Source organism: Barbus barbus (genome assembly GCF_936440315.1).
Source record: "Barbus barbus genome assembly, chromosome: 24".
Classification (NCBI taxonomy): domain Eukaryota; kingdom Metazoa; phylum Chordata; class Actinopteri; order Cypriniformes; family Cyprinidae; genus Barbus; species Barbus barbus.
This window is the reverse complement of record NC_136752.1, coordinates 12,910,272-13,198,629: the sequence shown is the minus strand read 5'-3', so window position 1 is coordinate 13,198,629 and position 288,358 is coordinate 12,910,272. Positions and strand designations below refer to the sequence as shown.

The window sequence follows — 288,358 nt, the reverse complement described above, 5'->3', positions numbered from 1 at the left end:
CATTCAAACAGCGCTTTTGACCTTTACATTTCCTCCGGGCGCCTTTTTAGTAGCATTGTGTCATTTCTAAAAATACATGCCAAACCAGTTCAAAGCTGAGGAAATGCAGTATCTTTTTTATGATAACAAAGTCTGTCTAGTCCAAATAAAAAGTCACGATTAATCTTCAGTATCAATGCCAAGTGTCTGGAAGTTGTCATGTTCACTCTTGTGCTGAAACTCAACCTTCAGAACACATTTGCAATAATGGAAGACTACTCAAATAGGCCACAAGTCTTTTTGAATGGAAAGTACAGTCCCTTTTCCAGTTTTGGGTTTAATTTAGTCTTACTAGCATTAAAGAGAATTCCACGTGCAGCAAAAAAGAAAGTGTGGTTGTTTAAAGGTTAAGTGTGGTGTGTCTTAAACCCGCTATCACTGCATATTTATGAAATGTAAGGCGATATTCCCATAATTAAAAGAATGTCATAAAGATATATTTACACCAATCACTAATGAGTCATGCACTCAAATCAGTGGTCAGTTTAGAGCATGAATGCAGACAAAATGCATTAAATTGCTCTGCCATATTAATCAAGACAGGTTTTTTTTTTCAAAGTAGAAACATGAATAAAATAAGACACACAAGCCAAAAAAAAAAACTGACAGAACTCACCAGAATCTCCTGCCATGTCACAAGGTAGAGCCATGTGTCTGGTCGAAATGTTTAAAGCTCTGTTCTTTGCTTTGCCATTCAGAGGCAGAGGAGTGGAGCACACATAATCAGCCTGCCTTAGACTTCTTTTCACTTCTTCCAGCAAAGTTTGGGAACCTGAAAGTCTGTGTCCCTATTTGGAGACTACTGGAAGGGGAGGGAGTATTTATAAAAAGGAGAAACTCAATGATTTCTTTCTTTTGTGGTCAGGAGAGTGAGGGATAGAGAGAGAGAGAGCAGGAGAAGAATATTAGGGGTAGCGTGGGGTAATATAGTTCACATCTGTGCCCTGATGTCTGATAATATACGAGAGTTTCGCAGAAAAGGGTCTTTTCATGACCATACCAGATTTTCACTCAGCCATTCATTTTAATAGATGCTACAAGATATGAATGAATGAATGAAGGCAAAGAAAGCTGTTAAAGCAAACCAAAGCTCTGAAATGTGCAAAACATTTTTTTTTATAGCGGATGAAAACCAGCTATAAAGATATCACGTGAGCTTTTCAAACTTACAATCCCAATCACTTCGTTCCACTTGTGTATTTAGTTTTATGTTATTTAAAACGTAAAAGTGACATAATGAAAATTCCAGTAAGTAGCTCCTGAAAACTCACCCTCCCATTTTGATTCTTCCACTCCCACAGCTTGGACTGGACACAGGACACATATAATATATGTTGATATATATATATATATATATACCTCGCTGTGCCTATGAAGAATGGGAACAGGACCGAATCATGTTCTTCTTCTCCTCATGGTTTATATTTTGTCGTCACTCTGATTGCAAAGTTGTTCTGGCAGTTTCAGAAGTGCACTGTTTATTCATTGTGTAAACTTGCCAGTGTGCTTTAGATTCAGATGAGAAATACACATGAATGCCATTAAATACAGTAATGTTCTCAGTGCAGAGAATTAAACAAGTGAAACTATATTATATAAACTACATTCTTTCAACACAGTTAATGCAGGTCAAAAACAGGACACCTGTTAGATGAATTCGAACACAGGGAACATTTATTTTCCAACACACACTTAAAAGTTTGACTGTAAACTGTAACTGTTTGAAAAGTGTAACAAATCATTTGTAGTTCTGATGAAAGGTGGGGATTTTGTTTTCAACAGAGATGAAGCAATAACAATGGCTAAAAGTTTAAATTAGACAAACTTCAGTGAACAGTAATAAACATTGCTCAAAACAACTAAATATATCATGTTTGGTAGATACTATTATACAAGTGTTGACATATAGTGACTCAAGTTGCTTCAGGTTGTATTTTGTATGTTTAACTGGTTGACTTCAACTGTATCTGTATCAAAAATACACACATTGCTGATGTGCATATTCAGTGTTTTCCACAAGTGTGGACCTCTAGTCATCTCTGGAGAGCAAATAAAAAAGTGACCTGGTCTCATGAGATCAGGTTGAATAAACCATATCCTTAAAGATGAATATATTTACTGTGAAGCTTAAAAACTAAATTTTAATTGTGGAGGGGTGTCTTTGACCTAAATTATGTTGCTTAAAGCTATTTTTACAGAAAAACAAGGCAAAAAAAAAAAAAAAAAAAGATAATTTGCAAGTATCTTTGTGACAACACAAAAATCTCACAATGAATATGTACCCAGATGTACCCAGCCGTTACTATTGTCTCTAATATGATCCTATAGCTATTACTGTGATGTTTTATATATACAGTATATATATATATTTATTTAAGTGACAGAATTAATTTTTTGAGTAACTGTAGTGCTTATTAATCTTATACAGACATACTGTACTCGATTGTATGTTTCTTGGTTTCTTTTACTCAGGAGCCAGTCCTTCTGCCTCTTGTTATCTAAACTCAATTTTTAAAACTCAGTGTAAATCAGTTTTATATTGAATTTACTTGCCATTTGCCTCAGAGGGGTGCAACTAGCAGAACCAGAGTACACAAACCAGATGTTTTCTGATTTAAAGATCCATTGCAGGATGCATTACGTCAAATAATTGTCATTACCCCTAAATTTAGCCAAATAGATGTATATCAGAGCAGCTTTGTGATTCTAATTCTATAATGAGTGTATCAGTTCCTGATCTTTCTGAAATAAAAGAGATCATTTTGACAGTCATTTAGAACAGAAGGGTTTTGGATCTGGCCAAAAGAAAGAAAAAAAAACAGATAGATAAAAGGATTTAATTTAGTCAGTCTCCAAATTCAATTTGAAAGCCACATATATTTCAGTTGGGAGCACTGTTCTCTTTCTGGGAAATAATAGTTTGACCCACTAAGCAGCCAAGCGCCCAGTGGAGAATTATAATTGGTTGGTGGTCCTGACTGCTCTGAGCATGTATGACTCATCATATCTTCTCCATCTAGAAACCGTATCATCAAATCTATCTATAGCCATTACTTATGTTTATTTCCTACTGATTTAAAAGTCTGTGCTGTGCCCATGATTTCCATCTACCTACTTAATTATACTGTGTGATGTGAAATACTTCTCACTTGCAGTGTAGTGTCTTGTAGTGGCTGGAATAACTGTGATTCATCTGAAATCAATAAAATATGTTAAAAATAATATATAGTAAAATAAAACATTAAAGTGTTACTCCACCCCAAAAAGAAAATTTTGTCATTAATTATTTACCCCCATGTCGTTCCAAACCCGTAAAAGCTTTGTTTGTCTTTGGAACACAATTTAAGATATTTTGGATGAAAACCGGGAGGCTCGTGACAGCCAAACAATTAACACTGTCAAGGCCCAGAAACATTTAAAAAACATTGTCAGAATAGTTCATCTGCCATTAGTGGTTCAATCGTAACGTTATGAAGCTACGAGAATACTTTTTGTATGCAAAGAAAAAAAAACCTTGACTTTAAATGACTTTATTCAACAATTTGTCTCGACGATGTGTCAGCGTAACACTGTTTTGGAGAGTATCCACTGGACACAAATAAATCATGACAAAATTAATTTTCAAATTAAATTTATTATTGAAAATTAATTTTCCAATTTTTTCCAAAATTTTCATTTTGGGGTGGAGTAACCCTTTAATAGAAAAATACTGATGTGAATTCAAATGAATTTAAAAATAGACTTAGAAAAGATGGCTTTTGCACTAGAAAAATCTATATTTATGGACAAAGGACTTGTATCTTAGTTAAAAACATCTTGATGGATTTGTTTATTATAAACATGCAGCTTTTTGATTCACAAAATGTTCACTGATTGACTGGAGTTGTGTGGATTATTGTGATGTTTTTATCAGCAATTTGGACTCTCATATTGATGGCACCCATTCACTGCAGAGGATTCATCAGTGAGCAAGTGATGTAATGATAAATTCCTCTGAATCGCTTCAGATGAAGTAACAAACTCATCTAAATTTTGAATGGGCTGAGGACAAGTACATTTTCAGCAAAATTTCATTGTTGGGTGAACTATTTCTTGATGTTGTGTCCTATAGTGAATCTCTCATGCAGCTGATGCCGTCAGGTGATGACAACATGCTTGTTAAGACTCAATTATAAATAGACAGCTCACCCCAATCCAGTGGGTCAGCATTGTTCCATGCACACATATGGGTGTCACATCCCCGGCTGTCAAAGTCAAAGGGCGTCCCAGTCAGCATCCTCTCCTCTAATGCTGAAGTCAGGGGGGTGGAACATGAGCCAGACAGGATCTAATAAAGTCCTGCGTCAGATATGATTCACATTATAAAAAACTATATATATATATTTTTTTTAAAGGTCACATGTTCGCTATTCAATTGTCCTTGTCTGCATTCTTAAATAAAAAAGCATACAAAACTGGTATACTTAAAGTCTGCTAAATTGGAACAACTAATTTTGTACTTTAATTGTGTGGAAGTAGTGTTGAAGTACAACTAAAGATATACTGAAGGATATTTGATTGTGCTAAAGTGGAACTATTGCAAGTAAACTTCAGGTACACTTTAAATATCTTAAAGACTGATATTATTCAAAGATCATACAATCCTCATCAATAGTGACATTAAACACATTTTAGGCTTAAATATTAAGAAATTTGCACTGTGCACAAGTACCCCAAATAAAGTTTAATTATAATTCTATATCAGTAATTCTCGAGTGATATATCAGTAAATGTTAATAGATTTGAACTATACTTAGTATGAAATAAATGTATTTTAAATATATTACTTTTTTACTATGGAAATTAAATTAAATGTAAGAATAATGAATGAATGAATGAATGAATGAATGCATGAATATTAAAATGTTTTCATTACGAGCTGAAAAATGAACAAAAAAGCTTTTTAAAAAATTTAATTGAATTTATTACATAAAATACTTTAATGAATTAATAATTTTTAGTTTTAATAGCCTAAATGAATCACATATATGTATGCTCCCAAATTAAAATAATTCTACAGCATTATGTTATGACAGCAGGCCGAAAGCATGAACAGACATTAAAAATGTGCTTTTGTTTTATTTCCATATCATCGAACATAAACCTGCAGTCCACAGCAATCCATCCATTTAATTAAATTAACACATTAAACTGATGGTCCTAAATCAAACACACAGATTCTTAGAGACAGCTAACAAACAGCCGAAAATATGACCAAACCAAGCATGTACGTGATACACTATTGAACCCAATTATGCTGCAAACCAGCACCCCAAATCCCTTAAAGCAAAGAGTTGGCTGCTTAAATGCAGTGTAAGAACTTCATATCTAATTGCTGGCATGCTAATTGTGTCTCACTTCATTGCGTAGAGTGCTAAAATCCTGCACGGCTCATAAAGCACAAGAGATTGAATGGGCTGATTGGCTTCTGTTCATGATTTCATGGCTGCTTCTCTGTATCCATTAAGAATAATTTTATTTATTTATTTTCCTTTCAATCCGTTTTTGCGTGACTCTCCTCTTAAGACTCCCAGACTGAGGAGGCCCACGATACCACTTCAACCTGAAATTCAGTACCATTGAAAACAAGCGTGTTGTGGGCAAAATTGAATAGGAGCTTGATTGTGCAAAGAGTTAGGTAATCCCATCTCATTTTGTAAACACAAATTAATTGCGTTTACCCTTGGCCCCTCACTGTTCAGGATCAAAGATGTTTAAAAGACAAGAAAATCATTTAAAATCCTCAAGTGCTTTTGGAAGGAGTTCTCCAAACTAAATCTTTTACTTGAAACAAAATCTTTGGATCACTAAATGGCAGAATATCCCAAAGAGTGCCGCTGACAGGATACCACGGTATGTTATTCACATGATGAAACAGCTGCATACGGCGGAAAAAGAAGTCTGCCAATAGAAATAAAACTTATTAGGCAGTGATTTATGTCCTCCCTAAATCAGTTCAGGAGGTGAACGTTGAAAGACCAGTGAAAAACAGGCTACCTTATGACTCCTATAAACCACTAAACCGCTTTGCTTCTGTCAGTCTTCTTCTCAAGGGCAACTAGTTGCCTTTGGCTAGCAAAAACCTTTTGCTGAGATTGGAAACATTTTATGGTACATTCTACATCCAGCATTGGTCAACGGATTATATAGCTGAACATCTAATATATCTTCTGCACACCAAACACAAGAGCCTAGTGGTAAAGAATGTCAAATGCGAGCAATCTCACGTGTCTCTTCAAGCATTTTGGAGATCTTGACAACATCAGGTCTACAACATTTTGTCTATTTCAGCTCCATCAATGGAAATAGTTCACTAGTCAGTCACATATCAGGACCTACTAGTGTAAGGTAACATGTAGAAAGCGTTGATGAAAAGTCAAAAAAACAAAGTTTGTGCAAAGTCTCGGTGCTGTTGGATAAATTTGAACATATGATTCTCCCAATTTCTACTTGAAGAACCACTGGAACTGGTGTAACAGGTCAGCCAGGTCACTGTCAGTTCAACCAAGCTGGTCCACCAGCACCACCAGACTTGGGCAGACCTTGAAGACCAATTTTACAAGCTAGAGAGGACTGAGGGAGACAGTAGATGTTGTGCCAACTGGTTAATTTAAAGTAGGTTTGCTCTAATGTTACTGTAAGTTTGTTTCTTTATCACAATAGAATGGAAGAAATTTAGCACTGGATCACTTGCTTACCAATAGATCCTCTGCAGTGAATGGGTGCTGTCAGAATGAGAGTCCAAACAGTTGATAAAAACCACAATAATCCACATGAATCCAAACCATCAATTAATGTCTTGTGAAGTGAAAAGCTGCATGTTTGTAATAAACAAATCCCTCATTATAATGGTTTCAACTTAAAACATCTTTAGTCCTCCATCTATAATATTGCTTTCTCCAGTGACAAAGTCATCTCATCTGAATCAAGAGAGAAATATGAATATGCACAGATGCAGCATTGTTTACAAGTGAAAACAGTCCAAAACGCTTCTAAACATTTATGTTGGTAGGTTTTGATGTGAGAGGGCAACAGGGGATGGACTCTTTCTGGGTCATTGACTGGTATTTTGGCCAGAAGCAATGGTTAAAATTGTTTTCCACACAAACATGCAGTTTCACAAGATGTTAATTGATGGACTGGAGCCATGCGGATTACTTGTGGATTATTGTGATGCTTTTATCAGCTGTTTGAACTTTCGGCGGTTATTTTATTTTACACACATTTGCCTTGTTTTGTCCTTGAGCTCTTCCTCCAAATGTTTACATGAATATCAACACTTGTGGAACACTTTTGTTTGGTATGCAATGGAGGTTCAAATCTTATATTATATTATATTATCCATTTAGCAGCCAATAAAAACACACTCTTAAAATTACTTATATTTGTAGTGTTAAAATGAGTTTAAAAGTGTTTATAAATACTTAAACATCCCTCTACTTGGGATCCAGCTCAGTGGATTTGTATTAATTGTGTTAAAGTGCCATGGCAACTGTTCAGAATATTGACTTCATAAGCACAGAGGAGCAGCTGCTCAGCTTGAACAGAACATCTTCATGGTTTCCTCTCAGCAGATCAACTCTGTCATAAAAGGGAGGATTCCCAGAATCAGAGATGGGCAACATTTTGAATGGTTCTGTCTTGTGTCGGCTATAATACATTCTGGCTTACAGAGCTTATGCAAGTCCACTTCACCTCCAGTGTATATTCTACAGTGCTGTCACAGCAAACAGGCCTTGTCCTCTACTTTCCGTGTTTAGCATTTTGTCTGCACATTGCCAATGGAGTAAATGTCCAGACAGTGTCCTTTTTCACCTTGGGATGTGTGGGCTGCTCAGCCATTATCAGACTGCACTTGCTCTTAAATTAAAGGTATTGTGGATTCAGTAGAGAACAGTGCTGTTTATAGAAGCATCTCACATTACTGTGCTTGGACGCTAAATTAGCTGATGGCAGCGATCTGCTCACAGTCTAACAGCTATAGCCTTATCACATTTAATTCAACTGGAAGGATCAAACGGGGACATTTTTAACCTCCTTCAACATTTCTTTGAACTAGAGAGCTGGACTTGATATTTCTTAATTAATTTGATTTTCTTAAAATCCATTTTGCATAAACACAATTAGAATGGAAATCAAATGGCTTCACTTTGCACCTGACGTCAGAACATTTAAAACACAAGATACTCATGGAGAGAAACTAGCTTTTAGATATTTTACATTATGAATATCAATGAAGACCAAATCTGCAAATATAGTGAACCTGCTTTTAGGACAGTAGACAGATCAATCAGTTAGACTGAAAGAGAACTCAACCTAACCTGTTTTTCTAGAAATGTCGGCGTAGAACAATCTCTTGATGATGATAGATTCTGGTCGTTCATGTTAATGAGGGGTGTTTCACTTTGGGAGATTGCTGAGCTAATGCTTCAGTGAGAAGGCTTTGTGCATTGGGCACACTTGAGTACATTAGGCTGATTGCTACTACTCCGTTTATACGGGACGCTGGCAAAGGCAACACAATGCTGTCCCAAACATGTACACTGAAAACTACCACTATGAATTTAATATTTTGTGCAGGAAGCCATAATGTGTATTTTTGTTGCTTTATTTTTTATGACATTGTTCTGTCTAAAATGTGTTTTATTCAGTTGTTGGTTGGTGATGGATGACCATGATTTGATTGACACAGCTGGGTTCAATCACTCATTGCTTTGGTTTATTAGAACGTCAATACAATCAATCCTCACCAAAGTCAGCCAATCTGTAACATTGCTGCCTTAAAAAGTGTTATATAATGCAGTAGATCTCATTTAGTTTTATATTGATTTTCTTTGTATATCCTCCAGTATATAGGATCAACAGATTGTTTGTTCCATTTTCGCCTGAAACCTCTCTTAACATCAGACATATGTGTCACAGAGGATAAGTTTGAAATTTGTCACCATCTTATTGTGTGCTGTGGTAACCTTACAGAGCCCACAGGTTTAAAAAGCTTTAGATGGTTATCTGGGCTTGCCAATTGGAAAGACAGACTACAAACAAGGCTTTATCACGGCGCCGTACATTGTTTAAATCTGTGGCCATTTATTGAGTGGCACTAAGACTGATGGATAGAAGGGATCTTTTATGTTCAAAACACCTTTTTATTGCCAGACAATGGAGTCCAAGATTAATGGGGTAGCCAGGCTGATGCTCATGAGCGTTAGACCACTGCCGTTTGGCATCTAGCCCTGACAGAGAGCAATCGCTTATGCAAACATGACGTCTTGTTTGTGACAATTGTAAAAATGTGTTTTTGTGCTAATGTGTAAATTAAAGGGTTAATTAACCCAAAAACCAAAATTCTGTCATAAATTACTCAGCCTCATTTTTGTTTTCTTTGTGCACAAAAAGGAATTCTAGCAGCTTCATAAATGACAGTTGAACCACTGATTGCACATGGACGATTTTAACGATGTCCTTACTACCTTTCTTGAATATGTCAGTTGCGTTACTGTCTGCAGGGTCAGAAAGCTCTCGGATTTCATCAAAAATATTTTAATTTGTGTACGAAGATGAACAAAGGTTTTGAATGAACTAACTCTTTAACTGTTTTTGTTGAAAAAGTTGAAAATTAGGGACATAAAAATATGCTTTAACATCTAATTTTTTTTAATTAAGTATACAAATAATAAGTTAAGTATATAAATAAAAATCAAATAAAACACCAAAAAAAGTAATACATTTAAAAGTTAAGTGTATCTAAGCATCACAACATTACAGTATGTTGTGTATGAAAAGAGATATATATCCATATCACAAGCTGAATATATTATGTAACCCAGGAAAGGGTACATTTTAAGGTTTAATTCAGGTAAAACTAGTTCCTTAAATGTAAGATTTTTTTTTTTTTAAGTGTACATGCCCTAATGACCATTGGTCGACAAGCCTCATTCACTGAGAGGTGGATGAGTTCTGGTTCAAGAACCTCATGAATTTCACCATTTACATTTACATTTATTCATTTAGCTGACGCTTTTATCCAAAGCGACTTACAATTGCTATATATGTCAGAGGTCGCACGCCTCTGGAGCAACTAGGGGTTAAGTGTCTTGCTCAGGGACACATTGGTGTCTCACAGTGGATTCGAACCCGGGTCTCTCACACCAAAGGCATGTGTCTTATCCACTGTGCCATCACCACCCCAATTTGATCATATTAATCCTGACCCTGAAATTGAACTTAATTTTGAAATTGATTTATTGACACTAGCAAACAGCACACACAATGTGAAGACACAGACAGTGTGCTTTACAGATGTACTGCAGATGTTGTGTCATTTGTGTTGCAGACTGGCTGATTGCTTCATGCTACATGCTGTTAAGGTGCCATTGATTTCACCTATCCAAGCATGCCTTTAATCCATCCTCATGACAGTAAGCGATAGAATGAAGACGTTTTACTGTCCCTGCGTGGGAAAATTAATGAGGAATCCAGGATGATTTATATTGACCTGTCAACTCCCTGATTGCATGTGACATGACTTTTACAACTGCGATTAAAGTAATTCTCTCCACTTCCAACAGTGAGAGCCACAATACTCAATGCTTTCTGTTACCTCCACTTTCACTTATCACATTTCAAGGGCAGTTTGAGAGTTTTCAGTAATTTTTACTGTTCATCTTTTGAGCGTCAGTAGATACAAGGTTTTATAGAGTACTCTATCTCAGTTTGTGTCAGAATCAGGGTCGAAATCATCAACGAAATCTAATAAGTGTGTCAAGAAAAGCATAAATCTCTTGTAAATGAAATACACCTAATAATGCCTGCAGAGCGGAGTTAGGCCGTCTCCCCCTAAATCTAATCATTAAAGAAAGAGTTTTAAAGTTCTGGATTCACTTAAACTCTAGTTCTGAATATTCTCTTCATTTTAAAGCACTAAAAACACAAAAAATGAGTGCCCAAAAAAGTCATCTTTGTGTATTGGTGTCAGATCTGACTAACAAAGCACTCAAAATCACCAACCCTGAAAAACCTGGAAGAATCAAATAAATTATGAATGAAGAGAAGGAGACATACATACAGCATTGGATAGAACAAACCAAAGACCAAAGTCGTCTGCAATATTATCTGAAACTCAACAGAGAGTACAGTCTGGCTGACTATCTTGTCTCAGTCAGGAATATAACTCACAGACATTTACTGACGAAGTACAGACTGAGTGACCACCAGCTGGCCATAGAAAGAGGACGACATAAAAAGACATGGTTACCTAGAGAAGAGCAAATCTGTAACGAATGTAGATCTGGATCAGTTGAGACAGAGGAACACTTTCTCCTCCACTGTGACAAATACATGTCCTTAAGAGACACACTGTACAGTCAAATACAGCAGATTATTCCTGAGTTCCAGTCACTCCATGAAAATGACAAATTAAGAATATTGCTCGGTGAAGGACCTGCTTCTTCTTTGGTAGCACAACATATTTATAAATGCCACAAACTAAGAAGCAAAGAGTGAACACATCTGCATTAGTAGTACCATTAATGTTTATATAAATATATATATGGATGTATTTTACATGTATTTTGTTTTGTTTATTTATGGATATATACAAACCCGATTCCAAAAAAGTTGGGACACTGTACAAATTGTGAATAAAAATAGAATGCAATGATGTGGAAGTTTCAAATTTCAATATTTTATTCAGAATACAACATAGATGACATATCAAATGTTTAAACTGAGAAAATTTATCATTTTAAGGGAAAAATAAGTTTATTTTAAATTTCTTGGCATCAACACATCTCAAAAAAGTTGGGACAAGGCCATGTTTACCACTGTGTGGCATCCCTTCTTCTTTTTATAACAGTCTGCAAACGTCTGGGCACTGAGGAGACAAGTTGCTCAAGTTTAGGAATAGGAATGTTGTCCCATTCTTGTCTAATACAGGCTTCTAGTTGCTCAACTGTCTTAGGTCTTCTTTGTCGCATCTTCCTCTTTATGATGCGCCAAATGTTTTCTATGGGTGAAAGATCTGGAGTGTAGGCTGGCCATTTCAGTACCCGGATCCTCCTTCTACGCAGCAATGATGTTGTAATTGATGCAGTATGTGGTCTGGCATTGCCATGTTGGAAAATGCAAGGTCTTCCCTGAAAGAGACGACGTCTGGATGGGAGCATATGTTGTTCTAGAACTTGGATATACCTTTCAGCATTGATGGTGCCTTTCCAGATGTGTAAGCTGCCCATGCCACACGCACTCATGCAACCCCATACCATCAGAGATGCAGGCTTCGGAACTGAGCGCTGATAACAACTTGGGTTGTCCTTGTCCTCTTTAGTCCGGATGACATGGCGTCCCAGTTTTCCAAAAAGAACTTCAAATTTTTATTCGTCTGACCACAGAACAGTTTTCCACTTTGCCACAGTCCATTTTAAATAAGCCTTGGCCCAGAGAAAACGCCTGCGCTTCTGGATCATGTTTAGATATGGCTTCTTTTTTGACCTATAGAGTTTTAGCTGGCAACGGCGAATGGCACGGTGGATTGTGTTCACCGACAATGTTTTCTGGAAGTATTCCTGAGCCCATGTTGTGATTTCCATTACAGTAGCATTCCTGTATGTGATGCAGTGCCGTCTAAGGGCCCAAAGATCATGTGCATCCAGTATGGTTTTCCGGCCTTGACCCTTACGCACAGAGATTTTTCCAGATTCTCTGAATCTTTAGATGATATTATGCACTGTAGATGATGATAACTTCAAACTCTTTGCAATTTTTCTCTGAGAAACTCCTTTCTGATATTGCTCCACTATTTTTCGCCGCAGCATTGGGGGAATTGGTGATGCTCTTGCCATCTTGACTTCTGAGAGACACTGCCACTCTGAGAGGCTCTTTTTATACCCAATCATGTTGCCAATTGACCTAATAAGTTGCAAATTGGTCCTCCAGCTGTTCCTTATATGTACATTTAACTTTTCCGGCCTCTTATTGCTACCTGTCCCAACTTTTTTGGAATGTGTAGCTCTCATGAAATCTAAAATGAGCCAATATTTGGCATGACATTTCAAAATGTCTCACTTTCAACATTTGATATGTTATCTATATTCTATTGTGAATAAAATATAAGTTTATGAGATTTGTAAATTATTGCATTCCTTTTTTATTCGTAATTTGTACAGTGTCCCAACTTTTTTGGAATCGGGTTTGTATTATATATATATATATATATATATATATATATATAAAAATTATATATATTTTTTTAATTCTGCTATGTACAATGCTTTGGCAATATGTATCTAAGTATGTCATGCCAATAAAGCAATATGAACTGAATTGAATAAAAGGAACTCAACTGAAAACCATTCAGCTTAAGGCTAAAAGTCATGCTTGTTCTGTGTGTTTTTCCTTTACTGGGGATTCAGTTGTTTTTCAATTCACTCACAGGTATACATATATATAATATACACGCACTACTGTTGTAATTTAAGTTTTTTTCCTACGGGGTTGAAGATATTTGTTCAAATTGACTACACTGCGTTAAAGCAGTTAGCTTTCGGCTTTCCTCTAAAAACAATGACTTTTCTGTCTGCTTAATCAGGCTCTACCTAGGGAAAGCTTTCCACCGTAATGTGAGAAATGGCTCTATTAGGATCTAATTAAGTCCAGATTTAGGTGATTGGGCTGGGTGACAGAGTGAAGAATTGTCCCTGTGTTAAAGGGACACAGGGGGTGCGAGGAATCATGTTGTCAGGATTTGAGGCGATTCGATTGCTGACAGGCTTGTGGTGCAATGGAATTCAGAAAAAAAAGAGCTCAGTGGCTGATGACAAATATGGACAGCAGGAGTCAACAGGAGACAAATGTCTTTTCATCAGAATCGGATTGATGGGATACTGGACGTTTTTGTTACAGTTATTGTTCCTGGTGTGTTTACTTCGGCACCTATTTTGCAATCTTAAATATTAAGCTTGCATAGCGATGCAACAGAAGAACCATTTTGGGTTTTCCAGTGATTTTTTTTTTTTACATTTTTCCAATAAAAAGAACCTTTTGTGAAAGGGTTGAAGAGGTTCTAAAGTTCTTCATGGAACCATCAATGCCTTTAGAACTTTATATTTTATAACATTTTATTTTATGTTTTTGAATATTTATTGATGTGAATCTTCATTTCAGGCACACACTGTCTTTTTAATTCATTAGACTTTGCTCAGTACTCCTAGATTCTTCTAAAATTAAATCTTAACCTCTGGACATGAATTAATTTGAATAATGAAATTAAAATGCCACCCTGCTTAGGCATTTTAGGTCTGCTATGCTTTTGAAGTTAATTCTCTCATTATAAAAAGTAGCAAGTACAATGAAACTCCATATGGGATACAAAAACCGGTCTCTTGAGATCTTGACATTTTAGTTTATTTTTTAATGCATGTTTGCATGTATTGAGAGAATAATAATGTCAGAAATCATACCCGCTTTTTGCTTCCACAAGGTAAAACTTGTGTTAGTGATTGTGTAGATTCACAGAGATCAAAGCATCCTGTCCTAGTTGTCTATATGGTGTCATGTTAGAGTATTACACAGGTCATGTTTGGTCATTTTGGATTTTGTGGGTTTTACAAAGTGCCATGATCAAGGAGAAAGATCAAAAGGGACATGAGCCTGTGCTCAGGGCAGTATTCCAGTGCTTTGGCTATCTACACTGTGTACCTCAGCCTTCATCACCCTCGGCACCTCATTACCTTGTCTGCATAATGGATTTTCCATCAAGTGCGACTCTTCCAATGCCACACTTTTTCACATTCTCTAGCCTAATCACACTTTACAGCAACTATACGATTAGTGCCCATGCTATTGGGCAATTGCAACTGGATTGACTAGTGACAATGGACAACTTAAAAAATGCATTTACTGAGTGAAAGTGCTTGGAACTGCAGAAAATTATTGTTCTTGTAAGTGTGCTTTATTATCTTACCATACTATGAAAAGTAATATAGACACATGGATGGGACATTGATACAGGATTTTTCTATAACACATTTAATGGCTATTTCGTTGAAATGGAATGGCCTCTAATAAAGAAATGCTTGTACTGTTTTTGGACTGTTTTTGCTTGTACAACAACTTTGGATCTGCTTTTACCAGCTGTTTGGACTCTCATTCTGACACCACCAATTCACTGCAAGATAACATTAAGCAAATTACAGTTAATATTGCCAGTTACTTTGTCTATATTTGCTCGCCAACAAAAACAGTTCCAAAATATAGCTGCAAGCAGCAATTAAGGGGCCAAGCACTTCAAAGGCAAAATGAGGAGCTAAGCATGGCATTGAACATCACACCAACTGCAACAATGAGTAATTAAAGCAAGTTTAGGATGATTTTAAGCAAAATTGCTGAAAAATCATAAACACAACTTCTGGTAATATGATTTAATGGCTTATCACTTTTGACCAATAGGTACCGCTGTTAACAAATCGATGTGGTGTGATCTGTGTGAAGTGATAATGGCACACACAAAGTTCGGTGTCATTATGTCAAAGCTTTGCAGAGATACAGCCTCAGACATAATTTGGCATTATGCTTCAAATTTGTTGCGGCGCTATACAAAAATGTCTATCAATGTCTATCAATACGCAATCCATCACTTTTTGTCAGCATGGTCTGAAGATTATTTGATTCAATTTTGGTGAAAATCGGACCAACAGTTGAGGAGGAGTTAGAAAAAGTAAGTTTTCCACATAAATCAAAATGGCGGACAGGAAGTTCGGCCCACAATGGCATAATTGGTATCTATGTTGTTGGCATGACCCAAGGAATATTTTGAGACCAGTTTCATTATAATACGCTAATGCAATCAAAAATGATTAGCATTTTTGAAAATTTTAAAATTGGACTAACATCTAGGAGTTCAAAAAAGTAGGTTTTCAACATGAATCAAAATGGCAGACAGGAAGTTCAGCCAATTATGGTAATATTAGTATTGATGTTCTCGGCATGATCCAAGGAATCTATCAACATCAGTCTCATTACAATAGGCTAATGTAAGCAAAAGTTATTAGCATTTTTAGAAATTTCATTATAACTTTTGACCACAAGATGGCACTGCCCCCAACCTTTTTGAGTACCATCAGGGCATGGTCCCGACACATACCGAGTATGTCAATGTGTTCGTAAAATATAGAATTTTACAACAAAATTCAAAATGGCCATCGGCCAAAATGACTGACATGGGAAAATTGGGAATGGTTCGATTCGGCATGCTACACCGAATCTAAAGAGACCAGTTTTATGATTTTTGGCCAAACCATTCAGAAGTTATAAGCAAAAATAGCAATTTTTCATATCTCCTGACCAATAGGGGCACTATGCCGAAACACTGCAGGTAGCCTCAGGTCTTGCTTGTTATAACAACAAGTTTGGTCTCAATACACCAAACCGTTGCAGAGATATAGGCTCACATCCATTTTTGTGTGCATTTCGTAGAATTAGTTTGCAAGTTATTCAAGAACGGTTTGACGAATCAACTTGAATTCCATAACTTTTTGCCAGCATGGTCTGAAGATGATCTGAGCCAGTGTTGGTGAAAATCGCAACCGTCTAGGGCGGGTTCGAAAAAGTAGGTTTTTTGAACAATTAAAAATAGAAAAACGAATTTGCCTTCTGTGCCGTATGGTTCAAATGTTATTAGCATAAACATGAGTGAAGCTCTATCAGTGTGCCAAATTTCATAACTTTCCCGCAAGTGGTTCTATGGGCTGCCATAGACTCCCAGAGCGGAGGAAGAATAATAATAATAGGAAATCTAAGAGATACAATAGGTGCCATCGCACCTTTGGTGCTTGGCCCCTAATAAAGTCAAAGCAGAATCAAACGTTGCATGTCACCAAGTTTCGCTCCTGAATAATAAATAACAAATCAGTTAAGTGAATGATTCAGTGATTCACTCATTTATACAACTGTATGTTTTGTTTCTGAATGAATCAATGTTTTTGAACAAATTGGTGACTCCATGACTTGGTTATAGTGCTGTTGAACTGTAAATTAGCGCTCTTGGAAAGTCCCCTGACTGTCTCTTACCTAACTTTTCTCTTTTTAAGTAGACAGAAGGCTATCTGTTAGGATCATTACATCACAGCACCAGATTCAAACTGTGACTGAATCTCAATTGGCACATGTTTCACAAACCATTTATTTGAGGGCGTATTTTACGGTAATGTCATATCAAGTCAAGTCAAGTCACCTTTATTTATACGTATAGCACTTTTTACAATGTAAATTGTGTCAAAGTAACTTTACAATATCAAAATAGGAAAATAGTGTGTCAATAATGTAAAATGACTAGATTAAACACTCAATTTTCAGTTAAAGGCATTTCATTATTGAATTCAGTGATGTCATCATCCAGCTTAGTTCAGTTTAAATAGTATCTGTGCAATCGAGTCGACGATATCGCTGGAAATTAAGTGTCCCCAACTAAGCAAGCCAGAGGCGACAGAGGCAAGGAACCAAAACTCCATCGGTGACAGAATGGAGAAAAAAACTGCAGCAAAGTCAGATTGTGTAAAGGACTCATCTGGTTCCTGTGGTCTTGTCCCGATGGCCGTCTAGGAGACAGGGTCTTCACTGGTGATCTGTCTCTGGGGCGAATCTAGGTGTCCTGGCCTCCGCTGACGTCCAGGGCTGTAGAGGTCATCTCTAGGTGCTGATCCACTATCTGATCTGGATACGGACTGGATCAGGTGGCTACGATGACCTTGGAATAAGAAAGAAACAGACTAATATTAGTAGATGCCATACTTTTTACGATGTAACAAGTACATTGTGTGTTATGGGAAGTGTTCCCGGTTATGGTTTACCTAATGCAGCCTAACAATCCTTTAACGGATTTGAATATTAGAAGCATATTAGTGTGTTGTGTTAGCCAGGTTAAAGAGATGGGTCTTTAATCTAGATTTAAACTGACAGAATGTGTCTGCCTCCCGAACAGTGTTAGGTAGATTGTTCCAGAGTTTGGGCGCTAAATAGAAAAAGGATCTGCCGGCCGCAGTTGATTTTGATATGCTAGGTATTATCAAATGGACAGAGTTTTGAGAACGAAGCAGACATGCAGGACTATAATGCATTAAGAGCTCGCTTGAGTACTGAGGAGCTAAACCATTCAGGGATTTATAAGTAATTAACAAGATTTTAAAATCCATACGATCATCTGATATTTGAGTCAAAACTTCCATCTTTTTGGGGTTTTTTTGCTGACAAGATAAAAAGCAGCTTTTTTGGCCTGCAGCTATTTTAGTATTTAAGACCATTATCAAACAGCTTCTGTCCATGTGCCTTGTTTTGTATTGATAGGGCTGTATTGATAGGTAAGTGAGATCTGCTGAAAAACATTCCTGTGTATATTGAACAAAGGATTAGAGACACGTTGCTGTGAGATACACAGCTAACCATAACTGCAAAACCAATTTCATTAACATTGCAATGCATCATTTATAGTGTCTATTTTACACAAACATCAATACGAAGTCATCACCCACACACCTCAGGTTAGAAACTCTCCAGTTGGCTTTACTGCTGCTCAGATGAAATGTGCATATGCAATGCAGACCCCTAGGCCAATATAATTCATAAATGGAGAAATGAAATTGACATATGACCAGAAAGCAACTTCTAGAGAATGACCAGTGCTGATATTGATAACCATGTTTAATAATGGAGTTCATGCTAGATGTGGTGAAAGTGATGCAGCCTAATGTCTTGCATTCCATGTGGTTTATTTATTCAATGCTAAACCAGCAGAGTTGAAAAATGTCATTATATAATATAAATGGAGAGAATATAAATTATAGAATATAAAAAGGGTCTGTGCTGGTGACAGCATATAACGTGACACCAAATCTGTGCCTCGAGCTAAGAAAATAGAGAAATGCACACTTCTTATTAGCGGCTTGTGCGATTTTTACAGAATTAAAATAATAATACAAGGAAAACAGATTAAATTTAATTATGAATAAGATAACCTTGCGCCTGCCATTGTCCTTCATATTAGTTTCATATCTCATATTTGCAGCCATGGCTTACTCTGCTTTTTCACTTGTGAACTTGCAATCAATCATAGCTTTGCAATTATTTTATTCACAACACTGTTCAGAATGTGTTTATTTCAGTGTAGTGAAATTACTGACTACATACAATCATGTGTTTATACGAATGATGCAGAAGTTGCCTTACTTCGGATTAAGAATAAATGTTCACGCAACATGAGCACAAGGCTTTGTTTCCCCATGGATACCCAGGAGTATTAGTTAACCTTGACTCTGTGCATCCATAGTGCTTTTGGTGCCATGAAATCTGGGTCCAGAGTAGTTTTTTTTGTTGTATGTGTGAGTCAACATATTATAAGAGCTTTTTTTGAAGAGATATATTAATGAGGGGTTTCTAATGTTGATCACGTGACCATCGCAGATAAGAAAGATCTTCGTAAATTGCTTACATTTTCATACTTATTGTAATATTAGCATTTAAGTGCATTAAATAAAGCACTTAAAGTGATTAATACAAAAACTTTTATCAATACAAGTAAAATATTACTTACCCTTGCAAAGTCACTGTCTATCGCAGTAGAGAACTAAATTCGATCAAATGGATTATAAGCGGACTTCTTTCATGATAAATTACTCTTATGTGCATAAGAGCCTGGAAAAAGAGCACAACGAGACAGTACAACATTTGGGATGCAAATTTACTAATTAAGTTTAAACAACTAGCCTATCCAAAAACCAACGAACACATGCAAACATCCACCCTTGAATTTGATTGGTTAAGCAGCGATCGCGCTGATAACTTTTCACAATTAGTAATACTTTGTTCATGTTTGTGCATGCCAGTGGAACACACAAACAGTCGAAAAATCTGGAGATTTATAGTGGTGCTTTTTGTGTTATATCGTGTGGCCAGTAGGTGGCGACATGAGTCATATAAATCATTTATTCAACGATTCTTTCAGCAACAAATCATTACTGTATTTTTCAGAGACGTTCCCGTGTGGTTTATTTTGGATCCTGTTTTCATTAGCAGAGTAAAAATAAACACTGGTCAACATGTAAATTACTCAAAATTAGCTTTTTATATTTAACTGTTGTAAAATATCATGTGCACATTTCGTTCTGCTGATCTCAACATCTGAATGTGTGGTATTAAGATTTATATTGGCTTGACTGTTTGGTTTCCATCCAAGTTTTATTTACTTAAGTTAATGAAACAGTCATTCCTCAGGAGATCCGAGTATAAAGTGTGACTGAAGACACGCATGCTGCAGAATCCTAACGGACACTTTAGTCTTTAGTGTCTTGGATTTATATTTAGAAAATGACCGTAGCCGCCTCTCTACTCAGATCAAGCTATTTATTACATATGGCTGTCAGTAAAACTTTTGGTGAAATTGGCTGGCAGAGGAGAAAGGAATCAACCGCTAAAGAAGTAAATGTGAGATTGAGTGGTCATAAATCATCTCATAAATCCTCTGATTTAAGGTAAAAGAAAATAAGATGAGCTCCAAGGGCTGTTTGTCTGGTCGAGGCCGCACGGCACAGCTTTCAGGTGCTGTTCCAGATTTATGGTTTTCAGTGTCAATTTCCCTGCAATGTCTTGTGTATAAAAGTAAACAGGCGTTGTCTGCAATATGTATTTTTTTTTAACAACTTAAAACCCATGTCTGTGGGTTTCCTTGCATAATTTATTTTATTTTCTGGCAGGGCACATGATTACAAGCACCCCAATGGAAACTGTTTCCTGTCAGCTGCCTGGACTTGAGGCGGTTCGTGCGTCCTCTGTTTTGACAGGGTCCTGACATCGAAACTGCTGTGATTACAATTAGAGGTAATTGAGATTTTTAAGTAGATGTGGGACGCAGCAGTATTGATTAGCATGCGTTTCATCTCAGGGCACATCTCAGCAGTCAACGAGACAGATGGTGGCGTGGATTGAATCCACACTATGCAGTGAAGGATGCTAGAAACATTTCCCTGCTGAGGACACTTTGACAAAGGTGAAATGTGAGCTGTCAGATACGTAGATGACAGGAGGAAATGGAGTTCATGTAGGTTCATTCAGAGACAGTAATCCTTACACTGTTTGACATGTTCTTTTCCCCTCTGCTACTTAAAATTCTTTTGTTAGATATTTATTAAAAAAAATTTTACCTGCTATTTTGTAAACTATTTTATTGTGAGTTTCTTAGTTCCTGTTGTCACACTATAGAAAGAAAAAAGTATTCTGTAAAGCTTTTTTCTTTTTCTTCACAGTTTTTGATTGAGAATCGTCACAGCAATCACACAGTTATAAATCAATTTCTTGTTCTATAAAAACCTTTGGATATGGTGGAGTTTAACTCAAAGCTCTTCAACTTTGTCAGGCCAGGACACGATTTCATGAAACATAACTATTGAGATGGCAATTTTTGTATATACAATTGTTAGGGGGAAAAAAGTAAGCATGAAGTTCCATTCTCTAAACATAATTGCCAATTGGTCATAAGCAGGTAGTATGAAAATACAAATTCAATCTAATTTGCCACCAATTGGCCAAAATGTAAAATATTGATGAATTGCCATGAGAATGAGTTTGGAATACAACATTTATTCTTTTCCTTATTTTAAGTTCCATATACAGTTTGAACTGGAAAAAAAAAATATATATATATATTGCATTGTTTTCTGTAACCCCTTACAAAAATGTACTCCAGTAACGCTGATTCTATAAAAATGCCATATTTTTAGACACTGCAGTTATCCAAAAAAGGGTTTTATAATAGACGTAGCAATAATAATTGCAATAACTATGGTGTCTTGCCAGAAACTGTTTAGTGTTAAATGGGGTCTATAGAAATAAAACACCTGCCTATCTAAATTGAATCTGTATTGTTAAATTAAGACCTTTTATCCAGCTGAACCTTTTCCACTGACATTATATGTTAATATAATAATCCAAGCTTGATTAAGAAAATGAGGAAAAATCGATTATCCATTAGGAAATGTGTGGCTAGCTCTAGCAGTACCACTGGTGACCTTTTTATCAAGTGAAAGTCATTTGTGACAGTGTGTAATTAGCACAACGATGAACTTGATTAGTGTTTCTGCTAGGCAATAATCAATGATAAGAAGAAAGACGACATCTGTTCTGGGACTGATTTTATACTGCATACACACCCACTCTTTGGCATCCAGAGTGATGTATGACCCAGATCATTGTCCATAACAGTATTGTCAAGTTGAAAAGCATTTAAACTTTGTGTCCTCTGAACATCTGCTGGTATTTGAGTTTTCTTGTTTTCCGTTTCCTTTTTTCTATTTAAAGTTGTCTTTTCAGTTGTTGTGGAATTACTAACAGTCAAAGACCTGGATGGCCCTGTAAACAGGCCTGAGGGATGTTGGCAACCATCACTGGATTGCTTTATAGTTCCATCCATATTCTCAACTGGCTTTTCACTGGATTCACACCAGATCTAATTGAATAAGAGCTGGGCAGCTGTAACCTTGCCAAAGGCAAATAACTTATTAACCAAAGAAGCAGCTTCTTTAGATCCGTCTAATACAATCAGAGGAAGGATGTGGCTTTTTATTTTCATCATGCACTTCAAATACAAGTCAAAGAGAAGGAAGATTTCAAGTATTTGTTCCTCTCCCTATAGCCTGTGGTGCATTTGGATCAGTGTCATGAGATTTGTTTTTGTCCTGTTTATTAATTTATTTTAAAAATATGTTAAAGATACAATTCATACATACATTCTTAAATACTGTACAGCTATGTTATGACTCTTTTAGCATGCTTTACACTGTATTTAATTTCAACATCATGTGGTGCAAACTAACAGAAAACATGAAATGATATAATTTAGGACCCCAGCAGACCCTAATGGTTGTGCATGAAGGTCAGAAAGTCTCCTATGTATGTTGTATGTATGTATGTATGTATGTATGAATATAATATAATACAACTACAAAGATTGTCCCTAAGTAATGGCATATTCTGGTAATACAGCATAACAGCAGAAAGGTGTTTCCACCATTCTTTTATATTGCTTCCTAGTCTAAACTCATTACACTGAAGGGGATAAGAGACACTTCAAATGTGCAGTTTTGATGTATTCAGCTAGCATGAATAATAAATTATGAAACAGGCTAGATTTCATCACATGACATTATATCTGTTTACACCTGAGAATAAATATGTAGTTCACGATGAAATGCGTATGAGTGATTCTGTTGATTTATTTGTGATGTGAACAATATTATTGTGACAACAACGTAATATCCAGTCCATAGAGATTTGCTCTCTTCTCTGTCAAGATTGGAGTATGACATGAGAAATACCTGCATCTATTTCCTACATAATGACAAAGATTTGACGCTGGCAAAGCGAAGCAAAGCACATCTATCATGAAAGTTGTGCATTCGTCACAAACAATCTTATCAGCAGCTGCCGTCCACAAAGCAGTGATTACGTGTGAAATATGATTAGGTGGAACCGCAAATGACTACCTGCCACTGATAATAATAGAGGACCTTTGAATATGATTTACATATTGTTGAATAATATCAGTTCATCGCTTTCTCTGTTCTTTTTCAGGAAACATATCATCAGCACAGTCTATTCAAATATAATTTACTCATATGATTGCCTGTTTGTACTGAGCTTCTGACATCTTCAAATTAATTATTGCTTGATATATTTTAATACTTTATATCCATTCCTTACTGCGGTACACACTGTGTTGTCATGATAAAGATAATGAGGAAATTATATTGTCCTCCCTTTCTCCCTTTGCCAAGTGGGTTCCAAACGGCTACATTATGACATGCAAGTGCCCTGCTCTCTCCAAAGTCCCCACTTGGCTTCCATGATTGTTCTCCCTTCTGTGCCCTTTGTAGTCATTATTTGTGCCGTTTGAAACGCGCTGTAACTTGAAAACACCTGCTCAGCTCTGCTCGTTAAGCCATACGGTTAATGTGTTCAAGACAGATCACGCTTCCGTAAAGTCAGGCAAAATGCAGAATGCTTGACTCACCAAACTGTCACAGCTAAAGCACCTCTTCTTCCAAAATTGATTCATATTTTCATGGGTCAAATAAATTGCACCTTACAATTATCCCATTAGAGATCTCTGCCATTATGAGATTACCTCTGGCACATTCGCTGGAATCAGCTGTTATACACAGAAAGCCAAAGACAGCAGGAAGTCTGTTTTTCAATGGGACTCATCAGAACTTGCATTGATTCTCCACCACCCTAATTTTCAAAGTTCTCTGTGCTTTGCACTTGTGTTAATTAGTCAGCAAACCCTGCAAAGTATGGGCGATAAATTATTTTACATTACTCTGTGGCTCCGTGTAGCTGTTATTATCCAAAAATGAAATTCTTTTTGGACTGTGCAGGGCTTAGTCAACACCTGTAGATGAAGTCCTGATGTATCTGGGTCCATTTATAATCTTTTTATTGGAAGGATATCTTGTATGTCATTGATTTTTTTCTTCATCTTAATTGACACATTTACTGGTTAGCGGTTCACTGGCATGAACTGTACTTATGAAGTGAGCAGTTCTTCTGAAACTAACTTTTTTGAAAATATCCGGTGAAAGATAGTAAATCAATCATAAACCAGCCCATATGTCGTGGTCTCCAGGCCGTCTGTGAAATTTATGTTAAACATGAAATACTTGACATTGATGGAAGACCTTGTTGTGTTCAAAGGCTCATTTCTGATGCATTGCATTCAAGTGGACACTCCTGCATCACAAGCTAGAACTGCAGTTAAGGTCATGTCTGAATTTCCTGTTACTTTGTATTATAGTAATCTAGATATAGTAATAGTAATGTGTGCATTTCCACATGATACAGTAATTAAACTCTTTCACTTTGAGATTGCAAGAACATATAACCTGCAATTTTTACCTAAAGGAGCAATTTAAATCTGCTGTGCAGTGTTTAGTGTTGCTGGTGCAAAACAATGCATTTAAGTTTATATTTGATGTTAAATATTTCTTGAATAACTTAATAAAATCAAGTTTTAGTTTTCACATAAGGCACACATATTAGGTAAATTTTTTGGTCTACAAATAAATTCAATTTACTTGTTTCTTATTTTTGCATTTTGAAGAATCTGAATTTACTCTGAAACCACAATAAATGAACTGAGAAGCAGTTTCATTTTACTCTTAATCAAATTTGAAACAAACAAACAAACAAACAAAAAAACGTGTGTTCTACTACACAAACCACATCCAGTTCAATTTTTGCATCTTTGCCCTGGTTAGAATGCTGAGGTTTAATTTGAGTCATCATTGCCTGAGCTGAGGAAAACAGGAAGAAATAAACATATTCAAGGTGACAACCAGGTGTCATCTCACTGAGTGCAGCGAGCGTACATGGAATGAATTGTTGAGAGGAACAAATGAGATTGGTGATGGAGAAAAGGCAGAGCCTGTGATTGGATGACAGATGAGGATGGTTCGCTGGTTTCCTGTCTGGCTTTTGGACTGTGATGGATGGCAAAACCAGGTGTCACCTGGGATAGCTTTTTCCTTACCTCCACTCACGCCCTTCTGCAAATTTGCTCTGTCTCGCTCTCTTAATCTCACACAAACAACACTCTCACACACACACACACTATCCGTCTCTTTTTTTCTCACCATTTGTGTTCCAACTTGTTTGTACTCCAATACAGGGAAAAGCTAAAACTGTAATATTGCACCAAATAAGAGAAAATATATGAATTCTGTCTAACAGTTTTCTGCTCAATATAACAGGTCTCTGTTCAAAATATATGAATGTGTTTCAATTCAAAGCATGAATCCTATCCTTCTGTGCTGCCAAAACATGTCATGAGAAATATGATGCTTGTGGACAGAACAAACAAAAATAATATGCACTAGTAAAATAGATTTTAATAGTTCATAGCTCTATGAATATTTGTACAAGCATATTTTTATTTGATCATTTATTATGGATTTTTAAATTTTTATTTATAATAAAATTGTGTATTTATTTGGACATTAAAAACAACACTCTCTCTCATTTTGAAATCCTTTAGAAGGCTATATAGAGCTGTAGGTGCTACCATATACAGCTTTTAACAGTACATCCCGTTTTAACAGCATAAGCCCGTTTGCTTATGGGGTTTAGGAATAATAGTATCTACTTTTTTTCCAATTCAGTATAAATAAACAATCTTTTTGGACTGATGGAGAGGGAATTTTAAGCTCTGAATGTAGCATTTTTTATGCATGTATGCTTGTATTTATTTATTTAACAAATGTTTACATTTTAATAGTAATTAAAAAGCGTTGTTTGGCAAAATTTGGTACTTCATAAAATTATAATTTTAAAGGTCCTTGCGGAAGTTCTTTAGCTTCTGCCAGAACATCTCAAGGTTACGTATGTAACCCTAGTTCCCTGAGGGAACGAGATGCTGCGTCAAACGCTTTGGGAACACCTTCAGCGTGACTTCGCTCTGAATCACGCGTGTAATCATTCCAATTGATGGGCGAGACGTAACAGACCAGAGAGCTTAAAAGGACGTGCGGTGAATACAGCCGCACCTTCTGGTAGAATGAGGGAAGCTCTCACAGGGATGCCGGAAGTATGGCAGGAGACGCACTGTCTTGTTCCCTTGGGGAACTAGGGTTACATACATAACCTTGAGGCGTTCCCCTTCAGGAACTCGAGCTGCATCGAACGCTTTGGGAACAAGAATGCCCACGCTGCCAGACTTTGACCCCCAAGGGAGAGGGGAGATCAGAGGACTCAAGGCTATAGATGGCATCCCGATTCACCACTTAGCGTAAGCTTCTCCTAGCCGGAGGCCTCAGCCTCATTGCACCGTGGAGGAAATTTTTAACTAGTGGGTCTTTCCAGAAAGACCGACCACCAAGAGGGGCATGGAAAGCAGCTAGGGCCACCACGGAAACCTTCAGGGTGGAGTGGGATAACCCTGCGGAGAACTGTACCTGCAAGAACTCCACCACTGAACCAACTGGGCAGTTAACTGGGTTGAGCTGGTGGTTGCCACGTCAAGAATTGAAGTTTCACTTCAAGGAGTATAGTTTCCTTGTGGAGGGATCTCTGGACTGGAGAATGGTCACAGCAATCTCAGTTGAGAGACCGGAACTTATGAGCTATGCTCCCTCAGGGGCCACATCCACAGTTCCAAAACTCCGGGCGGGGAGAAGGCCCCGCATGAGAGAGGAGATCCCTCCTGATGGAAATCTGGGAGAGCCATCGAGAAGGGAAATTAGGTCCGAGAAGCCTACTCGGCCCGGCCAGACTGGCGCACTCTCTCAAGAACTCCTGGAAGCCGTGCAATCTGGGGAGGTGTACAGACGAAGCCTTGGCCTCCTAGGTCCTGGTGGAAGTGTTTCAATTCTAGAAACACGACCAGCACCTCCAGGCAGTAGATGTGCCACATGAGATGGCGGCCACTCCACAGACTGCGGGTAGGGTGGCCACTCATGACCGCACCCCAACTGGTGAGATCTAACTGCTCTGGAGACCTCCTTGGAGGTAGCAAGCCTCCCAGAACTGCTACATTTCCAGGCGGAAGCTGAGAAGTTTACGCTGGAGACCACTGTGCCCTGAAGCACCGTAGGTGGCAGACCGATCCCCTGAGGGCACTGAGGAGAGACGGGCACCATATGATGAGGTGTACACCGTTCTTCCCCAGAGGGGCCTGCCCTCAGAAATACTGGGCCAAGGCATCAGGACGTTCTAGCCGAAGACTATCTAGCGAGAATGATGGTCCGCAGATCCAACTTCTGCTTAGAAGCCTTCGGTCTGTGAGTGCCGCTCTGATTCCAAATATTCTGGGGAAGTGCAAGAAGCGACGCTCACCAAATGCGGAGCTGGAATACGGCTGGGGCTGCTCCTGCCCAGCAGCTCCTAATGACCACATCAACCTCCTCAGAGGAAGAGAGCTATAACACCGTGACCTTAGTCAAGAAATTAATCCCAAGAGCTAGCTGCATTTAGAGAGTGAGGGAGGAGAAAGGTGCCCGTCTCCGAACCCTTAATAAATATAATAATTAACTATATCTAACTTCTCCAGCCAGATGAACATACATCATTTAATTCCTCAGAATTAAATAAAATCAAACAACCAGACAAGTAGACACGGTCTGATATGATACAGATACAATATAAAGAATCATGAATGACCGTGCGCTGCTTTCATTACATTAGGGATTTTTAGCATGAACATGCGTGCTCTGCTCCAAAACAAACTACACATAAATCGTGTGCATCCCCAACCCTTATTTTAGTGAGGGCAGGGAGATACTAGCGATCTAAAAATGTTGTCTGCATGCAAACAACATCAATCTCCTCGGAGAAAGATAGTTGCAGCAGCGAGCTCTCACTCAGAGGGGGAAGAGACCTCAGTGCGAGCTTCCAAACCCAGAGAGAGAGCGCCAGATCTAGGTAAAAAAGGCAGAGAAAAGGTGAGCCCATCTCCAACCCGTTCACTAGATCCACGTGTGATCCCCGTGATTTCAATTGCCACCATGCTTCAGCAGCAGCGGGACCGGGACCGCAAGATCACAAGCACAGACACACTCCTCGAATCGTGCCCGGCGGGAGCAGAGCGTTCGCAGCGTGCAGAAGCGCATTCAGCTCCCTCGAGAGCTAACTGTGCGAACCCCGCTCCCAAACAAACAACACATAACTGTGTGTATCCCCAACCGTAACGCAGGGAGGAACACACAGTCTAAAATGCTGTCTGCTCTCGCCTTTATATGTTTGTCTTTCGCTTTTGACGTGACTTATGCTTTTACTGGGACAGACAACAATAAGTAAGACTGACACACCCAGAGCGCTTCGCTAAATGATAGAAGCTGCCGCTGTATTCACCGCACGTGCTTTTAACGTTTGGTTTCTCGTTTGGCTCTCAGCGAAGGCGGTCGCATTTTCTGTCCTGTCCTCCCCTTATCTTCCCTGCTTGCTCTTCGTCTCGTCTTGTACTTGAGAGATTCCTTCTGCAGTGCTCTGAAAAACTGAAAAATCATGGATTTGATCAACTGGTCTCGCAACGAAATTGATACCATCTTCTCGACGAGAAGCCTGGGATCGAGGGGATCGGGGAACCTGATCGGGGTCGTGTGTCTGGCGGCTCTTTCCATGGAGGACATTGACATCTACGTATTTGGAACCACGATAACGGGTTTTCTGCTGATTGGATTAAGCTTTGCTCTGGGTTATCGAAGAATTCAGGAGACGGAAACAGCTGTCCAAAGCCTCACAAGGCTGCCCGTCATGATTGAAAATTTATGGATTTGGAGACCAGTAAGGACTAAGAGAGTAGCCGTGAAATTGGAATGCGGCTACTCGATCCAAGACCAAACAATCGCAATCTTATCTTCTTTCGGCTCCCCTAAACCAGCTGGCTCGGCAAGGTCACTGCTCTCTTGCATTCCTCCCCCCTTCCAGACACCTGATGTTGTTGACTCTGTCGGGGTCCTGACCAAGGCTGTTTCCATGGCAACCTGCTGTGTCGCTATTACAATCTGCGGACTGAGGCAACTTGTTTTTGAATTCCAGCGTGACGACTCACCAGGCCAACGAACACACGAACTCCACTCATATACTGATATGCATTTCACCTCCCAACCCTAATCCAACGCCTTCGCCGCTTCGCACCGCCACCTGACAAGCGGGTCTGTGACCGGCGCCTTGGGCTGCAGGACCGGATGGCTGCTTGCCAGAGCTGGATCAACTCTCCCCCCGTTGCTAGTCATGTGTCTATGTTATGATTATGTGCTTCTGTTGCTAAGGTGTTTTTTTCCTGTTCTCACACTGTACTCCCGCAGGAGCATAGTCTGGGGGTTATATTTTTTTTTCTCCTCTCCCTTCCTCATGTTTATGCTGTATTATCTTCCAAAATTCCCTGTCTTCCTGTCCTGTCTACCCCCTTGTCATATTGTATGTATGTTTGTGTATGTATGGACAGGTTGATGGCTAATTTCGCTGGTACTTGTGACTAGTGACAATAAAGGGCTACTACTACTACTACTAACAAAGACTATAGAAATACAAAGACAATTCACTCCTATACTTATGAATGGGAGAAAGTGCAACGCACAATATGGCGGGATAGTCCCGCCTTCTAAATGAAGGCGGGACTTAGCCAATTGTTGATTGGCAAAGTCATTGCGTCACTGCAGCGGCCGCTAGAAGCTCCGGTTCCCTTATGGCGCTTTTCCACTGCATAGTAAGGCACGGTACAGTTCAGTACGGCACACTTTTGGGGGGTTTTCCACTGGGTACAGTACCTGGTACCAGGTACTTTTTTTAGTACCACCTCGGCTGAGGTTCCAAGCGAGCCGTACTGTTACCAAAACGTGACGTGTAAACTCTGCTGATCACTAATTGGCCGGAGAGAATCGTCTCTGCCTGCGTCATTGGACTTGCGGCACGAGACACAACAGACCCACTAGATTTAAATCAGCACAGTCAGCAAAGGATCGAACGCAACTGTTTTCAATGGGCGCACCTTTTTTTAACAACCAAAAATGGCTGTTTCGTTGTCTGTTGAGGAAGTACAGATGTTCCTCTCTTTAATAGCTGAGGAGCGGATCCAGCGAGAGCTTGATGGAGCGACGCAGAATTAAAAAGTTTTTCAGGAGTCACGGCAGTAGAGATGGCGCAACTATAACGACACGTGAATAATCCTGCCCACTCTAAAAGCAGTACTAAACTGCAGTGGAAACGCAAACCGAGCCGTGCCGTTCTGAACTGAGCCGAGCCGAGTCGTACCACGCAGTGGAAAAGCGGCAATAGAAACCTGAGGCTGGAGCAGCCGATGCACATGCACAGTCATAAGTGCGTTGGAGCTACGCATGCGCATTGGCTGGTCTAGCCTGAAAAATACGTTTTTTAAACACTATTTGAGCATAAGAAACGACATTCATGGGGCAGTTCATTTTATTGCTGATTTGAAATATGTAATTTAATCGCGAGTTCAGCGAGCCATTTTTGAGATTTCAGGATCCCCCCATTCATTTAGATGGAACTTGGTCTTGTTTGAGCTGCCCGGAGGCGTTGCAAATATGGCGGCCGAGTGAACGGACTTTCCTTGAAAGGGACTTTGCTTTTAAGCTCTCTGGTCTCTACGTCACCCAGCCCGTGACATCTCGCCCATCCACTGGTCTGATTACACACGTGATTCAGAGCGTGGTCACGCTGAAGGCATTCCCAAAGCGTTCGACGCAGCTCAAGTTCCTGAAGGGGAACAAACGGTTCTCTTTCAAAATTTGTTTGGAATATATGTGAGATTTAAAGGCCGAGACAGTTTATTATAGTTAACTGAAACTAAAATTAAAACCATAAAACATTTTTGTTGCTTAAAATAAAATACATTAACAGAAATAAAATATTTTTTATTAAAGTAAACTTTTATTTCAGCTACATAGCCAGCATTTCTCATTTTCTATGTAACTTGATGTACTAAAATTTATCTTTACTAAAAGTAAAATCAATAGTAAAAGCTTACTAAAATGACAAAATAAAAATAGAAAATGATAATTCACAATATTAATAAAAACTATAATAGTATCTCAATGACACTAAAATAACACTGGGTCAAGACATGATAAAAGGACCAAATTACTGTAACCCATCATCGGTGCTATAAAATAATGCAGTTTAATTGCTTTGGTAAACAACATACTCACTGAGCACAGAGAAGTGAATTATTTAGATGCTAAATGCAGCATTCCACTGAAAACTGAAAAAAGTCACTGGCACAAATCTGACATTTCCTTGACAGCAGCATTGGTCCACATGCTGCCATCACATTCCATTTCAAATGGATAAATATTTCAGCATCACTTTTGGGTTTGGGCCATTTTTTGCCTTGTTTTCCAGGTCTGTGGTTGCATGGATTACTGATTGTTTGCCTAAAGCTTCTGATTGCTGGGACAGCAGATGCATCTTTATAATTCTGCAATATTATGTGAGTGAGCTTTATTTTCTTAGAAATTCCTGGTGGACTAATGCTAATCTACTCACTGTGATGAAAAGTGAATATTGTCACATTGATAATGACATCAATGCTTTTGGTTCTGAGTTCATTTTATTCACAATTTGTATTATAGCTGTTTAGACTAATTAGCGTTTTCATTTATCAAGCATACACAAGAATGAAAATATCTCAGTTTTCAACAGGCCACTAACTTTCACACGTGAGCGGACTTTTTCAATGACCTTTATATATCTAAGACCTCATTAGAATGATATATCTCAAAGCATTCTGAAAGAAAACAGGCCTTTGACAATGTCTAATGATAAGATGAATGCATGCTACGGTATATTTCACAAGAATTTAATAATGTGTGTGAATATTTATGCAATCACAAATGGGAATTTTCTTTCATAATCTTTCCTTTTTATCTTCCGATAACCTTTCTTGTTCTTCTCGCATGCCTTTAACCCTCAGAAATGATGGCGTTAGAAGAGAGATTGTGTTTGGTGTCTCTCTCAGATCATTTGTCTGGTGTGTCAGTTTCAGTAGGAGTGTGTGGAGAGACTGATATCCACGAGGCACTGGGCTTGTCACACTCTGTTAGGGCCGGCTGATGTGTTAAATGCCAGGTGATGTGCGCAGAGTGGCAGCTTCTCACACACCCCCTCTACAATGATGACACTCTGACATCTGTTACGCTCAAAGTCATCTCATTTCTTTCATCTCGCTCTCCCTCCCATCTCCACCTCTCCTCTTCCATTTTCTACTGCATTTGGGATTAAAATCAAGAAAATACTCTCAAATGCACAATAGAAAATTGCATAAATGCTTACAACTTTACTTGTTTTAATATTAATTTTAAAATAGTCAGTGACAGAACACTGAAATTGCTTGAACTGAAAAACAAATTTGGGAGTACCCTAATATTTGTGAGTTGTGAAAATTATGAAATAATGATCTTTCTTGTAATTATGACTTTATATATCACTGTTGCAATTTTATTTACCATAATTGTGACTTTATCCCTATTGCAATTTCTTTCAATAATTGTGAATTTATACATCACTATTGCAATTTTACCATAATTATAACTTTATACAACACAATTGCAACTTTGATTCTAATAATTGTGACTTCATATATCACTATTGCAATTTTATTTAAACCATTAAACCATGTTTTTCATTGCAGAACTACCAAATTTGGAGATGTCTTATTTGGAGAGTCATCATTCTTGGTCTTCGGTTCTTAAAGGAATAGCTCACACAAAAATCATTTACTCGCCCTCATGTCATTCCAAACCTATAGACTTTTGTCTATTTTGGAACACAAATGAAGATATTTTAAATTTTCTCTCATAATTTTTTGTTAATCCATTGAAAGTCTAGATCAAAATTTTCAAGCTTCAAAAATACAGAGTCATTTTAGAAGAAATCCATGCCAATATTTATATATGAATAAATCTTAAATTATATCATAGCGATCATGTCTGTTCAGAAGAAAATGTTGGGTCTCCCAGACTTGCAATTGAGGACAAGTTAGGAGAATATTATATATTTAATAAATATATTTATTTGTGTTCCAAATATTAGCAGAATTTGTATGGGTTTGGGACAACATGGGGGAGAGTAAATTATGACCGTTTTTATTTTTTGGTGAACTAACCCTTTAAAGAGCAGCCCTCCACGTTCATGAACAGTTTGTGAGGTATGTGAATGTCACGTCTGTTTTAATATTTTGTTAATTAATTAAATGTTTTAAAGGGAGAACAAAACAGGGCCTAAAACGGAACCCTGTGGTAGCCCACATGTACATGCAGCATTAACAAAGGTAAAATTCTCAATAGCTACAGGAAAAGAGCTCCCCTTAAGATAGGATGTCGACCAGCTTAATGCTGTTCCCCTAATTCCAACATACTCCTCCAATTGTCTCAATAAACTAGAATGGTCGATAGTGTTGAAAGCCAAGCTTAGATCCAGAAGGACCAAAACCCCACATTTTCCAGAGTCGACAGCTAAAAGTAAATCGTTTAACACTTTCAAAAGAGCAGATTCTATACTGAGCTCTGAACCCAGACTGAAACTTGTCCAATATATCACTATTCTTTAAAAAGGGTGAAAACGGATGAAAAACCACCTTCTCCAATACCTATGAAAGGAAAGTAAGTTTTGATATAGGCCGGTAATTGGCTAAAACCTGTGGATCTAACACTTACATAGTTAAAAATGTGGGAATAAGATCCAGCGAGCAAGATGCAGGTCTCACATGACAGATAATGTCCATTAGAGAAGAAATAGACACAGACTCAAAACTAGATAAAGTAGCAGAATTACAATAATCATCAAAAGAGACATTCCCAGAGTGCACAATAATAGAGCAAATATTTTGGGTCTTATTAATAAAAACTCAAAAAAATCATTACAAATTGAAGGAGATGTACCAGGAAATGAAATTGTAACAGGATTTAAAACCCTATTAATAGTACTAAATAAAATTTTAGATCTGCCAGCATTGCTAGAGATAAGATTAGAAAAATATAATGACCTAGCATTCTTAACAAATTTCTAATCAAATACGAATCCTCAATCTGAAGAATCTGTAGTGAAAATCCAAAAGACAAAATCAGATGTGTGAGTGTGTGACCTTTATCATGGGTGGCACCCAAGACAGGCTGAGAAAGGTTGAATGAATCAACAATTTGCAAACATTCAGAGACTAATGGTTTGTCAGGGCAGCATACATGAATATTAAAATCACCAAGTACCAAAAGTCGATCAACATTAGGCACAATTTAAGCTAAAAAATCAGAAAATTCCTTTAAAAAGAATTTATCATACTTTGCAGGCTTGTAAGAGCACAGAAAATAGGGTGAACCAAATCCACCCGGCACAATTGTACCTCAAAACTTGAAAATGTCTCCACAGGTAACACTCGACAACTAAAATGCTTTTAAAAAATTTTAGCTTTTTGTAAAATATTTTTATACAATATATAAAATTTACCAAAAAAGTCAAATTTGATTTTAAAAGTTATATTTAACAAATGTTCATAATTTAATTTATAAACTCTGTAGCTGTTAATGCCATACTTTTCTGCATTTCTTCTCACGTTACTTTTGACTGTTTTCTCTTGTTGTAGTTTTAATAAATATTTACCTTTTGATAGTCATTCTGTGTGTGTAAAAGTGATTTTAAAACGAATAAGATTTGTAACTTTAATGCCTAGCTTAATTTGGGTTCATTTTGGCATAGCAGGGAAGTAATTTTAAACCATAAAAAAGCAACCCAGCAAGCTGGATTAAACATTTAACCCGCTGGGTTGGCAAAATGACCCAAATTTGGTTGTTTTTAACCCAGCATTTTTTAGAGTGAAGGAATGAATGTAACAGTGCCATACAAAAGTTGTTAATGAATCTGTAAAATAGAATTCAAACAAATGTGTTTTTAGCAGTGTTGTTTTATTGCATTTCTATTTTCAATACAGTAATACATTTTGTTTTATTAAAAAAATAATCCGAAATCTAACTTGACCGTAATACTGATTTATTTTAATTAATTAATTCTTTAATTGTGTTATTTATTAGTTAGTTTCATTAGATCTGAGTCCATTCAAACAGTGGTGCCAGCCAGGTACAGTTTTTTGGACTACTTTGGATGAATTCTGGTGCAGTATTGTTTTGAATGGTAGTTTCTCAGTGACTGGTGTCTGTACACAACAGTGATGGGCCAGATGCTTCTTTAACAAGCATCATTTGCTTCAGAAGCAGAGAGCTGGAGATGGGCCGGTAATTGCCATCTGGTGAGAATCATTCAGCAGAGTCATTTTTAAGACAGCAACATACGCTTTTACCACTGCGAACTGTTTGTGTGTTCAGTTGCGTGTTTGCTGTTTTACATGGAAGAAGCTTAGTCACTGCTTTCATTCAGTCAGATTTCAGTCACTGGTCATTATACACTCCCTGTTTATTTGGCTTGAATGTGTTTTGGCTCTCTATGACTAATAATTCAGGGAAAACTACAGGAATAAGTTAGGGAGGGTACTTGACAGTTTTGGTGCTGACTCCAGATTGATTGGGCTTATGGAGCTGCCCAGAAAATGGCATTTTGTCTTGCTTTGTAATCCATTTAGAGTCAGCATTCAGCCGTTCTGTTGCTTTGTTCTGTCTCTAACTTTGAATACGATTCAAACTTTTTATTAAAGACTCAAAACAGTGTGTTTGCATGACTGATGAAATTATCCTGACTTTACCCCAAAGGAAAGGATTCATAGCATATTACCCAAAATAGCTGTGCATTTGGGGGTTTTATTTTATTTAAAAAAAAAAAAATTGGTTATTAGATTTCAAAACAAGAACATCTACCATCTTATATTAAGCATATATTTCATAACATCATTCTGCATTTAGGAATAATCCTTTCGATATTATTATATCCTACACCTAGCAATTAATCTAGCAAGAACTCTGCTGTTTGATTTTCCAAATGTGTCATTAATGTAATCATTGTGACAGAATCCTCAAGGAACAAGGTCAATTGTTATCGTTCACTCAGCCTCATGATGCTCCAAAGCTGTATAACTGACTTTCTTCTGTAAAACACAAAAGGGCACATGTTGAAAAATGTGCTGGTTGCTCCCTTCCATGCAGTTACAGTGAATGAGGGTTCAAGCTTCAAAACATATGCAAAACACAAATGTATTGTAAAAGTCTATGTAAGAAATTAAAACTATATTAATTTATCTCCATTAAAAAAAACATTAACAATAAATATATATATATAGCCTTGATATTAGGCAAAAATAAATAAATAAAAGAATAAAAAGTTATTCTTGATGCACTGCAGTTTCTTTTAAATGCCTAACTTGTTCATGGATTCATTGGATTTCTTTCTGATTCTATAACATTGAATTTTTAAAAAGCTTAACTCTTTAGGATTGAAAGTGCTAGGCCAACACTGGATCGATGATCAGAGGAGGTGTTCGCAAATTTGTCTTGGCTGACAGGAAATCGATGGTTGTGCCTAACTAGTGGATTTACACAGAGGAGACTGACATGAGACACGGTGGCCTGCGGCCGACCCTGCTGCCAGTGGCTGGGTCAGTGTGCTGCAGGCCCCGCACTGTCAACAGCTACATGAGGAATGGACTGTGAGGGGCTTTGGTGGGACTGCTTAATTACCCGTGAATTATTGCTGTGGCACCTCCAGCGCCCAGCTCGGGAGGTCTCAGCTCGGTCCAGCTAAATGAGGTGGCAGGGGCTGTCATGATGGAGGGCTTGTAAATCTGACACTTGGGTGACAATTCTGTGTCCGTGTTGGTCACATTGGGCCTAAATCAGGACAATTTTGTGTGCTGGAGCGATCGATCAACACGTTTTTGTCTAGTCTAGAGTTGGTTGGTTTGAGATATGGAGTATGATAGGGGAAAATACCCCCTTAAAGGGATAGTTCACCCCAAAATGAAAATTTGCTGTTAATTTACTCACCCTCAGGTCATCTAAGGTGTGGGTGACTTTTTTTCTCCAGTAGAACAGAAAAGAAGATTTTAGGTGAAACCGTTGTCCTTGGTGATTCATAAAATGGAGGTCAGCGGCTGCCGGTTTTTGAGATAAAAATAAAATATATAAAAACAAGTCCAAATCAATACCCGTGGCTCCTGGCGATTGAGGTCTAATGAGTGAGTGAGTGAAGTGAAGTGACATTCAGCCAAGTATGGTGACCCATACTCGGAATTCGTGCTCTGCATTTAACCCATCCAACGTGCACACACACAGCAGTGAACACATACACACCGTGAACATACACCCGGAGCAGTGGGCAGCCATTTTATGCTGCAGCGCCCGGGGAGCAGTTGGGGGTTCGGTGCCTTGCTCAAGGGCACCTCAGTCGTGGTATTGAGGGTGGAGAGAGCGCTGGACATTCACTCCCCCCACCTACAATTCCTGCCGGCCCGAGACTCAAACCCGCAACCTTTGGATCACGAGTCCAACTCTCTAACCATTAGGCCACGACTTAATGAAGCGTGCACGACTGTCTATAGAGCGCGAACTCTCGGTCCCCATGACAACGGATTCACCGGCGCGATACTGATGACGCTGTTTATTTACAGAGTGAGAGAACACGTGAGGAGAGCTTGAACAACAAAGCTAAAGTTTAAAAGTTTATGCATTGATTAATCTCATGTTGTGTGTGTTTGTGAGGGGGGGTGTATACAATAAACATTACAGGAAACTACTGCCGATTTTTACTATTTAATTTTACTTTTTTACTTTAATTTTACTTTTTTAACTTGTTCCAGCATCCAGGATATGCACAGGTAAGTACCATTTTGACAAATAATAAAACAGGCGTCCTCTATCTCTATCGTGAATTAACTGTGTCAGCTCCAGTGTGACTATCTATCAGTGTGAGTAGCTCTCCTCACTTTCTCTCACTCTGTAAACAAAAGCGTCATCAGTATCGTGCCCGTGAATCCGTTGTCATGGGGACCGAGAGTTCGCGCTCTATAGACAGCCGTGAACGCGCTGACAGCCGGTTGCCCAGGCTCAGGATTAAAGGTAAAACTGTTGTAAATAGTGTTCATTTTCTTGTACAGACCGATCGTTTCGCTTCATTAGACCTCAATGTATCGCCAGGAGCCACTGGTATTGATTTGGACTTGTTTTTATATATTTTATTTTTATCTCAAAAACCGGCAGCCGCTGACCTCCATTTTATGAATCACCAAGGACAACGGTTTCACCTAAAAATCTTCTTTTCTGTTCTACTGGAGAAAAAAAGTCACCCACACCTTAGATGACCTGAGGGTGAGTAAATTAACAGCAAATTTTCATTTTGGGGTGAACTATCCCTTTAAGAACAGTTTACATTTGCAGCCTCAGAACTGTTTTGATTTACTAAACCAGATGCTATTCAGATGAAATGACCAAATTAAGAGTGCAGTCTACTATAGTTTAGTTGTTTTGTTTTTCCAATAACAAGCTATTTTTCCCCCAACAAGTAGCATGAATACTGATAAACTTTCATATGTAGCTTTGGAAAGTCTGATTCATTCTAGTGAATTGGTTAGTTTGAATGGTTTATGTAAATGAATCATGATTCCTTGCATAGAAATCCATGCATATCATTTTAAAAGTTTTTTTACAGTAAAATATTTAGTTACAAGCAAATTGTCACGGTGCACACAGCAGGGAGGAACGAGGAACACGCAGACGAGGATGTAACTTCAAAATAACAGTCTTTACTTCAGACATCAAGGCAGGGCAGGACAAGGCAAGGCTGACACAGACAGGAACACCAGGAAGTAACGAATAGACCAGATGAAATCAAACTGAATAGACAGGACTATAAATACACAGGATAATTAGAGGTACACGGTTGGACAAGAATTAACTAATGATCACACTAGACGAGGACAGGAAACAAACCAAATATGGACACAAGAGGCGGGAACACATGACACACACAACAGAAGACTGACACAAATGTTGTTTAGATTTATATAAATTAGTTTAATATATTTGTAGAGTTTTATTCATTAAAGTGATAAATGAATTACATTGGGACGTTTTATACTCTTAAAGAAATTTACTTAATAAATAATTTCAGTGTATGTAGTTGCTTTTCAGTTTTCACTACTTTTTCAAAACAAAACAAAAAAGAAAAAGTGCTGAGTGCAGTTTCACCATTTTCAATTACTTTTAATTATGAGTAGGTTGCAGCTTGGCAAGCTACAGTTTCAAAGTAGATTCCCAGAAAGACTTTTTCTGGCATATATATAAGCTATTACAATAATTATATAGGCATGACTTTTAGCTAGCTGGCAAAATGCTGGAAATTTATCCTCGGCTTATACATTGTGGCATAATGACAGCAGTTTACCTGCCAAACTCGTCTTAGCAACATTTCTTACTATAGCATGCAATGGATGGCACCAAATACTATTTGGACTATTGGACTCGCTCATGTGAAATGCCTAAAAGTCCCTAAATTTGTTTTATCTCCTTCGACCCTTCCTTGGCAGTCATTTTTATTTCAGTCGAGCGCACTTGTCCATGGCTGAAGTCTTTCAAAAGGCTCCTAGAGAGTAATAGTCAAGGTTCATTTTGAGTCATAGTCAGTCAGTGCTGGAGGATGAATTAAATAAAATGCTGTGAACAGTGGGGACATGCCCTTTGTAAGTGCACATTAACAAGGTTCTCCATTGAGACCGATGTGAAAGTGCAGTCATTGTATCAGAGCTGGAACGCTACTCTTCAGTACATACTGTAGCCTATGAGGCCTATCCTACACCTCATTAGACATCAACTTGAGCAATTTATTATGCCAGGCAAGGCAAAAAAAAAAAGTGTCATAAGAAGAAAAATGAACACAGTACAGCACAGGCAAGTTTGCAACTTATTTATCTATTGTTAAAGAGGGCCTGAATAGAGCTGATATGTCTGCATTCACACATATACACATATATCATACAAATACATGACAAGAAGCTACCATACAGACATTAGTTTAGCAGGAACACAGCCGCTGCATGAAATGAACAATTTAGGTTTGGTTATTAAATATAAAAGGGTCATTATTTGTGTATTCAGTGCTATGATGGGGAAGTCGTGGCCTAATGGTTAGAGAGTCGGACTCGTAATCGAAAGGTTGCGAGTTCGAGCCCCCGGCCGGCAGGAATTGTAGGTGGGGGGAGGGAATGTCCAGCGCTCTCTCCACCCTCAATACCACGACTGAGGTGCCCTTGAGCAAGGCACCGAACCCCCAATTGCTCCCCGGGCGCTGCAGCATGGCTGCCCACTGCTCCGGGTGTGTGTTCACGGTGTGTGTGTGTGTGTGTGTGTGTGGATTTGTTCACTACTCACTGCTGTGTGTGTGCACTTGGATGGGTTAAACGCAGAGCACCAATTTCGAGTATGGGTCACCATACTTGACAATACGTCACGACTTTACTTTATGAGGCCACAAGATTTTCTATTAACTGTTCTCCATTACTACAGCAACACACCTTAATTAACACACACACACACACACATGTATGTTAAGGTGGCCCAGTAGTACACAACACTACGAAGTCGCCACAACACAATAGTACTAATTTCAGTGTGCTGTGCTAATTTCCCTGTGTTTTGGCTTGTTTTCATTGTGCTAATTTTGTTGTGTTGTGGCTTGTTTACATTGTGCTGGGGCTTGTTTCTGTTGTGTTGTGCTAATTTTTCTCTGTTGCGGCTTGTAATTTCGTTGTGATGTGGCTTGTTGCCGTTGCGTTGCGACTTATTTCTGCTGTGTTGTGCTAATTTTGTTATGTTGTGGCTTGTTTCCATTGCGTTGTGGTTTGTTTCCATTTTGTTACGACTTGTTTCCGTTGGGTTGCCATTCACGAGTTCACACTTACATATATTTAGCACGAGTTACGTAATGCGTATCTGGCGAGTATGGTAATACGTAGTTGGCGTGCTGTCCTGGGGAAGGGCTCTGAGCTCGGGAATGGCCCAAACCCAGAGTATCCCCCCCATAGTGTGGTGAGAACTTAGTGATATTGGTGGAGAAGGGGTGGTGGAGGGATGCTGATAGACCGTCGAATGAGTGGAGGTATGTCAGCTGTATTTATATCCGTGAGTTGATTGACTTGATTGCGTGCCACTTGTGTTTAATTAGGCTAAGTTACTGACGTGCTCCTCTCGAACTTTGTTAATAAAACATCATTTTGTTTCCATTGTGTTGCAGCTTGTTTCTGTTGTGTTGTGATAATTTTGTTGTGTTGTGGCTTGTTTCTGTTGTTATTTTGTGTTAATGTCGCTGTATTGTGAATTGTTTCATGTTGCACAACTGACAATCTCACAGTGCCACACAATTTCTCATTTTAAACTTTATCAAACTGGAAACGGGCTTCCATAAACACCATCATAAACACCGTGATAAAAGAGATCAAAGACTTGTATAAGGAAGCTAAAATGGCATGGTTGTTCTAGCAAATGCATTTGTATATCATATGTGCTTTTGTTAACACTATTGATTAGGATTAGGGTAGTCTTTATGGCGCTTTTCCACTGAGTGGTACGACTCGGCTCGGTACGGTTCAGAACGGCTCAGTTCAACTCGTTTTGTGTTTCCACTGCAGTTTAGTACCGCTTTAGAGTGGGCAGGATTATTCACGTGTCGTTTTTCAGGAGTCTACTGACGTGACTCCTGAAAAACTTTTTAATTCTGCGTCGCTCCATCAAGCTCTCGCTGGATCCGCTCCTCGGCTATCAAAGAGAGGAACATCTGTACTTCCTCAACAGACAACGAAAGAGCCATTTTTTGTTTTTTTTAAAAAGGTGCGCTCATTCAAAACAGTTCGATCCTTCGCTGCAACAGGTACAGGTGTGTGGTGCTAAAATATTGTGCTTCACCTTATATTTGCATTTGAAAATAATGTAAAATGTAACCTTTTAGCACCACTCACCGGACATTTCATTTCCAAACTGCTGTGATACACACAGCAAATAATGTAATAAAACATGTTCATCTCTTTCAAAAAAAAAAAAAACTGAACTCACTGACATGTCACTTTAAAATTGTTGCAAAATGTGCACAAATCAATGTAATTTTTGCAACGTTTTGCAGAAATGTTGCCATATATTTTCCAATAAGCTTGGGCATGGGCTGGATTTACCTGATGACATTTGTGAAAAAAAAAACATTATAAAAGAAATCAAAGCAAACTACAGGTTTAATACAAGTATTTAAAGACCGTCTTTATTGGGAAAACTAATGATATTATTTGATGCAGTTGGTCATGTTGATTCAGATATCTCATCTCACCTCAAAATATCCTGTCCATGCGAATGAATGTGTTCGATTTGTCAAAGGTCAGGGGAAGCCACCTCTAGCAAATTAAAGATGCCAATCCCATCCTCATAAATATAATTTTTTTCCCAGATGGCTGTGGAAGAAACTGCAAATAAATTGATATGCACTGTAAATTCAATGTAGCAAAAGTCTGTCGTGAAGTGGAGATGGATGGATGAAGGATGAAATCTATTTAAATATGTCCATGCATAAAATACTTGAAGGTGAATATGAAACTTAGCTATGGGTGAGATACATTTCCTCAAGTAGATGATGAAATAAACATTTCTTTGTATTGTTATTCATGCATTTGAAAAAAAAAAAAAGTTTATATTGTTATTCATGCATTTTCTAAAATTTTGCATTCATTATGAGGTCTCAGTTTTTTCCCATTATTATTGTCTGAATAAGCCTGGAATCCTATTACTGGCACAGTACATATATCTGAGGCTCAGTGTTTGGAATCTGGTCCTGTCACACTTCCCATATATCTCAAGGGCATGAATCTGAAACAGCTCGTGCTCTGCAGATAAAGTGGAGAATAATGGTCCACCAGCTTTTCATCAAAAGCACTAGTGGAATCTGAGGAGTTTGGATTAGCTTTAAAATAGTCTGCTGTGGACACTGAGGAATTAGTTGTTATTTTGACTGGTTTTAACCCTTTTTTGAGGGTCAGAGCTCTGATATCAAAGCATTTAGCAGCTCCGGCTTTGAATTGGAGGCCTCTTCTCCTCAGTGGGGATTATGTCACTATAAAGCATCAACTAAACTCTGAATGCTCTTTATGTGTTTCTAGGCTCTTACAGTGATACCATTTCTTACTTTTCTCCAGATATACTTAAAAAGAGAGCAAGCTGGATATGTTGTTGTTCCTTTATGACTATAAGTATCTCTTGTAAACCTGAAAAAACAAAATACTTTCGTATGAGAAGTAGGTCCTAATCAGGGGCGTCATGCACTCATTATTTTTGAGGGAACACGAATTGGAGGGGGGGGGGCTTCATCATGTGATACACAGTAGCCACAACAGCACTTAGCCTATGTTTTATTTTTTTTCCTTTTTATTCAAACATTCCAAAACGCATGAACTATATCATGAAATATCTTGATTCTCACATTTTTAGATTATGTTGATAGTGGGCGATGGTCAAAGTAACCTAATAATGTAATCTATTAACTATGCATAAAAACCCATCTGTTCATAGGTGTCATGCCATAAAATATTTATAATACTACAGACTTTATATTTAATGTGAATTTAACATTGAAAGTTAATGTGAATAAAAACATTGCAAGTTAGGCTACTAATCATAACACTTTCATTGTAGCTACCGAGAGACAGCAAAGAACATTTACATTATCAAAGAAAATTTTTACTGACAGTCTAGTGTTCAAGCACTCTCGAAAACTCCCCTTAAAATCACTGAAGCTGTTTACACTATGAAATTAATATCTTACAGATTCGTACACACGTTTTCACTTTGTTGTTTCTGAGGAGAGAATTCGCCAGAAAGAGGTATTCAGTCAGCGAGTGAGTGAAGAAAACACAGACATTTTAGCAATGACTCATCTGAACGCCTCTGATTGGTCACTGCATTCATAAGCTCAACAGCATCGTGTGTGATTGGTTATAATGAGCAGCGCTGTAAAAACGCGTCTGTATCTGTCTTGGCGCCAGCCAGCTAATGCAGATTTGAATTTAGCAGCTTATTAATCGGCTATTTTTGTCTTTTGGAACCTGCATTCAAAATCCACTTGGCTCAAAAATCTGAGGGGGCACGTGCCCCCTCACTTTGAATGGGCATGACGCCTCTGGTCCTAATGTAGGTGTTTACTCACAGAAAACCTTCCCCTCATCTTTGTCTGTTCAAACCATGATACAAATTTGAATTATTTAATTTACATTATTTATAAAACAGATGCTTTTTATCCTTGGAATGGGCTTTCAGTAATACACATCCATCGCTTTTGCAAGATTAGCTCTTTGGAATAAGGCTTTGCTCAGCTATCTCTTTACATGCTTTCAGACTCCATATTTACAAGTCTTAGGGGCGAATAGACCAAGTTGTGTCACTTTTGCAGCATTGGTCTTACTCAATAGCCATACTTTTCCACACAGCACTTCAACATTGATCTTTTTCATTAACCGGCTGTAATCCAGTTTAACCAGGCACTGTCTGCACTGGTAGAGTCAATTTTTTTCTTTTAGCCCAAACACATGTCTTGTCTATGTAAATTACTGTAGTTTTATTATAGATTGTGCTCTGTTTCCCAAACTCAGCACTTTTTGTCTGGCACAATTTGTTGTGCTATTACTGCTTGTGGAAAGCAGATGGCAAACAAAATTTGTGTACTTATTTTTTGATTGATCATTGCAGCAGTAATTCAGTGACTGATGATGGATGATAACTGATGATGGAGAAGAGCATTTGAACTATTTTGCATTGCATTGAGCATATTGGTTTCAAATCCAAATTAAACCTAGAAAAAAAACAAGGATTTTGAAAACTGTAAAATAAAGAAATATAACGTATAAGACATATTCTGCGCTATTTCTAGGTCACTAATCAAATAAGCAGATTGGTGATGTTGATCATGTGACTTTTATATTCATGGTCAGATGTGTTTGCTTCCACTGACAGCAATACACATAACAGCAACTAAGGGACTGTCAGCAATGCTACTGTGAGGAGGCAAGGAGCACAGCGACGTAGGAGAATTCAGGACAACATTCTTTAATAGTCTAAAACAAGGGTAACACAAGGCAGGCAGGAAACACACGTAGCACATGAAGATAGACGTAACACCGTACAACGGAAACCAGGAACAGACAACACTTTATATACAAGACTTGGGTAATTGACGAGACACACCTGAACCAAATGAATGCAATCAAACAAGGGAGAAACTGGGTCATGGGGCCCACATGGGAAGAAAAACACACACAAACAATCCAGAGGCGTGACAGGGACAAATTAAAGATATTCTGAAATTCAAGATATTTTTTTTTTTTATTTAACTGGCCATCTATCCAAGGTGTTTCCCTGCCTATGGCCGAGATGGTGGCATAGGCTCCAGCATACCTACATAGGACAATATAGTTTGGAAAAAAGATGGATGGAGTACCATTGAGATAAATGCTGCAATTTTTATAGTTTCAGTCCCAGTCCAACTCACCTCAGCAGCCCAGTGTTGTCAGGGTATAAATAAAAGTCTATAGAATCAGATAGATCTGTGTGGCATGACTTTGTCAGGCTCCCAGCCAGCTTCTAGATCAGGGTTATGCATGGCTGTTTTGGTGATGAAGGTGGTCATGGCCCTATTCACCAGCTGTTGCCAATCGCTGAGCCTGTAGCAGCTGTCTGGAGGCAGAGGAGAGGAAGGACATGGAAGGACTAACCTCGCTTTGGGCTGTTTGTATGCTCATTTTAAACTGTTTATAGGAAACCAGCTTCATGCAAAGTCTAGGTGTATATTATGCCTTTTTTAATTGTCTTGTTGTAACGCCTTTGGTTCTTTCATTTGTCTCTTTCATTCAGCTCTCCCCTAAAAGACCACACAAATTGTATTCATATTGAGTTCATCTATGCAGCGTGTTCACTGAGAACACATGAGAAAATGCCAAACAGACATAAAATGCTACACATAAGGTCACAAAACTGCCATTCATCTCGAAAGCTATAAAATGGCTATAAAATGGCTAACTTCACTCATTTCGCACTAATAATTTCTTCATATCCCCTCCTCTCAGATGTATGAAAGCCTGTTTATGTCACTGAATAAAAAATAAAAAAGGTGCATGCAATTGTCACTTTTTATATCACAATTCTAACTTTTTTTTCTCAGAATTGCATGATATAAACTAGCAATTCTGACTTTTTATCTCAAAATTGTGACATAAACTTGCACTTGTGAGTTATAAAGTCAAAATTGCGAGATATAAACTTGCAATTCTGACTTTTTCTCAGAATTGAGTGATATAAGCTTACTATTCAGATTTTTTTTTACTTTTTTCTCAGAATTGTGATATAAACTCACAATTGTGAGTTATAAAGTCAAAATTGCAAGATATAAATAAAAAAAAAATTCTCAAAATTGAGTGATATAAACTTGCAATTGTGAGAAAAAAATCAGAAATGTGAGATAAAAAGTCGCAATTACCTTTTTTATTTTTTATTCAGCGGCGGAAACGGGCTTCCATACTGATGCACCTAATAAGCCTTAATGATGAACATAATAAAATTATCTTAAAGCATGATCAATATTTTGGCCCAGTTCATAATTAATCTCTTTTCTCTGTTACATATTGAAGTACATGTTGATTTTGATTTCAGAGATAATTTTTCCGGTTTGGATTAGAAATCCATTATATGTTTGAATCACTGGCCTGTTCCTGCACGTCACACAGCTCAATGTGACTTGGTTTTCCTCCTGAATAGAGGTTCAATGCATGTGTTATCACAGGGGACATGCTCAAAGTCACCCGTCCAAACTATCCTCCCGCATTACTCTCGCCATCGATTGCATTGATCCCCAGGACTGTTAAAATAGTTAGAGTGTTGCATCATTTATCAGACATGGTCTAACTCAACCTGATTAACCTCTGAAAGAGTATGTTAAGATGAATTATACTCCCACGCCACAGCACAGCAATCCACAGCCACCATCGATGAACAGCCTGCAAGATGCTGCAGAGGTCACACATCTCTCCAGATTTCTCATGCATGTCTGGAATTTACAAGAGTCTGTTTGCAAAATTATAGCCAGGGCCTAAAAGCTAAATATTTTGGGTTTTATTTTGGCTCATATTTTTTGCAGTCACCGTTAATTGGGTCTCTGCTACTTTGTCTATTGTGCTATAGTTATTAATTTATTGCATATAGGTGTGAGTCCAGCACAAAGGAATTGATTGTCTTGAAGTTAAAAGCATTTAATTTAAGACCGTAAGCTTTTTCTTGTGGATTCCTGGTCTCCACACTGACCTTCTGGAGAAGCAGAAAATGAGCTTGCTCTAAGGTGATTAATGGTTAGGGGAGTCAGCAGAGTTATGAAAATATTGTCTTGCTTTAATTCACTCATGATACACAATATTTTGTGATATATAGTGTACTTCACATATTTCTAGTTTTAAGATTTCACTGTTTACATTAGTAAACTCTGGGTTAACATTCTTACTTCCATATTTATGAGGTCAATAACACTGATTGGACAAATACAGCTTGTAACAGACATGCAGTCTATGTTTTAAATAACTGTTTGGCCCTGTAAACATGTTGTAAGTCAACTATAGCTGTTTTAAGTCAACAAATATACAAATAAATTAGATAAAATAGTTTAAAAATATTTATTGATTTATTATTTTCCCAGTCAGCCACTGTCGTGCAAAATCCCCATCTGACTTTATATGAGTACTATAGAAAACTTGGATCGTGTATTTATTAATAATAGCGTACGTTAAATATTAAAATATATATTTTAAAAACTGTACTTTCAGAAAATGTAATTCATTCATGAATTATATTAATAAAATAATGAAATAAAAATAAAAGTGAACTTAAAGTATACTTTCATCACAATGTTTCCAAGCATACTTAAGTACACTTTTAAAAATTGCACTTTGTAATAGTCAAATTAAAAGTTTTACTTGAAAGTACATTTTAAATGCTCATCATCATCATTCATCATTGTTTTAATTATCTTTTAAGATTTAAAGAAGTACACTCATTTTTAAGTGTTGACTAACATTTTAAAGCATGTCTAAAGTACATGATTTTAACTGTGGTGTGTTACTTGACATTGAATTTAATAGATTTAATATAGGATTATTAATAATGTATTTTAAATGTACTAAATGTCTAATTTCATCCTTACAAATGTTGCAAGAAATTATGGTCCGCACTCACAAGAACAGTCTTCTTTTTCCGTTTAATCCAACAAACATCACCAATAGAGAAAGACACAAACGTTACCAAGCCTTCCACGTGTAAAGCAATTACATCCCTCCACCCACTTTTCAAATCAACTGAACTGAATTATCATTACAAATGTTATCATTACAGATTTTAATTTCATTTTACTTTTAATTTCTTACAAGTCTCAATAGAAATGACATTGAATATTTCATTAAAATAATTTTTGTTTACCATAAACACTTGTCAGTACATACTTTAACCATATTTCAAAGGCTTATAAATGACCTAAAACTTATATGTATATGAAATTCTGTTTTGATTAGCTATAACTGGATAATGCACTTCATTTTTGATCAGTCATTGAGACACAATCATGCTGTCACTGTTCTGATGTTTCCTCTTTTTACCAGACAGTAAAAACACACTCGCAGAAACTTTCACATCCTGTGTTTTAAGGCCAGGAATATGTAATGAGGAAAGCAAAGATGCATTTAATGATTTGTTGTCTGTTGTTAAACAGCTTGCTGTAAGATACCAGTTCCACATGTTTGGCACCGTGACCCAGGTTTAAAAGCAGTGCTAACCGCTTTTTTTATATAGTGCTTTATTTTATGACCTTTGCTTGGGGTTTAAAATGACAATAACCCAGGGTGAAAAGCCTTGTGACCTGATTGCATTTTGCATTTTTATTTATACTTTTACATCCCTGGACATCATTGCAGCCATTTTACAACCATCTGTGCATGAACTGTGATTTCACTTCACAGTAGATTTTATTACGCTCAAGCCATTAAAACTGAATGTTGACTCAGGAGACCTGAGCCCTTCAGTTAATGACCATCCTATTAGATCATTTCTGACTAGTGCCATAATGATTTTTGTAACTAGATTTTTAATAAACAAATTAAGTCTGGATTTAGGACTTCTCAGCATGACTCACTGCAACAGTGTACCTCATTCTGAGCTATAATTACACTTGCTGAGCCTTAGTGAGCTTTGATTTGATAACCCTTACTTCAACATCAGGACCGGCATTACACAGACCCATGACGCATGGCTGTTTTTATTATATTATTGTTTCCAGAAGCTCATTATCAATGAATCCATTATTTTAACCACATACTGGTCAGTGCAGTTGGTAACAAATATGTTACATTTTAGATACATTTCTAAGTTTGAAATTTCAAAATGATTTCATTTTAATATTTGTGAATTATGAAAGTCTATGAATGTTATAGTAAGATAAAATGTGGATGGACAAATTATTTAGAGAGGGTGATGATGGAACAGCTATTACAGCATACTGTAATTTAATAACAGCCTTTTTTGTCACTTGGAATATGTAGATTGCAGACGTTTGCTATTAGTGTGTCTGAAACGCTCATTCAATTAACTTGGGGCATAATTTATAACTTCAAAATTAATTTGAAGCAAGAATCTAAGAGAGACTGCTCAAATGTTAATGTCTTGTGCAGGAGAGCCAATTGTGAGGAGACTACTAATATTGATCAAGTGTATAAGCAATAACACAGACTCATTTCATGCACGGTTATTGTCTTTGCAACTATTCACATGGCCTCTCTGTATAAGATACATGAAAAAAAGGAGATTTTTCATCTAGAGTAATTTTCTGCCACGGTCAACAATGGAATGGTATTAGATTATAAACCACAGAAAAGTGGTTGTCACAGTCATTTCCACACCATTTTTGTTTAGAAATGGAAGTATGCTTACTTTGTTGTCAGTCTTACAGTCTTAGATGATTTATGTCCACTCTGAATCACTGCTGTTTAGGCGCTAGATCTGGAAGTGCAGCTCCCTGTCCACTGGCAGACCCGCGAGCGCCATTAATCTAAAGCCATTAAGATGGAAGCTTTCCACTGCCTGATAACGGATAGTGGTTTGGACAGATTTCCTCACTGGACTATAAGTGAATCAACTGAAAAAGGTTGTGTGATGCTGCAACCAGCTAGATTTAACTAGCCAGTTTAAATCCCCAAGATGTGTTTTGGAGGTCCAGTCTTATGTTCTTTGTCTTCAGTCTTTGCAGAATTGTATTGTTATGCCCCCTCCCTCCCTCAAAAAAAAAAAAAAAACCTATAAAGGGTCAAAGTAGAACTTTATTAAAATATAAAAGTAAATAAATACATTGTAATTAAATTGAATTATATATGAATTACAACCATAGCTCTAGTTACCTATGGCTATGATTTTATTAATACAGTTGTCTGATTGATTTTATGGTCTCAAGCATTCAGAAATCACACAAAATAAAATTAAACCGTTTTACTACGATAAAACCATGGTTAATTTTGGTAAGGGTTGTGATGTCCACATGTTTCTGTTGAAGAAATTAAAGAGGCTGTAGCATTTCTATTGCAAAAAGGTGGCCAAAAACCCCAAATGACTTTTGCTCAATTTTTAAAAAATGTTCCCTTTGTCCAAATGGTATGAAACCTTCTACGGCTCTCAACACTTTCTAGATCTACAAAAAAAAAAAAAAATTGGAATGATATCTGCTTTTATGTTAGCGTGACAAAATTTGTGACACTCGTGGCTTTCGGGGTCTCTGGAGACCCCGCAATCAAAATAGACAAAATTCATCATCAAAATCAGAAACAACGCAGAACACATCGACAGAAATGGCACAAATAAAGTGGCACACTTCCACCAATGCAAAAAAACATCCACAATGCTAAAATATATTGCTCACAACACACACACACACATATAGAGGAACACATTTTTGAGACTATAAAAACTGTTCTCTTATCATTTGTAAAATAAAATCATCCAAAATGCAGTACCACCACAAAAATAAATTGGTGACACTGACACATTGAAAATGTGCACACTCACACACACACACACAAACACACACACACACACACACACACACACACATTTGTAAGGCTATAATTTGTCAAATAAAATCATCCAAAATGCAGAACCAACACAAATATAAAGTGGTGACACTGACACCGACAATGTGTACTCACACACTCTCTCTCACACACACACACACACACACTTATTGTTCCTCGTTGTTTGATTTCTTTTACTAAATTTTATCTTTTTACTGCTTTATTTGCTCACTTGTTATTGCTGTTCAGTTCATGTGTTCATATGTAATATAACTGTTCATTTCTGTTCATTTTTGTTCTGTTACAGTTAGTAACTGAAATGTTGATTAAAATTGTAGAATTATATTAAAAATAGATAATTGAAATAAATGATAAAATCTTAAGACTCCAACATTTCTCTTTGTAACATTTTGTTCAGGTTTGATTCTAATCATAATGTAACATTATTGAAAAACTGGGGGTTTTTCAGTACAAAAAATACTAAACTTTATTTTTGTTATAATTGTGATTTTATAATATTTAGATATGAATCCAACTGAATCCAACTTGTGAAAAGATATCTTTCAGGTCTCTCAAATAGCAAATAGCATATAGTGGAGCTCTATGGCCATCTAGTGGTTAAAGTGATATTTTTTTTATTTTAAAACTGCAAACTGCAAAAAAATGGGTATAAATGTTACATTAAATCATTTAAAATGATCCATGTTATCCCCATGAATGAAAGTTAGAAATCCGGGCCTTTTATAAAGTGAATTTTACATGAAATGCTGTTTTTTTGTAAATTTGTAATTTAAATAAATATTTATTTATTTATTTATAGAAATTTAAAAGATATCCTAAATCCTCCAAAAACTGCACAAATGTTGAGTAAAAACATTAACAAACAGAGTAAAATTACATTTGTAAAAAAAAAAAACTATTATCTTGTTACAAAATTAAATGTTATTGTCTGGGGTCTCTGGAGACCCCAAAAAAAACTATAGGGTACAGAGATCTAAACCATCAGAGGGTTAAGTGGATTTTTGAATTAAATGTTTGGTCAGTATTAGGATACTGGAGGATTTGATCATCCCGTAAGTGTAACAACAGCAATTATCAGGCTTTTGGCATCCTTTACAGGTATTTGTAATAGGCCTAATGCAAATTGTTTATTATATTACATTTTGTATTTTAACATCAATGAAACCATATTTAAACCATATACCATATATTGCCTCATTGTTTTTATATAGGCTAATACATTTTAAGTCATGGAAACTAGAATATTAAGTCAGATGCGTTGTTGTTGGTGGTGAAATTATTACATTAAACACGTTACGTCAACAGTAAAAAAAAAGTTACCTGAAAGTGATGCACGGGCTTCATCTCAAGCTTTCTTATATTTCTTATATATATATATATATATATATATGTATATATAAACAGCTGGGATTCAAATATTGAATTGTAGTGTATATACATAAATGACCAGCACAGCATTTTCATCTTTAGGAGTGAAAATTGGCTAATTAGCATTGTATTAGCATTAGCTCATATGTGTGCAAGTGGCCAGCCATTTTTTATTACTGAAATTTAAAATGTGTTACAGTGATAATGAGCTGCTTTGTGTAGTTAAGGATTTCAACTTAATTAACTGAGGAATTAAAAATCACTCTTTTATATAACAGAGTTCCAAATGAAAGCTCACAATGAACTTGTTCATTTAATTAATACTTTACCTCAAACAGAAAGACACTCAAAATGAAAAGCTTGCACCCAAACTATTGGTTACACACATAGCAACCTCATTAATTTTAAAAAATACACTATTGTTTAACACATAGCTGGATAACTTTCTAAAACTAGCCTTGGATGATTTATTTTTGGCCCACTTACATTCCACTCGTGGAAGCAGAATTAGAGTATTGAGTTCAATGGTAGCACTTTATTTAGAGGCTCTAAATCTACAGATGGTAAATGTTCATTTAGAAACTGCCGTTAAAAACACATAAATCAGTATCAATATTTTTACCACCAGACACATTTATGCATTGATGGTTCAGGTTCTATTTTACAGTCCTTATGAATACCGAACTCATTGGAAAACATGTCTCGGTCTACATTTTGCAAAACCCCAAAAACTAGTCTACATACAATTCATTTCAGTTTCTAGCTGAAATGATCAACAGAGGCACTGACACCTTTTAATCAAGACCAAATTACGATTACAAGGACATATTAAAGATTAATAAAACTTTCATTAACTTACATGAACTTTTTAGTGTCACTCACTGGTAGGGGATAAATTTAGATGATATTTTCTTTTCATCTTGCCCCTGTATATGCATATTAGTCTTCATAAGAGCAGTGCTGCCTTGTTTAGCTGCTGTTATATAAGCGCCACCTGCTGTCAGAGAGTGAATCTGCATTTTCATTTAGCCCATCTGCTGTTTTTGTTTCATGCAGGTTTGTTTTTATGAAGGCTAGAATAATGTCAGAAAGCTAAAGCCAGACCATTCTGTTTTTGCTTTGATTTCGAAATTATTCAATCTAACTACAATCTAAATTACATGTATGCAGCATCTTTGTTTGGATCGTGATTAAAATAAAATGGTCACCTCCGATTTTAAATGCAAAGAACACAGGCAAAGTCATAGTTTGTTTATATGCAGAGATTTCTTTGATTTGTATTATTTATTTATTCGTTTTGAGGTTTGTTTTAAAATGTCCGTTTAGCTTTGTTAATTTACATAGGCTTATGTCAATTACACAAAGGAATGTGCAGCATCTTGTCCAAGCAATGTAAAAGAACACATTTTCATTGCTGCAATACGTACAACAACCAATGTCAGATTCAAAGTTATCTGTTTCAGAAAAAACTGAACATGGTTTTAATTCCACTCACTGGACATTTAACTTTGGAAGTGTTGTGAAATGTGCAAGAAGCACTGTAAAATAATTTTGCAGAAATGTTCCCAGTGAGCCTGTGTTTTTGGTCTGTTCCTCACACAAAGCTATTGCAAGGTTACAGAAGACTTGAAATTTAAAAAAGTGTTTGTTTGTTTGTTTGTTTTTTCATTGTTGGAGCTCAACAGTGTCAGTCCTTCACATTTATTATATGGGATACAGCACATTAAATGGTCAAAAATACTCTTTTTGTTTCATACAAGTTGGATAAAACAAGTAGATGATTAAAGAATTTTTGGTGAACTAAAATACCTTTAAAGAGACAAACTGATCTTTTTCTCAGAGACAGTGAAGTCTCTGCTAACTCACAGTCTGTTTTGTTGAGAGGATGAAGGTGGATTTGCATTGCCCCAGGGCGGTCTTGTGCCAGAATGGCTCTGTCTTTCATGTGATGGTCAGCTGGAGTTCAGAAGACTGATAGTCTTTTAAAGATTGATCCACCAGATGAGCCAGAGGTGGACCTGTTTTTGGTCTCTCAAAGTTTCTGAGAGACCAAACACTTTTACCTCGCTGGGCTTTAGACCCTGTCACTTTATAGACTACTTCATTCTACAGCCAATAGGATGTGAGTGACAACAGAGTTTATTTTTTATTAAAAATAAGGTTACTTTTTGTTTTACTTTTGTGCCACATGCATTACCACCTTTATTTACTGTCTGAATCTAAATATTCAGCCCATTTAGATGACAAATTAGACTTATTTCCTTTCCTCCATTTAGTTGCCACAGTACATTTGCTGCAAGAATTTGCAAACAAAGTATAAATTTGTTTTGCATGTCCCCTGAAAATCACATTTCAGTCACAGCAATCACATTTGCAAATATGCTATATATATTCAAAGTGTAAATAGCCCACATATGTGCATATTTACTATCGGTGCTTGAAATTGGACTTAAATATAGCACGCGTTCTACTTGCTGTCATACTCTAGTAGCCTTATGTATTACTTGATTTGCATTCCTCCTTTCGTGCCTCTCTTTTTCTCTGTCCATTGAACAAATTTTGATGCCGGCAATCATTAGGGGACCATTACACATTATTTTCAAAGGAGCAGTGAACAGGAATACAAATCCGTTTTCAAGAGTACTATTAAATTCTTCAGCATACAGTATTGTATGGTAATGGGAGCCTTTATTCATTTTTGTTTTTATATAACTAACATTTAGAAAACTGATTAGTTTAATCAAAGTGGGCCTGTAAGTGTGCAGAGATGCTCTTTCACTCTACCTTGCATAAATGAAGGTCATTTGTACAGGTGGTTTTCCTGTAATCAAGGCCACAGTCCTGCAGGATGGTTTCCGGAGCCATGACTGCATAATATCCTTGACATTAATATTACATCTTTATTGAACCTTAATCACTTGTGGTTGGTGTTTATATAAGCAGCACACCATAACTGGAAGCGTACCAAACAACAACAGATGAAACATTGTGTTAAGCTGAGCTTAATAAAAAAGCTGCATTCATCCCATTAGTCGTATTAGATAAGATTATTATATGATATTTCCTGCAAATAATGACACATTTTTATGCCAATGAGAGTGAGTGGGAGAGAAATGTCAAAAGTCAGATTCTTATTAACGGTGTATTAAACTGAGCTTACTTGTGATTGTAAATCTGAGGTTGATTGAATTTCTGAAAATCTATAACCAGAGATTACCTTAACAATTTCTGCATAAAAAGTTGAAAGACCTGCTATACTTAACATGCAGGTCCAAACGTCTGAAACCACAAGTGGAACTGGCAATTTTAATACATTTTAATTATAAATTGTACTATCAGTATAATAATTTGAATACTCTGAATTTATATTGAAAAATTAAAATGAACTTGAGAATGTCTTAGCATCTAAGCCATTTTGTTTTATTAATGCAAACTGTGTTTCCTGTGCAAAACCTGATGATCCATGTGATCCAGATAATGCTGAGCTACAATAAGTCACATTATTAATGTTGCATTTTTTTTTTTTTTTTTTCATGTAATAACTTTTTTATTTAAAAAATGGGTAACACTTTAGTATAGGGACCAATTCTCACTATTAACTAATTTCTTATTAGCATGCTTTTTGGATGTTTATTAGTACTTATAAAGCACATGTTCTGCATGACCATATTGTACATCCCTAATCCCAAAACCTAAACTTAACAACTACATTACTGTTAATAAGCAGCAAATAGCCTATATTGCGGCAAAAGTCATAGTTAATGGTTTGTTAATGGTGAGAATTGAACCTTAAAATAAAGTGTGACCAAAGATGTTGTTTATTCCTAGTTTAAATAAGATTTTGAATAACCTATGTTTAATATATTTTCACAAGCAGGCAACAAAACTGTGTAAAAGTGAAAATAATGAAATTACATGACGGTATATTAATACTAAAAGTATTATGCAGTATGATGAGCAACTGATTAAATTGATGGGTCAAACACGATTCGCTTGCTGTCTATGATATGTGTTACTATTGCCACCAAGTGGCATAAATTTGAAAAAGTGGTAACTTCAATTGATACAATTCTGTTTGGTGCTAATTTATATAGATCAAATATGGGAGTCAAATATGTATAATGCCCAGTGCCTGTTGTCCCAGGAAACAGATTTCTAGTCTCTCTCTCTCTCTCTCTCTCTCTCTCTCTCTCTCTCTCTCTCTCTCTCTCTCTCTCTCTCTCTCTCTCTCTCTCTCTCTCTCTCTCTTTAATGTTTTAAGTTAATTTATTAGAACTTAGTTGGTAAACAGCTTTAAAATTATGCAGAATAATGTGCACTAAATAAACACTCTTCATCTTTACAACATCATTTTCCAATACAACTGTTCCATCTGGACATAGATATGAAATAAAATGTTTTTTTCCTTCCTTCAAAAATGTGTCCTATGCAAATGATCCTCTCTGTTTCTTTCTCTCAGTAAACTCTAATCAGATCTGACACCTTTTGACATGAAATCTCCCTAATCCCAATCCCAAATGTTCCTGCTTCCTGCAGTTTATTTTCCCCCCAAGAATCGGAAAACATCTTGTCCAACCCTGCTGTTGTAAATCTCAACAAATCTCCTCAAGAAGCAGAAATTCCCACAAGACCTGCAAAGCTTCAGCTATGTTACAGTGTGGAAGAAAATAAATACAGTTTTGAGAAGTTCTTCACAAAGACATGCACAATGTCAGCTGAACCAAACAAGAAACATTTGTAACTCATGCGATGGCTATACAAAGAACAAGAATGTAAGGTTGCAAAAAAATAAAAAATAATATTTTGTCCTTGCTTATAATAAATCAGGAGTGAATATAGAACGTAAAAAAATACATTTCAGCTTTCCATGTTGTAAAAAACACCTAAAAGATTCATTGTTTTAAATAATGCTTTACACTGGCAGTGACGCAGCTGAAATGGAGGGCGTCCAATCATTAATGCATCACTGAGTTACTCAGGCTGTGTATTATATGGTGGCACTTCACTGCAGGCTGTCTACCTTAGGCAATAGAAATGGACTGCTGCTCTCTGTTTTATACCTCGTCGTCATTAGCTGACTCTGTGAGACTGTAGTTTCCTGGAAATCAACCTTGTTTATGGTTTGTGAGCTCTGGCACGTTCAGTTCTTTATGCAGGATGCAAGTAAGTAAGTAAGTGCAGTGCTGACAAACTCTGAGCTTCTGACATAAGTACAGCATCAGTTTTCCTGAAAACAGACAAAGGCAAAATGATAAAGAAACCTGATATATTGTATTGTATTGATTTTTGCGGTGTTCTGCCATGTCCAGTATTGTTTTATGACTAGAATCATTTTCAGATTCTAATGAGTGATGTGGTAATCCATCAAAGTACGTGACTAGCAATGAGACACAACTAAAACTCTGTTCTTTCAGTTTTTCGAAAAGAAATAAATGTTCAGCAAAGTGCTGTTTTTCAGCACCTATGTCTGCATTTATATTCTGCATGTGAGCTTGAGACCCCGACAGTGTAATGTACTTTTGACATTGTGCAGTCATACATGCAACAGTACAGCACTGCCAATTTTTAGGTTTTTTTTTCTTGTACAAAAATATGTTTGCTTCCTGTTTTATTTGTTCCAAGTCTGTTCACTTGTCGAGGTTAAAAGGGTATGGGTGTCTCTACACCTTTTGGCATGTTTGTGTCTCAGGTATTAACTTTAATTGTAACCAACAGATTTACAGATTTCAATTGTTTAATATTATTTTTGCTACAGAAATGAATCTCTTATAGTGAAAATTTGAATTATTTCAGGAACAAAAAAATAACAAAATGACAGTTCCTCTATTACAAATTCACTGCTGGACAGTATTAGCAGATAAATGAACTGAGCTAGTAGTGGAAGCATGGAAAGTGTGTATTAGGAGATTTTTTTAGGCAGTTCTGTCAACAATAGGCTATAGACTCCATATTTAATTCTCTCCCTATATCTATAGGAGCAGAGAACTGCAGGTTCCAACTTCTCCAGTCACATAAATCAGCTCCGATTTACTAAACTATACTAAACTCTTAGACTGAGATGATGAAGGGCAAATAGAAGAGGAGTTCCACCACTGTCCTCGCCAGCATTAATCATCTCTGTCTGTCAGATCTCACTGATGACTCTGCATATCAAGTTTAGCAAGGGTCATTCACCCGTCATCCTTGGCTAACTCATCAAGAACCGACATATCCTTCTTTACTGGATCATTGCGCTCTCTCTCCCTTCTTTCATTCTCAATTGCTTGCTCTATCACTATCTGTCCCTATTCACAGTTTGTCTTTGCTAAAAGTCAGCCCTGTATGCAAATACAATAACATACACCGTTTACTAAGGTTTGCAGCCAAATCAGGTCAAAAATAAGGTGTGCTGAAGCTGTTGTGGAAGAGGAGGTTAGTTAACAAGAGTGCTGCTGTCGTCAGCTTGCTTGTCTGTTCTAGTTTTGTCAAGCATTTATCAGCAAAATAGCCACAGAACATAGTCACCATGTTGGCAAAACACCTGAAGAGCTCTCCGACAGCAAATGCAATGAGTTTGCTTCCTTCTTTTCTGAGAAGATCAATAATATCAGAAAGGAGATTGGCACATCCTCAAGTTATGCAGAGGTCACACAGATTCGACCGCAATTTATAAAAGAAGTGACTATGTGTGTTTTTAAAGAAATTGACAACAAAATTTTGGAAGAAATAGTACAGCACCTTAAATCTTCAACCTGCTATCTTGACACACTTCCCACATGCTTTTTCAAAAATGTGCTTAACTGTTTAGAAGCTGATCTCTTAGAAGTGGTGAACGCCTCACTTCTTTCTGGGACTTTTCCAAACTCCCTTAAAACTGCAGTTGTTAAGCCCCTTCTGAAAAAGCGCAATCTTGATAACACCATGTTGAGCAACTATAGACCCATATCAAATCTTCCTTTCATAGGTAAGATTATTGAAAAGGTAGTTTTTAATCAGCTGAACAACTACTTAAACTCAAATGGATACCTGGACAATTTTCAATCTGGTTTCCGAGCACATCACAGCACAGAGACAGCACTCATTAAGATAATAAATGATATTCGTGTCAATTCTGATTCTGGCAAAATATCAGTGCTGGTACTACTAGATCTTAGTGCTGCGTTTGACACTGTCGATCATAACATACTTCTAGAGAGACTGGAAAACTGGGTCGGGCTTTCTGGGATGGCACTCAAATGGTTCAGGTCATACTTAGAAGGGAGAGGTTATTATGTGAGTATAGGAGAGCATAAGTCTAAGTGGACGGCCATGACATGTGGAGTCCCACAAGGCTCAATTCTTGCACCGCTCTTGTTTAACCTGTATATGCTCCCACTAAGTCAGATAATGAGGAAGAACCAAATTGCCTATCACAGCTATGCTGATGATACCCAGATTTACCTAGCCTTATCTCCAAATGACTACAGCCCCATTGACTCCCTCTGCCAATGCATTGATGAAATTAACAGTTGGATGTGCCAGAACTTTCTTCAGTTAAACAAGGAGAAAACTGAAATCATTGCATTTGGAAAGAAAGATGAAGTTCTCAAGGTGAATGCATACCTTGACTCTAGGGGTCAAACAACTAAAAATCAAGTCAGAAATCTTGGGGTGATTCTAGAGACAGACCTTAGTTTCAGTAGTCATGTCAAAGCAGTAACTAAATCAGCATACTATCATCTCAAAAATATTGCAAGAATTAGATGTTTTGTTTCCAATCAAGACTTGGAGAAACTTGTTCATGCCTTTATCACCAGCAGGGTGGATTACTGTAATGGTCTCCTCACCGGCCTTCCCAAGAAGACCATTAGACAACTGCAGCTCATCCAGAACGCTGCTGCCAGGATTCTGACTAGAACCAGAAAATCTGAGCATATCACACCAGTCCTCAGGTCCTTACACTGGCTTCCAGTTACATTTAGGATTGATTTTAAAGTACTTTTACTCGTTTATAAGTCACTCAATGGCCTAGGACCTAAATATATTGCTGATATGCTCACTGAATATAAACCGAACAGACCACTCAGATCATTAGGATTGAGTCAGTTAGAAATACCAAGGGTTCACACAAAACAAGGGGAGTCTGCTTTTAGCTATTATGCCGCCCACAGTTGGAACCAGCTTCCAGAAGAGATCAGATGTGCTAAAACATTAGCCACATTTAAATCAAGACTCAAAACTCATCTGTTTAACTGTGCATTTGTTGAATGAGCACTGTATATGTCCGAACTGACTGCAATAAATTTTAGGTTTAATCATTTTCTTTAAATTTATTTTAAATCATTTTCTATATCATTTTAAAATTCCTTGTTTTTATTATTTTTATTTCCATGTTTCCACTGCTCCGGGTGTGTGTTCACGGTGTGTGTGTGTTCACTGCTGTGTGTGTGCACGTTGGATGGGTTAAATGCAGAGCACGAATTCCGAGTATGGGTCACCATACTTGGCTGAATGTCACTTCACTTCACTTCACTTATTGATTTTAATGTCTATTTCACTTTCTTTTATGTAAAAGCACTTTGAATTACCACTGTGTATGAAATGTGCTATATAAATAAACTTGCCTTGCCTTGCCTTGCCTCAGTGAAACAAACATTTATTGCAAATACGTAATTTTGTCATTTGACGAGTGTGAATTCAAAGGTATAGTTAACCCAAAAATTCAATATTGTTATCATTTACTCTAACTCATGCTGCATAGCAAAAGAAGATATTTTGAAGAATATTTCAGCTGCTTTGTCCATATTATGACAGCCAAAGTGATCCAACAGAACGTGAGCTACAAAAATGACATAAAAGTAGTTTAAATTACAAACTAAACCTCACTGGTGCTCATGTCAGGACATTGCATCATGTGACATGCAAGAACCAATGAGATTTTGTGTTATTACCCATGTCACCATAATTGATTTGAACTCTGTATATGCAAATTGACAATTTGATTTGATTTCATTTGAAAGTGAAAAAAAAACACTTAAATTTGAGATTTCAATGGATCAACTTTCAGCATTTCTTTATGTCCTTTTTCAAGCTTGAGAACCCCATTGACTTTCACTGTATGAAGGAAAACAGTTAATGTATATATATATATATATATATATATATATAATTTTTAATTTTATTTTTCAAAATATCTTCTTTACTCTTTATTCTTAAAATATATATTTTTTTATTCTTCTTTGCTTCACAGAATAAATAACTATGATGATGAGTAAATCATGACAGAATAAAGTTATAAATCAAATTAAATCCCGCCCCTTTAAGAAATTGCAATTAAATATCTGATTATTTATTAGATTTGTGCAAGCTATGAAATCATGCTAATATTGCTTTTTTAGCACCCGAGACAATACAATGTTTTTTACACCGTTTTGCATAGTTTCATTAATATTTATCACCAGAGGATACACATAATTATAGTGTGCAAAACCTGTGGGTAGACTAGAGCTCCACTACCACTAAAACATTATGATGAAATTGAAATAATAAACATGTATTAATTTCACTTTGGCTCTCGGGACTACAACTTTTTCCATGACCCCGTAATTAAACTTACAGCAGCACAGTTTGCAGCTTATTCCCAAAACCTGCATGCCTGAATTCAAGTACAACATCTGGGTGAACAAGATCCCCTAGAGCAAAAAATGCTGAAGATCTTTGAAACAGACTAAAGAAAATGATGAGTGGGTTGTCAGTCAGTATGCTGTGCTGTCCATTAAAGTCTCAGATGTGTTAAGCTGCTTCTGTTCTCCATTTCTCCAGAATGATGTGAATGCCCTGCAGCAGGCTGCTTTTAGACATGCATTTTACTCTTTTTAATTCATACACACTGCTCATTCAATACAGGTAATGTAAGACGCTCAATGCAGCTGACAAGCTTTAGAAAGATTGATTTGATGCTATATATAGGCTCTTATACTGTCAATTATAATTTATCATGTTTTCATCTAAACACATTTGTCACTGCTGATTCCAGGTCACGTCTGCCAGTATACAGTCATACACTTACCTCTATTAAACAAAACAGGACCAAAACATACTATGACTATGTTGGGCTTTTATTGTCACATATACAGCATCTCCATAATTCTCACCATATGAAAAAGAAGTGCCGTTCAGCATGATTACTAAGTATACTGCCATTTGGATATTTGTAATTACACATTTGTAAAGATGAAGTTGCAACTTAGTACATTTAAAATATATTTACTTTATATGCAGTATTGGAAAAAAAAACACTACAGTTAGATTATAGTCAGGTACTTTAAATGTGCTTTGGTATGTTAGTCAACACTTCAAAACAAGTGCACTTATTTAAAGCATGACAAAAGATTATTGAAACATGATTTAGCTATAGTCATAAGAGTGTACTCTCTTTAAGTACACTTAAGTGGTCTTTTATTTCATTAATATATGACCTGCAAGTACAGCTTTTTTTAAATATACTTTTGAAATATAAAGTGCAAGTGCATTCTCAATAAAATCAAACACTTGTATTTCACAAGGGTCAACAGCCATAATGTGAAATGGAAGAATATTTTTCATTCACATTACTCTGACATATATACTGTTTATCTTAGCAAAGAATATTGCTTTCATATTTCTCATATTTTATGTATTTATTTTCTTTCAGAAAAGAAGAAAATAAAGTTCTTGTCATCACTAAAGCACTCTAACAGCATTATTCAAGTATTTAATTTAGTCTTAATGAAAGGCTTAATGAAAGACTGATAGAAAAAAAAATAATATAATGTTTTTTAGTCATAACTGAATAACTGCTGATAGGACATAACATGCTATTGCAGACTCTTTTAAGAGTGAAGCTGAGCATTATGTGCTTCTTGTAGTGGAAACTGTCGCTAAAGCACAAAGAGAGCCAAACCAATATTGTCCTGCCAAAAACCAACTGCAAATCTGTAGCACATTTATTCAGTAAACTGCTGTGCATCGCTCTAAATGTCTGTGTAATGAAAAGCTTTGTCTGGCTTTTTGTTTATTAAAGTTTTGTTTTCTCAGAAATGCACAAATGGAGCTAAATTGATGCAGACTTTCCTTTCATCATTGCCTAACAAGCTATTGATAAAGCTCAGTCTGGAACATTCCTGGGGTCTGAACCATTCACTTTTGTCTGTTGGAAAATGAAGTGGCACAAAGCAGTGAATACAAAAGCCAAATAATGTTATGCCTGCTGAAATTAAAATAAAAATCTGAACATTCCCAAAATATCAGAAAGGGCAGCTGGCTAGTTGACATCCACAGGCTGCTTCCATCTGTCAACATGTAAGCTCTTATTATGCTAATATGCTTGAGCTCTTTAAGTGAAACATTACTGTTTATGCCAAGTCCTTTTATTCTGCTCAATTCCTTAGTCAGCGCAGGGGTCAGCATTTTTAAATAAGCTGTCCACATTTCATTTTCTGTAGTAAAAGGAAACAGATGAAAGGTCCATCAACAAGAGGCCATCAAGGTTTAATGAATTCCATTGATTCTTCTTCCCCAGTTAAAGACTCTTTTCTGACTGGAATATAACCACAGCAGACTGACGCTTCAGAGCACTGCTGATTTACATGTGCTGAAAGGTACAATGCACAGCTATTCATTTGTAAAGCAGTGGCCAAATAAATACTGAAAAATAAGTCCCTTATTTTTTCAGGTAAAATAAAAAGTTTTTCATTAAAGTTTTTTTTTTTTTTTTAATGAAATGGCATGCGTATGCATTGTGTTGTATTTTATAAGTAAGTAATAATTCTAGGGAGGCGTTGATCTTAAAATTCTGGCCAATATCGATAAGCCAATAATAAGTGATTAGTGATATCCATCTAAACAACTATGCTATTTTGCGTAAAGAAATTAAAACACTAAAAACTCAAATCAGTTATAGTGATTTTAAAAGTTGACTTGCAAGAAATAGTTCACCTGAAAATGAAGATTTGCTGAAAATGTATTCACTCTCAGGCCATACAAGACTCCTTGGAACTGATTTGGGAAAATTCCTTCACTGGCTGATCCATGTATCCTATGCAGTGAATGGGTGCCGTCAGAATGAGGGTTCAAACGGCTGATAAAAACATTGCAATAATCCACAAGTAACATAAGTAATCCACAAGCTGTGTGTTTGTAAGATACAAATCCACGAATAAGGCATTTTAACTTCAAACTGTTGCTAAATCAGGAGTTAAAGCCTTAATAGTGGATTTTCTTTTTTCTCGAAATTCAGCTTTTCACTTCACAAGATGTCAATTGATGGACTGGAGTTGTGTGTACTCCTTGTGGATTATTGTGATGTTTTTATCAGCTGTTTGGACTCTCATTCTGACGGCACCCATTCACTGCAGAGGACCCATTGGTGAGCAAGTGATGTAATGCTAAATTCAAATGCAAATCTGTTCTGATGAAGAAACAAATGCATTTACATCTTAGATGGCCTGAGGGAGAGTACATTTTCTGCAAATTTTTATTTATGGGTAAACAGTTCCTTTAAGTGAGCATTAGATGACGGTGAAGGTGATCTAAATGTAAAAAGATGAGTAAAAAGAATATTCAATATCTACCAAAACTAGCTGATAACCAATGGTACTGATATATAATACATCCCTAAAGATTATTCACACCTGATCCTGTTTTATGGCTGTGAGATTCTTTATTTTGGTCCCTCCTCATATACACTATATGTGTGTGCCGACTGCATTAGGTCTGGCTGTGATGGATGAGGTGGATTTAGCTCCCAGCGTTGTGTGGACTGGACTTGGCTCGACTGAGCGAAAAATTGTGGGATCAGAAGAGTGGAGTATATTCTGCCAGGAGACGCTAGTCTTGATGGGAATCTTAGCTGACAAAGAAAACAGGATCCCGTCACCTTGACAAAGTAAAATCCAGTGTGGGCAACTATACTCTCACTGCATATAAAGTGGGGAACTGTGATTGTGAGAAAAGTAGCAGTTCTGGCCAGATGGAAAAAAAGAGAGAGCTTCAAAATGCAATTGGCATGGTTTTCGCTTTCATTTAGCAAAAAGTTTCCTTTTATTCATTTCAAAGTCAACTGCACCACTGCACTGAGCACAATGAATGCGCTTTGAACAGAAGGGGCTGTATTTGGAGGGATAACAACAAGCATAAAACAAGACAGAAATAAAACACAATAGAGGATGTCTGTGGGTAGCAGATACAAGCTTGAGTAATGTATTAAAGACAACGAATCACGATCACACCAAAATGAGAGTTTTGTGACTTGTAGTCCAAGTGTGTATTGCTTTGAGCTCATCTACATGCTAGTGTACTTCTAAAATCCCGAACTACACAGATTTTTGTCCAATCAAATGCTTTCTAGATTGACAATGTCTCTCCCTCTAATACCAACAGCAACTAGCAAGAAGTAAATCATATTCATGCTGTTATATAAATTAAAGGTTAAAAGGTTTGGAGCAATCAATCAAAGTTTTATTTAGCAAGGGCACATTAAATTAGCAGTAAAGTGTCAATAAAGACATTTATGTTACAGAAGATTTGTAAAAAATTTTGACCTTTCTATTCATCAAAGAATCCTGAAATAAAATGTATCACCGTTTCCACAAAAATGTTAAGCAGCACAACTGTTTTAAATTCTGATAATAGTAAAAAAAAAAAAAAAAGTCTCTAGAGCATCAAATCAGCATATTAGAATGATTTCAGAAGGACCACGTGACCCTGAAAACTGGAGAGCTGTAAATGTGATGAAAATTCAGCTTTACAATCGTAGAAACAAAATACATTTTAAAATATATCAAAATATAAACCTGTTGTAATAATATTCCATAAATATTTCAATATTACTGTTTTTATTTATTTATAAATAGATAAATGGAACAGCAGTCAATGCTGTTGTGTTGGTCTCAGTTTTAACCCTACGCTTACTTATACTTGCAACAAATTGGAACAACTACCCAATGTTACTGTTGGTCAAAACTAGAAAACTAGGACAATATACTGATCCTCTGAAAACAGTGCCTGCACTGCCCCCATCTGGCAAAAGAAAAAAAAAATCCAAATATCATCACACTACAGGACTCAGTGGTTTAACTGCTACGCTCACTTAGTGTTTTACTGGCTGTGTGGTGATTTTAAAACCCAATTAAATTGCTTCCCATCAGCATTTTACGACATCTTTTTTAGTGTTGCGAGTTACAGTGATTAATAAAAGGTTTACCACATTTTCCTATTGGCCTTTAATATTCAGTTATGATATCTAGTTCAGTGTTCAAGCACATCCAGTCATTTGTTTCCTCCAGCACTGAGGAACATTCTCATAAAACAGCTGACATATGCATGTAATATACTGTCAGACAAATGTTTGATGACTACAACACTGCAGCTAACTTTTATCATTTAGTTTTCTGCTTTACACAAACATTTTGAAAGCAAATCAGGGTCATAAATGGGATATACAACCTACATTTTTTATTAATTGTTTTTATTTACACAGTTTTAAACATCTTCTGAAAGCTTGTCTCTCTTTTCATAAGTTGCTGTGTTTACCTAGGTTTCATTATCAAATGTGGAACACGATGGCAATTTCATGCATTAGGGCTCCACAATTGTCTGATAATGTGTGATTGAGATGATTACTGTATGTTTGCTTGTTCCAAACCCACATACAGTAATCATCTCAATCACACATAAAAATTGTGTAACTACTGATTTTGGGATTGGGGTAAAAGGATGCATCTCATTGAAGATATGTGGATGGTGTGAAGTTATGTGGAAATAGAGATAGATAGTAGATAGTATGTTTTTGGATTTTGATTTAAAAAAAAAAAAAGTGAGATAAAATATCACAATTTTTAAAACATTTTTATTCCATTACGGATAACAGGCTTCCTTATTTTCCTCTTTGACTATGGAGGGAAAAACAAGATAAGAGATACACACACAAAAACATTAAAAAAAAAAAAAAAAAACACTGTCTCTTTACAGGGGTCATCAAACTTGATCCTGGAGGGCCGGTGTCCTGCAGAGTTTTGCTCCAACTTGCCTGAACACACTGCCTGTACATAGTAAGATCTTGATTAGTTGCTTCAGGTGTGTTTGATTAGGGTTGGAGCTAAACGCTGTAGGACACTGGCCCTCTAGGACCGAACTTGGTGACCCCTGCTTTAAGAAATCATTCTTATAACCAAATAACCTGGATTACTTATTCATATCATTATTAGTGAATTATATATAATATTTCTTATTAAATATTTAAAATATTTAATGGACAAAAATGTTGATATTTTCATGGTGGGTATTATCATATCACATTATTTAAATGGATGAAAGCAATAGATCAGGGGTGCCCAAACCTGTTCCTGGAGATCTACCTTCCTGCAGAGCTCAGTTCCAACCCTGATCGAACACACCTGTCTGTAATTCTCAAGCGCTCCTTCAGATCTTAATTAGTTGGTTCAGGTGTGTTTGATCAGGGTTGGAGCTGAACTCTGCAGGAAGGTAGATCTCCAGGAACAGGGTTGGGCACCCCTGCAATAGAGATCGGGCATGCATTAGTGCAAGTAGCCAGCTTATAGTTTTACAGGCTGTAAACCAAAGGGAGGGAAACGACTGCTATGTCATACCAGTTATTCATCTGAATCACATTAAGAGGGCAGTTGCCATTATCTAAAAAGCATGTCTTTCAGAAATGGAATCAAATGCTGATTCATTGCGACTTCGTTTCAATGTCATCATTCTTATGGAACGGACCTCGCTGTAGGCCTACAGTAGCGGCTAATAGCAAACTGATGTTTACAAAACCCTACTAATTTCACGAGGAAACACATGGCTGAAAAACATGCAATTTGTTCTTGATTATAGAAGTGCAAACTGAACAGCTCTATTATTTTGGGTTTAGTAAACAAACACACAACTGAACGACTTCAGCTTGAAAGGAGACATGAATATCACGATGCAGGAGTGGATTTTTAAGTGCAATCAAAAACAAAATGCACAGTCAGTTTGTACCCACATACCTCGTTGTAATCTCGGTATGCTATACCTCTTATATATGAGGTTATAAATCCGAGAAAATATATTTGTTGCCTATAGGGACAAGAGATGGAGAGGGTCAGCATCATTCACATCGAGAGAGAGAGAGAGAGAGAGAGATGGGGGAGTGTCATCACTCAGTGTTTGGTTTTTTCGTCGCGGTAGAGCTCCTCTGTGAATCTTGGAAATTACATTTGAAAAGAGTAATAAATACAGTGAACGTATACCGAAGAAAACTGTCCTGACACTGATTCCTCTGTCGACTTAAGGTAATGTCAAAAATCTTCGTTCGCGCAACAAGCAAGGCACCCAACACATTTGATAGGCTCAATACGTTTTTGCATACTACATACTAGCGTAATGCATGTTTCTACACATTATTATATTCTCTGTGTATGTGTAGCCATATGAGAGCAGCGTGCCGCGACACCACAGTAAATATGACACAACGATGCGCTCATATAATCATTTATCAATCGCGTAATGATTGCATGACAGGCAAAATTGTTAAATCCACATCGCTGGATTTAAATTAGGTCTCTATTTTAAATATGATTCATAGTTTCTTTATTATTTGGACCAGAGGGAATGTCTAACTTGTCTTTGTTTACATATTACGAGTGATAAACTACTCAGGAGAAATTGGAAACGGGTCTATATTCATCTTGTAGCTATTTGTCATTAAGATATCACTCATTAAGGTTGTATGAGGTGTAATGCGTAATTTTAAGAGCTTATACATACATTGATCAAATTCAGTCTTAATTCCTTCCAATACTTTAACATCAAATTATTACTTTAAATCAGAGTTAAGTCTTGCATTATAGGCTGTTATTTCTCTTCCACAGAATCAGTCCCAGATTTTCCTGTTCGACTGGCACCTGACCAGTGGAAGACTTGATTTTTACATCAAAATGATGCTGATATGGATTGTTCATATATAACATAACATAAATAATAAATGACATCACTCAGTGAGCATCATATAACAAACATCTACCTTTCGTTTGCTGTTTGGGAGGTATTGTTATGGACCTAGAATCCAAGGCTGTGTAGGTGTGGATTTGGTTTTGACATCATGGGTTGTGGAGGCTCCAGAACGGATGTGTTGGAGCCGAGATATATCGAGAGCTGGACCAAAGAGACAGAATCCACCTGGCTGACCAGCACTGACACAGAAATACCCCTGTCCTCCATCCAGAGCATCCCCTCGGAAAACTCTTCAGAGGTGGGCTTCCCATCAGAAAAGACTGCCAACCTCGGTGAGAACGGATTGAGATCATATTTCAAGGCTTTATTCTAATTTTTTAAAGCTTTTGAATTAATGTCTTTATATTTAATTAGCTGAACGTATCATTTCACCGAAGTAACTCAAATTTAATCTGTCAAACTTTTCAAATGATATTTCCTTCCCAAAAGTACAGGGAAAGTGTTGCGAGTCTGCTGTTGGTGAGCAATTCATTCAAGTAGGCCTCTTGTTGCCATGGTGATGGTTAAATCCCTATACTTCAGTACAACAATATGAGCAAGGATGAACACAATAAGCGCTGCTTACCACTTTTGGGCAGAATTATATCAGTATATCTACATATACACTACTGGTCAAAAGTTTGAAATATTTTTTTTTATTATGCAAATAGTTTTTTTCTTATATGCTTGCCAAGGCTGCATTTATTTGATTAAAAATATATATATATAATAGTAACAGTGTAAAATATTATTCCAATTTAAAATTTTAATTTTAATATATTTTAAAATGCTGCATTTTTATTAAATGCATTATTTTAACATCATTACTCCAGTCTTTAGCGTCACATGATACTCAAGAAATCATTCTGATATGCTGATTTGCTGCTCAAGAAACATCAGCTTTGCCATCACTGAAATAAATAGCATTTTAAAATATATTATATTAGCAAATATAGTATATTGATAGTATATATTAAATATATACTTTTATATATTTTATTTTATTTTTTAACAAATCGGCCTTGGTGAGCATGAGAGATCTTTCAAAACTTTTGACTAGTAGTGTATATATGTATAATTTATAAATCATTTATAAATCATCATACATATTAATGTATGTATATTTTCATTATATTATTTTTAAACATTAAATTTAAGTTTATATACAGTATAAAATAACAATTAAAGGAATACTATCTACAGATAGATAGATAGATAGATAGATAGATAGATAGATAGATAGATAGATAGATAGATAGATAGATAGATAGATAGATAGAATTGTGAAACTTGTGTATTAAATAAATTCAATGCACACAGACTGAAGTAGTTTAAGTCTATGGTTCTTTTAATTGTGATGATTTAGGCTCACATTTAACAAAAACCCACCATCTCAACAAATTAGAATACTTCATAAGACCAATAAAAAAAATTTTTTTTAGTGAATTGTTGGCCTTCTGGAAAGTATGTTCATTTACTGCATATGTACTCAATACTCGGTAGGGGCTCCTTTTGCTTTAATTACTGCCTCAATTCGGCGTGGCATGGAGTTGATCAGTTTGTGGCACTGCTGAGGTGCGGAAGCCCAGGTTGCTTTGATAGCGGCCTTCAGCTCATCTGCATTGTTGGGTCTGGTGTCTCTCATCTTCCTCTTGACAATACCCCATAGATTCTCTATGGGGTTCAGGTCAGGCGAGTTTGCTGGCCAATCAAGCACAGTAACACCATGGTCATTGAACCAGCTTTTGGTACCTTTGACAGTGTGGGCAGGTGCCAAGTCCTGCTGGAAAATGAAATCAGCATCTCCATAAAGCCTGTCAGCAGAAGGAAGCATGAAGTGCTCTAAAATGTCCTGGTAGATGGCTGCGTAGACTGTGGACTTCAGAAAACACAATGGACCAACACCAGCAGATGACATGGCAGCCCAAATCATCACTGACTGTGGAAACTTCACACTGGACTTCAAGCAACATGGATTCCGTGCCTCTCCACTCTTCCTCCAGACTCTGGGACCTTGATTTCCAAATGAAATGCAAAATTTACTTTCATCTGAAAAGAGGACTTTGGACCACTGAGCAAAAGACCAGGGCCCATATTCATGAAAAATCTTAGTGCTAAGAGTTGCTCCTAATAACAAAATTCTAAGAAAATTCTTAGAAATGTGGGTGTTTCCTATTAAAATTAAAGAAAAGATCCTAGTAAAGAAAAAAGTAATTCAGAAAGCATCTTAACCCTTAAAAGAGGTCTTAAGGTCCAAAATTGTTAGGAGCACGGACGAGGACTTTTAAGGGGCTTAAGAGTTTCTTTAGCAGCGGAGAAAATGGACGAAACATGAAGATGGAGAAGAAATGTGTTGCACACAATGCACGACAGTGAGTTAATAAGACGCTACACATTAGCTCATGCAGCAGGGATCATCTTTGTGACCGATTTTATTAGAGACACGCTAACAACTCTGACACCGCGCTGAAATGCCGTAGCGCCAGAAATGGAAGTAGGGTAAGTAATCACTACATTAACATATTTGGCAACTGGAAAAATGCAACTATGCAGCAGTGATGATTTGGGTCTGTTACAGCACTTATTAGGCTTATATGTCTCTGTTCATTTCCTATAAAACTCGCGGGCCCCCCAAACGAGTTACTGTGCCCCCCCCACTTTCCATCCTCTGCACTCCTTGCTGAACGCGATCGATTTTGAAAGCGAAAGTACCGATAAAACAGAGCACATAAAGCGATTGCACACTTTAGCGAGCGTCAGCAACTGCACGAGATCACAGATTGCAGCCCCCCCCCCCCCCCGACACACACACACACACACACACACACACACCGTGATTTGTGCCCCCCCTAGAAATTTAAATGGCCCGAACCCAGAGAATACCCCAAAAAGCAATGAGTGTAGGACAGCCGCCAGACTGAGATCCCCCCCAAAATACGCACTAGAGATCTGGCGGGAGCTAATTCCGAGGAGTAGCCTGTATGCAGGGCCGGGGGAGCCTATGAGCTCTGAGGGAGCGTTTTGGCATGCATGGGTAAGCTCCACCGGTTGCTGGTGTGAACTGTGTGGTTTAGGGCGACCGGTCGGGGAGGGCTCGAACCGAAGCTCAACGGTGTGCTCATCACGTTGGGACGGGTGAGCCCTGCCCACTGATGGAGGAGCAGCGTGGTTGAGGCCCTGACCAGGAGGACCCGAGTTGCCTGCAGTGAGATAGTTCACGGAGTCGGCGCATGGGCCCTACTGACCGTCAGCCCCTGCTAATCAGAGGACAGAGGGCGGTTGTCTGGCCAAGGGGGCCCATGAAGCCTCCGGCTTGAGCTCAATACTCCAAGGTCGGACAAGTGGGTCCCATCGGCTTGGCAGATAAAAAGAGTTTTGGACGTCCGACAAGGATGCTCTCGCGACAAATCGGTCTGGCTGGGAGGCTCTCGCCGACACCCGACTGGAGCACAATACTCACCGTATCGGATGGGTAAGCCTCGCCGAGCGTGGGACTTGAAAAGGTAAGGTTGTCTGGCCGGGATAGCTCTCACCGGGGTCCGTCAGGAGATCTGGCTCACTCGGACAAGTGAAGACAGAAAGGTAGAGTTTGTGTGGTCGGGAGACTTCTCCGACATCCGTCTGGAGACTGGCACTCGCAGCATGGATGGGTAAGTCTCGCCAGCCGTAGGATGGAAAAAGTAAGTTTGTCTGGCTGGGGGGCTGTCGCTGACTTCTGACGGGAGCTCAATGCTCGCTGTGTCAGATGGCTAGGCCTTGCTAAGCGTGAGACTTGAAAAGGCAAGGTTGTCTGGCCGGGAGGCTCTCGACGGCGTCCGTCGGGAGATCAAGACTCACTGTGACGGACAGGTAAAGACGGAAAAGATCAAGTTGTGTGGTCGGGAGGCCCTTGCCTAGCATCCAACTGGAGATGAAACTCGCAGTCTGGATGGGTAAGTCTCGCCGGCCGTGGTATGGAAATGGTGAGTTGTCTGGCTGGGAGGCTCTCGCCGACTTCTGACGGGAGCACAATACTCACTGTGCCAGATGGGTAAGCCAGGAAGGCTCACGCAGCATCTGACGGGGGCTCCGCACTTGCGGCATCGGACGTGTAAGCGTCGCTGGTGGTCGGACGGAAAAGCGAGGTTGCATCCGACGAGAGTTCACTACTCACGGCATCGGATGAGTGAGTCTCGCCGGTAGTCGACATAGAAACATATTGCTCCACCGGGAGCGCTCTTGCAGCATCTGACAGTGAGTTCAATACTCAGGGTAATTTGAGGTTTCTAAAGGGGTAGATGCTACGATGATTACTTGCATGATTGTAAGACAAATCCAATAAGCTGTTTATGATAACGCGTCCGAAAATCTTCGTGCTGCTTGCAACCAAAGGTTAAGCGTACAATGAAATAGAATTCCCTGTGCTGGTGTACCCCATATAAGTGCCATGAATCTGGATGGATAGGCATGGCTTGGAAGCTGAGGTGATGTCGACTTTTGCCAGCCAGGTGCTAAGACCCATGATTTATCATATGGATTGCATGATCAATGTCCTACTATTGGGAGAGAATTCGTCGAGGGGAATCGAGGTGTTTATGCTGAAACGGGTAGTTATGCGAAGCTGACAAATCAATAGGCGTTTTTTACCCCAGAATTTCCTAGCAGCCACTCAAATGGGCTAATGCTGAGACAGCGGTCAACAAAAGAGCTGATCATGAACCCTCATTTAATTTGCGCCACCTATAGGGGAAAGCTGAACAGATTATTTAAGTGAAACAGCTGAACAGAATGAAGAATTTGAAAAATTGGCAACTTTTGACGTCCATATTCAATAATTTATGATTGATGCAGCGTTTCTGTCGTACAGAAATGGCCAAATGTTAGAGATTAAGTGGACATTTGAATTGGATGTTTTAGCTGAACGAGGATAAGATCGCGCGGTGGCTTATAGACCAGTGGTTCCCAACTCATCCCGGGGACCCCAAGTAACAGCACACTCCACATGCCACCCCCCATTTAACACACCCGATCCAACTCATCAGCTCACTGGTAGAGGCTGCAAGACTTGAAATGGGCATGGCCCGTGAGAGAGAGACACAAAAACGTGCAGCGGCCAGGGGCCCCCAGGACAGGCCCGAGAACCACCAATATAGACGATTGTCTAGCTATTGGAGCCCTCTGTAGGCTTTGGTGTAATGCGGATGTGCATGATATTGTTTAATAAATTATATTAAGTTCTCAACAAAACCATGTTACTTACTTTTGATACTTTATACAAATGATTATAGCCTATTGGGAAACTGATGGAAGCGTTAGAGAAAAAGGGAGTATGAGAAAAAGATGTGTGGGTCTGTGTTGCGAGCGGAGGCAGCCTCGCGCTTGCTGTGGCTGTAGGCCACAGGAAGGGAGTCCGGAAAAACTTGTGTAGCCTGCTCTGCTAACGGAGGTAGCCTCACGCTAGCGTCTGGACAAAAGGGGTTAGTAGCGGGAGGAAAAAGACTGAGATGTGTGGGCTTGTGTTGCAAGCGGAGGCAGCCTCGTGCTTACTTCTGCTGCTGTAGGCCACAGAAAAAGTGGTTTGAGACTTTTAGCTGGACACGCTGGAATGTCCAGTTAGCCTGCAGCGTTGCCGATTTAGCCATTTTATTGCACTACCCTAGTAACTTGTTTTTCAAGCAACTAGCAGCAAATGTGGTGACTTAAAAATTAAAGTGGTAAAGTTTTTTTTTTTTTTTTTTTTAATCATGCAAGGAAGAAAAATATTGAAAGAGCTAGCCAGCCAAGTGGCACATGGGCTGGTAACGTTAGATACTTTGGGAGAGGTGCCTAGCAGTACGCACTTCACATGAATTAAGTTGCAGTTTGCACTTGTTGCCTTAATTTTTTAGTTTGAACCTATGATTGTTAACCATTTACTGTTGGTCCACTGTGATCAACAGTGAAACTTTCCTCTTCCACTGTTGGTTTTATCCGCAAAACAAATTAATCTTACCCAGCTTTTCTATCCATTTATTGAAATGCAATGTATAAATTACAGGCAAAAATGCTGGTGAAAAATAAGGAAAGTTTGAGTAATTCCAGTGTGTATCCTAAGCGCTTGCGTCATGGTTACATAGAGACATTAACATCCATTGATGTCGCGACGTCTTTTAACAACTTTTATCAACAAATTACCTGCTTTTAGCGATTTTACCTGAGGATTATTTGGCAACACTGGTGGTTGCGCCGCTAGCGGAGGCCGCCTCACGCCAGCATCTGGAAACAGAAGCTAGAGGCCCGGCTGCATGAACTTAAAAATTTAATTAGCAAGCATATTTGTAGCAAACCAAGGTAAGGCGCTGCGGCCGGCAAAGCCGCGGTGAAGGCTGAGCCGAAGCGGGAAGCAAGTGAGGCTTTGCTGCGGTGAGAACTGGGGCCCCAGGCTCGTTGAAGGCCTGCTGCAGAGACCCGACGCTTGCAGAGAGCCGGGTCTTTAGCGGGACAATGGTGGTGTCGAGCGAGGTGGTTTCGGGGCTTTACTCGATCTATTGGCCACCCTGGCGGCTGGAGTGGATAGGAGTGAGGTTGGCTGGTTTGCGAGGTGATGGAAGATCGTGTAAATCTGCTTTGTTTACCCTCCGCGAGGACGGTGCGTCGGAATTAATCAGCGTTTGCCTCAGGCTTAAATTGCCTTAAAACTTAAATAAGTTGAGTCTGTGATGTAATGGCAAGAGGTGTGGACCGAATGCTGATAGACCGTCGAATGAGTGGAGGTATGTCAGCTGTATTTATATCCGTGTGTTGATTGACTTGATTGCGTGCCACTTGTGTTTAATTAGGCTAAGTATCTGACGTGCTCCTCCCAAACTTTGTTAATAAACCATCATTTATTGAGATGCGCCTGTACACTCATACCTGAAATATGGTCACCAAAGCAGTGATTTTGTTAAAGAGAATGAATAACTTCCATATTTTTTTTTCTGGCCACAGATCTCTTTGATGATGGTCTGCCTTCTCCAGTTCAGGCATATCTGAAAGTGTGTTCTGCCATATCTGAAGTGGGTCTGAATGACATGAAAACTGGCAGCACCCCTGCGATCCTCTCTTCTCAAGAACAGGAAGTGCTGTCTTCTTCCAGTACCACAGTGCAGAGGAGAAGCATGTTACAAACTGAGGAAATAGTAAGTATTTTAATTGACCATAATGGTTTTTATTTGGCTTAGTCTTTTGCACACAGCATGTGTGAACAAGACACCGTAAACTACATCAGTGTTTCTGACCTTTGTGTTATGTATTGCTTCATCTGCACCACACCAGAAATGTTTCTTTTGACTTATTTTACAGAATATAATTTAGCATTATTGTTCATTTTATTGGACTTGTAACCCGAAGGTCATGGGTTCGAGTCTCAGGTCCGGCAGGGAATGTAGGTGGGGGGAGTGAATAACCAGCACTCTCTCATCCTCAATACCACGACTGAGGTGAGACCCTTGAGCAAGGCACCGAACCCCCAACTGCTCCCCGGGCGCCGCAGCATTGGCTGCCCTCTGCACTGGGTGTATGTTCACTACTGTGTGTACACTTGGATGGGTTAAATGCAGAGCACAAATTCAGAGTATGGGTCACCATACTTGGCAACACACCACTTCCCCTTATTGTACATTTTATTTCAAGTCACAAAAGTGTTTTTCCTTGGTTTAGTTTTTTTTAATAATTATAATCCTCAAACGCACTCACTATTTATATAACCTTTTGTTTATTCATCCGAGAAATGTGATAGATTTCCAGAAATCTTACTAATCAAAACTTTAAACTGTAATAAAATGTTGAAAACATTTGGTAATAATCATGTCTTAAAATCTTTCAATGTTATCTTTCAATGTTAGACCAAATGGCAGGACAATCGGATGTCCACCAAGCAAGTGACCATCACTGTGACTCAAAGCATCCGGCAGGTGGACAAGAGCGGGAAGATCAAGGAAACTTCACAAACCACATATGAGGTCATGAAACCGGTGGATGGTTTGATGGATGCAGCAGTTGACTCGATGGCTCAATGAGGTGTTCACCCAAGACCTCATGAAGACTGTATCTTGGATTTCTGGAAAGCTTTGGTGAAGATGTCAGCGACCAAAGAAGTAAAAAGCAGGGATGACCTAAATGAAGAAGTTCATCAGTGCTGTGATTAACGGGTTTCAAGGGTCAGTTAATTGTTAGTTTCATTATTCAGTTGCACTTGACTAATTTAATAGTGTCTATTTTTATGTACATCTTTTCTCTGTAATGAATATCAAAATGTGCCAACGAAAAGAATCTTAGTAAAAGCATCTACTGTACATACACTGAAAGCACAGGATAGATCAGGAAGGGCAATCGACATATAGACACTTAACGAATGGCTGATTGATTTTGTGAAAAGTGTAAAAAAGTATACTTAAATGGTTTAAAAACATACCAACAACACATGTTTGGTGGCTTGAAGTTGATGTACTGCTTTAATTTTGATTTTGGATTTGAAAATCAGGGCTCTTACTACCACACTATTGTTGCCTTCAGCTTTTTGGGGTACAAGCGCAAACATTTGTTCAAAACCTAATTACAGTTTCTGTAGCAAGCTAGCACTACTGCAAAAGTAGTGTGCAGGAATATAAAGCAGCTCTGTTTTTGTTATTCCAATATTGTTTGATATCACTGCTTTACTGGCTGGAAGATGTTTATTGTTGAGTTATTAAATATCTATTGGAAGCACATCATAACTACTACTGTATCGTAATCTTTCACTGGCTTCACTCTCCGAATTAACATTTTACAATAAGGTTCTGTATATGAACATTAATTCATTAGGTATTATGAAGTAACAATGAACAATACATTTACAGCATTATTAATACAGGTTAATGTTAATTTCGACCTATAGTGATATTTGCATTTTTTATAAATTTGTTAAAATCGGCATTAAATCAATTGATTTTGAAATCAAATCAGTTAAAAAGTATGAACATGGTTTTTGGAACAAGCAAGATTCAATTATTTAAACTATGCAATTAATATTTAATGGAGTGGTTATTGCACATTTAAAACATTATTACAAATCTCATTGCTGTTTCATTTAAGTATGACTGACAAATATGCATCATATTAGGTTTATTAATAATAAAACTGTCTAGGAGGGAAATTGTATATGCAATTAAAATCTTGAATCGAACAATAAATTGACATTCACTTAAAAATGTATTGTTCATGGTTAGTTCCTGATCCCTAATGCAATAACTACTGTTCATTAATTGAACTGTAATGTAAAATGTTAAGTTAATCTATGACATTTTAAAATTAATTTTGTTTCTCAAAGGAATTATAATAAAAGTTAATTCAAATCCCCAAATCTTTAAAAGAGGTAAACGGACATTGAACAAGAGCTGATAAAATGTAAAAACTGTAACTTGAATGCAATGTAATATTAAAACGCCTGTTAATATATTCTGTTAGAATATCATAACAGGCTTACAGAGTTAATTTAAAAAGAACTGCTTAGAGTTTTCTATGTTGAGGTAAACATTTATTGACCTTACCACAAATCTAGTACAAATATTCATTTATACATACAAATAAAATACAAGCAAATGAATATAATCGTGTTGGCAGAGCTGTGACAGATATATTTTGTGGTCGCAAAAGAGTAACATGGCAATACAGAGAAAACATCAAATGCTGAACCATCTGTTGAAAGTCGCATTCATTTACTGTAGCACTGTAAAAGCACCATCAGACCAGTGATCATCATGTGTCCTGGAGAGTATGAATTTGTCTTTCCTCATTATATTCAGTAAGACCCAATCTAAAACGTGGCTCTTCCCTCAACATCCACTCATCTGCATTGAATTCAGGAAAGAAAAATGAAATCTCTCTCTTGGCAGATTCAATTGAATCTGAAAGAAAGAAAATAATAAAATGCTGAAACTTTACAATAGAAGTTTTTTTTTTTCCATTTAAAATATTTAAGAAATTAGTCTTTATTTTATATTAAAAAAAACATTGTTATGGTCTAGGATTTATTTAGTTTAAAAACAAACACTCATTAGCAATATTCTAGAAAGGTTATTAACTGTTTTGATATTTAGTTGATTTAGCTAGTTAAAGCAACAGTTGACCCAAATATGAAAATTTGCTGAAAGAGTACTCATCCTCAGATCATCCAAGATGTACATTAGTTTGTTTCTTCATTGGAACAGATTTGGAGAAACGTAGCATTACATCACTTGCTCCCCAAAGGATCCTCTGCAGTGAATGGGTGCCGTCAGAATGAGAGTCCAAACATCTGATAAAAACATCACAATAATCCACAAGTAATCAACACAAGTACATCAATTAACATCTCAAGTAGTGAAAAGCTGCATGTTTGTAAGAAACAAATCTATCATTTGAAGCATTATTATGTTAGAGAACTTGCATTTTGCCCTGAAGTAAGAGTTTAAACTTAAAACGCCTTAATGATGGATTTGTTTCTCACAAACATGTAGCTTTTCACTTCACAAGATGTTAACTGATGAACTGGAGTCATGTGGATTACTCGTGGATTACTGTGATGTTTTTATCAGCTGTTTGGACTCTCATTCTGACGGCACCCATTGAGGATCCATTGGTGAGCAAGTGAACTAATGCTCAATTTCTCCAAATCTGTTGTGATAAAGAAACAAACTGACCTACATCTTGGATGGGTACATAAGAATTAGTACATTTTTAGCAAATTTTCATTTTAGGGTGAACTGTTTCTTTAACTGTTCAGTTTTGAAAAGTGTTACTCCACCTGAACCATGAATAGTGTTTCTGGTGTCAGTCAGCCCATATTGGCCACGCAGGGTGTCTGGTGAAGTGAAACGAGCTCTAAAGACTTTTGTTGGACCCATCATCCCCCTCCAGTGAGTGATAGCATCTTCCCTGGCTAGGATGTACGCTCTCATTGGGCCGCTGTTGTGGGAATATAAGTAAACAACAGGATTACACAGGGAGCTGTGACAACCTTGTGTTCGCTTAGATGGATAAAACAGAATTGAATCCAAAAGAAAAATGTGATTTTTTTATTTTATGATGTTAATAATACAAACAAGCCTAGTCACAAAAGATGCGCAGCACTGCCTTAGTGGCACTGCTGGAACACAAGTGTAACTAAAAGCTTAGGAATAATCAGCTGCTTATTTTTAAACGACTCTGACGTAGACTAAAAGACACAGGTCAGGTCAGTTTGAGTGCTGCGCTAATGTTTTATCTTTCACAGACAAAGACATGTTCTGAGGACAGGGTGCCATGGTAACATCGGCCTCACTGTCTAAACTGGATCAACTGCTACATTAACAACCAGCATTGATGTCCCTCTCCACAGATGAGAGATCATATATCTGCATTAATTATTCCTTTCGAGAGGAAGTGCTGTGGTACAGCATCTGTAGTTTCACATTAATTTAAAATACACTACCACTTAAATGTTTTGGGTCAGTAACATTTTTTTAATGTTTTTGAAAGAAATCTTACTCACCAAGGCTGCATTTAATAAAAATACAGTAATATTGTAAAATATTATTACAGTTTGAAATTCTTTTCATAATTTTAAAATATAATTTATTTCTGCGATGGTAAAGCTGAATTTTCAGCAGCCCATTACTCTTCAGTATCACATGATCAGACCTTAATCTTACTGACCCCAAAGTTTTGAATGGTAGAGTACAATCATGGTAAATATGATCAAAGAAGGCTGTGAAAATTTATCTGCATTGTAAATCCTTTTGATCTTTTATTTTAAAAAATTCACAAAGCCCAAATTCCCTTAATTATCCATCACAATGAGAAAAAAACAAAGAATATATTTCTGATGTGCAGCAAAGGATAATTGAGCTTCACAAATTAGTAAAGGCGCTTTAAGGAAAGAGCAAGTGCAGAGAAAATTCCCATTTCCACCATCAGGGCAATAATTAAGAATTATAGGAATTAAGAAAAAGTGCCCCATGTGTACAATTAAATATACTGCTGTATTTTTGATGTTGTGGGCCTATATTTCTGCTAGAGGTCCTGGACATCTTGTTTAGACACATGACGTCATGGATTCTATCAAATACCAACAGATAAAAAAATCAATAAGTGACTGACTCTGTTAGAAATCTTATAATGGGCCATGTTTGGATCTTCCAACCAGCCAATAATCCAAACACAAACCTCACAACGCAACAAAAACAACACAAAAATGGGTCACCGAGCACAAACCCAAGCTTCAGTTATGGCCATTCCAGTCCTCTGACCTGACCCCGGAAGAAAACGAGTGAGGTGAACTAAAGAGAAGAAGCACCAACATGGAGCTGGGAATCTGAAGGGTCTGGAGTGATTCTGGATGAAGGAGTGGTCTCTAATCTCTTGTTAGGTGTTCTCTAACCTCATCAGCCATTATAGGAGAAAATTTTGAGCTGTTACACTGGCAACTGGAGGTTTCAAAAAGTATTGAATAAAAGGGTGCTGTTAATTGTGGCCAATGTGTATTAGAGAAAAACATTTCATAATGATATTTTCCCCCCATTTTAAATTCTTATCCAACAAAAGGTTAGATTTTTGTGAATGTTTTAAATAAAAGATCAAAAGGATTAACAATGACGATTCATTTTCACAGCCTTCTTTGATCATATTTACCAAGGGTGTCGATATTTTTGGCCATGACTGTATATTAATATTAAATTGGAAAAAAAAATCATCCATTCTTTCTGAATGCAGTGATTTAACTGCCTTTGATGAATAGTGTCTGTGAACTTGTAGCATAATCAGCTCAGAGGGTAATTTGAGGAAAAGCTGTTGTCAAGACTCGTGAAGCTACAAGGGGTTACATGGTTAACCTTTGACTTCCATAAATGCATGTCCAGTCAAATAACACACAGTTTCAAGAATTTCTACAGCAGTTGATCCTCCTCCTGGTTCCATGAACAGGTTTTACCAGGACCTTTATCAGGAAATAGCTGAAACAATGTACACACATAATGAATTCTCAAAGTTTGAAGCCACGTGCAAGTAGATAAAATGGGATCGAATAGAAACAGTCACTATTCACACAAAACTATGACCTAAAACAACCAAAGTCTGGCTAACCTGAACCAACAAAATGTAGCAGTAGCAGGGTTATTCTATAAGAATAAAAAAAAATAAAAAATTGTTGCCTGAAATAAAATAGGCATTAACCGAATTCTTGTTGAAATAAAATGGGCATTAACCAAAATATATACATATACATATATATATATACAAAATATGACAAATGACAATAAACATTTACCTTGACATGAATTCAACCAGTCTTTGATAGAAAAAACGTCCTGAAAATATAAAAACAGTCAGGGATGATAACCATAAATAAACCGTTGCATATCTTTTGATCAATTTATCCACTAGAAATAAGCCAACAAGGGTGATGTGGTTTGTGCAAGCAGATTTTTGTTGCAATCTGTTAATATGGTCTGAAAAGGCTTTTGCATATATAATACAGACATATGAATATGAGGCAGCTGTTTTCTTTGGATGGAGGATATGGTAAGCTGAGAGTGAGTAACATGTTCTCTCTCCACATGCTGTGTCAACATTATAACTCCAGGTTGTGTGAAGCCTTTACTATGACTCACCCTGTTTAAAATCACGCATCACACTGACACCCACCCACACATGTACTTAACCACTCAATCTGTTACAAACACAGACCTTTTTCATTCATGCAGTGGATTTTATAGGAAGAAAGATTCTTTTCTACCTGCATGTTCAGCATAAAACCTTTCCGACTCTTCTGTTCTCCACATCAGATCCTTCTTTCTGACTATAGTGAAGTTTTCAAGAATCTTCTGATGAAGAGCCTGAAATTAAAAGACATATTATATTCAAATGTTTCCTATGCCCACCTGCATCTCTAAAAACCAAAACTGTGTTGCTATGCTAATGGAAACCTCTTGCAGTTTTTCTGTAGGTCTTTTCATTTCACGTTTGCCCTCAGCAAAAAGATGACAGAGTTAATTAAGAGTTTTAATCTCTAAAAAGAACAATGTGACAGACTGAGTGATGAAAGTACATCCTACTCGAATGAAAACACAAACATTATATTTAAAATCCGGTGGCGGAAATTAAAACAGTACGGGCTTCAGTTTTCAAACCACATTGCATGAGGAAATTGTTGCTAATTAAAGGAACCTTTATCTCTTTGAGGCGACAGACGGCGGAAATTAAATCAGGCAAAATGCTGGCTCGTTTTAATAATAAAGATAAATTATTATGTTGCTTTAAGCCTCCACATATTTTGAGTTATAAGACATCTTTCTTCATTAAAAGGGTAACATTCAGCAGAATGGGTCTAGAGGAGAATGGGGCTAGTTGTCACACTTGTTCCTCCAGTGAATGTTCCTCAGGAGGACAGGTTATTTTTTATAAGCCCTTTTACCTCAAAACTTTACTTCAAGTACCCCCTGAAACTTGTAGATTTATATCAGTACTTCTTATAATATTTCAATAATTATTTCATTATTTCAACAATCATGAATTAAAATCTAAATTCTGTCATTGTTTACTCACCCTCATGTCTCAACCTGAATAACCTGAATTCTACCATGGAACATAAAAGAAGATATTTTAAGAAACGTCTGTCTGCTTTTTGTCCATACAATGGCAGCCAATGGTCGACAAAACAGGAACATTCTTCCAAAAAAGGGGTTGAAACAACCTTTAATTAAATAACGACAGCGTTTTCATTTTTGGGTGATCTACCCCTTTAAGAATCGGCATTCCATGCGTAAACTAATACTAATAACTGCTACAAAATAGCAAAACTAAATCAGCTCTCAGATTAAACACACATGTATGAAGTAATTTGGCTTAATCAAAATCTCAGTTACTAAAATGTAGCCCTTTTAACAACAAGAAACAGCCCCACTACTGAATTTCAGTTGCTAATGTCAAGGGGGACTCAAAAATAGTTTATCCACGTGATGTACGTAATGTAGACTCCACATAGTTCGTAGAATTTTTCTTAAATTATTTATATAATCAGACAGGTGCAGGACAGTGTGATCTCACCTCCAGAATAAGCGGATGGGCTACAGCATCTGGTTTGACGACCGCAAGGGTGAGCTGCAGTGCCTTCACACACCGCATGCCTTCTTCTAACGTTACTAAAAGCATTAATTGTCTTATATTTCAGTCCATCTGATCAGTATTTAAACGTTAACCAGCAGACCTAAACACACACGAATGCTCGTGAACATCTCACAGCTGCAGTTAAGATCATCAATGCGCGGAGCAACAAGATAAATAAATCAATGTAGGCGAACTTTCGATGGTTCAGCTGGTGTTTAAAATTGTTTTAAAACTGATTTCTTATGAAGAATACAGCTTGATTTCTAAATTAAGCGTGCTCCGTGCTGTCGGTTATGTGGGCGCCGCCATCTTGCCCGGTAGTAAACACAGGAAGTCTCAAAATGCTACTATTTCAATCAACCTGATATTCAGCTGCCTTGCTTGTCAGTAATTCTACAAATAGCCAACTCAATAGCTGATAGTCGTTTTTAACAAAACAAACTGAACCTCGAATAAAAAACTTGTAATCTATGTTTGTTTAAACACATTTTAATATGAACTTCCATGCTTTCCTTGTTAGTGATACAAAATATAGGCTATTATGTTTAATAAAATATATCATGTATAAAACAACCAATTTCCTTTCAATAAAATACAGAAAATAATTAAAAGTTACAGCTATTATCCAATGTGACAACTTGCCTTGTATGTAATATGAATGACCTATAAGAATAGCAAAGACATTTGATGAGGTTTCTTTTAAAAAAAGATTAAGCTGACAGAAACAGATGTGACCTGTGACCTGTGACCTGCGCTGACATCACATCTTTTGAAAAGTCATGTGACAATAAAATTTGTAAAACAGCAGCCTTTTAATGTGCAGTAAAAGCAATTTATGTTGTTTAAAAGATAGTTCATATCTTAATATTTTTAAGTCGATGAATTATATTCTGTATATAATTCATTTGTGAGTTTGTCTTTATGTGCATGTGAAGGATCAGACATCACACATATAATGATTGTTCAGACAGTCCTGAAACCCAGAATAATGATGCAGTAACAAAAATGCTGACCATTTAATGACTTATTGGTGATTTATTTTCGTAACACTGTTGTGACACCACAATCACAGTATATTATTTTTATTGTCGCATGTAGAATCCTCGATATTCACTCACCTGTAATCCTTAGTTCATTTGTCAGTCGGTGTGATTATGTCAGTTTTGACCTAGTTACCCCAACTTTACCCGGACCACCAACGCTCACAGGTTCATTCATTGGGATCCCCCCACTTTTCAGTGCGATTGCTTACACCAGTTGAACCAACACATATCCCAGTTTGACACCCTGCCTGTTTCATGTGGGTCTTTTAAGGAGTGACAGGATGGGGTCAGAGGTGCATTTCCTGCTATATGACCATTTGGTCTGCTGTTTAATGATATCTAGCTTTCATTTACTAAAACTACAGCCAACTTGTGACTGAAAACAATACATGGGAAAGTGTTTAACATCTAGTCAGAGATTTTATACTTCACAGCAAATCACAGAAATGCTTCTCACGTGAAATGTGATAATGAATTACCAATAGAAACATATCATACAAAATGATTTATCATTATTCAAAGAGTCATTTTGAGCATCTTTGCAGGACAGGGAATAAGCTGTTTACCTCTCAGTTGCTAGCACCTGTTTTGACATCTACTGAAATGCAAGTGTCCTTTGACCTTTTCTATTCCCATCCTTCACAGAGCAGCACCAGACTCTCACAGACAGCTGTGTCAACCTCAGCGGGAGCAACTGTCATACCTAAGGAAGGACAACACTTTTAAAGCTGAAGAATTATAGTGTGCCTTAACCAGCTCTACTTTTAAATGTGTGTTGATGACTTTCACGTTACACAAGAAATCACATGTACACACACCCACATACAGATATTTCTATCGATCTGGGGACATTCCATAAGTGTAATGGTTTTTATATTGTACAAATTATATTTTCTATCCCCTTACCCTAAACATACCCCTCAGGAAACTTTCAGATTTTTTTAGATTTTCAAAACACTTCATTCTGTTTGATTTATAAACTTGTTTCCTCATGAGGGCCTAAAAATGTCCCCGCAAGGTCAACATTTTCTGGTATTACTATCCTTGTGGGGACATTTGGTCCCCATACCAGCACATACACACTCACACTCACATTCACAAAACTGCATTTCTGTAATCATTCACTAAATCCAAAAATGTATGAATTGCTTTCTTCTTCATTATATTTTCAAGATATTTTGAGTAATATTTTGAAGTGTTTTGTCTATACAATGAAAGTCATTGTGACCCCATTGACTTTCAATGTGTACTCGGGGGGGGGAGACAGAGATATTTTCATAATGCATTCTTTTATGTTCCACAGAAGAAAGAAAGTCATGCAGATTGGGGCAACATGAGGGTCAGTAAATGTTCATAGAATTTTCATTTTTAATTCATTTTAATTTTCAATATCTCTGTATCTCTTGTAAACATCATGTTTCATCTAAAACTTTACTTACTTTACTTTTCTACATTAAACAGATAATATTCCAGTGTTTTAAGAAAACAAGTCATTTATGAGTTATGGCAATCTGCAAAACAGAATACAAGAACCCACATTACATTTATTCATTTGCCAGGTGTTTTTATCCAAAGCAATATACATTGCATTCAAGGTACTACATCTTTTATCAGTTCTTGCTTTCCCTGAGAATTGAACGAATGTCCTTGCTGTTGCTAGCACCATGCTTTATTGTTTGAGCATTGACCTTGGCTTTTCTAGCACCATGCTTCAGTTTGCATATTAAGTGTCTTTTATTACTAGATTTAGATTAATCATTTGTGACCCTGCACCACAAAATCAGTCTCAAGTCGCTGGGGTATATTTGTAGCAATAGCCAAAAATACATTGTATGGGTCAAAATGATCCATTTTTCTTTTATGCCAAAAATCATTAGGATATTAAGTAAAGATCACATTCCATGAAGATAATTTATACATTTCTTACCGTAAATATATCAAAACTTAATTTTTGATTAGTAATATGCATTGCTAAGAACTTCATTTGGACAACTTTAAAGGCGATTTTCTCAATATTTAGATTTTTTTTGCACCCTCAGATTCCAGATTTTCAAATAGTTGTATCTTTGCCAAATACTGTCTGATCCTAACAAACCATACATCAATGGAAAGCTTATTTATTATTTCGAAAAAATTGACACTTAATACTGGTTTTGTGGTCCAAGGTCACATTTGATGCAATACATTTCTTCTGTACATATATGCTTTGACATTGCACATATATTTTTAAAATATCCTAATTACGTCTATAATTACACTGTTGACACTTTTTCTACACCTTAACCCACTCTTAAACCTAATCATACCACCAGTCATGTTCATAACCTTATCCCACCTCAATAACAGCAAAAGTGTTTTGTAATGCAACATGAAAACAGTATTGTAACTATTAGTTACGTGTGCAGTAGTTAAAAACACCTAATATAAACTGGGACTATCTAGAGCCCTAAGAAATCTGTGGTTAAATCATTAACGAGCTCCATTCAGCACAACTACCACAATGTCATTGTGGAGTAGAAATGTAAAAAAGATTATAGCTAGCTTCAAGTCCTGTGCTGTGCATCTGTGTCCTGGGAATCAGCTGTTTAAATTGCACTGCCTGAAAAATTATACGCCAGCCTCTGGAAAAAGAGAGATCTATATGACCTCTTAGAATAAACTGGGATGCTGCTTGCCAAATGCTAGTGACAGAGAGGAGCAAAGTTATTAGCACCGTGGGGCCCAGCTTGACTGTCAGTATTAAAAATAAACAGAGCGGTCAGATTTGGAGCTTACGTTCTCCTCAAACACTGAGCATTCTCTCTCTCTCTAGTTCTCTATTTTCCCATTGACCCCAGTGAACGCTCGCTCTGTATTGTTTCCGTAGTGCATTAAAGACACACCCTTACAATTGTTTCACAGCTTCCATGGGATTAGCTACTGAAAATTACTACTGATTATGGCCGATTTTCATATTTATACTTTTATATTTTTTCAATGGATTCTGTTTTTAACCTGATGTTCATTTAAACAGTTAACAATTTATGTTTATGGGAAATTAGGGCATATTCTTTTAGCTTTATAAGTAAAAATATCTTCACTGACAGGTGTATAATGACCTGTGGTTATTACTGATGGCATATGTTGTAATCCTCTGTAATGATGTAGATGGAAATGGCTAATTTGTTACTGTCATGTGCAGCCACAGGAAACAGTAATTGTTGAGCATGCATGGTACTATTCCTGAGAAGAGCAATGCTGCTGGCTATTTGTGGTGGTTTAATGCTGTTAAAAGGGTGCGGAGTGTTGGGTTTCAGAGTAAGCCTCATCTCTAGCCCTGGGTCTCCTGTTGCCTGGGCTTCTTTTAGAACACAGGTGCTGACTTCAGGGGTACTGGCATGCTTGTTGCAGGGGAAAATGTACCCAGACCTCTCCCATTTCCTCCGGAGAGCTAGGTCGGGTTCATTCTGTGGGTGGCTCAGTCTTGAAATCATGTGGTCATCAAGCATGGTGCAAAATCGGACAGTTCAGAGATTTGTGACAGTAAATGAGTATCATTGATTTTTAACAGTTCACATTGAAAAGAATGTAATGGACAACAGTTTGTATAATAAAGGTTTTTTTTATGCTTTATGATGCATTTTCATGTCTGTGACAGCTGTTGTTTTATTGAAAATTATACATTAAATATATTACATAAAATTCTCTATGTTTATGTGTGTATGTTCAATAAAATAAAATATTTCAATTTCAAATGAATGCTGCTATTTTGAACTTTCCATTCATCAAAGAATCTTGAAAATACGCCTCACGGTTTAAAAAAAACAAATATATATATATATATATATATATATATATATATACTGTATATATAAAAGCAGCTCAACTGTTTTCAATATTGACAAACAATAATAAGAATTGATTCTTGAGCAGCAAATCAGCATATTAGAGTGATTTCTGAGAAATCTTGTGATATCACAGGAATAAATTACTTTTGAAAATATATTTAAAAAGAAAAAAGTTATTTTAAATTACAATGATATTTCAAAATTATTACTGTTTTTGCAGTATTTCTGATCAAAATGTCAAACATCCATAATAAAAGTTTTTGTTTGCATAATATATGTGTATGCTGTGTATATTTATTATGTTTATATAAATACAAACACATGCATGTATATATTTGAGAAAAATATGTTATATTTATATATTAAATATATTTATATATAATATACAATATAAGAATATGAATATATAAATGTATAAACATAAATATTTTCAACATATATACTGTATGTGTGTGTATTTATATATACATAATAAATATACACAGTTCACATACATATATATATAATGTAAACAAAAACTTATTTTGGATGCGATTAATCGCTATTAATCTTTTGACAGCACTATTATATTTATATTTAAATCATCATCTTGCTATGTAACATGATTTCATGTTCATGTAATTCATGTTTTCAGTGTATCTTTTACAATTGTTGTTAAAAAAATAAATACAAATATTACAAATTATTCAAATTGTTTATTATTCATTCAGATTATAAGCATTTGTAATGTTTGCCATTTATCAAAGTAAATTGAAGCATCTTGATCCCAAATCTTTCCGGCCTTGATCCAAAAACCTGCTATTTTACCAAATCCCAAACAGTAGTAACACTAGCTTGTTTCGGCTGTGACTACTAACCCACCACTGTACAGAAGTCACTCGTCCACAGTTGTTTCCTGGTTCTTCTCTCTCCCTAAAGGAGCCATTGAAATTCGGTGTAAAAAGGGGAGCAGTGGGTGTAGGGTGTCTGGAGGCGAGTGTGAACAGCTGAGAGGTGTGATTTCACAGGCTCGCTCTCCCCTGTCATGGCCCTGATTGGGTTGGACAGCAGGCATAGGAGAGGCCCTGGCTTCTAAAGGACACCAACAGGTGGAGGACCGCGGGGGCAGAGGGGGGAGTATAAGGGAGGCTGAGCGCTTGAAAAGGCCGGGAGCATGTGGCCATGTCTGGGCAGAATCCACCAGTCAAGCAAAGAGGACGATACACTTAGCACTCAGCAGAAGAGGAAAGATGGGAACAGAAAGGTGTGGGGAGAGTTTTCATTTGTTGCTAGACTGAGTTGGCTTTAGGCAGTGTTTTTTTTCTGAACTGGAGTAGGCTTTACATGATACTAATTACAACATCTGGGACTACTTTAAAGTCTTTTTCTTTAATTGACAAGGCAGTTGAGATTAAATGTCTTCAAATTATTTCAGATTAAACGGGAGCAGCCCATTTCATGTCTGGGATAAACAAGTTGCAATTTATCAAAATTAAAATATCTTTGAATTTTTTCAATTCTTATATACATATAATGGCGCTAGATATATCATATATTGCTCCATTTTGATTCAGACCGAGATGCTGGGTGACATCTCTGTTTTACGAGGCAGCAAATGGAAGATTTTACACCTCTGCCACCGGAAATGGTGCTGTTAAAGGAAATGGAGGTATGAGCGTGTTACTGGGTTTTCACCTGAGGTGTCATAGCTTGTCTTTGATCTACTGTATATCAGTCTCCTATATCCAGGAGTAAAAAAGGGGGAGTTTGTGCATTTTGAGCTTTCCATGTGGCAGAATGAGAAACCTTCAGGTCTATTTAAATTGAGAAGATGTTCGAGTGCTAGATGTGCTAGTCCTCTCCTGCTTGGCTGGCTAACCTCCATGTTCCTTGTCTATGGACACTTGCCAACACAAAAAGGAAGAGATAACTACATACAGGTAAATTTAGTGTTTCTTTGCACTTGAGCTGTAATATTACTCATTCTACAGAGTGAATAACAAATGTTTGTTGTGAAGGAGTGGTAAATACTGCTTTTTTGATCTTTCTGGATAATATTTCTGGATTCACTTTGGAATTGTCCAGCATTTTGCTTTGACTTTTTATATAACTTAATATAATAAGGAAGCAGAAAAATTAAATAAACATATTGTCTAAAAATATATCTCTTCTCTATGCATTTTTCCTGATAACTTTGTCTGTTCTGTGAGGAAACTAAGCTTTGCCTCTTGTGATGACATGCTTCCTTATATGCCCATATGAATATTCAAGTTATGGAATGTAAGGAAGTGTGTGGTTTCAGGGGGAATCCATCACCACAGGACTGCAGCATCCATGGATATACAATTAAATGAATTCAACCTAAACTGAACCGTTTAACCCCAAAGTGACATAAATTTGTGCTATTTTGTATTCTAAGATGACAAAAATCATTTGAGCTGCATAAATTATTCTGGATCAGGTGGTAAAGCTGTTGTTTTAGTCAGCTGGCTGGCCGTAAGCGTATGTTTGGAGCCTCCACACCCTGATCATCTCTCACTGACCCATAGCTACTGAATATCCAGGGCAGATTGACAGAATACAGCTGTCTCTCCTGAGAGCCACACACCTTAGGTTTTATTAAAGAAGACGCTAAGGTGTTCTTTTCCCGACTATCAGCACATTAAGCAAAAAGTCAGTGATTGACGCTAAACTTTTGTGGTAATGTTCATCCATTGAACAGCACAGGAAATACAATTGACATTTTACTGAAGAAACAGTTTATAAATGGAGCTGCCAAGTTGTAAATTCTGTTGCCAAGTTAATTTCGTTTTATTTTCAAAATATTATTTAATTTTTCCTTTGTCTTCTCAACAGGTAAGCAGCAAGAATGTTTTGCTGAACATTGTCAACATAAGCTCCGTTAGTCTTCCTCCTTCTGCCTGCCGTTCTCTCTGTCTGAAGCAGCACGCCTTGCTGTGGCTGGTCAAATGGAACCAAGTCAGGTGTTTCTGTGAGGTTTGGTCCCCTTCAACCAGCTACTGCGTCGTGAATACAGCCAACATAGAGCAAAGATTATAAGAGAGTCATTCAGTAGTCTTTTTTTTTAATTTTATTTTATTTATTTATTTTTTTAAAGGTACTAACCCTAATATAACCATAATGTTCATTTTTTTATGATGTTTTTTTTTTTTTTTTTATTCAGTAAACTATTACATTTTTCAATGTTGTGTTCATTTTCTACTTCTTAATTACAGTAGCAATTAATTATTCTTTCTACAATAATCATCCAGTCCCTAAACTTGTCATTAATTGCACTTGTGAAAAAGAAGTGTGCTTAATTGAATTGATTGTGCACTTTTTGAATTGCATTGAATGTGTACTTCAAATCTTAAAAGTATATATTTTTTAAAACTGTACATGTGGAGATCATATCAAATTGATGAAATAAAAGGCCACACACACACACACAGTCAATTTAATTATATTTGATAAATTATTATATAATTTGCACTTTATTGTTATACAAAGTTTTTCGTACATAAAATTTAGAATTTAGTTAGAAGCCATTCAGTTAATGATAAAGGTTTTTTTTTTTTTTTTAGATTAAGGGCTTTGTGATCTGTATATTCTATCATGGTGTCTCACAGCTGGAAATTTGTGTGTGAGTGATTCTGGTATTCCCTAAGTTATGGGACCAAATGTCCCCACAAGGACAGTAATAACAGTAAATTTTGACCTTGTGTGGACATGTTTTAGGTCCCCATGATGAAACAAGCTTCCCAGTGGGCAATTGATTTTCAGTAGACATCAAATTGACATCAGACATTGACGTCAAAAACAGGTCAAATATGCAAATCAAGCTTACCTCAACAACTTGACATGACATTGATTTGATGTAAATTGAACATCAAACATATTGGCATATTTCAGTGTGGGATTAACTTCTCTATTTTCACCCAGTTACCACTGGACGAAATAGCCATCCAAACTGAATTTAAAATGATGTTACAGCATAACATCAATATTTGACATCAAAGTGAACCACTGGGTTATAAATCATACAGAAAGATATTTTTTGAAATCTAAAACTGCCAGTAATTTTGTGTGAGATGTAAGTTTGGGGTAAGGGGATAGAAAATACAGCTTTTATAAAAGTAGAATAAAAAATTATGTATGGAATGTCCCCATAAAACATAAAGCATGCGTGTATGTGTATGTGTCAGACACACAAGCAGTGTTTTTACAGGACAAGTGCTCTCAGGGGTCCCTGACACTGCTGTGTGTCTAACAAACAGAGAAGAGATGAGACTGCCAGTGGTTCTGAGATTGGATGAGAAGAGCAGTTCCTTTGGGAAGAAGGTCACTCCTTCTCCGACTGTGGAACATACCCAGAGTCTGGAATGATCTGCTTCATTGGATACAGTACAGCAGAAGCAGGCAGACATCTACCCTGAATAACCATTCTTAAACTTGAAGCATTCATTAATTGTATTGTTTGTTCATTGGAACAGGTTTGGAGAAATTTAGCACATCACTTGCTCACCAATGGATCATCTGCAGTGAATGGGTGCCGTCAGAATGAGAATCCAAACAGCCGATAAAAACATAATAATCCACAAGTAATTTACACCAATCCAAGCATTGTTTATAAGCAAAAACAGTTCTAAACAAATATGTTGGTGGATTTTGATGTGAGAAGACAACATACTGTAAATCCCAACTCATCCATGGCACAAACTTTTAGTGTAGCAGGTAGGCTACACAAATATTCAAGAATGCAAAAATGACAAAAATATGTATGTTCACAAAAACACATCCCGTATTACCTTGACATTTTTATTTATTTATTTTTTATATTTAATGCTAAGTCAGCGAGTGTTAACTGTATTAAAATGTATAAAGCCTATATCAATGAATTCAGTTTTCTATCTTAAAAAAATAAGGCATTTTCACCAAATATCCTGAGGTGGAATTGCTGTGTAAATAAAGTGATGAGATGCTGAATCAACATGTTCTTTATGTGTTTAATTTGAGTAATATGCTTTGCATATCATTTTTTGATAGCTGCGACCATTTAAAATATTTAATTGACCAACAATATGATTTGGTAAACTAATTAATAATAATAATAAATTAACAAAGTAATTCATTTGACATTTAAATGAAATATATATAATATTAATATATAAATGTTTGCATGTATATATATTAAGTTGTAACATAATTTTATTTGTGTTTAGTAAACATAAAAATATACACCCAGCAACTTTATGCCCTTTGTAAAGCACAAATAGGCCAAGAATTTTGTCATTCTGTATGCGGCAACTTTGAGAGTAATAAAGTAAATATTTTATAATGTCTTTTAAAATATAGATATTAAAAGTCTGAATATAAAAAATATTGCTAACGAATAAAGTGTAAAACTATTATGATTATATTTTATTATATAGGCCTATATTTTCCAATATGTATTTATTTATTTATTTTATTGACATAATTGTAGCCTACAAAACAGAATAAGACATGAGATATAATTGTTATTATTCAAAAGAAACTTTCAGCTGTACATCACTGCCCCCTGTGGCGTCACATAACAATTAGAATGTGTGGCCTATGGTAGTATTTAAAGCATTGGTCTCAAACTCAGTTCCTGGAGGGCCACAGCTCTGCAGAGTTTAGCTCCAACCCTAATCAAACACGCCTGATCCAGCTAATCAAGGTCTTCAGGATCACTAGAAACTTCCAAGCAGGTGTGATTTGGAGCTGGTTGGAGCTAAACTGTGCAGAGCTGTGGCCCTCCAGGAATTAAGTTTGAGACCACTGATTTAAAGTCTTGGAACTCACTTGCTCATTTTGTTGGTTGAAGTTTCGGAGTAGTCTACTTTCAGAGTGGGAAAAAAACTGTGTTATCATGGGACTGTTTCACGACCAAAGAAAGCGTATAAAGTGGAGCGTTTACACGAAGCCCAACCCTGTGTGCCGCTCAAATACACGCCCATCACGGCGGAAACCGTGGTCATCCTCACCCTCCTGATGAGACGCCCGGTGGTACTGATGAGAGAGTTGACAGGGAAAAGGAGGCAGTGAAGCAAGAGAAAAGGAAGAAGTTTTGGATATCTTTTCTTCACTTGTTTCGCCGAAGAGCTGGAAAATACGACCTGGCTAAGGCTAAGAAAGTGAACCAAACGGGATCGTATCGGAGACTTACCGATGGTAGAATCACATGATAGGGAGATTTCTTGATTAGGAAAAAAAAAAAAAAAAACTGGCCCAAATATCACTGTCATTATCACACCAAACATTTTAGAGTGAGAGTTTAAAGATCATAAATTAAATGAATTGAAAGAATTTTAGCCTATTACAGTTAACCAGAACGATAAAAGTCATTTTCGTTACTTTAAATAAAATAAACGTCAAATTAAATGAAATCAAATATGTCTAAAAAGTAAAATGACTTCAGCTAGTTGCTAAAGCAACATTTCTCATTCATTTGATTTAACTTGATGTACTAAAATAACTCATTTAAAAACTAAACAATGACTACTAAAAAATAACTAAAACAAAATTTATAAAACTTTAAAATTAAAACTTTAAAAACTATAAATGAAATACCAAAACAGTCAATATTTGTAAATGTTAATTCATAAATAAATAGATTTACATTGTCTAAAGAATTTTAATTATTCAGTCTTTTTTTGCTGCGAGCGTGGTGTCTTCCATAGAGATATAAATTTGGAGAACCTCCTAGTGAACATGGACACATTGGATGTCAAGTTGATTGACTTTGGGTGTGGCACACTCATGAAGGACTCTGCCTACATGGCCTTCAATGGTATGTTTTATTATTAGCTCACTGAAACAGATCCTGCTGTACATGCTGTAGAAATGCATTAAATATCAAAATCTCTTACATCTTTTTAGGCATAGAAATCTTCTGTCCTCTTACAAATAAATTGTATTTATGAATATATTTGGAAATGCGTAAGTGAAGGCCTACAGCCTCTGTGGAAACAAGCAAGCTGTATTTCACCGGAATACACCTATAGAAGCATAAATATTAGTATACAAATAAAACATAAACATTATATTAGAATGGAGTCTAACCCTTGTAAAAAATAATAATAATAATGTGACCGTAATTTCCAAACATTTGTGTCTGTTACAGCATGTTGTGTCTGTTACAGCATGTTGCTTTTTAGCATTAGGCTATATTTACAGCTGTTTGACCAGCAGGGGGCTCTGGAGGGCTTCGAAACGAAGATGTATCGTCTTCAATCAGTACTAAATGCGTCACTCTGTCTACATTAGTTAGAGTTAAAGACAACTGTTTGTGTGATAAGGTGACACACAACCGAGCATAGTCGCTCCCAAATCCTTTTCAGACTCGGTTTACCAGCGAAAAGTTGCTAGGAATGAAATATAACGGACTCGGATGGGAGACAGGTTGACGGTATGTTACCTATGCGGGTAAAATGTGCAGAAGTGAAGAAGTAACGTTAGCAACGAATCCGTTAACAGAAAACCTAGCTAACTAACATATTTCGCAGTTGGTTAAGCCGGTGATCGTCACCGATCGTCACCGGTTTGTCGCTTTTAGTGTTTTATGTCTTGAAATAGTGTCGTTAGTGACTGTTTTTCATTAAATAAGAGCGCTAATTTCAATTCATTCCTTAACAAGTTATTGATAGCTTAAAAGTAATTTAATAAAACATCCTTAATTGCATAATTTAATCATAAGTCACAGTATTTTAACGCATAAAACGTTACTCAAAAAGTGTAAAAACGACGTTATTACTGTGTTATTACTATTTAACGTGATGACGTTAAGCAGGATGGCGCTGCTTTCAAGTCGCAGTCTCCTCTGGAGGCGTGGGTTCGAATCCCACTTCTGACAACAACCTGTTTTTTCTTCAGCACGACGAGCACGTGTTGTTGTTTTTGAAAGCTACTGTTTTCCGTCTGTTTTATGAAATAACTGACCGGAAGTTCTTCATCTTGGGTGTTTGGGTACGATGTGACATTGTAAACTCTAACTAAAACTATGTTAACAAGTATTGTACTCGTTATTTTACTGTTTACACGCGGCTTATACTGTTTTTAATTGTACAAATAATACGTTCATGATTGATATACAAAAAAAGAAAGAAAAGTCAGCTCACTCCTTTCAGTCGCTAGGGGGCGGCGTAATTCATCCCGACTGCTTCTCACATCAGTTTATCAGCGCGAAGTCACGAAGAAATGAAACATGGCGGACTCGGGTGGGAGACAAGCTGACAACATCAACCATGCTACAGGTAAAATATACAGACGGAAGCTTTTTTAAACGTGTGCTTTTACTGAATTAAACACGTATGTAAGCAGTCGTTTATTGTCGTTAACGGAGAGCTCGTGTTGCCGCTGATCGTCTCTCTGCCATGACACAGCTGACTTGACATATGTGTAGTGGAAATTACATCATGCTGTTTTTGTCATTTGGAACACATTGGAATCAAACTACATAGGCACGGTTGCGATGTGCCCTGTTTACATGTGTAACTGGATGTGTTTGCAGGACGCACTGAATCTCTGTGCAACCTTCTTTAGTTTGGTAAAGATCGAGTGAGGCAGCATGATGAAATAGCACTGCAAAGTCAGTGTCAAGAGGATTTTTTTGTCATCATGGACATTATTAATTCAAACGTATACCGATTTCACAGTAAATTAGTATCTTCTATCACTAGCGTTTATGCAAATAAAGAGCAATTTTACTTTTGGATGCGTTTTAATGCGTTTATCTCTGGCACAGATGAAGATGGAAAGTTGCAAGAAATTGCGCGGGTGAAGGTAGGCCAAGTCTTTATTTTATTTCTATATATTTTAACAATATTCATAGTTTAATATTTCATTTTATAAAATGTTTTTTTGTGTGTTTGTTTTTCAATTTACAAAATATCACAAACACAATGGCTGTGTCTCAAAACCTAGTGAGCTGCCTACCTGGACAGCATTTTGGGCATCATAGCCACATTCTCAGCAGACATGGAAGGTGTCTAGTTGCCCAAAATGCAGGCTAGGTTTTAAGAGACAGTCTGTTTATTTACAGTGACACCGGACTATTTAAAATAATTCAATCTGTGATTCCCCTCTTTTTATCTATAGAATGAGGGTAAGGATTTGACCAAAGAAGAAAAGCAGCGTCTTAGGAAAGAGAAGAAGCAGCATAAAAAGAATAAAAAAGATGACAAGGGTCCTGCAAAGAAGGAAAAGGAGAAAGAGAAAACATCAGTACCGGCTCCGTCAAAACCTGCCACACAGAGCCCAGCACATAAAGGTACTTCAGCCTGCTTTGCTGCTGTTTCAAAATAATTTTCCTGCATCTAAAGCTGATTAAGGCTAATTTAATTTTGATTCAAAATTTAAATAGGGATAAGTGGGTGAAATTATTTTTGAGGCTGTAATTTATTTTCTTACCTAGACTGGATTAATATTATTAATAGTTTAAGAGTTGTCTATTGTCTTTCTTAGGATAGAAATATGTGAACAACAACAAATGTATTTTTTTTTTTTTTTTACTACTGTATATAATAACCTGTATGATTACTGTTTAATAAGCTTTTAGGGTGTGTTTGCACTTATAGTTTGGTTCTGTTGGTCTAGACTAGACCAAAAAATAAAAAGTCATATATTTAGTTCTGGTTCACTTAGAATTCACTGAGCTTAAATATACAAAACAAAAGACATAAGGATACAGTCACAACCTGATCGGACAGCTTTTATGAGGTATGTTTTGAGAGCTTACAAACATCCAAATCAATCTTGTTTGCTGGGCTAAATGCATGTGTTGTATATGTGTACATATGGTGGTATTTTTTTTTAGGGGTGCTCCGATCAGGATTTTTTGACATTTTTCAAAAAGATACATTTATCTCACCTAAATGTTTGATCATCCAGTGCATATTTGTTTTTAAAATCGTGCAATTGTTGCAGAAAAGCGTACACACGGCACAAGCCTGATTTCACACAGGAGTCCACTACTGATCCATCGGTTTACCACAAACACAACATTTATCCATTATTTTGAAAATGCCTTTTCATTGTGATTCTTTTTTCTTTTTTTTACAGTAATATAATCTTTATCGACGTGTTTAAACGCAATAAATATAAGCAACACATTATTCAATGCTCATTACTTTTGCATTTACTTCTAGATTAATATTATGTTGCTCAAGCAAGTAGCAAAACATTTAAACTACTTTTCATATATCATCACAAACATTCTAAATTAACTTATGACTGACAGAAACAGTCAGCTCTACTGAATTTTCTTTATTACAAACAACCCTGCAGTTCATAAAGAACTTTGCTTTCCATACCTCCATGAGTGCCATATATTTATTGCCTTGTTTATCTAAAAGTGCTCTTTTCCTTTAAACCTAGCCAAAAAGTCATTGATATGTGTTGACTGTGAAACACAGCAGACTTTAAGCATTTGTAGTGTAACTAATACATTTTCATGTCAATCCATGTTCATATTTCCCAGTGCGGAAACGATCGCTACTCTGCTGCAGACGCACCGTGCGCTCCTGGAACTCCCTACCGGACCGCAACCACGTGCAGTGTTAACGCTCTGATCCGTTAACATGAGTGCGGAAAAAATATGCACCGTATACGCACTGCATACGGAGTATGTGTGGACCTGGCCTTATGTGTGTGCGCTTTGAGCGCGCGAGTGCTGAAAGGCTAAACACCCGCAAGATTTAACTAGAAAAGCAATTTATAAACTTTAGTAACGATGCAACACTGTGCAGGTGACAATTCCTGTGTCAACTATGCAGCGTGCAGCTTGATTATAGTGCAGACGCGATGTGATTTGAAGCCATTTGCACATTTTGAGAGGGAAAGAGAGCCACGCGCAGTGATTCACACAGGCTGTTTATGAAATTATGTCTCACAGAAAGTTTCAAATTACTTTCTAAGTTATTTAATGAATAAATATGAATTGTACCTCACCTTCAGCATTATTTTACCCGCACCGGACAGAGATGTCGTGCCAAACCTATCATCAGCTTGAGATCGGCCTTTTTAGAGACCGATAATGTTCGCTACCCGATCAATTTGAGCACCTAGTATTTTTACCAGCTGACAGCTTACAAAGTGGTTATAAAATGTGAAATTGGGTCAAAACAGTAGCTGGAATTCCTCCATGATACACACAAATGAAGCTCTGACCCCCCATGACGGTCCATTCTTCGTACGTCGCTAACTCGGTTAGCTGGATTTGATTGTTGACGATTTCGCTTCGCTTGCTGCCTCGCTACCTTATGAGGCAATGGCTTTGCAGGGAGCGATTTTACACGAAGGCACCTCACGAAACTGATTTCGGACAGGCTTCTGAGGCAGCGTAACGGTTTAATGATCTACAACAACATAGAACAAGCTTTGGTCATAACTAAACAAATATTTAATTACAATAATACAAATTTCTCGCTAGAAATAACATCAAAAGTGCAAAAGTTAATCAGAAATGTACATTTACACACAAACTAACCACCAAATGCAATTTTCAGACGCCATCTTTATTTTTTAGCTCTCAACCTTCACAGAATGGAACGCACAGGATTGTGGGATATCAAAGGCATCGAAGGATACATCTATGCTGCTTTCAAAAATCGATCAGATGAAGGTATCTCATGAGATAGGATGTGAAGCTTTGGATTCGGACGTGCCTTGATGCCTTCCTACCTTGGAATGCTGCCACCGAAGGCAACATTTTTCAGTTTTCGAATGCAGACCAGATCTTGGATTGGTTGGTTCTTCAAAGCTCATCCCATAGTTGCTGTCATAGCAACGGGTCCGTAAGCTTAAACCTGTTCGGGAGCAGGCTTATTTCATATAAACAGGATTAGATCGCATCTTTTTAAGCAGAATTGATACTTAAAAGCTGTCCCAGCTACTGCTACTTTATTACAAGAGTACCCTACTGATCCAGGGACAGTCATTTAAAATAATAATTGAAAATTAATAGGCCTGTAATAATGTTGTGTAGTCTATAATACTATAGACACAGACAGTTTTACTAATTGAAATATTTATTCATGATACAATAATTACTTTATAATTGTATTGGAGTCTTACACATATGCTATACAGTTAATCTGAGCCATCACCATTCATTTGAGTGGTGACAGCTGTTATGGGAGTGGCTTGATGGAGCGCAGGAGATGCAGATAACTTGATCTGCTGTCACGTAACAAATCTGCTTCAAAGATAAACTGAAATGAATTGCTAAATACATTGAAATAAAATTTAAAGCCTGTACAAATACTAGAAATCGTGAATATAAATAATTGGGAATCGTGGAAAAAAAAAAAAAAAAAAACTGCACATTTCATTTATCTATTATACCTCTTATGTAGTTTTGTTCACTTGGCTGTTTCCTTATGAAAGTCCAGAAATTTAAGCTTTTCATCTGGTGTCTTTTTTTTATATGATGTCATTACGTTGCTGTCTTGCCGCCAGCCAATCGCTGCATTGCTGATCATGGTTTTGAGTATCGATACATCTGTCCTTTTCGGGAAACACGAGAACGCAAAGTAATCTTAGACAACTTAGTCCAGATATTTTAATTAAATCCGCAAATTCGTTTGAAGAAGCAAATTAGCCAGAGATCAGTTATCACGATTAGAAGATCTGGCATCTTTCAAATCATCTCAGATGTATTAAGCGAGGTACGAATAACTGGCCCCAGGTATGCTTGAGCAAACAATTGTTTCAGTCGAACTACACCGGAGTTTGTTTGAAAACTGATGGTTTGCTTGTTTGGTGTGCACCAAAGTTCGCTTACTCAAATGAATCACACTAACAGTGCAAAGTTCATTTAAATCTAATCAAACCTGCCAAGTGTAAACACAACCCTACGTCTAATGTCTGTTTTTTGAGTGCTTTTTAATTGTTCGACCTTTTTATCTCATTAGCAGCTCCTGCACCTGTAAATGTGTCTACATCTGAATCTCCTGCGGCTGCAGAGAAGCCTGCCAAGAGCAAAGCGGAACTGCGAGCAGAGCGTCGGGCACGGCAAGACTCAGATCGAACATCAAAAAAGGGCCAGAAAGAAGGGGGGCAGCAAGCTGCCTCCAGCAAGCCTAAAGCTACCCCTAATGAGCTTCAGCCAGGTAATTCACTGCTTCTAAAAGGTTATTTCAGGGTGGGAAGTTTTGGCATTTACACAGTGGCCCAAATATAATCAGCCGTTCCAGTATATATATTTTTAATTTTTTTGCTGTCATTTTTCACATTTTCAAATATATTTATGCGAGCATTAAGAAGATTTGTGCGTGCACTCATCAGAAGCTCACAAACCCACATCTCAGAACGCGTGCAAATATTAAGCTCTCTCTGAAGTATTGTGTTTGAATGGACAAATTCACACAAAAATTGTCAAACTGTCCGTCTTGGTAAGTATCCTATAGCAGACATAGCCGGCTGAACGTACAGTATCAGTGCACTTGGGGCTGGGCGATATGACCAAAAAAATTATCACGGTAATTTTTTTAATATCAGGCGATATCGATAATTATCACGATAATTGCTTGTAGTTAGATTATTCTTATTTTCTTTATTTTTATTTGACAGTATAGTTTTTCCCTAAACATACCGAACCGTACCGAAACTGTGACTCTAAAACCGTGATACAAACCGAACCGTGAAAAAGTTGAACCGTTCCACCCCTAATATGCATGTGTGTGTGTGTATATATATATATATATATATATATTATATATATAATGTACAGTATATATATATATATATATATATATATATATATATATATATATATATATATATATATATATATATATATATATATATATATATATATATATTTTTTTTTTTTTATAAATACACACACACACACATTTGCCAACACACATATTTACAGATGTTTTATGAGTTGGATAAGCAAATTTCCTTTATTTCTCTGTTAGTAGTGAAAAGGTTACCGGAGCATGTTCAAGTGGACGACCCTGCTGCATTGAAGAAGTTGGCCAAAAAGCTTGAGAGGCAGCAGGTGAGACCAATCCACAAATCCAAAGTCATGATTTGCCTGTTGTCTGATTATTGCCCACTGACAGATGATGGATTCATCCAGGTGTTTTCTGAGATCCATTTTGCAGCGGGTTTTTTTTAACCTAGGTCCTTCCCATGTCTTACAGAAGTCAGGGCAAGGATGCGGTTTAAATATAACTGGAGTCAAGGTCTGGCTCCACACTTTTGTGTGCAGTGTATTGTTGAATTCTCTCTATGTGTAATGTGTTTTTTATTCTTGGTGAAAGTTATTGAATTTTCTTGGCTTTAATGTCTGCTGGAGGTGATTTCATTGTGATTATTTTCATTACATTGTGTTTATGTGATGAGCTAGATGTCATATGTGGGTGAACTTTTGAGTGTGATTTATTTGACTTTTTTTATGTTAATAGGCGTAGCTCTATAACTCTAGTATAAAGCTTTCAAGTCTACTGTGGAGCCCTTCTTCATTTGTGCACATTTGTGTCGTGTATGTCTTCATGCACAGTGTTCTGTTGCAGCCTCAGCTCTTGACCTGAGGAGGGAGGATGTGACCTCCAGAGTTTTTGACCTTGAGCAAACAAAATACTCGCATCAAATGCTGTTCTTTCTGCTCTCTTAGGTTCCTTTGAGGTCAGATTATGGATACAAGGTCAGCCTGTTCTCACATCTACACCAATACAGCCGGAAAACCCCCCCCACCCAGCAAATCAGGTATTGTAAACAATGTATCTTCTACATTAGTTATAATTTTGTCTTGACGAGGTTATATAAGGGGAAATCTGGTAGGGGTGACCCCGAATAGTCAAAGATTCGATGCTTCCATAGGAGGAGCCTGATTCGACTCCCAATCTCACAGTTGAATATTCGCAGAAGTGTTATGAAATGAGGATCATGCCATTTTGGCTATATGGGGGTGCTCAAATGTCTGATTTCACATAGAACTACCGGTGAACAAATACAACCACCCCTAGATTTAAGTTTCACTTTCCATCATCCGTGACCGACAGAGGAGCATCTTGGCAGCAGGGATTTAAATCTTTCACGAGACTCAAACTGACACAGGCAGAGTAAAAGATTGGATTTTTTTTCGATCAGGTAGGGTACAAGTGATTTCAAAACATTTCTGTCGGTTTATATCTATTGTGTATTATTATTTATCTCGTATAAGATTGCGCTGCAGTAGTACTACAATGATTATCTCTTTAGCACGCAACGCGAGCAGAACAAACAATGCAGAATATTAATGGCTATTTTGCAATAACCGTTGCACATTTTCCCTGTGTGTTAACGTCTGTAATTATGACTGTCGAATGTCTGACTTGACTCATGGTAATTTAATGCCCTCCGCCCCCAAACATATGATTCGACTATCGGCAAAATTCGAAAATTCCGATTTGAAAATGAAAATCCTTAGTCGGGGACACCCCTAAAATCTGGTAAGATTTTTGAAATGTTAATGAAAGATGTCTCTTATGCTCATCCAGGCTGCATTTATTTGATCATAAATACAGTAAAAACAATAATATTGTGAAATATTATTATAATTTAAAATAACTGCTTTTGAATATTTTAAAATGTAATTCCTGTGATATCAGCAGTCTTCAGTGTCGCATCATCCTTCATAAATCATTATAATATGCTGATTTAGTGCTGAACAAACACTTTTTCTTACCTATCATCAATATTGAAAACAGCTGATTTTTATGTAAATCGTTACACATTTTTTTCTGGATTCTTTGATGAAGAGAAAATTCGAAAGAATTGCATTTATTTGAAATAGGATTCTTTTGTAGCAATATAAAAGTATTTATGGTGGCTTTTGATCAGTTTAATGCATCAGTTTCTTGAAAAAAAAAAAAAAAAAAAAGAGATCATGAAAAATTTAAATATGGCATAAAACACTTTACTAACATTATATGTAAACCTCAGTGGAGGAAAGAAAAAAAAAAAAAAAAAAAAAAAAAAAAAAAATTAAATGTTTATTTTTCCGGAAGAGACATATTAGTAATTAGGCTTAAATAACCTAGATGACTCAGTTGGTTGACTTGTTTGATATTGTTTATTTTGTAGCATCCCTGCCACAGTTATTCACCCATCCATTGTTCGGTTGGGTCTGCAGTACTCCCAGGGCATTATAGCAGGATCCAATGCTCGATCTGTGGCCCTACTACATGCCTTCAAACAGGTAATACATAATAAAACCTATAAAATAGCTCAACAGTTGTTAATTTTGGATTAATGTTTAAATTTTTTATAGGTTATTCAAGACTATAGCACACCTCCAAATGAAGAGTTGTCAAGGGACCTTGTGAACAAGCTGTCGCCCTATATCAGGTTCACCTTCTTCCTTGTGAAAATTGATATAGCACGAGCTCAGATGCAGATGTGTTTTATTTGATCCCCGATTTTACATGGAAACAGATGTTTAACAAACACTGCAAATTCTCATTACGCCTGCAGTTTTCTCAGCCAGTGTCGACCCCTTTCGGCCAGCATGGGCAATGCCATCAAATACATCAAGAAGGAAATCTCAAATATACCCAGTCAATGCAAAGAAGAAGAGGTAAAAATATTCAGTCACTGGTTTAGAGACATTAATATACAGTATTCTTCCTGTGCATTTCTAAAAGCAGTGTTTTCTCAACAGGCCAAAGGGAAACTGCAGGCATGTATTGATAGTTACATAAATGAGAAGATCATTTTGGCTTCTGAAGCCATTTCTAAGTATGCTATTGAGAAGATAAGTAACGGAGATGTCATTCTTGTTTATGGCTGGTAAGATTATTCATTTAATTGATGTAATTCTGTAATAGTCTGGATTCATTCAGAAGTACCTTTCTTGTGTTTTTCCAGCTCTTCACTTGTCAACAACATTCTGTGCGAAGCTTTTGAAAAGCAGAGGAAGTTCAGAGTCATAGTTGTGGACAGTCGGCCCAGACTGGAGGGCAGAGAGGCGCTGAGGCGTCTGGTGAAGAAAGGCATCCGATGTACTTATGTGCTCATATCTGCCTTGTCCTACATTCTGCCTGAAGTGAGTCATTCTTTTCAGTAAAGCTTTTTGCAAGCACTTTTTATTTTTAGCTCATTGCGAGGTAAGGTGATTTTCTTACCAAAGTGCAAGTACTTTCAAAGGATTGATTATGTGTGTGTGAGACATTAGCAGTAGCTAAAAATTCAGCTTAATTATGGTTTGGTACTTTCTTTCTTTACAACACACAGTAGCAACTGAAGTGGTGCTAATAGAACAAAGATAACTGCTTGGTTTTATCAGTCTCTACCAAATTTAACCACTAAGAACACAGCATGTGCACTTTATACAAATATGCTTTTATTATAGACATTCTTAGATGGCAATTACAGTGTTATTTCAAATGAATATATGGCACTGCAAGGTTCTGAATTTTCAGAGTGTTGTGTTAAAATATAGTATGCACTACTGTTCAAAAGGTTGGGGTCACTTAAGATTTTTTTTTTTTATGTTTTTGAAAAAGCCTCTTATCAAACACATTAAAACAGCAATAATGTGGAGTAATATTACAATTTAAAATGACTGTGTTCTATTTTAATACATTTGAAAATGTCATTTATTCCTGTGATGCAAAGCTGAATTTTCAGAAGTCATTACTCCAATTTTCAGTGTCACTTGATCCTTCATTTTTCTGTTTCAGGATGAATAGTTCAAAAGAACAGTATTTTAAAAAATAGAAATCTATGATAAATGTCTTTACTGTCACTTTTGATCAATTTAATGCATAAATTTCCTACCCAAAAAAAAAACAAACATTTTGAATGGTAGTGTGATCACACTAAAGTTAACTGGCTTTTATGTTGTCATTAAACAACATTGTTATCTGAATGCTGAATCTGAACTCTTATTTCCAGGTATCCAAGGTATTTCTTGGTGCCCATGCACTCCTTGCTAATGGATATGTGATGTCACGAGTGGGAACATCCCAGATTGCCCTGGTAGCGAAAGCCTACAATGTACCAGTGCTGGTCTGCTGTGAGACCTACAAGTTCTGTGAACGAGTGCAGACTGACTCTTTTGTATCCAATGAATTAGGTAACTGTGATGTTTGGCTTATTTTATTTTCAAAGTAACATGTATAGGTATTCACACACACACACAAAAACATTATTTTTTTTTATAGATGACCCGGATGACCTGATTGTGACCAGAAATGGGAAGACCCACCTAGAGGACTGGCAGACTGTTAAATCACTGGGGCTTCTGAACTTGGTGTATGACGTGACACCACCAGACTTTGTGGACCTTGTCATCACTGACTTGGGCATGATCCCCTGTACCTCCGTGCCTGTGGTACTGCGAGTCAAGAACGTAGATCAGTGAAGAGCAGACAAACACGGTTCTGCTTCCCTCTTGCATCTGCACACAAAAGAGTCTGTGCACACGGGCCTCTGGCACCCAATAAACATATCTATAAAATGGAACAAGCTTTTCGAATAAAGCCACAGTTTATGTCCTCACTAGTGGATCAATTTAATTTCAAATTGTATAACTGGTCCAATTCCAGTTTCTAAAAAAATTCCACCTGATGAGATTTTCTTTGGAAAATTCTCAAATTAGTATTTAGAATTGTTGTGGACAAGATCAAGAATGCCAGATAGCTTTGCTCGTGTGTCAGATCCACGAAATTCAAGAAAGTGTCTGTAAAGCCTGTGTGCTTTCAATTTCGGCCCATCAGTGCATAGACATAAACATTTCTGTTGCCGAAGTCCTTTCATAGATGTGAAAAAGGGAAAAAGAACACGATGCAAATGTGTGCAAGATCATGCAAAAGCTGAATGTGTTGCATAAGAGGTTTTGTTTGTATTACCAAAACCTTGGAAATGCTACCGAAAAATAAATGGTTTAGATTAAAAAAAAAAAAAAAAAAACTGCTGTTGGCTGATTCTTTGTGATAAGTCTTTATTTAAGGTTCCAGGCTGCCAAGGTACATGCTTAATTCCCTACCACAATATTACATTATTGACAAAACCCCGCATAATATAATTTACGTATGTCAGTATTCTACTAATAGTGTGTCTGTCTATATATCTCAGATTAAACAGATTGCCTTTTACACTCTTACGCTGCCAAAAAGAGAAAAGCATAGTTACAGAGGTTGAAGGATCATCAGTTAGGATATAACATGTGACGTCTGTAAGCAGCAGGATGTTGCAGTAACAATCTACATTTTTCACAAATAACAACAGTCCTACAACATCCATTTCCCCATCTTTTGTAAAATGAACTGTCTTTTCTGTCAAAAACACTAAGTAAATTTGAGTAAGCATCTTCAGAAATGAAGATCATTTTTGTCTTAAAGCAACACAAAATATTTGTCCTTAATAATCATTGTTAAAATAGATCAGTGCTTCACTTTGACATGTTTAGAGTCTAAACATCTGTCAGAAATGTGTCACAATCAGTGAGGTCAGCCTACGGTCAGTTTAACCTTTACTTGTCAAGGCTGTGAAAATGTGTCAGTATTCACAAAAGCTTTCAAAAAAATGTATGAATAAAAAGATTTAAGGACCTTGAGGGTTAAAAGAAAGTAAAACATTCAACACAAACTGTATGCAAACTTGTTCATTTAAAAAAGTTAATGTCATGCAAATCTGCTTTTGGCAAGTTTAAAAAACAAGAAACTCAAATGTTCTGCAGTTGGTTCATACCGTCCAGTGTATGAAACTCTTTGGCGTCTCCTGCACAATTTTCAGGAAGCTTGATGCATTTTGTGGCTCCACTGTCAGCCCAACAGTCAGTTTTCTTTAAAACTCAAGTGTTCTTGACCTTTCGCCTTTGTGTGAACCAGAGTAAAGCTGAAACCACAACTGTAGATCCGGTTAGTATCCCAAGCACCTTAACTATAGGAAACTCGCCCTGCAATTGTTAAAGAATAATGAACGTGTGCGATAGAGGAGTAATGGCCAACCTGTTTGGCATGATTTGACGGAGGTCTCACCTGTCTCATGCACTTGTATCCATGGAAATTATGCAGACAGCTACACTCAAAGAACCCTGGCCCATATGGGCTGCAGAATGAGTTTTCAGGGCAATCCCATGCTGAAGAGGCAAACCATAATCAAGAAATGCATTGAAATACATTCATTTTGAAGACTGAGATCCCAGTTTAGTAATTACTTACGCATCTGCACAGTCTGATTGCAAATATTTTTCTGTCCTTCGCAGACTTTGGCATTGTTTTTCACTTCAACCTTCTCCCATGATACATTGCCCCCTGGACACTCCAGTTTTGAGGGTAGCAAACTAAGTAAAGATTTGTCAAGTTAACTCAGTGTGTTTAAATTTAAATCAGCTATTTTCAGTCTTTTAGATCTTTTCAATGCCATGGACCCATGGATGAATATCATCATCACAATACCCAATTTACACTGAAATAAATCACATACTGTATACATAAAACATAATTTGAAAAATATTTAGTTTTTATTATAATTACAGTATTACATTCCACTGCACATACTGTTAGATGTATTATTTAAATAGTTTTATTTATTTTAATGTATTCTTTTTATTATTTATTTAAAATTAGTTTATTCATTTTGATTGTATACGTATCTATTACACTGTTTTTTTCTAAGCTTTTTCATGGACCCCCTGATCTCCAGATCCCAGCTGAAAACCCCTGACTTAAATGTTATAAACATGATATAACTTACAGTTGGTTAAGATGGCTGAAACCCTGAAATATGAAATTGCTCAGATTGGAGATCGGGTTGTTGGAGAGGTCTCTGTGAAAACATAGAATGACAACAGTTAGATATTCAATTTAGTTCTAAAAATGACAGATTATCATGATAAAAACCTGCTCTGGTACATACATTATGAATGCTGTGGATGAATTATACAGGTGCTCTACATGACTAATAGAGCAGTTTGCCAAGTCCAACCTAAAACAGTACAGTACAGTTAGATTTATACATACAAAATAAATGTCATAATTAAAAAAAATAAAACTTTGGAATACTAGAAAGTTTTCCTACCCTATAATGTTGTTTACATTGCTGGTATTATTGTTTTCATAACAGCAGCGTCCCGTAATATGCCCTTTTGTTAGGCAGAAATCCCAGACAGGACTGTCTTGTCGTACAGTCCCTTCACACATTTGACATAACTAGCGAAAACAAAGGTAAAAGCTTTAAAAACATTATAAAACAACTTGCATTGTATTACTTTACGACAGTGATGACAAATACCAACAATGTAACTTATCTACTGTAGCATGTAAGTATTATTTGATTACAGTCATTTTGCGAATCGTCTCACCTGTGCGTCAGTATCCTGGCTGTCATATACATTGAATAAAACAATAAAAACAGTACATATATAAATAGTAGATGCTGTAACGCTAGCTGTCATCTTCGCTAAAACAAAGTCACGTGACTCGATGATCACGTGACGTTCAAGTGTTCTTGACAACAATGCGGCGCAAACATTTAGCATTTCTCACAGTGAAATTTCGATAGAGAAGAAACACTGACAAAACACAGATTGCTTTTACACGATTCATGTCATTGAACTGATATAGATCATTGTCGCCATATCATCGCCATTTATATTCAGTCTGGAGATTTAAAATAAGGCACATTCCACGAATTCGGATCACTTTTTTAACATTATAAGCATACATCCCCTGTTGTTTAATTAATTTACTTCATGTTTAATTAACATATCAAACATAAAATTAACTATCAAACATAAAATTAAAGTCGAATAACAAGTAGATTGGCTACAAAAAATTATTTAACCCCTCTTAAATGTGGATTTTGGACTGCCCCGGCTCACAGGTGACACTCCAAAAAATGAAATAAATAATAATAATAATGTTCAAAAAGTAAATTAAATTACATAAATTGAATTAAAAAAATAAATAATCAACAATTTTAGACAAATTAATGTTGAGTGCATTTGCCAAGATAAACCATTCAGCTGTTACCAAAGTTACTGTAATAAATAAATAAATATCTTTCAGATATGGGACTTTTAAGTTTATCCATAACTATAATAACGACAAAACACTATGGTGACCTGTTGAGTTAATTTAGGCAAACCTGTTGCCCATTTTGGTGCTTTTTAATGAATAAATGTGACAACTTTTGTCTATTATTTTTTGTGTAATGTTTATTGCTATGAAATTGTAAAAAGCTTGACCTCCTTAAAGTAAACTTTTGCTAAAGCACCTCCTTTCATTTTTTTCCGAGAGAAAAAAAAACGGGGCGTTAAATAGCTCAAATCACAAAGATGGTTTAACCTGCCGTTTTGAGAAATGATTTAGCTAATATTTAAATACTCTTTTGATGCAGCTTAACCGCGTTGCTTGTATCACGCAGCCATTTTTGAGCCCATTTAAATGTTAAACGTAACTTTAAACACTTAAGTTTAACTTATGTAGTTTTGGAAAGACCGTTTACTACTAACTACGCTTGCGACTTGTTCACGCCAAAGCATCTCGAATGAACATGTTTACGCAATGCCTCCCCCCGCTCCAGTGCAATGGTTTGATCCAGACTGTTGCAATGCCTCGGGAGCGCGCAGATACATATTGAATACATTACAGCAGAGCGGCTTCTGCTATAACGCAGGAAGGTTTCGCTTCAGTGCAGACTGATGTGTGTTCTTAACAAGTCGGAGCACAATATAGATATCTCGAAATGCATGTCGCAACAAACAGTTTCTTCATTTGTTTCCTCTCCATACTCGTTCGTATGTACCAATGTAGCTAGAAACGGGGGCTGTAGACATCCGCGGAGCACCTTTATGTGGAGTAATCTGAAAGTTCATTGGATCGTGGGCCTCGCGACGACACTTGTGTGTTTTGCAGACTCGACTCATACATTGTTTTCCAGCGCGCGAGGAAGCGAGAGGACAGATTAAGCGATACATTGCCGACAATGAACGTGGAATTACCTCCAGTTGCAACATGGCTGCTGCTTAGATGTTTATTGGAAAAGTTCAGCCCTGAGCATTAAGAAAGTTTTTAAAATAATCCACGTCGCAAGAAAAGAACTTTTCTGGCTTAACTCAGCTCTGGATTGGACTACACGGGGAATCGGAGCGAGTGTAGCTCGCAGTCATTCAGTTTGGTCCCTGCATGACAGCAGAACAACACCGAGGGCTTTCCGTGAACACCCTCGCTTTTAACAGCATTTTCGACTCGGTCAAAGACTTGTGATCTTACAGTAGATCATGCATTTCTCCATCCCCGAGACGGAGGTCCGCTCCGATGACAACGGATCGACTTATGTGGTAAGTATGGTGGAGGTCAAATAAGCGACGCGTCTAGCTTTTACATTTGGAGACGCTGTAGAATAGCGATGCTTTGAATCGTTGTTGTGAACGAATCTTTTCAGTGAATGAAGCTTTCGCTGACTGGCGGAATTTGAGGAAACATGTCCGTTCATCCAGATCCTCATATGACTCAGTCTCGTCCACAAGAAGCGGAAGAATTATTATCAAGATATTAAAATGACAGATGAACGTAATTTCTTAGTTCATTTTGGCTATCGTCGTCTTTTAAAATCCTTCACACAGTTGACAAAATGGGGGTAATTTATAGATGTATTTGAGGGTAAAATGGTAAAAAAAAAAAAAAAAAAAGCTTTCTGGAGTCTACTGTAGATATGCAGTTTTTAATAAAGGATAATTAGACTCGTTTTAATCTTGAAATACTCGGTTTTTATAAACGAATTGGTTGAGTGAGGGATTTAATGACTCAGGCATTACACTCAACACAACCTGGCAGGATAAGAATAACGATTCAGTAAACAAAGTTGAATAAATATAGTCAACGGATATAAAAAAAAACTACTAAATATGAATATGGACTAGATATGAGTACTCATAGATCTATTGGAAGAGTATGGCTCATGTTTCTTTAAAAGATATGTACATAATTTGTCATTTTAATTTCAATCTTACATTTCAGTCTATTTGATTTCATTTCAGTCTTAAAATTGCAAGATTTGATATGCATTCTTTTACAGCTTAATGAACTTTACCTTACAGCTTATTAAAAGGCACCAAAAATGATTGAATTTGGAATCAGATCAGGAAGCTTTGCTCATGAATGTTCAGAAACACTCCAGCTAGCATCTTCTATAGTTGTTGTTGTGTGAATTGGATTCACAAGGTCTCAGTTCTTCTGGCATCTCTCCCGCAGCCATATGCATTGCAAGATTGCCATTTCTTTCAGCATAACAGTTATCCAGCCTAACTGGAAACAAAGCTGGCTCGCTATGAAGACATGACACTTCATTCGTCTATGAAACAGCGAGTAGGGCCTGTCAATAACAGACAGCTTCAGTTTGGCTCCTGAGGTTACATCTGTATTGCAGTGAACTGTGGATTAATTACAAAGCATATTTTGCCTGAATCCTTCCTCGTAGGTGTCTGCAAATGTTGTGCAGATGTGCAGCCTGTGGTGTTGACTCTCCTTAGCCACCAAATGATTTGAATAAGGGCTGAGATTATTTATGAGCTCCACTGTGCACATGGATGCTCTCAGCACTCTTAAAACAGCTCCAGGAGACCCGCACAGGTTTTAATGCACGTACCTGAAGATACTGTGAATCATTCCTAACAGACTGACTGCAAACATTGTTTGTGTCGATCTGTGACTGTGATTCAGAGAGAATTTCTCCATCACAGATAGTCCGTGACGTTCTCAATAGATGAGTCTTTCAAGGCCACTGAGATATAAATTGGTCAGATGTATGAATCACACTGACTTTTTACTGATTTTATATTTTTGTTTCACTTTTGATCGTAAGTTATTTATTGTTTTTCATAAGTGAAACATTTTGCATAAACGGGTTCATCCAGTTACTGGTCAAGAGGGGGATTGGGAAGATTTTTTTGTTTTGCTTTTTAACGTCTCTTCTGTTCAGCAAGGCAAATACAGTCAAATTGTGAAATATTGTTTAAAATAACAGTTTTCTGTGTGAATAGGTCTATATTTTAAAATGTTATTTATTTTTGTGATGCAAAGCCGAATTTTCAGCAGTTATTACTCCAGTCTTCAGTGTCACATGATCCTTCAGAAATCATTCTGATATCCTGATTTGCTGATCAGGAAACATGTCTGATTATTATTAATGTTGAAATCAGTTGTGCTGCTTCATATTTTGCGGAAACCATGATACAGCGACATATAGTTCTTTAATTGATCAAAAGTGTCAATAAAGACATTTATAATGTTACAAAAAAATATTCAAACAAATGCTGTTCTTTTGACATTTCTATTCATCAAGGAATCCAGAAAAATCAAATGTATCACGGTGTCCACGAAAATATGAAGCAGCACAACTGAAGAAGACTGGGGTAATGATGCTAAAAATTCAGCTTTGCATCACAGAAATATATTACATTTGATTATATTTTCAAATAGAAAACAGTTATTTGAAATTATATTAATATTTAAAAATTTTGTATTGTGTTTTTAATCAAATAAATGCTGCCTTTTGTTAGCAGAAGAGACATTCAAAAACATTAAACTGATTTAAAAACCTGAGATGGAGTGCTTTGTTGTTCTCAATTGTAGGTGGTTTTCTTCAAACATCTAAAGCACAATGTTGTTATACTGTATATTTGTCTTATTCTAAATTTGTCTTACTCTATATTCGACAGGAAGTTGCGTATATGCTTTGGAGCCGTTCATGTCTCCAAATATGCATACTTAGCCAAAATGCCCAAAAATGAGTGGGCTGCGATTTTAAATGGCAGACTTCCTGTTCAAAGACAAGGGCAAAAAAGTATTGTATTTCCTGAAGACTTGCATACTCATTCTTCCTTTTTTATATATTTCACGACAAGTAAAGGCATGGCAGTTTCATCCTACCTCAGTAGACTTGTTCTAGCTTTGATATCTCTGATGACTCATATGTATTAGACGTGTAGCGTGTCAGTAATTGGGTCATTGTGTGCTGTATGTATTTGCAGAAGTGTTTTTAAGAGCATTGATTGCATGTGAATTCTGTGAGGTCTGATGAGACCATTCTTATAGTATCCACAGTAAGATGGAGAACATTACACAACATTCTCCTGAAACAAAGAAAAATATTTTTGGGTCAGAACTGCTCAGTATTTTATGTGACTTACTCGATTTGATTGCAGATTTTAAACGCCACACGACCCACAAGAATGCCTTAAGAAATGTTTTTCCTGTGTTTCTGAAACGGCACCCTTCATATTTGGTTTCTCCATTCTGAATTCAAAGTTCCCTAGACGCATTTTGATTTGTGTCTAGTTTAAGCATTGCTCGTTTTTAAGTAATAGGCCAGTTTCTCACTTACTTTTCAACACCTAAAGATGACAAACACCAAAATGAGTAGTCAAAACAATAACAAATCAGGAAGTCAGACAATAGTGCAAAAATGCAGTGTTCCTCAACACCAAAACAGTGAGCTTACTTTCCTTTGACAAAAAATGGTGGCAAGAAGTCCATGCATATCGAAATGTGATTATTGTGCCTTTCTGGTTGTATTTGTTGGCATGGATGCAATATCAGCAACAGCTGGAAAGCTTCTGGGGAGAAAAAGAAAATGGTGAACTGTATAGCCTTGGTTTCCAGGCTCAGTAAGGGATAACCACTTTAGAAACGTCTTGTTTTTTGTGATATGGCTAAAATAATAACAAGACACAATTGACACATAGTCTTGGATTTTAGTGGCAAAATGTGTTTCACTTTAAAATCACTAGCCTGTTCCCATGTAATAACTTGATTTTTGTGTTGGAAAAAAAGAGTTGATTTTCTTTTTAATAATGCACATGGTTTTATTTCTATTAGTAAAGCCAGTGTCTGGTTATTAATTGGACTTATTGAATATATATTGAGTGTTTATTTATTTTATTTGATGTACACTACCATTCAAAAATTCTTGAAAACGAGGAAATTAATACTTTCATTCAGTAAAGATGCATTAAACTCATCAAAAGTGACAGTAAGATATTTTGAGTTCTAAAATCTATTTCAAATAATTTCTGTTCCTTTTAACTTTCTATTCATCAAAGAATCTTGAAAAAAGTGTGTCATGTTTCCACAAAAAATATTAAGAAGGACAACTGTTTTCAACATTGATGATAATTTATGAGAAATTATTATACATGTAATAAATCATTTTTTTTCTTGAGTATCACATCAGCATATTAGAATGATTTCTGAAGGCGTCATGTGATTTTGAAGACTGGAGTAATGCCTGCTGACATTATCACAGGATTATTAAATTATATTTTTAAATGTATTCAAATAGAAAACAGCCATTTTAAATTGTAATATTTCATAATATTGTTGTCATTTTACTGTATTTTGAATCAAATAAATGCATCCTTGGTTAACACTGTATTTAAAAAAAATTATAATAATCTTGCTCCGAAATATTCAGTGTTTAATTTTATAACGTACAACTGTTTTTCCTTCTGCAGGCTTACAACATCCATGTGAATGGTGTCTTGCATTGTCGAGTACGTTACAGCCAACTCCTGGGCCTCCATGAACAGGTGAACACACATTTTCATCACAACCTTCATTTCAGAAATTAGAATTGCACCCATGTTTTTCAAGGATTGACGCATGAAGCTGTTTATTTCAAAACTGTATTTAAACATTAGTTACAAATCACTGGCTATAAAATCAACCACTTAATAGTCAGTTAATGCTGTGGATGCTGAGGTGTGAAATGTGTTCTGAAAATGCAACGCTTCACTGAAACTGAGGAAGTCCAACATAATTATATCAAAATTACAGTAGACCTCACACGCAGTATGCTTATACTGAAAATCGACTGTTGTGATATTAAAACTACAGTTATTTATATGAACGTCTGTTGTATTATGTACTGTTTTGGATGTGACTGGGCTCTCTGCAGTTAGCCTTAAAATATCTCTAATTTGCTTCAGATAGTACTGACGTTGTGTGAGGAAAAACACATTTGGACAGGATTATAATCACAAAGTTGGCCTGTGAAACACAAATTCAAAATGGAAAAATGTAGCTGTGATCATATTCACCAGTACTGAGTAGGTCACAATGGTGGGAAATATTTTGAGTGGTCACCCACTGAAAGCGTCCTTATTAAGGGATCTGCCTGTAACCAGTCTACACCTACCAATTTCACAGACACTAAGTTTCCTCATGAATGAGAGAGAACTTCAGTGATGTCACCATTAACAGCATGTTGTGTTGTTTCACCGCCACTGTTGCTAGGTAACAGGGCGTTGAGGGCCTAGTCAGATCATACGTGGTCATATGATGCAATCCGTAGAGGTTGTCATGGTGTGAGGCTTGCGTTTAACCCTTAAAATGGGCCTTTAAATGATCATAACTCTATAAACTATCCTTTTGTAAAAAATAATAATAAATTATATATTATGATATTACAATTAAAAAAAATTTATATACAAACAATCTTTCCATATCTCTCTCTCTCTTAAAATTATTCAACAATTCAACATTTTTCACCAAATATTTATTTTATCTTATTTCTACTCTATTTCAATTATTTTTTTAGTACTTTTAGTTTTAGTTATCAACACTGCTGAATATATTTCCATATGATTTTCTTATTGTGCTATTGAATAACATCCCGATAACACAGATGGAGCAACAGCAGGCATAATTTTAGTAGATGCTGTGAAGTGTAAACAGATTTATTAGCTTGGTGCCTGAGAGACCTGCAGTCAGCATGTAGGACAGAGCAGTGCACAGCGGCCAAGGGCAGGCAGTGGTCAGTTTAATTGTGTCCTCTGAATAACCAAACATTCTGTTTTCAGAGTTTGACCTCATCAATTTAAAATTAACTTCTCTCCTTCTATCCTTTCAGATAAAAAAAGAATATGGAAATAATGTGGTGCCGGCTTTTCCGCCAAAGAAGATCTTCACCCTCACACCGGCTGAAGTCGATCAGAGGAGAGAACAGCTAGAGAAATACATGCAAGCTGGTGAGAAGCATCTTCTTTCGTCTGAAAAGTTCACTAAAAAGTTTTGAGACTAGACTCTAAACATTACAAAATTCACTTTTAACAGATATACAAATATACAAAAAGAAATACCACTCAAAAGTTTGGGGTTGGTAGTATTTTTTAATGTTTTTGAAAAACATCTCTTATGTTCACCAAGGCTGAATTTATTTGATCAAAAATAAAGACATTCAGCATCATTACTCCCATCTTCAGTGTCACATGATCCTTCAGAAATCATTCCAATATGTTGATTTGCTGCTCAAGAAATGTTTCTTATTATTATCAACGTTGAAAATACGGCTTAATATTTTCATGGAACTGTAATGTGAGACCCTGGACCACAAAACCAGTCTTAAGTGCTGGTTTTTCGAAATTGAGATTTATACATCTTCTGAAAGCTGAATAAATAAGCTTTCCATTGATGTATGGTTTGTTAGGATCAGACAGTATTTGGCCGAGATGCAACTATTTGAAAATCTGGAATCTGAGTGTGCAAAAAAATCTAAATATTGAGAAAATCGCCTTTAAAGTTGTCCAAATGAAGTTCTTAGCAATGCATATTACTAATCAAAAATGAAGTTTTGATATTTACGGTAAGAAATGTACAAAATATCTTCATGTAACATCATGTTTACTTAATATCCTAATGTTTCTTGGCATAAAATAAAAATGGATATTTTTGATCCATACAATGTATTTTTGGCTATTGCTACAAATATACCCCAGCGACTTAAGACTGGTTTTGTGCTCCAGGGTCACATATTTTTTAAGGGTTCTTTTAATGAAGATAACGTTTATTTGATATTCAAACGTTTTGTAACGCTATAAAACTCCTTACTGTCACTTTTGATCAATTTAATGCATCCTATTAGCCACCTACTAAAAAAAAAAAAATATTTTTTATCAGCCTTCATATGTGGTCATATAATCTTGTAATTTCTGCTCTTCCTGATGAGGACAGAGCTTGTTAATGTTTTACATTGACATTCATGTTAACGTCAGGCACACTGTAAAAATAGAGGGCCACCAGTGTTGTACAGCATTGAGGATTTTTGCCATATATGTAGCTTAACAGGTTATGAGTGAGGTTTTCTCCACACAAAAGGAAATCAACGGCGCTGGCAGCACCAAGAGCCGTTTGCTCTAATCCATTCCAGCACTGGCACTTTCCATCGAACAAGCTAAGCCTTGTTGAGCTTATTTGCTCACAGTCTGGAGCTGCTCTTGGCTGGGGCTCCCTTCAGTTACATCATTGAGAAACATGGTTATGGAAAATTAACCGATATAAACACACAAGCTGTTCAGAGCGAATATTTCGTTAGTTTGTGCAAATGTCTTGTGGTTGTTTGGTTGTGTGCTATATTGGAAGTAAAAATAAACATAGTTTATGTTGGTCTGTTTGCTGCCATCATTTTTATTTAATTTTTTTTGTAGAACTTAGGTTATTATTAGTCAGGGAGGCATGGTGGTATTTTTAAAGAAAGACTGCATTGTATAATCAGATTAGTTTGTGTTTACATGATTTTGACAAATGATTTTTAAAACATTGAGGTTTTTCATTATGGTTCAATTGAGACACAAGAATAAAAAAAGTTGTATTATTATCTCAATATACACAAAACATTCTGACAATCATTCCCAGAGGAAATTTGTACCTTGAACCTTTAAAGGCCTGTCACAGACTAACCACATCTAATACTTTGATAAAAACAATGCCACATGCATTGGCCTTGCTGTCGAGTACCATTAATGTGTTCAGTTTGCTACAGCAACTATTTTGGGAGGTTTGTTTTGATGAACTTGAAAATTCATTTGAGTCACCACTCAGAAATGTTGAACTGTATTTTATGGGTACGTTTTGATAATGAGATTCAGAAGTTAGGGTCAGTAAGAGTCTGTAATGTTTTTGAAATAAATATTTTATGCTAATGAGTACTACATTTGTTTTATCAAAAATATAGTACAACTTGTGGTGGCAAAACTGAATTTTCAGCATCATTACTCCAGTCTTCTGAGTCACATGATCCTTCAGAAATCATTTCTGGAAACTGCATTGGCTTTTCTTATTATTATTCTTTGGAGAATAAAAACAACATTTGTTTGAAATAGAAATACTTTGTAACAAATGTCTTTACTGTCACTTTTGATCAAATTAATGCATCATTGTTGGCTAAAAGCATTAATTTCTTTACAAATCTCCAAACTTTTCAACGGTAGTGTAAATGTTTAGTTAAATGTTTACTTTTATTCATTATATTGTATAATTTGTGTTTCCACAAACAGCATGCTATTGTGATTTAATAGTAAAATTGTAAAAACAATTGCCCCTGTAAGTAGGGTCAATTTATTTAAATACATTTATATATTTGCTTGCATTGTAGTGACTGTTAATAAAAAATAAATAACTTGATCACTTTGGAGAAGGATGGCAAGTTACAGGTTTTGATACCTATAATAAAGACTTTATTTTCTCCCTGCAGTGCGTCAGGACCCCATTCTGGGATCCAGTGAGATGTTCAACAGCTTTTTGAGAAAAGCTCAACAGGTAGAAATTCTATAATTAAATTCAATAATTTCTATAATTCTGCCTTTCTCCAACACCCCCCATTTTTTTTCTACGAATACTGCCATACATTTTAGGGGAAAAAGGCTATTTCCTGGTCATCCGATAAAAGGGTTAAACTTTAGTCAGTCTGATTTATCTCGTTTCCTCATTAAGATATGCTCATGTGTGTTGAATGAATATCCAGTCCATTTGACTCTCTCACTTCCTTACATTCCTCTACCATCCTGTACTACATTTGTTGCCTGAATCACATAGATTGCATTCATTCTTCAGGAATTAAATTCCCCAGCCCACATAAATATTGACAATTTTGCAGTCAGATCCCGTCTGTCCCCCCCAGCTGCCCATCAGAGAGCAGTCTGCAGGAACAGAATAGGAGATTAGACTTGGCCTTGCGTTTTCATTTTCCAATCTCTGTAAAGATCAGCTGCTGCTCTGAGACCCTCTGCCTCAGCGGGAGATGAAACGTGCAGGAAGAGGGGGGAAAAAAGATGAATTTGCAAAAAGCAAAAGATAGGATAGTGAAAGAACAGTGACGCTACTTGTTATTCATTAAAAAAGTCAGCAATGTGGGGTTTTGACACTTATTACCAAATAACTCCTCTAAGCATGTATATCTTGCAATATCTATACACAAAGCTCAAAGCATTACATTTATTCTAAAATGAAAGCGCCCTCTGACGTGAAAACTGAAATACACAGGAAATGAAACTGCTCTATGTGAGGTTTTTTTCTATTCCGTGTTCCTGAAATGTGTGTGAAAGGGTGTGATTTAATGTTATCCATGCTGCAGGTTCATCAGAATATTCTGAGATCAGCTGAATCTGACAGGAAGCATCAGAAGTTGAATTAGAGTTCAGCATGAAGGTGTTTCCCCAAACCCTTTTTAAAGTGCATTACTGTTTGGCTGTGCTGTAGGAGACCCAGCAGATTCCCACTGAGGAGGTGCAGCTAGAAATCTACCTGTCCAATGGGCAGAAGGTCAAAGTCAACATCCTCACATCGGACCAGACTGAAGATGTTCTGGAGGTGAGAATGTTGTTTTGTAACTGTTTCCAAAGCACTGCTTCATGTTCTCCAAGCCTATTATTATTGCCAGGTTTATGCCTTTGTTATTTTGAATAGTATTGTCTATGGTTTACTGACATATTTCATTGAGCTAACATGATTATCCTGTATTTCTATCTGCAAAAAGACAGTCAAGTTTATTCCTGTCTTCAGTAAATTCATATGGTCAAGGCTAGAAATACATAAAAACAGGACACACTTTTCTTTGCTTTTACAAGTTAAGGATTTATATTTGTTAGGGCCTTAAAAGTTAACACTGCTAATTACATTTATTTCTCAGAAATAAGTATAGTCTTATGATACAAGCCAAACCAATAATGTTTTGCCAAGTATGAGTGGTTTCTAGCTATTTTTGCAAATTTTCTTTGTAAGGACAGACAGACAGACAGACAGATAGATAGATGGAACGATCAATCCAGTTTCTTTTTTATATACGCTGCTGTTCAAAACCGTTTGGGCTCAGTAAAGTGTTTTTTTTTTTTTTTTAGGAAATTAATATTGTTTTATTAAATTGATCAAAAGTGACTAAAGATATTTATCATTTTTAAGGACACTGGAATTAATTTATAAATTAAAAAAAAAAAAAAATCACAAATATATTAAGTTTGCAGCATTACTACTAATGTTTTTTGAGCAGCAACAAAATAAACATATTGGAATGATTTCTGAAGGATCATATAACACTGAAGACTGGAGTAATTTCTGATGGAAATTCAGCATTTTCATAAGTCATATTATTTCAGAAAATTACGGTTTACTACATTTTTGATCAAATATATGCATAAAACATTTAGAAGGCAACATAGAACATTAACTACAAGTCAAAACATTTTGATTAATCATTATTTAAATGTTTGACATTTAATATAGACTTTCTTCCTTTTTTTATGAAATGAATACAACATGTTGTACTTTGCCTGTGTTAAAAAATAGAAAGCAGATCATGTGTTTCTTGACTGATTCTTTACTTAGACCTGCTCTCCAATCAGAAAACACATACTTGAGCCTGGGTTTTAAGGGCTTTAAGGAGCTCTTTGTGGATCATAGCTTTCCCACGTGTAATGGCCGATCCAAGCTCTCATTAAAATGCACCCTCCACCCATATGCAGCATGCACTGCTTTCTCCTGTGCTATTCAAGCACACTGATGGCCCAAAGCGCCCTTTAGCACCTGATGGAGGTGAGAAAGTCAAGTGTTAAACATAAAACAGGCATAAATGTAGTGAAGTGTAAACTGATCATGGGATCTGCTTGGATGTAATGTTTAACATCTAAAACACAACACTCCTATTGAAGAAAACCATCCAAAGCACTTTTGAAAGTTTGGGCACAAGAAGAAAAGGTTGTATTTTTAAAGCAGGTGTGCCCAACCCTGTTCCTGGAGATCTACCTTCCTGAAGAGTTCAGCTCCAACCCTGATTTAACACAACTGCACCAACTAATTAGGATCTGAAGGAGCACTTGATAATTAAAGACAGGTGTGTTTGATCAGGGTTGGAACTGAACTCTGCAGGAAGGTAGATCTCCAGGAAAAGGGTTGGGCATCCCTGTTTTAAAGAATGAAACAACATCATGTGTACATGATATGATTTGTGTTCTTTACCTATGAATACATATGCAAATCTTGTGAATTGGTTTTCTGTTGTCTCTTGTTGGGTAATGATGTAGATGAATGATTTTTGTTGTCTTTATCAGGCTGTGGCCTCAAAGCTCGACCTTCCTGATGAGCTGGTGGGATATTTCAGCCTCTTCCTGGTTGAGGAGAGGGGGGATGGGGGCTGCACGTGTGAGTATAATATTTGACATTTTTTTATTTTAAGATCTTTTTAAGCATTTGGTAGAAATCGTAAGATATGCTGGCATCAGATGTGGCCTGCTGGCTTTATCTGGAAAGTGGTTTGGCTGTTAGTAAATGGTATCTAAAAGTCAACATACTTCCTCTGGACTGAATATAAAAGCGGTCCTGGGATCTCAAAAGAGAAGTCTGTGTTCTGTTGAGATGGCCGCCCACTCTCCACAAAAGTAAACAGAGGTCAAGTACATGAAACTTTGGTCAAGCTGTTGTTGGCATGGCACACACAGCTCTGCTGTAGGCCTGTAAAGCATGTTAGACAAACACCGCTGTTATTATTATTGCTCATACTGGCTTAGGGATTGAACTAAACCCAAAGCATAAGTATTAAACTTCTGGTCTGTAACCTGTTCTGTTCTTTTTCTTTTTGTGTAATACCTCAAATTATGCAGCAAAACCCCTCATACATTAAATATTGAAGCACCCCCTGAGATTTAAAGTTAATATTTTAATAATTTACATGCATATATTCATAGTTTTCTAATGTCATGGTCACATGACATACAAGTAAAAAAAATCACATGTTTTAAGAACCCAGTTACAATTGTTATTTTTTTGTTACCTCTAATTATAAAAATGAATTATTGTTATAATATAGTTGTACTGTACCAGTGCTATTTTAGTATCATTAATACACAGTTATAGCTTTTTAATTAATATAACGTTTATTTTATTAATGAAAATGTTTTGAGGGTATTTTACTTTATAATAACCTTGTAGAGTACAATAAGAAAGTAAATATTTGATCATTCCAAAAAAACTCTAAAAACTTATGTTTACCAAAAAATTGGAAAACCACATTTGGGAAAATCCTATTCTAACCAAGAATATATTGATTTTTGCCTTGCCATCAATAAGAGGCAAACAAAGTCCCATAGGGGCCTGAGCCATATCAAGGGACCAGTTACTTTGGAGTGTTGGCCATTTTTACTTGACTACCCAGAAACTGCATATGCTAAAACCTTTCAGAACAACATGGCAACTGTATAGTAACACCCTGTCAACCATGTAACATGTTATAAACATGTTACCTGCTAACCAGTTATCAATATTTTTTTGTATGCATTGAAACATAATACCTTTATTTAGCTTTATGGTAAAACAAGGCATTATGACCTCTGAGAAGAAAAAAACTACTGCATTATAGTTGCCTAGAGGTTGAAAAACAGCATGAAACAATAGTTCAGTAGAAATAAATGTGCTTTTCTCCTTAGTCTGTTATAAACAATGTTTGTTGAGACGTTGTTGGCAGGAGTAAATGCAACAGCAGGAGTATTCAAATTGGTTGTCACCGTATTGATTGATTGCGTATGGCCTGAAATGCTCTGTGCAGAGAAATTTTACTTTCTCCATCTGAAATTAAACCGATTATACACTCACTGCGAGGAATTGTTTGCTCGAGATCATATTTAATCAAATTTTGGCTTTAAGCGTCTTTTCGAATGACCAGGATTGCGTAATTTGTTTTATGAACACCCCCCAGGGACAAAATAAATGAATTTCCTCATTTCAGAGTTGTACCCTGCAATATGTGCCATTAGTTTAGTGCAAAGGGCAAATTAATTTGTAAAGAATAGGCTATTTTGTCCTTGATTGTTCTGCTTCTGCTTCCAATTCTGCTGTCATTGTGTTACGGAATTGAACATCTTTCAAAGGATGAATCCCTAGGAGAGCAGTAGAGTTATTGGAAGTGGAATTATTTTTTTTTAGACTTCACAGACTTGGTCCAGTTCTTGAAACTGAAGGGCATCTCTTCACTGATTTTATGCAGATGTCTGGCAGTCGCTGTCCTTGTCTGGTTGTAATGTCGTCGTTTTGTTTGTGGAACTTTCCATGTCTCCTTTTTTATATGAGCTGTCATTGTTTGACTACTTTTAGCACAGAATCATCACGCATCCCTGAAGAATGACATGCTATGTGCCTCCCACGCAGTTGCAAGATCCTCACCTGAAACCGGCTTAATCCTGTCAGATTTGATGAAAAACAGTTCCCAGAAGAATCCTCCACAAAAATCAATCTGGCATCCTGCCTGATCTTGGCAGAAAAATAAATGCCTGCAAACAAAACCTGATTTTCGATTGAGTGCCAGTGGAGCCAATATCAAGAACTGTGTGCCAAAAACATGTCAGTGCTAAACACTGAAAAATCCTACTTTATTATTATTATTATTATTGCACCATTTAGAATATTATGTTTTAATCATATATTAGTTATACTGACAATTCATAATAATAATGATAATATAAATAAACACTGTAATTATTATTACTATTATTATTGGCTAATACTATTTAATTAAAAACAAAACGGAAATAAAAAAAATATGTAAAGTATTTTCAAATATATTTTTTTAATTTACAACAATTTTGAGATCTTTACAGTGACAACTATAAGCAACAACCATGCAACCAATTAGAAACGTGGTGATAATGTTTTAATACATATGTATTTATTAAGACATTCCTATCACATAATACCATTCTTGTCTTAACATGCTGTCTAATGTCAGACCTCTGAAAGGGTAAGCCAAATAGTAGAATGACAAGTTGTGACGGCATGCATTATGCTATAGATCTAACTGTCGTCTCTTCTTCTTTTCACACTCCTGTTTTTAATTATTCTAAAAGCTCAGTGCCCATTTCAGTTCAGTCCCTGGCTTCCATCTCTCCCTCTTTCCCAACTCGAGAGAAAATGTCTTTTCTAACAGCTGCAGCATTTATTCTCTCCCTCCCTCCCTCCCTCCCTCTGTTCTTCCTTCTCTCTCTTGCACAAAGTGATAAACATGTTATTGTGCCCTCTACGGCTTTAGCCAGATGGATTCTCCCCCATCTCTCTTTGTTTGTTGTCATTGTTATTACTCTCCAAATGTCCTTGAGTCTGAAGGCACTCATACATTTCATCTGGTCTCTCATTCCCTTGGCCAAACCTCTCCGACCTCCCACGGTGCCCCAGACGTGAGAAAACTGCAAGAATTTGAGCTACCCTACGTGTCCATCACCAGCCTGCATAGTCCCGACTACCGAATCGTCCTCCGTAAAAGGTACAAAACTTATTTTGGAAGTAAGTTTTTTTTTTTTTTTTTTTTTTTTGGTTGAGCATTCGGTCCTACAGCAAAGTGAACAATAAGACTACATTTATGTAGCCTAGAGAGGAAGTTCTTATTAAAATTTGTTAATTGTCCTTCTAAATCTATAACAAAAAACAGCCTTTTTAAAGGGACAGATCACCAAAATATTAAAATTCTGTCATTTACTCAACTTCATGTTGTTTTAAACCTGTATGTCTTTCTTCTTTCTGTGGAACATAAAATAGATATTTTGGAGAACGTGTGAGAATCCTAAGCCTTAAAAGGATGCAAAAGCACCATAAAAGTATATACTTTAAAGTCTACGGAAACCATATGATAGCCGTACTGTGAAGAACAATTCTGACCAGTTTTATGAACGGAGTCATTGAGAAGATCATGAACTTTAATGAAAGCATCAAGAAGAGCTAGTCAGGATGCTAAGAAATAGTTATATTTTAATAGTTCTTGTAGTGAACAGGCCTTAAATGATGATAGAATAGTTTTTGTAGAACTATCCCTTTAATAGAGCTTAAACTTTCCAGATTTCCAGTTTAAAGTCCATGAGTGCTTCCCAAAGTATAGCTTTAATGGTGAATGTTTTAACAAACAGCTCTCAAAGGGCTATTCAACACATGGATATTTGCTTTAGGAAGAGGTGCCCCACAAGGTTCAATCTTCACTGTGTGTATGACTAGAAAGGCTGTTTTTGCCTTCCTGTTGTAGACGTGGGTATGATCATTACCACAGGGGTCTGATCATGTGGTTCTGTGCAGCAGTAGTTTTCATATTTGCACTTTAGACTTTTTGGACTTGAAGACAACTTGGATTTAGACATCTCTTTTATAACTCAAATGGTCTCTGAAGTACTGTGCTTTCCAGATTTTCTGAAGTGGTTAAAGCAATACAAACGTCATTATTTATTTGCTGGAAAGTGCACATCCGCATGCAGCATATAAATGTTGATGTTTCTAGTGGTGTATTAACTGCAGTATTCATCAAATGCCCTTTGGAGTGTGCGGTTTATGTAATGGAATAATTAGTGAGAATCAGGGGAGATTATTTATGTAAAATCTCCAGCAAGGGCATTGAAACAGCATGTGTTTCACCATGTGCATTGGAAGCAGGTGTGAAGGTGTTATGTGAACAAATTTCCCTTTTTTAGCACATTAACACAGCTTAGCAGAGATTATTTTGCTAAAAATGTTTCCACTTTCACCACTTATACGTCCTTGGTGAGCTAAATCTCACACCTCTTCATCTTGTACTGTTGGAAAAGGTGCACAAGATGCTGGCGTGTTTTTCTTTTCAGTCCCCTCAGAGGAACTGCAGGCCTCTTGACCTACTTTACAGGAGAACAGACAGTCTTCAGCCAGATCCCACCTGTTCACTACATCAGGAATGGAATATAGATCTGGCTGCTGACAGGCAGGAAAGGGTAGAAAAGCACAGGAATATTTTTTTAAAGGAGATAAATGAAAAATACAGCTACTCAAAAGTTTGGTGTCAGTAAATGTATTTTTTTATTTTTGAAGGATGCAATATCAAAAATTCTGATAAGCCATTCTGACTTTTTTTTTCTCAGAATTGAGACATAAATTCGCAATTGTAAATTACAACGTCAAATTCTGAGAGGGAAAAAGACCGTTTTCAGAATTGCAACTTTATTTATCACAATTGCGAGTTTAAATCTCCCTATTCTGAGTTTTTTTTTAATTGCAATTGAGTTCATGTCTCACAATTCTGAGTCAGAAAAAAGTCGCAATTACCCTTTTTTTTTATTTTTTTATTTTTTTTTTTTTGTGGCAAAAATGGGCTTCCATACGGAAGTGAAATTGAAGACATTTATAATTTTACAAAATATTTTTATTTCAAATAAATGCTGTCGTTTTGACATTTCTATTCATGAAATTTAAGAATCCAGAAAAAATATTAGTCAGCACAACTGTTTTCAATGTTGATAATAAAGTGTTTCTTGAGCAGCAAATCAGCATATTAGAATGATTACTGAAGGATCATGTGACACTGAAGGCTGGAATAATGATGCTGAAAATTCAGCTTTCAGTGTCTTCAGTCATTTTAGGAATAATTTACATAATTTTTTTTATTTTTTAACAGTTTTAGTATTAAATACAAAAGTTATATTAAGTTATTTTCTTGATATTACCCATTTTACTGTATGGTTGATCAAATAAATGCAGCCTTGGTGAGTGTATGAGACTTTCAAAACATGAAAGAAAAAAAAAATTTTGAATCAAAAAAAAAAAAAAGACAAAACATGCTCCCATGCTTTTTTCTGCTCACGACTGTCATGTATAGTTTAAAAATGTTCCAGCATCAACCAGTAAAAGCATTCAAATGAGATTTAACGATATCCATTTTTGGCTGCTATGTGAACAATATCATAGTTATTAAAGATTACATCATTGTGCTCTTATAAACTCTTCTAAAACTTACTTAACAGACCTCGTTCTGCCCACGGCGTCATGAGAATACTTTTTGACATATGGACGGTCAAGATGGCCATTGAGCTGAAGATTGCTCATTTGCCAGATTGTCGTGTGCTTCTAGGTAAATGAAGACATACAGTGCAGTAGTATTTGTTCAGTAACTTCTACACTAGTATTGCTGTGCAGCTATAGACAGAAGCTTCATTACAGGACAGAACCATTAATGTAAGCCATTAAGTTTAACTTAATGTAAGATTTGATTAAAATTCTACTACTATTTGTAAGCTGCCGTCTAGTTGGATCCTCAGGCATGCGTACAGAAACAGTGTGATTATGCAGTAAAATGCAGTGCACAAGATTTTAAGTTGCTTTAGTGCTTGATGGTCTTAGATGATGCATCAGAAAGCAAATGTGATCAAAGAGGAGGAAGGTAAATTATAGTATTTCCCTTACATAACTTATCATTATTGTCTCCTGCCCTATTCTTAGCTATTGGGACACAGCGTACGACAGTGATGTCATGGATGACCGTGTGGGACTCAACTTGTTATATGCTCAGGTAACCGTCTCCTAGTTTAAAAGCTACTCTGTGTTTGGTCCATCGCACAAAATGTTAATATAATCTGCATAACTGTTCCGACAAATAATGTGGCTCCTGTTCTGATGGTCAAAAAAAAGTGTTTTTTTTATTTATTTGTGTATACAGTTATTTAGACTTTGTGGGAATCATCCAACATTGGCTTATTTATAGTTGTCATCATCTTTAAAAACTAAATTAAACATTTTTATTAAAGGGATAGTTCACCCAAAAATGAAAATTCTGTCATTAATTACTCACCCTCATGTCGTTCCAAATCTGTAAGATCTTCAGAACACAAATTAAGATATTTTTTGATGAAATCCGAGAGCTTTCTGACCTTTTCTTTTTAGTTAAGACATTGTTAAAATAGTCCATGATGAATGAAGGTCTTATGGGTTTGGAACGACATGAGGTTGAGCAATTAATGACAGACTTTTTGGTTGAACTATCCCTTTCACTTAATGCAAATAAACATTAAATAAATAACATAACACAACTCCAAAACTAACTAAAATAAAATGGAAAAAAGTTTATTTTGATACATGATATATTATAAATCTAAAAAAACTTAAGTAATTTACTGAATACCAACAATACCAGACTACTGAGAAATTTATACTCATTAAACATTTTAAAATAATGCTAGTTTTGTTAACTTTTTGTTGAGTATTAACTTCTAACCATAAAATATTGTTAAAACTTAATGTAAAACAGTAAACATAGTGCTCCATTTGTTAACTGTAGTTAATGCATTAAGTTTCTAGCATTTATTACATTTTAGATAATGTACAAAAATATATATTATAATTAAATAAACTGAAAGTAGAACTGAAAACTAACAATGAAAATTAAAAAAAAAAAAAATAGAAATACCAACTAAATTAACCCTGATTGCATATTCAGCTGGAATTTATGGAAAAACTGCACAAATCTTCCTTGAAAACAATTTATTCTGTCAAGTTCAGAGTGAGAGAAACGTTTTTTTTCCCTCTTTCTTCCACTCAGACGGTGTCTGACATAGAGCGGGGATGGATCCTCGTGAACAAAGAGCAGCACAGACAGCTGAAATCCCTGCAGGAGAAAGGCTCAAAGAAGGAGGTACGGCTGAGCTCCGCCACACACGTTATTTGATCTCCCTAGTGTCTGTGAGCTGGAAAGAAATTGACTACTTCTATAAAAGCTGAAGTCCATTCTCAGACGTGAATCTATTACGTTGAAGCCTCCAGTAATTTGTGTCTGTTAGATAATCATCTGTCTAATTATATTTTGTCCCACAGTTCATCAGATTGGCTCAGACTCTGAAGTACTACGGCTATATCAAGTTTGATCCCTGCATCACAGATTTTCCTGAGAAGGGCTGTCATGTTATAGTCGGTGCCGGCAACAACGAACTCAACTTTCACGTCAAATTGCCCAGTGATCAGATGAAAGAGGGCAGCTTCAAAGTCACACGCATGAGATGCTGGCGGGTCACCTCATCTGTAAGTTGGATTAAAAAAAAAAAAAGTATTTTACAATAATGCAGACATCATTGCAATTTTGCATTCAAAAAGGTCCATTGTTGATGTATGAAGCAAGCAGACTGCTTATGTTGGTTAACATCGCAAATTATTTTAACCGACATGAGCCAAATCTGCATGGGGAACTTTTTTACCACATGTGAAACTCCTGATCAAATGGATTCCTTTTGAAATTACTTGATTTTGCTGAACAATGGTAAATGCAACCATGCATTTAGCAAAATCATACAAAAAATTGTCACATTAGCCACAAAAGCTTGTCTTCAGCAGTTCCTAAAGTGTGTGAATAGTTAAGTCAAATGAGGTCACATTTTTAAAGAAACAACCGCACCACTTGTATTTTAAACATAGTTGCTTAAATTAAACCGGTATTTTTTTATCTGCTTTTAATATTTTAGAAATAACAACTTTATTTTAGCCTGGAATAGTTGAATCTCTATAAAAAGCTTTATTTTGTTAAAATGTCAAATAAAGGCAAACATTCAAAAAACAATAAATACTTATGTAATGCTTTTTGCTTTAAGAATGTAAAAAACTGAAATCTGTACAATTTTGTTTAAATATACTAAATAAATATAAAATGCTAGAAATAAAAATCTACTGTTTTAAACGCTACAAATGATTTTAGACACCACGATATAATAAAATGAATAAATAAAAATAGATTCAGTGAAATAAAAGCAGAAATGTGACTTAAAAATGCTTTATTTTTCCAAATGAAAAGTAAAACTATATAAAAACTGAAATTCAATTTTGTCTAAATAAATGAAAAATTAAATGCTAAACATAAAAATCAAATGTTTTAAATGCTACAAGTAATTTTAGACATTATAATGTACAGTATGAAAAATGTATCCAGTGTTCAGTATAATAAAGCCTTGTTGTATTTATTTATATTCAAAAAGATATGTACTACTTTTTAAGGTAAGGGTGCAGGAAAACTTGCTTTTGCGTCTCCAGACTACTCTTTTCTCCAAATTCCTTCTATGACTGTCTCTTCAGGCATGTCTGGTTGGTCTATTTCGGAAAAAGGGAAGTTGAAACGGGGATGACCAAAAAAGCCACTTTCAGCAAGGAAAAGATACTATGTTGTTTGTCTCCTTGCTCGCTTATAACGATCAGCTACCAGACACTCATCCATCTTTCTATTGATATTTTTTATTGGAATCTACTAAATGTATGCCTTCATGGTTTTCTGCATCCATTTTAGTATACCAGAATTAGAGACAATCAATATCTTCATTCTGTATCTAAAAGAATTGTTCTTTCTCATCCCTTGTTTTTAAACAGTAGATTAACAAACAAATGTGCCATATTTCGTAGCAATACCTAAAAAAACATTAGCGAGAATGTGAAAACGCTTTGAATATTTTCAGTTGGGTCCAATACAAACACTTTAATGTGTATTGGAAGTTGTTTTTGCTTCACTCTGCAGTGGTCTTGGCTTAGTCTTTGCCCTGGAATAGCAGAGTTGTGTTACTAATGAGCTCAGAACGGCCATCCTCTGAGACCAGGACCTGACGCTGAGGATGCTGGGACTGCGTAGCCATGTCTCTCTAATGGGACTGACTGAGTTTCCTGTGTCTGTGTGAAGAAGACAATTCTAATGAGACACTTTTTTTGTTGTTGTGCTGATGATGCTATGTAATTATGAGGACGTTGACATTTAGAGCAGAGCTAATGATGACTAATTGAGCTTTGAAGGTAATTGCCATGTAGAGGAGTTTAGAAATGGCCTCTATAATTGCCTCGACACAAATAACAATGATTATGATGATCGTATTTGTGATGACCCGGCCTGATTCTACAGCAGGTGCCTGTGGCGAACGGTACCGCAAACCCAAGCAGTTCCAGTAAATGTGACGTGAAACTAGAGCTGGCCTTCGAGTACTTGATGAGCAAAGACCGTCTGCAGTGGGTCACCATCACCAGTCCACAGGTCAGCGCAGAATCAATCGATGATATTGAAATTCTATAGTATTTTGTCTAAATAAATTGAAAATAAAATGCTTAAAATACTTTTTAAATGCTGCAAGTTATTGTAGGCATTAATTTTGAGATTTGCTGAAGATTTCAAATGTTATCAAATTATTAGTGTTTTTAAAGATTAAATTTAAGTGAGTTTAGATGGCGGCAAAGGTAAAAATAGTGAATGAGCCTTAATTAAATATCCAGTAGTGACCAATAAATGTTTGCCTGTTTGAGAATCACTGGACTGAGTTTTTTTGTTTTTCCCCAGGCTATCATGATGAGTATCTGTCTGCAGTCTATGGTAGATGAGCTGATGGTGAAGAAATCTGGCGGAAGCATTAAAAAGGTCAGTAGGTCTATGTTTGTCATCTTGTAAAGACCTGCCAAATATCTGTGGAGTTTCTGAAATATCTTTCAGTCGGTGGATGTATCTGTGTTTGATTCATTTAAGAGCTTGAGTCTTAATTTGTTTTTGCTACATGGGACTTGCATGAGGAACCATTTCAGGATAATCTGGTCTTAAATGTTGGTTAAATCGTCAGTTTGCTAGAGAGACTTGAGCAAATCTAGCTGTGGAAAACTGAGCTCACTTTAAGTCAACATGAAAGTATATTCAAAACCCAATTTCCACTTCCTTAAAGGATCGGTTCATTTCCAGAATAACAATTTCCTGATAATTTACTCACCCCCATGCCATCCAAGATGTTCATGTCTTTTTGTCTTCAGTCGCAAATAAATTAAGTTTTTTGAGGAAAACATTCCAGGATTTTTCTCTATATAGTGGACTTCAGTGGTGGCCAATGGGTTGAAATTTCAAATTTAATTTTTAGTGCAGCTTCAAAGGCACTACACAATCCCAGCTGAGGAATACGGATCTTATCTAGTGAAACCTTCAGTCATTTTCTTAAAACAATCAAAATTAATATACTTTTTTAACCACAAATGCTCATCTTGCACCAGCCCAACCTCACGCAATAGTAAGTGGAAGTACTGACCCAGTGTTTACAAAGTGAACGTGCAAAGAAAGTCAAACACCCTTTACAAAAAAGATAAAACAACAATGTTGGAGGAGAAAATGAGGTGGAGTTTTTCACCCTACTTACCTTTTTGAACTGAAGTACACAAACGAAGAATTAACTGCATGTAACCTTTCCAACTTGATTATATAAGACGTGAAATTGTGGACACGCATTGCAGAGCTAGTGCAAGACAAGCATTTGTGGTTAAAAAGTATTTAAATTATTTATTTATTTTAGAAAATGATCGATTGTTTTCCTAGATAAGACCCTTATTCCTCAACTGGGATTGAAGCTGCATTGAACCTGCAATTTGGACCCTGTATTGATTGTTTTTTGTGTCTTTTCTTTTATTCTCTATATTGACTTTATTTGTATATGTACAGTGCTTTGGTATACACTAGCTGTTTTTAAATGTGCTATAGAAATAAACTGACCTTGACCTTCAACCCGTTGGCCACCATTGAATTCCACTATATGGAGAAAAATCCTGTAATGTTAAGAAATTAACTTTGTGACTACAGACAAAAAGACATGACCGTCTTGGATGGCATGGGGGTGAGTAAATTATCAGGAAATTTTTATTCTGGAAGTGAACTAATTCTTTAAAGTCACCATGTAACAGAGAAGTCTGTCACTTCACCAGAAGACAGAGTTATGCAACATTGTGATTTTAAAAATTACAAGTCAAAAAATAAAATGCATGGATGAATTATTCACAATAAGATCAATAACTTGCATTTAGAACATTCTTAATGTGGCATATTGTGGCAAATGCAATTGCACTCAATTCAAGGAAATTGGTGCTGCATACCAGAATACAGATTTAAAAAAAAATAAGCCTTGATGTCAGCTGAAAACGAAAGTTGTTTCAGTGCTAAACTATTTTTTTATTTTTCAGGTTTTCTAGTTTTGATAGATTTTTAAAGACATTTTTCTCTGCAATAATATGCATCTATGAACCACGTACAATACGTTCAGGAATGTTTTATGAAAATAAATGTGGTCAATTTGAATTTCATGTCTATTTAAAGGGCATTTTCTGTCTTTTTCTCTAAGTTTGTGTGATTTGTGTTTCCAGCAGATGCAGAAGAAGCGACTGAACGGCTCGTTCCAGCGCTCTGACAGTCAGCAAGCTGTGAAGTCTCCTCCATTACTGGTGGGCACTGAGGTTTTTGCTAATGCGGAACACCTCTAGTTTTGTTATGGAAGATGTACCATTGTTGATATGTGATATGCATGACTGTTTTTCAGGATTCTCCTGATCCCAGCCGTGAACAAGTAGTCAAACTCTCTGTGAGTTGTCAATGATTTTCATTTCCTTATAATTAACTTACAATGGAAATACCCTCTATACTTTTTAAATTTATACTCTGTGTATGTATGCTGTTATTATTTATACACCATTATAGTATTTATTATTATGAATTGGCTTATATTTTCACGTTTTCAGTGTTTAACTATAGTTAAGTCTAGCTTTATTTCAGTTTTAGTTTCAGTAATTTACTTCCAAGGCACCATTTACAATCTAATATTTATATTTTATTTCAATTAGCAATTTTTTTTTTGTTATTTATATATTTATCTCCTGTTTTTTCTATTATTATTTATTTTTATTTCACAGACCAAGCTGTCTTCTGTCTCCCTGAGAGGACTTAGTTCTTCCAACTCAGCCAGTGACATCAGTGGCAATGATTTCCATGGAAACTATGCCTTTGAAGGAATAGGGGACGATGACCTGTGATGGAGTCATCCTCAAAGACTGGACTAAAGGAGACAGATTAATTTAGCGGTTTCTCTGCGATGAGTGTAGTTTAATAGATGCCCAGTTCTGCAATATTGTAATCCATTTTTGAAAGAAAAAAAATAATTATATCAATGGTCTCAAAAATGGCCTGTGAAGTACATAATTTTGTCTCTCATTACTTTTATGAGAGACCTCAGATTCAGTGCTCGCTCAATTAAAGTAACAAAAATTGGATAATTTCAGATTTGAGGCATAATTAGAGACAACGTCAACGTTTAAATTAATACAGGATTACATAGGCACCTCAGGGCAAGTTGCTACATTCAAGAGAGGCTGTGATGAAAGTTTCTTCTGAAGACAGGCTTTATTGAATCGTACTTCCTTACTAGAGACACAAAACTGTGCTTTTCCTCTCATGTCATCATCTGGCAGACACAAAATTCCTGTTGTCTCATTTTCTCGACTGCTCATGAGCTCATAGTTGCCTACTAGAGTAAGTTCCATACCAGCAAACTGTGTTGATATGTTCCTTTTAAAATCAGTTGAGAATATTATTTAATAGAGATGTGCTTCGTATCGTTCAGTGTGCCAGTGTTGCTCAAACTATTGCGTGGTAGCGGCAATATGACCCATGGTGTGGTAGATCTCAGCAGCTTCCTGTTGTTTTTTTTGTTTAGTTTTTTTAGGAGGGGTAAACTCGACCTGATGCCTACTGCATATTCATTGCATATCCTGGATGAAAACACAAGATCTTTATTGTGGCCTGCTTTCTCTCTGCCTTATGCTGATTCAGACGCCTTACAGTTTAACTTCTCGAATTTCAAATTAAATGTAGCGCCGGGCACAAGTTGACTAAAAAGCTTCTCTCACTCTGGCCTCAGCTGTGTCCTGAAATCTCGCTTTGTTTTGGTGTGTTCGGCAGGCCGGCTTGCACTAGCTGAACTTTTTTTTTGCACAGTATTAAGTAAGATAGATGGCTTGGGTATTTATTGAGATAGTAAAACTGTGGGAAAACATCCTGGAACATTTGCAAGAGGTTTGTAGGTCTGCTTTTTTTTTTTTCTGAACCAATATATTAAAAATGTTACTCATAAATGCCAAAATGATAGTTCACTAAAGCATTTTGCACAAAAATCATGGTAATGTCACTTTTTTATAAATGTACATGCAATTTAAAAAAAAATATTCCGAATATTTACTAATATCTGTATTATCTTAGTATATTACAAACAAGTACACTTGATCAAATATAATCCAGGCTATGTAAAAAAATAAAAATTAGAAACTAACATTTATCAGTGTTTACAAAATTGTTGAAAAAGAGTGTTTACAAATTTCACATCTAAATTTCAGTGATTGTCTTAGTACACTTTATATATTTCATTGTGAAGAATATCATTCCAGACTTTGTTTTTCTTTTTATTATATACATATAATCCATTTTGTATTTTACTAAATACATTGTGGCAATCATCTCAGAGGACTGTGATCACATGGTGCTTGGGAAATGGCTGTATTTTACATTTATGCTGAGTTTTTGACTGCAATGATAGTCATATTGAATGACATCCCCATATTCTTCATCCCAGATATATATATATATGATTCCTCCCAAGTGCGGAATGCGTTAAATGCGAAGGTTGTTCTCATGTCTGTGTGCTGTATGGCTGATAATTTTTGAGCTGATGACTGCAATTTGTGATTGCCATGTTCAGTATGTTCACCAGCATCATCATCTAGGATGAAAAGGGTAACCATCTATACTCTAAAACCCTGTACATCGCTCATAAATCAGTATGATTTATTTTTCAAATTCTCACTTCATTTTAAATCCAAGAATGGAAGTTAGAGCCTTCTGGGTTTCAATAAATTTAGGTGCCAAACGATGCTCCTCCGTGTTGTTTTCTGTTCCTTGGTTTAATAACCCAAGCGTGATGGGTATTTTAGCATGTGTGATTATCATATATGGGGTTGCCTGTAGACACTATGCTTAGCTACAGAGCAAAAACCCACTAACGGTCCAAGGTCCTGGCCAAGAAAACACCATTAGCATGAAATGTAGCATTTTGACCTCCTACAATTTGAATAATCATTCAATGATCACAGATTGTCAAATTTCTTTTTAATGTAAGCTTTTGTCTCAAAACAGGCTGTGACACGTCAGCAAAACCATCTAAAACTCATTCTCACAATCAAACAGCATGAAGATCACTGCAAGAGTTGTAGTGCTCCGGTGCTGCCCGGGGCTCTGTCTTCATTAGCATGTTTACCAGAGCTGTTCGCAGCAGAGGATTACAGCACTCATTATGGAAGTGTGAGGATTACACACTGCCTGTCTCAGCATCTTAATCATATCCTGCTGGTCTATTAGTAACTTACTTCTGAGCAGTTGTGTGGCTGAAAGATGGCAAATGAATTGAGATGTGGAAGTTTCAACGCAAACTCTTTTATTTGAGGATATTTAAGGCTTTAATGAAACCACTGCATATAACAAGAAAACACTCAAGCATCACACACCTACAAGATTCCATCAATGTTCAGTCGTTTTTGGCAACCTGAAGGTTTAACTGCATATTAGGGTTTTACGGATACTGTCGTCCTTCAGTATAGCTAACAATGCCATGGGTGGCAAATACATGCCAAACATTCCTCAGAGATAAAAAAAAAAAAAATCACATACAAAAATAAAAGCTCTATGTTCAGCATGACACGAATATCCTCTATGCACCATTTTGCTTCAAGTAAACTCAGACAAATGGCATTTTTCACAGTCAAAAAGATACACACAACAATAAAAGGCAACACAACCCCTCAGAATTATTGAGAGCAAAAACAAGATGATCAGAGATCACAACATAATGCTCATCTGCAAAGACATTTTCATCAGTAGGGTTGAGAATATCTTCGACGGACAAATTATCAATCACATAAAACCTCAAAAGAGCCAACCAAGGTAAACTTAAGTGCATGCAATGTAGCTCCAGGCTTAAAGAAGAACTTCCTATGGCAGTGATGCAGAGTTTGGCACTGATAAATGAACCACAATCAGGCTCAGAAGGCTCTTAGAGAGCTTTGCTTAACACAAACTGCCTTGTTCAAAGGCATTAATCAGGAGTGTCCAAACTTGCTCCTGGAGGACCACCTTCCTGCAGAGTTTAGTGCCAACCATCTCCCACAAACCTGGCAGGAAGTTTCAAGTAATCCTAAAGACATTAATTAGCCGTTTCAGGTTTGTTTAGTGTATTTAGAGTCTGCAAGAAGGTTGGCCCTCCAGGAGTGGGACTGGACAACCCCTGCATTAGGACATTCAGGTAACTGTCTTTTAATTTGTGCATGACTTCATGTAGCAGCTTGTGGACAATTCCAAGAAATGTCTAAAATAATGACTTTCAAAATAAATGAGGGCACAAAGAAAAAGAAGAGCAACCAACAAAGCTTATGCAGTAACAGTAAAATCTCATATGGACGACTGTCTTGCAATAAGAGGCTACACCTCTTCCTCATCCTCCGCCTCTTCCTCATTTACAGGCATCTGCACTTTAACCCAGCCATCTGTAGTGAGGCTGTGCTTCTTCTGATGTCGTTTGTAATTGTCCCAGTGGCCAGTGGTATAGCCACACTCTTGGCACTTATGGGGCTTCTCGCCCGTGTGGCGCAACATGTGCCGCTTCAGATTCATACTCTGGTTGCAGCTGTAGTTGCACATGGCGCACTGAAAGGGTTTGGCGCCCGAATGCACCCGCTGGTGCCTCTTGAGATTAGCCAGGTTGCCGCAGGCATAGTCACACAGGTGGCACTTGTAGGGTTTCTCGCCAGTGTGTACTCGATGGTGCCGCTTGAGGTTATCGAAGTGGGCAGAGGCGTAGTCGCACTGCGGGCACTTGTATGGCTTCTCTCCGCTGTGGGTCTTCATGTGGCGGGCCAGGTGGTTCGGGTAGTGGGTGAGGAAGGGGCAGGCAGCACAAGTGTAGACCTTGTCCCCTCGCTCAGCGGGGCATCCGAGTGTGTCCTTAGTTAGCATCTCCAGGGTGCACTTTGCGCATATCTGAGCCGAGGATCCGTCTTCGTCATCCAGGGCCATGCCGCACAGCCGACAAGTGAAGGGGAAGAACATTGGGGGCAAGGGAGCAGGTTCAGACGCGGCCTGTCCTGACTGCAACACCGCTGTTGATGACTGCTGTGCAAGCCTGAGGCCATCAAGGGCGTGCAAGTAGTTCCCATCCCTTCCCATGTGGGGTCGCGGGGCAGACTGCACAGCACCTGGAACTGAAGGATTTTGAATTAAAACTCTCTTTTTGAAGTTCTTTCAGGCTGATGATGCACGGGGTAACTTTTTGAGCAACTTTGCAGTGCAACTTTTTTGAGCAATGTTGCTTGGGCACTTTCCCACTGAGAATGGGTAACAAATTTATAAGATCTGTCGTGGGCCCTGTGTCTCACCTGTTTGCCTGTTGATGGCAATATTGCCCAAAGTTTCCCCATGTATCATCAGCCTCAGGGGGCAAAGCAGAACCTTACTTACCTTCGGTGAGGGCAGGAGCTGCTTCCTTTTCCTTCTGACCCCCGGTAGTGTGGTTTAAACCGTTGCCACTTATTGGCTGAGGGGCACTCTGACCCAGGCTTACAGCTGCATGCATACGCTGGTGCCTCTTCAGGTTCCCTAAGGAACTGCATGCAAACGTGCAGTGATTGCACTTATAGGGCTTTTCCCCAGTGTGTATGCGCAAGTGCCTTTGCAGGTTCACTAGTTGTGCCGATGCATAGGAGCACAGAGGACACCCGTACGGCTTTTCGCCATTGTGCGTCTTCATGTGCCTCTTAACGTGGTTAGTGTAGCGAGACGTGAAACCACAGAGCGTGCATGAGTGGAGCTTTAGGGAACCATCCTCGCCACCAGTGCCCTCATTCCCTCCCCCTCTAGACTCTGCTATTAAGCCTAAACCCGAGCAGAGCTTCCTGTCCACAACGCCATCCGCATTCCCTTTGCAGCAGCGCATGCAGAAGGGCCCCACCAAGTCCATGCCGGGTCCCAGGGGGTCATCCAGGAGCTGACCACAGCCCCTGCAAGAAAGGTAAGAGGGAAAGGCAGACTCAGAAACCCTCTCTTCACGCTCGCTTTCGGTCGCACGCAGGTCGTCGGCATCACTCTCCATACTGAGGCGGCTGAAGGGGGAGCTCTCCTCGTCTCCCAGGGGGAAGCCAGGCAGACTGATGTCAGCTGTACAGGACCACAGCAGGAAACTGCATTACATTATGTAGCTGTATAGATTTTCTGCAATTTGAGATAGTGTGCAAGCATTCAAATACAGTTTAGGGCTGATAAAAAGACTATTTTGGTATAAGTTGACAGTAACATTAGTATCTTACTATTATGAGTTACTAAAGACAAATGCTCACACAAAAAAGGTAAACCTTTATGCAAGATCACATGCATCTACAGTAGTCAAAATTACAAATTTTGCACATAATAGCAACAGCTGAAGTTATAGGAAAAATATTAGGCGTTTACACTTACCTACTAAGCCAGCGGACAAACGTTAAGTAATGCAACAAATAAAAGGTGGTACTCCAACAAAAGACAACGCTATAGTGTTTCTGCTCACTGTCTTTCCATGTAACGTCGCTTTCCTTCTGCAAGCTCCTCATGCACATGCAATTTGGAGAAATGTGTGAGTCTGAAGTATGAACGGGCCTTTATATCGCCCATTTCAGAAACCCCAGGTGGATGATTACCCAGCCTAATGATAATGATGATGACTATAATGGTCCTGCTGATGATGATGATGATGATGAGGGGGAGATGATGATGGTGATGATGATGACAACTATGATAAAGACCCTGAGAGGAGATGATGATGATGATGACTAAATGCCTTATTATAATGTGTCCTTGATGGTGATGACTGTCTTGATGACCCTTATAATAGTGGTGGCACAGTGTATTTTTTCCTGATTTGCAATTTTGAAATTGTATGTTCTGTCAGAATGCCAAAACCAGAGAAATTTTCCAGAACGGTAGGCTCACTTCTTCCATCTGTACATGAAAGATCACACTGCTTGCTGACAGATAAAATGCAGCACGTTTGCATAATAGCACTAATATTACAAATCAGTCTTTGCAGTTAATGTCCCATATTGAGCACATATGTCTCCTAACAAATGCCAGTAATACAGCAAACTAAAGTATGTTTCAAATCCTCAAGATTTAGCAGTAGCCATCAATTATAAGTAATATATATATATTCACAAGAAATATCTAAGTAAAATTATGACTGTTTATACTTTTAATGACAAATCAACAAATCCTCAATATTTCCAGATTTTCCATGACAGTCTGAACCCTTTAATGTTCCCTACCAATGTTAGGCTTAGAAACTCATGCAACTCACCTGAGAACTTTTCAAGGCCTATGATCTTGCTGTCATTGTCATGATCTGAAAACTCGAGTTCTTGTCCCAGGAGAAAGTTACTCTCAAAGGTAAGGCTTGCTGGACGTACAGTGCCTAAACCATCTTCAGAATCCACTGAAAGCAAAGGGCCATGGTCAAATACAGCAACAATAGCAAAAACAACACTGAAATATCATGCAAGTTGACCCAAAATAGACAGTCTCTGTGTGACATTTTTCTCCTTATCTTAATGATGTCTGGTTATTGTTTGTATGTGTATATTTTTTTCAGTGTTTTTATATCACAAACTTCTGTAAATACACTATTGCCAAAAGTATTGGTGTTTGGTGATGAGTTTTTGGCTCAAGGTCTGCATTTAAAGTCACACCAGAGGTGTTCAGCTGGGATCAGGACTTGGCTTTCTGCAGACCAGTCAAGTTCTTCCACACTGACTCAATCAATCATGTATTTTTGAACCGTGTCTTATACACAGAGGCACTGTCATGTTAGAATAGAAAAGGGTCCTGTCCGAACTGTTGCTATAAAATTAGAAGCACACAATTCCCTAGAATATCATTATATACTTAAACACTAAGATTTATACTCATAGAAATTACTAAAGTAGTCAAACATGTTCATTAGAAAGGGGTGACCCAATACTTTTGGCAATATAGTGTAGTGTATATAGAAGTTGGTTGAATAACAAATAGTCAAAATCTAAAAAAATAATAATAATCAAAGGATGTAAAAATATGTACTAAACCCATATGTTGTAAACAGCTGTAAGCTTTGTAAGTCACGCTGAATCTTACATATATTATACAAAGAAGATTTACTGCATCTTGTGGCATTATGTTCATTTGTAACAATTAATAATTAGCCTAATCACTAATTAAAATAAATATAACTCTCAAAACACAAAACCATCATAAGAATTGGGTGTTTCTTCAACTGTAAGCACTTTTGGCCATGTGGAAATCTCGAATAATAATATTATAATAGTTTATTTCATCTGTCATTTCAACTAAGTCACAATTTATGCATTGTAAAGGGGGTATTTTGTTTAGTAATATTTTCTGAATAAAACAATATTATTCAAACTAAATCAGTATGCACACAATATTTTGCAAAATGACAGCTTGACAGGAAAGAAGTTTATCTTTCATCTTTACTAGTGGCAAAATGGCTAGTCACAGTGGAAATGACATCACACTGCGAGTTTTATTTATATAACTTTTTAATGAGGGATTTTCATATTTTATTTACAAGGGTAAAAAAAAACTATAGCCTAGGTATATTAATATCTGAATATAAACAGTAAAAATAAACAAAGAAGGCAATGTACATTTTTTCCAAGACAGTTTTAATGTGATTTTCATGTAACAAAAAGGGGAAAATATGTTAAAGAAACAGCCTATCATGCAGCATCGACCTGGCCTGTAACGGGTTCTGGCTTTACTGTAATTTTACTGCCATCTGCTGGACGACACTGAAAATAATCACAACTTAAGAAAAAGAGGGGACACAATCAAACAACCAATACTTTTGAAGCAGGCTATGTTTGCAGCAAGTAAAATTGATTCATTAATTTACCAGTTAAGACTGAAAATCTTAAAATTACTTAATATTAAAATGAATTACACCGTGTAGACAGCTAAATTCAGCTCTTCTCCATAATCTGACACAAACACAGAAACAACTCCTACTTTTGTTAGTTACATTATAAATGTTAAAATAAAGGACACTGGATACACAGCATATAATCATCAGAAGAATCTACCAGTCAGCTTGTCTGACACCTGAAATCACAATTCAGAGTCAAAACAGATGGCAGTGCAATTATGCAATTATGTTTCTTTCAATACAAAACGATCACTATTTATTTATAATTCTAAATTATTTATAGATAGATAGATAGTTTATAATTATATTATAAACTAATTATAATACTATAACGAACCAGTCGGTGTGTCTCTGTTATTACTGTAACAAAAGAGTCTGCTAAATTCAGTGATTCTAGACAGACATGTCCATGTTTATATTATAATAAAACAAGACCGCGCGAGTAAATACCAACCAAAACCAAATGAGAGGAATGAAGCACGTTTCAAATAATTTAGCTAATAATATTAGAAGAAAAAGCAACTTACACTTGACTGGTTGTGGATTCTGTTGTTTTCTTCTTGGCATCTTCCAGTTAGCCTTTTTGTTTGCAACCTCCTCTGGATTCCCTCGAAAACAATCAACTCATTCTCCAAGGTATCCTTTAAAAGCATTGAAATAACACACGTTACTGACATGCACGTCAACACAACCCATATAACAGATACATGGCGCATCTAAGAGCTAGCATGCTAATCTTACAGTGGCATATAAGATCAATAAGACTTGAGACATTCACAGCAAATGAAAGATGTTTTAAACTCGTAGTGCGACAGATTGCATGTGTGTTTTCTGAATTGCATGACTCTTTCCGCCCAGCCTGTGTGTTTATTACCACACAAATCTAGACACTTAACTCCAGCTATACTGTCAAGCTCAGCAGATGTCATAAATATACCTGCTCTTTCGTCCAATAACAGTGTTCCCGTCGAGGCAAAACAGCGGCGTCTGACGGTGCACTACTGCTCTCGGTCCGCCATTCCGTAGCACATCGACCACAAAGAAAGGCAATTAATGCTCTTTTTTCATAACTTAATTGACTTCCAAATTGCCACTGTATACATTTTCTTCCGCTACGTCGCGTACGTCCGTTTTCTCAGTTACGCGTTTCCGGGGACGTAGCTGCTCTATTTTTACATTTCTCTTTTTATGGAATGTTGTCCGATAATGTAACTAAAATAAAGGGCAATAACTATGAATAATTCGTATTTATTATATTATCATGACAACATTATTATATTATATTATACAACAACCATCAATAATATTTTCTCTCTATATAGTAAAAGTATGTTGTACCACAGTCCAATGTAATAAGTAATATATATATATAGCCTATATATATATTAGTATTATGTCAGTGTTATGTAATACTATAGTACCATTATATGAAATAGTTTGCTATTACTTTGCTACTACTGCTATTACTCAAGTCTCAGAATGACAATTATATTTATGTGCATATTTACTAAACACAGATAACAACTGTAATATTCTATATTTAGAATATATTATTTAAATATATAATATATACTTAGCCTATGATACCATGCTATATGTAGGCTATATAAAAATATTCGAGTAAACAAATAAATGGTAAGAAGAAAGAGATATTATATCAATTATATTCATTTAAATTAATAATTATTATATTATTAATATAAACGAATAATAAAATAAAATTCTTAAACGAAGCAAAAGCTGTTTGTTGTTGTTTTTAGAGGCAGAGATCGTTGTCAGATACTGTTTCGTTACCAAATGTGTCTCGTGTAAGTGATTCTACGTCCTGCCATCGATTCATATGCTCTCTCTCCATTACAGGCTCTCAAGCAGCAGGCGCCGCCGGTGTGCAGCGGAGGGAACCTCGAGGTTCAAGGGGATCTCCTCGCCAACGTCATGCGGCGAATCTCGGACCACAGAGTCCAGAAAAACGCTAAAGACACGCAAATAGGCGACGTTTTACAGCAGTGGGAGGAGCCGCGAGAGCTGCGAGTCCTCAGCCGCTCAGTGGGAGGAGCCAAGCCGCGGTGCTGAGCTGATAACACACTGAGCGGAGGTAAGAGGCTGATTTCATTCAATTATTGGGCGTTATCTTTTAGTCGGAAGATGTTTTTCTCATCCTACGTTTGTCTATTATAAGCTGCATTTAAGCATAAAAGTATATTATTTGGCAGGGGTGAACGGCAATACGTAATAACCTTGCCACTCCCTGCAGTGCTGTGATGCCCTGGTCAGACCTTCTGATTAATTATTACAAATTCTGTTCTTAGACAACGAATTTTAGTGATTAAAATGTACATACATATTTCAGCATAATCGAGAGGTCGTCTGAAGTGCCTGTGATTCTGTACGTAAAAACATGTCAAATAAAGGTCCGTACTGTATCATTAAAGTAACAGCTGGTGTAAATGTCGTATGACTGATGCGCTCGTGGCCCAAATGTGGAGGTGTGTCCTCATATAACGTCCTAAAGGGTATTGCCACGATGCTTTCCTGATGAGAGTTATTACTCAGGGTATTAGCCTAATGGGATACCCTCCCTCTTCAAAAGAGATATAATTGTAAAAAGAGCTGTTATAGCATTGCATCGGCCTTTGATATTTTTGGTTTGCCAAGTTGTTGCCCAACTTTGCTTAATGTGGTTAAAAAAGAAAACTGTTGAGTGCATGTCCAGGAATAGTCCAGGGAGCAGAGAGAAAGAAAACACACCGAAGCCAATCCAAAGATCTCAGCCACAGGATTTTGCACTATGGCCAGAGAAGCTATAAAACAGCACATTTGAGCTTTGTCTCATCACTGAGGCCCACTGGTATACTGCAATATACACGATAAAAGTATTTCTTTTCCATACATGCAAGAGACTGTTGGTGAGTATTATATGAGATAATACTGATATGCATGTTGCCTGGCTCATCATTTTAAAGCAGAATGTCCAAATGCATTCTGTAATAGTTTTAATGTATAATGCATTAAAATCAAGCTTCCCACTCCCACAGCCTCCATTATAACTGTATAATCCTTTCTTCACGCTTAACACTTGGTCCAGTGCATTTTTAAAACCCTGCTTGTCAGCGTGTTGAATGACCTTGATATTATATGTCTTTCCTCTTTAGTGGTTTCTGTTCTGTTGAGTAATGGGGCAGTCAAAGGCAAGACACAGACCTTCTCTTTAATTACGTAATGCTGCCAGAGGGGGCTGATGCTGCTTATCTGAGATCAAAATATTGATCTGTAGAGGATCTTGATTTTTTTGGCCCGGGGATTTAATAAGTATTTCTCTTGAAACAATTTTCTCGACATTGTTTTTAGCAAGGTTAAGTGTAAGAAATGTAGTTGTTTTACTATTAGACCCATTACCACAAGAAGAATAAGTCACTGATTTCTCTTTTGACCATTTTATTTCTAATGACCATAACACTTAAAGTACTGCTTTTTTCTAAGTAGCTTAATAGGCAATATCACAGAATTTAATCTGCAGTTTATTCAGATATAATGCGAGACCTCATCAGAATGTTTTTCCTTTGCAAAGCTGTCTTTGTAAAGCATGAACGAGATCGATCCTCATGATTATGTGCTTTCCTTTATTATTTTTATCATTGAATCATTTAGTGGTTTGTATAACTTGTCAAATGCAGTGTTATTTTAGTATAGTTAATGTATGATTGTACTATTTATATTTCATATTTTGATTTATTTTTTATTTGTATATTTCAGTTCTCACTTTAGTTTAAATGTTAGTAATGTTTTGTTCTTTTGCCATTTTTATTAGTTTTTTAATATTTTTATTTCGCTTTCATACTTCAGTTTAAGTTCATTTTAACATTTTAGTAATATTTTGATCATCTAATATTTATATATTATTTCAGCTTGCAGTTTTCATTTTTTTTATAGTTTTAGTGTTAGTTAACAATAATAGCACTGGTCAAATTAAATCAGATTTTTAAGCTAGATATGTCTGTTCAGTTTTTAAACGCTTGAACATGATGTTCCTCTGTAATGATGTTAGCTGATGTGGTGCCTGCCAGGTGCATCACTGTCCATCTTCACGTCTGCTTCTCCACAAGAGTGTTTCTTTTGGAAGAGAGTAGCATTAAGAATTGAAAGTAAAACCCGCATCCCCCACACTGGAGCCTCTGAATCCTTCCATAGGCAAAAGTCAATCTGGACTATATATCTTCTGTCTGACATTTCCTTCTCCATTACATGTTGACTGTTGATATGAGTGTAATAGTGTGGTCCAGTTGGGAGATTAATTTCACACGATCATGTATCGAGATAAAATAGAGCTTCGACTTCTCCATTCTCCAGCTACGTTACTCCATAGCACACAATAACTCCCTCTCAGTCAAAGTATGCAGTATGCAGGTGTCTTTGTGTGTGGGTGGAATACAAGCCAGGAAATAATCAAGGTCTTTGGAAACATCTGTTTGTAGCTTATTAATCAGTCACACCTGACTTGGAGGTGTGAGACAAGATGGAAATAATTTATAAGCCTGATGCTTTTATAAATTGTTTGCAGGGTCAATGATGTGATGCTCATTTTTGTCCAGATCTGTTAATTAATTTATAAAAATTCAATTCTACGTTGACTTGAATACACTTTTCCTATGATAGACATGTTTTTAATTTAGGATGTATTTCAGTTTGTAAAATGTCAAATGGTGTTATTCTTCAAAAATGTATAATACTTCTGAATTAATAATTGATGATATTTATAAAATACTTTTTTATTTATTAATAGTATGACTTCTTGTGTATGCACACTATATATATATATTTTTTTTTTTAACAAACTAATATTTTTATTCAGCAAGGACACATTAAAGTGTTAAAAATTGACAGAACATTACATTAAAGATTTCTGTTTGAATTTTTGAACTTTTGAACTTGCATATCAAAGAATGCTAAAAATATATATTAAAGTTTCCACAAAAATATTAAGCAGCACAACTGTGTTCAACATTGATAAATTGATGATAATATAATAAGAAATGTTTCTTGAGCAGCAATTTTCAGCAAAAAGCTGAAAATTCAGCTTTGCAATCACAGGAATGAATTACATTTTTAAAATATAATAAAACAGAAAATAGTTATTTTAAAAGTTAATAATGTTACACTGTATTACTGTTTTTACTTTTTAATCAAATAAATGCAGCCTTGGTGAGCATAAGAAATGCAATTCAAAAATATTTTAAAAAATCTTACTGACACTAAAGTTTTAAATGGATGTGCACTGGGAGATGTTTTCTGCAACAATCTTACTTTCACATCTCATAATTCTGTTTATGTTTTTCTTCTCAGGGATGAACATTTGTGGTGCTTTTGGATAACTGAAGGAACAGAAAACATTTAATCTGAGAAGAAAACAAGGATGACCTTGATCAGGGAACTCTGTTGTGGACAGTTTTCGTACTTTCTCACAATGGTCTCTTTGCCAGTGTTCAGTGTCAGACCATAAGCAACAAACAGAGACACACAAACAAAAGGGGCCCGATCCGCTCATGCTGTTTTGGCTGGACTGTCCAGCTCTGTACAATGAAGAGACCCAAGCAGCAGTCACAGTCCCTCAGTTTTCTCAGCTTCTTCAGCCGAAAGCCCAAATCTGACCCCAGGATTGAGAAGCCCACCGGGACTTTGAACAAGGAGGAAGTGGCCATAACTCTCACACCCAATGAGCATGAGCATGTGGAACAAGTAAGACGACATCTACATTTATTCTGTAACCCATACATATGTTTCAGTTTATTTTCTGTATTCTGTAAGCAGTTGCTGTAATGCTCCATTTCACCTGGTAGACACATTATTATCTCACTTCCTTTCAGAAATATCATGGCCAGTCAGTCATGCCCCCTCAGATTGTTGAACTAAGTGGATTTTGAATGCAACTTGCAATAAAGAAAGAAAGAAAGAAAGAAAATCTCACGTCTAAAATTTTGTCAGACCAATCAATTCACATATTCATTCAACTTTAAAATGTCATCATCTGTCAAACTTGTATGGCTTTTTCCTCATGGAACTCAAAATGAAATATTTATCAAAATGTGCAAGCTGCTCTTTTCCATACAATGAAAATAAATCTACCCACACTGGACATTTGGGCCGCCATATGGACAACTTCCAGTGGGGCACCAAAGTGTTCAAAATGACTGGAAAAATTATATCCATGACGTTCATGTCCCTTCCCCCAAACCATTTAATCTAATTTGTTTTACTGGGAATGTCTTATTTGTCCTTTTGCCAAGAAACAGAGTGGGTAGACTGTTATTTTATTATTTGATAAAACACACAATCTTCATCAAGCTACACTGTGAAAAAATTATGGTAGCAGCATTTTAGGTTTTATGGATTGAATTAAATTTACAGTAAAAACCTATGTTTTATTAACTGATATAAATGTTAATATACCTACAGTGCATCCAGAAAGTATTCACAGAGCTTCACATTTTCCACATTTTGTTGTTTCAGCCTTATTCCAAAATGGATTAAATTAATTATTTTCCTCAAAATTCTACAAACAATACCCCATAATGACAACGTGAAAGAAGTTTGTTTGAAATCTTTGCAAATGTATTAAAAATACATCAAATGCATAAAATGGCTTGGTTTGTGCTCTGACATAAACTGTTAACTGTGGCAGGTGTGTGCCTTTCCAAATCATATCCAATCAACTGAATTTACCACAGGTGGACTCCAATCAAGTTGTAGAAACATCTCAAGGATGATCAGTGGAAACAGGATGCACCGGAGCTCAATTTTGAGTGTCATGGAAAAGGCTGTGAATACTTATGTATATGTGATTTTTTCGATTTTTATCTTTAAATTTGCAAAGATTTAAAACAGACTTCTTTCACATTGTCATTATGGGGTATTGTTTGTAGAATTTTGAGGAAAATTATGAATTGAATAAATTTTGGAATAAGGCTGAAACATAACAAAATGTGGAAAAAGTGACAAATAGCTTTTCCACAAACTGAGGTAAATATATAATATATGTACAGTGCACAGTCATACACGCAAATACAAAGCCATCATGGTACTAAAATAATAAACATAATTTTAACAACATGAAATATATCATAAAACCCTACTAAAAATAAGACAAAAATTCAAATATGAAATGTCACACAGGCAATTCCATCAGTTTAGAGCTTTTTTAATTATAAAATGCCTTGTTCTTTTTCACTTTCAAAAACTACAGTACAAGAAATCCATCATTAGGTTTATTACAGTTTTTCCTCGTGTATAGTGAAGTAACTTGCCGTTAACCAATTAACAGGTTTTTACTGTAGCATTTTTACAGTCTTTTACCATTAAAATTACAGTGTGGCTTATCTTCATCAGACTGAGAAAAAGTCATAACTTTCATTACTGCCCTCAGTCATTTTGTCTTTCTTCTCAGGATCGGGCTAACAGTGATGTTGGATTAGAGGGAGGTAGGGATGGAGGAGATTCTGGGAAAGGGGAAGGAGGTGGAGTGGGAGATGACGAAGGAGGTGCAGAGTGTGGGAGCAGTGGCTCAATGGGTGTACTGTCCTTGTCCTCCTCCAGTCAGGAGCAGCTGCTGGAGCACCTGGTCGAGTGCCCGCTCTGCCTCCTGAGTCAACCACGCGGCCACTTCCCTCGCTTGTCCTCCTGCCAGCATCGTGCCTGCACCGACTGTTTGCGCCAATACCTACGCATCGAGATCTCAGAGAGCCGCGTGGGTATCGCCTGCCCGCAGTGCCCTGAAGCTCTGGCTCTGCCCGATGTCCGTGCCATCCTGGATGACGGTGCACTGCTGCAGCGCTTCGAAGAGTTTCAGCTGCGCCGCTTTCTGGCTGCTGATCCAGACACGCGCTGGTGCCCGGCGCCAGATTGCAGGTTAGAACATAAATATGACTAAATGTACATGATGATGAAGCAAAGCCACAATTGTACCATTGGTGCCATTATAGAGGGATATTTTTACACCATTTGATTTACCCCCACACTCAACATATTAAATTACTGTGCAAAAACATCTGAATTTCATACAAAAAAAATTGGCATTTCCACACAAAATTTCAGATTTGTAAGTTTTTTAAATTTGTAGTTTAAATTTAAAGTGGTAGAAAAGTGCAAATAATTTATCATGGCTGATCGTAAGTATAATTTGAAATATAAATTAGAATTAGAATTTTAACTTTAGATTATAGAATTAATATTCTGGCCAATACTGACTATATTAAAATTAAAATTCTATTATTTTAATTTTAAAATCATAATTCTAAATAATTCTAAAATTAAAATTGTATACTATTTCATTTAAATAATACAAATATAAAAAAAAATAATTAAAAAAATATTTTAATAATTAAAAACACAAAAAGTTTAATGCATGGCATGAAAATGGATATTCATTTTGATATTTACCAAACATTACATTTAACAATGTCATTAATTTTTTTGTGAGTTGAAAGTTTCACTTGATATGAGGTTCAGACAAAGGTTAGATTGCTTTATAAAGCAAACTTGCTGATATAGAGGCATCACATAATATTACTCATTGGAATTGCTTGCAAGAAAAAATTTGAAAAAAGTTGTCTCAAAATTGTTGTGGTTAAGCTCTTTTTCTGGAAGGTTGCTGGTAGTTTCTCAGACTATGGTTTCTCCACTGCTTTAGCCATGGTGGTCTATCAGCTCTAATCAGCTTGACAAAAACGGTCATAGCCATCTAAACTAGTGTAAACCTGCTAAAAACCATGTGAAGCTGGTTTTAGCTAGAATCCTTGTGTCACGCACACTGCAGCGTGAAGCATGCACTCCTCTGTGGTGCATTATGTATAGTCCTCTAGGCTCACGTTAGGTTTCGTAATGGTAACCAGATCAGGTTAGTGATGGGAACCCGTGGCTGTTTGCCATTTCTTGTCAACAAGATGGTATTAGGTATCACCTGCAGTCTTTCCACATGGACCCAAGAGCATCCTCTCTCTTTACTACTGTGACTGTGGTGCAAAATAATAACAATGATAGTGGTAGCCACCACCATATGCGCTAGACTGTGGCATATGCTCACATGTAAAATTATGTGTTTAACATATTTATTAATAGGGATGTAACAAAGTGTCGTGTAACAATACAAAAATGCAACAATATATATTGTGGATAGTGACAATATGTATTTTGTTTAGTTCAATATTCTCACATAAACAATTATCAGCACACATACATAGAACACATCAATTATGGTAAACCCGGATGTTCCCACATCTGAGCTTTCATGTTTATGAATTATTTTTAATTGATGCTGTCAAATCGATTAATCATGATTAATCATATGCAAAATAAAACTTTATGTTTACATAATATATGTGTTTACTGTGTATGTTTATATGTATATATTTAGGAAATATATTTAATATATATTTATATATATAATATAAATCATATATGTGACCCTGGACCACAAAACAAGTGTCATTTTTTTTTAAACTGAGATTTATACATAATATTTCTGTAATATGGCCAAATCAATTACAAAATCGTACACAAAGGAATGCGCATGCTCGGGTCTACACCAATAAGATTTGCCATGTTATAAACCAATGGAATTGGGGGTGGGCGGAGCGACACGTGTCGCCCCGCCCCAATCGTCCAGATTGCACTCTGGAGTACTTGGCTTTATCAGACATTTTATGCAAGATGAAATGAAAATGACATCCAAAATTTTCTGAAAACAGTTGGTTTCCATCTGAAATACAGTTATATAAAAACACCAGCTCGGGTTTCGATTTTGAAATGTGCAGTGCTCAAGCGTTCTCCCCACCCCCCAACCATTCAAATTTCCGTAGGCGGGATTTACAATTTGTGATGTCACAAGTACAGGAAAACAACTTTGTAGTCCAAACGAGCCGTTCGTTGTAGTTCTTCAAAAGGGATTTTTTTAAAAATTAATTATCTCCATTTGGAGTGGACTTTGAGATTTGTAACTTTGTAGATCACTTTATGCCCAAACATACACACTACACACTGACTATAATTCAAAAAGTGAAAAAGCATAATAGGACCCCTTTGGTCCAGGGTCACGTATAAATATAAAGGTAAATATTAATTCATCTCCTCATTTTATTTCTATCATTCTTCAGCTATGCAGTGATAGCTTACGGCTGTGCCGAGTGCCCCAAGCTGAGCTGTGGTCGGGAAGGCTGTGAAACCGAGTTTTGCTACCACTGCCGGCAGCTGTGGCACCCAGACCAGACTTGTGACCAAGCCAGGCGTCAGCGCGCTCGCCACACATCAGGAGCCAATGATGTTTCCACGCTCTACGTCTTCAACGAGGAGCCTGGTGGTATGGCACAAACATTGAGGACTAACCTAATATCTGTTTGGTGTCCACCGTCTAAGATGTTTGTTTTGCTTTTAATCTTGAAGATGCAGAGGAGATCAAGCCCTGTCCACGTTGTGGTGCCTACATCATGAAGACTAATGATGGTAGCTGCAACAGAATGAACTGTACAGTGTGTGCTTGTCAGTTCTGTTGGCTGTGCATGCAGGAGATCACTGATGTGCACTACCTCAGGTACACACACACACACACACACACACACAATACACACGGTCATCAAGTTACAATAAGAGCAGTCAAACATAGCCAGATCTTTGGCTAATGGCTAAGGTCTGGTCTGCATTGTAGTTTATTTTGTATAAAAATTATAAAAATGCTTACTTAGACAGGACGATACATGTAAAATTACCAACCACAGGCCACATTTTAAGGGTGGGTTTATTTGAAATACACTACCGTTCAAAAGTTTGGGGTCAGTAAGATTTAAAAAAATAAAAATAAATAACAAGGATCCATTAAATTGATCAAGAAGACACTGTAAATGCATTTATAATGTTATTTCTGTTTCCAATAAATGCTGTTCTTTTGAACATTGTATTTATCAAAGAATCCTGAAAATAAAAGTATCACGGTTTCCATAAAAATATAAAGCAACACAACTATTTTCAACATTGATAATAATCAAAAATGTTTCTTGAGCAATCAGAAAGATTTCTGAAGGATTATGTGACATTAAAGTAATAGTTCAATAATGGTGTGGACAACACTGAAAATAAATGAAAAATATATAAAATTGTGTTTTAATTTATACATTTATAATGTTTCTGTCCCACAAAAATGAGTACATATTATTTCATAGACATAAATCTGAAAATAACGGACTATGTCGTTTTGATCGTGAATATCTAGTTTACTTGCTGACTCAAACTGTTTCAGAGATTTGATCTCTTTAACATTAAAAATGCACATTGTGTCAAATCTGTACCTTCTAAATATTTTATGTCCAGGCAGACTGATCAAAAAAACTGTGCTACCTTTGGAAGTCATATTAATCAGAATTGTAGAATGAGTTTTTTGCCTGTAGTGCCTGCAGATTTGTATGCAAAAATGTGGTCTGTGGGTGTGTGTAAATGAAACTCTTATTGCTTTTAAATCTGCCTGCATTTATTAATTGATTAAGTTACTGTAGGCAATTGTGCAATCTCTAATTAACGTTTACAGAATATTTAACCAGTGTGCAGAGCTTTCACTGCCAAATATAGGACATTTGCCTGCAAGCACATAGCCCACATTCATCACCAGCAGTCACCAGCAGTCACAGAGTCTGTGATCTGTTATTAAGCTACTCTCGTACTCATTCAGTCCAAGCCAAACGGGTAATTCTGCAGCACAGGAATGTCAGATATGTTTTTCTGGCCCTACAATACTGAGTTTGTGCCAAGTTGCTTGTGTTGCCGACTTCATGAACGTTACAGATTATCAGATTTGCTTAATTACTCTTAATATACACAAGTCTTGCAGAAGCTGAGCCGTTTCAGAGGTCTGATCTTTAAAATAGTAACTTTGCTACCCGTTTCAGTGAGCTATCGCTGCACTAAAGCTGATTTCTGATAGATTTTCCATTCTTGGATGCTGGCTAGCACCGACTTTTGTCAATTAATCAGTACAAATCTATGTTCATATTTCCCTTTCCATGCAACCCAACCTCCACGATTTCCCAGAAGCAGGGTTCTTAATTTAATGAACACCCCATTCTGCTGGGCTCCAGTCGGGCGGAGAAAGATTTTTATGAAATGACAGAATGCATAAATAATTCTGTCATTCTTTACTCCCCCTCATGTCATTCAAAACCTGTGTGCCTTTATTTCAAAAGAAGATATTTTGAAAAATGTCTGATAGTTTTTTGTTTGTTTTGTTTTTCAGTGGGTCAGTGTTATTTTGAATCCTTTGATTTTCATTTTCAAAATATATTCTTTCCTGCCCACGAGGCTATCGGTCCTGACATACAGTGTCGTAGTGCTACAGGTGTCCTGAGTTTGAATCCCGGCTCGAGAACCTTTGCCGATCCGACCCCCCCCCCCTCCTCCTCCTCCCTCTCCCTCTCCCTCTTCGCTTCCTGTCAGATATAAACTGTCCTATCGTATTAAAGGCAAAAATGCCAAAAAACAGAAAATATATTATTTATGTTCCACAGAAGAAATAAAGTCACACAAGTTTGGAATGACATGATGGTGCTTAAATGGTTTTATTTTTGGTTGAACTATACCTTTAAGACAAGACAACACATGTCTGATTCTGTCATGTGACCACCTTCATTTGCGTTAAAAGTCCTTTTTCAGACAAAAAGGCGACATTTGAAACATTCACTTAGAGTGTATTTACTAAAGTTAAATTAAAAAATATTGTGTCGCCTATTGCGAAATTTTTGCGATATTTAGCATTTCTATCAGCTGTATCTGTAAACATTGATGTGCTAAACCTTTTTTGCAAATAAAAACCTTGGATTGAAATTTGGTTATTGTTATAAAACAATAATAAGCATTCATAACTAATAATGTGTTGTGTTTAAATATTTAATTCAGATTGGCTTTTAAAGGGATAGTTTACCCAAAAATGAAAATTCTGTCATTAATTAGTCACCCTCATGTCGTTCCAAATTAGTAAGACCTTCATTCATCTTTGGAACACAAATAATGATATTTTTGATGAAATCGAGAGCTTTCTGGTCCTGTATAGATAGCAACGCAACTACCACACTCAAGGCCCAGAAAGGTAGTAAGGACATCGATATAATAGTCCATGTGACATCAGTGGTTGCACCGTAATTTTATGAAGCAACAAGAATAGCTTTTGTGCGCAAAGTTTTGTCCTTACTACCTTTCAAAAAAAATTATCTTAATTTGTGTTGAACGAAGGATTTACAGGTTTGGAACGACATGAGGGTGTGTAATTAATGACAGATTTTTTGGTGAACTGTCCATATAAGCTAGTAGCCTGTGATACTTTACCACACAGAACAGAACAGGAAGTGACATTGACCATAGAGGGTTGTAATTCACCCAGGCGGTGCATGAGACTAATCGAGGATGTGATCATAACATTGATTCAATGAGACAGTGTGCATGTGTCTGGATTTTATTGGCTAATATTCCTTGTCTTATCTTTAACCTCATGTTATGAACATGTCACAGCTATGTGAGTGCATGAAAAATACTTTCATTTATCTTCCTCACAGTCCTTCAGGCTGCACTTTCTGGGGAAAGAAGCCATGGTCACAGACCCGCAAGGTTTTGTGGCAGGTGGGCATGCTGCTCGGGGCTCCGGTGGTGATCTCACTTATAGCAGGCATTGCGATACCAGTCATCATTGTAGGCATCCCGATTTATATGGGCCGCAAGGTAAAGACCTAAAGTTTGCTGCATTGTCATGTCCTCTCTGTGATGAAATGGATCCAGGGACCGTTTAATAGCTCTGAGATGATAATAAGACAAGGTCATGCCCTTGGCTGTATGCTTATTATAAGAAAAGTGCTGCCAAATGCATATATGTAAATTTATGTAAATCCACCAGACCTGTCTCCTTCAAACAGCCGGTAAGTGTGATATAGAAAATGTTTGCAAAGAAAGTAGAGAGAGTTTCACTGTGCCATAACTTTATGAATGCCATTATGCTCTTCAGGAACCTAAAAACAAACATCGGAAATATGTTTTACACAATGTTTATTATAAATGATTTATTCATGAACATCATTATTTAAAATTCATGCTTCCTCATAATCTTCAAAAAAAAAAAAAAGTGAAAAGATATTTGTAATTTACGTTTTATGTTTGTATGCTTGTACAAACTTTAAGTTTGTATCTGTTTGCTTGCCAGGTTCATGGTCGCTGTAAGAAAAACAATATCTCAGGAAGTAAACATTATCTGACAGTGGCCAGTGGGGTCATGATGTCTGTTTTTGTGTCTCCAGTCATAGCAGCCATTACTGTGGGTAAGAAAATCATCCATCTTGCTGGTTGCATATAACATGATGAACATGTAAATCACTGTGGTTAGTACTTATTACTTCTATACATATTCTATACATATGTTTAACACAATACACAAAGCTTTTTTTTTTTTTTTAATATTCACTACTGTATTTAAAGGTCTTTGTCTTTTCTATATTGAATATGAATGTGGGGAATAGGGATTTTAAGAAGTCAAGGAGCACTTTAGTGGTCATATTGTTGGGTTATGTCAATATAAATAAGCTGAATTAAGCATATTGATTGTTCTGGCATGAGGTCAGACAAATGAAGCTAATTTGCCTCTCAGTTGAGATATTGAATAAGAAAGGTAGAACTTAAAACAAACACGCTTATAGGGATAGTTCACCTAAAAATCATTTACTCACCATCATGTCATTTCAGTTTGTATGTACGACTTATGTTTTCTGTGAGGCCTAAAAGGTCATCTGAAGCCAAAACAGGCTGAAATAGAGAAATTATTCACTGGAAATTTTAGAAAAAATTCTCTTGAGCCAAATGTTTTCATCATAATTTAGGTGAAGTTAATCAAAAAAAGCTATCATATGACTTTGAAAGACCACATTTATGATATTTTATTCATATTTCATATTGCATTTGCATCTGTTATAAAGCTTAAAAGTCTCCAATAATTGTAATTGTATGGAAAATAGCAACTGGCCCATTATTAAAGATTTCTTATGTTCCACAAAAGCCAGAAAATCATCCGGCTTTAGAACGGCTTGAGGTTTAGCAACCAATATTTTGTGAGCGGTGAACTAATCCTTTAACATCCATATTGCACACATTTAAGCTTGCATATGTGCATGTAGCTGTTTCATTAATGCTCGCACATAGACACGGCAACTGCCCCGGTCGTCTCTGATGACTCATCTGTCTACTGCTTTGGCATTACTGTGAGAGCTGGAGTGGGGAGGGGAAGATTACAGCAACCGGCTGCAAGTAAAATGTCAGAGCGATCTCCATGGCATAGCGTGAAGTCCTGAGCGCAGCACATTCACTACTCTGTGCTCTCCTAGCAAACCCAAAGCCTGTGTTCCCTCTCATTCTCCTCTCTGAATAGCCCTGTCTGTTCTGCAGCTCTGACCTCTCCTCAGGAGAGCCACAGAGGGGCCTTGTCCCCTTCAATGTCCCCATCAACAATGCCACTCTGTTCTTATCCAGAACCAGGAGGATCATGGCCTTTTGTCTCTCTTATTGTGTGTTGTCCTTGTCTTTGCTGCTAGCATTATGCCTCTGTGTATTTATGTTGCTATCATGTGCATATTTGTCCTTTTTCCTTCTTCAACATAATTCATCTGAAAATAAGTTCACTTTTGAGCTTAATATGTCTCTGATTTGAGTATTTCATTGTGTATTCTTGTACACTTATAACATTTTTTCAGTAATTAATAATAATGAAAATCTTTCAATACCATCATAATTAATTCTAATTTAGTAAATATTTTGTGTTTGAAGGGATGGGGGTGCCTCTTATGTTGACGTACGTCTACGGGGTCGTGCCCATGTCATTGTGTCGTAATGGTTGGTGCAGGCCACAAACTGAACCTCCTGAAGTGCGGAACATACAGCTAGAAGATCTGGCCAACTGTAAGTCCAACTTCCTGAAATTTGGCTGTATGAATATACATTTACAGTTAACTTAAATGTTGTGCCACTGCTAATTTAACTACCTGTAATTTTTCAGTAGCCTGACACAGGGGCGTAGCCATCATTTCAAAAGTGGGGGGGACGGAATGTCTAGTGTTATACCTGTTTTTTTGTTGTTGTTTTTTTTCAGTTAACCCTAGTCTAATTGACAGGTTTTATTTTTATCTGTAGTTAAAAATTATAGCTGAGAAGTTGTTCATCATACTAATGTTATTTTTTATTTTTCTATATTTGACTAATTATGTGTTTTCTATGATTGGTCCATAATCCTACAAACGCTTGTGTATTAATAGATTTTATACAATGTAAAAACAGCCAGGTGTTAAAAGCCACTCTTCTCACCTGTCACTGTGTGTCGTCCTGATTCTGCTCTAACAAACCTAGGCTGACTGTTTCTTGTTCATTCTTGACAACACATAAAAACATCAAATTAGTGCAATAATGACAGAGCAGCCCTAAATGAAGATCGGTCCTGTATCAGATCAGTGCTTGCATAAATTACTTGATTGAAATACATCATGTAGAATTGGCAGAGTGTCACAATGCTGCAAACGCTGTAAAATCTCAGTTCAACATTATCTTTATTCTTATTTGAAGGGTTCTGATAACATACATACGTGTTAAAATAAAAGATGTTACAAAAGAGTTACGGAAAAAATACACTGAAAATAAATAAGTGCATGTTTGTCCAGGCCGCTTTTTTTTCTCCATATAATGAACATCAAAACTTGCTAATTATTCAACGAGCAATAGGCAGAGTCACTGAACATTGTGCAACACTATTCGGATACTACATGCCAACTTACGCTGCTTGACTTCTTCGTAAAAAAGGAGTGAAGAGTTTTTTGCCGCTTTGAACTCATCTCGACTGAATGATGGATACAGCGCGGGACCGCGGGCGCGAGCCTGGGCATGTCGTGACGTCACAAACTGAGTGCCTGATTGCCATGGAAACGTAAACGTCATGTATAAATTATCTTGTCTCTTTGAATTTTAAATCATTCTGCATTTATATACATTGCTCCATTAAAACCTCAACATGTCGAGAACACAATGAAAAAGTGCGGGGGACGAATTTACTTTTTATAAAAAGTGCGGGGGACACGTCCCCCGCGTCCCCCGCGTAATCTACGCCCCTGGCCTGACAGTAGTTCCGTTGCATTAGAAAAAGAGCTTTGTTTTTAACTCCAGTATTGAAATTAGAAGGTATTTATCTAGCAATTTAATACTGAGATTCCAATTTTTGTGCCAGAAAAAAAAATGGCTGATACAGTTACGCAGAGATAATATAATACAGAATACCCATATTACATATAATATAATACCCCCTACACATAGCTTCAGTGAAACTGGCTATTGCTAGTACTGTAGCTGAGTTGCTTTGCTGTTGTTTAACGACTTTTAATAGGTTCACTGTAGTTAGCTACTTCTTATTAGGAGTTTTTAGGGTTTTAGTGTAGGAGTTTTAAGAGTGTCTTTGTTGCAGTTCAACCACACTGAACAGCTTCTTTGTAGTAAGCTACTTATTGTTGTCTTTTAGTGTAGCTAAAGTTTAGTTTGTGAGTATCTTTTCTGTAGTTTAACCACCTTAAACGGATTTACTCTAGTTAACTACTTTTTACTAGGAGTTTTTAAGTTTAGCTAACTACTTCTAAGAGTATCTTTATCGTAGTTTGACCACTTTAAACAGATTTACTGTAGTTAACTACTTTTTACTAGGCGTTTTTAAGTTTAGCTAACTACTTCTAAGAGTATCTTTATCGTAGTTTGACCACTTTAAACAGATTTACTGTAGTTAACTACTTTTTACTAGGAGTTTTTAAGTTTAGCTAACTACTTCTAAGAGTATCTTTATTGTAGTTTGACCACTTTAAACAGATTTACTGTAGTTGGCTACTTCTTACTAGGAGTTTTTAAGTTTAGCTAACTACTTCTAAGAGTATCTTTATCGTAGTTTGACCACTTTAAACACATTTACTGTAGTTGGCTACTTCTTACTAGGAGTTTTTAGTGTAGCTAATAAATTTTAAGAGTATATTTGCTGCAGTTTAACCACACTGAACAGCTTCTATGTAGTTAGCTACTTTTTGTTAGCTTTTAGTGTAGCTAAAATGTAGCTTAGAAGAGTATATTTTGTGTAGTTTAACCACCTTAAACGGATTTACTCTAGTTAACTACTTTTTACTAGGAGTTTTTAAGTTTAGCTAACTACTTCTAAGAGTATCTTTGTTGTAGTTTAACCACCTTAAACAGATTTACTGTAGTTAACTACTTTTTACTAGGCGTTTTTAAGTTTAGCTAACTACTTCTAAGAGTATCTTTATCGTAGTTTGACCACTTTAAACAGATTTACTGTAGTTGGCTACTTCTTACTAGGAGTTTTTAGTGTAGCTAATAAATTTTAAGAGTATCTTTGCTGCAGTTTAACCACACTGAACAGCTTATATGTAGTTAGCTACTTTTTGTTAGCTTTTAGTGTAGCTAAAATGTAGCTTGGAAGAGTATCTTTTCTGTAGTTTAACCACCTTAAACAGATTTACTGTAGTTAGCTGCTTATTAGTTCGAGTTTTTAATGTAGCTAACTAATTTTAAGACTATCTTTGCTGTAGTTTAACCACACACCTTCTTTATAGTTAGCTATTTTGCTAGCTTTTTGTGTAGCTAACTGTTTGTAATGTAATAGTATCTTTTCTGTAGTTTAACCACCTTAAACAGATTTAATGTAGTTAGCTACATGTTATTAATATGTGTAGCTTTCTAGTTTAAAAGAGTAGCTTTAGATTATAAATATCTTTTAGATTGGGAAGCTACAGTTTCAACGCTGCTTACCCAACACTATACTGTACATTACTCATGAAACTGTTTGCTAGAAAATGAACCTACTTTATTATAAATTGTTAATCACTATGTAGGAGTTTGTATTTGAAACATTGTAACTGTAATGCAGAAAGATTTGTTTTGTAATATTAAGCTCACAGTTTGGCCTGATCTGATGACATTTAAACTTCTCTTGAAGATCTTCTATTTTCTCATGTAGTCAGTGATCACTGGACCGGCCAGACCAACCCAGCTCTATCCAACGGAAGTGTACAGGAAGTGAGTGTGAATGTGGAGGAAGTGATGCCACTTCCCAGCACCAGTGTAATCCAGTCTGGAGCAAAGTACTCAGTTGAACCTCCTAATGATGGACATGTTGACAACACTGAGCAGGTTGTTCAGTCAGACGATGTGGATGTAGTTGAGGAGTGTGCCTTCAGCAACACACAAACATTTGTTTTGAGGTCAGCAAATTTGATGATTTTTTATTTTTAATGATTTATAAATATTGACGCAGTTCTGTTAAAATATATACACTACTATTCAAAAGTTTGGGGTAAGATTTTTAATGTTTTTGAAATAAGTCTCTTACGTTTGTCAAGGCAGCATATATTTCAATAAAAATATAGTAAAACAGTAAAATTGTAAAACATTATTTAAATGTAAAATACCTGTTTTATGTTTAAATATATTCTAAAATATAATTTATTCCTACGATGCAAAGATGAATTTTCAGCATCATTAATCCACTCTTCAGTGTCACATGATCCTTCAGAAATCATTCTAATATGCTGATTAAGAAATGTTTCTTATTATTTTCAATGTTGTGACACAGTTGTGCTGCTTCATGTTTTATTTTATTTACTTTTCAGGATTCTTTGATGAATAGAAGGTAACATGAATCTTTAGTAACATTATAATTGCCTACTGTCATTTTGGATAAATTTAATGCATAAAAGTTTTAATTTCTTTAAAAAACAAATACTGACCCCAAACTTTTGAACGACAGTGTATTTTTTTCTATGGAATAATAATAAGAAATTATGCTAAACTACTTAAGATTTTCTTTTTTACAAATATTTAGTTATTTTATTTAGGATTTCTAATTTCATAATGATATCAAAATGGCCCTGACATTTATATCTCCTCAGAAATATATCAAAATGTTTTTTTTTTTAAATATAGCTCATCATGTAAATATGTGTGTTCAAGTTATTGCATGTGAGAATTGCATTTTTAATGTTTTAATTTTTAAATGATCAGATTGGGTTTTTAAAAATGAGCATAAATCACACTATCAATAACATAATCGATTTCTTTTTCCTACAAAAAAATTTCAAAGTGTTTGTTGTTGTTGTTTACAGCAGGGAAGGGACTAATATTGAGGTCCGTGTGGAGATTGAGGCCCAACCACGGGGCGGCCGAAAGCCGAGTCTTAGCAGTATTCTGTCTAGCAAGAGCCTGTCTGCAGAATCGGTCAGCCAGCCCTGTGAACCTCTGTGTGCCTCTCAACAGACAGGGAGCACAGACCCTGTGCCAGTTCCTGAGATAGACAGCGTCTGAGCAAATCCTGGCAAAGCACTGCTTCCACAGCCCACCTACACTCCCACCGGGTGCTTCCAGCCTCTGCCTGCATACGCAGAGAGCCAGCGACGTGGAAACCAACACACAGAGAGCGTGAAAGAAAAAAGAGAGGGACAGATGAAGATGAGAGGCCAGGGCAGCTGCCAAAATGCCACGGAGGGGATTAAAGACGATCATATAAACTCAAATGACCAAGTGCATGTTTGTCAACGAGTTTGAGGAGTGCTAATCAATTTTATACTGTGTTCTATAGGAAACATTGCCTATTTGGATGCTGGTCTGTTTAATTTATTCAATTAGCTTTTCTTTTAGCTATACCCTTTTATCTAATGACCATATGGTTCCTATCCCCTGACTTATCCGTAGGGAAAATCAGAAAAAAACAATTAAACTATGGATTAATAGCATGGTTAATTCTGCCACAGTTGCTAGCGTGACGTCATGTGACTAGCAACATGGTGAAATGCAGTAAGTCTTGTGCTGCAGGCTAATGCTAACTTGGGTAATGGGCTTTTCCCTCATGGTATTCATTCATTTGAATTATGCATTTTTTTTACATAACTTGCATTTTCATGAAGGAGCAGCAAAATTTGGATTTTGGTCTAGAATTAGCCTTCAGCGTCATGCTGTTTTTAATATGTCCTGATTATGATAATCTTAGGTCAAAACTGATGATTTTAGGGAATGTAAGCATCATGAGTGATGCTCAGAAAACTGATGATCTTGTTTCCCTCTGTTCACTTTTAGATCTTTATTTCTGCAGTAAAGGCTTTTGTCTTTGCTGCTGTTATTGAGTACGTAATGAATCAAGAGTTTAAAAGCCCATTAACTAAAGAGAGCACCTTATATCAAACATCTACACTGACAGTTTCAGCTTACTAAGTAATTCCTTGTATTGCTTCCCCAGAGCCAACAGTTGTATAATGTCTAGACTACTGGGATTTTTGACAATGGAGGAACTCAGAATGCTAGATCAGAACTCTAATACAAACTTTTACCCCCTGTCCTATTCAAAAAATGAGCAGCGGACAGCCCTGTTTAAAGTGTAAAAGACCTCCAGGAGTTTCCAAAGTTGAACCTTCATAGCTGCACTGCAGACTGGAAACAATGAATGGAACAGTATGTCAATAAAAAAATATTTGTATTGAATGGTGACTGGGAGAATTGCTATGTTTTATATGTTCAATATTTTTCATTTTCATTTATTGGTGGGATGTTATTTTGCGTTTTATGTAGTTTGTTTTTAAACCTTTTTGTCAGCATTTCTATAAGACACAGACAGAGGGCGCTAGAACTCTAAAAACACACTCTATCAATGATTCTGTACCTGCTGTATCTGGAAATCCAAGCAGTTCTGAGTTATGTTTAACTGTCACCACCCATCATTCGTTTTTTTTATTAATTTTTGTATGCATATATATACAGTCATGGCCAAATATATCGGCACCCTTGGTAAATATGATCAAAGAAGGCTGTGAAAATTCATCTGCATTATTAATTGTTTTGATCTTTTATTTTTAAAAAATAACAAAAATCTAACCTTTCATTGGATAATAAGAATTTAAAACGGGGGGAAATATCATTCTGAAATAAATGTTTTTCTCAAATACACGTTGGACACAATTATTGGCAACCCTAGAAATTCTTATGAGTAAAATATCTCTGAAGTATATTCCCATTCATATTCACAATTTTGAGCACTCCAGGGTGATTATGAACATGAAATTATCCAGCCATTACTTCCTGTTTCACAGAAATATAAATAGGAGGGAAAACAAAGCTCAAATTCCCTTAATCATCCATCACAATGAGAAAAACCAAAGAATATATTTCTGATGTGCAGCAAAAGATAATTGAGCTTCACAAATTAGTGAAGTGGCTTTAAGAAAAGAGCTAGCAGTGAAAATTCCCATTTCCACCATCAGGGCAATAATTAAGAATTTCCAATCAACAGAAAATGTTACGAAACTGCCTGGAAGAGGACGTGTGTCTTTTGCGTTTGAGTGGCTAAAGACTCTCCAAGGACCACAGCCGGAGAATTGCAGAAAATAGTTAAGTCTCGGGGTCAGAAAACCTAAAACAAAAAATGGTCAAACAGCACCTACATCACCACATGTTGTTCGGGAGGGTTTCAAGAAAAATTCTCCTATATAGCTCATCCAAAAACAAACTCCAGCATATTCAGTTATACAACTGGAATGGGACTGGCTTCTAGATTAAACTAAAAAAATGAGCTTTTTAGCAGCAAAAACTCAAGATGGGTTTGGTGAACACAGGGATAAAAGTACCCCATGTGTACAATGAAATATACTGCTGTATTTTTGATGTTGTGGGCCTATATTTCTGCTGGAGGTCCTGGACATCTTGTTTAGACACATGGCATTTTATCAAATACCAACAGATAAAAAATCAATAAGTGACTGAATCTTATAATGGGCCATGTTTGGATCTTCCAACCGGACAATAATCCAAACACAAACCTCACAACGCAACAAAAACAACACAAAAATGGGTCACTGAGCACAAAACCAAGCTTCTGCTATGGCCATTCCAGTCCTCTGACTTAAACCCTATAGAAAATGAGTGAGGTGAACTGAAGAGAAGAAGCACCGTCATGGAGCTGGGAATCTAAAGGGTCTGGAGAGATTCTGGATGAAGGAGTGGTCTCTGATCTCTTGTCAGGTGTTCTCTAACCTCATCAGCCATTATAGGAGAAAATTTTGAGCTGTTACACTGGCAAATGGAGGTTTCAAAAAGTATTGAATAAAAGGGTGCTGTTAATTGTGGCCAATGTGTATTAGAGAAAATTTTAAGTTTTAAATTCTTATTATTTTTAAATACTTTTCATTTTAAATTCTTATTATCCAATGAAAGGTTCGATTTTTGTGATTTTTGTTTAATAAAAGATCAAAAGAATTAACAATGCAGATTAATTTTCACAGCCTTCTTTGATCATATTTACCAAGGGTGCCGATATTTTTGGCCATGACTATATATATATATATATATATATATATATATATATATTCAGTTGTGAAAAGTTGTTTACTGCACATAATCATGGTGACAGGGTTGACTATTTCAGATCATCCAGTACAAACCTGACAATACATAAAATAAAGTAGCCTAATAGAAAAGAGGAAAACAATTACTTAAAAAAAAAAAAAAAAAGTTCACATCTTAAAAGTATGATGCTGTTCATGATGAGGTGTTTTTATTAGGGTTTATGGAAAATATTAATAAGAGGAAATTGGTAACGGGGTTGACGCACAACACGTGGACACAAGTTCAAATATGTTTTTGATTCAAATAAATAGATAACATAACTACATAATGCGTAAAGCGATAATAACATATAGCATATTAAAAGTTACATTGTTACAGTCTTTGTTTTCGTTGGTCACAAAATGACCATATGGTTCGCTCCAAGTTTCGCATGACTCAGTCATGAAACGTAAGCGGTTGTGTGTGAAGGGAGCAGCTCGTGGATCTCCGTCAGTCGGGCAATGAAGGGTTAATGTTACTGTACAGATACAGGACTATGAGCCGGTGTCTACAGGCTGCTCGTGTCCACTCGCTCCATTACTCGCTGCATGCTACTCTACTTTCCCCATTCCCAAAGTGAGCACCAAAGAAGAGCTCTGCACCTGCTCTGCAGACACCTTCCAGCATGGATGCGTTAAAATCCGCCGGGAGAGCAATAATCAAAAGTCCTGGAGTTCCGCGGCACACATGGGGAACGTCAAAGCATGAAAGTGAGTAGCCTACCTTTGTTTTTCTCTGTTTACATTTACTGAATACAACTGCATCAGTGCTGCTGTTCATGCGATGCTGTGATACTGCCTTCCTGAAACTAGATAGATAGATAGATAGATAGATAGATAGATAGATAGATAGATAGATAGATAGATAGATAGATAGATAGATAGATAGATAGATGATAGAGTAATTCTATTTGCTTCATTGTTAATAGTTAGCTTTTATTTGTCTGTGTACTGTTTGAGATATTCATCTGTATATTTGATTACAGTTAATTCCAATTAGGAATTTCCTGATGTGTGTATTATATAGGATCCTTGCCTAATATTGACCCTATAGATAACAGTCTGGTTACTGTAAAAATATATTTTTTCTCACTTTTCCCCCATGTGTGTAAGAAAATCCGATTAGATCGCATAGATGTTACCACTGAACGGTTCAAGGTTGGCTGGCTTTATGAAATGTGTTGAAACTTGGTCAGGCTCGGAGAGACAGCTGGCCACGCTGTGCAAAGAATATCACAGTTCCAACTTTCTCACTTTCACTGACTCCAAATCACACTTCATCCATTTATGTTGTAATGATTGAATCAGTTGGCCGGTCCCGTCAGCTTTTGTTCTGTCAGGAGGAAGAATCGAGTGCTCTTGTATGGAAAAGAGGGCAGTGGTTTTATGAGACAGCCCGTGTCACATCAGCGGTGACAGGCAGGAGCCTGAGGCTCGACATGCTGTCATTCTGACGTGTGAGATGTGAAGTTCATGTGGCACTCTGGGGACAAAACATCCCTATTTCCACTTGAACTGTGTGCCAGGCATACAGCTGGAGGAAATACGACTGTCTCTTGTTGCTGAGAGTATGTATATTTACTTAAAACCTAGAAAATTAGCATAATGAATTATTCAAATCAACAGTTTTGTCTTGGGAATTTAAATGTGCGCCCTCCAGATCAAATTGTAATGATTTGATCTGTAATGGCTGTCTGTCTTTCTAGCAATGCTTTGTATTTCAGAGACAGAGTGAGTAGGATCTGGTGCACAATGGTTAATTGTTGAGAACTTGACTAAAATTCCTTTTTGGTCAACTGGCATGATTTCTCACAAAAGGAATATTATATAGAAAACTATATTGAAGATGATTCAAAAAGTCAGTTACACTTTTTTAAAGGAATAGTAAAAAGTACAACTTTGTCATTTACTCACCCTGTATGCATTTGTTTTCATCTGTTGAACACATAAGAAAAGATATTTTGAAAAATGTCTAATTTGTTTTTGTATATGAATAAAAGTCTTTTATTTAGCAAGGACGCATTAACTGACAGTAAAGACATTTGAAGAGCTCAGATGCAAAAGCCTCTACCTTTTGACTCCTATGTGTAGGTTCAGGATTTGCAATGAATAGGTTCTTTTCTTTGCCGTTAAGTGAAATAACTGAACATAAACATAAGAGCCTGGGAAAAATTATTATTTTAGATGAAAATTTCAATCGGCACTTAGAGGCTTTTGCATCTGAACTCTTCATTTATAATGTTACAAAAGATTTTCATTTCAAACAAATGCTGTCCTTCTGAATTCATCAAACATTCCTAAAAATATATATCATGGTTTCCACAAAACTGTCTTCAGCAGCTCAACTATTTCAACATTGATAATAATAAGAAATGTTTCTTGAGCAGCAAATCAGCATATTAGAATGATTTCTGAAGGATCATGTGACACTGAAGACTGGAGTAATCAGGAATAAATTACATTTTAAAATATATTAAAATAGAAACATTTTTTAAGTTGTAATAATGTTTCACATTTTTCAAATTATCATGTGTTTGAAACACTCAGAACATGCAGTTCTAAAAAGAAAGATTAAACTTTTGTTCTTCCATACAAAACAAGAGTGAAATTAATTAAATATTTTTAACTCAAAGGGGAGCAGATTCTAGTACAGCATACAAACAAGTGAATAATGAACTGTTTTTGTGCTGGTCTGATGAATATTCATGGGAGGCTGGTGTTGTCTCTCAAGTGTGCATTTGACTTGATGAAGGTCAGAGTTTTCACTGGCACTCATTAAAAGTGAAATTTCATGTTTTATGTTGCCAAAAGAGAAAGTTCAAGCTAAAATATCACGTTTGGGCTCCTATAGATGTCTTTTTTTATTGAGAGAGTTGGTGTGTGTAATGTCATGCACACAGAGAGAAGTCACTATCAGTTCTCGTTGTCATTAAAATTACATCGACGGTTCCAAAGGTCACATTAGTTGCTGCAAGTGTTGGACGCCCTTCCCGGTTTTTACACTTTTGCAATATAATGTAGACATCAAGAAATAAACAAAATTGCTGTTAATACTTTACTGTTCATAAATCATAAATCAGTATGTCAGACCCTCTGAGCGGGTACAGTTGTGTCAATGCATGCTTAAGTAAAGCAGACATTCTGGCTTTGGATGAACCAGTTACAGGAAGGATGTCAACAAATTTATCACGTTGTGAAAAGGAGCAATGTGAAGGACAGGGAAGTTACACTGACATCAGAGAACTGGTCTCCGTGTGTCATTTTCAATTATAAGAAGTGGATAAGGTGACCGTGCACACAGACTGACACACACAAACAACGTAGATAGAAAATTCTGAAGCCCACATGCATACATATGCTCATGTACACCACAGTTCAAGAGTCACTTATGCTCTTTATTTGATCAAAAATGCATAAAATACAAATAAATGGTTTTTATTTCAAAATATAATTTATTCCTGTGATTGCAAAGCTGATTTTTCAGCATCAGTTCTCCAGTTTTCAGTGCCACATGATTTTTTCCAAAATCAATCTAATATGCTGAATTGCTGCTCAAGGGACATTTCTTATTTTTATCAAATTTGAAAGCAGTTGTGCTGCTTAATGAGTTTTGGAAACATTGATAAAAAAAATTTTCTGGATTCTATGATAAATAGAAAGTTCAAAAGAACAGCATTCATTTAAATAGAAATATTTTGTAACGTTATAAATGTCTTTACTGTCATGTTTGAACAATTTATGGCATCTTTGAATAAAAGTATAAATTTTGTTTTAAAAAATCTGAGCTTTTGAACAGTAGTGTACATATATGCATATTTAGAGTGAAGGAAATTATTCTATACAGCATCGAATCAATGAATGTGCATGTGAGCTCATTTTAAGGATGTTTTCTGTGAAAAAGCAGAATTTGTATGCTTTATTATTTACTCTTCTCATTATTTTTGATTTATGGTTTCTTGTGTCAAGTTCCGTTGCTATAGTGAAGGATTTCGTTAACATTCCCTACATTTTATTATTCAGCCAATGCTTGTTTAATCAGTTATCATACAAATTAGAAGCTAGCGTCATATAGCATATTCTTTATATTCATTATTCACCCATATTAATTTTGTTTTGCTAAATGCTTGGAATAAGTATGAATCTGCACAAAGTTCGTGTTTCATTCATTTCTGCTGGTAGCTGGGGTTCAAGAGTATCTATTATGTTCAAGGTTGGCTGATAATTTCTTCTGTGAATTCTTTGTTTCATGTGCTCTAAAGAGGCTATTTTGTGTGCTTTCTGACTGCACTTGAGGTGGTTGTTAGATTTTTCAGATGGGAGCTTGTAATAAAGAAGTCTTTGTAGTCTTTTTCCACAACAATAAGCACCAGCGTTCATACAAATTGGGTGAAAAATGCACACACACAACCATCTTTCTAAATCAAGAGTGTGCAATGCTGTGTGAAAAGACCCCATTAGGTTTTATAAGGGTTCATTTCAGAGTGTGTCCAGCAACGGACAGCTTTATGAAGACTGAGACTATCTTTCCTCTCCCTTAATTAGAACTCAATTCTGACCCAGAAGGCACGTAGGGAAAGAGAGAGAAATAGACACACTCCTTTATTACTTCTGGCCTCGATGACTCCCAAACATTGTTATTGTGATCACCCTCAGACACTGTGACAGCCGCGTGCAACAGCCTGTCTGCCTTTAGTCCTGTCTCAGCACAGGCCGCTCAGGTTCAACAATAAAGGTTGGAATTTCGTAAAAAACACATTAGACCTTATGCCCTAGGTGACAAAATCAACCTAGCCTGTGAGTCAGGACCTGAATAAACTAACAGATGTTCATACTGCATCTTTTTAATTAATGAACATAAATTTACCACTTGCTCAATTTACTTAATTACAATTAAATAATGCAGTCTGATTTAATCATATGCAACCTATTTAAATAAACAGAAGTTTCTTTAATGCATTTGCATTGGGGGTATATATATATATATATATATATATATATATATATATATATATATATATATGAATACTTTTCATGCTGTTGATGTAGCATTGCACATAGAAATTAAATATCAGGGAATTTTCTGTTACCAACATGTAGAGGTGGGTGATATAAAAATATGAGTAATTTTATTCCACAGTAACGATATATTACAATATAGTTATTTTTGCTTTAAATAAGATCTTTATGATTGTCAACATTTTTGAAACCATATAAATTTCATAATTCTTGTCACCAGTGTCAGTACCACAACAAACTAATGCTAACCTAAATTTATGAAATTATAATTAAATTATTAAAGTTACAAAGTTGTGATCTAGTCAAGAGCAGTTAGAGATTTTCTCTCTATTGCTGTTTGATTAACATGAATGACAGGCAGCTGGAATAATAGACTGCTGTCACTTTAAGAGCTTCCCGGATCCAATATACTGTTACACGTTTTACACAAGTCCTAAAATACTGTGTTTATGAGGGTACTTGCAAAGACATTTTGACACATACAAGTGTGTGCGTTTAACCTTTCAAGGCCTATAAAGCGGTAAAAATAATACAATGCTCCTGCTCTTTATGAGCACTGTTTTCGTGTGCACGCTTCTCTGACAGTGCTCAGAAACAGTCTTTCAGACAGCACGCACATGTAGCAAAATGACTTCTCTTTTGCTACTGATTGTGCTTCAACTGCTTAAATTCACATTTTTTAAACCACAGTGCTTAATGTGCAAATGATACGTTTTCGTGACCACATAGCACAGCAATGTCACATGAGACGATAGTCGAAAATCTCTACCAGTTGACACATTTCTACCGGTTAATCGTGTCTATATTGCCAACCCTACCTGCATGTTTTACATGGGACATTAAGTAAATCAAAGTGGTATTTATGTGTTTTTGAGCAAGATGTATAATTAAAAATGTCTACATTCTAAAACCTTTAGAGATTAGGTAAAAATTATATATATTATAGCTTCCTTGAGATCACTTAGCCTACTTTATCTCCAAACCATTGAAATCTCGAAACGTTTCGAAACAATTATTGCATAACAAAGCTTTGTTATAACATGGAAGGTCGATGGACACACTTCATGCCATTGGTTGGAAACAAAAGATTAGCAAAACATTAAGGAGCTTTGCAAAGCAGTGTTTTGAGCGCACCCATCACTTATGTGCACTATTGCTAATTGCCAGTTAACTGACTTTAATTTCTGATTGAAGAAAACCCATTTTCAATATTTAGAACCGCTTCCCACTTTTGTTCAGCCAAACAATTGTTTTAACGCTGTTGATGTGAATATCTGGATGTCACTTTGAAATGCCATGAGCTGTGCTGTTTTGATGTCTTCGAAAGTGAATATTACATTTTGACAGTTTCTCAGGATTTTTTTTCCCTGGATCAAATATAAATGCATTCAGTTTGAACTGCCAGCTCTCACATCTGTCAGCAAAGAAAAATTTAGCTTCCCATGCCTTCTTTTTAAACCAAATAACAACCAGTCTCTCTGTTTTCCCCTGTTCTTTTGATTTGTTTGCTTTTTACGTATCTCTCAAATCACTAACAAATAAGAGCAAAATCCCTTCAGACCTCAGAATAGGTCTCTCTCTACCTCTCTGTGTCTTGGTCCTTCAGTCTTTGTCATTATGTTTCCTTAGTGTCTGTGAGCATAGAGACTCCCTGTGGTTTGTTCCCTGCAGGATATGAATAAAAGACGAGAAAAGGATTTTGGAAAGAGAAACGGATGCACAATGAGTGTATGGCCACACTCAAGACACAATCCGCAAAAACCAAACAAGAAATCAGGGCCATACTTTACAATAAGACTTCACGGTCATGTTACAGTTTACAATTAGATGCAATGTTATTGTAATTAATAACATGTAATGTGAGTAACATGAACACTGTAATTTAAAAGGTTAGGACTATGATATGTTGGCAATGAAAATAGAAATAGCATGCAAATCAGAGTGGTTTTACCATGTACGGGAATATATGGTAATTAAATATTATAAAAAAAATGTTTAATTACATTTGTATTAATTTAGTTTAAATTATCATATTATATTAAGTGAATATTAACAGATATGATCATGAGTAGAATTATGTAGCAACAAAACTAACACAGTTACAATGTTACAGTATTAATCTATATATTATTAAGTTCTTTCTCATTGGTATCAAGAGAGATACCACAAGTGATTTGAGAGTAACACCAATATTTTGCCATAGACAGATGGCGAGATAAACTTATATTACGTGGCTCTCTGAATACTTGATTCTGATTGGTCCATTATGCCATGCAGTGGTTGAATACAGTATTTTCTGATACTCACCTGATTTTCTCACCAGTAACTGAAACAGGCACTACTTTTATGTCTCTCGTATCACACTGCATACTTGCTTTCTCTTGTTTTATACAAATCAGTGTTGTATTGACCAATCAGAATAAAGGCCTGAATAATAAATAGTGTTTTATTCTCAGGTAAAAAAGCATTAGAGAAGTTAATGTAGGGTGAGTTCATTTTACAGTCTATAATTCATAAATGCATGCATGAGTTTTCCATTAAACAACACACACACCTTTGCTCTAAATTCATATATGCAATAGAAAGTGGTTCTTTCTAGTCATTCTTTGAAGTTGCATAGGATTTTTCATTAATCTGAACCTGCTTTATCTCAGATAGACTGAGAGAGCGGTCAATGATACAGTCCTCCCAAATATTGATTTTCTTTGTTCTCCTCATGTTCACCAAAACTAAACAACATAATACACCTGCATTAGATTATACTGATCCATTGCCATATACAAGCATTGATATTACTTATATAAAAATATTTGAGTTTGAGTCATGGAATGTGTTGACGACATTATATTCTTATTCCTAAATTATATTTTGCAAACAGTTTTCTTTGAAATATTACTGTTTCTCTCTTGACAACTCTCCCATAGTTCTCCCAGCACGCAGAGAAAGATGTAGAGAAAGAGTAATGCGTACACTGACTGCATGAGAATCAGCCGTCACATCCTCCCACAGAGCAATCCGTGACATCCAAACCTTCCTTCCTGTTTGACAACCTGGACATGCATCAGGGAGAAATTTGACACTCGTTCTGTCTCTCTTCCTGTTTCTCATTCTCTGCGTCTATTTCTCTTTCTGTCCTTCCTGCTCGTCTGACAGTTCTCTTTGCCTCTGTTGATTTTAGGTGCTTGTGTTTCCTATAAAATATTCCCTTGTTAAAAAGCAGCCTTTTATTCTATTTTAGTCCTTCCCTGCTGCCAACCTTACCCCTAGTGAACCTTGTCACTGATAGTCTCTCTTCGTCTGTCTGTCACTCAGCTACACTTGCTCTCGGTGTCTTTTATCTGTGCTGTTGGGCTCAGTGGGATTCAAACGGCTCCACTCAGTCAGACTGAACACCTGAAACAAGAGCTGATCAGATTGATGCTGTCTGTTATGAGTTTCAACCAACTTTATGTTTGATTATAAGTTTCATACGCATAAAAAGAACATTCTGTTAATGACTGATTGACATTTGGACTATGTAAAGCAAGATTTTCTGTATAAAACGTTTTTATTATTTTAATTTAATTAAAGGGAGTGTTCAGAAATATGAGGTTTAGTGTAAATTCTATTCTTTCCTTTGACTTTGGGTTTTCAGAGACCCCTATGAAAAATGTAATAACAGTAATAATAATAAATGCTGTTTTTTGAGCCACCAAAGAATCCTGAAAAATATCAAAGAAAATATTAAGCAGCACAATTTTTTAACTGCGATAATAAAAAAAACCACCAAACTTTTGTTTTACTAATAGAAAATGGAAAAAAAAACTCAAATAAAAATAGAATGAAGCAAAAATAATAAAAAAAATGAAAAAGCAGAATAAAGAAAATAAATAAATAATGTTCAGTAGTGTAACATCTGTCAGAGAATCTGAGCATAATAATATTTTTGCATTTATTCATGTTTTCTTTGTGGTCTCCGAGACCCCAAATATAATGTAACTTTTTTGGGAGGTAACAGTTCTTGTAACAGTTTTTTCAACAGTTCTCACAAACTTAAAGTCATGAAGAGTCATCAACTTTCAATATTAGTGTAATAACAGTTTTAATGCTTAGATGTGACTGAACCTCCTCAGTCGATCAGAAGGCATGCTGGAGTAGTGTTCATTTCATCATGCTGAGCTTGCTGCTGTACCGCATCTATCCTTTGGCAGTGTCTTCAGTGCTTTGACCTTTAACCTCAGCCATTACTGAAACCCACCAATCAGCAGCACATGGAGGAGCTGCATTAGTGGCAAACCCCCATGGGACACCTCTTACAACATACACACCAGCTGAGGCCCTGTGATACACAGGAGCCTGTTTCTCATTATTAGACTTCATCGTATTAAGCCCATGCAGTTTTATTCTATTACTGGGCTCTTAGAGGAGGAATCTCTGGTGATGGTGTGTCTAAATATTCACTGGACAATTAGATTAAACTGTTATCTAATCCATTAGATACATTAATCTAACACCAAAAGATTAAGGCATGATTGAAAGTACAGTACAAGTGACCAGCCTGCAATATAAAATGTTCAAAAGAATAGTTTATTCAAAAATGAACATTTTCTGAAGATGTATTCACCCTTAGGCCACTCAAGATGTAGAGTTTGTTTTTTCATAGGAACATATTTGGAGAAATTTAGCATTACATCAGTTGCTCACCAATGGACTCTCATTCTTAACGGCACCCATTCACTGCAGAGGATTCATTGGTGAGCATGATTTACCCATCTCATATGGTTCAGTCAATATATGGATTTCTACATGCGTTTCCCAGATCATTTTTCTTGAAACTATGTGTTTCCACTTAAAAACTCATGTATTTTGCAAAAGAGACGAGTTTCGCCTGCCCTCTCTTATCTGGCAACACATCCTGCTGAAAAGCAGACCTTGATGAATGGTTTTAAACATGACCTTTGCATATAGGTGACCTATAGCCAATAGTGTTGCCCGCTGCCTTATCAGGACAAAACCATAAAAAGTTCAGAGGAAGCACACATAACTCATAGAGTCTGGAATGAGCCATACAAACTTTTATTTATTTTATATATTCTGTGAACTTGGACCTGTATTTTAACTCTACTTTATGTGCTTTCCCATTACTCCGAATGTTTTTTATAAATAGTGAGCACTAAAAGTTTTTATGCATTCAGATGATTTCACAAACAAGTTAAAGGTGTGTCTCTGGCTTCAGATACAACTCAGAAGAAAGTCCTTTTGTGACATACAAAACATGTTTACGTTTTCTTAAAACCGAATGCTAATGTGCATGCTGTGCAGTATAAACAGAACCTGAGAGCACAAAGTCTGCGCCGCTGTTGTGCTGCTGATAAGACTCAAAGCTTCTGTGATTTTGAGAAAGAAACATTTTGCATTGCATTTGGATTACTTTGAGATCAAAAAAGCAAATAATCCACATTTTTATGTATGAGGATTTGAGGTGAAAACGTCTGTATGATAAATGTTTACGCTTTGTTGGGAACATTTAGTAAAACTTGAGAAGGAAGAATGGCTTGTTTTGTAGCAGTAAATTATAATGTTTGCAGATCATTACTGAAGCTTGGACACTTTTTATGAAAGTTAGTTTACTTGATGTGTGATGTGCAAAGAAAACTAGTCATTTTGTATAATATCAATTATTTATGTGTAAAATAGCTATGAAATTATCTTTATGAAGGCTGCCATCTTATCACAAAAATGTTAAAAATGTAATTGTAAATAAATGTATGTTCTATGTTGATAAGGCAGCCCGTGTGTATTAGTTCCCATTGGTTGGCAAGTCGAGCAGAGAGTCATTAATTCATTCAGATTTGGAAGAAAATTCCCCTTGTCGCCTTGAGGCAGGAGATGTTGTCTTTCTTCTTTCAGTCACACTGTAAGACAGACCTCACGTTCTGTTCATTAATTCCATTTGCGCTGTCATGAATATGAGTGATAACACTCGTAACTACAGGCCTCTGAGCCTGAGAACACTTTGGAGTAAAAGAAACTGTGAACAGAGATGAATTAGGGTTATTTTCACATCATTCTCTAGTTTTAATCATCTGTTTGAATTATAAGAATAAATCGCATTAAAAAAAAATCACTCTGGCTCTGAATTTATGTTGGGTTTTTTAAACTTTATGTAAATTTTAAACTTTATATCAGTTATAACTTTTATTTTTATTATAACATCTTTTATTTTCTATAATGCAAGTTTTTTTATATTTAGCTTTTTATTATTTTCACATTTTCTGAACATTATTATGCGTATAGATCGTCTTGTAAAAAATGGTTACAGAACTGCACAATAATAAAAGATGTTAAATTTATGGTCTATACTATCTGCTGTATTATCAGTCAGAAAATACAGTATGCAATATTCATTTTAACATTGTTATATACACAATTTGATAATTATAATTCTTTCCCAGAGTTTAGTGTGTACTATTCTGACTGCTGATGTTTAATAACAACCTCCATTGTAGGACTGTCTTATGCCCAGTGACTTTTGTTGCTAGGCAACGGAGCTTGGTCTGACACTAGCGTGGTTGTCCTGAGCAGAGAAATTTGATGAATATATTGCATGATCAACAGCTCAAACAGCTCCGGCTCTGAGAACACAAAATTAAATATTGACACCTTCCTGTTATTCCTCCTCAGCAATGCACATGTAACTGAACAGTCTCCTTCACTCTTAGAAATAATGGTTCTAAATAGAATCAACAATGTTTTACGGCTTTATACGAGATGAGAACCTTTGAGTACACCACCAATAACTTAAAAAAAACATTAAGAGCATTTGTAATCACTCATATAGACAACTCAAGTGCCATACATCAAAAAATGAAGCTTCTTCAATGGATTTTTGCAGCACCTTCAGTCTTTAGTGTGAATTCCACTTATGGGCTGATGGAATCAGTTCTATTCCCAAACTCATCTTCCCTCCCTCTCCACCGTATCATGTCCTATATTCTGTCAAGGTAATGTTCTAGATTCTTCCCAGCACTCATTATTTAGACACTAAATGGCAGAGCAGAGATCAGAGGCCTTTTATTCAGCTGCTGTCAGCACAAAGTAAAACAGTTTACTTTTCTTTGATGGCTCGAACCATTCAAGTCTGAGGTATTTTTTATTCAACAATATGTACGTGATCCATAAAAATGCTAGTGCAGAATCATTCCAGGAATCTAGGCATTTGATTTACTTGTTGCTATGGGCAACTGTCCTGCCCGTGTGTCCATGTGTGAGCTCATGTTTTAATTAATCATCTCATCATGTAAATGCAGTCATTATATTTACTGGGATTCAGCACGCTTGAGTATTCATGTGACTTTTGAGTGTAAATGAGACCATTAAGTATGCTATAACTAGATCTGTGACTGGCCGTCTCACTTGCTTTCCTTCAGTGTCACAGTTTAAGGAATCCATCGGTTCAGTTGAAAACACACTCTCAGGTCTGAAGAAAAACAAAATGATTACCCTTAAAAATTAAAGGGATAGTTCACCCAAAAATCTAAAATTCTGTCAACATTTACTCACATTTATGTTGTTCCAAAACCGCATGAGTTTCTTTCTTCTGCTGAACGAATGTGGATAACCAATCAGATGATGATCTACATGGAAAAAATACTATGGAAGTCAATACGAAAGTTCATTTTAAAAAAATAAAGCCTAAAATGACCTTTAAAGAATGTTGTGTATTTACAGTCTGATTATGTGAGCATACAAAAACCTTCCAGCAAAATTTTGAGGTTTGTTTCTAAAAAATAAAACCTAAAAATAACCCTCATAAAATGGTTAGTTCTTGTCCTCTATTCTGATTGGTCAGCAGCTGTGTTTTATTCACGATAAAGCACGGCTATATGACCGCTTCACCCAACGGTTCTGTATATCACTGTGCAACACCCTCAGCAACACAATCAATACTAGGCCTATAACGTTAGCGTTAAAACTGTTCCATGTATTATGTATTTCAGCAAAACTGTTTGATATTTATTTAATGAAGTATGTGTCACCCCTGCTGGCGTTATGTTGCATCATTCACCTTTATTTTGAGACCATGCCCTTCCCCGTCAAAGAAACTCTTCTAGTATGGGCGATATGTCAATGTGTGTCAATGCGCGTGTGGAAGCCCACATTTTCAGAAGTGAAGAAGGAAAATTACTGTATTTTAGTTTTCTGTTTCAGGTATGATTCTGCCTGTCCATATGTCCATCAGTTTACACTGTAATGAGGCTCGCAAACTTGCACTGTGCCATGAATCGGTCTGTTATAAACAAAAAGATGGAAAACATGTTTTCTCATGCTGAGAGATAAACAGATGTATGTGTGTGAGAAAATACATATATGTTGTTAAAAAAAATTAATGACACAGTGGATGAGAACAGTTCCTATGTTACCGGAACATTCTCTTGCTGTTTACTGTTGCTGTCAGGAACTATATTTTTAGCGGAAGGACAGCATTTAACAAACTTAATTAAAAAAAGTAAGTGAGCCATGCTGGAGTGCTCTGAGCACCAGACTAAGGTCTCAAGAGTGTATAGAGGGAGGCAGTGGAGTATTCAATCTTCTCGTCCCACTAAGGAACCTGATGACCAGGTCATGCTACCCTACCGACTTCCCTTCCACGGGGTCAGTCGTGATTAGCAGCAATTGCAGCAAAATAGACTTTAAGGGAGGAGGGAGACACCCTTTGCTCCAACTCTTGCTGCAGAAAGGAAAGCACGACTCTGATCTGGCATCTCCTGGGGTTTTTTCGGTGAGAAGAACATCACTCAACGAACAGGTTCCACTTCAAGGCATAGGCGTGTCTCGTAGACGGTGCTCCCACCGAAGTGATGGTTGTCCCCTATCTCTTTGGGTAGTTCACCTACAACCTCCGCGTCCCATCCTGGGACCTGGGACCTGCCCTGTCTCTGAGTCAGTAGATCCTTCCTCAGAGGAATCTGCCAGATGAGGGGCTGTCACGAGGAGCATTAGTTCTGGGAACCAGGTCCGGTTGGTCAAATTGGGTGCAACGAGCAAAACCTGCTCCTCGTCCTTCCTGACTTTGCACTGTGTCTGTGCAAGAAGTCTCACTGGGGGGAACGCACATTTGCACAGGCCCCACAGGCCAGCTGTGTGTCAGTGCATCCGTGCCGAGTGTTCCCTTGTGCACCTGAGTGGCCCCGAAACATCTCCAAATCAGCTGGACCATCTAGGGATGGAGTCTCCATCCTCCTGAGAGTGCAGCTCGTGACCGCTCGTTGGCCACGCAGTTGAGCAGACCCAGAATGTGAATGGTCAAAGTGACCTCAGAAACTTCTGACTCCATAGGAGGAGGTGGCGGGAGAGTTGCAACATGCGACAGGAGCACAGACCACCTTGCCGGCTAATATATGCAACGGTCACAGTGTTGTCTGTACGGACCAGCACATGCTTTCCTCTTAAGCGCCCTTTGAGGCTGTTCAAGGCAAGGCGCACTAATAACAACTCCAGGCAACTGATATGCCACTGCAGTTGGGGGCCCGTCCACACCCCGAGACTGCTTGCCCGCTGTACGCGGCACCCCAGCCGGTGGTGGAGGCATCCATGTGCACCACAGCATGCCTGGAGACCTGTTCCAGGGGCACTCCTGCCCGAAGAAATGCAAGGTCTGACCTGGGGGTGAAGGTTTGGCGGCAGGCCAGTGTAACTTGGACCCGGTGAGTTCCATGCTGCCACACCCACCTTGGGACTCGGTCATGAAGCCAGTGCTGAAGTGATCTCATATGAAGCAGCCCCCGCGGTGTAACTGCGCAGCTGCCATATGCCCCAGGAGCCTCTGAAATTGTTTCAGTGGGACCACCGTCCTGCCCTTGAACGAATTCAAGAAGTTCAGCACTGACCTTGAACACCTTGCTCTCTGAGGGGAACAAGAGCCCCCTCTGCAACTTTCGTGAAGACACGGGGGGACAGGGGCAGCTCGAAGAGGAGGACCTTGTATGATATGCAAATCCTTTAAATGCAAACTGCAATAATGGTCTATGGCAGGGAAGGATCGACATGTGAATGTACGCATTCTTCAGGTCGATCACTGCAAACCAATCTTGGGGATGGATGCACCCATTTCTACATCAACATCTTGAACGGTAACCAGTGAAGGGGCCGGTTCAAGACACGCAGGTCCAAGATCAGTCGTAACCCATCGCCTTTCTTGGGTACAGTGAAGTAGGGGCTGTAAAACCCTATCTTCATAATGGCTGGAGGGACTGGCTCTATCACGTCCTTCGCCAGTAGGACTGCGATCTCTACATTTACATTTACATTTATTCATTTAGCTGACGCTTTTATCCAAAGCGACTTACAATTGCTATATATGTCAGAGGTCGCACGCCTCTGGAGCAACTAGGGGTTAAGCGTCTTGCTCAGGGACACATTGGTGTCTCACAGAGGATTCGAACCCGGGTCTCTCACACCAACGGCATGTGTCTTATCCACTGCGCCATCACCACCCCATCTCTGCACATAAGACATGAGCATCGGCTGCCTTCACTGATGTGAAGTAGATGCCCCTGAACGTGGAGGGATGCCGGGCAAACTGAATCGCATAGCCGAGTCTGATGGTCCACAAGAGCCAGCGACACGGGCTGGATAGCGCTAGCCTGGAACTCAGATACCATACAAGCAGGACCAACAGAACCACCGATGTACCCACAGTGGGGCAGTGAGGAGGAACGCAGGGACAGCCTGTGATCATCAGAAGCTCGATGCAATCATCGCATGTCAATGTGCATTGGCTCGTTTAGTTTACACTCAAAGTATATTGGGCTCTCTAGAGAGATCCCCAATTCATCGGTCATCGACGTGATGTTGAGCGTGAAAAGGGAACCTAAAATGTACCACTACAGAGTGTTGTGTATACGTCTTTATTAGGTTAGCACACAAAAACCTCTTTGCAACATTTTGAGAATGTTTGTTCATAAAATAAAAATCTGAAAATAACAATAAGGGAGCCCAGCATGTACATTTTCCTAGATAGGAACCATACAGTAATGTTAGTGGAACGTTCTGTGTTTGCTGGGAGATTCTAGATTTCAACCCAACCGATTTAAACTCTACTGACAAAATAATAATATGCTAAACAACATATTTAACTAGATTTCTTTTCATTTAAAACTTCAAAAGCATAAGCATTGCATCATAGACCTTTACGTGCTGCAAGATCAGTCTGGAGAAATGCCATTCAGCTTTTGTGTAGCGCAGACACAAATGCAGTTACGGCACGTCTCGGCGTCTGTGGTAATCCCATTTTACGTTTGCACAAATCGGATCACTCTATCACACAGGCACACATGCACCAACCCAGACGTCAATTTATGTGCTGTTAAAAATGCCATCTCACACTAAACAAACAATACTGGCTTTTTTCCCCACATATCATCCTGCCATTGGCCAAACCTGAACAATCCAATTACTATCACCCCTTATGGTCTTTTTGCTTTATTTGCTTCACTTTATTGTCATAACCTTTGCAAAGTTTTATGAACATAAACATGTCCTACTTCAATCTAATCTGAGCGAAGGCCTGGAGCACCAACACGAATCTGATCAATTATTCATTTAGCAGCCTGCTGAACGTATGGTACATCCCTCAAGTTCTAGTTGCAGCTTTATTGTGGCCCAAGTTTTGTGTGTGTCAGCACTCCCAGTTTAGGATTTCAGCACGACAAATGTGCTGCAACAGCTCAAGGAGATTATACATGCCAGCAAGTCACCCTTAGAGCTTTTTACTTCTGTTATGTTTCCATGCCCCGCGGCCCATCCTAAATGGGCTATAACATGTCATTTAGAGATGGCTGCAGTGCTGAGTGAGCATTGAGGGTTAGTTTTCCTGCTTATTGAGTGCTGAGATAGATTTTGTGTCTCTGCAGGTTAATAATTTGCTTGCAGTTGAGAAAGCCGTGATGGTGGTATTGTCTTCCTGGCCTCAAACAGCTGGTGCTGCTGGGAGGGCCAGATGGCTGCATGCAGAGCTGTCAGAGCAGGACACTGGACTGTCAGATTAGATGAGTTTCTGTCCTCCATAGCTGCCTTTTTAGGCAAAGGGACATATAAGTAATCAATTACTGTATGTGTAGAAAAGTGGCACGCACCATAAGGGCACGTTTAAAATAGATGAACTTTGGCTCACTTGTTGCAATGAATATCGAGGGAGCACTATTTGCCATCTTCCTGTATTTCTGAAATTGTTATTATTATTATTGTCATTGTTGTTACACATTATTGTTCATGTAAAATATTCTTCAAAGTACTTTTTTTTTTAGTTATTGGAGGTCACAAGAAGAATTCTGCATGCATGAAGTAAATAAAACAACAACAATATTCTACTGTTCTTCTTCTTTATTTTATTGTTATTACACATATTAGTCATGTAAAATATTATTTTAGATCACAAGAAGAACTTTGTAGAGAGTTTATTGATGTTTGAAGAAGATAAACTTTATCTTGCCTGTCATGACGAATTTTCATTTTCTTTTCATGTTTCGTGTGCTGATGTTTTTCCTTGCATATTAAATCTAGTATATAAAAAAATAATTGTAGTAATGTTTATTATTATTATTATAACTTTTATTATGATTATAATTATTAATGTAAAATATTTTGTTTGTTTTGTTTTCTATTGAGCTGGAGGTTTTTAAATGTTCTTTTCATGTTGTCTGTTTTGCAGGGTTTTTTTAAATGTAGTATATAAAATAAAATGTATTATTATATATATTATTATATAAAATGTATATACATATATATATATATATATATATATATATATATATATATATATATATATATAATATAATATAATTTGATCTTATTTTGTTTTCTATTGAGCTACTGGAGGTCACAAGAAGAACTTCATAAAGTGTTTAGTGATGTTTGAAATAGACAAACTTTGGCTTACGTGTCAGGATACATTTAAATTATCAAGAAGGCACTATTTTAAATGCTCTCTTTCTTCAGTTCTGATGGTTTTTATTCCATAAAAAATTTAGTATATAAAATAATAATAAAGGATCTTTGTCGTTTTGAAAGCATAACAATCAATAATTCACACTGATATAAGAGTGGGTTAAGGTCCAGCAATCCAGTGCTTGCGTTATATAGATTTTTTCCTCAGAATTGCACTAGCAGGACAGTGGATGTCTAGTCAGGTTCATTCTGCATATCTTTCGATCCATCTCTGCACTCCTACAGAGCTTTGTATTAGACCCAAATGGGAACGGAAAGCTATTTAAAGCTCACTGTGTGGCACAGTTTTTGAATTTCTCCTTACATGGGAATGAGCCCCACTTCTCCTAATGGAAAGGTGTGAAACCTGTCATCTGTTTTGAATGGATGTATTTTTATATAAACAAACATTGGACTTTTTGCTTCCAGTTGATCATTATTATTACAACAATAATATAATTCTTTCATAATTGCTGTCTGCCAGGCATCTTTCTTGTGATATCCTGCAGTGTTAATCAATAACATAATCAAACACATTCACATTTCAGGCAGTTTCTTTCGAGCCTTTGATTTTTAAGCCTTGGACATTTAGTTTGTAAAGCATTTTCTTTCTTCTGTGGAACACAAAATAAGATGTTTGACAGAATGTAAGAGACAGAGAGTAAATTAGAGAGTGGGGCTGTCATTCGGTGTCTCCTTGTATATTGATATAGATTTGAAACAGCATGAGGGTGAGTAAATAATACAAGGTTTTCATATTTTGGTGAACTGTTCTTTTAAATAACTCTTCAAATTATTAAAATGTTTATTTTGTGTTTTAGAGCTCCCAGAGAACTGGACGGACACCAAGGAGACACTCTTGGAAGGGATGGTGTTCAACGTGAAGTATCTGGGCATGACTCTGGTTGGCCAGCCTAAAGGAGAAGACATGGCAGCGGCTGCTATCAGGAGGATTGTAGCAACGGTCAGTCATCGCAGTAAAAATGGGTCAAAGAACTTGAGAAATTGAAAAATAGTAAGGAATGATCATGATCCAAGTTGGCACAGAATGTGCCTTTGACAATTTATAGTGGTATAAAATGATACTTATTATTATTATTATTATTAAATATTTTGCCGTAAAATAATAATATTAATAACAATAATAATAAGTATTATTATTAGAAATATTATTATTAATATTTGATTATTTCATATTTAATATTTTATTAAATACAAATATAAAATCAATTATTTTTTCCTTATTTAGATTTTTTTATTGTAATTAATCAGTCTGTAAACAGTCTATTGATGGTTCTCATTAGTAGCAAATTGATTAACAAAACAAAACAGAAACCAAAGGCTTTTTTGATCGATAGATTATGATAACACAAACAGAATTTCTATCGGAATTACACCTTAATATTTGCTTTTTATTTTGTTTAGGTCAGTTTGGTCCTCTGAATAAAATTGTTCCTTTTCAGGTGTGAGCACATATGATACTGCATATATATATATATATATATATATATATATATTAGGGGTGTGACGAGACACTTATGGATATGGCATGGATATAAGTATTTGTCCAGGCCGAGACTGCATGGCAGAGGGGGTGGTCTCGCTGTCATCTAACGTGATAATCTCCGAATCACACAACTCGACTTCCACGACACCGATACATTTGAGTACATGGTTCTGAAGGTTGACTCTCTTATTATCGTCCTACTCTATCATCCTCCTAAACCATTTTCAAACTTTTTCTCTCAACTTAGTGAACTGTTAACCCTCGCTTGCTCCATGTCTTCTCCTGTTCTGCAGCTTGGTGACTTTAATATACATGTTGATGTTGTTTGCTCTGACACCACTCAATTACTGTCTGTTTTTGATTGTTTTAATCAGTCTCAGCATGTTCTTTTTCCTACTCATTCTCATGGTCATATCCTCGATTTGATCTGTACCTCGGGGGTTGGTATTTGCTCCATCTCTTCCTCTAATACTGGTATCTCTGATCATAAACTCATTGACTTTAATTTTAGTTTGCCTATACATGTGAAATCTGTAAAGACTGTTATATCCTACCATAATTGTAATAATGATGACATCTCATCATTTTGTTCCTCTGTTGTTTCCTCTAATCGTTCTGATGTTTTTTATTTATCTTCTCCTTCACTGATTCTTTCAAAATTTAACTCTGTATTATCTGATATTTTGTCTGTTCACGCTCCTGTTAAAACCAGAATTGTTCCTTCTACTCATACTTCTCCCTGGTTTACCCCCGACCTTTTTATCCTTAAGAGCTCCGGTCGATGGCTTGAGCGTCTCTATAGGAAAACTGGCCTCACTGTTCATCACCAAGCCTTTCTGGAACATCTCAAACATTACAAATCTGCCTTACACCTAGCGCGCTCTAGTTTTGTCTCTGCCATGATCAATAAAGCCAGTAACAGGCCAAAAGCACTATTCAACACCGTAAACAAACTTACCAAACCCCCACCTAATGATACTGTAGGTTCAGATAAATCTGCTCCTTTCTAAATTATCTTCTGGACAAGACGGCTGCTGAAAACCAGGGCTTTTCAAACAACGCTATCAAGTTTAGCTTTGGGCCTAATCTCTATGGTCATTCCCTGTCTTGCTTTTCTCTTACTAATCCGTCTTCTGTCTCTGAGATTATTTCAAAATCCAACTCTTCTACCTGTCGACTTGACCTAGCTCCTACTTCTCTCTTGAAACATTTTTATTCGGTCATTCTGCACCTATCTCTCATTTCATAAATGCTTCTCTTGTCACTGCTTCTTTTCCGTCCAAAACATAGTACTGAAACTGCCCTTGTAAAGGTAGTGAATGATTTATTATTCTCTTGTGACTCTGGCTCTCTGTCTTTACTTCTGTTACTAAACCTCAGTTCTGCCTTTGACACTATCTATCTATCTTTCACTATCTTCATGCACGATTAATGGTGAGCTCTAATGTAAACATTGTAAAAATATTTTACGAGGATATTTTCACGTCCTCGCGAGACACATCGGATCTCGTCACATCCCTAATATATATATATATATATATACAGTGCCCTCCAAAAGTATTGGAACAGTAAAGACAAAATTATTTAAAATATTGCTCTGTTGGCTGTGGAGTCAAGACATTTACAAATATGATTAAAACATGAATATGAGACAAAATTACAGAATGTCAGATTTTATTATTGGGTGATTCAACACATAGATGTTTTACCAGCTAAGAAATTCAGCACTTTTAGAGGTTCATCCCCTATCTGATGTGAGCATAAGTATTGGAACAGTTGCCTCACAGGTCTTTCTAAGTGATCAGCTGTGTCCTGTTGCATTAATTCTTCAGATATTAAAAGCAGGGAATGTGTCGTATCAGTTGTATCCATTACTTCTGTATTCTGAATCTTGCATTCGATGATGACACACACAAACCAGGATGAAGATGAGGGAACTGACTTTGAGAGAAAAGCAAGCAATTTGGATGCTAAAAGAAAAGAGGAAGTCGGTTAGAGCTCTAGCAAAAAGAAAGGGCCTGGAGAAATCAAGAGTTTGGAAATCACTAGTGACACCAGCAACCAACAACGACCTGATCGGCTGAGAAAAGAGTAATTGATGACAGACAAATCATAAAAGATGTGAAAATCAACCTTTTGATTAGGGTCTTTTAACCCTAAAAGATGTGTCTGTAAAATCGCCAACAACTTCCAGAAAGCTGGGGTGATGCTCTGACAATCTACTGTCCTCAGGAGACTTTGACACAGAATTACAGATGCTACACAGCAAGATGCAAACCTCTGACCAGCACCAAAAATAGAAAGGCAAGATTAGAGTTTGCAAAAAAAAGCACAAAGGTGAGCCAGAAGAGTTTTGGAACTGTGTTTATGGACCGATGAGACAAATATGAACCTTTATCTAAGTGATGGGAAAGCAAAAATGTGGAGAAAAAAAAGGGAACTGCAATGATCCCAAGCATACAGCCTCATCTGTAAAGCATGGTGGAGGTGGTGTCATAGCAGGGGCATGCATGGCTTTCTCTGGAACAGGCCCTCTCAACTTTACTAATGACTTAATGTATGATGACAGTAGCAGAATGTATTTGGAAGGGTACAAAACCATCTTGCCTACCAATATTCAAGAAAATGCCACCAGATTAATTGGGAAATGCTTCATATTGCATCAGGACAATGACCCAAAACACCCTGCTAGTTCAGTCAAGGAATTTATAAGGGCAAAGAAATGGAAAGTCTTAGATTGTTCAAGTCAATCTCCAGATTTAAATCCGATTGAACATGAATTTCACCAGCTGAAGAGGAGAGTTAAAGGCAGAAACTCCTCAAAACAAGCAACAATTGGAATTGGCTGCATTAAAGGCTAGGAGAAGTATTTCAAAGGATGAGACCAAGAGTCTGGTGATGTCTATGTGTCACAGACTCACTGCTGTGATTGTGCACAAGGGATCTGCAACTAAATAATAGCTTTTAATATTTTATATCTGTCTTAAATTGTCCCAATACTTATGCTCACATCAATGAGTGGGATGAACGCTAAAAGTGCTGTTCTTTTTATTTGGTAAAACATATATGTGTTGAAATGGCTACTAATAAAATGTGACATTCTGTAGTTTTGTCTCATATTCATCTTTTAATCATATTTGCAAATGTCTTGACCAGTGGCGGAGCTACAGTTTTATACATGGGATGGCCAGGGAGTGGCCAAGGTTAATTCAGGGGGTCCATGGACCATGAGAGAAAATCAGTGTATAACTCCAACCTAGCATAAAAAAAGCATGAATAAATCCTACAATTGCTGATTACTTCACGTTACCACACATTAGCTATACATTCCATAACTTCAAATGTTTTTTTTTTTACTTATTTCTCTTAATTATATCACCTCATTAATCAGTGGCTGGAGCAGCCTGGAGTGAGAATTATTCATGATTAATTAACAAGCCTGTGATTAACACTACCAGTCAAAAGTTTTGGAACAGTAAGATTTTTAATGTTTTTTAATTCTTTTCTGCTCACCAAGCCTGCATTTATTTGATCCAAAATACAGCAAAATCAGTAATTTGACATACATCTTCCAGGTGCACCCTAGACACATCATCAGTGTTACCTGGGGTCATCGGGTGTTTCGGGTCTTTCAACATCATACACATAAGGTATCTTATGTAGTCCACAGATCCCCCTTTTTATCCACAGCCATCTTGATGCTTTCTCCGCGGCATCCATGATGTTCCTGATGGGTTTATTCTTGTGCAGTCCCCTGATTCCCAAGAGCTTGAGGGCCCTGCACAATGACTGGCCGACAAATCCTCGGCAGCCAATCTCAATGAGGAGACAGCGGGTCTTGTATCCTCTGTTACGGCATTCACCTGCCAACTCCTCATAATTGGCCCTCTTCTGTTCAAATGCCTCTTCCATCCGGTCTTCCCAGGGCACAGTCAATTCCAGTAAAACCACCTTGATGATTCTGAAAATAGGACCATATCAGGCCTAAGTGTGGTCGTGGCGATGGTTTCTGGGAAAACTTCAGTCTCAACCACCTACGTAGAAAGTGGCTGATCTTCCTCTCAAAGCCCTCTACAGTGGTTAGGGGGACGTCGTAGACCAGCAGTGGCCAGAGGAGTTGCGGCAGAATACCATGCTGGTAAATCCAGGCTTTGAACTTTCCTGGCAGCCCTGACTTGTTCACTGCAACAATCCAGGTGTGCAACTCCTTCCCAGTTTCCTGGAGTATGGCTGTATTGCTAAGTGTGCTGTTGAATACTTTTCCCAGGCTCTTAACTGGCTTCTCGGTGATTGACGGAATTTGCACTCCTCCGAGGGAGAAACGGAACTTATCAGTTACATTTCCCTTCCTCACCACAAGGGATCGGGACTTGGCTGGCTTAAAGTCCATTTGGGCCCAACTGATGAGGCATTCGAGGCCTTGGAGGATCCATCTGCAGCCTGGTACTGATGTCGTGGTTACCGTCAGATCGTCCATAAATGCTCTGATCGGGAGCTGTCGCACACCTGACTGAGTAAGTGGGCCTCTGCATTCCACCTCTGCTCACTTAACTTACAAATTCATAGTTAAGGCGAACAAGATCACTGAGATTGTGCACCCTGTAATTATTCCTTTCTCCAGCCTATGAAATGCAGATGTTATTGATCCAGAGGTGACTCTCAATTTAAAGCAGCTATAATAGTTCAAAATGAGGTCCCTGATTTTATCTGGAACATGATGTCGTATCAGTGAGGTTTCCACCAGCTTGTGTGGGATTGACCCATAAGCATTGGCAAGGTCGAGCCACAGCACTGCCAGGTCCTCGTCACCTCCACGAGCCTCCTGGATTAACTTGGTGATAACTCCTGTGTGCTCCATACAGCCTGGCACTTTCGGGATCCCACCTTTCTGAACAGCGGTGTCAATGTACTCATTCTGCAGGAGAAACTCCGTCATGCGTCGGGCAACGATACTGAAAAATATCTTCCCCTCCACGCTAAGGAGTGAGATGACCCTGAACTGCTCGATGTTACTTGAGTTCTCCTCCTTCAGAATCCAGACACCCTCTGCATGTCTCCACTGTTGTGCCACTTTTCCCCTCCTCCAGATGACTTTGATGATTTTCCATAGGCGCTGAAGGAGTTTGGGACACCTCTTGTAGACTGCGTAGGGCACTCCACTTGGACCTGGTGCTGAGTTCATCCTAGCTGCTTTGACAACCTCCTGAACCTCTCTCAAGGTTGGGTCCTTGAGGTTAAATGCCACACTGGGTTCCGGTGGGGTTATTAACGTGCTACATGGAATATTGTGAAATATTTTTACTATTTAAAATAACTGCTTTCAATTTGAATATATTTTAAAATGTAACTTATTCCTGTGATTTCAAAGCTGAATTTTTAGCTCAAAAAACATTTATTATTATTATTATTATTTATATTGAAAACTGTCAAGTAGATTTTTTTCAGGTTTCTTTGATGAATAGAAAGTTCAGAAGAACAGCATTTATCTGAAATAGAAATATTTTGTAACATTATGAATGTCTTTATCATCACTTTTGATCTATGTAAATTATCCTTGCTAAATAAAAGTATTCATTTCTATAATACCCCCCCCCCCCAAAAAAAAATAAATAAATAAAAATAAAATAAAATAAATAATTATACTGAATTAAACAAGCTTTAAAAAACTTTTCAGAAAAATACAAATCTTTTGATCTTTGTATTCATTAAAATGATCCTGAAAAAATTTACTAAACTGTTTTAAATATTTATGATAATAATGATAAAAAATGTTTCTTGAGCAGCAAATAAGTATATTAGAATGATTTCTGAAGGATCATGTGACACTGAAAACTGGAGTAATGATGCTGAAAATTTAGCTTTGATCACCGGAATAAATTACATTTTAAAATATATTCAAATAAAGCAGTTATTTTAAACAGTAAACATACTTCACAATATTACTGCTTTTGCTGCATTTTGGATCAAATAAATGCAGGCTTAGTGAGCAGAAGAGAATACTTTAAAAACATTAAAAATCTTATTGTTCAAAAACTTTTGACTGGTAATGTACACTTTATTTTTTCAATTTTTTTCTAAACTAAACTAAACAGGGAACCCTAGTGTTAAGGTTAAAGTAACAATTGGTTTGTATACAAGTTCATATTAGACCATTTTTATAATAACGTTATATCTATTCATTTTTATGACTTATAATAAAAAAAGAGCAATTATGAGTATATATTTAAATGTATTTTTGCAAAACGTTTTATCTGGGTGCATTTATTTTATTATGTGACAATGTTTTCTGCTGTCGTTCCGCAGTTGAAACACTCATTGAGTGATTACATGAGACAATATACATTCAGTAAGTTGTAGTGTATCATTCGACATGGATCGGATGTTCATTCAATGTTTACTTCATGCTAATAAGAATGCACTCCTGCTTCGCTTGAACTTAAAAAGCGGGAGTGCGCATGATCTGTCACACCAGCCACTAAACAGCCCCAAAACTGTTTTTATTGTTTGAAATTCTTAATAAAACTAACAGAATTTGAATGCTTTGTTTCATGTTATTATAAGTGGCCTGTTCTGTCGTGTCCGTCAGCTCGTTGTCTATGTCCTCTCTGCTCTGCAATGTTTTTCACTCCGTAAATAAACGTGTGGCACGAGAGGCTGGAAATGGACGAAGCGTGATGCGGAGCACCAAACGCGTCACATCCTTGAGTTCGAGGCTAAAACAAACGCTTATTTCAGTATGATTAAACAAAGAAAATGAAATCGTAGCATAATAATTTTTGGGGTGGCACCCAGGGTGGCCGATCCGATGTCAGGGGTGTCCACCACTGGTCTTGACTCCACAGCCAACAGAGCAATTTTGTCTTTACTGTTCCAATACTTATGGAGGGCACTGTATATATATATGAATCAGAAAAGCCTGTTGTATCAAATATGAGTCAACAAAAAACACATACTCTATGCATCTTTCTTTTTTAAATGTTATTTTAGATTTTTTTTTATTATATATTTTGTCTGAAGCTTTAATAAACTGTTCCTTTTCAATTAAAATAAATATATATTTTTTTGCTTTTATATTTCAGGCTCTACATGCTTAAATACACAATATGATTCCTTTTTTCTCAGAAAGCAAATTAAACAGTTTTGCTTTCTGTAGCAGCACAATCAAATCAGAACGTGACAACTTTTTCTCCCAACTGTCAGACTGTGAATCATTGAGTTTCATTGTGTTTTAAATCAGTGTTTACTGTCTCCTGGGGAGAAAGAATGACCCTCCAGATATACTTTGCCTGATTTCCTTTGTCCTTGACGAGTCCCCTCTCTCTCCTCTTCTGCATTTCAACCATAATTTCCCCTCGTCCTCATCCATGTTGGCCTCTTTTCTTCCTGCCAGAACACTGCATTGCTGTACCAGTGTGTTCACAGACCAGGATCATAGTAACAAGTCAGAAGATGAATTTTATATATAAAGCATAATCTCTTTTCAGCTCTTGTACCTGTGGAGTTGGTGTTAATAGCCCACACGGATTTCTCTGACCTTTAGAGGTTATTGTTTATGGTCAGTGAGTTATGAGTGACATTTTAAAGATGACAATGACAAAGATATTTGTTTTTGCTTGTCATCCACATACAGGCTCGGGCCAGTGCAAAGAAGTTTCGGAAAGTGACCCTCACTGTCTCCCCCAAAGGAATCATCATCTCAGACACTGAGACCAATGACCTCGTCGAGGATGTTTCCATTTACAGGTATAAAACCACACCAAAACAGACCAAAATCACAAATGCTTTTTTGTATCATAATTTGAAACTCATAGTTAATGGAAGGGCATCTTCAAAAAAAATAATAATTTACTTAATCAAAATACCGTACAAATCATAATATTGTGAAATATTATTACAATTTCAAGTACTTGTTTTTATTTTATTATATTTTAAAATGTCTTTTAGTGTCACATGATCCTTCAGAAATCATTTTTAACATTTCTTATTAACAGTGTTGAAACTGATAATTTTTTTTCAGCATTTATTTGAAATCATTTTAATAGTGTTAAACTGTCTCTTTTGATACATTTAATGCATCCTTGATGAATAAAAGTATTAATTTATTTTTTAAAAATCACTTATTGATGAGATATGAAATATTATTTTTGTCTTGAACAAACCCAGGTAATTTAAACCACACGAAGGGCCTGATAAAACTGATAAAGCTGTTTTGTATGTTCTCAGAATTTTAAAAAGCCATCGAGTCAATTATTGGAATAAGCCTCCCTACTTCATTCCCTCCAAATCAATTATTTAAAGATTTTTAGTCGGTCAAGGTCTGTTGAAGTCTGCAGTGAGATCACTAACCAGTGAATCATTAACATTTGAGTATGTCAAACAAATTTTGATGCAAGAGGTGACGTGCTTATCTCATATTCATGAATTTGGGATTGTGGTGCATCTTGCTTGTATTATACCCGTCTATTGGAGGGAGGTGTATTATTCAGTGGGCATGAGAGAAACCCCCATGCTGATCCCCCTTATCAGCTACACCAGAGACACAGTCACGGGAATCACCCATCTCTTTAATCCTCTACCCTAAGAAAACTTATTCCATATCCTTCCTACTCTTTCATTCTTTCCTCTATTTGTCCTTTCCCTCATTCTCATTTTCTCTAAATAATACACCACATATACCCTCCATGCCTCTTTACATATTGTTTTCTAGTTAAAATAATTTTTTGAAATATTTCAAATAGTTAGATTTAATTAGATTTTAATTAATTAAAATTAATTATTATTATTATTATTATTTTTTTTTTATTATTTAGTTCATTGTTAGTTCATTGTTCTCAACACTGTTTGTTGAGGTTTTCATAATATATATATTATAAACTAACAGTTTTACAGAGCATTAAGAAAAACTTAAATAATTAAATACTGTATATTCTCAATATAAATGTAAATTATAGTGTAATAATATTTTTTGGAAAGCAATCAATTGCATAAGATATTACTTGAATAGTTACAGAATGTTTGATTTATTTTATTTATTTATTATTATTATTTGAATTCTTTATTTAGTTTCTACTTGTTCAAAACTATTTATTGAGGTTAACACTTATACAATTTTATATTGAGTTAATACTATATACTCTGTCTAGTCTAGATATAAATTCATGTTGAATTAAATAGGTAGGCTAATTAAAGCTAAATAGATTTGAGAAACAAAATAGTATATTATTTGAATATTTATGTTTCTACTTGTTCTGTATATATATATATATATATATATATATATCCAAATGAGTAAGAAATATCATTTATTTTAAGATATTGTATATTCTCTTAGTCTTAATATAAATTAGTTTGTTTAATGGATACTTATATTTTTTTCAGTGGTAATAAAGACAAATATACCAATTTATAGTTTTTTTGTTTGTTTTTTGCATGATTTTGCAATGTATGCTAGCAGAGCATCAGGTCTGCAACAAAAAACACTCTGTCCTTGCACCTGGAACTCCTCCATCCTTGGGACCGTCCTGCCTGCACCCTTCAGAGATGCTCTGTGGGGTTCTGGCTGTTTAGTGTGATGACATATGGATTCCTGTGTAAGACAGAGAAATGCTGAGAGCTCACGTAGCAGGACAAACTGCCCTCCACCGCACTGAGCTTCTGCTTGTTTTTTACAGTGTATTATTGGCCTGATCCAGGTAAAGCAAACTTCAGGATAAAAGAAAACACCCTGGAGCGAAGCGTCTTATATGGCAGAATGTAATCAGTGTAGACTTTGATCATACAACTTTCAAAGGAGGCTGGAGAATAAACACAGATACCAGGGGACCATGAAATCAGAGTTCAATCAGAATGCTATAATAAATGCTATTTCAACCCAGACCCTGAGGGGGTTTTGGACAGCCATTTGGAGGGTGAAGAACAGAATCATGGGTATTTTGTGCCTTTTCACTGACAGGAAAGGAAAACGAGAGCATTCTGAATGAAGTGGTGGGGGTTTGAAAAGAAGGAAACACATTAGCGCTCATGATATGAATACTTTTCATCATCTTTATTCACTGCTTTGATTCCCATCCCCCTCTCCACAGCCGCATATACAAATAATGAAGAAAAAAAACACAGCCTTTCTATTTTTAGTGAAAAATATGAGATGATGTTGTTTGTCTAGGCTCAGTAGGAGATGTCAGCTTTATTACATCAGAAGTTGTAAAGGTTTGAAGGGCATTCTGCTGCTTTTGTTTCAGTTCTGTCAATGCTCACTGCAATTTAGGATTTTTATGTGGCTTTTTATCCAAATACACACATCGGTTTCACTACTTCCAGCTTGTCTTCAAAAGAAAACATCTATATTTGTGTGCAAGACATCATTTTCCTCAGCCGCAAATCTTGCACAGTGATTTGTGTAATGAGATTCACTATGGTCCCGCATTAACTGAATGGGGGTTCATGAAAAGATTAAACCCCACTTTGGCTTTTTCCCCATTCTGGGAATGTAATATTCCCCTGTTATGTGTTCGGCGAGAGAGGGGAGTCAGTAGGGCATCACTGAGGGAGCTGTGACCCTGCCAATGCAAACACTGCCAAAGCTAAAATAAGCAAGGGCTTTTCCCCCTGTACTCACAGACTGTTTTCATACATTTTATATTTAATTATTTAAATGTAATGTTTTATATATGTATAGAGACATATATAATATTAAATAAAAATGTATTGTTGTATTAATTTATATAAAAATACATTTTAATTTAATATTATATTTATGTTTCTATATATAAAACATTACATTTAAATAATTAAATATAAAATGTATGAAAACAGTCCGAGTTATAAATATATAAAATGTTATAGGAGTTCTAAATATATAAAATATTAAATTAAATTCAAATGAAAGAAATATACATATGTATACAGTAATAGTTGCTTTGCATTTCTTTTTTGTTAAACAGCATTTGGAATATCTGTAAGCTCTTACGGTATGGTAGTTGTATGTGACCTGAGACTCTTATTTACATTTGTTAAAATTTAACAAGCGTGTGTCGCCTCTTTGCCTAATCTTCAAACGCAGACAGCTTTCATGCTAAGGCCTCACTCACTTCTTTTGATGTGCATTGCTACTTTACTGTATCTCTGCATTTCACTTTGCTTGATTTAATTTTTTTTTATTTTAAATGATCCACTTTGTGTTTTGGCATTCATATAAACTATAGTGCAAAGGTCTGAAAACACACTGACAATAAAAAATAGTAAAAAAAAAATATCTTACATTTTGAAAATGTCTTTTTAGTTATTTTATTGCAATGGAAATTGTTGCAGACATCCACGAGCAACACATAGTAGTGGCATTTTGTTCCTGAATAATTTGGTGATTTTAAACAAATCGGTTGTGTGAATGATTCAGTGACTCACTCATAAACATAGTCACTTGTTTTGTTAGTAACTGTAACCAATGTAACCTGCAGAAAGAGTTAATAAAAATGTTCCACCTGTAATACTCACAAACACATTCAAGTGGAGTGATGTAAACTGTTTTCTTGGACTGTACATATATCAGCACGCTTATAATGCCATGCAGCCAATCAAATTCAAGGACTGGAATGTATGTAAAACGTTAATAAGTGCTTTGTAATGCATTACATTTCATGGAATTCCATGGAGTTACTTTTAGAACTTCCTACTCTGATTTCCATGAAAGCAAAGATTTAAAAGTTCTTGTCAGTATAGCTGAGGTCGTTTAGGATAAAACGCCCCCCATCGTTCATTCTGTTTGAATTGAGCTACAAACAAGCTACGTTCAGGCCATTTACAGTTTCCTTCCCTCTCAGCTTTTCACTCTTCAATAATGAAAGTGTGCAATGCACCACAGACTGGAATAAATGATAATTCACCACACCCCCCATGTTCAGAGACAGAAAGGGGAGGGAGAAAGGGAATAGAGAGTCTTGGGCATTTCTATTTAGGTCGTGCATCAGAAGCAGTGCACTAACAGTTGTAGATGATGTGAGGTCAGAGCTCTTCCTCCAGTCTTTGTCTAATGTATCTCATTATTTCACACAGGCCCTTTTAGGTTGGTGCTCTATATTTCTATCCTTTTCCTAAATTGACATTCAAAATCCACTTTCCATTACATGTCTGATGGTTCATATTTTATAAGTGTGTCTGATATTGTATCTGATCATTTTATTGGTTGTAAAATCTCAATCTACACGGTGTTGTTGATCTCTGGCTCTCTTTACAAAAAATGAATACAGTAAAATAAATAAAACTAAAATTTATAGATTGACAGGATATTACAACAGTCCCAAAATTAAGCTTTTGTCATGATTTATTCAATGTAATTTTCCACTGTTATTGAATATGAATGGTGACCATGACTGTCAAGCTAAATTTTCAATAGCAAGATTGTATTGAAAGAATAACATTCAATTTCAGTCTGTTCTTTAAACAAATGATCAACAAATGGCTTCAGAAAGAATGTATAGGTGCTTTTTGAAGCTTGGTAGCTCTAGTCTCCATTTACTTTAATAAAAAGCAACTTACATTGCATTTAATGTTATATATTTGTTTAGTTTATGCATTTCTTGGTGTTGTTAGTGCTATACTCTACTGTTTAAGCTACAGGAAACTGTCACTGAATGGAAGAGAGAAATGCAAACACTCTTCAGAATATATTCTTTTGTGTCCCACAGAAGAAACAAAATAATACAGGTTTGGAACAATGATGATAGAACTTTTTGGTGCAGAAATAGGTCTCATTATATTTGGGTCTCCTACAAATTTTATCATTATGAATCTGAGAGATTTTAGTTTTTAAAAGTACAAATCTGTTTTTGAATCATCTTGGTTAGTCCACGGACTTTATATGACCTACATTAAATGGCTGGATGCAGTACTTGAAAGATGCAAATGACTTGATATATTAGATAAGAGGGTATTTTTCTGTCACTGAACTCCAGGCAGCTTGTTTAGGTTGCAGTTTCTCTGTAACATAACGCTGGTGATTTTCACCCACTTTCATTGATATTATTGAAAGATAAATGTTAATCATAACCAAGACCCTGTCTGTACATTATACATTCCCGGAAATGTTTGATGAAAACAGTGAAAAGCTTGTATTTCTTGCTTCTGCAGAATATCTTACTGCACAACAGACAAAACTCAGGATAAGGTCTTTGCCTACGTCTCCCAAAGCCAGTTCAACGAAACTCTGGAGTGCCATGCCTTCCTGTGCCAAAAAAAGAAAATAGTAAGTGTCTTCAGATGCACATTGTGAAAATAATCGGATGTTACAGATGGCTGTCTATCTATCTATCTATCTATCTATCTATCTATCTATCTATCTATCTATCTATCTATCTATCTATCTATCTATCTATCTATCTATCTATCTATCTATCTATCTCTCTATCTCTCTATCTATCTATCTATCTATCATTCTACACACACTCACTTTGTTCAAATTTTTCCATTTTGATAGTTTTGTAATCCTTCATCACCTTGCTGTGTGACCTGATTAATGGTTAGCTATTTTCTCATTTATTGCGAAAGCCACAGTCTCTTCACTTGATGCGTATCTATAGCTGGTATCTAGCGCCATCTAGTGGACAAGAGCATCATTCTTCAAAATCTGACCCATGGCTCTCTTTGATTTTGTGCGATCACATGTCCTCCACAGGCTCAGGCTGTGACTCTGACAGTTGCACAAGCTTTCAAAGTAGCTCTGGATCTGTGGGAGATTGCACAGGAAGGTGAGTTTTTTGCCTGTTGATATATATAAATATATGCCAAGTAACATAAGATAGGCCTATATTCCTGCGTCTTCATTTGCAGACAAAAGTAAGAAAACCCGCACGTGCTACACCTGTTCAGACCCTGAACCTCAGCCTGAATCTGAAGCAAACAGTGTTTCAGGTACATTTATTGGTTTGGACACAATGGTTTGCTGGATGTCTGTCTTAATTTTGTTAAATTCATGGGAATACTCTTCATTTGTGTTCTTTACTTGTGTCAGAGGAGGAGAAGACTCAGGCTCTGATGGAGCATAAACTTAGGAAGCCCTTCTTCCCTTCCTTCCTTTCACCATCTCCACGCAGCAAAGCTAGGAGACGACCAATCAAACATGACTCCTGGGTATGGTGTCATCCTGTATAAGCTTTTATCACACACTACCATTCAGAAGTTTGTGGTTGGAAGGATTTTTGGGAACACTTTAGTAAAGGGACCAATTTTCACTATTAACTAGTTGCTTATTAGCATACCTGTTATTATTAACATATTGGCTGTTTATTAGTGCTTATATAGCACATACTCCGCCTGACCATATTCTAACACCTAAATTTAATAACTGCATTACTATTACTAAGCAGCAAAAGTCATAGTTAATGGTTTGTTAATGTCGAATAAAAATAAAGTGTGGCTGGATTTTTTTTTTATGTTTTTGAAAGGTCTTTTTTTTTTGTCAACAATACAGTAAAATAATAATCCTGTCAAATATTATGACAATTTAAAATAAATGTTTTCTGTTTTAATGTATTTTAAAATGTAATGTATTCCTGTGATGGTAAAGCTGCATTTTTCAGTGTTTTAAGTGTCACATGATCTCCTCAGAAATAATTATGATATGCTCAAAAGCATTTATTTGAAAATATAAATATTTTGTAACGTTGTAGATGTCTTTACTGTCACTTTTGATCAATTTAATGTGTGAATGTGAATACAAAAAAATAAAATCTTACTGAACTCAATTTAGAGCATAATTAATTTTACACATAAATATCCCTTCAGGAGTTTGTTTCTGTATTATTTGATAAAATATGGCTGAAATGCAAGGCAGCCTTTCTGAATGGCACTAATTCATCTTTTGGCCTATACCTGATCATATGAAACCTCATTAATTTGCTGAAAGAGTGCCACTATTGTGCAGAGTATCAGCTCCAAAATGAAGGTCAGTTGTTTTGAAACCAAAGAGCATGCCAAGGCAGTAATTACTCTATTGCCGTTGGCTAATTGCCATTATATTATCAGTCAGCAGTGCCTGTCCTGTTGATATAGTGCGTAGTCACCACTAAGTGGCATTCTCTGCTTAAACACAATATTATTATGATTAAACACATGGCCACTAGGTGGAGAGCTGCCCATTCCAGTTTAGTTGCCAAGGTCTGTTTTGTGAAAGATTGGATCTGTCAAGCTCTCTGTCTGCACACTGTGCCTTTGTTAATTACTTTTTCACTGCTCAGGCAGGTTCTGAAACCCAATTAGGACCTTCAGTCTGCTGGTCTCAGATAATGACTGCCACAGAAGATACTGTAGATTACGTTTTTACAGCATGCTGGTGCTGACAGATACTTTCTGAATCTATGTGTATGATATAGATGTGATCTGTGATTTTTTTTCGTACATGGTTATTCTTTGTTCTCTTATTTTCAGGATGCGGAAGATGGCCTCGATGATGCATTTTCAAGGTAAGTTTGTGTTCCCTTCTGCTCACACACAGTCAGCCTGTCTATGAAATCAGAGACTGATCCTACAGAATAGTTTTTGGAGATGTAGCGCTTATTGATCACTACTTGCGCTTTAAAATACACTCACATACATATACAAAAAAAGAAAAGATCTGACTGTGGTAGTAAAAAAATATCTACACTACCGTTCAAAAGTATGGAGTCTGTAAGATTTTTTTTAAAGTTTTTGAAAGATGCCTTTTTTTTTATCTTACTGACCCCAAACGTTTGAATGATATTTATTCACTTGTGTTTATTCTAAGAGCATTTTATCTGCAATGCGGCTAAGGAAATGTCTGAATACAGCATTTAAAAAGAGATGATTTCCCTCGAGATGCACTAAAATTCTTTGTTTATTAGCAAGAGGCGAAAGGGCTGATTTGCTTCCTTTAAGACACCAAGAAATCAAAATGTGGGTTTCTCTAGCATATCATTTACATCTGTGTGTTAGTTTTGAGGCCATCTGTATGCTGATGTGGAACTATTTGTAAAATATTTGCCTCATATAACCAGCTAAAGTGTTCACGCTCACTCAGGTGTGACATAATGTCTCATAAAGTGGAGATGGAGATAGATTTGGCACACAGTAGGAGCACTGAAACACATTAACTGCAGAGGCTCTGGTTCAGATTAATGGACGTGGAGAATCATTTTATTCTGAGTCTCTTTACATACACAGTTATTAATATCAATTCAAACAGAGCCCTGGAAATGAGTGCAATGATAGGTTGGAGTTATTCATGTTCAGCTAGTATCCAAGGACAGCAGCAGATGACATGTAAAGAGTTCATAATGACTTCATTCAAGCTTTTCTTTGAACAGTTAGATACATAAACAAGAATTACCAAAATAATAAATATGCTCTTATTACCCAGATTAACAGATAGTGAAACTGACAAAGTGGGAAAAAGACAAAAACAAATAGAATCTGTTCCGTCATTGCATACATTTTACAATAATTAATTAATCAATTAATATTTAATTAATAATTAATATTTTATAATAATTTTTAAATTATTTTAAAAATGAATTTCATTCTTTTTTATATCAATATAATAAATTAATTAATATTTTGTTAATAATTCATAATTGTTATAATGTGTATTTTAATTAAATAAAATTATTAATCTAAAAATTCTAATATACTCTGTAATTGGATGAATTTTAAAATAAAAAAATAATAAATTAATATTTAAAATGTTCATATTTTATCATTTTTTAAATAATAAATAATAATACCAAATTAATATTTTAATTAATTGTAAAATGTAATATAAAGATGAATTATAATATAAAATTATAACCTGTTCTGTCATTGGATTAATTTTATATTTAAAATATAATAATAAATTAATATTTAGTTAATAATTCATATTTTTATAATTAATGTTTAATTGATAAGAATTATTAATGTAAACATAATCTTTGCTGTCATTGGATGAATTGTGTAATTAAAATAGAATAAACTGATGTTTGATTTAATGTTTTTATAATAAATTATAATAAATAAATAAACATTTAATTAGTTAGAATTATTAATATAAAATTATAATCATATTCAATTAATGTACAATTAATATTTGTTTTAATTTAATTACATTTTTAGGTTTTTGGTATACATTTTTGAGTTTATCCCGCTGTCTGTTTGTATGGACATCTTTAATGGGGCACCAAGCAATAAAATCACAAACATCAGTGCTTTCATTGCTTAATGTTTAGGAACTGATTGCTTAGTGAGTTACAAGCATTCTTATGTATGGTTGCACAGGGATGTGCTTTCTATTCAATGTATTTATAACCTGATACAAGTCATTCTATGATTGCTTGCCACATTCTCTGCTGCCATAAAGTTATAACTGGTTGTGATTCCAATGCATTACTGTGACTTCATTACTTTCATACAGCAGGTCAGAAACAGCACTGTCATCCTGCCAATGGAATCCATTATTATAAGTAATGTAATGAGCCAAAGGACCATGATTCTCTAAGTGAATCAGATGAGGCGAATCCAAATAGTCAGATCTTTCCTTTCACTGAGCATAAAGAAAAAACACAATAAAACCCATAATAATAGATCTAGGTCTTCACTTGCTGACAAAGGATGCTATAGTTTGAACAGTGGGATGCTGGGAAGGATGTGAGTGTTTAACCATAGCTTACTGTCAGCATGTGTCATGCTCTCTCTCACCTGCCACGCAGCAATATGGAGGTGGAGGAGATGGACGCAGGTAAGTGAGGTGAGAGAAACCGTACCGCATAATGATGAGCCTCAGTTATCATCTAGCCTCAGCCAGAAACAAATATCATTACACTTCATACAAGCTTCCTTTAAGACACCAAGAAATCAAAATGTGGGTTTTTCTAGCATATCATTCACATGTCCAATATATCTACAGTACTGTTTAAAAGTTTGGGGTCAGTAGATGTTTTTTGTTTTTTTTAGCAAGGATGAATTAAGTTGATCAAAAATGACAGTTAACATGTTTATAATGTTTACTAAAAACAAAAGATTTGTATTTTAAATAAATGCTATTATCTTAAACATTTTATTCATCGAAGAATTCTGAAAATGTATCACAAAAACATTACGCAACTGTTTTTAGCATTGATAATGTTTGTTGAAACACTGAAAATTCATTCTGTATTCATTACAGAAATAAATTATATATTAAAATATTAAAATGAAAAAGTTTTTAATTTTTATTTTATTTTACAATATTACTGTTTTTACTGTATTTTTCATTATATGAATGAAGCCTTGGTAAGACAAAAAAACAAAAACAAAAAAAGTCTTACTGACCCCAAACTTTTGAACAGTAGTGTAGCTGATAAATTATTTAGAACTATGCATGAAAAAGTGTATATTTACTCAAACAAACAAAGAAATAAATACAAATACATTAATAAAATAAAATGATTTTTCCAAAATGTGAAATTCCATAAACTTTTCAGGTTTTCAGTGACTGTGGGAATCCTGATAAAAGCATTGTCTCCCCTATTTTATTTGTATTTATTTTTTTATTATTTTTTTTGCATGTGCACCTTTCACATCTTTCAGTGTAAATGTATTTGTAAAATCCAATTTAATCCACAAAATAAGTTTTAGGAGTTAGAAAATTTTAAAAACAAAGAAACATTGTAACATAAAATGAGAAATAATAACAATTACTCTTCCTCTCTCCGTCAGACTGGCAACATCACGCAGCAAAACCGTGTCTGAGGATGCAACTGTGAGTCCAGCGGAAGAAGATCTCCTGTCCTTCAGCAGTGAGGACTCAGACTGAACACACACTCTCACACACACACACACACACACATCACTCTCACCAGCCTATCAGAAAGTGTCCTGAACACACAACACACCCCAGCACCGCACACAATGTGCAACGTATGCCTCAGTGATGGACTTATTCACACTACTGCCACTTAAAACAGCAACAATACCACAAAACAGCAGCATAGACTTGCATGACTATAGAACTCTTGAATGCCAATGTACTTACATTATAATACTGCAAGTTCAGGGTAAGTACTTGACAATACAACGTGTGAAATTGCATGTTGTTATATTGTATTCAAGTGTAGATTTGCTACATATATCATGTAAAAAGTGTAAATCTTTTCAACACATTGGTGCTATACTGTAGTTATATTAATTAAATATACAATAACTGCAAACATGTACTTGAAAGGGAGACCAAATGTACATTACACAAAGAACAGATGTCTGTACTTCAACCCAGCGTTCAAGTCAACTGAACAAATCACTGCAAAGCTCTTAGACGAGTGTGATTAAACATTAGAAGATGTACAGTACTAGAGCCACTAGGGAGCTATAGTGAACGTTTACAAATATAAGGACGTAGAATTGTCCAGGACTGACATTCTGAAGCACTGTAATTCAATTTCAGATACATATTGTGGGTCAGAGTGACGTTTGCTTTTAAGCAATCATTACAGAAACTCTTTTCTGTGATCATTACATTTTGAAATATTTGACAAAGGCCTCAAACACTTCTGAATTTCTTTCTTCTTCAGGATCCAAAATAGTCTTGTGTAAAATCCTTTCACACTGGCTTCCAGCCACAAGCGTTAGATTCATTATTATTATAACTTAATTAATGTTAATTATTTTTAAATATATGCAACTTCATACATTTACGGACCTGAATTTTTTTTTTTTTTTTTTTTTCTTTCTGTAAATGATGTCAAAACATTAATGATTTGGTTAAAAATAAACATCATGTTCTGTCAAATAGATGTTGAATAGAAAAGGCACAACAATTTATATCTTACTTTTTTCTATAGGTTCTGCCATTTCTTTGCTTTATAAGAACTAAAGAATATTACATTGCTTCTAAGAAATTAAAAATAATATTTTTCCCATGAGTCCCAATCAGTTTCTAGCAGCTACGTTACTGCCATTCTGCCCTTTTTTACGTTATATTAAAATGCACGCTCAGAAATCTCTTCATTATTCTCTGAAATCATTAAACGCTCAGTCTTTGAGCCTCAGTGGCTCTGTCAGCTTTTTGCTCTTTTGTGCATTTTTGAATATGCAGTATTTCCGCTCAGTATTGCAGATCAAAATTTGAACCATTTTCTTTCCTGCTGGAAGTGGAATAAGTTTTGTTTAATTTAATAGAATATATACTGTAATAGCAGTGTCTGCTGTAGCTAAAGGTCTTAGTTCAGTTAGTGGTGTTCTGGTTATTTTGAATAATCATATTGAATCTGGCAGTGGGTTAATTATTAATGTTTGTCCTGATTTGACTGTTTATGCATTTCACAAAAAAATCACTGTTTTCTGTGGAAGGACTTTCAGTGTCTTTAACATTTGCAACAGCAATAGTAAAAACATTTTTATTATGTCTTAATATCTGAAATGATTTCTTAAATATTGTTCAATCAGTATATAAGATTGTGTGTGATTTTTATAATGTGTTTTGTTTTTGTTTTTTTATAGTAAAAAATGTGGTGCTTTATAAAAATCTATGCAATCTATGTTTGGCTATGTACACATACTAATCTTTATTATTTAAGCCATCATGAAACCATAATTGAGCTGAAGAGGTCATTTGCATATATACATAAACATTGGTTGATATTTAATAATGTATAATAAAATATTTGTTCAAAAACACAATAGTCTCATATCTTGTGATTTTAGCAGAAAACAATTGTGCCATTAGGATATTTCTATATCGAGACAATGTAGATTTGAGTCTCTGTTTTGGATACATTGTTTATTTGATTAATTCTCTTGACAATGTTAATGACTCTTAATGTACTTTGGTGGTTGAATAATAAATTACTTCTCATTTCATTAGCATGTCTGTGTTGAAACAAACCCAAAGTTTTTATATAGTACTTCTCTCTAACACCAAATATGCTGTAATGCCAATAAGCAAGCAAGAAAAAACAAACTTTCATCAAGTCATTCATCATCTTTATTAAAACTGATAAAGATTAAATCAACTAATTTAAAAGAAGAGCCACGAACTGAGAGCATAAATGCAAAACTGCATGCACTTTTCATCATTAGGTTTATGCTGTCAGATTCAGTCAGGATATTCTTTTTTTATATATATTCTTCTACACAGTGAAATTAGCATTTAGGTACATTATTCAAATTATTAAGATTATAACAGTGAAACAAAACTGGATAAATAAGCAAATAAATCTTACTAGCCATATTTAGGATACATAAAAACTGTTAAGGAAGGTGAAGAGATGAAACTATTTGCAAGCAGAGGGATTTGGCATAAATCTGCTCTCTCTAATAAGCAGAACTGACACAATTCCACCACATTCACAGACTAATGAAAATAAGAGCACAAACTTAAAGAAATAGTTCACCTGGAAAATTACAATTTGCTGAAAATGTACACAAGCTCAGGCCATCCAAGATGTAGATGAGGTTGTTTCTTCATCGGAACAGATTTAGAGAAATTTAGCATTATATCACTTGCTTATCAATGGATCCTCTGCAGTGAATGGGTGCCGTCCAAACAGCTGATGAAAACATCACAGTAATCCACAAGTAATCCACACCACTCCAGTCCATCAGTTAACATTTTGTGAAGAAAAAAGCTTCAAATATCAATTGCGTTAGACTGTTTTTGCTTGTAAACAATGCTTGATCAGTGTATATTTCTCTCCTGAATCAGACAAGATGCCTTTTTCACTGGAGAAAAACGTCTTGATGAATTTATTAGAAACATGCAGGCTTTTCACTTCACGAGATGTGGATTATTTGTGGATTAATTGTAATGTTTTTATGAGCTGTTTGGACTCTCATACTGACGGTACCCATTCACTGCAGATGATTCATTGATGAACAAGTGATGCAATGCTAAATTTCTCCAAATCTGTTCTGATGGAGAAACAAACTCATTTACATTTTAAAAGGCCTCAGATTAATTTTTGGGTGAACTTTTCCTTTAATCTAAAGACCTGCTTCTGTACACATCCTATCAGACCACTAGAGCTGCATGCAAAAACAAAACACAAGCTAATAAAGAGTAGAAACCCTGTCATACTTCAGTACCATTACAAAAATACACTTTCCTTCCTTTTCTATACAAGAGAAAAAAATCCCAGATTCAGTCTGATATATTGCAGTAAGAGTTTTGGGAATTTTCCATCCATCATAAAATACAGACATCCAGTCATATACGCAATATACGTTATTTACAGTCCCAGTAGATTGCTTTAATGTGTATATGGGTGGGCCAATACAGCGGTGTAGCTGATGGGTTTTTGATCGTGTGGTGATGAAAGGGTTGACATACTGTCATCCTGATGCGACGGAGGGCATGACTGATGTCAACGATACTCCCATCACACCTCGATGATGTTGATCGACGACACAGACTGGTGGAACTGCAACAGACAGGAGGACAAAAAAAACAGAAGAGTGATTCTCCTCCGAGGGGCCCGTTTCATCATCGCCTGTAATCGTTTGTGTGGCGGTCTGGGACACGATGGCGTCCTGGATGGATAGAACGCCGGTGGATGTATTTGCAGCTTTGAGATTATTGTATATATGCCTGTGAGCACTGAGATGTAATGCGCACGGAGACGAATGCACATAATTTTTTGCTCTGTAGCAGTGCAGTATGTCGAAATTGAGGCCATTAGGGTCTTGGTGCAAGAGATGACATCATCAAAGTGTCTGATATTGATTTTATCGTGCGTTATAAGGACTAATGGTGGCACATAGTGGAACGGGTGAAATGTGAAGTATCTGTCCTTGTTTTATCACTCTGAATTTCCGACACAGAGAAAGTGCCAAGTGAAGAGCTACAGGAATATGGGAAGGATCAAAGGCACATGGTGGTTTTCCTGAGATGGTTTATTTTAGAAGTAGGTCAGTAGCTCTGGTGTTTGATCCACAGAATTTATTATGCTGAAAAGTCTCTGATTCTAAAATTAAGTGTCATGCATAATATTTTCCACTTCCCTTTCCAGTCTGTAGAAAGTTGTAAATATTATGATGGCCTTTATTATTTTAATTATAGTTAAAATTAGTATTAGTTAGGTGCTTTTCTATGGGGTTGGGTAAAAATATTGTTTTTCGGATTAATTGCGATCTTCATTTGAACAATTTTGATATTGATTCTTAAAATCCTCAAATTGGTCCGCATGCAAATGTATTTGTATAGCGCTTCCATAATCTTGGCCTTTTAAAATTATTATTTTAATAATTTACAGTTGTTCATAAATTTACATACCCCTTGCAGATTATGCAAGATGTTAGTATTTTTTCAAAATAATTAAAATTGCATGTTATTTTTTATTTAGTATTGCCCTGAATAAGCTGTCTAAATAAATGTTTAGTCCACAAGACAAAATAGTAACTGAATTTCAGTTTTTGAGGAGTAACTAATAATTTAATTACAATATGTAAAATCTAACTGTAATCTGTCAGAGAAAAATGGGGTGTGTAATTAAATTACAGTTACTTATGAAAATGTTAATGATTACAAAGGGGGTTACATTTGAATATTTTTCACACACATTCAGATAAGACTGATTTCTTTCCCAAATTGCATTGACTGCTTTAAAATATGAGACACCAATGTTTCAGGAGTTTAGGACACAGAATAGGACACATGCTTATTCGATAACTAAAAATAATCAAATGTAATCAGTTACATTACTTCAATAAAGTAACTGAAATAGTTACACTAATTATTACATTTTAAAGAGGGTAATTTGTAATCTGTAATCTATTATATTTCCAAAGTAACCTTCTCAACACCTTCTCAAATTAATAAATTAATTTATCAACATCTTGCATACATTCCGCAAAGTGGTATGTAAACTTAAAAGCAGAAGTACCAAATTAGAAGGTTTTTTACGCAGGTTTTTCTGAATATTCAGCACTAAAACAAATCATATTTGATCTGTTGTGAGTTTGTATTGAATCACAGCCTGTATTGAATCCAAAAACAAATTGTACTTTCTGTGGATGTATTTCTGTGGAGTTGTCCTTGCAGGCTGCATGCAATAAAGACTGAACTACAGTCAGTGTCTGATTCCCAAAATGAATCATTCTTTTGACCTGGTTCTTTTAGTAAATAGTCCATAATAGATGGCATTTTTAATCCGTCTCAAAAACTTCTGTTTAATTTACAGTATTAGCAGGGAGAGAATTTGAATTATCATTGAAACACACCCAAATGAAACAGAAACGAAACAATTCAAGTGCTTATGAATGGGAAATCTGTATCGAAGCCCAGTCTTATATCATTTATAAACAAAAATTATTTTGGGACACTGACACACGTTCTCTTGCAAACTGTTCAGCATTACTGACCAGAGCCAAAAACATGCCAAACAGTGAATTGTAGCATTGTCTGTACAAATATAAAGCTCCATAGGCTTAGTTTATGATCTCGCAAAAGTGATACAACAGAGAGAGACCCTGAAGCCTTTCTCATGAGTCAGGGAATGCAGGACTGGCCTAGTGTTGACAGACTGACGCTCTGGCCATTATAGTGTTTGGTCTCATCCTTCACTGCTGGCAGGTTTCATCCGACAAATAACAAAAAGGTTTTATCAATCAGATGTTTTATCAATCGGCAGTTCCTGGGCAGACAGTCTTTGTGAAAAGTGAGATGGATAGCAATCTAAATGCTTTTCTCCTTCCTGTCTTAGTCTTTCTGCAGATGTTAAAAGTGATTGGGTTGTTTTTCCCTATCCTCTTAGCTCTAAATGCTTACGCTATGCTTTTCATTAAGAGCTAATGGAAAGTATCGTGGCTGAATTTACAGGGAAATAGATTTTTCAATTTCAACTCAATCTGAGGTTTAGGGGGAATTGTGGGGAAACAGTATAAATACATATCTGTTTTGCACTGCAATTGACAAAACTGGAGATATCTGATCTGATGTGGTGACAGATTTTAGTTGAAAGTCAAAATCTGTTACAGCTTATTTTTCTAAGGGTGCTTGCTTTCACAATGAAGAAAAAGATGTTGTTCAAATATGACTTTAGATGAAGACTAAAGAGTTAATTCAAAAATTTAATTTATTCACCCCATGGGTTTGAAAAACGTATTTCTTTTGAGACTTTTTTTCTTTGCAATAGCTCTTTTCCACACAATGAAAGTGAATGGTGACCAAGGTACAGGTAAGGCAAGATTTCTATTGAATAAAGACTTTACATTCAGTCTGTTCCTCACAAAATTATCACATCACTTCAGAAGACCTCATAGTCAGATGGACTACTTTCATGATGCTTTTATGAGAGTTTTTAGTCCTTTTTGGAGCTTGACAGCCCTCCATTCAATTTCATTGTAGAGAAAAAGAGATGATTTGATGGAATTCTGCTCATCTTCTTCTTTTGTGCTCCACTGAAGAAAGTAAGTCTTACAGGTTTAGGGTAAATATTAGAAAAGTAAGTTTGATGTTGAGAAAAAGGTTCAAAGATGTCCCACCTTGCTCCGCAGGAGCCCTCCGCTGTGATGCTCTGGTGTGCTTCTCTCCGAGGATGGTTTCACCTTCTCTTTGCTGTTGCTGGAATCATTGTCCTTTATTATGTCATACTGCCGGCAAAACAAGGCAATTACAGCTGCAGAAACAGAGAAGACATGCTGACATGGAGTTGTAACTCTACAAAGCTCTGGAGAGACAGACTGATAGGTAGAGTCGCTGAAGCATCCAACTCTTAAGACAGTTACTGAATAAACACAACTGTGCCCGGTTTATCTCCATTTCACCTCTGTCTCTTACTGTATATCGGGCCATTTTCTTAAAGCTATCAATGAACAATGATAAATGAATCATTAATGCCATTAACCTTTTCCTTAACCTTCTGAGATTGGATAGCTTGATTATGAAAACATACAATAACTTTAATTATTTGAATATCATCTCCAGTGGAAAAAAACAAAGAGTTTCAAAAAGCCTATTTCAAAGAAATGCTGTTCTTTTAACCTTTCTATTCATAAAAGAATCCTGAAATAAAATGCGTCATGGTTTCCACAATAATATTACAAAGCACTAACTGTTGATAATAATAAGAAATGTCTCTTGAGTAACAAATCAGCGTATTAGAATGATTTCTGAAGGATCATGTGACACTGAAGACTGGAGTAATGGAGTGGAGTCCCGAGGCGAAGGATGGTCGACAAAAGAACAAAGCGGAGCCGGAAGGACGAGGGAGCCCGGCGGAGCCAGTGGACAGATGGGCCACGGCGGAGAGGAGGGAGCTATAAGCCATGGTGGAGCCGACGAGTCGACGGGCCGAGGCGGATACAACAATTCATCTTCTCTGGTTCAGCGCAGCGCCATTTTGGAGAATATCCGCTAGACACAAGCAGCGTACGCTCTTCTCATTCAAATCAAAGCTTAAACAAACGTAGAAGACATAGCCTTGTGGCACGCCTCGTATACAGTACATATCTATGGCACGTCTGACACAGAAGAGCGTATGCTGCTTGCGTCCAGCGGATATTCTCCAAAATGGCGCTACGCTGAACCAGAGGAGACGAATTGTTGAATAAAATCATTGTTTTGTTTTCTTTGCACAGAAAAAGTGTTCTCGTCACTTCATTAAAATCAGATTGAACCACTGATGGCAGATGAACTATTCTGATGATGCTTTTCATACTTTTCTGTGCCTCGACAATGTTATTTACTTGGCAGTCAATGGGACAGTCACAAACCTCCCGGTTTTCATCTAAAATATCTTAAATTGTGTTCTGAAGACGAACGAAGCTTTTACGGGTTTGGAACGACATGGGGGTAAGTTATTAATGACAAAATTTTCATTTTGGTGTGGACTATCCCTTTAAGTTACATGCTGTATTTGTTCGGTACACATGCAAACGTATCAGAATATTTTTGTGTACCGTTACACCCCTACTTAATATAATATTTATACTGGTTCTATTAAATCGTTTTTTATCATTTCTGTGTGTAAATGTAGGGTGACGGCATCACTTTTAAATCAGGGAGTGGGAGTGGGACTGCCCCTGCTCTTTATGTTGGACACGTTCAGCATCCTCTGGATTGAGAGGGGCAGTCATACCCTGAATACCTTTCAGTAGTCAAAGCCCAGCGGTGCGAAGACATTCCTTGTTTGCTGGAGTGGCAGTTGCAATTGAGCGCATGAATTATTTTGTGACAGTGAGGCAGACTGGCTTTGTGCCTTACGTAAGCAGAGAAGTGCTTCTCTTTCCCATGCCCTTCTCAATATTCATTTTTTATCAGTTTAATGCATATTATAGATATTTCAGGGCTTTTAGAGCTGGCATGTATAGTGGAATTTTAAGCACCACTTAATTCAAGTGATGCTAAAATTATTCAGGTGAAAAATTAATAACCATTAGCAGATCCAAGACAAATTATGATCCGCCCTCTCTTTCTCAAACTCATTTGCTTTACATCTCTCTCGGAGGTTAATAATTCATGAGGTAATGTTTGCAAGCATAGTTTTTCTCAGTAGGCATAAACAGTCAGAACAGAATTCCAGGACTTGGACGTTATTAATAGAGTCGACACATTTCCTTTGAGCTGACATCAGTGTCTCACCTGCCCACATAAGAAGCACCACCACAATGATGATCATCTCTCCTGTCTGCAGGTGTCGAGCTTTATCCAGGCCTTTGACAGTCGGGTCATCTGTTAGAGGAGACAGAGGGTCGTCTATGATTGATTGAACTTAGAACTGAACGGTCATTTGTAGCTGATGCAGTCATCACTGAGCCAACTCTGAAATTAAAAGTGCACAACTTTCATTCTTGTGGTCATGAATCAGAAAATTGTGATGATAAATTTTCTATGCACTACTGTTCAAAAGTTTGGAGTATTTTGTGGAAACTTTTTTGTTTCAGGATATTTAATAGAAAGCATTTAATTAAAAGAACAGCATTTATTTTAATTCAATTAAATTTATTTTAATTATTATACATCAGGACCCTCTTTTAAATGAGATTTTAAATCTCAAGAGTTTTAATTCCTGGTTAAATAAAGGTTTAATAATAATAATAATAATTTGAAAAAGAAATCTTTCATAACATAATAAATGCCTTTACTGTTACTTTTGATCAATTTAATGCGTCCTTGCTGAATAAAAGTATTAATTACAAAAAAAAGTCTTAGTGAGTTTTTAATAGTAATTTAATTAAATAAATATACATAAATAAATGTAGAATCAACTGAAATACTACTACTAATAATAATAATAAATAACATACTCCCGGTGTGTGTGTGTGTGTGTGTGTGTGTGTGTGTGTGTGTGTGTGTGCATGTTTATGTGGTTTATGAGGACACAAATTTGTATAATGACATGGGTATGACAGAGGTATTACAATATGAAGGTGGTTTATGAGGACACTGCCTATGTCCCCATAATTCAAAAGGCTTAAAAAACATACTAAATGGTGTTTTTTTGAAAATCTAAAAATGCACAAAGTCTCCTGTGAGGGCTAAGTTTAGGTGTAGGGTTGGTGTAGGGCAATAGCACACACAGTTTGTTCAGTATAAAAACCATTACACCTATGGAGAGTCCCCATAAACCACAAAAACCAACGTGTGTGTGTGTGTGTGTGTCATAATCCAGACCCATTTTAACAAAGAAAAGAACAATTTTATATTCATAAACATATTTTGTCAGGGACATTAATTGTAGACCGGGATAGCAGAAGTTTTTAAACATTAAAATACTACACTTAAATTAGACACGTTTAAAAAATGTCATGTTTTTAAAATAAGTATAACCTTTTTTAAAGCTACACTATATAACTTTTTTTTTTTTTGTAATTAACAAAATGTAAATGTTGAGTGAGTACATTATAAATGCATCTTCCAAACTGTGTTGTTGGTTTACCTTAAAGCTGCAGTCCGTAAGTTTTTTTGGTTAAAAATGATCCAAAATCAATATTTGAGCAAGTACATAACCGGCCAGTGTTCAAAACGAACGTGTTACTTTAGCCCGACTCACAATGGTTATCTTTTAATAATGCCACTGCGTCATTACGTCACGTCTGTATACATAACGATGTTGTCCCAGCTTCTAGGCTATCGCATGTGAGGATAATACAGGTGCCGGATCGTTTATAAACTTTTCTCACAGCAGCTAGAATAATTAAATGTCAAAAATCATTTTGATAGCGGATTGTAATCCAGAAAGGATTATATGAAACACGTGAATGAAATTTAATTATATTCCAGTTTTAAATGTGCTTCTGATTACAGGTAGCCTGGGATTACGCAAGATTTGTATTTTAAAGACAACCAGTTCGAAGGGAGCAAAGTTTGCTTTTTGGGTTAAAAGAATGTCTTGGTATGAAATTCGAATGGTATAACAGTTAGATATTAGACTGTACAGAAATTGAAATCTACACACTAATACACACTATACTCATAGTCACACAATGCTGATGTTCTTAACATTAATAATTTGCACGGTTTGTTGTGATACGAGCTAACCGATCTTTAGATTAAATCACCATTGGTGGCGTGATTTATTGTAATGCTTTTTTCCTCAGTTGGTCAGAACAAGCGTGGCAGACTTGTTACTTACTTGAGCAGATGACAATATATACGTGAAAATTCTTATTTGGGTCATATATTACAAGACATATGCTAGAATCTGTGATTACTACATATAGGATTCACACCGGTGCGGTGACTGACAGCTACACATACTCCTCAAAACATTAGATTCATCCGCGCTGGAGCCGTGCCAGAGTACAACCCACGCAATGAAGATATTTCTGCAAGTTACTACAATTCCAGGTTTTCAAACAGAGATGGCGACAAAGAGGCAAAACTTACGGACTGCAGCTTTAAATTACTATGGTAAGCCTTTAATAACTATTTATTCTTCTGGATGGATTTCACTGGAAACGTGCATGTTTACGTCATATACATAAATAAAGATACAAGCCATTTGATTTATCCGAACAGAACAGCGAAGCCGAAGCTTATCTTGTGTAATGACCAAAACAATGTTCCTCTGCAATTTTTATGCTAGAGGGCCAAAAGTTACAGAGTGTAAAAATGAAGAGGGAAAAAAAGAATGCAGATTGCTGCCAGCCACTTATGTGATTAATTTTACTTTTGTTAAGCCCCAAGGATGTATCCCAAAGATGGTCAATTTCCCAGCATCCCAGTCACCACCACCATCCAACCACTGCCTGATCCACCCAGCCATCTGTCTTCAGTATTAATCCAGTGTTAAAGGGATTTAATTCAGGCCCATTTCCTCCTCCAAATATCTTTTAACCTGTGTGGAGTTGGTCCAGAGCACCACTCTTCCCAATTGCTGTTCCTTTCTGGATAAAGCAGCACTGCCACTGAGACACCTGCTGTCATAAATTGAAATAGAAGGGTTGGGGGGGGGTATTACACCCAGCTAATTACTGGATATCACATGCATTGCTGTGATTTCCAATAGCAGTCTCACAGTATTGAGATGGACCCTCGCTCCCATTCACATTCTCCGCCACTGAACACTCAGGATAGAAGACAGGCGAAACGTTCCTCTCATCAGACTCATGAATATTTATAACGATAAGTGTGGAGGTTTTTCACTCGTGTGAAAAATGAATGCTGCCTGTGCTCAACAAGCAGGTTCAACCTACCCTTGCCACATCTCTCAACAGAGATAAGAGGCTCATGTGGGACGCAGTGCTGTTTATTTAACTGGTTAGGTTCCAAAAGCCCAACAGGGAAGAAAAAAGAGCTGCTATATGCCTTTAAAAAAGAGCTGCTATATGCCAGACAACATAATGCTTTCTCGCGTCTTCTTGGGGGGAAGGATACAAAGCAAGACATCTGCTCATTAGTTCCACAAGCCTGAAATCAGTTCAAAGACACTGTTGCACATGTACTGTGACATTCTCACGAAGAGCACGAAGAGAATCACCGCAGCTGCACAAATTTTGCAATCATTTACTGACTCATGTTGTTCCAAACCTACACTCCTAAAAAAAAGGCCCTTTATTGACATTGATGGTTCCACGAAGAGCCTTTAACATCCATGGAACTTTTCCTTAGCATAAAATGTATTTTATAGTGGAAAATGAGTATTCCATTTGTTCTTTACTAAGATAAAAATGGTTGCTCTAACAACTGTTCAATGAAAGGTTATTTGGCGGACCCAAAATGGTTCTTCTGTTATTCCTTTTGGATCCTTATTTTTAAAGGGATTGTTTTGTTTCTCAACAAAAGAACGAAACTCATATAGATTTTGAACAACTTAAAGGGATAATTCATCCAAAAATTAAATTCAGTCATTAATTACTCACCCTCGTGTCATTCTAACCGTAAAGGTCCTTGCACATCGAGTCCAAAATAATTTTCGTATGCATTTTTTTCGTATTCGTTATCCTTTCCAATCAAAATGCTTGGTACGGATGCGAAAATGCAGAAAATCGAACCTGATCCGAATTTTTTTATGACAGACGAAAGTTTCGGAGGCAGTGCGTGAATTTGATTAACACAACGGGAGGTCATAACGGGAGACTGACACGTAGGAGAAGAAATTGTTGTGTTAATGAAGTCATTATTTTTGTTTGCTTTGCACACAAAAAGTATTCTCGTAGCTTCATAAAATTAAGGTTGATCCACTGATGTCACATGGACTATTTTACTGATGTCCTTGCCACCTTTCTGGGCCTTGAATGTTTCAGTTGTGTTGTTGTCTTTGCAAGGTCAGAAAGCTCTTGTATTTCATCCAAAATATCTCAATTTGTGTTCTGAAGATGAACAAAGGTCAAACGACATGAGGGTGAGTAATTAATGACAGAATTTTAATTTTTAGCAAACTATCTCTTGTCTATATCACTGAATTTCTTCTGTGGATCACAAAAGAAGATATTTTTCCCATACAGTGAAAGACAATGTTTTAGACTCCACTGACTTCCACTGTATGAACAAAATGTACAGAGAGGTTTTTTAAACCATCTTCTTTTGCATAGATGATAACAGAATTTAAATTTTGGGGTGAACTATCCCTTTAAGTGTGGGCAAAGAGGCTCTGTATGGATCGTCACAGAGACAGCATTGTGCTTGCTGCAAGTTGTTTATTGTCTTTCTAGTCATAAATGTAATAGGTCTTTCCTCATCAGGATGCACAGGTTTGTTTGTTAGACCTGCAGGGTCTGGTCTTTGATATTGACTCAGCTTCTACAGACGCAGTTCTTTGAAGTATCACAGTAATTGAGTCCAATGGGAATCATATTCCACGCAGTCTGACAGCACATGAGAAGCATTGGCCAAAAATACCTCTGAGATGCGAGTGAAACTGTCTAGAGTCACAAAACAAGACATATTACTCAATGACTTGGCACACTTTTCCTATCTCGCTCTGTTATCTTTATGAAGATGACTTCTTTCCTTTTTAGATTTGTTTGGATACTGGTCAGATTCCTCGGGCGATTATGACAAGTTGACTTTGAGAGTTGAAAAACAGAACTCTGCATTGGATCGTGTTTCCTGTTTGCAAGCAGATGGCAAATACTCCCTGCTAAGTCTTGCTTCCAATTTCAAATCTATGCACTGCAGGATAGAGGAGGGAGGATTGGAATTTAACTGTTTTTATCATGATGAGACTCATTATTATAGGAACAGAGAAAGATGCACTGATGCATTGAGAGAGACTTACACTAATTGGAAATCCTCTGAACATACTGTAAATCACTTGGTCACAATCATGCTAGGAGAAATCATTTCTCTGGGAGAAATTTTAACCTTTATTTTGAGAAAACGTTGATGTTTCTGTCAAAACATTTATGTATTTTTATTGTGTAGAAAATTTTCAACTTTTAAGAATTCATATTCAGATTAGTGGTCAGTATGGGTTTTTCTATGACTGATTCTTAAACTATGGCCCTTAATACTGAACACTGTAAACTGAATAACCAAAATATAATGAGAAAGATCAAAAAATTATTTTTAAAAGGGGGAAAATGTCACAGAATAATAGAGTTGATCAGTACAGGAACAAGCATGGATGGTAACAATTAATTTCATTTAAAAAAAAAGATTACATGCAGAAAAACTATAATGACCAAGGATTGAAAATTAAAGAGAATTAGAGATGTTTTTAAAAGTCCTTGAATTTTAGCCACAATAAAAGTAAAAAGAAAAGAAATCTATTAGCTGTCAGTCCTCTGTCGTGTGCGTGTTCCTGCCTCTTGTGTCCTTATTTGGTTTGTTTCCTGTCCTCGTCTAGTCTGATTATTGGTTAATTCTTGTCTAGCCGTGTTTGTTTAATTGTCTGATTTACCTGAGTATTTTAGTCCTGTCTGTTCTGTTAGATTTCGTCTGGTCTACTCGTTACCCCCGGTGTTTCCTGTCCGTAAGCCTTGCCTTATCCTGCCATGTCTTGTGTTTAGTCTTCAGTAAAGACTATATTTTGAGTTACATCCTCGTCTGCGTGTTCCTTGTTCATCCCTGCTGTGTGCACTGTGACATTAGCGTTGGACAGTAAAACATCTTATTTTAAAAAAATGAGCTTAGAATGAGTTGAGAGTATACTTTTTATGCCTCATTGTGTGTGTAAGTTCTGCCCAGGCCTTTTCTGTGCTAATGACAGGCCTTTTCTCTTCACTTGGCTGAATTTAGACTGTGGCCTTACACAGCCGAAAGCCAAGATGAAGCTAAATTCACACTTCTGTAATAGAAGCTATATGGAAGAAGTTTTGCACCTATTCAGTCATAAAGGAGCTTTAGAAATGATTCTAAATGTAGTCTATTTAAACTGAAGATCTACAGAATAATTTGTTTTCAGTGAACCTCCTTAATTACACTTCCTGTATCAGCAAGAGTCAAACGTGATGTCTTCAAATCAAATTTGATGATACATTTTTAATGTATTGAATATGTTTTTTCAGTTCAAGGCAGGAGAGCATTAATGACATATTGAGCGTGTTTCTGAATTACGTGCATCCTTGAATGCTCCGATGATTAATTTCAAGCGCTCTATCTGTGTCGGTGTGCATAAGACTGGATGTTTTGTTGTTCTCAACTACTCTCATGTTAAAAGCGACTTGATTTATCTGGTTTTTAGTGCTCTGCTAGATTTCATGCAGAAGCAAAAATCTCTCAAAAACATCTCGTTTCAACACAACATTGAAATGGGTGTTAATAATCCACTCAATTGGCCTGCTATTAGGGACAACCCGCTTGTGCCGCACAGCGCCGATATACAGCATATCCCCCTGAGAGGCAGGGAGCTGATTAGAAATTGGAGCTGAAAATGAGAGGCAGTAACAAGGTCTACCTGCATCCATGCGTGAAGTGTTCATCAATAATTAATTGGGTCGTAGGAACTGTTGAGCACAATGGCGAAATCCACTGAGAATGTAAACAGTCACCGCGCTGTTTGACGTTTCACATTTTTAACACACAAGATGTCAAGCTATGATGGACTGCATCAAAAGTGAGAAGAATGATATTGCTGTATAAGAGTATGGGTGGGGTGTTACCTTGGTTTGAACTGTTTGAGGGGAAGCGGTCTGTTTTCTTCAGGGTTCTGAAGTGTACACGTTTACTGGCCTGGCTCTCTCCGTACAGGCCGATGGACTGCACTTGAATAATGTAATCTGTCTCCTCCTCCAGGTCCCACAGCACACAGGATCTGCTGGTGGTGTTCACCTCCCTGATAAACCTCTGCATTTTGCCGTCCATTCTCTGAAAGAGTTAAACCACCATTGGTCAAGATTTTTACATCAAAAACATCGCAATTTTGAAATAATAGGCTATTTTCTGTCCTGTTTTGAACCTCCTCATTGCTCTGTTTGAATAGACTTGGAAGTAAACGCACACTGCTATGATTGGCTAACGTTGTGTATGTTTGACAGCATACATTCCTCGTAGATGGAAGCTGCTGTGATTTAGGTCAAAAACACATACATAAATCAATACATATCAAGCCATCAGTAAGAAGAGACAAAGTAATCCCGTATTAAAAAAATTACTCACACTTGTGTTGTGACATTTCTGTCGAAACCAATATAATCAGTCTTTAAGTTTCAATCTTTTTGAAATTGTGCCTTGTTTTTAAACGAATCGCAGCAAAATGAAGTGAACAAAGGACTGAGTTCTTACGGACGAGGTCTGGATCTTCATTAAAAATAAAGTTCATCCACGCTTTCCTAATGTTGGGATCAGAAGGAAGGCAATGCAAAGACTGTTTTTTTTTTCCACAGCTTGGCACTGCACAGTTGTTGTCTTCAGACCCATCTTTATCGTTTGGTTTCTGCATAGATGTGCATGTTTGCCTCTCTCCTAAACACATATCATGCACGAATCGGTGGGCGGGGCTAAAAAGGCAGTTATGTAGAAGCAGGTGTTGATCTTCTTCTGTGGAGACGGTGCTTATCCAAACTATTGTAATTACCGTTACAATTATAATACCAACCATATTTTTATTTTATTTTTTTATTTTTTATTTACAAGAAGAAATGGTTACACTTTATTTAAGGTCCAATTCTCACTATTAACAAACCATTAGCAACAGCTTTTGCCTCAATAAACTCCTAATTTTCTGCTTATTAATAGTTATTAAGGTTAGGTATTGGGCAGGATTAGGGATGCAGAATATGTGCTTTATAAGTGCTAATAAACAGTCAATATGTTAATAAAAGACATGCTAATAAGCAACTAGCTAATCGTGAGAATTGGTCTCAAGTGTTACAGAAGAAACTAAACCAATGTATGATGTATTTGACATTTGAGGCTTAATGCTATAGAAAAGCAATAAAGATTTTTTCAAGAAGAGTGTTTTCAGCTTGTTTATTTTCATATAAAAATATGGCATACAGTTGCTTCAAACAATGGTATAAAGCTGTTAAAAACATCATTCAATGTAAATTGTGATAACTGTAATCACAATTTAAATTCCAAGGGAATGTTTGACAATCATGATTCTTGTCATAATCGTGCAGCCCTAACATTAGAGTTGGTCTCCCCTTTGCAGCTGTAGCTTCCACTCTTTTGGAAAAATTGTCCACAAGATTTTGGAGTGTTTCTGTGGGAATTTTGGCAATTCATACAGCAGAGCATCTGTGAGGACAGGCACTGATGTTGGACAAAAAGGCCACAATCTCCATTGCAGTTCATCCCCAAGGTGTTCGATGGGGTTGAGGTCAGGGCTCTGTGTGGGCCAAGTTCTTACACAATAAACTCATACAGCCAGTGTCTTCATGAACCATCCTTTGTGCACTGCATGGGGCACAGTCATGCTGCAATAGAAAAGGGCCTTCCCCAAACTGTTTCCTCTAAGTTGGAAGCATAGCATTGTCTAAAATGTCTTGGTATGCTGAAGCGTACTAGATATAAAGATGATAAAAAACAGCCCCATGCCATTATGCCTCCTCCATCAAACTTTACAGTTGGCACAATGCAGTCATACAGGTAATGTTCTCCTGGAACCTGCCAAACCCAGACTTTCCAGGCAGAAAAGCTTGAGTCATTGCTCCACAACAGGTTTCCACTGCTCCAGAGTCCAGTAGTGGTGTGATTTCAATCCATTCGTTCTTGAATTCACGGAGATCTTCAGAATGACCTATTTTTTCACAAATGTTTGTACATTTTATTCACCTATGGCAAGAAGTCTGATTGAAACACCTGAAACAAATAATTAAGAGTGCATTTATATTGAGGAATTATATACTGTGGGATATGATGGGGTGTTTTTTAGTCCTAGTTCATCCCAAGTCTAAACTCCATATATGTAAATGTTCTTCCGAACCGAAAAAAACTTTTCAAGGTTCCTGTAGAATTGACAAACTATGAAACATCACCTGCAGCTTTAGGCTGGTATTTGCTGACATTTCAAATGGCTCGAGCTGTCTAGAGGTCAGCAGTACAGTAACAGTAAGCGCTTTCTATGAGGTCACCTAATAAATATAAATCACACATTAGGACGCATAAGGATCTTCCTGAAGCCCTGAGAGTCAAGCACAACAGCCTTTCATTTCAGCTATAATTCTGCCCTCCAACTTAATGTTGCATTTAGCTCTGACTTGGTTGGTCTTTAAAGTCTGCAAATAGATCCAAAGCACTTTCCTCTGCCCTTGGGCTCTGAAGCAGCCTCTAGGTGTGGGGGAGTCTGATAGAAGTCCTTGGCTAAATGAATAATGCATTAATCTGTAAGCGGCGCCTGCACAGCCATTACAGACATGCAGACAACCTATTGCATAACATGATTGACAGATATATTTGTAATTGTTCAAATGTGTAAGTCACTTAGATAATAGCTTCTGAATTTCAGTAAACAACAATGTTAATCTTTTACAGTGAGGATGTGACAGAAATCAAATCAACATCCAAATATAGATCTAAATATGACGAAATTCACATTTACTGCTCACACAATTTTTAAATAAAACTTACATAAAGGCACGGACGTATGAAAGTTTCAGGAAAACGTTTATAAAAGTTCCTTTTCCTGGCTTCTGATTGGTCAATACAGTTTTCTAGCCATGCTAAAATCTGGTATGATTTTATTCACACACACATTCACATGACATTAACATTTTTGAAAAGACAGGTTGTTGTTTTAACTTTGAAAACACTTTATGACATAATAAAAGAAAAATAAAAGTTTAGAAAAAAATACAGTGTATAATTTATAATTACAGTATTTTCTTTAGTTTTTAGAAGAGCACTACAAAATATTTCAGACCATGAAAATACTAGTATCTATTAGATATTTTGTCTTGTAAAGATTGTTAAATATGTTTAAGAAACTAAAAAAAAAAGCAAATTAGCAGTTTTTTCTGTTTCTTTTTCTCTTTTTCTTTTTTCTTTTTGGGGGGGGGGGGGGGGGGGGGGTATTTCTACCAAAATTGTTTGGATATAATCCATATAATACAAACAATGTGTAAATGTCTCTTCAACTTGTTTACAAAAAGAACACAGGCTGTCTGTGCCCCATATGCTTAGAAATATTAGAATTGACAGTTGAGAAGTGATTTACCTGTTGGGAGATGGAAAAGCCGATGATGATGTCACCCTCAGGCACCTCCCAGGACACAGTTGCTGAATCAGCTCTCAGGTGCATGACCGACATATTAACTGGAGCAGGTGGACGGTCTGGAAACACAAAATTAAAATACTAATTAAAACACAAAATAACTTTGAATCTTTGAACTCTAATAATTTCAATATATTTCAAACTTTTCCAGCTTAATTACCAGGTCATTGCCATTGTCAAGCCCACTTATTAATTATAGTGAATAATTTGCTGCCATACTTGAACTGATATATTATTATGACATTTCCACTCTATCTTTAGTGCAGAAACTAGTACAGCCAATGCATGTTTTCAAGAACTTACTGTCAAACAACAATGTTGTCATGGAAAAGCTATTACCTTCCCAAGAGAGCACAACAATAAGCCACAGGTTTGAAATATGTTGCTGTGCTCTATTTGCTGTCCTTTTATAGACTGTCTGAGTGGCTTGCCAAGAAAGCTTTCTAATCTGACCAATCAGATTTGGGATGTAAAACATTTACTCTGTGGCTTGATCTCTTCTCACTGTCTAGCTCTCTGAGGGGCTACAGCTCTGTCTAAAAGCAAACCCACTAAAACCAGAGATGTTTTATGCAAAGCTACATTTCTTTTTCCTTAACGCTAGTACATCCCCTCTGGGCAACATGTTTAAATTGGTATCTTTAAAGTTGTTTGGGTTCATTATGCTGTTTGCTATATTACCATTTCATCACTTATTTTGTGATTAAATGAGTCAGCGTTGGCGACTGAACCGAAAATCAGACTGACAGTGGCTAAAAACAAAAATAAACTGATATAAAAGACATACTGTAAAGCAGAAGTGATCTGCACATGACTATTTTATTGAAACTTCTTTCTGAAATTGACTGAATTGAGCTCATTGTGTCCTATATGAGACTTTTATGTGGGTCCTTTTTTTTTATTCAGCTCAGCTGTAGGGTGCTCGATCATGATTTAGGAAGAAATAAACGAGCTAATTAGTCTCTCAAAAAGCAGAGGAGAACAGTGGCAAATTCAACAATCTAGCACATGCCTCTGTCGCTCTGGAGAAAATAGAAAGGCGGTGAACTAGACTGAACTGAGAGAGCATTTTCTAGCATCTCCTCTGAGCAGTGCTCTAATGGACTTTATGTGTTTGTGTGGGCGATTGCAAAAAGGGGAAGGGGTGTTTTTTTGTTCCTGTACCCGAACCCATGCAATAACATCAACAATAACAAATACAGACTCTTAGCTAAGTTACATAACGGCTGTTTTGAAATAAGTTGTGGTTTGTTGCACAATGAATCTGTTCCAGATCTGTATGACGCATCTTTACCAAAGGACCACAACATTAACAGGCACTTAACCAAATAAAGCCTGAAAATCATTTTCCCCCTATAGAGGGAAAATATAAATAAATTAAAATTTATTCAAACTTATTTCATTTTAAAAATATTGCCAGATTGGGTAACAGTAACACATGCCTGAAACGTTTTTGAAACAAACGTTTATTTCCATTGATAAATGTTAAATTAGCATGAAAATGAATTATTAAACATGTAAAAAAATATGCATTTAAAAAATATGATTTTATAATTATTACACTCTAAAAAAAAAAGTTGTCACTGGGGAGGTATCTTTACGTGCAAAGTCTAAAACGTACATCTCTGTACCCTATTTTCCATATTTTAGCACCTTGTAGGTTCATATTAGTACTTTAAAAGTACAAATAATACAGTACCTGAAGTTTATATAATGAAAGTGAGTGACATGTGGCCAAGTATGGTAACCCATACTCAGAATTTGTGCTCTGCATTTAACCCATCCAAAGTGCACACACACACCATGAACACACACCCAAAGCAGTGGGCAGCCATTTATGCTGCAGCACCCAGGGAGCCTTTGGGGGTTCAGTGCCTTGCTCAAGGGCACCTCAGTCTTGGTATTGAGAGCACTGGACATTCACTCCCCCCTCCTACAATTCCTGCCAGCCCGAGACTCGAACTCACAATCTTTGGGTTACAAGTCCGACTCTCAAACTATTAGGCCACGACTTAATGTACACATTAGCATAGTGGCAGAGACAGTTTGTGAGAGAGTATGTTTTTGACTTAACTTAAGGTTAGTTATATATATATTTTTTTTAATTAATTATAATTAACTGAATATTATTTTATCTAAGGTTGTTCTCACTAGGAAAATCATACAGCAGAGGCGTGCAGTTCATTAAGCTACGAGTTATGAGTTCAGAGAATGGCTATAATTAATATTAACATTACTATAAATGCTCTTGTTATTTTAGGAGTAACATAAGGCTCACATAATAAAATATTGGAATATGTATGTAACAGCCTGTAAATTATTCATTTGCGAAACGATGGTCATTTTCTGCAAATCTGTGCCAGTTACGGAGGTATTCGTGTAAGCGGATCCACAACCGTTTTGGTGCTCTATGCTCTATTGATCTTCATTATTGTTTGATGCAAATCTCAACTAAATTAAATTAACAATAAATTAATTAATTAAAATAACTGGAAATTTTATTATTTTCTGAAAGACCACTTACAACAACAAAAGCCCTACTTTTAAATTGACACCTGCCATAGTGTTTCTCATGTGTCATCTCTGATAAATTAGATAATTAGATAGATATCCACTTAAAGAAATCACTGTTCAGCACTGGCATATAGCACACAGTAAGGCAAGCAGAGGAGCTTGGCTCTGCATTTGTCATTTGTCTGCTATTCTCCAACGCTAATCATCAGCAACAAAACCCATAATGCATCACAACGCTGAAGAATCATACTCAGTAACAGACTGATAATCAATGCCCTATGTTGACGCCCTAAGAAATCACTAGTATGACAGCAATCATCTCCATGCAGCTATGATCATACACAATAGGGATCACGGCTGATTATGCTGGTCTTCCTTGCCCTCAGCAATGGCTGTGTAAATTGGATGAAGAGAGGTCTGACTCCAGCTCTACGCCAGGGATAATCATTTTGAGGTAGGAAAGGGCCACCTCGGTGAAGGCTGACTGCGACATCAAAGCATCTATGGGGTCACATGCATCAAACCTTCCATTTTAATTAGTTCCCAGATTTGCAGCTACATTGTTGTTTTTGTGTAATTCTGTGTGCAAGGGGTTATTATGAGCTCTACATCTACACTGTCTGGCCGTTATATGTTACATAAGATATATCTACAATACTACATGTGCAAAAGGCCACGAGCCAGAGCCGAACATAGACAAGGGAAGTATACTTTCGACTGTAGACACAAGATAAAACAGCACAGAATTAACAATATATTACATATATAACTTACTGCACATTTTAGACACAATTTTGCCAGTTTCTTTGCTTCGCAAATGAAAATAGTTGCAAACAAACCAAGGGCTAGCAGTGTTTCATTCCTGAATGAATCAGTTTTGTTGAACAAATCTGTTGAGTAAACGATTCAACGACTTACTGAAATTCCCTGAATAAATAGCTGCTTTTGAATTACATTTTTTGAATGAATCAGTACTCACTCACATTTGCTGGTGTGAAGAATGACAATGAGTTGTCATAATTAATATTTTTTAGCGTTAAAAAATGTAGACACATTTATTAGATAATAGAAATGCTAATAGTTTTGTCCATTTGTGTAAGAGGAAAACACATCACTGTTATAACGTGTTGTTACACACTAAATGCCAAGCCAGTTTCACTGTCCAGCAGATGCTCACTGAAGTGAAAAATGAAAGATTTTCATAAACTGATATCATGGGAGAACATCTGCCAGGGTCATGTTTTGCCACATCAACAAATGTATTTGCACCTCAGAGTCTGTTAAATTATGTTTCATCATTACAACTGATAATTTGTCACAGAAAACAGCAAATATTTGTACACTGAACAAAATGTTCCAGTTAGAGGCGTAGATTACACGGGTACGACGAGTTTGGATTTGCGATTGTGACGATATATGGTTTATTTGTGTTTTTCAAGTCATCTGCAGGTAATAAATAAAGTATATGAACAATGCAGTGCTAATTGCCATAGCATTCATTACAGTATAGAAACTATTCTGCCTCATGGGACAAAAAAAGTGTTTGTAGTATATAAACAAATCATTATTATTGGTTATTGTCCAGCAGTGTATCTGATTTCTAAGCCAATTAAAAGCTAGAAATAAGAGACAAAATTAAAGTTGCCCAGTCAAAATTCTTTGAACATTAAGATTTGTAATGTTTTTTAAAGAAGTCTCTTCTGCTCAGAAAGCCTGGGTTTATTTCATCCAAAGGATAAAGGCCTACAGCAAAACAGTACAATTTTGAAATATTTTCACTATTTTTTCTATTTGAATATATTTTAAAATGTAAATTACTCCAGTCACACGATCTTTCAGAAATAATTTTAATATTATGATTTGCTGCTAAAAAAACAACAAAAAACATTTATTATTATGATGATGTTGAAGACAGCTGAGTAGAATTTTTTTTCCAGGTTTCTTTGATGAATAGAAAGTTCAGAAGAACAGAACTTGGTTAGCAGAAGAGACTTATTAAAAAAAACACATATATAAATATAACATTTCTGTCCCCCTCACTTCTGGAATGATGGCTACGCCCCTTGTTCCAGTGTCAAAACACATCATTCCAGTGAAGTCCCAGAAACCATAGAATCCAATCTGCTAACAGCGCAGTTTGATGCCAATGTCCAGAAAGTGCTAATGACACATAATGAATTGCCCATTTTTGTTCCATGTATTAACTTAATAATACAATGAACGTTCTCCACTGACCAGGAATGGAAGGTTCTTATGAAACAATTCATCAGGTTTTTGTCATTTTAGCTATGGCATTTACCTCACTCTTCCCCAGCGAGAGCTCATTGTCCTTGAAGTAATAGAGGTTACACGTGTCTGAGGGTAGCTTCAAATAAATTGTGATACATGGCCAGGCATAAGCTCTTTAGTGATGTGGAAAATAATTAGATAAAGGAAGACGTGAGTTATGGTGGTACTGTCAGCATTTGCACTGCATTATCTTACTGTCTGAATGAATGAAAATATACATTAAAAATAAAAAAGACAATTTTATGTCTCATAAAACTAAAAAAAAAAAAGAGTAATACTACTGCATTTTCCAATGCATTATGGTGTACATCTCTAAGGTTTTGTTTTCTACATATGTTGATTTATACTGCTAAGCTGCATATAGAACATATATTATTTGTAATGATGTATTATATACTCTATGTCTTAAATCTTACATAAATCAGCTTCCACTTTTGTTGTAAAGAAAACAGAAGTTCTCAAAATTCTCATTTGGTGTCGTCAAAGAAGAAAAATGGAGTGGAAAGATATGAAGGTGAGAAAATAACGATGAAATCTTATTTTTTCAGTGAACTCTCCCATTTATGTGTTACAGCAAAAATAAGACATTATGGAATGTATCAATCCGTTATCTATATCCTTAGTGACATCCAGTGACTAATCTCATCAGACGTTGGAGTATCTCACAACTGTGCACTGCAAACGTAGATGAATATACTGATGCAAGCTTTGCATTTCCATTAGCATCTGACAAGAAGTGATGCTTATAATAAAACTTAAACCCACAAAAAGCAAGTATACATTATATACAAAATAAGACTATCTATTGTTATCTCAGTCGTGTCTCAACCACTCAAGCACAAGTCAAATGCACTCAAATCTGTTACATAACAGAAAGAGGAGTGCAGGTCACCCTGGGTAAAACACGGAGCATACAGTTAAAAAGCAAGAGGCCACATGAGCCACACAGACATCCTGTCAGAGTAATTCAGCAAACAGGCACATAGCAGCACTTCAACTGTTCCTCATAATCTGAGAGCAGACCAAAATCTCCTTCAAAGAGACCTTCAACATGCAATCTCAACTACTATCCACAAGTATAAATGCAGAATAAACATGTGTGCTCCGAGTCAGAATTTTGCATGGCTTTGATCCTGCTAGCTAAAAATACACTTTTAGACAACAAAAATTCAGAATTACCCTTCCCTCCTTTTTTCTTCAAATGTTAAGTAATGCAGGTCCTCCCAACCTCAGTTTAAATTGCAAATGTGCATACTGATTGCTTGAACAACTGCTTTCTTGTCCAAACTGAGGATTTAAATGAATCTTCTTGCTACATACAGGTCTGTTTGGTGAATGCAATAAAGAGAACACAACACAAGTCATTTGTCTTCGCAGCTTAAACGTGGCATCTCTCTCACACCATCTCTGTCCATCACTATGTTATCTCATGCTCTAATGACCTCCAGGCATGCAATTGATTCTGGTAAGGGGTTAGTGCTTCATGATAGATTTTGTGAAATGTGCTGTCTGATCCTCTCAGGGTAGACAATGCACTCACAGATGGAGCTGCAGGGTGTTCTATCAACACAAAGCCACAGAGGGAGTACCTCAGGGGAACACTGCACTTTCCCCACGGAGCGAGGAGTCACTGTAATACCAGAACACCCCACACTGCCCTTGAACAGTCAATGGGTTTTCTAAGGATAAGATGGAGAACTCAAGAATAGGATACTATTCAAGCAAGAGTAACAATTGTGAGGTGTGTGTGTGTGTGCGTGTGTGTGTGTGTGTGCGTGTGTATTCTGCTTGCTTATTTAACCCTAGGTGTACAGTATAGTCTTTCTTTCTTCGGCCAAAGAGAAATTAAGATTTTGGAGGAAAAACTTTCCAGGATTTTTCCTCATCTAATGTAAATGAATGGTAGCCCATTTTTGACAGTCTGAAGTACATATTTAAGCAGCTTCAGAGTAATATATATAGGTCACGTGAGATGTAGTTGTTTTCGATTATTGTTAACAATTGTCATAAATGGTCTACGTTGAGCACCATTCACTTGCATTATACGGAGGCAACCTGTAAATTTGTAGGAAATTTGAATTTTTAGGTGACCTTTTAATGATTCGGTGGTTTTGAACGAATCGGTTGGGTGAATGATTAAATGACTCAAACATTTTGAATAAATCAGTACTGTTGAATGAATCTAGATTATGTACTCACTCATAAAGATGGTCACTTGTTGCCACATTGAGGTGTAACAACTTAACTTTCAAAAATAATTACTGAAATTTCTTTATCACTATTGCACAAACCAGGAGTAAATGAAGCATAAATTTCTTTCCCTTTGAGGGTACATTTTTTTCACATTTTTCTGACAGTGCATAATTTGTAATAAATGTTTGCCCTTGTGGAGTATTATTTTTTTCTATTAGATCTGAAACTAGTATCCTACACTTGATGTTTTTCTATAATTACATTTTTATGTCCTTATATTTCAAGGCAAAGCACTTTTCAAAAACACAGAAGAGTCACGCACACAAACAAAACTGAACATTGGGAGACTGAAATGTTGAAATGTCTTTTGTGTGGAAATGTTGAAAGCCTTGGTAAAAGACATTTTTACTTTTCTTTGTTCCAATCTAGATGTCATCAATAGAGTCATCTTATTAATACGCATACACTACATGGCCAAAAGTATTTGAACACATGAACACCACACCCATATGTGCCTACTGAACATTTCATTTTAAAATTGTAACGATAACAGCTTCTACTCTGCTGGGAAGGCTTTCCATCTAGATGTTAGAGTATCAGGTCTGGTCCTAATGCCTCGCAGTTACCACAACAGATTTGGATAAATTTAGCATTTCATCACTTGCTTACCAATGGATCCTCTGCAGTGAATGGGTGCCATCAGAATGAGAGTCCAAACAACTGATAAAAACATCACAATAATCCAAAAGTAATCCACATGATTCCAGTTCATCAATTAATCACTAATCTTTTGATGTGTAAAGCTGAATGTTTCGAAATCAAATATGTTTTACCTTTAAACTGTCTCTTCTGGCCAAAATATGAGTCCATAATCCACAAAAACATCCAACCCTTGTTTTCCTCTCAGATAAAATCCACTAACAGATTTGTTTAGACAAGTTTTTGCTTGTAAATTGTCGTTGATCTGTGCAAATTTCTCCCCAGACTCAGATGAGACAAGTTTTTCACTGGAGCAATATTATAGACAGAAGCCTTGTTTGAAGAAAATTGTCTTGATGGTTTTGTATATTACATTGACACAGCTTTTAACTTCACAAAACAATAAATGATGGACTGTGGATGATGGATTACTGCCTTATTGGGTTATTAATGTCTTATTGGGCTGCTTGAATTCTCATTCACTGCAAAGGATCCATTGGTGAGCAAATTATATAATGCTAAATTACTCCAAATCTGTTCCGATGATGAAACTCATCTACATCTTGGATGGTTTGGGATGACTACATTTTCAGCAGATTTCCTTTTTTGGTAAACTATTCCTTTAATCAAGAGCCATTTTGCTGTAGTATTTTGAGCAGTGCTGTGCTCTGCATGACACTAACTAGCTTATTTCAGGTGTCTGTTGTCAAGGAAAAGAAACCAAGATGAATTTAAATTATTCTCTAGTCCTAAATCTCTGCAAAGAAGCTGCTTTGGATCATAAACTAGGCCAGATTTCAAACTGCATGATCATAATTTCTCACATATCCCTCTGTTTAAATTGAATCAAGTGTGTCTGTTGTGTCATGTACTGGATGACTTTCTACAATTTGCATATATTTTTGTTGACTCTGCACTTATGTTAAAGCATGGCTGAGAAAAATTAATGTAAAGATTATTTAGTCTTACATGCACTAGTAAATTATTACTTTTAATATGCAGCCATGCATCGAGAATGAATATTGGGCTATTCCGTTGTTTTGCCTCTGACAGGTGTAATCTATTTTGGAAAAGGAGAGATGTCCTGGTTTCCGAGAAGCAACTTTCAGCATGGGAAGTGTTCATATTTCAGATGGAAACACTGTGCTTGTGAGAACAGAAGTGCCAACTGCTGCCTTTTCAAAGCTACCACAAAATCCCAGATGACTCAATCAGGAAAAAAGGGAAAGGATCAGAACAATACAGGAAAGTATTTTCCTGACATGCTTCCAAACCTTCATGCCATGCTTGAAAATTTACTATTTCCCCCAAAAACATATAAGAAGGATACAAGAAAAAAAATTGTTTAGTAAAAATATTGCGAAGATTTTACAAGGTTCAAGTATTCCTGTAGTTCAAACTGTAAAGCATGATGCTAGCAACAACAAAGTCATGGGTTCGAGTAGCAGGAAATGCATGAACTGCTAAAATGTACACCATGAATGCAACAAGACGCTTAGGATAATATTATGCAATCAACTCATTCATTTGTAATATACTGCATAACCACTATAAAACTTATTGTGAAAGAACAACCACTTGGCAAGAATACGCTGAGAATTCAGACTGTTTTACTATCAGTCCAATGTTCAATTGAATGTCAAAAATCCAAAAACCAATGATAAAAAGTCAATTCTTAGCCCATTTTAGTCTAACCTCTTAACCAGTCAAAGCACTTTAGCAATATAGTCAGCATTTTAACATGTGTCTTAGCTATATTAAAACTATTCGATGTACTGCAGGTTATTTAAGTACCTGTCGTTCTGAGTCGAAAAATCCTGATTTTTAGGTAACCTATTGCATGACATGATTTTGCTCACAGTTCATCTCATTTCCAGAAGCTCACGTGCATCCATTCAATACAAGACAGAACACCGATTATCAGACAAATAAACTTACTTGCTCCCACCAGAAACATTTCACTGCCGAAGAGCAACAGTCCGACTGAGTTAACAAGGACAAGAACGCGAGCCATATCTCCACTTCAAATGTCCAAGAATCCAAACAGATGTAGTATCTTCTTTTGCTTCTAAACGGATATGTTTATAGCACCATCATGAATATAAATTCATTCAGATAACACATATCTTAAATGAAGTACAGTAAAAATCTCACGATGGACATCATGTTCGCAAATCCTATTAACACACGTGCAGAAACGTCCATGTCAGCATCAGGTTTAATACTGACTTTCCTTCGACTTCCAAAGCGCTTCCGTCTCACTTCAGATTCATGCTCTCGATTATTTCAGGATTTCCTCCGAACCCGAGGGTTGTGAGGGAACGTCAAGTTCAATGTCGGAGGTGTTCAGATACTGACGCTCGAGCATGTCAGTGTTGATCTTGAGCGAGCGTGCGGCGTTCAGCACCACGGTCAGCTCCAGCACTGATGCGCGAGCCAGAGACAGCAGATTTATTTATTTATAAATGTGCGCGCATCCTGACAGTGTGGACATCTCAGTGTTGCTACATTCCTCAATTGAAATGAAAGATTTTCCCCACACATATTACACATTGTGTTGGACACCAGAATTCACCAAAAGAAAACTGCTTGGTTTCAAATTAACTTAAAGCTTCATATGTCCCTTCAGAAGTAATGAACAATGGAACTGTTTTTTGCCTTGGTAAATTTCGCAGATTTTTTTGCTTAGAAGTGACTGAAACTTAATAAAAATAAAAAATAAAATAAAATAAAATAAAAACAGTTGAAAACGAAAAAAAGAATTGGAAATTATATAAGTTTACAAACTTATCATTTAACCCTAAAATGCAACACAATGCAATTCAAAATACTGTAAACCACCTGTGAAAAATCAATGCAGAAAATATCCTCTTATTAACGGAGTAGGCCTACTAGGTCATATTTTTATGAACATTTCTTAGACTTCACTGACCACCTGCAAAATGCAAATTTAGAGGACTCCAGTGCTTTGGCCTTCACAAGAGTATTTGCAATTATGTTTGAAGGCTGAAACTATAGTATTTTAATCACAGAGCAACCTTCTAACATAATTAAACTTTAAAGTATCACAGAACTGTCACTCCAAACACCTTCTCCATAAATGCTGAGACATATCTCAATCATGTGACATAGTCTACTATATTCCTCAGCCTCTGCTCAAGTCATAGACATTATGCCAACAATTCAAGGCAGGCCCAAAGATGTTTTACCTCTAGTTCAGGTGACTGCCTGTAGGATACAATGGTAAAAACTTAGTGTATTCAGTTAACACAATATTCATTCTTATCCACCAATATATTATTGTTATTGTCTCATTAACAGCTCTGTCCAGTATTTCACCATCTTCTCATAAATTCTACAGCTAATCTGCAGATCTGTGGTGTTAAGAAAATAGAAAGAAAATAAAAAAAGGTAAATGGACGTATTTGCCAAATGCTTTAACCACAAAACATGCTTTTCAAATTTACACGCATAGCTAATTATTGCTTTTACAATTTTATCAAAAGGTGGCGCTATTCAGTCGGCTACAGTTGCAACTGAATATATTGCTCGGATTTTAATGCACACCCACACATTATGGCTTGAAGCTTATTTTGCAAGACTGCTTTGAGAGTATATTTTAGAATGATAAAATGCTGCACTTTTAAATCAGTCTGCAGGTCCTTATATGGAATGAAGTTCTTTATTGTCCTTTAGACACCTGTGGGGCAGACACTAAAGGGCTGCAATCAGGGCATTGGTAAGTAATTTGTCTCCTTTCAAAGGCATAGCAGGGGATACATTTCAAACTGTATGTGGCTCTTTTTCCTCCTACATTCATACTCCACAGGCTCTTAGAAATATGTTTTACCTGTACAAGAAAATTGCATAGAATGATCAAAAGATGATTCAGGTAAGTGATTACGGTAATAATGGAGGTAAGAATAATCAGAAACAGAGAAACTGCTAAATGAATTCACTAGTTTTCTTTATTTTTTTCAGATTTTCTCTATTGTGAAGACAATAAAACCCGAAACAGCACATTTCCTCTGACATTGCATTAAGAAAGAAATTAATTAGTAAATGCAGAGTGGGATGACATTATGCATTTCAAATAGATTCGCCAAAAAAAGTTGGCTTGGACATGGATATATTCCTCCAAATTGCATATTACTTACACAAATTAAGATATGAATAAGGACCAAAGACTGTTACATTGATGAGACCAGATAATAAGAGCAGGACAGTGGCTATTTGTTGTTTTTGTTTTATTCAGAAATCATAAGTGGTCTATGGAACAAAAGAAGTGAATAAACAATTAGCTTTGTCAAGATTCTATTCCGCAATACAACAACTAATTCATCTTTTAGGGAATAACAAAGGCAGTGACTGCTTCATTATTATAAATTATCCTAGCAATTTAAAGTGCATTACAGTCTGAATTGGTTTAGAGCTGTAGGATGTACATAGATCTAAAAAAAAAATAATAATGTATGTGCATTCAAAGAATAGCTGTAGGAATGTTATTTACAACTGGTTTCAGTCAAAATGAAATAGTTTGCAAAATCAATGGAATAGTGAATGAAATAGCAGAGGAAGTAAATTCCCACCATGAAAGAAACAAAGAAAAGCTTCACAACAGTATTATCTATTTGTTTGTTAAAAAAAAAAAAAAAAAAAAAGAATAAGTACATACAGCTATTGATTTTTGCTGCAACAGGCTCTCTAGAGCCTTCTAATTGTTTCTGCGAGAGGGAGCGAGAGAGAGACCATGGTCAATTTCATCATCAGAAAGGACAGTATTCTAGGTCACATATTTATGCCAAGGATGTTTCTCCTATAGATTGATATTAATTATCCACATCCACTGGCCTGACTCTGCAATAGTTTACACTCCAGGGATCTGTATTGTTGCTCTGTGTATTTAAAAGTCTCTCGTTTTAATTGAAATGAATTACAAATCTGAAACTTTTATATAACATTTTTACATTTTGTTTAATTTATTTGACAAATTTATTGATTATAAACTACAAAGAAAATTGAGAGGAGGAATGAGATGCAGGCCAGATCTGAACCTGCGCCACGCATGCCTAAATATTTAATGTTTTAAAGTCAACATAAAAAGTTACAGTGCCCTCCATAAGTATTGGAACAGTAAAGACAAAATTGCTCTGTTGGCTGTGGAGTCAAGACATTTGCAAATATGATTAAAAGATGAATATGAGACAAAACTACACAATGTCACATTTTATTATTGGGTGATTCAACACATAGATGTTTTCCCAGCTAAAAAGAACAGCACTTTTAGAGGTTCATCCCACTCATTGATGTGAGCATAAGTATTGGGACAGTTGAACATAAGGCAGATATAAAAGATTAAAAGCTATTATTTAGTTGCAGATCCCTTGCGCACAATCACAGCAGTGAGTCTGTGACCCATAGACATCACCAGACTCTTGCTCTCATCCTTTGAAATAATTTCCCAGCCTTTAATGCAGCCAATTCCAATTATTGCCAGTTGCCAGTTTCTACCTTTACACTCCTCTTCAGCTGGTGAAATTCATGTTCAATCGGATTTAAATCTGGAGATTGACTTGGACAATCTAAGACTTTCCATTTCTTTGACCTTACAAATTCCTTGACTGAACTGGCAGGGTGTTTTGGATCATTGTCCTGATGCAATATGAAGCACTTCCCAATGAATCTGGTGGCATTTTCTTGAATATTGGTAGGCAAGATGGTTTTGCACCCTTCCAAATTCATTCTTCTGCTATCATCATACATTAAGTCATCAGTAAAGTTGAGAGGGACTGTTCCAGAGGTAGTCATGCATGCCCAGGCCATGACACCACCTCCACCATGCTTTACAGATGAGGCTATATGCTTGGGATCATTGCAGTTCCCCTTTTTTCTCCACATTTGTGCTTTCCCATCACTTAGATAAAGGTTCATCTTTGTCTCATCGGTCCATAAACACAATTCCAAAACTCTTCTGGCTCACCTTTGTGCTTTTTTGCAAACTGTAATATTGCCTTTCTATTTTTGCTGCTGGTCAGAGGTTTGTATCTTGCTGTGTAGCATCTGTAATTCTGTGTCAAAGTCTCCTGAGGACAGTAAATTGTCAGAGCATCACTCCAGCTTTCTGGTGACACAGACACGTCTTTTAGGATTCATTTTCACAGCTTTTATGATTTGTCTGTCATCAATTACTGTTGTTTTCTCAGCCGATCAGGTCGTTGTTGGTTGCTGGTGTCGCTGGTGGTTTCCAAACTCTTGATTTCTCCATGCCCTTTGTTTTTGCTAGAGCTCTAATTGACTTCCTCTTTTCTTTTAGCATCCAAATTGCTTGCTTTTCTCTCAAAGTTAGCTCCCTCGTCTTCATCTTGGTTTGTGTGTGTCATCATCGAATGCAAGATTCAGAATACAGAAGTAATGGATACAACTGATACAACACATTCCCTGCTTTTAATATCTGAAGAATTAATGCAACAGGACACAGCTGATCACTTAGAAAGACCTGTGAGGCAACTGTTCCAATACTTATGCTCACATCAGATAGAGGGATGAACTCTAAAAGTGCTGAACTTCTTAGCTGGGAAAACATCTATGTGTTGAATCACCCAATAATAAAATGTGACATTCTGTAGTTTTGTCTCATATTCATCTTTTAATCATATTTATAAATGTCTTGACTCCAAGCCAACTGAGCAATTTTGTCTTTACTGTTCCAATACTTTTGGAGGGCACTGTATTGTCAAACCCATCTTACATTATTTCTGTTCTAACATATTTCTGAATGAAACAGAATTTTCATTGAGCTGCAACTAAATATGTATCAGTTCTAATCATTGGTCTGGTAGGCTTTTCTCCCATTTTTGTGAATGTGGAGCGCTTTGCTAAAACATACTAGCTGTTAAAACATGCTAAAAATGCTAACAACGTGGTAAACATGCTAACGTTTAAACATGATGCAACATGCTACAACATGCCAGAAACATGCTATTAACGTGCTAAAATAAGAAAATGCCAGCAACTCCCAGCAAACTAGCAGAGGACTCTGAGTGTTTTTTAAAGGTCTAATGAGGTTTGTGTAGGTGGACAATTCTCTAAAACATGCTAGCTGTTAAAACATAGCATTCTCTATTATTTGTATATTCTATCTTCTTATTTTCTATTTATTTATTATAAATAATGAGCTTCTAACGCAAGCATTATCCATTCTATTTCTATTCTATTGAGTTGTTTTATTTTTATTTAAAAAATGACCCTCTAACATTAGAGTTCCCTATCTTTTCTATTCTATCTACTTGTTTTCTTTTTATTTATTATAAAAACAAAACAAACAAACAAAAAACTTTGCTAAGTATGCTGTGTTAGGCTAAGCCCCACCTCTGCCCGAACCCTGCCCCCACTGTTCTCTTTTTGGAAAACTAAAATATGGTCACCCTAGACTTGAGAGAACTTAACCGTTAGAAATCCCAGAAGACGCTGTCTGTGGATGACATACAGAAGCCTGTATACTTTAAACTTGGCACTCTCGCTTAAGAGGTTCCCGCTGCATGCTCGTAAACACATTACAGTTTGAGAGACCAAAATCCACGAGAACGCAAATCCATTCTTTGCGTTCTTGGAAGTGAGAAACAACCATAGGGCTAGCAAAGTGCTAAAACATGTCAACAATATGCTAAAACATGCTACCCACATGTTAAAATATGCTAACAAAAACCCAGGAAAATGCCAGCAACTCCTAGCAACCAGCTAAGTGTGTTTGTTTTATTTGTATTTTTTTAATCAAATTATTTTTGTGGTTTCTTGTCAGTCTGATGAAGTCTGTATTAGTCTAATATAATCTGAGTTTTTATATGTCTGTCTGACTTTTCCGAACTTCTCAGAGTAAAACCTTCGAACTTTGAAGTGAAGTGACATACTGCCAAGTATGGTGACCCATACTCGGAATTTGTGCTCTGCATTTAACCCATCCAACGTGCACACACACAGCAGTGAACACACACACACCGTGAACACACACCCAGAGCAGTGGGCAGCCATTTATGCTGCGGCGCCCGGGGAGCAGTTGGGGGTTCGTTGCCTTGCTCAAGGGCACCTCAGTCGTGGTATTGAGGGTGGAGAGAGCGCTGGACATTCACTCCCCCCACCTACAATCCCTGCCAGCCCGAGACTCGAACCCGCAACCTTTGGATTACCTTTTGGAGTCTGACTCTCTAACCATTAGGCCACGATTTCCCTTAAAGTCTTAACTTTAAGCTTTTAAAAGATATTTTCAATTATCAGACAAGGCTTTGTCGAAGTTTGTCATAAAACTGTATCTGTCTAGTTTAGGAAAAAATTACTATTAAAATTAGGGCCGGGACTTTAACGCGTTAATTTAGATTAATTAATTACACAAAAATAACGCGTTAATTTTTTTTAACGCATTTTAATCGCACTTATTTTTGCACCGCGGAACGTCACTGGATGAGTTTCGGCGGACCGATTATACTGGAGCACCAACTAGCGTTCAGAATTCCAAGAACGCAAAGAACGGACTTGCGTTCTCGTGGAGACCGGTCTTGCCAAGCTTCCTTGGAAGAACGAACTCGGAAGGACGCGAGAACACAGAACGCACACTTATGAGAGTAGGCCCTTTTCACATGACGTCACTCAACGTCCGTTTTGAGTCGAAGCAGGGTATTTTTACTTCCGCCCGCATAGTAAAGCGCTATCGCTACCAGTATGGAGTTCAACCAGACACTTATACGTCTGCCACAAATACGATTAAAGGGTGACTGCAGCTTTCTACTCTCGTCCTCATTCAAGACGAGGCGTCTGGCATCTCAAATGAACTTACCGAATACCTATCAGCGAGATTTGCCGCTTGAAGTCGAGGGAGGAGTTATATACGGAGAAGTTGTACTTTCTGATTTCCGCGACTCTTGCGCAGTGTTTGCTGTCTTTATTTCTGTTAGATATATTTGTCAAATACGTTTTAGATATTTGCATGTGGTAACAGAAAGACTATACATTCAATAATTTATGTACTGCTTAATACAGCGTCTGTGTGTACAAGAATATTCAACATAAGCCTGTACTATTTAAATATCAATAAAATGGGGTCTATATTTTTCCACTTTATTTTGATAAACATGACACAATTTAATTAATTAATAAATAAATAAATGTGTCATTCTATGGACTTGTCCATTTTTCTGTCCCTAGCCTTTACAGAAATATTACACTTGAATATATAAAAATAATTATTTTTATTTTACAATGAAACAATGTTATTTGAACAGTTACACCTTCTTGAGGCTTCAATGTGGCAATATTTGTTTTTAAATTAATTATAAAGAATTCCAAGCACCACAAAACTGCTTGTAACTTACTGCATTCCTGCTTAACTGGCCGCATAGTCTCAGCATAAGAAACGGCCAATGAACAATAAATATTACAAAATGTCATAACTTATTAAAACATTTCATACTATTATAGATATTACTTTCATATAATTGTATTGTTTTATTTTACAGCGTTATATGTTTTATTGTTAAGATTCATTTTAATATGCCAATAAAAATGCAGACTTTCTCCGGGTCTTATAACTTTATTAAAATTAACCAAAACAAAACGATAAATGTTTACTTTCAACTTGAAGAGCTGTTAAGTATTTGTGAGAGCGACTTTAAAGCTTACAGGCTTCCGTACACTGGCCACCCACAGCGTTTTCTGGGATTTCTAACGGCTCGATTCTCTCAAGTCTGCACTCGATGCATCCTCAGTTTCAAGAACATATCCGGGCACTTTCATGCATTCTCTGTACTTGCGTTCCTGAGAATTGGAACTGAACTTCGATGGTTAATGATGACGTAGAACAAGAACACAAGGACGCAAGATCGCTGAAGAACGCATATTGAGAAACAGCCAAAAACAAACCACAGTGAACATGGACAAAGAAGCTGATGAGACCGCTTTGGTTGGCCCTGTGGATGGGAAATTTAAAAATCCATATAAAAAAACTTACTTCTCACTGTTCTCAGGTCAAATATTTATATGCGATTAAAATGCGATTAATTTCGATTAATTAATTACAAAGCCTCTAATTAATTAGATTAATTTTTTTAATCGAGTCCCGGCCCTAATTAAAATAGTTCCTTTTGCAAGGCACTTTATTAATCATTAAAAAAGGGAGGGTTCGGTCAGTTTAGTTGGGTTCCTAAATAAGAAGAGAATTCCCACCTGGATCCACCTTTAGACTGGGACAATGAATCAGATTTTGTTCCTCTTTATTTCCTTACTGTTTTGTATTCATACCACTCTCTTTCCACTGATGGTGAGTATAGAAGGGAGGGATAAAGTGATTGTGAGGAGAATATTTTGGTCTTCCATCTGGGGTGAGGAAATGAAACGAAGCACAGCAAAGTCAACCCAAGGACAGAGTTTACAACAAATGCACCTGACAGAGACCCATTTGTTGTCTGTCTATGCTTTTATCATTTTGTGATATGTGAAAACAATAACAGCAATTAGTTTTACAACTGCATTTTCTCCATGACATAAAAATAGCTGCAACTTTGTCTGCTACAGTACCCATTTGATTGTGAAACATGTCAGTCAGAATCTTTGTTTTGTTGTTCTCATTGGTTTTGACTCGACTGCACGTTAGTAATTTAGACAATGTTATATAGAGACATGACACAAGAGTATTTCTGTTTGAAAGGCAGAATGACTGCAGGGAGGTCAGAGGCCCTGAAGTGATCTTTATCAGAACAGGCAAAGGATTGTGGAGCAAAACGTTGACTCAAGTTCACAGACAGACCACCAGCCTTGAGCTGCACACATATGAGTATAGGAATAGATAGTATAGGAATTCCCTTACGAGAATTAACCATAGTTTTACCAACCAAAAAACACTATATCGGCTAGGCTACTGTAGTAACCACAAATTTTGTATGGTTTTTGGTATTTGTAGTGAAACTGTGATTATACGAATGGTTACTAAACTTTTACTATAATACTGTAAAACCATGGTTAATTTTCGGAAAGGGTGTACAAATTAAAACTGGTTTACTCACCCTCTGTAGTTCAGAACTGACACTTTGAATAGCGAGTTCTTGTTGTTTTCAATGCAGATTAACGACAACCAGGACTTTCAAGCTTCAAATGGCAAAAAGTTCAACTCACCGGCTCAGTGACCCGGTCGTAAAGATTGTCAGTGAGTAACAGTTCTCAAATAAAATAATTTAATTTATTATTGAAAAGTGAAAAGTGTCAGTTACGATTCATAATTAAAGGGTTACTCCACCCCAAAATGAAAATTTTGTCATTAATCACCCCATGTCATTTCAAACCCGTAAAAGCTTAGTTCGTCTTCAGAACACAATTTAAGATATTTTAGATGAAAACCATTGCTGCCAAGTAAATAACACTGTTGAGGCCCAGAAAAGTATGAAAAGCATCGTCAGGATAGTCCATCTGCCATCAATGGTTCAATCTGAATTTTATGAAGCGACAAGAATACTTTTTGTACGCAAATAAAATAAAAATAACTTTTTTTCAACAATTAATTTCTTCTCTGATTGCATCCGAAAACTGAAAAATGCTGCCTTCGGAGGCATCAAGGCACGTCCGAATCCAAAGTTAGCTTCACTTCCTATCTCATGAGATACCTTCATCTGATTGATTTTTCAAGGCAGCATAGATGCAGGCCTATCCTTCGATGCCTTTGATATCCCACAATCCTCTGCATTCCATTCTGTGACGGTTGAGCTAAAACATAAAGATGGTGTCTGAAAGTTACATTTGGTGGTTAGTTTGTGTGTAAATGTACATTTCTGATTAACTTTTTGCACTTTTGATGTTATTTCTAGCGAGAAATTAGTATTATAGTAATTAAATATTTGTTTAGTTATCACCAAAACTCATTCTATTTTGTTGTAGATCATTAAACCGTTTCCCTGCCTCAGAAGCCTGTCCGAAATCAGTTTTGTGAGGTGCCTTCGTGCAAAAACGCTGCCTGCAAAGCCATTGCCTCATAAGGCTGCGAGGCAGCAAGTCAGCTGCCTAAGTTTTCGGATGCAGCCTAACCCTGCGTTCGGAAGGTCTCATCCCTATGCCCTAATCCCTTCAAAGTGTTTACCCTCCGGACTGAGAACTTCGAAGGGTTGAAGGGTGTAGGGGACCAAACAACTGTTTCGTGAAGTGCCCTTCTGCGTCACTATACGGAGGCGGCTTCATCATGCAAAGAATCAGCGCAAAGGAACGCACCGTAAATCTCTCGGCGTCACCGTAGCGCCAGAGATTATCCACTGAACACAAATAGCGCACGATGTTCTGTATCTGCCGCAACATAAGGGTACGTCTTCTATGTTTGTTTACGCTTTGACTTGAAAGAAAATAGCGCATCCTTGTGTTGCGGCTGATACAGAACAGCGTACGCTATTTGTGTTCATTGGATAATCTCCAAAATGGTGCTACGGTGACGCAGAGAGATAGAGAGGAATTGCTGAAAAAAGTCGTTATTTTTTTACGGATTTGGAGTAAGTGATTGGAGGTAAGTGATTAATGAGAAAATTTTCATTTTGGGGTGGAGTGACCCCAAAAAGCAGCGCCTTCGTCTTCTACAGAAGAAAAGTATCATACGGATTTGGAACGACATGAGGGTGAATAAATTTTGACAGAATTCACATTTATCCCTTTAACTTACTTGGGATCAAATCATGATGTTATATTGAAGAGAGTGACATTTCTTTAAGAACATATGATGGGGGTGGGCATCATCAGAATATTAATATATATTGTTATATACATATTCATATAAATTGATGTCTGAGTGAAAGAGCATATTGAAAAGCTGACTAGTTAGTTTTGCCATGATTAACCTCAGACAGTGTGTGGGTCAGCATCTAATAAAAAGGTATTGAGGCTCCTGTCTGGCAGATGATTTATCAAGATGGGGGAGTGAAAAAAAGTGCAGGGTTTGACCACCAGGGATATATTTATGTCAAATAATGTGATCTGGCACATTATCAGTCTACAGATGTTCAATGCTAAAAGCAACACAAAATCACTCCTGTGCTTGACTACCCCCTGGTGGAAATGACTGAGAGAGACAGAAAGAGGAAATGAGTATGTGGAGGACAAACAGAATACGTCACTTGAAGCTTTATCCACCAAAACGTTCAGCCTTTTCTGACTGAAGTTATGATATATTTTCTAATTCAGACTTTAAAAACACCTATGAGCACTAAAATCAGCACAGTTCTTCAGGATATCAGTCTCAAAGGCCTATTTTTAAAAGCTGTCAAAACTTGTCTTGATGAATGATTCTGTTTGTTTATTTATTTAATTTATTTATGTATTTTTGGTTTTAAATGATCTTACTACATTATCAAAACAGAATGGGGTGAATGGTCCAGCACACTCCAAAGCTGTGTTGCAAATATAATAAATTGTAGCTGCTCTTTGCTTAAAGTGCTAAAAATTGCTGATGACACTGATCAAATGGATTTTACAGTTTTAAAATAATAATAATAATAAAAAAAAATCTTTGTCCTCACATGCACATTTGCAGGGACTTAATGATCCAATATCAGCCAGTTTTCTTCTGCCAAGAGACAATGTTGAGTAATTGGAACCATAGATTTTGCAGCCTGATGGAACATGGCCAACCTTGATGTTTAAATCAGGTGCTCATTGTATATTTTTTCAGAGAAAACCTTCTTCTGTAATCTTTATAATGGGTTGAAGTTTTTGCAGATAAGCCATTCGCGATGATGCATTAGAATAATTGGTCTTCTGTACATCAATCACACTACTTAGAGAGCTGGCCAACACAGAGAGCTTGCTGACTACAGGTCTTACCCTCCTATTTGTCTTACTAAAAAAAAAAAAATACAGTCATATGCGTTTGACAAATCTTATGATGCATTAATCTAATATAGCAGTGAAAAGCTAGATAATGACCGGAGTATGGCAGTAAAATGCACTCTGGGTAATGATTAATTTCTTCTGCCACAGTCAACAAAGCCACTAACGTCACTGATGAGCCAGTTAATTTATCAGCTTCTGTTAAATATCATCATTCCATCAAACGAACATTACTTAATATTTGAAAAGATATCAAATAAGCTTGCGGAACTACCTCCTGCGTCATTAACACAGCTCGAGAGCACTGATGAATCAAAACTTGGTTTCAGCATGCACTTCCCAGAAATATTTTGTTTAAATGGACACCTTTGATTTTTCATGAATGCTGAGAAAAACTTCAGCAGCATGTTTGGAATTCCGAGCCATAGAGTGCTTATGTTGAGAGGAATGCTGACTCACTGCTTCCTGTTTCAGCTGCAGACTGGCAGGCAGGAAACCAAAAGAGCAGCACTTGGGTGTTGGTTACATTCTCAATCAGTTATCTACAAACATATAAAGTCCCAGGGGTGAGTTTAAGGCAGGGAGTGGAGCTGTATGAATGCCGGGCATTTCTCATATTCATCTGAGCCACCAGAACCAGAGCTTTACACTGAGAAATTGGAGAGACGTGCCTCAAAGCATTTTAAATTAAGGGGTGCTATTTAAAATATCAGCTTAAAATTACACCTTCTATTAAGCAAAACATTTTAAAAGACATGTAAAAAGTGCATAAATGAAATAACTTTTTATGCCCTAAGGATTAACACATTGTACATTGATCATACTGATGCTATATACACTACTGTTCAAATGTGTCTTATTCTTCATACGATTTGTTTGAGCTGCACCCTCTACTGTACAGAAGTGAATTTACATTTCCTTCAGCCTGCGTCGTATTCATTTCACATTTGCATTTGTAAAAGAAGACCTTTTTTGTATTAAAAACAAACAAGCAAGCCCTGCCCAGATTAAAAAAGTAACTCGAAAGTAACATAATGCATTACTTTCCATAAAAAGTAACTAAGTAACATAATTAGTTACTTTTTTGGGGAGTAACGCAATATTATAATGCATTACTTTTAAAAGTATCTTTCCCCAACACTGACGAGAAATGCCACTTGAGCACCAAATCAGCATATTAGAGTGATTTCCGAAGGATCATGTGACTGTGAAAAAAGAGGAAATGTTCTCAGAACTTTGGCAGTATTCTGACAAGGTTCTCTTGAAGTTATGCACAAATGTTCAAGTAACATTAAAATAATGTTTGTTCAGAGTTATCTGGTCTTTAATAATGTTCTCAAAAAATTAGCAGAAAAACTTGATTCATACTTCATGAATTTTCTTTTTTCTTTCTAAAAAGGTTTTGGATGTTTAACTGTAGCTACTTGTTTCAGAACATTTACTGTTTAGCAAAGGAATGTAAAAAAGAAATGGTCCCAATAATGATAAAAACGTTCCCTTAATGTTTTAATGTCCCCTTGCTTTTTAAAAATTGAAAACTTAATTTTAACTTAATGAGAATGTTTGTCCATCCTTTCATCCCATATGTTTTTGTACATCCCCTTTAATATAATCTATATAATCTGAATAAATTACATTTTAAAATATATTGAAATAGTTATTTGTTTTTACTGTATATTTGATCAAATAAATGCAGCCTTGGTGAGCATAGAGTTTTTCAAAAACATAAAAAAAATCTTACCAACCACAAACTTTTAAATAGTAGTGTATATGATCAGAAATTCACAAACTCCTTCGCTGTGTTATCTAACTAATCTATTGCTGATGAACAGAACATTCACAGTCTGTTATCTCAGGAGGAAGTGTAATTAATGACTGTATTCATTTTATGGTTTCCTGCATGAAATTTCACTGATCATGTAGTTGGTTCATTTAAAACACATTTAAATCATTTCAGAGTTCAAATGAGTCATAGGTAATGTGCAGAAATAATGTTTAATATCTGTGCATGGTTTTATTAAAATTTCCGACTGAGATATAAGAGGATCTTGTGTACTCGCTGTTAAAAACCAATGAGTGTAATAGCTCTGAATTTTCCAAAAGCTTTTTCAAGGGTGGAGAGAGTGTTGGTTATTCACTCTCCCCACCTACAATCAGGTCCAGCAGGGATTGTAGGTGGGGGAGTGAATAAACAACACTCTCTCCACCCTCAATACCACGACTGAGGTGAGACCCTTGAGCAAGGCACTGAACCCCCAACTTCTCCGCGGGCGCCGCAACATTGGCTGCCCACTGCTCCGGGTGTGTGTTCACTACTGTGTGTACACTTGGATGGGCTAAATGCAGAGCACAAATTCCGAGTATGGGTCACCATAGTTGGCCCCCCCTCCCCGCCCCCCCTTCCTTTCCTATCAGAGAGTGAAGTGTGTAATTTCTGTGAATAAAATAATCAAATTTAATTGCATAAATAAAACACTCCCCCAGTCGTCCAATTGGTTGGATAAACTGATAGCTCCACCCCAATCTCATACCATTGGTTAGTCCAATGATGTTGGGCTGGGCTTGTCAAATGCTCAAACAAACAGAGCAATGTTCTGACAGCACCACAGAGCCACAGTGTTTAAGGGGAACCAAACAAACGTCATACTTACAGTTGTCTGCATACTTACAGCTGTGATAGAAGAAAGTAACTTATCAAAAAAAGTGCACACTCACCTTTAAAGAATTATGAAATCCCCTAAGAAGCCCAAATCTAAGACAAAAATGAAAAAACCTTGACAAAATTGGCATACAGTAAAGTTTAAAAAAAGAAAATACTGATATACAAGGATGCATTATTGTTGCTTTAGTATATTCCCCATAATCCATATTTTGGTCCGGAGTTCAGTCCATCCCATATGTTTTTGTGCATCCCCTTTTCATTGAGGTTATGGCTGCATCTCGTACTGGCCCTCAGTAGCAATGAAAAAGTCATTGAGTATGTCCTGTAGGTGGTCAAAGGTGGGCCTATCCTCTGGCCTATCCTTCCAGCACTTCAGCATGATGTCATAAAGCTCCTCTGGACATCCATCTGGACACGGCATCCTGTAGTTCCTGTCAAGGTTACGGATCACCTCTGGATTCGTCATGCCTGAAATTGTGAGGAAAGCATGGCCCGGTTGTTAAAGATCTACCCATCTATCCTACTCTGTTCTGAATGGAAAGCGAAACCCAAGAGAGAAAAGCCCATTACCTGGATACGGCACTCTGCCGTATGTGACAATCTCTGTCAAAAGAACTCCAAAGGACCACACGTCTGACTTGATGGTGAAAGTACCAAAGTTGATGGCCTCAGGGGCCGTCCATTTAATAGGGAACTTTGCACCTGATCGGTAAAAAAGATGCGATGGCAGGCGATAAATGGGGTTTTTGTAAAGGTGGTGTGCAAGCATGGAAAATTTGTATTTTGCAAAAGTTTATTAATAATACAAAAATACTATAAATAAAGCCTAAACTAAAGAAAAATCTGCCTTTATGTGGTAAAAACAGACAACACGGAAATTTCATCATGGAAAGAAGCTGTTTTTGAATATCAGTAGCTCGTACTCAACCTTAAAGGTCAGATATGTCAGTTCATCATATTAGAAATCAAATGTTAGTGCTAACTGGTGCCAATTAATCTGTGGCAGTGGAAAAACCACTGCACTGTGAGAATAAATGAGTGTACTCACCTTCTTGTGCAGTGTATTCAGATTCTATGATCCTGGCAAGGCCAAAGTCTGCTATTTTACAGTGCAGGGTGTCAGAGACTAGAATATTAGCGGCACGCAGGTCTCTGTGAATGTAGTTTTTTGTTTCTATGAAAGCCATTCCCTCTGAAATCTGTTACATAGAGAGAAATCAAACTGAATATAATATAGGCTATATGTGGATTACTTGATCATTTTTATAATGCAGTTTCTCAAATACTTTTTTCAAAAACCTGAACTATAAATTTTGGCTGTCATTGATATTATTTAAAATTATTCTGAAAAATATTCAGCATAAAAAGGATATTATTTAATGGCAAGAACAGGGCGGAAACATAACAGTTTTTTTTTTTCTACCCTGTTCTTGTCATTAAGCTAATATGGCATAAAACAACCAAATAAATATACAAAATGATTTTTTCTTTTATGATGAACTGAAAAAGTTAGCAGCAACATAGTGGGCTCTAACAGGAAGTTTCACAGAGAGCAAGATCACAGTCATGCATGTGAGGGGATTCAGGTCGATGGAAAAATTTACGTAATATCCTGCCGGAAGATATTAATCTAAATTTGTGGTGGTTGCTAGAAGTGTTCAGATCTAAAAATGTTCAGACCATGAGCTTACAAGACCAAAGACCATTTCCTCTACATGTCCCTGACAGTATCTGGTGCAAAACAACAGAAGTTGAAACTGATGTACAGCGGGTGCATGAATTAACTCTAATTAATGTGCAGGTTTCCATGCAGTGCATTTAAATGTATCCTGTTACATAAAGATTCCAATCTGCAGTCACAGAGGAATAATTAATTGCTACTAAGCTATGAAGACAAACAAGTGAAATAATGACAAAAATGTAATTATTCTTACTTGAGCAGCCATATCAATCAGCTTGGGAAGTTTTAATTTATGGCCATCATCCGTTTTCAGAAAGTCTAACAAGCTTCCTTGAATAGGAAAAGAACAATTGTATAGTTTGGACAGTCATGTCATAATTTGAATTACAAATAGTTTAGGACTCTAATAATGTTGTGGTAATACTAACCATTAGCCATGTATTCTGTGACAATATATATGGGTTCTTTGGTGACTACAGCGTGCAGTTTCACCAGTCTCTCGTGCTGGAGCTGCTTCATCAGATTAGCCTCCTGTAGGAATGCCTCTGGCTCCATGGTGCCTTCCTTCAAAGTCTTGACTGCGACTTTCTGGGAGTTTTTGTAGAACCCTACAAACAAGAGCCACCGACACATGCAGGTTTATCAAACAAAGAAAATCTCATTGATCTACGGTGGCTCAATTAACACATTTTTTAGGACACATATAATTTTAGCCTCATGGTTATATTCTTAAGAAAGGGCCTAGAATCAGTTATTATGATCAGGTATGCTGTATGCTGTTTTAATCAGTCCTTTTGTCTAGTTTAAAGTAACAATATGTAAACATATTTTAAAACAGGATATATTTAGTGTCTGTTCTTGCTTTAAGCATATACCTCACTAAATATAGTTATACAAAGCACAAAATCATTTAAAAAAATGGACATCAAATGGATAAAAATAAAACTATAATGCCGTATTTAAAAAAACAACAACAAATAATATGAAAACAAATATGGCATTCTGCTTCTCAAGTAAATGTGTATGAATGTTAAAAGAATTAAAGGAATATTTAAAGAAAAATGCACATTGCGAAGATCTGCAAGAGTGCATACTGTGAGTAGAGGAATATGGATCAGAGGTTTTTGCAAAACTCAGATTAATGTTGACCCAGGTGGCCAAAGTCAAAACCTTTTTGACGTACAATTAAATTATCATTCATGTGGCTAAAATGTGACAATATTACACAAAACCACACAAAACACTGACACGTGCCCTTGAACAAGCGACTTCAGGGCCAGTATAATGAGAATTTTTCTTTGAAGTCAGACATATTTATTTACGATATCATTTTTTTAAAGGTCCTGTTCTCGGCATTTACAAACAATTAACTTTTGCCTCAATAATCTCCTAATTTGCTGCTTATTAATAGTTAGTAAAATAGTTGTTATGTTTAGATGCTGGGTATTAGGGATGTAGAATATGGCCATGCAGAATATATGCTTTATAAGCACTAATAAACAGTCAATATGTTAATAATATGCATGCTAATAGGGAACTAGTTAATAGTGAGAATTGGTCACTATACTAAAGAGTTATCTCATTTTAATTTTAATTTTAATTAAATCTCAGATTAAATTTAGTGACTGATTAAAATGTTTTAATTACATTTTTGAGATTAGAATGCTAATAAAATTGACTCCTAGGTTTTGTAGCTTTTAAATCAAGATAATGAATCTGACTACATATTACACAAAATTAAGAACACTCTCTAATAAACTTAAATTACATTGTACAGAGCAAAACTATGTGTCGACCAAACATTGTGCCAGAAAAGGAGGAATAAAGATTTGTTACCCAAAGGCAACATTGCACAACTGAACTTTCTTCCGCTTCTTACCCATCCACACTTCTCCAAACTGGCCGGCACCAAGTTTTTTCACCATTTTCAGAGTCTCTCTGGGAATCTCCCACTCATCTTGAGCCCAGGGTCTCTGAGGGGCAGCAGTGTGACAGGGACTTCCTAGCCTCTGGCATAAACCATCCGCTGTCCCTTTATGTACAATAAAGAAGTTTGGGAAAACAGCAAGAATGTTCAGAGGAGAATATGTCACAAAATCAGGAGCAATTTCTAAATAAACAAGACTAGAATCTAGCAATCTAACTGAAATGAAACCATGTTTACTGGTTTGGATTCTGTCTGGAGAAAAGCATGAGATGTGCCCAAACCAAAACGTAGAAAAAGGTTTTTGTTACTTATAAACAGTTCTATAAAAAGACAATACAACCCAAAATGGGGCAATGGTGCCGGATACGAACTGAGACTGAAGCTGACCTATTTATCTGGTGGTTAAAGTAACTATGTTCTCACAGCTACGACCACAGAAAGTATACAGTGGAAGAAACAGAAAACATCCTTGATATTGCAACTGTCTTAGCTCCAAGTACTTACTGGCGTAATACTTTACTAGTTCTTGAAGAGAAGAAAAGGTTGTGGAGGGAGAGATGTAGTAACCCCCGTTATCAAGGGATCGGATCTTATAATGCTTGACTACATCACCTTGCTCTGGGGCGGAGTCTCTTACAGACAGAGAGAAAGCACCTGCAGAGGATCAGAAACAGCAGTTACATAACATGGCTGATCAGTATGCTCTTCTCATTTTTATGAAGGACAGAATCACAGCCAGCCAAATTCTGTAAACGTTTTTGAAATAGCGCACATTAAATGTCATCTGACAGGTATCACTGAAATATGTGTCCTAAACCAATACTTGCCGCCCTAGGCTCTGTAAAACGATAAAGGAAGTATTCAATAGCTTTAAGACAACTCTTAGAATCTCTGAATCATTTTGCATGTTCAGGATTTCAGGTTTGCTTGTCTTTGGAGAAATGGCTGACATTGCTTACAGCACCTTAAATAATAACGCCTTTGCTCAACAATAAACACATATTTTTAATGTTTAGTGATTTAACAGAGCATTTTAAACGCAAAGTATTTTTGTCTTATTTTCCAGAACAAATATTTAAGATACTTTAACTGGAGAAGAAAAATGACTGAATATAACAAGTATCATTTTCTGGAAAATGGATCTAAATTAAGTGACTTTACGCTTAAAACAAGACAAAATGTGAGAAAAATAAATGTTTATTTCCTTTAAATTAATTTAAATTAATATTTTTAATTAATGAATTAATAGGTAATCGTTTTTTGTTCGTTTTTTGCAGTGTGTATACGCACAAAAACTTATTTAACATGTTTTAATGCTTCATGCATTTGGTCAAATTATACACTCAGAAACACTGGAAAAACATTTCCAGTGAAAACTAGTTTCTGCATTTTCCATCGCTCTACAAGTAGATAAATAAAATAAAAAGGCTATTAATATCTCCACTCAAAGCAAAGCACAGATCTCTGTAGATCGGTTGACATTTATTTGCTCTTTCAGCTCTCTGCATGATGTGAACTTGAAAAAGAGTAGCAGATGAGACTCTGTAAACTTGGAAAAATTCAGATATTCACACTTTATCAGCCAAAGATTTGATCAAAATCAAATGTTTTAAAGCTGTGGACCCAGTGCCATATTGTGCACTTTTGTGCTTATGGGCCTCAAGAAGTGAAACTCTTGAGCAGCCATTCAGTGATCACGTGAATACAAAGGGAATTAAATTTATTGGCATGTGACCTTTGGTTGTTTCACTTTCTCTCACAAGAAATGCGCCAGGTTTGTTTCCTGGTGCCAGCAGAAGACGCTCTGTGTCTCTGCGACTCATGTCCTTGAAAAACCATCTGGAACAGAAAACAGAACCTTTATAATATCATTCTTTCCAGATTATGTTTACAAATTATGCATCAGTTAGTTCCGAGTGACATTCCAAGAATGTTGATGTTATTAAGCATAACAGCAGTGGAACATTTGTTGCCTTCGGCTGAAATATGGCAATGCTGATATTCAGAACAATGAACAACACTCTTGCCCATGCGCTACTGCTGAAACATATCCATATATTGTAATATACTGTACCTCTCCACCTCCAGTGTGTGTGCTCTTGCCACATATGTAGACGGAATATATCCCTCATTACCAGTGACCAAGGACTTTGCCAACCACCATTCACCAGTCCTGAGAAAAACATGGGACAAGTTAGTCGCTGTAATCATTTGACTCTTTTTATTTGTGAATGAATGTGACATTCACACGTAGCAAATTTAAACAATTCATAATATAAAGAAGATTCACCTGGAATAACATAAGCAAAACGGCAAAACGGATTGATATCTTTACTAGAAGTTTATTAGCCCAAAACTGTGCCATTCACACTTTATAAAGTTCTTACCAATTTATTCTTTTGATTAATTGTAAACATTTACAGGTGGATATCCTCTCTTAATACAAAACGCTGGAAGTCTTTGCTGTATTTTAATTTTGTACTCATACTACCAAAAAGTATCGGTATTGTTTACTCACTCATTAATAATCTTGAGTCTGTCGCCTTTTTTGAACTGAAGATCACTATCACTAGCAGGCTGGAAGTCATGTTGAGCAACAACAATGTCTTCATCTGAAAAGCATTCAAATATTTGATTAACATTTCCCTCTGTTGAACATGCCATGACCGTTTCTGGCCTTTTATTTTCTTATTTTTTATAAGAACACAAGATCTGCACCCAGCAAAATTATTAATATAATGTATTCAAAACGATTTTGGAAAGAAAAACGCTTTTCTGAATTCAACACTGATATGCCAAAAACTAAAATGTATTACCTAGATTGTTGTTCTGCTTCCTGTTATCTCTTGACAACTGTAAATAAAATTTCATTTTCATATTCATAAATGATTTTTAAAACACCTACATGTAATAGAAATAGACTATAAAGTTACAGTAATATAAACTGTAGTAATATATATATATATATATATTTAAATACAGTACAGCTAAACTGAAAATGGTCTTGTTTGTCACTGTGAAGCTCAGTAAAAGTGAATAGAATTCAGCTGGTCATTAAAAAAATACTAAAATCAGCAATACTTACATGAAATTTGTTAGAGTTTGATGAATTATTATGTTCATGCCCTTTAGAGTCTTTGCGATGTTTCTGATCACTACAAGCACAACCCATCCTTAAAAATGAAATTGAATCATCTTAATCAGTGTTCATTTACTTATATTTTATCAAATCAAATCTACTTGTTCCTTGTAATCACACCTATATTCGCTGCTATCAGTCTCCCCAGTTCTCTACTCGGAGTTCAGTAATAGTCCAGAAGAAAACCAGAAAGGTCCAGAAAGGCAGCATACTGGGTGCTGAATGAAATAAGAAAACATTTTTAAGCTCACCCACATGAGCCAAACAGGATCATGATTTTACCACAGTTTGGTGGTTTACACTTTAGTCTTTAAAAAACATATCCAGTAATGTTTCCATTACTATAGATAGACAGTCACTGACAAATGCAATCTTATCACACAAACAAAAAATTAAACACAAATATTCAAATATTTATTAAAGAGTGCTTACCCTTATGAAAACAGATTCCATTGGATGAAAATATTAACTAGTCCAAAAGACAAAAAGATCAGATTTTTAGGTGTTTATCATTTTAACAGTTTGGCAAATTGAACCAAATGAAAGAAACTTATAAACAATTTTTAACTATGGTGATGATTTGTGGTCATTTTTAAAATAATTATTTCCATTCAGACTGAATATAAGCATAATTACAAATCTAATTAAACATAGGCTACTACTTGAAAGTCAAAATATGAAAATATTTTTAAAGTAAAAAAAAATGCTACCAATGTAGTAAGAAAAACTACAAAATGTTACCACTATATATCATAGCAATGTCTACTACAGTAAAGCCAAAATATCAGTTTAAAGTAAAATAAATATATAAGTATGTACTTACATTTTGTGTGTCCTCAACACACTTAAATATATTTAATAATCCAAATTCAGGTTCTTAAGTTCTGAACTAAAGCAAGAGTATTTTTTCTCTTACACATATATACAAAGACACAGAGGCAGGCCATCTACTGCAGACACACACTCAATCTGCATCTGAGGCCTGGCATATGTCCTGAGAGACCGCATTAGTGGAAAGAGATAAATAGAGATGTTTATTTAGCATACCCCTCCCTCTCTTTCCTCTGTCAGAGCTTAATTCACGAACTGTGCAAATGCCTTTGTGTAAACCATGCATATGATGAGCATGTGATGTCAGACAACATACTTTAACATCCTCATTCTTAGTAACAGTTTTGCTGCTATAAATGTTATTTCTAATCTTTGTTGTCTGGCAACAAGGAAGCCTGAGAATTTCCTAGAAATACAGAAATAACAATATTTAAATGAGCTTCAAGAAACAAAAACTTCTTTTAAAACCAGCAATGAATTTGGGAAGTTGTGGTTATTCTGCAGCCATCTCTCATAGAAATATAGACAGAACAAAATTCTTGAAATCTTCCCATGTTAAATGAGAATTTGAGAAGAGTGAAGAACTTAAAAGCTAGATTTAGCTCACAGCAGCAGCTTTGTCACAGGATGTTGTTGACTAGCCCGTACAGACGTTTCCCTTTATAGCCAGGCTCTGTGGTTTTCTTCAGTTAAACTTCAGTTAATCTGATCTCTACCATTCATTTACTCTGCAGCTGTAATGTAGTTCAAAGTTCAGATCGTTATACTACAGACCATTTGTGTTTTTGTAGTCACAATCCTTTTAGGCCTTAAAGACTCAATTAAATCAAAATAAGAGTTGTGCAGATTTTAGCACATCTAATGGCAGCGTGCTCCTGAATGTTGATCAAATTCACTTTTGAACAGATTCTTACAGATTTTTGTCCAATCAAATTTTTCTAAATGTTCCTTTTCTTAATACCAAATACCAAAATTGACTTAAATGATTCATGATTTATATTTAGGAGGCGGCATAATTAAGATGCCTACTTTTGGAACAACTTACTAACTTTTGGAGTACAGCAAATGTCATGATGGAAATTAGATAACTGTATGAATAATAATTATGTGTGCAAAATGTATGAAAAATAATAATGAAGCAGTATGATACTGACTTTGAAGTGAGACATCTGGAAAAGACTAAAGTAGCTCAGGTCTTTTGCTTCAGCAATACAATCTCCACTCTGGGATCTCACTGTAACACACTATAAAAAAACATTCTGAAATGTAATAAAATACTTTATATATTTTGTAGAATATAAATATCATGTTGTGTTTTCTCCTCATCTGCTATGTATATTATGACTGTATAGCTTATTAACAATATTTACCATAAAATAAAATAGCTAAGCTTTCATTAAGAAATCGTATTTTGTATAAAGTAGGCCTATCTTTGGATTTCCCATAATCTGGCTGAAAAAAAGTACATGAATATACAAGAGAATAACATTATATTAGCTCCTCAATTTACACCTCTTATTGCTACTGTAAATTATACATAATAAATAGGCTAAATAAAAATGTACATTTACTTTTAGTCATTTATCAGTTGCTTTTATCCAAAGCGTCTTAAAAATGAGGACATTAGAAGCAATCAAAACCAACAAAAGAGCAACAACATGCAGGTGCTATGACAAGTCTTGGTTAGCCTAACGCAGTGCAAGTAGAACGTTTTGTTTTGTTTTTTTCAAAGAAAACGAGTAGATAGAATAGAAAAAACAAAGCTATTGTTAGTTTTACAAGAAAAGCTAGCAGTTAGAGAATAAATATGCAATTGATAGAGGGTCAAATGTGTGTGTGTGTGTGTGTGTGTGTGTGTTTTATATATATATAAAAAGAAGACAGATAAAATAAAATGAGAATAGAGAGTGCTAGAGTTACAGGGTCAAATAAAGATGGAAGAGATGTGTTTTTAGCCATTTCTTGAAGATGAGTAAGGATTCAGCTGCTCGGATTGAGTTGGGCAGGTCATTCCACCAGATGGGAACAGTTAATGAATAAGTCAGTGAAAGTGATTTTGTGCGTCTTTGGGATGGCACAATAATGCGTCGTTCACTTGCAGAACGCAAGCTTCTAGAGAGCACATAAGTCTGAAGTATAATTTTTCACGATATTTCTTTTGCTTGTGTACTAAAATATCATAAATTGATTATAGCCATAATTAATTTATATTTTCAACAATTAGCTCATAAACATGAGGTGCATTTTTGTCTCAACTGTACCGATATGGTGTACAGTTGAAATAGTAGCATGGTACAGTTGAGGAACCCATTCTTAATGCTCTAAAGCTGGCTAACCATTTACTGCAAATGTAATAAATTACAAAATTACAGTAATTGCAGTTTAAAAATACATTTATTTATTTGCTTTATTTAATTCAGATTCAGTTAAACAAAATAGGAACAAATATTTAACACTAAAAAAATATGGCAAACGGTACAAATGTAAATATAACAGTAAAAATAACAATATACCTGTATATTCTATCACTCGAAACTTTCTGCATTTTTACATTTTCAATTATTCTGTATGATTTATAAGCTTGTTTCATCATGGAGACCTAAAAAATATTCATAAGGTTATAATTTCCTGGCATTTCTATACTTGTGGGGACATTTGGTCCCCATAATATAGGTAATACAGTACACACACAGCCTGTTTGCATTTTCTATGATTGACCTGTGACTGTATACAGTAAAGGGTGTCCCAACTGTACCCACTTTACCACCGTGTATATTTCTTAAAATGCTATGTAATCCTTTTAACATTCATGTAAATATATAATGTCCATTAATAATAGACAGTTGAAATATCACAAATATCGTTTTTAACAGAATTTGCGTAGCATATGTGTAAATGTGACTTATATCCTATTATCATAACACTGTACAACTAAACAGCAATAGGAGACCAATCCGGGTACAGTTCATACTGTCTCAACCGTACCACACTGACATGCTCGCACATTTCTCTAGATTATGAAAAGACCTTGCATGGCACAATGTCATAAAATATGTCTATTTTAGAGAGAGTAACGTTTCAAATTTCCCACAATCAAAGAGAACACTAATACACATGTGTGGAGCAAAAATCACGACTCGGGGTTCTTGTGTACGCAAGCTATTTAAGGTCTTTCAACTGTACACGTCTCAAATGTACTCAGTTTACCCTAATATTGTACATTACATACAGTAGCTATATTGATAATTTCATAACTTTTATTTCTACACCTGTAATCTTTCTGTAAATGCATATCATTGTAGCTTTCGCAGTGTAAAAAGAGCATTATTTACTCAGTCTGAATGTCAATCTCTATACTTCACTGCACCTCTACTGAAAAGCGGAAACACGAATACATTTACTGACACGTGCAAATTTGTGCCCATTTCGGAACGTCCACTAGAGAGCAGCAAAGCCTATTTTTCAGGCGATTTAATGCCTAAAGCACATATTGCATATAGTTAACCGCTGTTACGCTGTAAGAACGAGTGTTCCCAGAGACCTCAGTCAGTTATATGTGAAAATATGCTTTAATTAATCTAACTTTAATTTGGCTATTTTTTTATAATTATATATATTTTTATTTTTTACATTTATACATGGTGGCTGAATACAAGCATCATGTTATCAATATTATCTGCTCGAATATCTATGTGCTACTTGAATACATACTACCCCAAAGACCTCCTAATATTAAATGATTTATTCACGTGAATTGTTTTTTATTTCATTTTTATTTTTTTAAAGCAGAAAGGATATGGTTTAACATTCATTGTTTTCTCTTTCATTTTCATAATGAAAAATAGAATTTTTAATATTCAAATTTAATTTAACTTTTTCATATAACTTTACATATCTTAATTATGATTCTGCTATAAAACTGATTTTAAAGAATTTATAGCTTGTGTTAAAGAAAATGTATACAGTATATGCGACCTGTTGTGAAATTCTTTGTTATAGGACAATGTGTATATGAGACTGAAGAGGATATCATTCCACAGAATTCTGAGAAACAAAGGAAATGAACTATTATAAACATCAAACAATAGATTGTTGATTAACCATTTTATCCTAAGCAAACGCTGTTTTTCCCATATAATCAGGAAGACATTTATCATATTAATACGAGAACTACATAAACAATTATATCAAGGAAGTACCGTTCACTTTAAATCACTTCAAAGTTGTTTCCTGTCAGTTCCTGTTTTCCTGTCAGAATCACTTTTTGATTGCACATAAATGGAGAGTACCAGCGTCACTGTCAGGCCAGCTTTTTTGCGGACCACCTGTGTATGTGATGTGGTGTGTGGAGTGTAAGGGGCCCCTCTGACATGCAGTGCAGGTGTGTGATGGGAGTTTGTTGAGGGTGTCCTGGTAACACATTCATCTTTTTCCCACTCTGGTTTTCCCAGAGATTGCGGATACTGCGTCTCCACAACCCAGGTCCCCAGACGCTGCATCCTGTCCAGCAGTATAACCTGAATAACAGTGGAAACGAAGAAGCAGAGAGAGAGATTGTGGCTCAAGAGAGCCTCCGTGCCCTGCCCATATTCATGACAATATGCTAACCCTGCAAAATTCCTCCTGCACCATCTTATTGTGTTTGGTGTGTGTGAACATACATATATGCCAAACAGGGGCCAGCTGTCATACTTAACACTCTGCTGAATATTTCTTAGGGTTATTATTTATAAAAGTTATTTATTTGCATCCATGTTTCTTAACTGTTTAGATAAACAAGTAAACATAACACACTGACTTACAATCTGACAATAGTCAGCTATATAATTGGCAATACTTTTATACAAAATGACTACCATTATATTTGCTTTTTTATTAATATTTATATTATAATAATAATACCAACAACAACAATTAATATATTTTAAATAGAATTATATTACTAAATTACTAAATTTGTTAGCCAAATCAATGCATTGATATTTTCTGGGTTCAAATTTTTGATAAAATTAAGGATGAAAAGCTTAATAGGTATTTTAATGGGATCCTCCATTGTGACAGGTTACCCCAAAATATAGTGGAGTATGTTGTCTAAATAGATTTTCATTTACATTTATTCATATGGCTGACGCTTTTATTCAAAGTGAATATATATAGTATGTAAGTGCATTTATATATGCGTATAAATACACAATACACACACATATATACATGAACACAAACTTTTATTTTGGATGCAATTAATCAAAATGAATTATTTTGACAGCACTATAATAAATATATTTAAAAATTATTAATTAAAATAAAACAGTTCATTGTGTTTCAACACTGGATAACAATGAAAATGTGTTTTTTTTACTTTAAAATATTCTTCACCCTAAGAAAAACATTTTCACTGAAAGATTTTTTGGGGAACCAAAAATGGTTCTTCTATGACATTGCTGTGAAACACCCTACTATATCTAGGCCTGCAGTACCTGTTGTATGATGCACAAGAATTCAGAGTCTAGATACCAGCCCTTTTGACTTGGATATATTCAGTACATATCCAAGTCAAAATGGCTATTATCATATATTATTATGGCATCAAACAACAGGTACTGCAGACATATAGTAGATGAAAGAGTCTGCTCTCTCATATGTTTGCGTGCACGCAGTCCTTACTGTGCCAATCAAGCAACACCTGAGGACAAAAGAGAGAGAGAAGCCCCTATTCACAGCCTTGTAGGGTGCTTCCTCAATGGAAGGGGGAAAGCAGCCTACTGTGAGAACATTTTCTCTCTTCCTCTCACCGTGTGGGAAAACTCCTCTGCCCCTCTCACACATCAAGCCGGACAGGGACTCACTCATTTATTCGTCCTTTATTAAATGAGACCATGAACACATCGGCTACAATAGCAGTAAACCGAACAATGCTCTCAAGGGCCCGTTGTTTAGCCCTGGCTTCCAGGACTGCTTTATACATGGTACTTCCTCTGTGGAATCAGTTTTTGTCAGGAGTTGGTGCTCTGAAAAGACATGTCCTTGGCACTGGAGCCATATCCAACAGTAAAAAGACATGCCAGGATTGATACAATGATCGGCTCATTTGCATGCTACTTGTGTACTGGCCATTTTAATAAATATTATAGATTTTTTTATATCACTGTATTTTGTCATTTCAAGTTTAGTATTTAACTCTGAGTTGAGAAAAAAATAGTAGTCCCTTTTTTTTGAAGGAAAAATATTGATTTTGAAAAGTGTGTCAGCATGAGTGCATTTGTGTGTGTGTGTGTATATACATATATATATATACGTATGTATGTATGTATATGCTGTACTGAGTATAAATTCCAAATACAGTCCAGAGCAACATTACAATAACAATTAAAGAATGAAAAAGTCATGAAAGTACATTTTGACTTATTCAGTAAATATATACAGTATAAATCATCTTAAATAGTATATATATATATATATATGTGTGTGTGTGTGTGTGTGTGTGTGTGTATACATACATTCTAAAATCACTATAATATACAGTATAAACTGATTTTGATTTTATTTCTTGTGAATAATCGGTCTGAATGCTCTGCATGCTTGGGGTTCAGTAAAATACTAAAAAGGACAAGTGTGCTCTGTTACACTTGTAACTGACATATACCTGTGTAGTGTGTGAGGCAGGAAGTCCTGGCACACAGCTTAAAATGACTCTTCTCTTGACCGACAGGCTGGCACACTTGTTTTTCCTGGAACATCTGGAAGCCTGAGAGTGTGGAGTCGAATTAAGCGGGTCTTTGCAGCTGGCTGCAGGCATAACACGCAGAGGTAAACAGGGAAAAATCCCTTGCATTATCCTCCGGAATAGATGTCTGTATATCCCAGCGTCGAGGGTGGAAATAACCCCCGTCAGGGAGCAGGTGCTTCCTCCAGCAAGTCTTCTTATTTATCCACATTAACAGCCATGTTTGGGCAACCATGGACATTAGCTCAAGTTCAAGCCCCAAAGCCTCTTAATGCCAGCAATAGCCAAAAAGTGTTTAATGATCTGATGTCACATAGGCAGCGGGTGGCGGAATGTGTTCTGAATCTTAGAAAATGAGGATTCATAATCTCAAAGTAACTCCAACTTTTCTTCATTTGTCATCACTTTCTTAACTTTGATTACTTTGATTAACTACTATGTATTTGGGGGTATACTGATTGAAGTTTAAGCTAAAAATATATTTAGTTCACAAATGTACTTCTTTGTGTTGGTTTCATATGGTTTGGAAAAATGTTTATCATTTTCAGCAAAACGTAAAAATAGTTTTTACACCTTGAATTTACAGCCTGAACCCAAATTATCCAATATTTTAAGAGTATTATTGACCTTCAAATATGGTCATCATGAGAGTCTGCAGGGGTCATTTTTATGATATCATTTCCTGTTTTATGTTTTTCCTCCATTTTCCTGTTGGTTGCAGTACATGATTTGACTGATTTGGCAGGCAAAAGTTTTTAGAATATTATTAGTACATTAAAGATATTTTTTCTAGGAAATTACATCCTTTTAATTAGGCTTTTTTATTAGTCATTATGATATTAGGACTATGGAAGCATGTTCCTAAAATAAAATTAAATAAAATAAAGTAAAATAAAAATAAATGTGATTGCAATTTCTTTCCTTCTCTTTTTTTTCTTGCAATTTCCGAAAGAAAAAAGTCAGAATTCTGAGATATAAACCCAAAATTGCAAGATATATTAAGAATGTATACTCATAATCCTGAGTAGAAGTCAGATATGAATGTGAAATATGAACTCAATTGTGAGGAAAAAGTCAGAATTCTGAAACCTAAACTTGGAATTGTTGAATTTGGAATTTTTATTTATTTTTTATTCCATGGTGGAAACAGGCTTCCACACAAGACAGTTATTGTACCCTTAATGCAAAAAAATATGCATAATAATTTTTTGACTAAATTAACGTGTTCTGTCCTTGACCTTTATAAGACTAAAAGCAATTAAGCAGTTTCTGTTGCAACATCTGAGTATAAAGCCATCAAATCTTTAAATACTACCGGTATTACAAATAAAGTTAAAGCAATAACCTAACTTCTATATTGCCTGCATACTGGAAGTTATTTATGTTCTTCCTCTAGTCTGTTTTACATGATGCTAAGATGCAAATGGTCTCATCGTCTCTCTCTGTAAGGAGATGGAAGGCACTCTAGGATATGGTGAGAACTTGTGAGATTAGACAGCTGTGTTTTGTCAGCGGCTTCAGCCCCGCCTTCGAGTGTGGCACTCGGTCGATGGGAGTGACACCAATTATTTATGTCACGTTCCCTCCGGAAGCAGAGGATGGAAACTCAACAAGAGAGGACCATCCATCAGACTTGTCCAATGGGGCTGTATATACCTATGACTCCAGCAAGCAAAGGCAGGGAATGAAGTCTCTTAGGACAGCTTCAAATAGCCAGTCACACACTTACCTGTCAGAAAGAGACAGTAATTAAAAGTCCCTGAATATACATACCATTTAGTCTGCAAATATCTACATTAGACTAATGGATTGGACAGGTGACGCCGTTTTGGGGGCGTTAACTTGAGTAATTGGACTTGTCGTGGGCTCTGCCCCTGTTCTGTGAACCGGTCAGCCTGTTAAAAACAGCAAAGTTGGAGAGCAAAAACAAAATGCAGGTTGTTTCAGATGTCTCACTGGCTGGGAATTGACTCTTAACTAGGTGGTTGATGGATGAGGTGGGTCAGGTTATTAATAGTTTGCTGATTTTCACCTTCAATATTTTCAGGGGGTATTTTTTATTGTGTCATGAATGTCATGGTATGATCTATTGAAGGTTCAGAGACAAAGTCAGCTCCCTTGAAATAATTTCCCTCTTATTCAAAACTTCCAAAAGGCAGCGTGACCAAAGCAACAGGGCTTTTGTAATGGAAGTAGACAGTGGATTTAGTGAAGAGTAATAGAGTGGCAGGTGTCTGTCATAGAATATGTATTTTACTGGAAGAAAAGTGAAAAGTACATATAGAGAGATTGTAGTACTATTGAGAGAGCAATGAAGGTCTTATTCACCATCAGCTCAGGCCTATTAGTGCTAATGCGTACTAGTGACAAACTTAAATAACATTGACCCCTTAATTCAATTATGCAACATCCCTCTGGAAGGATTCTATATATAGACATGTACAGTACATCCTAGAGATTTGGGCCTTCTTTTAAAACTGGAAAATGTTCTGTTTTTAGAACTCAACCTTTTTGCTTGACAAACGACAAAAAAACTAAAAAAATAAATAAATAAAAACCATTTAGGCTTGAATATATTTATTTCAGGCAAGAAATTAAATTTTTGAATTTATTGTATTTAAGTTAAGCAGGAAAAAAACTGCAATGAAGGAACCACATTTGCATCTGCATCACTTCCCAAATCACTTGTGAACAAAACAAACAATATAGTCCATTAGATGTACAGTCCTTTATGTGGCAAAACATCTAAGGCATGGCTTAATGTGTGCACCTCAATCCTTATAATACACAATATGCTGTATATTGGTGATTTCTGGTGATGTCAATCCTATACATCTGCATTCACTGCATTTACTTTAAAAGTAAGCATTAGTGTACATATTCTGACTAAGTCACATGGAATGGATATCTCTTTTGTGTTTAAGCAGGGATAAAAATGGGTAACACTTTATTTTGATAGTCCATTTTAGACATTCTAATAATAGTAAGTAACTTTGCAACTACATGTCAACTAGCAGTCATTAGAGTATTAGTAGACTATCTGCTTAATATCTTGTAATGCTTTATTTTGATTGGTGCACAGCATACAACATAAAGACTGTTAACGTATTCTACCAACCCTAAACCTAATCTAACAGTCTACTCTGACAGTTAGTAGACATGTAGTTGCAAATTAATGAGAATTATAGTTGCCATGTAGTTGCAAAGTTACTTATAGTTAGTAGAATGTCTAAAGTGTACTATCAAAATAAAGTGTAACCTAAAAATGTTTTTGTTTTTTAAAGGTATGCTTTCCCACAAGCAACCTACAAGTAAATTAGATAATTCATATTGCTACAGTACAATGAAACAAACATTCAAATTCAAATATGTTCACTATACATTCATTCTCGTGCACTCATAACCACAGTTTATGCCCCCTGATTTCCATTACATTTCACTATGTTGTGTGATTTTTAATTTACACTGTGGAACATTTGTATAGCAGCACATACATATACAGTATGATACAGTAACTGTGATACATTATTAACCCTTGTCAACAGTCCCTCCAATGGCTAAGGCTAACAACTGAGTGAATTATATAAATAACTGCAATTAAATATGCTGTTTTGACATAAATATGCTAAAATTCTAAACAATTTTCCTTCCATCAAGTTAGAAGAGCTTCATGTGCTGTTCAAGTTTCAGCAGTTCCCTTTTTACAGTAGAACAGTTTACCTGAGCAGTAACACTGTGCTTTTGCATAGATATATATAATCTGCATATATATAATGGAATCATAAGAGAATAATAAGTAAAGTGCATTATGTTACTCTTTGGTCAGTTAAATAAGGAATCTAAAGGGCTATTAAAAAACTTGTGATAATTATTATAAGGTCTAAGGATAATAGAGAAATAACCCCTCTGGAACCATTTTTATATACTAAAGAACATCTTTGGTTCTTTTCTTTGATGTTGAAGAAGGATTCTACTAGTTGGCTTTCAGATGATTTAAACCTTTCTGATTTTTTGCCTGTACCTCGTGAACTTCCTCAAAGGAACCTGGCTGAGATTCCAGGGATGACTTTGTTATCTGTTTTTGCAAGGAATTTTCAGACGATTCCCATTCATGGTCTTCTGAATAATCACTAGTCTCATTTGTCTGGTCCTCCTCACTTTCTGCTGTGTCCTCTGTAATATCTGTGAGTTTGCCCTTCTCTTTTCTATTCTCTTCCACCTCATCTTTCTCCACACAGGAACTCTCTTCTGCATCATCACTGCCATCCTCTGGAGTCTCTTCATCTTCAACCTCAGGTTCATTATCCTCTTCCCTGCTCTTTGGTAGTCCAGTGGTTGAGAGTTTGAGGAAATTCAGAGTGTGAATGAGCATCTTGAAGGTTTTATGTGGAGTTTTCCTCTGTGGCTTGCTCTCTGACTCAGAACTCAAATCTATGACTTGGTTGTGTTCTTCTGTTTCTGAGTCTTCTACATCAGCATCGGCACCATCTTCTAACTCTGAGTTGTGTTTTCCCAAAACATTAAATGAAGTTGCCCCTTCTGGTTTGTCATCTTTTGGTTTTGGCTGTAAAGTTAGAGTGTTCCTATTATGCTCCCCTTCATCTGTCTCCATATCTGGCTCTGTGTCATCCTCAGCTTCATCACCAGCTTCAGCTGATTCACCAGTGTTGGCCACATAACCAGCTTTGTTTGCCATTACCTCCACCTCATCATCATCTTTTCCACTTTCTTCACTTTTATCATCAACACTATCTAGAACAATGTCACCATTGTTCTTAAGGGGTGTTTCATCTTCAATTACCTCAAGATTACTCAAAACATTATGACTCTCAGTGTCTTCAATGTTAGAAAGAACATCCTCCTCCTCTGCTGCTTCACAACTGACAGTTTCCTTGTCTTCCTCATCGTTTGACTGACTCTTGTCCGTCTCTTCTCCAATCGTCTCATGATCAGGAGTTTGCTCTGCCAGCTCTACTACAGCATTCTTGTCTTCAGCCGTGTTGCTATCTTCAACAGTAGCTTTCTCTTCAGACATCTCAGTTTCAGCTTCAGTGGTCCTCTCATCTGCTGTTTCTGCTTCAGAAGTCTCTTTTTCCTCAGCTGACACACCTCCTGTAGTTCCTGCATCATCTGTGTTGTCTTCATCTTCATCGGCTCTTTGTACATCAGTTCCTCTTTCTTCAACCGATGTCCCCTCCACAGTATCTCTCTCTGCTTCTGTTTCATCTTGAGCTGTCTCACTCTCATCAGCAGTTTCAGCTTCAGCAGTTTGCTCATCATCTACAGCTTCATTATCAGCTGTACCTCCCTCATCTGCATCAGCTTCAGAATTCTGCTCTTCTTCTGCTGGTTCATCACCATCCGTCTCACCCTCTCTTGCTTCAGCAGTTTGGCCATTTTCTGCCATTTCATCTTCAGCTGTCTCACTCTCTTTTGCAGTGTCCTCCTCACCTGAATCACTCTCTCTTGTAGTTTCAGCTTGCCCGTCTTCTACAGATTCATTCTCAGCTGTCTCATGCTCTTCTACAGTGTTGTTATCAGCTATCTCACTCTTTTCTGCTGTTTCATCATCACCTATATTGCTCTCAGTTTCATCTTCAGAAGTTTCTCCTACAGATTCGTTTTTAGCTGATGCCTCACCCTCCACTGCCTTTTCATACTCAGTTATTTCATCTTCTCCAACAGTCTCTGCTTCAGCAGATCGTCCATCTTCTGAAGTTTTGTCTTCAGTCGTCTCACCTTCTTCTGCAGTTTTATCTTCATCAGTTTCTCCATCTACTGAAGTTTCATTGTCAGCTGTCTCATGCTCTTCTGTAGTGTCGTTGTTTATTGTCTCACCTTCTTCTCCAGTATCATCTTCAGCAGTTTGGCATTCTTCTACAGTTTCATTTTCAACTGTCTCATGCATTTCTGCAGTGTCTTCATTAACTGCCTCATCTTCGCCTCTAGTTTCATTTTCAGCAGTTTGTCCCTCTTCTGCAGTTTCACTTTCATCCGTCTCGTGCTCTTCTGCAGTGTCTTCATTAACTGCCTCATCTTCGCCTCTAGTTTCATTTTCAGCAGTTTGTCCCTCTTCTGCAGTTTCACTTTCATCCGTCTCGTGCTCTTCTGCAGTGTCTTCATTAACTGTCTCACCTTCTTCTTCAATTTCACTTTCAGCTGTTTGTCCATCATCTGCCATTTCATTTACAGCTGTATCATGCTCTTCTGTAGTGTCTTCATTAACTGTATCACCTTCTTCTCCAGTTTCACCTTCAGCTGTTTCTCCATCTTCTGCCATTTCATTTTCAGTGGTCTCCTGCTCTTCTGCAGTGTCATCATTAACAGTCTCACCTTCGTTTCCAGTTTCATCTTCAGCTGTTTGCCCCTCTTCTGCAGTTTCACTTTCAGTTGTTTCACCTTCTTCTCCAGTTTCATCTTCAGCAGTTTGTCCATCTTCCAGAGCTTCAATTTCAGCCATCTCATGCTCTTTTGCATTGTCATCATTAACAGTCTCACATTCTTCTCCAGTTACATCTTCAGAACTTTGTGCATTTTCTGCAGTGTTTTCTGCTGCTGCAGTTTGTCCATCTTCTGAAGTTTTATCTTCAGACATTTCCTCCTCTTCTGCAGTTTCATCTCCTGCTGTCTCACCATGTCTTGAAGTTTTAGCTTCAGCCATTTGCCCATCTTCTGCTGTTTCACCCTCAGCTTCTTCTGCAGTGTCACAACCAGCTATGTCATTCTGTCCAGCAGCTACTTCTTCAGCAGTGGTCTCACCCTCTTCAACAGATTCTGTTCCTGCATTTTTCCCTTCTTCATCAGTTTCATCATCAGCTGTCTTGTCCTGCTGTTCTGATTCTTCCTCAGTGTGTTCTTCAGATGCTTCCTCCTTTGCTGCTTCAGTTTGCATTATGTCATCAAATTCACTAATCTCATCATTTGCCACATCTTCATCTAATTCATTAATCTTACAACTGCTTGCACTTTCTTTCATAGCCATTAAATCATAATCAGTCTCAGTCTCTTCTTGCTCTTCATCTTGTTGCAGAGCCATTGTGTTAACAGACCTATCAACAATTTCATCCATATCTTTCTTTAAATGACTGGGTATATTTGATTGTTTCTCTGAACTATCTTCTACATAAGAGCTAGAGGCACTGTCTTCCTCGTCATCCTCCTCACATTCTTGTTTTTCATCTTCAATTGCACTGGAAGCAAGAATTTCTTTATCTGCCCCCTCTTTCTCATCCTCCTCTTTGACAGCCTCAAGTCCTGCATTTTCTCCTTTCATCTCACTTGCTTGCTCATTGGCAGATGATTTCTTCATCTGGAGAATTCTTCTTAAATCAAAATCCATCATCACAGGAGCAGAATTAAGCATTTCCACAGGTAACACCTGCTTGGATGCCGTTTTCGTTTTCAAGCATGTGTCACAAGGACAATATTCATCATCGCTACGTTGATCGCTGAAATCGGTCCCTGTCATTGTATAATCATCATCACTTTTAGCAGGTTGTGGATCAACTGATTGGTTGCGCATCACTTTCAGACGTCTTCGCCTTTGCTCTGTTTGAATAGTAGATTCACGTGACATTGTGTCTTTTGGTGGTCTTGGTCTTCCAGCTCTACCTTGGATTTTCCTTAGCTCCCTGTCTATACTCGATTGTATCCGTCTGCGGACTTCATCTTGCAATTCGCATACCATGGAATCAAGTTGCTCGTTGTCATCCAGATTCCAACGGACTTTGAACTCAGCCATTGCATTAACATAATGTGTCATAAATTGCTTTTCTAATTTGTTCAATAAATTGAGAACCCATACAGGATCAGGGTCTTGTGAAAGCCTTTTTGATAACTGACCTCTTTGTTGTTTTGGAGCACTGCCTGAACTTGTGTCCTCTTGATGGTTTGATTCAGTTTCCTGTTTTTTGTGATTATTCCCAGAACTCTTGTTTGAGGAAAGAGGCGTTTCAATGAGTTCCCTTGGACTATCATTACTCCTGATTGTCTCTTCAGAGCTTGGGGTATCATCTTTTAACTTCTCTCCAACTGTGTCCTTTGTCTCTGGAGTTAACTGAGCTTGATTTGCTATATCTGGAGTGGCTGAATCAGATTTTGATCCAGGCGTTTCTGAAGCTTCCCCTTCCACCGTTTCATCAACTTCCTGTACCTTTGTCAGGGTTTCCAAGACTTCACATTCTGTGTTGATTTGGGGTTGGGTGCCATCATTGACACTACTTTTCCCTGAACCTGTTGAGCCACTGTTAACATCTACCCCTGAGGATGACCTGGCTTTGAATTCCTCATCCAGGACCTTGTTTCTTTCCACATATGTCTTCCCACTGTCTTTTGGGTCACAAAGCCAAAGAGACTTAAGCATGCTCATGAGCTCCTGGTATTTTTCCTTTTTACCATCTTCATTACTAGGACCAAAGTCTAACAACTGAAGATTTGCCAAACAATCAAGAAGACCTTGAGCTGATGCGCTGAGCTTACGTCCATATACAGGAGATACCTCTGGCAGGCTATTGCATCGGTCGAATTTGGGGCTCAACAAGACTTTCATCACCAGAACCGAAGAATCAAACATCTTTGGTTCATCCCCTCTCTGAGAGCGATGACCCTCAGCAGCTTCAGGAGATTTTTTGTCAGTAGCCCCTTCTGTATTCACCACATGAGCATCTACCATTTCATTCTGTGTTACAAGCTTAGTAACATCACTTGGCTGCAAGCTTCCATGCTCATTATCATCTCCTGATGGCGCATGTGATGTGCAGAGTGGCTCTATTGAATCATAATTGTCATGGAATCCATCGCCCAAATCACACAAGGTGGTAAGTGATGGGATTTTCCTCAGCCATTCATTCACCACCTCAGTTGGAGAAGCATTTGGCAAGCAAGAAGGACTCAGCTCAGATATGTCATCATCCATCTTGTGGCAAGAAGAGTCGCTTCCCATTCTTTTTCTACACTTGCTACTTTTTTCACTCTTAATTTCACTGACATTTGTATCAGATCTACAAGACTGAGGTTTTTCTGCTGCTGCATTCAAATGGTCAGTATATTCTTCTCTTGGTTCTAGAGCAAGAACGGTCTGCGATAACTTGCTATCATTAGAGTTGCCAAGTAGAATAACAGGTTTTTTGGATTTTTTAGGAGATTTCGGTGGTTTAGGACTTAGATGGTTTCCTGAGGTAACTGATAAAGATGCTGAATGATGCTCGGACACATTGTCCTGAACTTTCTGTGTTGACTTGGTATTTAATTTATTGCTTCTTTCACTGACAACTGTAGCATCAGCATCATGCTTTTGACTATTTACTTTCAAACGAGATGATGAACTGGATATATTACTCTTTGGCCTGTCAGTCATTTCTGCAGTATTTCCTTCTTTAGTTTTGGATTTCTCAGAGCCTGAGATTGCTGAGGCACTTGAAGCAGGGGAATGTTTTCCTTTCTGATGTGTAGAACTGCATTTTGAACAGACACTTTGAGATTTATGGGTAACATCTGGACTGTCAGCTTTCTCTTGACCTGTGATTTCAGTGTGTACTGACATGTCGGAAGTTTTGCTAGATGCACGAATCCCCTGGGTTTGAGAGCTCTGCCTTACTGAATTGTTGGCTGATGGTTGGCTTACAGATGAAGTCATTAAATACTTTATTTTGGAGGATTTATTACTTGCTACATCATCTCTGTCCTGGCTTGTGTCTGTAGGACATGTAGAGCCACAGTGAGAGCTTTTGGACTTCGATTTTCCGGAGACATTTGACTTAGCTGATGTTGAACATTTAGGTCTTTCCTCTGGTGTCAGTGTTGCTTCATTTGTGATTTGTACTGGTGATTCTGATAAACATTGGTCGGATTTACCACATATTTCAGTCTTTGATGAAGCAGATATTCTTGAGTTAATTGAAACAGCATCATCTATTTCCTCAACATCATCAGCCTCATGGTCTTCAACAATCCCAATAGAAACTGAGGTGCTTGTTGGTGTTAAAACTCTTTCAGAGGTGGAACCAACTGAACTGATTTTGGACTTTGCTGACTTTTTAGACAGAGGACTTGCAGGTATCTCTTCATGGTCAGAGTCTTTTTCAGATGATGCCACTGGACCTGATGGGTTGTTTACTGCACCACAATTACATTCATTTGAGTTCTCTATTTGAGATACTTTGGAGCGATCGGACAACGGACTCTCATCTCTGGTTAATTCTGTATCTTCAGTGTTTGTGTGTGAGTGGTCCTCACCTTCAGAAACTTTAGACTTCTTGGATCTTGTAGATACATTTGATTTAACTGACAATTTGCTTGGTGAACGGTTTGCTTTTGTGTTCACACCTGATTTAGACATTTTAGTTTCTGCAGATGCATTAGAGGTCACACTTATTGATCTTCTGTCAGACTCTTCAGCTTCTGAGAGGAGGGATTTTGCAGAAGCATTTGATTTAGCAGGCACAACACTTGATTTAACAGTGGAATCCGATGTTATGGATGTATTTGACTTGACAGACAAAGAGCTGGTTGTTCTGTCTACCACTTTACTTGCTTTTTCATCCTCCTCAGTTGTTCTTTCTGAACATTTTGATTTCTCAGATGCACAAGATTTTGCAGACATTGCACTTGATGCTCGGACATCTCCAGTATCTGTGTTTCCAATTTCTTTAGAAGCAGCTACTGAAATATTCGACCTTTTAGATCTTGCAGATGTTTTAGATTTAACTGATGCTGTACTTGATGCTCTCTGCTCTACATTGCTCATTATCTCAGAGTCTTCTGACTTTGATCTTACAGAAATTGCGGACAAAGCACTTTCTGTTCTTGCTTCCTTTTCTTCATTGACAGAATCATCTGGACCAGATCTTCCAGAGGCATCAGATTTCAATGACCTAGAACTTGGTGCCCTCTCTACTTTTTGTTTGTCTGGTTCATCTATGATTATTTCAGAAACTTTTGATGTTCTGGATCTTACAGAGGAACGTGATTTTGCAGATGAAGCACTTGGAGCCCTTTCTTGGATTTCAAAATCATTTGTGATTTCATTTTCATCATGTGTGGCATCAGATATTACTGAAATTGCACTTGGAGATCTCTCTGTGTTCTGAACCTCTTCTTTAGCACCAAGTTCTGAATGCTTTGACTTATTGGATCTTATTGAAATACTGGATTTAGTAATGCTTGGTGCGTTTACTTCACTTTCTTCATAATCAGGATCTTCTGGTGGTTCTTCTGAAACATTTGATGCATTGGATTTTGCAGACATACTGGTTTTGGAAGAAATATCAGATCTTCCTGACATAACACTTGATACTCTGTCTCTTTTTTCTTTGTTATAAGCTTTGACGTCTATTGCAGAAGTATTTGACTTTTTTGACTTTGCCGACAAAGCACTTGAAGCTCTCTCTTCTTCTTGGTCTTTCACATCAACAAGCTCATCAGTTAAAACATCTGAAATTTTGGACTTAATGGATCTTGCTGAAATGCTTGATCTAGCTGACAATGCACTCTGAGCCCGTTCCTCTGTTTCGTGTTCTGCTGCTTGTGGCAAAGCAGTTGGCACTTTTAAATTATTGGACTTTTTTGACCTTTCAGAAACGTTGGATATAGATGACATGGCACTCAATGCCCGTTCCTCTGCAACTTCGACTCCATCACTTACAGTCACTCCTGACTGATTGGATTGTGCTGATAATGCGCTCTCAGCCCGTTCTTCTGTTTGGTCCTGTGCGTCTACAGGCTCTTCTGTGACCAATTCTGAGACCATTGATTTCACAGATTTTGCAGATACATTTGATTTAGAAGACACTGGACTTGTAGATCTCAAATCATCTCTATCTCCAGTTACAATATCATCAGCCATATCAGATACTTTGGATTTCTTAGATTTAGCAGAGTTATTGGATTTTGTTGACAATGCACTTGGTGCTCTTTTCTCTTTGTCTGGTGGCTTCTCTGTGCCATTGCAGGTTTCTTCAGGTGCTGTGCTGCATTCATTTGATGTTTCAAAGATATGTAATGCTGCTGCAGATGATCGGTCATCTCCTGCCACCTCTGACATTTTGGACCCTTTAGATCTTACAGAAACATTTGATTTAGCTGATATTGCACTTGATGGTCTTTTCTCCATTTGCTCTATGTCTGACTGATTAGATTTTTTTGACAATGTGGAAACTTCAGATTTAACAGACAAAGCACTGCAGGCTCTGTTTTCTATTTCCTCCTCCATCTTGGATTTATTTGATTTTAAGGAAGCATTTGATTTGATTGACATAACACTAGGAGCTCGTTCCTTAATCACTTCTCCTGGTTTTGGTGTTGTTTCAGATTTCCTTGATATTGCAGATGTAGTAGACTTTACTGAAATGGTACTTGATGCTCTTTCCTGAACATCATCTTTTTCCTGTGCTTTGTCTTGGTCTACCTCAACATTTTTGGATGTTCTGGATCTTGTAGAGATTTTTGATTTTGATGATACAGAGCTTGGCGATCTCTCCCCTGGTAGCTCTGTTTGAGGAGCTGCTTCAGCTTCAGGTGTGTTTAATTTCACTGAATTTAAAGATTCATCTCCTTGGAAAGATGCTGCTTGTGACATGTCAGACTTTGATTTATGTGAGACATTGGATTTAATGGAAATGCTGCTGGGGGCTCTGTCTTGATCTTCAAACTCGCTCAGCTCAATTGACAATTTAGATCTTGCAGAAATATTTGATTTTACTGAAATGGAGCTGGGAATCCTCTCCACTGTTTGATCATCATTTGTCACCTCTTTGATTCCAAACTTGTTTGATGTTCCAGAATTAACACTTGAAGCTCTTTCATCTATTGTTTCCTCTAATGCCTCATCAGGCACAGATTGTGGCTCCTCAGACTGACTAGATGTAGCGGAAATATTCGATTTAGATGACACAGCACTTACAGCCCTCTCCTCATCATTGTCTTGCAAAGCCTCAACAAAGTCAATATCTGATAATTTTGACCTTACGGATATATTTGATTTAACAGACATAGCACTTGATGTTCTTGCTTCAGAGATTTGTTCCTCAGACACATTGTCTGAGATGTCGGTTTTTCTTGATTTGTCAGATTTCTGAGAGTTTATTGACACGGCACTGGGTGCTCGTTCATCCTTTTCAAGTACCTCTGAAACATTTGTTTTATTTGATTTTCCAGAGATATTGGATTTTATGGAGACAGCACTCGAGGATCGCTCCTCTATTGTTTCACTATTTGCTCCAGTACAGTCAGCAGATGCTTCAGACCAGCCTTCATCATCTACTTCTGGACTGACTAATTTTCTGGATCTTTTAGTCCGTCCTAAAGATGAAGATTTGCTTGGTGGTCTCGGTGACAAATGTGCAGGAGATGCAGGAGATTTACAGGGTGTAGTAAAACATGGGTTTGGTTCTTCATCTTTGCTCTCCTCATCTTCCTGTTGGCCATAGGATATTCTCGAGGTGCTCAGATGAAGGTCAACATCTTCATCATCTTGATCCTCCTTCAGTGATGCTAAAATCTGAGAAGAAGAACTCACAACAGATATAGGCCTCTCCTCCTCCTCCACTGGCTGTGTAATCTGAACACTTAATTGATCTTTAGGGAGGTTAGAGGATATGACATCAGGTCTGTTCTCGTCATTTTCAGATACATGAATGTTCTCAGGCTTGTCTTCTACAGGACTTGTGCTCTTAGTTTTAGGGGACATTGAGCGTACTTCACTTCGACTGTGGCAATGGTTGATGGTACATTGTTCAACTGTGGAGTCGCCCTGCTGCCCGAAGGTCCGTTGAATGCAAGTTGCCTTTTCCACGACATGCTCTGTATACTCCTCACTGGACATTGTGCGCATGCTGTCAGTAGATGCTTTTTTGCACACTATTCTCTGCGAGGACGCACTTGAGCTTGAGGATCTGATGCGTCTTACAGATCCTTGATCAGGAGGTTCAGGATTCTTCCAGATATCATATTCCTGACAGTGAGCACAGCAGTGCTGGCAATGTGGCTCCTCAAAGTGTCTCTGGTAACGTTTGGTGCTGTATGTCTCCTCAGCTTCGCAAGCAGAGAGAGAATCCGCTTCTGAGCAGCTTTCTGCACTGCCATGCGAGAGGGAACAAGCATCATCAGGTACAATATGGGATTCATTAAAAGTGCTCTTTGACTTCTTCACTTCTGTGGACCAATGCAACGTCTCGTTGTGTAATAGTCGAAAGCGCACTTTCATCTCCATTGACAGGCTTCCGTCTTTGTTGACCAGAACTCGTTTTTCAATGTCATCATCCATCGTATTTTCTCCTGGATGTGGACAAGCACCTCTGTGCCCTGGTGGTAATGAGTTTAGTCCATTAGGAAACAACTTTTCAGATGAGACGGATAGTCTTGCTGATCTGTTGCTTGAATCACACCTCGGATGGACGACGCTTTTCTTAGTTTCAAGTCCAAAGTTGACTACAAGAAATAAACAAAGTAAATAACTATTACAATAAATATACAAAATCATCTTATAATTTTATAGATTTTTTTCTTGTTTTCTATTTAAAAAATAAATTAAAAAAACATCCTAGAAATTAAGTCTTGGTATAAATTTTATTTTATTGTTTTAAGCACAAGTTTAAATGTATTTCATAAAAATAAAAATAAAAATTATACTTTTATAAAATAAAATACCACACGTTTAAAAAAAAAAAACTAAATATAATTGAAAATGTATTCTCTTCAGTTTAAAAATTTAGCTTCAAGCTAATTTATTTTGTTTTGAGGATGTTTAGTTCATTTTTACTGTAAAGTAAGATGAAAAATACTTTTTGCGGTGTGACCTACCATTTTTCTTGGCCCCCTTTTCATCGCTGCAGACACTAGAGCGTTGCTTTGTGTTCAGCCTTGGAAGTTTGTCGTAAGAGTTCTTCCTGAAGCTGTCCAACAGGAGTGGGTGGAAAGGCTCACGTCCCACACAAACCAAAATGCTCGGGCACTGCAGCAGACTTTGCACACTATCAATCTGAAAAACATGCAAATCATTCGCTACATTACATAGACTGTGCTGCTGGTTGATTAGAATATGACCGAATCGAATTGATTGAGATCAGCAATATCTGGCCGAAATCAGAGGGGATTATTACAACTGCCAAGCTCTGATGAGGAAATGTGCTCTGATGGATTGAAGCCATACCAATTAAAGCTTAATGGCCACGGGAAGTCAACCCATCTGGTGTATACATTTTCCCACACTAATTTTTAATCATGAAAACAGTGATCTGAAAATGTGTGTGATCCATTATGCAGGGTGTTTTCGGTGGATGAGTCAGTACCCATGGGTCAGCATAAACAAGAAGTGCACAAACAAATAGGTCACAGGTCAATCATAAAGCCATCATTCCCAATTAAAACACTATTGTGACTATATCTATATTTCTTTAAAAAAAATCAACATCAATTAGCAAATCAAATAGTATCAGAGTTCATCTGAGGTCAGATCTTGCGCTAAAAATAATGAGGGGTTTACCTTAGTAAAAAAGTTATATATTTATACTAAGTATAGTTCAAATCTATTTAACTTATTTACTGGCATATCGCTCAGGACTTACTGATATAAAATTATAATATATGATTGTATACTGATATAATAATAATTTAGTTTACTACTTGTGCACAAATGCACAAGCCATGTTAAGCCTAAAATGTGTTTTAATGTCTCTATTGATGAGAGTTGTATGATCTTTGAATAACATGGTCTTTAAATGCAAGATATTTAAAGTGTACCTGAAGTATACTTGCAGTAGTTCCACTTTAGCACAATCAGATATACTTCAGTATATCTTTAGTCAGCAGTACTTCCACACAATTAAAGCACAAAATTAGTGGACTTTAAGTTTACCAGTTTAGTATAGCTTCTAAAAATACAATTGCAGCGTATTTTAATTAAGTACATAAATATGTACATGTATTTGTAGTATAGTTAGTATGAAATAAATGCATTTCAAATACATTCTTCACTAGGTAAATGAAGAATTAACTGTATTCTTTAAGGCTTTTTGGGAAAGAAAAAAGCTAAGAAACATGAGTAGCATGTCCAAAAACACATTTTTAATTGTAGTAATCCAACAACGTGAAAGCAGAATATACTGCATATAGAGAGAGTAAAGGTACACACATCAACATCACATATCACTCTTTAACACAATATTAACCTTATGCTAAATCTGCATGCTCTGCAGTTCTTCAAAACTTTTAAATTTTCCTGTGGGTTTGAAGATAATTAATTGGAACTGTAGAGGATGCGAGTATCTCAAACTGTATGTTTTCATGGCATTGACCTGCTTCTGCTGGTTCAAAATAGCTCTGATTTGAACAAGATTAATAGTTATTCTCTGGATGCTGGTGCATCACTGCTGTGCAGCAATACCAGTAAAGGAATATCCTGATCATATCTAACAAGAACTGCAGGAAAGATTTATTCAAAGATATTTCAAAAGAGTATATCAAAGATGAGAAAGCTACAATCAAAAGAATGAAATCTTAAATGGTACACACACAAAATAGTATAAAACTAAATAAGTAGCACTGTAATTTAGTTATAATAAATAAAGTTACAAACAGCCTGGACACAGAATAAAAATGTGTATATCCTATATATATATATATATATAAATATATTTATTTTAAATATAATAAATGTAATTTTTATATATATATATATATATATACAGTATATATATGTGTGTGTGTGTGTATATGTTTGTATGTATATTTTGTTTATATGGTTTTAATATATCATCAGTCTGACAGATATTTGGACCTCACTATGCTAATAAATGACCAATAATATTTTACAAAATATTTGAATTTTTTTCAGAATGCTATTTTTAAAAAAAAGAATATACATTCTATACAACAAATAATGGCTGTCGGTTCATTTATAATGGAACGTAATTGACAAATGATTTAGTATGCAGGGGGGAATCAGTCACTCTGAACAAGTCACCGAGTCATGGTCAGTGATTCAAGCCACCGTTTTGTTATTTATTTATTTATTTTGCCTGACACATTAAAAGAATTGCTTCACAAATGGCTTTTTCCAAACTTTACTTTAACATTTAACTATTTAACTTTTTGTGATCATTTTATTTGCAGTCTAGAGCCCTGAAAACTCACCCATTGTATAGTAAAATGTGTCTTGCCCATCAACCGAAGCACAAAACGTTGTATCTTCTAAGACACACGAGGGTCATGCTGGATTTTGTTCTTGTTCTCTTACATGTTCAACTTTCAGCCAGTGACAAATAAACCTTTACTCTAGTGCTGGTTGAGCTATTTCTGGCATTGTCTCAGTGCCATTCGTAATGTTATCCATGTATCAGTCAGGCCCCTGTGGAGGGGTGTGTGCCACTTTACAGCATGTTTTCTATGGGAAGTACATGCCTGTGGCAGTGCTAATAGGATGTGCCTGCTCTAGACCCACAGAGAACCAGCAGCGTTGACCAGAGTCAGCAATGACTAGAAGTGAGTCCAGCTCTGATGAACAGGAAATCCCTGGATCGACTCCAGATATTCTGTGGACTCAAAGCCAAGAAGTGTTCCCCTTTTAAAGAGACAGCACTTTCTCTGTGTACAGCGGGATGCCACCATTAGCACCGTGGCATACTGTGCCGTACCCGTTGCGTGCGAACACTTAGAGACATGTCTTGATTTTGTGGAACAGCCTCTGGTTGCCCCTTGGGGCTGTATAAACTCCTAGCCTCTCACCTTTTATCAGGGTTGCCATAGCTCTGTCCCAGAGGGGCTATTTCTTACACTGCCCGGGCCACCCTGTCCACCTCTTATCTACCCAAACCACCTGCAGACTGTAATTCTTTATTTTTTCCTCTTCCGTGGTCGGTGGCATTTGCCCTTAAGCTCTAGTGGGAGTGATAATAACTAAAATGAACTTTACGCTGACTGATCTGCTCAACTAATCTTGTTCTCAGCATTATGAGCACTTCATAAATCAAACAACTCCATCTGTGGCCACTGTCACTTTGTTTGCTTGACTGAAATAACTAATGCACAAAAAAAATCTAATTAAAAAGCTCAAGTTTAGTGGTCCCACAGCTTTGGGACTTTCCAGCTGTCAGATGTGGCGTCACTTACAAATACCTAGCTTCCTGTAAACATGTGCTTTTAACTAAAGTGAGAGCTGTGAAGGAACAACAGATTTGCTAGCCTAACTTCTCCAGAGCCTGTTGAATCTTTGTATCAGAGCCTCCGGTTTCAGCCACTAGAGGCCTCTGTGTCCTTAGAACATTTGCTGCTTCTGAAAACCAACAGCTGTTCTTACATAATTTGGGTTAATTAATATAAATGTAAATAGCTACATGTACTTTATAACATTGACTTAATGTTAGACACAACCAAATAGCACAAATAAGCAAACCTGAAGACTGACTGATAATATTTAATATGTACTGCGGACAAGGGTTTCATGGCCTTTTTTAAGTCCTGACTCATTTTGTGTTCTGTCTGAGATACAGACTACAGATACAACTTTGTAGATCCTCTCTTAAGAGTAAGTGTGTTAGTCTTGTTGTATAATTTTATTTTAGAACGTGCAACACCACTGAACTGACCAGAACTAGACCGTGATTTCTAGGATTGTGCGCCTCTTAGAACTAAATTGACAATGACAAATTTGAATTGAGCTAAAAATCAAGATGCAGATCTGGAAGAAATTGAAAACTAAATTCAAAAGAAAATCTAAAAAAGAAATTATACTTTAAACTGTGGCATAAAAAAAGCATTGTCTGAAAGTTTAAAAAGACTTGAAGTTTAAAGGTACAGAATGTGCATATTTGTTTACTGGTTGATATAGAGTTGATTTAGTGATTATATCCCCACCTCCACCCCACATTAGCTGTTTAATTCAGTAAAATTCCACTTCCTGTAATTCAACATGATGTACTGTACTTGTGTATATTTCAACTTCAGACAGAAAGAGATTCAATTCATAAATTCTGAAGCTGAGTACATTTCTGCCAAAGCAAACATTTAATTTCCTCTACAGTAATTGTGAACTTGAACATGAATAAAATAATAATTAAGCACACACACACAATAACACTGTGAAATATAAAAAGATTAAAAGTTTTATATATAATTTATTCCTATGGCAAAGTTGAATTTCCAGCAGCCATTACTCCAGTCTTCAGTGTCACATGATCGTTCAGAAATCATTCTAATATGCTGATTTGCTACTCAAGAAACAGTATCATAAAACACTATGTTGACATATAAACAGTTGCACTGCTTAATATAAAAAAGGCATTTTTCAGGATTATTTCATGAAGAAAAATCTTTTGTAAAACTATAAATGTCTTTATCGACACTTTTGCTCAATTTAATGCACCCTTGCTGAATAATAACCCCAAACATTTGAACATTAGAGTATATTTCCATGGTGGTGGTGATGGTGCAGTGGATAAGACACATGCCTTTGGTGTGAGAGAATTCACTGTGGGGGTTCGAATCCACTGTGAGACACCAATGTGTCCCTGAGCAAGACACTTAACCCCTAGTTGCTCCAGAGGCGTGCGACCTCTGAGATATATAGCAATTGTAAGTCGCTTTGGATAAAAGCGTCAGCTAAATGAATAAATGTAAATGTAAATGTAGCTAAATGTAAATTTCCAGAAGAGACTCACCTTGTGGCCTTCCAGTGTGCAGAGCTTCCTGATGAGACACTGCATGAGTTCAGAAACCTCGTCCATGAAGAGCGCCAGACTGCGCAGGCTCCTGCGATGCAGCACGATGGTCCTCCGGACAGAGGGGTCACTGTTCTTCACAAGCACAATCTTCCTGGAGTGCCTGTGATGATGGTCATGGTGGTGGTGGTGATCTTCAACCTGCCTAGGAGCTTCCTCAGGTCGAGTGGGCCTCCTAACTGTATACTGCTGAGAGTGTGGATGTGTCTGGAAATTATACCATGGGTTCGAGTAAGCTCCCGAGGCCTCTGAGGCCATCGCCTTGGACTGCTGGTGATCGGCACAGAGATAGCATCCATGATCCTCCAGCGGCTCCAGTCTAGTCGAGCTGCATGAGCCTCTGAAGGATGCTGAGGAGCAGTGTCCATGGGGGAAAGGGGGCTTGAGAGGTGGGTCATCCGTGATGGTGTCAAAGAATTGAAAGCTTTGTTTGTGGGAGGCCATTTTAACTTCATCCAACGGCCTGTGGTAGATGTCAGTTGACTATAGGTTTAATCAGATGATAAAGGGACAACTCTCTGGCCTAGCAGATCACACTCATTCATCCTCTCCTTCCACTCTGCAAAAGACAAAAGCATAAAGCACATGCCCAGGTTAATATCATTAACAATGCATTAAGTAATTCTGTGTCAAGCCCATTAGGTTGTCAAGCCCACGGAACATTAGAACAATGATGCAACTTGGCCAGAAATGCAACTGAAATGGTTAAGGCCCATGAAACAAATTTGCAAGTATGAACTACGTACAGTAAGAATGTGGACTGTATCTGGAATTTAAAATGCAATTTAAACCTTGAACAAAACAGTTTTTCAGATACAAGAATAAAGTAAAAGTAAACAAAAATATATGATGTAAAATGAATAAGAAATATTTAAGATTCTGCACTATTTCAAGGTGATTTAATTCTTAACTAGGCATATTTCAGATGTTCTCACTTCCACTGGTGCTCTTTAGATAACATGTTCATCATGTTATCAACGCAAACATGAGAAGTTCCTACAGCTCTAGTGCTTATGTCTTTAAAGTAAATACAGTACTTAAGATATTCTGGAATTTATGTTGATTTCATTCAGCTATATTTCTCTCGTTTTTAGAATAAAAAATATACAATAAAACATCTAAAACAATATAGAAAAGAAAAATATTTACAAAAATGGAAAGGCTTCATAAAATTGCAAAATTCAAAAAATTTTACTACAAATTTTATGCTTACATTTTTATGCAGACTTGCAAATTGTGCATGTTGCATACCTTCTCATAAACAAACATTAGAGCATTGATAATAAGAAGTAATTTTGACCTCTTTTAAGAGAATATTTATTGTGTAAAGACAATCCTGATAAACTTGGGCATAAACTAATAAGCTTAAACAAGAGGATAAACTCAAAAGCTTAAAAAAAAGACTGGATGCTTTTAACTCGATCCTGTTCTTAGCGTGATTTAAAATTCTCTGCTAAGTGATCCAAACACAATATTGAAACATTTGCATTGTCATAAATGAAGAGTTTTTGGATTACTAATTGATACTTTACATTTAAATTTGAAATTTTTGTGCCTGAACCAACTTCCTACCAGAATATCATTAAAGTCTTTTCTCAGTCACTTCCATGCACAATCGGTACCTTTAGAACTGAAATGGGCACGCAGTCCAAGTGATTTATGCCTATTGCAACTATTAAAACAAAGTATCTGTAGTGTTGATGTCAAACCAAAGCTAAAACAAAAACAAAAAAATCCAGATTTAAGTAACACGTGACCCTAAACAGGTACATCTGCAGGAATCCCACTGGCACATCATGACAGCACATTTGTGCCAGGCACACGCTACAGATGAGGGAGCATTACTGATCTCAAGACACAGAAAAGATGGACAGATATCAGAGACTAAGCAGGGATAAAAAGAGCAGACTTCACCTGAATTAAACTAAAGAGCTTATCTACAAGTGCAGGGAGAAAGTGGAAGCAACATGTGACAGGATGAAGCTGCAGTGGAAGCCTGTTGTTATTTTTGATTCAAGTACAAATGTGAAAATTAAATATTAAGTCATGTGATTTAAGAAAGCAAAGTTATGAAGTCAGAAACAGAAAGACTTGATTTGATCAAAGAAAGGGTAGAACTCTAAATCAGTGAAATCTAACACAAAACCATTAATATATATTCTGATATTCTTATATTCTGATCCACATTTACATTTTTTAAACAAACTGAAAAAAAGACCATGATCTCTTTAAAAATAAATAAATAAATACATCCTCAGTTCTTTTTCCACTCCAGCTATCAGAACAAAAACAGGGAAATGACACAGCCTGAGAGGTTTATTGCATAACAGGACCAAATTAGACTCTTTAAGTCTTGCAAAGCACATAATAATGCCTAATATACACTACCGTTAAAAACTATTTGGTGTTGATTTTTGTAAAGAAATCAGTACTTTTATTCAGCGAGGATGCATTAAATTGATCAAAAATGACAGCAAATGTTTCAAATAAATGCTTTTCTTTTGAACTTTGTTCATGAAAGAAACATGACAAAAAACATAAAGTTTCCACAAAAATGTTAAGCAGCACAACTGTTTTTGACATTGATAATGAGAAGATTTTCTTGAGCGGCCAATCAGCATATTAGAATGATTTCGGAAAGATCGTGTGACACTGAAAACTGGAATAATGGCAGGTGAAAATTCAGCTTTACCATTACAGGAATAAATCACATTTGGGAATAATATTTAACAATATTCTGATAATAAATGCAGCCTTGGTGAGCACATCCTTCTTTCTGGAAAAAAAAAAAGTTCTAATAAATTACCCAGAGGCCTGTTCCAATATCTGCTTTTGATGAGAACATTTGAAGAAAACAGAATGTAAACAAATAATATAAATCATATGATATCAATTATGTTACCCAAAACATGTGATACAGAGGATCTGTAAGCTCAAAACAGCATATGAAAAAGATGTTAAACAAACCTGAGCTAAGGACGTTTTAAACATTATGAATATCCACGGAACTTTGTAAAAGCTGGCAGAAGTTTTCAACTCTGACTGGCACAATACTTTTATGCATCCCAGATAACTGCAATGATGTTTCTCATTATACTCCAGTATTATTGCCTGCATCTGTGTTGATATCCTTGTAATCACATAATTCAGATCTACTGAATATCAAGACCATCAAAAACACCAGCTGAAGCACACAAACTGGAGAGAATTGTTACTTTTACCATAGAAATATTCTAAACCAATGGGGTTTAGCCAAGGTCAAGGTGATGACTCTGAAAGCACCCCTGATGGTTTCAACTAACCGCAATCTAAAAGAACCAGGACATTCTCCAATGTAAACTCAAACTGTCCCTTACAAAGGACTGCAAAATACTCACCATGATAAGAACCATGATCTCAATGTTGAGAACACCAATAGCTCAGAAAAGCGTCTTCTGAGTTTCCACACAATGAAAGATGAGAAAGAGCAGAAGCTGCTATGAACTGCCAGCTGAAAAGCAGTTGTCCCACTGGGGGCCTACCTGCTAATCGGTCCTTGGGAAGCTAAGGATAGAATGAAAAGCCTTCTTAATCACTCTGAGACTGCATCAGAATCTGCTGAGGCTTTGGACACATGACTAGAACTTGGCCAGTGCCTAAAAGAGCAGACAAACTTAGCACATTGTCAGTGAAAGACCCTCGAGGACACTGATAGTTGATAGCATATGGTTACATTTTTGCAGGATCCACAGAATAAATAAATAAAGCTTAAGCAGTCTCAGTATGTCATAGATAAACATTCAGCTGAATGCTGGAGTCTCACCTAATCAAACTGTTCAGAAGATACAATGTAGTTAATGTATTAATGTATTTGACTTTAAGTCGTATATATATCAAAATTCTAACCAATATAAGCTGATAATTTGCTGCTAAATGGCTGATATTAAAATGGCATGCTCTTTTGTACAGCAAACAAATAAAAAACACTTAAAAGTAGAATCAATGGTTTTAATGATGCAAGTGATTGTATTTAATAAGCATCATTATATAATGTACAGTATAAAAATGGATATTCATTTTGGGATTTTCTGAAGATTACATTAACTGTTATTACATTATTGGAGTTTTTAAAGATTAACTTGAAGTTGAATGTTCAATTATGGCAAAGGTATTCAAAATGTAAAAATAGAGGACATGAGAATGAACAATGCAATATTCAAGTGATATCAATAAATTAAATTAATTATTATTATTAAATTAATTATCAATAATTAAGTCTCTAATATCGTCAGTACTCTTATGCTCACCAAGGTTCCATTTATTTGATCAAAAATACATTAAAATAATAATATTGTGAAATAAATACAATATTCTT

At 36.5% G+C, this 288,358-nt stretch overlaps 12 protein-coding genes across 21 annotated transcripts in view; 5 read left to right on the top strand and 7 right to left on the bottom strand.

Annotated features, from left to right (window-relative positions):
* LOC306843853 (uncharacterized protein) overlaps positions 1 to 829 on the bottom strand; it is a 6,208-nt gene extending 5,379 nt beyond the window's left edge. The window contains exon 1 of the mRNA XM_079375542.1: positions 656 to 829. The gene's annotated coding sequence lies outside the window, so the exon portion shown is untranslated. The remainder of the gene's footprint in view (positions 1 to 655) is intronic.
* A 69,325-nt stretch (positions 830 to 70,154) lies between these two features.
* baalcb (BAALC binder of MAP3K1 and KLF4 b) lies at positions 70,155 to 78,063 on the top strand (the record flags this gene model as incomplete). Its single annotated transcript, XM_079375776.1, has 3 exons — positions 70,155 to 70,338; positions 76,994 to 77,184; positions 77,890 to 78,063. The coding sequence occupies 3 exons, from the start codon at positions 70,155 to 70,157 to the stop codon at positions 78,061 to 78,063; spliced, it is 549 nt and encodes a 182-aa protein (XP_079231902.1).
* Positions 78,064 to 79,543: 1,480 nt separating this feature from the next.
* nme6 (NME/NM23 nucleoside diphosphate kinase 6) lies at positions 79,544 to 85,477 on the bottom strand. 2 transcript variants are annotated; one of them, XM_079375122.1, is made up of 5 exons: positions 85,085 to 85,477; positions 83,775 to 83,874; positions 83,307 to 83,346; positions 80,808 to 80,968; positions 79,544 to 79,929 (listed from the first exon to the last, which is right to left on the bottom strand). In XM_079375122.1, the coding sequence occupies exons 1-5, from the start codon at positions 85,187 to 85,189 to the stop codon at positions 79,781 to 79,783; spliced, it is 555 nt and encodes a 184-aa protein (XP_079231248.1). In that variant the 5' UTR covers positions 85,190 to 85,477; the 3' UTR covers positions 79,544 to 79,780. The 2 variants fall into 2 exon arrangements, with proteins under 2 accessions (XP_079231248.1, XP_079231249.1); XM_079375123.1 differs by having other exon boundaries at positions 79,544 to 79,872; positions 85,085 to 85,470.
* An 11,712-nt stretch (positions 85,478 to 97,189) lies between these two features.
* LOC306843596 (translation initiation factor eIF2B subunit delta-like) lies at positions 97,190 to 108,901 on the top strand. 4 transcript variants are annotated; one of them, XM_079375138.1, is made up of 14 exons: positions 97,190 to 97,425; positions 98,144 to 98,269; positions 98,761 to 98,798; positions 99,114 to 99,285; positions 102,929 to 103,126; positions 103,940 to 104,022; positions 104,641 to 104,732; positions 106,092 to 106,206; positions 106,279 to 106,355; positions 106,482 to 106,584; positions 106,669 to 106,796; positions 106,875 to 107,052; positions 107,904 to 108,084; positions 108,173 to 108,901. In XM_079375138.1, exons 2-14 carry the CDS (start codon positions 98,221 to 98,223, stop codon positions 108,370 to 108,372), a joined length of 1,614 nt encoding a protein of 537 aa, XP_079231264.1. In that variant the 5' UTR covers positions 97,190 to 97,425; positions 98,144 to 98,220; the 3' UTR covers positions 108,373 to 108,901. The 4 variants fall into 4 exon arrangements, with proteins under 4 accessions (XP_079231264.1, XP_079231267.1, XP_079231266.1 ...); XM_079375140.1 differs by having other exon boundaries at positions 97,253 to 97,425; positions 98,189 to 98,269; XM_079375139.1 differs by having other exon boundaries at positions 97,268 to 97,425; positions 98,151 to 98,269.
* On the bottom strand, positions 108,895 to 111,610 carry LOC306843597 (all-trans retinoic acid-induced differentiation factor-like). Of its 3 annotated transcripts, none has more exons than XM_079375142.1 (7): positions 111,316 to 111,610; positions 111,033 to 111,163; positions 110,871 to 110,939; positions 110,709 to 110,780; positions 110,174 to 110,295; positions 109,991 to 110,091; positions 108,895 to 109,908 (listed from the first exon to the last, which is right to left on the bottom strand). In XM_079375142.1, exons 1-7 carry the CDS (start codon positions 111,490 to 111,492, stop codon positions 109,804 to 109,806), a joined length of 777 nt encoding a protein of 258 aa, XP_079231268.1. In that variant the 5' UTR covers positions 111,493 to 111,610; the 3' UTR covers positions 108,895 to 109,803. The 3 variants fall into 3 exon arrangements, with proteins under 3 accessions (XP_079231268.1, XP_079231270.1, XP_079231269.1); XM_079375144.1 differs by having other exon boundaries at positions 108,941 to 109,847; positions 111,316 to 111,440; XM_079375143.1 differs by having other exon boundaries at positions 108,941 to 109,859; positions 111,316 to 111,429.
* A 926-nt stretch (positions 111,611 to 112,536) lies between these two features.
* snx17 (sorting nexin 17) lies at positions 112,537 to 138,723 on the top strand. 2 transcript variants are annotated; one of them, XM_079375135.1, is made up of 15 exons: positions 112,537 to 113,295; positions 117,469 to 117,543; positions 118,866 to 118,983; positions 121,485 to 121,549; positions 122,489 to 122,599; positions 124,333 to 124,423; positions 127,442 to 127,529; positions 130,493 to 130,562; positions 131,589 to 131,681; positions 131,861 to 132,064; positions 133,914 to 134,042; positions 134,343 to 134,420; positions 136,175 to 136,249; positions 136,345 to 136,386; positions 136,715 to 138,723. In XM_079375135.1, exons 1-15 carry the CDS (start codon positions 113,236 to 113,238, stop codon positions 136,832 to 136,834), a joined length of 1,419 nt encoding a protein of 472 aa, XP_079231261.1. In that variant the 5' UTR covers positions 112,537 to 113,235; the 3' UTR covers positions 136,835 to 138,723. The 2 variants fall into 2 exon arrangements, with proteins under 2 accessions (XP_079231261.1, XP_079231260.1); XM_079375134.1 differs by having other exon boundaries at positions 136,172 to 136,249.
* Positions 138,724 to 139,263: 540 nt separating this feature from the next.
* Positions 139,264 to 145,978, bottom strand: LOC306843593 (zinc finger protein 513-like). Of its 2 annotated transcripts, XM_079375133.1 has the most exons (6): positions 145,787 to 145,978; positions 145,377 to 145,490; positions 143,227 to 143,361; positions 142,353 to 142,871; positions 141,360 to 142,055; positions 139,264 to 141,103 (listed from the first exon to the last, which is right to left on the bottom strand). In XM_079375133.1, the coding sequence occupies exons 5-6, from the start codon at positions 141,988 to 141,990 to the stop codon at positions 140,325 to 140,327; spliced, it is 1,410 nt and encodes a 469-aa protein (XP_079231259.1). In that variant the 5' UTR covers positions 141,991 to 142,055; positions 142,353 to 142,871; positions 143,227 to 143,361; positions 145,377 to 145,490; positions 145,787 to 145,978; the 3' UTR covers positions 139,264 to 140,324. The 2 variants fall into 2 exon arrangements, with proteins under 2 accessions (XP_079231259.1, XP_079231258.1); XM_079375132.1 differs by lacking the exon at positions 142,353 to 142,871.
* Positions 145,979 to 146,901: 923 nt separating this feature from the next.
* On the top strand, positions 146,902 to 166,871 carry LOC306843990 (E3 ubiquitin-protein ligase RNF19B-like). 2 transcript variants are annotated; one of them, XM_079375773.1, is made up of 10 exons: positions 146,902 to 146,944; positions 150,190 to 150,582; positions 152,288 to 152,748; positions 154,992 to 155,194; positions 155,278 to 155,425; positions 158,427 to 158,589; positions 159,065 to 159,179; positions 160,675 to 160,806; positions 163,883 to 164,147; positions 165,048 to 166,871. In XM_079375773.1, exons 2-10 carry the CDS (start codon positions 150,424 to 150,426, stop codon positions 165,244 to 165,246), a joined length of 1,845 nt encoding a protein of 614 aa, XP_079231899.1. In that variant the 5' UTR covers positions 146,902 to 146,944; positions 150,190 to 150,423; the 3' UTR covers positions 165,247 to 166,871. The 2 variants fall into 2 exon arrangements, with proteins under 2 accessions (XP_079231899.1, XP_079231900.1); XM_079375774.1 differs by having other exon boundaries at positions 146,903 to 146,944; positions 163,904 to 164,147; positions 165,048 to 166,414.
* Positions 166,872 to 168,710: 1,839 nt separating this feature from the next.
* Positions 168,711 to 208,615, top strand: LOC306844359 (low density lipoprotein receptor adapter protein 1-like). The gene is made up of 9 exons (XM_079376438.1): positions 168,711 to 169,022; positions 187,115 to 187,257; positions 195,431 to 195,543; positions 200,923 to 201,037; positions 201,467 to 201,539; positions 201,622 to 201,702; positions 201,803 to 201,921; positions 203,218 to 203,252; positions 206,479 to 208,615. Exons 1-9 carry the CDS (start codon positions 168,938 to 168,940, stop codon positions 206,573 to 206,575), a joined length of 861 nt encoding a protein of 286 aa, XP_079232564.1. The 5' UTR covers positions 168,711 to 168,937; the 3' UTR covers positions 206,576 to 208,615.
* A 1,519-nt stretch (positions 208,616 to 210,134) lies between these two features.
* LOC306844360 (fibronectin type III domain-containing protein 4-like) lies at positions 210,135 to 235,503 on the bottom strand (the record flags this gene model as incomplete). The annotated part of the gene is made up of 6 exons (XM_079376439.1): positions 210,135 to 210,176; positions 213,238 to 213,371; positions 215,336 to 215,425; positions 222,241 to 222,445; positions 225,738 to 225,853; positions 235,428 to 235,503. The coding sequence occupies 6 exons, from the start codon at positions 235,501 to 235,503 to the stop codon at positions 210,135 to 210,137; spliced, it is 663 nt and encodes a 220-aa protein (XP_079232565.1).
* A 13,798-nt stretch (positions 235,504 to 249,301) lies between these two features.
* Positions 249,302 to 257,846, bottom strand: LOC306844358 (proto-oncogene tyrosine-protein kinase LCK-like). Its single transcript, XM_079376437.1, has 15 exons — positions 257,564 to 257,846; positions 257,173 to 257,209; positions 256,861 to 256,958; positions 256,687 to 256,774; positions 256,418 to 256,454; positions 256,120 to 256,213; positions 255,676 to 255,774; positions 255,337 to 255,440; positions 254,106 to 254,255; positions 253,554 to 253,706; positions 252,103 to 252,282; positions 251,928 to 252,004; positions 251,042 to 251,192; positions 250,564 to 250,695; positions 249,302 to 250,461 (listed from the first exon to the last, which is right to left on the bottom strand). The coding sequence occupies exons 4-15, from the start codon at positions 256,771 to 256,773 to the stop codon at positions 250,259 to 250,261; spliced, it is 1,467 nt and encodes a 488-aa protein (XP_079232563.1). The 5' UTR covers position 256,774; positions 256,861 to 256,958; positions 257,173 to 257,209; positions 257,564 to 257,846; the 3' UTR covers positions 249,302 to 250,258.
* Positions 257,847 to 266,864: 9,018 nt separating this feature from the next.
* LOC306844357 (uncharacterized protein) lies at positions 266,865 to 287,534 on the bottom strand. The gene is made up of 4 exons (XM_079376436.1): positions 287,382 to 287,534; positions 283,945 to 284,563; positions 279,092 to 279,269; positions 266,865 to 278,719 (listed from the first exon to the last, which is right to left on the bottom strand). The coding sequence occupies exons 2-4, from the start codon at positions 284,446 to 284,448 to the stop codon at positions 268,269 to 268,271; spliced, it is 11,133 nt and encodes a 3,710-aa protein (XP_079232562.1). The 5' UTR covers positions 284,449 to 284,563; positions 287,382 to 287,534; the 3' UTR covers positions 266,865 to 268,268.
* Positions 287,535 to 288,358: the final 824 nt, after the last annotated feature.

Bases quoted from the DNA above. Each gene is read 5' to 3' on its own strand.
- LOC306844358 (XM_079376437.1), bottom strand. From the start codon at position 256,773: ATGGGTTGTGCTTGTAGTGATCAGAAACATCGCAAAGACTCTAAAGGG. The intron at 256,214-256,417 runs GTAATACATTTT...AATGCTTTTCAG, and splicing joins GAAGCAGAACAACAATCTAG to ATGAAGACATTGTTGTTGCT. The intron at 255,775-256,119 runs GTGAGTAAACAA...TGTTTTTCTCAG, and splicing joins AGACTCAAGATTATTAATGA to GACTGGTGAATGGTGGTTGG.
- LOC306843990 (XM_079375773.1), top strand. From the start codon at position 150,424: ATGAAGAGACCCAAGCAGCAGTCACAGTCCCTCAGTTTTCTCAGCTTC. The intron at 152,749-154,991 runs GTTAGAACATAA...ATCATTCTTCAG, and splicing joins TGCCCGGCGCCAGATTGCAG to CTATGCAGTGATAGCTTACG. The intron at 158,590-159,064 runs GTAAAGACCTAA...TTTGCTTGCCAG, and splicing joins CGATTTATATGGGCCGCAAG to GTTCATGGTCGCTGTAAGAA.
- LOC306843597 (XM_079375142.1), bottom strand. From the start codon at position 111,492: ATGCTAAATGTTTGCGCCGCATTGTTGTCAAGAACACTTGAACGTCAC. The intron at 111,164-111,315 runs GTGAGACGATTC...TGTTTTCGCTAG, and splicing joins GCCAGGATACTGACGCACAG to TTATGTCAAATGTGTGAAGG. The intron at 109,909-109,990 runs GTGAGACCTCCG...TAACAATTGCAG, and splicing joins GATACAAGTGCATGAGACAG to GGCGAGTTTCCTATAGTTAA.
- snx17 (XM_079375134.1), top strand. From the start codon at position 113,236: ATGCATTTCTCCATCCCCGAGACGGAGGTCCGCTCCGATGACAACGGA. The intron at 118,984-121,484 runs GTGAGAAGCATC...TTCTCCCTGCAG, and splicing joins AGAGAAATACATGCAAGCTG to TGCGTCAGGACCCCATTCTG. The intron at 134,043-134,342 runs GTCAGCGCAGAA...GTTTTTCCCCAG, and splicing joins TCACCATCACCAGTCCACAG to GCTATCATGATGAGTATCTG.
- LOC306844359 (XM_079376438.1), top strand. From the start codon at position 168,938: ATGGATGCGTTAAAATCCGCCGGGAGAGCAATAATCAAAAGTCCTGGA. The intron at 195,544-200,922 runs GTATAAAACCAC...TTGCTTCTGCAG, and splicing joins GAGGATGTTTCCATTTACAG to AATATCTTACTGCACAACAG. The intron at 201,922-203,217 runs GTATGGTGTCAT...TCTTATTTTCAG, and splicing joins CAATCAAACATGACTCCTGG to GATGCGGAAGATGGCCTCGA.
- LOC306843593 (XM_079375132.1), bottom strand. From the start codon at position 145,416: ATGCCAAGAAGAAAACAACAGAATCCACAACCAGTCAAGT. The intron at 142,056-143,226 runs GTGAGTTGCATG...GGTCCTGTACAG, and splicing joins AGGCCTTGAAAAGTTCTCAG to CTGACATCAGTCTGCCTGGC. The intron at 141,104-141,359 runs GTAAGTAAGGTT...AAAATCCTTCAG, and splicing joins AGCTCCTGCCCTCACCGAAG to TTCCAGGTGCTGTGCAGTCT.
- nme6 (XM_079375122.1), bottom strand. From the start codon at position 85,189: ATGCTTTTAGTAACGTTAGAAGAAGGCATGCGGTGTGTGAAGGCACTG. The intron at 83,347-83,774 runs GTAGAAAAGAAT...TTATATTTTCAG, and splicing joins GTTTTATGCTGAACATGCAG to GACGTTTTTTCTATCAAAGA. The intron at 80,969-83,306 runs GTAAATGTTTAT...TTCCCACAACAG, and splicing joins CTGGTTGAATTCATGTCAAG to CGGCCCAATGAGAGCGTACA.
- LOC306843596 (XM_079375138.1), top strand. From the start codon at position 98,221: ATGGCGGACTCGGGTGGGAGACAAGCTGACAACATCAACCATGCTACA. The intron at 104,733-106,091 runs GTATTGTAAACA...TTTATTTTGTAG, and splicing joins CCCCCCACCCAGCAAATCAG to CATCCCTGCCACAGTTATTC. The intron at 106,797-106,874 runs GTAAGATTATTC...GTGTTTTTCCAG, and splicing joins GTCATTCTTGTTTATGGCTG to CTCTTCACTTGTCAACAACA.
- LOC306844357 (XM_079376436.1), bottom strand. From the start codon at position 284,448: ATGGCCTCCCACAAACAAAGCTTTCAATTCTTTGACACCATCACGGAT. The intron at 279,270-283,944 runs GTGAGTCTCTTC...CATGTTTTTCAG, and splicing joins GCACACTGGAAGGCCACAAG to ATTGATAGTGTGCAAAGTCT. The intron at 278,720-279,091 runs GTAGGTCACACC...TATTTCTTGTAG, and splicing joins AAAGGGGGCCAAGAAAAATG to TCAACTTTGGACTTGAAACT.